The 235,273-nt window shown below is 49.3% G+C and overlaps 4 protein-coding genes and 3 long non-coding RNA genes across 22 annotated transcripts; 3 read left to right on the forward strand and 4 right to left on the reverse strand.

Moving 5' to 3' along the window:
* Positions 1-31,093: 31,093 nt before the first annotated feature.
* On the reverse strand, positions 31,094-37,220 carry PCK1 (phosphoenolpyruvate carboxykinase 1). The gene is made up of 10 exons (NM_174737.3): positions 37,127-37,220; positions 36,701-36,965; positions 35,660-35,841; positions 34,727-34,930; positions 34,430-34,617; positions 34,034-34,196; positions 33,193-33,417; positions 32,973-33,104; positions 32,472-32,567; positions 31,094-32,122 (listed from the first exon to the last, which is right to left on the reverse strand). The coding sequence occupies exons 2-10, from the start codon at positions 36,922-36,924 to the stop codon at positions 31,668-31,670; spliced, it is 1,869 nt and encodes a 622-aa protein (NP_777162.2). The 5' UTR covers positions 36,925-36,965; positions 37,127-37,220; the 3' UTR covers positions 31,094-31,667.
* A 14,592-nt stretch (positions 37,221-51,812) lies between these two features.
* LOC112449318 (uncharacterized) lies at positions 51,813-63,514 on the reverse strand. Its single transcript, XR_003037860.2, has 4 exons — positions 61,435-63,514; positions 55,593-60,651; positions 52,415-52,570; positions 51,813-52,228 (listed from the first exon to the last, which is right to left on the reverse strand). It is a non-coding gene; the product is annotated as an uncharacterized lncRNA (long non-coding RNA).
* Positions 63,515-70,949: 7,435 nt separating this feature from the next.
* Positions 70,950-195,574, reverse strand: RBM38 (RNA binding motif protein 38). Of its 11 annotated transcripts, XR_009496788.1 has the most exons (6): positions 195,154-195,573; positions 194,271-194,400; positions 193,739-193,793; positions 117,273-118,346; positions 74,319-74,403; positions 70,950-72,590 (listed from the first exon to the last, which is right to left on the reverse strand). XR_009496788.1 is itself a non-coding variant. In XM_059892679.1 (4 exons), the coding sequence occupies exons 1-4, from the start codon at positions 195,388-195,390 to the stop codon at positions 127,569-127,571; spliced, it is 492 nt and encodes a 163-aa protein (XP_059748662.1). In that variant the 5' UTR covers positions 195,391-195,573; the 3' UTR covers position 127,568. The 11 variants fall into 11 exon arrangements, 7 of the variants coding, with proteins under 7 accessions (XP_059748662.1, XP_059748661.1, XP_059748664.1 ...); XR_009496787.1 differs by having other exon boundaries at positions 70,950-74,403; XR_009496789.1 differs by lacking the exons at positions 70,950-72,590; positions 74,319-74,403 and adding an exon at positions 116,599-116,966 and having other exon boundaries at positions 194,277-194,400.
* Positions 79,471-104,674, forward strand: CTCFL (CCCTC-binding factor like). 3 transcript variants are annotated; one of them, XM_059892361.1, is made up of 12 exons: positions 79,471-79,811; positions 80,455-80,809; positions 80,906-81,031; positions 81,778-82,003; positions 83,897-84,067; positions 84,379-84,512; positions 88,947-89,067; positions 89,612-89,761; positions 92,735-92,895; positions 94,297-94,479; positions 102,248-102,368; positions 103,220-104,049. In XM_059892361.1, the coding sequence occupies exons 1-12, from the start codon at positions 79,750-79,752 to the stop codon at positions 103,378-103,380; spliced, it is 1,971 nt and encodes a 656-aa protein (XP_059748344.1). In that variant the 5' UTR covers positions 79,471-79,749; the 3' UTR covers positions 103,381-104,049.
* Positions 117,771-119,318, forward strand: LOC132346940 (uncharacterized). The gene is made up of 2 exons (XR_009496966.1): positions 117,771-117,856; positions 119,039-119,318. It is a non-coding gene; the product is annotated as an uncharacterized lncRNA (long non-coding RNA).
* Positions 195,575-210,207: 14,633 nt separating the features above from the next.
* On the reverse strand, positions 210,208-227,915 carry RAE1 (ribonucleic acid export 1). Of its 4 annotated transcripts, none has more exons than NM_001015585.1 (12): positions 227,713-227,893; positions 224,841-224,937; positions 224,156-224,260; positions 223,132-223,224; positions 219,055-219,141; positions 218,025-218,111; positions 217,835-217,906; positions 216,764-216,871; positions 214,562-214,668; positions 214,402-214,477; positions 213,628-213,822; positions 210,208-210,654 (listed from the first exon to the last, which is right to left on the reverse strand). In NM_001015585.1, exons 2-12 carry the CDS (start codon positions 224,928-224,930, stop codon positions 210,568-210,570), a joined length of 1,107 nt encoding a protein of 368 aa, NP_001015585.1. In that variant the 5' UTR covers positions 224,931-224,937; positions 227,713-227,893; the 3' UTR covers positions 210,208-210,567. The 4 variants fall into 4 exon arrangements, with proteins under 4 accessions (NP_001015585.1, XP_024856301.1, XP_059748535.1 ...); XM_025000533.2 differs by lacking the exon at positions 227,713-227,893 and adding an exon at positions 227,370-227,664; XM_059892552.1 differs by lacking the exon at positions 227,713-227,893 and adding an exon at positions 227,219-227,350.
* Positions 215,092-216,814, forward strand: LOC112449319 (uncharacterized). The gene is made up of 3 exons (XR_003037861.2): positions 215,092-215,371; positions 215,737-215,836; positions 216,418-216,814. It is a non-coding gene; the product is annotated as an uncharacterized lncRNA (long non-coding RNA).
* Positions 227,916-235,273: the final 7,358 nt, after the last annotated feature.

The raw sequence follows: 235,273 nt of genomic DNA on the forward strand, positions 1-235,273 counted from the left end.
GGTCAAAAGGTAGCTCTAGTTTTAGTTTTGAAAGGAAATAGCAGTATGTGCCGTGGTTGGCGTGGGGGAGCAGATTCCCCTTGCTGCTGTAACAAATTGCCGCATGTGAGGGGTTTAAAACAACACAAACTCAGCATCTGGTCCTGGAGGCAGACTGGATGAAAGTCATGGCTTGAGCAAAGCCAGTTCCTCCGGAGATTTGGCAGAGAACCGTTCTCTTGCCTTTCCTAGCTTCCAGGGGCACCTGCTCTCCTGGCTCACGGCCCCTCCCTCTATCCCCAAATTGAGCAGCATCACATCTTCAATTCTCTCCCCTCCCTCCTCTTTCCACCTCTTCTAAGAACCCTTGTGATTACTGTCTGCCCATCCAGGATAATGGTCCTTTATCAAGTCCCCTCAAGGTCCTTTATCACCTCCACACCCTGCAAGGATGAAAGGGTATCATGCACAGTGATTTTCAGCTCTCAGAACATCTAACAAATGCTGAGTTCCAGTCCACCCCAAATCGACTGATGACAGTCTTTGGGAGAGAGGCCTGGGCTGGGGTATGTTTTTTAAAGCTCCTCTGTGATCCCAAGGAGCCCCTTGGGGGCTGAGATATCCCTGCCTGGCTCCAGTTGGACATACCCAGGACACCAACAGACCACAGCTGTTAGGACCGCAGAAATCCCTCACCCAGCATCACCTTCTGGCTGGTGCGGGAGAGCGTCTAGAGGGAGCCACGTCCCAGCCAGGTTCAGGGTCCCAGGTCCCAGGTGGCCCTCAGTCTGGGCTGTGGAGGATTCGGGTTCAGCCTTTCACTGCTTTGGTTTGAGCGCCACCTGCTGGCGACAGACAACTTGGCCACTGGCCGGCTGCAGCCCCCACCAGGCTGGGCTTGTGAACTTCCAGAGTCCCAGTCTAGGGTGGGGTGGGCTGGGACCATTCCCTCCCATTAAAGTGGCCAGACTTACATCTGGGGCCCTGCCTCACAACCTAAACTTGTCCACAGACCCCAGATTAAGTCCCTGCACTGCCCTCCCTTCCCCCAGCTGCCAGCACTCCAAAATCAACAACCCAGTGCCCGCAAAAGCTGATTCTCTTTCCTCAAGAGGAATACCCCTATAAGCTTGGAGACCGACCCCCACCCCCTGGAAGATCCCAGCCCAACTTCTGCGGGAATCCCAGGGACCTGGTCTACAGCGTCACAGCTCTGAGTCCTGACATTTGTGGAACTCCTACTTGCACTAACTCACTTCATCCTTCCATCCAGCCTGTGAAGGAGGGAATTCTCATCCCATTTCACACAGTGGGAATACTGAGTCACAGACAGGTTAAGCTGCTTGCCCATGATCACACAGCCAGCATCCAATCCAGGGGACAAAGTGGGTGAAAACAGTCCCTCGGGGTGTAAAAGAAAACCTCTGTACATGGCAGGCCCACATGCTTGGGCAATGCCTTGGTCTGGGAGGTGGGGGTGGCTCCCACCTTCCCCCACCTGAGTGCAGTCAGCCACCTGTCCTCAGGCAGGCCCACCATGCAGGTGAATGCCCCCATGTCTCTGCAACAGTATAGGGCTGAAGGAAACAAGCTCAGGGGCACCCCGTTTCTGAGTTCAGCCGCTCCCTTTCCTGCTGTGTGATTTTGGACAGATGTCTGTCTGTGCCTCAGATTCCATATGTGTGAAATGGGCTGATCATGGCTCTTCCTTCACAAGATGGTTTGCAGGATGAAATCAGTGTCTGGTTCTTAGGAACCAGAAGCCCCTGTGTCAGTGCTGTTGATAAGTGTGGCCCTCCCATATGGCTCCCTAGGAGACCCACATCTCAAAGGCTGCCCCTTTCCATGTTGCCCACCCCCAGGCCCCCATCCTCCTCCAAATCCTGGTATAGCCCCTGGTTTTACTCCAACATCAGTGTGGACAGGATGGTCAGAAGCTGCACTGCCCCTAGCAAGCCCCGTCAGGCCCAGTAGGCAGAACTTCACCCTCTGGGCTGCGACTCACCCTGAGTGATCTGCCACCTCGGGCCTCAGCACCTCAACTCCACAGTGCACACACAGCTCAGGGCCCAGGACAGAAGGGGTGCCCCTCCTGACAGGGAAGCCCCCTCCCACCGGCACGCGCACACACACACACACACACACGCTTCTGGGCAATATCACCTCCTCCTGCCTACCCAGGGGTAGCCAGGCCTGGGACCATCAGGGCTCATATTCTTAGCAGAGGCTTGGCCCTGGAAACACTGTGCAGTCTTTCTGAGCTTCGGATTCCCCATCTGCAAAGCAGAGGTTAACACATGCTCCGTGGCAGCGTCCAGTATGCAGTGAGCATTCCGCGGACATCTGTGGACGTGGCTGCTGTGATCCTGTGCTCACAGCTTCCCACACAGCCATGGCCACAGTGACAGCAAACAGCGAGCCTAAGCTGCTGTGACTTAATGCCATGTGCTGCTCAGGCCCCTCCTAGGAGGTATCCCGACCCCGTCTGCAGAGGACGAGAGCAGGCCAGGCCTCATCCCATAGCCTGTGACTCTGCGTTTGAATGCTGAGCTGTCCCTCCACACAGACGTCACCTGTTCAGCCCTCACACCAGCCCTAAGAAATGCACAAAGAGATTTTGCCCACTTCACAGATAAGGAAACTGAGGCCCAGGAAAGATCATATCTCGGTCTGACCAGCCCCCTGGTGGGTCAGGACCCTCCAACTATAGGCAGAGCCTGGGGCAGGTTGTGGGGTGACTCATAGATGATGCTAGGAGGCTGGGTGGGCCTGGTCCCCAGAGCCATGAGGTATGTGTCCAAATGTGGATTTGTCAAAACTCCCATCTCATCACAGAGCCAATGGCTTTGAAGTTTCAATCTTCCTCAAGGGATGAGAAACTCTGGAAAACTCACTTTGCCCTAATAAATCCAACCTACAGTGCTCAGCCAGCCTGAATCACCCTTTGGCCACACCCAGAGGGCATGTGCAGCTGCTCAGATTATATTGTGAAAGAACCTTCAGTGACACAGAAGGAGACCCAGCATCTTGTGTGTGGGGACAATCCCGGCAGGTCCCAGAGCTCCGTGTCGGGGGTGATGCACTTTTTGGATAAAAAGTATCTGGATGCATGGGAAAGAGACGGAAGAAAGTCGGTGTATGTGTGTACGTGAAGAAAGGCTCTCCTTGGCTGAAACTCCAGGTGCTTGGTTTCTTTCTGCTTTACCTGCGTCTTCGGCTTTCCCTGCAGGGCAAGTGCATTAATTGGGTAACTATAAACATGGGCTTCCCAAGTGGCACCAGTGGTCGAGATTCTGCCTGCAATGCAGGAGACACAGGAAACGCGGGTTCAATCCCTGAGTTGGAAAGATCCCCTGGAGGAGGGCGTGGCAACCCACTCCATTATTCTTACCTGGAGAATCCATGGAGAAAGGAGGCTGGCCAGCTACAGTCCATAGGGTTGCAAAGAGTTGGACATGACTGAGGGTCTTACAGGACAGGAAACATCTGTCATAGGGCCTCCTGGGCCCCCCGACCCTGTGGGCCCTGACGTGGGCCATGGCCAGGGCTCTGACCACCAGGTGGCGCCCCCGATCTTCTTTTGCAAATCAAGCCCAAGTTTGGAATTAATGGGGCAGTGGGGCAAGTGCTCATGGGATCCAATTTTCTGCCTCTAGTGAGCCCAGGACACCCAGGGTCAGGACTGGGTCCTGAGATCCAGAGCTTCAGACTCTAAGACGTGGGTAGGAGGTCTCTGTGGACTCGCCACACCCAAGTCAGCGGTTCTTCCATAGAGCAAGGCGACCACCCTGCACATCTCTTCCCTCTGCCCAGAGGTGTGTGTGTCCTCAAAGTGACCTTCAGGTGACCTTGTGTTCAGTCCCCACAGGGATCCCACCTGTCCTGGCCCCTTCCCAGCCCTCACTGACCCCCTCATTCTGGTCAGTGTCACACCCCATGCAGGCCTGAAGCCCCATCAGCTCTTGTATTCGGCTGCCTGTCTCTCAGCATTTCTATCTGATTTCCTCTCTCTGCCTCTGTCTGCCTCTCAGCATCCGCTCCTACCACATGAAATCTTACTGTCCAGCAAAGTCCAGGTGTCTGCACAGGCAGACTACCAGACCCCACCCTTGAGAATTCAGGTGAGTAGGTCCGGGTGGACCCTGGAATCAGCATTTCATGCAAATCTCATCAGCTGCAAACACTCCGTGGTGAGCTCACTGCTCAAGATCCCTGCCAGCCTAGGCTGTGGGTCTGACCTGGCTCTGCCGGCCCCTCGCCTTCCTCTCCTGACATCCCTCTGTCTCCCTCCCTGGCCTCAAATTGCATAGCCTTGAATTTACTCCAGGCCTCCTGCTCCAGGGCCTGTGCACACACACTCCCTCCAGTATCCTGTCTCTGTGTCTTCCTGGCTCGCCTTCCAGGTCTCAGTTCAAGTGTCTCCTCCTTAGAGAGTCTCCCCCCAACCTCAGGCCCTCTTTGCCACACTCGCTGAGCTATTTCCACCTAAGCATCCAGAGTGATCTGCCATACCTTGTGTCCCTGCTTCTTTCATTACCGTCTCTCCCTGGACCACATTCTCTGCTCTACCAGGGTAGAGATCTCGTCCATCAGTTTGTCTGAGATCCTCTCAGTGTCAAGAACTATATCTGGCTCTCATATATGACACAATATGTTTGTAATTCATAAATGAATGAGTGAACACTCCCAGGTGACTGATGCCCAGTGAGGGCTGGAACCTGGTCAGTTAGCCCGCCCTTCAGGGCCTTTGAAGGTCAGGGCTGCACTCCCTGCATTTTCCCCCAGGTGCTTCCCAGACCTGATCACTCCAGTCCAGGGTCACCCTTTCCAGCCCCTGAGCCTTGGCTTAGGCAGTGCCCTCCACCTGGGTGCTCTCTCAACTCTGCCATAGAACTCACTGTTAAGGCCCCACCTAACTTTGGACTCTACCAAGAAGCCTTCCTGGACTGTTCCTTGAGTCAATATTTATCATTCTGTCCCATAAACTCCACCCCATGCTTTATGGGTTTCTCAGGGCATTTGCTGTTTTCTCCAGGAGCAGCACCCCCAGGCACCTGGCCTGTATTGATCATCCTCAGACCCCAGTGTGGGTTCCATAGAAATGCTGGCTCAGGGGCCCCTGACGAAGAGGGGCAAGATGAGTGTAGCCCGGGAATCAGCATCAGCAGCCTGCTTTCCGGGACCTTATGTGGGCTGGTGGTTGGCTGAGCTCAGTGACTCATGTCTTACCAAGCCAGGAGCCCAAACCCAGAAGGAGCAGCTCTTGCCCTCTGCTCTCTGCCCTTTGCCCTCTGCAGGACCCAGGGCAAGCAGGGGAAATAGAGGCCTCCTTGCCCACCTTGTCCCAAGGGCAGGCGCTTTGTCCCAGAGCAGCCTCAGCAGTTCAAACCCTCTCCCAGGCTGTGCAGCCCGGGGCAAATGCACACCCTCTCTCTGCCTGGCTTCCCGCCTGCACTGAGCTCACAGGCTGCTGTGGTGGTTCAGGAAGCCCAGACACCTGACGTGCTTGAACCAGCCTGACACAGAGAGGCAAGAGCCGTTTACTGAAGAAGAAACAGTCCAAAGAATGGGCAACTCTTCCAGTCCCCGTACAACACACAAGGCAGAAGGGCGGGTGTGCTGGGGACCCTCCAAGGTCATAACAGGGACCCTCATCCATCCACCTCCCACCTGGACGGCAGGGAGGGACTTAGCTCAGCGCCTGTTCTCTCCACTGGAAAGTGAGATCTGAAGACAGCAACTGTGCCATCATTTGGGGACCCTGTCCCTGTGTGCAGTCCCAGACGATCCTGTCCCCTCGCCCTATAAGGGGAGTCCGTCCCAGCAGGACTGCATCTTAGATTCCTCAGGGGACCACAGTCACAATGCAGGAAGGTCAGGTGCCCCAGGAACCCCAGTCTCTGCACCCACCACTCTTGGGGCCCTGGCTGCTAAGCACCCCACAGAGTCGAGCAGGTGGACTTGAACCCCACTGGCGGGCCAGGACTTTGATCTGGGACTTCGCCCTGGTCTGGGACTTCGCTCTGGTCTGGGGTGTTTACAGAGACCCCGGGCCTGGTCCAAGTGCTGACACCGTGGCTGATGTCCCTGTTGGGTTAAGCATTGATGGTCCTGGCTGATTCCGGCTTTGGACAGGGGACGCCTAAGGGAACTGCTGGGGCCAGACATGACAGAAACGATTCAGAGTCTTTCCACCTGAGGTGGGGGCTGCCCTCCCACCCCAGACCCAGCTTCTCCATTTCTGGCTTTCAAAGCCCGGACCAAACCTCCTCTCTGCCCTTGGCGCCAAGCTGCCCTCCCTCTTGCCCCAACTCCTTTGACCCTGTCTCTCTCCTCCAGGCTGATCCCCCACCCCCTCTTCCAGCCTGCCCTTCCTCTGTGAGGGATGGGGGGGGGGGTGGGCTGAGCCAGTCTTCCCTGCCCCTTCCACTGCTCTGAGGTGGTCCCGGCTCCTCCTGGGTGAGACAGAAGTCCTGAAGGGTGAGGCCTGGCACTCTGGGTCTCCGCCCTCCCAGTGCCCCGGAAGTAGGGGAGGGCCTGGCCAGGCGGCTCCAGGCATCCCCAACCCCTGCTCATCACATTCTTCCCAGGACCCTACAGATCTCTCTTGAGCAGTCTCCCCAGGGAGAGAGACAACCTTCACCCAGTAGAGCCCTCAAACCCACCAGATCCTCCTGCTTCCAAATCCACCCGGCCCAGACGCCACCATCTTTCTACAAACACTGCAGGAGCCTCCCCACTGACCGCCCCTCTCTCACCTCTCTGCCCTTTCTCCACCCGGCATCCAAGAGACTTGGAAAATGCTACTCCAGTTCTGCTGCTCCTCCACTGCAGCCCTCAGTGGCTCCCCATTGCCCCCTCAAGCTCGGCCCTCAGGCCAGCCAGAACCGGCCCTCCAGCCCCTCTGCCTCTTCTCCCCACTGCTTACCCCCAGCTCAGCCCACCACCCCTAACTACCACTTCTCTTCCCCACATGCCTCGGCCTCACCCTGGCCTCCAAGCCTCTGCACAAGGCTATTCCCTCTTATGGGATGCCCTTCCCACTTCTTCATGTGGCTCAGCTCAGACATCTCTTTGCAGGCAGGAGGCTCCTGTCACTCTCCCCGTCGAGGTGCTGTCTTGGCCCTGCATGTGGCCCTGGGACTGGCACTTGGCCTCCACTGGAGGCAGCTGTGTTGCACTGAGTGGGCCTGGGATGACCAGAGACTGTGAGTATCCCCGGGACAGAGCAGAGTGGGTGGACCCAGTTCCTGCCAGGCGCTCGTGGGGACATATTCCATCTGCTGCTCAGGTCCCCTCCCAGCGAAGCCTCCCCCACCCAGCTCTTCACTCCAGCTAATGGTAGCAGGTCTCAGCCCTGCCCCGGGTGGCCCTTCTGGGTCTGCGAGTCAGCGAGTCCTCAGCCACCCCCACATAACCTGCTGGGGAGCTGGCCATTGGCCAAGGGAACATGTCCGTGTCGCTATCCATCCCAGGCCTGCCCACAATTGGCTTACAGGTGACAAGGGGCTCAGAGCTTACCTGCTCTGCCGTTTCCCGGCAGGGGGCTGACCCCTCTGAGCTTCAGGCTGCCCTGGAGTGGAGCTAATTGTAATCTCCCCACGCAGGGGGCCAGGGTGAGCTGGGCAGTTGTTGAGAGCCTGGAAATAAGCCTGATATGTAGTAAAAGCTCAAAAAATGTGAGCATTTCCTTGTTAATTTCAACATCCTTTTACCAAGATTTCATTTTCACATTTGTGTCTGCCCCTGGTGTCTCATACCACCAGGTGTTCTGCAGGTGTTTAGTGAGTAAACAACGGTTCCTGGGCTCCAAGGAGACCCTGGCCCTCTTTATAGGCTGTGGCAGGAAGTGGGGGGTCTCTGGAGCTGCCCAGCTCCTGTGCCCCAGCCCCTGTTTCTCATCTAATCTCATCCCACCGCCTGTTGGCTCTGGAAGGAGTGTGAGACAGTGTGACCCCAGCCATAGGAACTCAGGCCTTCCCTGTAGACCCCAAAGTTCCCCCTTCCTCGGGCAGGTCACAAAACACCCCACGGGACTGATCACAGCCAGGCATGATGCTGGGGCCTGGGCTAGCTGGGGCCTGGAAAGTTCTTCCAGGCAGGACTCCAATGGACAGGGAATGATTAATGGAGCTGGCTAGGGCTGGATCTCTGGCTGGAAACGTCCAAGCTCTTTGAAACAGTGGTTTGGATTAGCTGTGGCAGCCCGCCCCTACCCTAGCAGGTCGGCACCCCACTGCCCAGGACTTTGGTAAAGCAAAATCAGGCATGCAAAACCCTGTCCTAGCAGGGCAGGGGCAGTGCAGGGGACACCGGGGTCGGGGGGGGACCTCACCCCACCTGCCAGGAAAGGAGAATTCCCCAGAACTGGTGGCATCCAAGGGGCAATGGGGCAGGGAGACTGTCCTCAGTCCTGACTGTGCTCTTTGACTGGCTCTGAACCTGAAGCCATTCCTGGGGAGCGGGTAGCTTGTTTGCAGACTGGGGCTCCTGGCTCCCCCAGCTCAGCCCTCTGCACTGATAAGCCCACCTCCGAGCTCTCCCCTGGGGCCACAGTCCTGATTCAGAGTGCAGCCCCTTAGGGTCAGGTTGGGCCAGGCCTGCTGTGTGCCCAGCTGGGATATGCCCCAATTCCTCCTCCCTACAGCCCCAAGGGTAGAGAAGGGTGGTAGGGAGGAGCCAAATCAGACTGGGAGCCTTTCCCAGCTGAGTCCAACCCCAGATGTGTCATGATGTTCTCTGAAAAATGGGCAATAATCCATCTCAGGGAGCTGCACTCGAAGCGGGGAGACCACTGGCCACGGATCACACAGCTGGGAAACAGCCCTGTAGGAATGCTGTCCACATATCTATCCATGACTCCCCCAGCCATCACCAGAATCTCTGCCCTCCTGCAGATGCTGTCTGAACTACAGCCACTTCCAGGCATACCCTGGGTGTCAGTGTAAAGGATGCTGGCTCAGAGTGGAGCCTGCTTTTTCTGTCCATGAGGAGGAAGTAGTAAGGATAGCACTGTGTGGTTGTTAATTACAGGGGCTCCGCTATTTGGGAATGCATGTTTGTGCTAAGCCACTTCAGTCCTGTCTGACTGTTTGAGGCCCTATGGACTATAGCCTACCAGGCTTCCCTGTCCATGGGATTCTCCAGGCAAGAATACTGGAATGGCTTGCCGTGCCTGCTCCAGGGGATCTTCCCAACCCAGGGACTGAAGTCATGTCTCTTATGTCTCCTGCATTGGCAGGCGAGATCTTTATCACTAGCACCTCCTGGGACCTGAGTTCAAATCCTGCCTCCCTATGTGGCCTCAAGCAGGTCTAGTCTCCCTTGTCAGAGTGTCCCCATTTGTAATGAGGACAAAGACAGCTCCTCTTATGGGAGGTGATCCGAAAGCGACTCTGGGCCAGTCGCCAGAAGCATCTTCGTTTTCACCATTCATGTGCTTGACTTGATTCCTTAGAAGGTCTAGGTTAGTGCCCAGGGTTAATATCCAGGGTTCAGCCCAGGGCTCAGGAATATTGATCATAAGCCACTTGTGCTTTCTGGCCTTGGTTTCCTCTTCTGTTAGACAGAAATAGTAACAGTCTGCACTCCTCGAGTGCTTAGAAGTTACCAGGCCCTGCTCTAAGCTGTTCATGTATATTTGTTGTTGTTCAGTCACTCAGTCACATCCGACTCCTTTCCATCCCATGGACTGTAGCACGCCAGGCCTCCTGTCTCTCACTATCTCCCAGAGTTTGCCCGAGTTCATGTCCATTGAGTCGGTGATGCCATCCAACCATCTCTTTCTCTGCCATCCCCTTCTTCTGCCCTCAGTCTTTCCCAGCATCAGGGTCTTTTCCAATGAGTTGGCTCTTAGCATCAAGTGGTCAAAGTGCTGGAGCTTCAGCATCAGTCCTTCCAATGAAGATTCAAGGTTGATTTCCTTTAAGATTGACTGGTTTGATCTCCTTGCAGTCCAAGGGACTCTCAAAAGTGTCTTATCTCACTTAATTCTCACCACAGCCTAGTCTGTGCAGGTGTGGGGAGGGAGGGCCACACCTCCCCAGGCTGCTAAGAAGAGAATGTGGCTTAGTCCTTCTAAGAAGCTAAAACACTCCTGGCAACAGAGAGTGCCTTGTATGGGCACCCGTGTTACTATTCCCAAGGTGGGACTGTAGGTTTTACTTATGTCCTCGCCCCACCCCAGGACATACCAGTGTCCGCAGAGTCAGCCTGAGGGTCCAAGCTCACTGTCGTAGATGCCTTTCTTCCCCTCTTGCCTCTTCCAACTCCCAGACTGATGTGAAGCAACACGGGGATGCTGCAGGCTAAACCCCAGAAGCCTCCTTGGAAGACCAGGTCTGTTTCAGGCATTGTGTTAGGTAAACAAGGGAGGGGCCACCCACACCAGGGCAGCAGGATCTAAGGAGGAATTGCAGGGCTCAATGTTTTCTGGGACATAGACACAAAGCCCTTGAGGACACGGAGGGGCTTCTGGCTCTTGACTCCTTTGGATATAGCCATTCTGCAGCTACTTGGGAAAGAGGGAGGGAGCTTCCCATCCCGGGATGAGATCAAGCAAGGAATGTACACTCCATTGTCTATGGTCTCGCAGTGGCTTGCCCTGGGTAAGAAGGTGAACTGATGGTTCCCTCAGGTGGCAGTTTGACAGTGGGAGTGGGTGGATAAATGAGTTAGTCCAGGTCAAGTGTCTACCATAGCGTCAAGCTTACAGCACCCTAATGTGCTGGTTTTTCCATAAATGTCCCTTCCTGGCCTGAATTGCATGAGTCTGTGACTTTGCATTGATGTGTGCTGTGTTTTAAGTAGCTTCAGTCATGTCCGACTCTTTGCAACCCTATGGACTGTAGCCCACCAGGCTCCTCTGTCCATGGGGATTCTCCAGGCAAGAATACTGGAGTGGGTTGCCATGCCCTCCTCCAGGGGATCTTCCCAACCCAGGGATCGAACCTGTGTCTCTTATGTCTCCTGCATTGGCAGGTGGGTTCTTTACTACTGAGCCACCTAGGAAGCCCTTTGTATTGATACATATGACCAATTGCATAGCATGGTGAAGAGACACCAGGTGAGAAAATGCTGAAGGATTTAGGTTTAAGTCAGAAACCAATTGGGAGAAGGCAATGGCACCCCACTCCAGTACTCTTGCTTGGAAAATCCCATGGATGGAGGAGCCTGGTGCGCTTCAGTCCATGGGGTTGCTAGGAGTCAGACATGACTGAGCAACTTCACTTTCACTTTTCACTTTCATGCATTGGAGAAGGAAATGGCAACCCACTCCAGTGTTCTTGCCTGGAGAATCCCAGGGACGGGGCAGCCTGTGGGCTGCCGTCTATGGGGTCGCACAGAGTTGGACATGACTGACGCGACTTAGCAGCAGCAGCAGCAGCAGCAGCAGCAGCAGAAACCAATTAAGGAGGGAGTTGAGACACATCTCTGAGCTCCAACCCCCAGGTGCTAGAACTTTGGTGGGAATGTGACAAATTGGAGAAATTCATATTTACTATGGCTCCTCTCAGGAAGAGTGTGTTTGTGATTGCAAGAAATCTCAGGACAGACTGACTGGTCTGAAGATGAGACTCTTTTCCAAAGATGTATTGAGATGATCAAAGCATCCCCTACAGCTGCTTCTAAAGAGGTGCAGCCATGGCTCCAAAGGACTGGTTTAACAGAGCAAGGCTTCCCTGGTGGCTCAGAAGGTAAAAAAACTGCCTGTAATGCAGGAGACCCAGGTTCAATCCCTGGGTCAGAAAAATCCCCTGGAGAAGGGAATGGCAACCCTCTCCAATATTCTTGCCTGGATAATCTATGGACAGAGGAGCCTGGTGGGCTACAGTCCTATGTAAACAATCCTATGTATGGGCTATGGGGGCATAAAGAGTCAGACATGACTGAGTGGCTAACACTTTCACTTGCACTTTGGAGCTGAAGCAGAATAGCTCCAATGAAAAAGAAGGTTAAATCCTATCCATCACCTTCTCAGTCTTAACATAGGAAACAGGCACAGGGACACCCAAGGAGGAGGAGTTTTCTGGGCCCGCTGTACTCTCTCTTCAAGAGTCAGTCCCAAATTGAGAAGCCTCCTTTTTGGATGGAGAAAGAGGCAGGGAGACAGATAGGTCCCTTATGGCAGCAAAAATGTGTCTCTCCTTCTTCTGGAAGAATCCACAGGGTGTACTGTTCAGTCCTCTTTGCTTAAGATACCTCCCAGCTATCCCAGCAGACACTGGAGGCCCCTGGGGTGCCCTCAACCTGCTCCCAGGGAGTAATTTCTCAAGGATGACCTCATATGATGACCCCTAGCTAGGCCACCCCACTGGACTGTGTGCTCTATGGGGACAGGGCTGTGTCTGTCTGCTCCCCCATTGTATCTACACGTGTGTAAAGTTGGTGGGTACTCAGTTAATATGTGCTGGATCAGGTTACACACAATCAAAGCCTTGTCCAGAGATGAGCATTTGTTTTCGTCCTCTATCTGACATTTCTGAGCTCCTATGTTCAGTGAACCTGAACTTCTCTGCCCAGCCTGATGGGCTACTCCACAGCTCAACCCTAGGCATCTTCTGAGCTCAGGGTGCCACCAGGCCAGTCGGTCCCCAAATGTGGTCCTTCCCACGTTGCTCCTTCCTGCCGCATCTGCCTGTTGTCACCGCTCTCCACTTAATTCCAGATTTCTGCAAGTCCCAAATACGCTCACTTCTCCCCTCCTCTCCATTCTGCATGAACATCCTCGGGCGGCATCAGACATTGTTTTCCTAAGCATGTAGATAATGGAATTATTTTTCAGCGCTTATTAAAAGTTATCATCTGGTTTTTAAGTTGGCTCTGACATCAGGATAACTCTGTTCTCCGACATGGACACCGTGGTGAGCCCACCGGTGTCCCAGACAAAGCCCCCTTCGTACCTCGGAACTGCCAGGATGTGGTCATCCTTGGAGGGCTCCACGTTTGGGTGGACAACCATCACTTTAAAGCTTGGAATGCAACTGTGGGACATAGCTGTTGAGTTTTTTTCCTGAGCAGGGGTACAGCCAGCCTCACCTGCAGTGTTCTCCACTCTAGAACTTACACCACAGCCTGGCTGAAGCCAAAAATCTAGGGAGCATCCTCGGTCCTTCTTGGTGTCCCACCATCAGCCTATCCATCTCCAGGCTGGTGGCCCAACCCTAGAGGTAGCCTGAATCTGACACATTCTTTCTACCCTCCTCTCTCTGCTGAAGCCCCTCCTCCATAGGATGGAGACCCTTTCTGTCCCCCTCACCCATCTCTCACATGACAGCCAGAAGGAACATTTGAAAACCGTCTACACTACTGTCTGCACTGTGTGTGCTCAGTCGCTTCAGGCATGTCTGATGCTTTATGGCCCTACGGGCTATAGCCCACAGGCTCCTCTGCCCATGGAATTCTCCAAGTAAGAATGCTGGACTAGGTTGCCCAGTATTCCTGTCTTCAGCCATCTTCCTGACCCAAGGATCAAACCCGGGTCTCCTGTATTGCAGACAGATTCTTTACCTTCTGAGCCACCAGGGAGGCCCTGCTCTGTTAAACCAGAGTCCTTTGGGTTGGCATCGGCAGGCAGGTTCTTTACCACTAGCGCCACCTGGGAGTGGTTCTCAAACTTGAGTGTGGGCCAGAGTCTGAATGGGGGGAGTGGTCCTGGGCCCCACCTCTAGTCTCTGATTCAGCATGTCAGGAGTGGGGCTCCCAAGACCGCCTTGGTAACGAGTCCCCAAGTCCTGCTGCTGCTGCTGCTGCTGCTGCATGGGGCCCTGTGCTGACTTCAAACCAAAAGCAGAACCATACATCCAATACCCCGCTGGGCAGGGGTTAGCACACAGACTCGGGAACCAGACTGTCTGGACTCAAGCCCTGGCTCTGCCACTTTCTGTGTGTCCTTAATCAAATGGCTTAACATCTCCGTGCTTCAGCTCGTTTTCCTTCTCTTCAAAATGGGAGCAATAATAGCATCTCCTTCCCAGGGTTTTGTGAGGATTGAATGAGCTAGCACTATGTCTGGGTCAGGTTCTCCCGAGAGCAGACTAGAGACAAGGATGGGAGTGACTCTGGAAGCCCCAGGGGAAGAGTAGGGAAGGGAGACCGGAAGCAGGAGGCAGGCAGTGCAGGGGCTTGGACGAGGTAGGTCATCCTCAGGGGCAGCTTGGACTTGGCCCTGTGGTGGGGAGTGGGGCTCCAGGACCCCATGCAGGACACACTGTTGGTAACTGTGAGATGGAGTTTATTCCCAGCAGGAGGTGAGGGAGACTTGGGGTTTACCCAACAACAGGAGGAGCTGTGGGTTGATGGCTGCCCCCAGCGGGATGCGGGGCAGTTTAACCAGCCTGCCCCACAGTGGGAAGAGCAGTTCCAGTGGCCTCAGAAAGCCCCCAGCACTCAGAGTCACAGCTGCTACTGGGAGAGAGATAGGGGCACATGAGGACATCCTGAAAATACCAGCCTTGGCAGACAGAGCATGGGGAAGAGCTCATGGAGTTCAGCTCCCCTCGTAACCCCCCATGAACTGAGCCCTAATCGAATCGCCTTCCAGGCTTGCTGCCCCTCCCTGGCCAGCTTCCTGCTCCCCTGACATGCCCAGCCTGAGAGCCCTTGCCCTGGCTGCGACCTCTGCCCAGAGCATCATTCCCAGCTCCCACAGCCCCTCTTCCCCTCCTCCCTGCATTTCAACACCGTCCCCTGCGCAGGGAGTGCCTCCCTACTGCTCTTGTAAAGCCCACCACCACCAACACATCCCTCTCAATTCCCATTCCCCTTTCACTCCCAGCCTAACCCACCTACTCTAGAACCTCCACATCCATTTCCTTGTTTATTGGTTCATAGTCTGTCTCCCACTGGAGACAACTGTCTACCTCACCCTGAATTCCAGAAACAGCAGTGTTTACCATTCTGTCCTCAGACTCTAGCAAGCACAGAATGGCCTTTACTAGATGAATAAATGACTAGAAGTACTTGCCTGAGAGGCAGAGAATCAGCAGTGTCATCTAAGGAAACTGCTGTCCTGAGCTGGCATTGTAAGGCTTGAATCTCAGCCCATTTCTCACTCCTGTGTCCTCCCTCTGACCCTCAGTGTATTGCTTTTCTCATGGGATCACTAATACCCCTCTCACTGTGGGACCTGGAGGCATTGACCATGACTGTGTAGGGGGGACTCCTCCTGCAAGGGTGAGACCCATAGATCTGAGGACAACTTGGACAGGGTCAAAAACATGTGCTTCCTCCTCTGTCCTGGGCACTCCCAAAAGCCTAGTTGAGTATGAGTTAGAAGTCAGAGCAGAGAAACCAAGGTAAAAGCAGCTTCAAGAGTAGCAACAGATTATTTACCCTCCTGTAGGAGAAGCTCAGAGGAAGGATGTCTGGGGTGAGTAAGGCACCTTGCAGAAGTCAGCAAAGCCCAGTGCTTTCTGCCTTGTTGCCCCTCTATCTGCAACACAGAGCTTCTACCTCATAGTCCAAGATTGTGGCTTGTGCTCCAGCCATCATGTCTGCATTCCAACCATCAGTTAAAAGAAAGAGGTGAAGAAAAGCTTGCTCTCTCCCAATATGGACACCTCCCAGAATGCCACACATAAGACTTCTGCTTATAACTCATTGGCCAGCATGTGACTGAACATTTATCGGACACTGATAAAACAGCAGGGGGCAAGATGAAGAAAGCCCTGCTTGCTGACTGATGGGACCCACACTCCAGAGAACGGGACAGACAAGAATCAGATCAACACACACATGAGCTGGTGGCAGTGAAGCCCTCTGAAGAGAACAACAGTGATGAGAAGGAGCAGTGGGGAGTGAGGGGGTGGAAACCTACCCAAGCCGAGGAACACAGAGTCGGCCTTTCTGAAGAGGAGCCGTTTGGATGGAGCTACTGACCATTCCAAGAAGCAGGAGATGGCTTGCATGCCTCCACTGGGCCATGTGCCTGCTGTGTACCCCTGGGCATGTCCCAATATCTCTCTGAGCCTATCTTTTCTCCTCTATGAAGTGAAGAGCAGCCACTCTCTCACTGGGTTGTGGGGTGGAATCTTGCTCACATAACTGGATCTCCATGAAGAAATGAAGCTTACAGAGACCAAAGAACCTGGTTCTAGACCAGTAATTCTCAACTGGAGGGGGGTGTATCCTAGGGGACATGTGTCAATGTCTGGAGCCATTCCTGGTGGTTACAGAGAGAATCATGAACCCCAAAAGTCAGCAGTGCTGAGTCTGAGAAACCCCGCTCTCTGCAGTCACCTGGCCAGAAGGAGCAGAGTCAGGGTCTGAATGCAGGGACAGTTCATTCAAAGTCCACTCTGTCTTCAGGGTGAGTTTCAGAATCCCTACCCCAGACCCCTTCTGTGTCCTCCAGACAATGGGGTTTAGGTGTCTGCTTTCTCAACAAACAACCACTTCAGTGATGACTCAGACATTCACTGTAGTTTAAGGAGAACTAAACTTTGTGCTTATAAAGTGCCAGGCACGTATTTGCCGCTTCCCCCCGGCTCCCCCACCACCACCCTCGCCCCCCCACACACCAAAATCCACACACCAAAATCCGTTACGAGTTTAAAGTACAGCTATTATTTTTACAGCATCGCTTAGAAATGGCTTGCAATCTCTAATTTGCTAAATTGATGTGTATATTGACTAAATAAATATTCGGCACGAAGCCCGAGTCCCCCTTCCACACTTATTAATCCTCAGGAAATGGAAACACAAGACATGAAATGAGCTTTTGCTCAGAGCTACAGACAGGAATACATTAGGTTGTTTTTCAAGTGCTCGGGGACTTGACGCGCTGCAGCAGAGGCGGGCCAATCAGCTGCCTCTATGGTTTCCATAACACACGTGTCTGCCAGCAGGCGTGATTGTGTTGCTAAGGCTCTTCCTCTGACTTTGAGAGTCTAAGACAGAAGACTCTTATCTCAGTGGGGGGACATCTGGAGTGACTGCCTTTTGGGGAGTTGATTTGAGGGGCTGATGTCTGGCACCAATATTCATTAATAGAAATCAAAACTGCTATAGGACCCCCAAGAGATAACCTGGGGACAGTTTTCTTTCTTTAAGGACTGGGGTTGTTTTAGTTCTCTCAGCTATGGGGAGATAAGAGAGCTACCTGAGGCAGAGGAGGCAGGGGAACGTGTCTTCTGTCAACAGCCCCTCCCCCTGCAGCAGGGAATAAGGAGACAGAGGGGTGCAGTTCCCAGGGGCAAAGTTTGCTCTTAGTTTCTGGAGGCTCTGACCTGGCATGCTGATGAGTCCTGGGGCTGACATTATACCAGGATGGCCAAGGGGAACACTAGACAGGTAGGGGTGACCCAGGGGTAGAGAAGGTCTTGCAGGTACTACCATCTAAATGTTCTTAATCCACAGAACATTCACCTACCAGGCTGGCTGGCAGCAGCGAAGAAACAGAGCCCGGAGTTAGCAGACAAGTTTGTCTCACGAGAATCAGGAGATACTAAATGCTCTCTGGAGAGAAAAGGTGAGAACTTTGCTTTTGACCTACTGGGAGGAAGTGAATCCCAAGAGGGAGGCATTTCTTCAAGTGTAGTCTCTGCCCAAAGCCAGCCCAGACTGCTCAGGGCCTCCTCCCCGAGGGGGAAGCCAGACTCCACGGACTAGAGATGGAGGGGGTTGTGGACATGGTGGAGACTTCAGTGTCCTGGTCTGTCTGATGGGCTTGTTCACAAGGGGACCACTGGCAGTGACCTCGCCTGGCACCTAATCCTGCAAGCAAGCCCCTCACTGCAGAGGACAGTGGTGACACCCCCTGGACATGCGTCCACTGACGGATGGAGCCAATGGATGGGAAGGCAGCAGAGGCTTCTCTGCAGACTGTGTTTAACCCCCAGTGAGCCTGTGGGACCCCAGGATGGAGCAGCTACAGAGGACACAGGGGTGAGAGAGGAGAAAACACAGATATCTCCAAGGGAGGCCCCTCACTCTCGGGGCAGGAGGAGCAGCCAGTGCAAAGGCCCTGGCTTAGGACCAGATCTGGTTAACAGGTGGGATGGTGGCCCGAGATGCGGGCAGAGGGAGCCCAGAAAGCCAACCCTCCTGCAGACCAGCAGAGACTTTGTGGATTAAAGGGGAATCCTATGGCAGATGCCACCATCACACATCTGCTAGGGGAGGAGACAGACATCAGACCACACTGAGTGCTGGCCAGGGTGCCAACTTCTTGTCCACTTGGAAGCGTGCCTGGCAGTTCCTTAAAAAGTTAACTCTGTATGTGCCCTACCCAAGAGTAAACGCCCGGAAGGAAAGACCAGGACAGGCATTCACAGCAGCCTTATCCTAAACAGGCAGCACTGGAAACAAACAAGGCAGCCATAGAGAGGGGAATGGCTCAATCAACTGTGCTCACTGCTTCCAGTGGAGAACCACACAGCCAACTCCCAGCAGTCTCTGCAGTGAGGTTGCCTCTCCTGAGACCAAGCACCAGGGAGGGCTTCTGGAAGTGCAGTCTGGTGAGGACTCAGGGCAAAACAAGCAGAAAACAAAACTGCGCACAGAGGGTGAACCCAAGTCGACCTGGGACTTTGTCTGCCATGGGTAAGGAGAACCTTGTTTCTAGTGACAGAAGGATCAGTGGTTCCCTGGGGCTTGGGGAGCTGGGGGTTAATAAAGAAGGGGACTTTCAGGGGTGAAGATGGAATGTTCTGGATCTTGCTCCAGATCTGGATCCAGGTGGTGGGTCCGCACAGGGGTCCAAACTGCTCCCACTTCCGACTTAACACCTGTGAGTTTTGCTGCAGGTAAAATATGCTTGAGTAAACAATATCCGTGAAATGGGGTCTGCAGGTGGGTTTGGGATCCACACCTGCCCCTCCTCTGTCTCTCTCTCAAGCTGCCCAAGTTTCCCAGACAGAAGGCGGAAGTTCTAAGCAGGTGGAAAGTGCCTCACTCCAGGGCCGAGGGCTCCTGAGGCCACCGCGCCTGCCTGCCTGCGCCACATCCATCGTGTTATTGCCGGAGCCTGAGAACTGCTCCCCAGACGGAATCTTGAATATTCATCTGATTTACTGCCCGCTGCCGACAGCTTTATGAATCCGCCCACCAGTACCTGCAGCCGGTCATCAATCTTCCCCCGAGACTGTGCTGCTGCCAGTAACTCATGAATTAAAGAGGCCCCTGGCGGCCCCCACACCTCCCTCCCCCACGCGGCGCGTCGTGATGGAGAAGGACCTGACCAGAAGTCAAAACACTGCTGCTGCCTCGCCTTGCAGCTCAGGCGACCTTGGATGACTCCCTCAGCCTGTCTGCAGTCAGGAAGAGAAACTCAGGGGCCCTCAGAGCAGCCCCTACCCAGCTCCCAATCCCAGTTTCCCTGTCTGCAGAGACGCAGGGAGTGCTCAGCATCACCTCTGTCTGCTCACCTGGGCGAGGGGCTGAGGCAGTTGGGTGGGCAAGCCCAGGCGAATGCAGGATGCTTGCTACGATTCAACTTGGAGATGCTCACTGAACGAGAGAGGTGGTGGTCCTCGCAGCAAGCTCTCCTAGACGTTCTTATCAAGAGTGGGAACGAAGGGAGCATCTCCCTCCAGGACTTTGGGGGTCTCCAAGTGCGCCCCCCGGCCCCCGTCCATAGGGAATAAACGTGATGATGTTTGTCCAGGAAGGAACAAATCTCACAGACTTAGCTCTGGGCTTCAGGAAGCAGTCCCAAGGGTTGCAGAGCTGACTCCTGGGCAGGAACCCCTGGTCCTGAAGCTGCTACCCATGCCTTAGCCAGTCTGGCTCACCCAGGACCCCCAGCACCTGCCATGGGGACAACATTCGGCAAGTGGTCCCATGGCTGAGCAAACCTTCACCAACAAGCAAGATGTTAGTGACCCATGCAAAAGCATCGGGTCAGCCCCTGCCTGGCTCCTCCCTGATCCGCAGGTGGCTGGGAAGCAGAGTGGTAGATGAGCCCCTCTGAACCCAGACACACCAGGGTTCAAAGCTGCTCTGCTCCTCAGCATCCAGCGACCTTGGCGAGTGGTCTGGCACTGCCTGACCCCCATCTCAGCCTCAAAAGCCAGACACATGGGTCACAGTTTCCTCAGAGAGTTGGTGGGGGGCTCGGAAAGGCAGCCTGTTGTCAGTGCCCCCACCGCCCCCCCGACCTGAGCCCTCAGGAATGTCTGCTCACTGTCTTCCTGACACTGGGCTGTGCTGGGTGCCAAGGTGGGGGCCCTGTTCCACTGCAGGTCACTCAACAAATACTCATGCATCCCTCTGGATCACAAAAAAACTCATAATACCTGTGCCTGAGGACAGGCTGAGGGAGGCCCCCCTCCCCAAGTGCATGCTCCCAGCAGTCTCTGCAACGAGGCTGCTTCTCCTGGGACTGTGACCTGTCGCCCGACTGAGGACCTCCAGCCCTGCCGGTGCCCTGCCAAGGCCTCTCAGAGGCACGGGCTTTCTGGGCCGCTTCAGGCCAGCCCCAAGTCAGGGTGTTGACAGGTTAACCAAGAGGCAATGGGAGCCCCCAGCACAATCCTGGGTTGTGGAGGACATGCACCAGCATGTCCGTCCCTCCTCCTTCCTCTGCTGTGGACCAGAATCCCCTTCCCCATGTGTCAGGAGTCAGGAGGTCAAGGAGCCCACCAACCACCAAACTGGTTCTAAGGATGGGGTATCGTGGAAGGAGGGGAGGGAGAGGCAGAGGCCAGAGCCAAGGGCACCAGTTTCTCTACTGGGCTTCCCTGAAATAGGGCAGAGCTCATGGGGAGAAAGGTCTCCGCTTCTGGGAACACTTCCCGGGGGGCTTGGCCTCAGCCTCTAAGGTTTCTGACCCGTGGACTTTTCACCTTGGCACCAGCTCCCTGACCACGCTGGCAGTGTTTACCTTGTGGGAAAGGCCAGATACGGGGGGCGAGTGTGTGTATGTGTATGTGTGTGTGTCAGCGCGCACACACCCACTGGGGCAGGAGATCAGAGCCAGGGCAGCCAGACTCGGGCCCCTTAGAGCCTCTGGGCCCTGGAACCCTCTGTGGCCCCCTCCTCCTTCACATCTTGCACTTAGGGCTGAAATGCTGGTGAATGGATGACGCCAAACTCACCACCCTCCTCTCTGGGGATTTGCCCCCATGATGGAGAGAAGAGTTAAAATCCAAGTCCCATCCTGGCTAGCCATTCTAGTGCCTCATCTATATAATGGGGACAATATTAACTCCCCAGCCTCAGCACTGAGCAAAGGAACCAAAGAGGCAGTGCTTGGCATGCTGTGAGCACGCTATAGAAGCTACTGTTGCTGGACCATGAATGCTCAGTAAATGTTTACTAACTAGATGGGTGGGTGGGCGGAGGATGGATGGATGGATGGGCGGAGGATGGATGGATGAATTTATAAGCAAGTAGACCTCTAGATAAGTAAGTGGAGGTAGATGGATGGGAGAGTGGATATGCATTCATTCGCTACCCATCCCTGCATCCATCCATCCATGCGTTCTTCCATCCAACTCTCGGTTGTAGGGGCAGAAAGTGGATGGATAGGTAGACAGATAGACGGATGGGTAGATGAATAAATGCATGGGTGGATATCTGGTTTGGTGGGTGGATAGAGGAAGGGTAGATGGACATTCCAATGAACAATTAGATGAATGAACAGATGGAGAGAGAGATGAGTGGGCAGATAACTTGCTGGATGACTGGGACCACAAGCAAACACCTAAATTGCCTCCCCCTGGAAGGTGGAGATAACAATTGCTTCAGCTAATGCCTGGCACCACAGCCATGAACAAGGCCGCAGGGGCCGGAACACCGCAGCCTGAACAATCTGCTCGTTAATTGGCTCACAAAGCTTTTCACCTATTCCAAGCCAACGGGGTAGCAGCGTGACATTTAAGGTTTCCTTTCAGCAATCACTTGTGTGCCTTTCACAGAACGCGCTGTGCAGCTGTTCTCTGGCTTGCATTCTCCTCCACAGGTGCCTTCAAGCCCCCAGGGTGCTAATAGGTCCAGCTTCCCCAGGGCCAAGGTGGGGGGTCCCCTGAAATGTTGGGCCCCCCCTTGCCATCTCCTCTATCTGGAGCTGTGCCACCAATCACCTTAATCACCCTTCAGTTAGGGGGATTAATTTATAACAGGGTGGCAAGGAAGTATCAGAGAAAGGGTTTCCTTGGCAACCAAGTTTTTAAACCCAAGATCCTCTGGGTTTTAAAAGCCGCTTGGCATCTAATTTCCCCCCTCAAAATTAGCTTGAAACTTTTCAGATGCTGAGATTTTTAGCATAACAGCAGGCTAGCACTTATGTCAGAAACCACAAAAGATAGATTTCTCCCCTGCCAGAGGCAAGACCCTGGCAAATTGTTCGGTTTCCTCTGCCACTTTGTTCTTGGTGGAAAACCAGGCCATTATGAAATGACCACAGAGATGTCGTTTTCTGAACTGCAGGCAGCCAAGCTCCCAACAGCAACTTGTTTTTTGGCTCAAGTTGCTTCAAATCCTGTTGAGTTCTGCTGTGAGGGCTGAATGGAGAGACCCTCGCCCCCGGCCCCTCTTTAGGCATGGCCAAATGGTCTCGGGCTGTACTCGCTGACAACCTGGGCCCATCTTCCCAGGTTGAGAAGGCTAGTGCCACCGGTACCCACCCCCCCAGAGGGGATAGCGCACAATTTCAGGGTCTCCTCTTGGCCCAGGTTTATCTCACTGGATGTTCCCCATCACCAGCAGGCTTCCTACCTCCCTGTGTCAACAAATGAACCCCAGCCAACTCCGCGGCCTGGCTTTCTGTAGTCTGCACCAGCCTGGGACCCACTCTACCTTTCCCTCCTTCCACCATCCATACCCTTCACTCCGCCCAGGCCACACTCCATCCATTTCGCCTTTAACCACCCACACAGTATCTACCTTCTCTTCACCCTCCACCCATCAGCAAATATATTCCACCCTTGACCCACCCTGACACTCGCTGACACCCCTCGCTCCACCTGGATTTCCTCTACTTTGCCCTTTAGATCTTGGTTTTCCAAATCTGACAGGAGTCTAAAAAGAGCTTCAGTCGCTCAGTCATATCCTACTCTTTGCGACCCTATGAACTGCAGCACAACAGGCTTCCCTCTCCTTTACTATCTCCTAGAGTTTTTTCAAACTCATGTGCATTGAGTTGATGACGCCATCCAACCAACCCATCCTCTGTTGTCCCCTTCTCCTCCTGCCCTCAATCTAGCCCAGCATCAGGGTCTTTTCTAATGAATCAACTCTTTGCTTCAGGTGGCCAAAGTATTGGAGCTTCAGCTTCAGCATCAGTCCTTCCAATGAATATTCAGGGTTGATTTCCTTTAGGGTTGATTGGTTTGATCTAGGAACACTGCTCAAATTCTGCTTCCTCTAGACCTCCTTCTTCACACCTCCCCTTTCTCTGAACCTTTATAGCAACCTATCTTTACCCTGGAGGGCACCCAGCTCTTCCTCTCCATCCAGCTGAGCAGCTATTCTGGCCTGGAGGCATGTTGTCTAGAGAAAAATCAAGCTGAGTTGATTCAAATCCTGGCTCTCATAGCATCATAGCTGTATGGCCTTGGTGAGAAGATGGAAGGGTGGCTCAGGGATGGATGTTGAGTTTACGGCTGATTGACCCTGAGATTAGGTGAGCCCCTGAGTGGAAGTTGGATGGTCTATTGGATGGGTGTCCAGATGGAAGGTCTAAGGGGGCATAGATGGAGGACGCAAGAGTGGGTGATTAAGTGGAAGGGTAGGGCTGGATCGGTGAAAGGAAGGAAGGGAGGGAGGGAAGGAGGGCCGAAGATGAGTCCAGCTTCCAGGAAGATTTACAGAGTCTGAGGGACGGCCCAGGAGGCTGACTACCCAGAAATTCTGAACGGAGAAGAAAACAAACCTGTGGATTCTTTTTCACAGAGACTAATGCTCCTGATAACTTGAGGCTTGAAGTTTTTTGGTGACCCTGGAGAAAGGACAAGGCCTCCCTTGGGACCAATTCATTAAGAAGGACAGTCCTGATCAGCTCCTCTAAGCACTTGGGTTGACTCTAAGTGCCAGGCAGTCAGAGGGCGTTCAGTAACTGTTCATTGGAAAGTGACGAATTGATCTTGGAGACCAGCCATCGAGGGGGGGCGGCCAGCTGGAAACAGCCCATAGGAGCTCGTTTCCTCACTCTGAGTGGCAGGAAAGTCTTGTCCCACAGCAACAAGCCCAGACCCCAGTCTTCAGTTATTGGCCCCATGTTTGTGCAGTGACTGTAACCCCAGAGGCTCCAGGGGGTACATGCCTCCCAAAGAGAACTAACATCCATGGTTCCAGGAGGTTGAACCTTTGACCATCTGGGTTCAGGCATGAAGGACCTGAGGTTGGGCCAAGTCAATTCAAGGCAACTTGAGTTATAAACTAGTTCTCAGGAGTCAATCTGCCTGTGAAGCCTGGAAGACCCCATAGATAAAGGGCAGTGATCGTGGCATTGAGTGACAACAGGCCTCTTCCACACAAAATGAGGCTCTCCTTTCCAGGAGGATAAACCACCATAGATGCTGATCAGAGATAGGCTCAGAGGTCCCAGGAAGGTACAGACCCCTCAGCTTGCCCGCCGAGGTCTGTTCTGACTTGGACAGTCTTACAGACTCTTGTCCGGGCACCTGAGAGAAGGTTACACTGCACAACCCCAGGGGGCACCCTTCACAGTGACTCAGGGGAAGGAGGGTGGGTTTCAGTGCACTTCATTGTGGGAGGGGGTCTGTGGGCCTCTGGTCTCCCAGTGATCCATCTAAAAAAACAAAGAAAACTTCCTAACATAAGTCACTGAGCCTTGTGTTGTTAATAAAACTGTCTCTTTTCTTCTTCCCTCAGACTCCCTCCCTGCCAGGAAATAAAGAAAGGGGTGAGGGGAGGGGGAAGGTACAAATTCACTTCTGCCTTATCTCTAAAGTGTTTAGCTAACTGCCGGGCACATAATAAGAACTCAATAAATAACCATTATTAGAGGAGGAAGAGATGGAAGAAATCGGACAGATCAGAATTTAATTCTGCCATGCGGATTTATTGTGCTTCTGCCCAAGGAAGAAGAGAGAAAGAATATCTCAGCTTTCCATCTTCTCTTTCCTGAGCTGACTCTGCGGTAGGCAGTGTCCTCTCGTCCCCTTTTGCCTGCAGCCTGTTGAAGGAAAAATAAAAAGAAGCACCGATCTAGCACGCTTGGCTGAGCCCCTGCTCCCAGCCCACAACTCCCTCTGACTTTATATTTAATTTCCCCAGGTCGAGAGGAAGCACTCTGATGATCCGAGTTAATTCAAAATGTAAATTCATCTCCTATCACCTAATGGCTCTGACTCAGCTCTACAGGACGGGAGCAGCTGCCGCATGAGTCACCCGGGGCCCTGGCTCCCGGGGCCCTGGCTCCCGGGACCCTGCTCCTAGTGGTGATGAAGCCCTCGGCCAGGCTTCAGACAGACACTGCTGCCTCTGTGCCCACTGAGGCCAGACCACAGTTCACTTCGGAGGGCAGAGTGTTCCACTACCAGGGGGTGGGGGTGTGGTGGGGTGGGGAATGGGGGTGGGAGGGAAAACCACAGCGCAGGGGTCAGCCCAGGAGACCCCAAATGAGCCGAACTAGTCTCCCAAGAAACCCACTAACCGAGATTCAGGATCCTCAGCCCGGGCAGAGTCCACTACAGGCTGGGGCTCCCCACTGGCTACTGAGGACTATCTTCACCCAGATCCCAAAATATAGCCGTGAACCCTCCAGAAATCTTCACTTGAGTGACAGCCAAGGTCTTCCAGATGCTGGCTGGCCGGCCCCAGAGCTGCCACAGAGCGGGTCCCCTCCCTCCCTGGGAGGTGTGAAGGCCCCACTGTGTAAGCTTCGTGCCAAAGACAAAACCAGCAGCAGGTTGTGAGCTTCCGTGGGGGAGCCAGGCTTTGGGTCAGGATGGGGGTGGAGGCGAGGGGACCTTGGGGGTGTGCTCATGAGTTTCCTGTTCCCCACTGTCCTTCCCTGGGTCTTAGCATTGGAAGATCTCAGCAGTACAGGAGGGACAGTGGAACAGACAGGGAGCAAGGGGGCGTCCCAGGGGTGGCAGGTTGGAGCGGGAGAGACTTTCCGGGGGCAAGACAGGGCAGTCTTGTACAGCTGGGGAAACCCAGGCTTGGAGAGGAAGTATTTACACTGCACCCAGCACCTACCGTTAGTCCCTTCTACAGGCTTCTGCTCCCAGGTAGGGCTGAGGGCTCTCCTGCCGGGGCTGGAGCCTCTGGGTCCGGGGCACCAGAGTCTCGCCCTCCCCTGTGGGGTGACATGAGCCCCTCTTCCACTGTGAGAGCTTCCAATCCACTGTCAGAGGGGGCTGGGGCCCGTGACCCCCCAGACTCAGGAATCCTTCCCTTTGCTGAGGACCCCTAGACACCTGGAATCTGAGGTCTCAGCTCTGCCACCTGCTGGCCTCCATGAGTTCTGCAGGCTGCTGGTATGTTTCTCCTCTGCCAGTTGCTGTGATGACTTTTAGGGTGCTCATGATCATCTGAAACCAGGCCAGGCATTAAATGGCACTGAATCCCATAATGAATCAGCCCATCCTGTTTCCATTTCTCTGAATCCTCCTGGTGCTCTCCAGGAGAGAAGCTCAAGAGGCTGCCTCCAAGGTGGCCACATTCCCCTTCGCCCCCGCCATTATCTCTCTTTGTGACATGGCAAACCAGGCCTTCATCTCAGAGCCTTGGCAGATAATTGGTTTCTAACACAAGACCTGACTTTTGTTTTTATTGTATTTATTCTTTGTTTTAATCACTTTATGGAGCTTTAATTCACATGCCATCAAATTTACCCACTTACAATGTACAATTTAATGGTTTTTATTATAATATACTCACAGGATTGTGCAACCTTCGCCACAATCCAATTTTAGAACAGTTTCATCAGCCCCCAAAGAAACCCTACATCCATTAGTGATTTCTCCCCAATCTCTCTCCCTGACCCCTGACCCCTGGAAACCACAAATGTTCTTCCTATCTCTGTGGATCTGCCTATTCTGGATATTTCATATCAATGGAACCACATAACGTACGTGTCTTTTGTGGCTCGCTCCTTCTACTCAGGCTTTATGTTTATATGCTTGCTTTAGTGAGGAATTCTGGGTTTAATTAACCATTGGGATGTAATATTTTCTTCTTCATTCACTCTAAAGTATTGATCATTTGCTTAAGTTACCAGTTACCCAAGGAAGGTAGGATGTGCTTAGAACATTTGGAATACACAGTGCAAATCCTGTCTGAGAGGTGGGGTCCCATTGCTCTTGTTTCTCTGATTTGGGGAAATTTTCCCCTTTCTCCTCTTTTCAGAAGCCACTAAGCCCCTTCCTCCATCCTCTCTGACTTTTCTCCAAACCCTCATTGCACAGAGGAAAGACGGGGACCAGAGCAATATCTCCACAAACAAACCGTTTGCCCCTCTATTCAACAAACACAGAGGAACAGATGTGGCCTCGGCTTCTCCCAACCATGCTGTCTGGAATCAGCATATACATCGAGTTTAATTATGCAATTAAAGTCATTTTCTTGAGCTGAACAAATATTTACAGCATATTTTGCTGAAAATGGCTTTGCCTGGAGAAAGGTTCTGCTGTTGGGCTGGCAGGTCTGGTGTGCGAATATTCACACATTTACAGACCCTGTTACCAGGGGGCCACATGGTGATGAGCAGGTGGCAGACAAGCAGGTCCCCAGGAACAAATATGTCAGTGAAAAATGTGGCAGGTGTCAGCCAGGCCTGTATGTTCTGGGCCTTACCATGGTGTCACTGTGGGTCAGTGACATCTGCTGTTCCTCCATGGCAGCCCTGAATCCCAGCTCTGCAGCATCAAAGAAACCTCTGGGCTGGGGCAGAGAGAACACAGAGCCTGACAGCAGCTGTGTGATAATCAGAACCATAGCCATGCTGCCCTGTGCTGTGATCCTGGGAGGTGATACTTAACAAAAACCCATGTAGAGCATCTCCCAGGGGTCCCACTGTGTTCAGCTTCCCATGCAAGAAAATGCAAGGCAAAATTTCCAAAATGCAGAAAAACCCACTTTGTAAATTTTACTCCCTCTGAACCTTGTCTCCTTATCAAGCCCCCAGTTTTCCCCTTGGAGGAAACTGGATCTCATTGCACTGCAATGAAGCCAGAGGACTTAAGGTTTTCTCAAGGGCTTCTTCTCCTCCTGCAGAGTTTACAGTTTTCATCCGAATTCTAAGTTGGGGGGTGGTTGTGCAGCATTAGAACATTGGGGTGGGGCTAGGACAGGAGTTATATTCAAAATACTTAAAAACCAGTGGGAATGATGACCACCCAGAGATAATCCAGAAGTCAGATTTGGGAGCCCCCCCCAGCTGTGTGGGAAGGTCTGGAGGTCCTGGGGGAGGACCTGGGATGGGTGATTTGGGGCCAGTCTGGGAGCTGGGGAGGGAGCTCCCCATCAGCCCATATGGGGGTGGGGGTTGGGTTTCAGCTTCTCACTTCCAGTCCTATTGTATTGAATGTCAGCCCAGAGTGGAGTGGAGCCCATTATACAGTTGAGGAAACTGAGGTTTCCAGAGTTGTGTGTCATCACCTGAGAATACCCTGCTACAGGGAAGGGGGGTAGTGACTCACACCCAGACCCTCTGAATCCCAGAACCGGTGCAGAGCTGGCCTGCTCATTTCATGCTCCTTGGACTCTAGCAGGGGCATTATTACTATTATGTCACGCTGCAGGTCCGGGTGTCACTTCAGGTGACACTGCTGGTCAAAGGCAGAGCTGGGAGGTGTCCAAGGTCACCAGTATTTACCACCTTCAAGGAGGGAAGGGGGCAGGAGGCTGGGGGCAGGCAGCCGGCCCTTTCCCATACATGACGGAACCCAGTCCCTGTTGCCGCAATCGCTGACAGTGAGGACAAAGCAGGGGTCACCGCCCTGGCGGGGCACAGCACCAGGAGCCTCCAGAGCCCGTGCCTGTGGCCTTAGAGCCCTGGAAGGTACATGTTGTGTGGCCCAGAGGTGGGGGGCAGCAGACCAGAGGCTCTGGGTTAGGGCAGGCTGAAGGAGAGAAGCGAGAAGGCCCCCAAGAGCCCCCTCCTCACCACCACCCCCCACTGCCCTGGATTCCCCTCAGATGCCCAGGTGAACATAGGGACAGGTTTGTTGTCCTGGTTCAATATGTGTTGTGTACCCACCGCATTCTGGTCTTTAACCCAGACCCCAGCAGGGCTCCGGGAACCCATGGAGGTCAGGGGGCAGCTGCCACCCTGGATTCCGGTAGAGGACGTCAGTACCAAACTCTGTTGGTTTGGATTCACGTGTACCGTGGGGAGAGCTGATCAGGAACTGGGAGCCTGACTTCTCATTCTTACCCTGACCCTGAGCAAAGGGCCACTCTCAAGGCCTCAGTCTGATCACCTGCAAATGGCCTTGGCCTTAGCTGACTTCCTACTACAATAGAACCTCAGCCATCAAGGTCCTGCTGCTACTGCTGCTAAGTCGCTTCAGTCGTGTCCGACTCTGTGAGACCCCATAGACGGCAGCCCACCAGGCTACCCCGTCCCTGGGATTCTCCAGGCAAGAACACTGCAGTGGGTTGCCATTTCCTTCTCCATCAAGGTCCTAGCATCCCTATTATTGTGGGCTCAGCACAGAAACTAGGACTTGGAGGTGAGTGGAGCACAGCTGGCTCGGTTTGGGGAAACCAACTTAGGTACCAACGGCGAGAGCTGAGTCCTTTTGGTTCCCTGAAAATTCTTATTCTGTTTAAGACACTTCCTCCAGGCTGTCTCCCTGGCTTCCTAGGCCAGGTGGCAACACAGTCCTGTGTAAGTCTGCTGGCTGGGTGGGTGATTCTGTGCACAGGGAACTGTGAGATGGACGGCTTTGCTCGAAAAGAGATGAAGCCTCCGAGAGCCTAGAACAGGATGCCAAAGTCTGGGGCCTGCATTTTAAAAATGGTGCCCCAGCTATATCCTGAAAGTGCCTCTCAGGGGTCCAAGGAACTGTCTCAGAGGCCCCCAGGGAGTAGAAAAAAGGAAAACGGGAGGCCTGGGTCCCGACACCTGCCCAGCCTCAGGTGGGCAGCCTCCCGTTCTGTCTCCCTTAGAAGCTGGGTTTCTGAGTCAGAGTAGCTGTCAAGCACGGGTTCTGTAGTGAAAAGGAAGAAACAAGTTTGAAAGCCGCTGATTTAAATTAATACAGCAGATAGCACTTAATTCAGTTAAATGATTTTTTGCTGTCAGTGATTTTGCTATCAGAACATGACACTTTGCCAGTGGAGCCCCGTCGGCTCTCAGCTCCTTAAAGGGGAAGAAAACTCTGGTTATGGTTTGGCAGCCCTGAAGGACCCACCTGGCCTTGGTTTCCCCACCTATAACATCGGGTGGATCTCAGCTTGCCCATCCACGTGGATCCCAGAAGAAACAGAGGACTTTAAGGGGACGGTGAGTCCATAAGCTGTGGAAGCGAGCAGAGCTGAGAAGAACTGACTTCCTGGTGTGTGCTGAGCAGGAGAGCTGGCCCAGAAAGGAGACTAGCAGCCAGAGAAAGCCCGGTGCATCTATTGAACACATGTGCCCGGTCCAGCATGTGGTCTGTTCAAACTGCCCGGAGGACCCAATAAACACTGGGGACAGAGGCACCAGAGGAGGGTGCAAGGCAGCCCACCTTGAGCCCATCAAAGGCATGATGCCCTGTATACAGAAGGTGCTCCATCAATGCCTTTTGCTGTTTTCTTCTGAGGGATATTTCTGTCTCCACTCTCCTCCCCAGTGGATGACAGTGAAGAAAAGAGTTGCTGAAAAGAGCATTTATTGACAAAAGTCTGTGAAATTGGACACAATATAATTCTTATGAAAGGCCTAAGCCCCACACCCAAGGTTTTGTCAAGAAGCATGCTTTAAACTCTCCTGTTCCCCTTACCCAAGACCCACAATTTAAAGGTTTGTGGATGTTCAAGGGCACTAATGGATGGCTTCGAGTTAATTCAGAAAACCCAAAGCATGGTGCTGTGTCACCTCTGGGTGACAGTCTCTCTGCTCACACCTCCCCATCTGGCCCCCTCCACCCCCCAGCTCACCCCCTCCACCAAGGTGGTCCCACGTTCTTTGGAAGGGATTCTATCACAGAAGGTTTCATCAGAGTCCCCTCTTCTTGGCTGTTCAGATAAGAAAAACCAGGCAAACAAATTCATCTTTTCTATAAAAGTTTATTTTGTGATTTTTTTTCCCAAGAAGTGTTAGGGGAAAATGTTGAAATTATGTAAAGGTAAGGAACCATGGTATATAAAAATAATTTAAACACACATATTAATAAGAAAGCAACATTGCATTCTAGCAACAACTAGGAGGTAATCTTGCCCAAGATTTTTCCAAAGTCATTAAATACGTTTTAGACGACAGTACACAGACACACACGCATGTGCACACACACATATATACAGCTCAAGTGTCCTTTTTCTGTGCATCCTGGCTAACTGATACAGCTAAGGGGGAAAGACAAAGAAGACTGCTTGAGTGTCCCTAAGTTGAACAAAGGTGCATTGTATCATGAATGTTTGCTATTTCCTGGAGCCTGCTATTTCCCTCCCCAACCTCTTTAGTGACTAGCTTCAGTCTGCTATACGGTCTTATCTGAAAAATTAAGGGTTTCGATCAGCCCCTGGGTGTGCTCATTGCGGTGCTGCAGGCAGTGAGAATTCGGGAAGCGCCGTGTCTCCTGCTCCTGGTGCGTTGTATGGATTGGAGGTGGACAGTCAGGCAAACCTGATTACATCTGGCTGATTCTCTGCTTCAGGGCCAGGACCTGATTCTTGATCTCTGGGGGTAGATCGACGTTCACTTGCTCCTCAAGGTACTTCTGTATTTCCTCCACCTCCTCCTCCCAGAACTCCTTGGAGATGTGGAAGAGCTCCTTCACGTCGACATCCCCCAGGCCCCGGAGGTCCAGGGCATCCTCATCGGGGATGTAGCCGATGGGCGTGAGCTTGGCGCCGCCTTCCCCGACCACGCGGTTGAACATCCACTCCAGCACCCGGGAGTTCTCGCCGAAGCCGGGCCAGAGGAACCTGCCGGCCTTGTCCTTTCGGAACCAGTTGACATGGAAGATCTTGGGCAGCTTGGCTGCGGGGCGCTGGGCCATGCTGAGCCAGTGTGCCAGGTACTGGCCGAAGTTGTAGCCGAAGAAGGGGCGCATGGCGAAGGGGTCGTGCATGATGACTTTGCCTGTTAACAGGGGACTCTGTGGGTAAGTGAGGCCTCACAGGACTATGGGCACACTTACTGTTGACACAGCCCCCTGGCTTTCTGTACCTCTCTGCATATACAGAGAGAGACACGGGGAGACAGAGAGATAAAGAGACAGAGGGGCAACTGAGAGACAGAGATATAGAGACAGAAAGAGACAGAGAGACACAGAGATATAGAAACAGAGAGAGAGAGACAGAGAGACATAGAAACAGAGACAGAGAGAGACAGAGAAGCAGAGCAACAGAAAAAACAGAGAGTCGGAGAAACACAGAGATAGAGCTGTCACTGTCCCTTCTTGGTGGCCCCAGATCTTGGCCAGACTCACCCTTGTACTCCGCCGCTGCCGTGGCCTCAGATCTCATGGCCGCCCCCACAAACACACCGTGCTGCCAGCTGAGAGCCTCGTAGACCAGAGGGACACCTTTAGCAGGAGAAAGAAATGCTCCTTAGAGGCCTTGACCCCCAGCCCCCTTCAGCCACGACGCCATCTCCCAAGTGGAAAGACATGCTGCATGTCGTCTCTCTTCTAAAGGGGCTGATGCTGGAGCGCCAGAGCTAAGGGCGGACGCTGCCACGTCAGAGTCATGGCAGGAGGCCACGTGGCCAAAGTCAAACTAGGAGCCCCATCCCTGGACAAGGACCCCGGAGTTTCAGTGGCCAGAGACTAAGTTCTATGCCCGAGCTTGCTCATTACCCTGTCATTTGTGAAAGGAAGCTCCATATCCCTGACATCCTTCAACCAGGTCACAGAACGTGAGCCCTTGTAGTGACACATCCCTCCATAGTGACACACCCGTGTCCCAGTCTGATTGCCCAGGAGCCTCACCAACAGGCCGGCGCCCTCCGAAGATGATGCCCTCAATGGGCACGCCCTCTGGAGACTCCCAGTCAGGGTCAATGATGGGGCACTGGCTGGCTGGAGTGCAGAACCGTGAGTTGGGGTGGGCACAAGGCTCCCCTACAGCAGCAAGGGAAGACAGGCCCTGAGCGTCTGGCCAAGCACACACACCCAAGGGCCGGGGCGCCGGGCCTCCTGGGGGGCTTACCATCCTTGGGGTCCCACTCCTTGCCCTTCCAGGAAATGAGCTTGATGCCTGAGGCCAGCGGCTGATCAATGCCTTCCCAGTAAACGCCCCCGTCACTGGTCTCGGCCACGTTGGTGAAGATGGTATTCTTCTGGATGGTCTTGATGGCGTTGGGATTTGTCCTCACAGAGGTTCCCGGAGCGACGCCAAAAAACCCATTCTCTGGATTGATGGCCCGCAAGTTACCTGGAAAGTTTTAAACCAAGGAGTGGAAGTGAGTACCAAGGGAAGTGTACCATCTTATATCTTGCCAGGTTAATTTCTGCACCAAATTCTCAAGTCTTTATTTTTTCCCTCCTCCCCAGAATCTCTTTCTCTTGCCTCATGCCAGCATTATTAATCAACTTTGACTTTCTTACCAGTTTCCCATCAAACTATTTTAACCAACCCAGGTATCTCAGTGGTAAAGAATCTGCCTGTCAATGCAGGAGATGTGGGTTCGATCCCTGGGTCAGGAAGATCCTCTGGAGAAGGAAATGGCAACCCACTCCAGTATCCTTGCCTGGGAAATCCCATGGACAGAGGAGCCTGGCGGGCTACAGTCCATGGTGTTGCAAAGAGTCAGACATGACTTAGCAACTAAACAAAATATAAACAAACAGTGATAGAAGGTCCCATTTCAATCCAGATTGGATATGAGATTAAAGAAAGCTGATGGAATACATATGTCCGAGCTTTTGCAAGAACTAACTGAATTTAAAAATCCAGACACTGTGGACTTGGGAGGATTTGGCATGTTTAAACCCCAAAACTTCACTCAGGTCCAACGATTATCATCAACACCCGGGCCTAAAAGAGTCACCTTGTTGGTCAAATTTCATCCAGGCGATATCATCACCCACACACTCTACTTTCCATCCCGGGAGAGTAGGGTTCATCATGGCCAGGTTGGTCTTCCCACAGGCGCTGGGAAACGCAGCCGCGAAGTACTTCTTCTGGCCCTTGGGGTTGGTGATGCCCAGAATCTGTTGGAGACAAGATTTCTCCTGAAGCACTTGGTTCCTTTTTGCCCCAGAGGTCCATGCCCTAGTCTAGGAGGGGGCCTGGAAGCCATTCATCGTTACTGATGGAATTCCCAGTGTCCTTGGAGCACTGGAACTCTGATGCATACCAGGAATGCTAATGCAGTAGGGGTCTGCCACTTCCCCTCCTCTGCCCGACCCTCTGCTGCACACATTTAGAATTCCCTGCGTCTTACCAGCATGTGCTCTGCCAGCCACCCCTCCTCCTTGGCCAGCCGGCTGGCCATCCTGAGGGCAAAGCACTTCTTCCCAAGGAGCGAGTTCCCGCCGTACCCACTCCCAAAGGAGATGATTTCTCGGCGGTCGGGCAGGTGGGCGATGAGTGTGAGCTCGGGGTTACAGGCCCAGTTGTTAACCAAAGGCTCTGTGCAGGAGGACACGCCCACATGAGTGTGCCAGGTCCCCAACGGAGTTTAAGGGCAGGCTTTTTCTTTTTTTAATTCTGGCTTTTGATTTTGAAATAATGTGCTTACTTTTTAAAGGCAAAGGGCACCCCACGGAGTGGAGGCACTTGACGAACTCGCCGTCCCCCAGCGCTTCCAGGACGCTGGTGCCCATCCTCGTCATGATGCGCATGCTGGTCACCACGTAGGGCGAGTCTGTCAGCTCGATGCCAATCTTGGACAGAGGAGAGCCCAGGGGCCCCATGCTGAACGGGATGACATACATGGTGCGACCTGTGGGGCCGGGAGGTGGGAGCTGGTGAGAAACAACCCCAGACTCACAGACAACCACCATCTGTGACCCTTCTCATGATCCCCCTCCGACAGCATCACGTCTTGCTTGCCACCAGCCCCTTGATTGGAAGAGTCCACTGAGAGTCCTGTGGACTTCAAGGAGATTACTCCAGTCAATCCTAAAGGAAATCAACCCTGAATACTCATTGGAAGGACTGATGCTGAAGCTCTAATACTTTGGCCACCTGATGCGAAGAACCAACTCATTGCAAAAGACACTGGGAAAGATTGAAGGCAAAAGTAGAAAGAGGTGGCAGAGGATGAGATGGTTGGATGGCATCACCAACTCAATGGACAAGAGTTTGAGCAAAGTCTAGGAGATAGTGGCGGACAGAAGAGCCTGGCATGCTGCAGTCCATGGGGTTACAAAAAAGTCGGACACAACTTAGCAACTCAACAACACCAAATGAAAAGGTGGACACAACAGCAAAATTAAAGAGTTTTCATAAATGTGCAGCTGGGTTCCACCAAGCTATTTTAAATTCACAAGCGTAGAAATTAGTCTATAAAACAAGAACTGAGATGTACGTTTTCAACATGTGGCCAGTTCTCATGTGGAATTTATAACTCTCTGAGCAATGGGAGTTCCTGGGACAATTACCAGTAGGACAGAGATGATAATAAAAGGTTTGCTGATATTGTACCCAGTCAAATAAATGTTTCACTCACCCTTCATGCACCCCGGAAATCGGATGTTGAATGCTTTTTCAAAATCCTCCTCGGACATCCAGCGGCCCAGCTGGCTGAGGCCGTTTTTGGGGATGGGCACCGTATCTCTTTGCTCTCGAGTGATGATGACCGTCTTGCTTTCAATTCTGGCCACATCCCTGGGGTCAGTGAGAGCCAACCAGCTGCAAAGAAAAAAAAATTAAAATACACAGATTAGGGGCTTCCCTAGTGGCGCAGTGGTAAAGAATCCACCTTGCAATGCAAGGGACACAGGTTCGATTTCTGATCCAGGAAGATCCTACATGCCATGGAGCAACTAAGCCCTTTCACCACAACTGTTGAGCCTGAGCCTGTGTGTAAGATCCCGGGAGCCTCAACTACTGACGCCCCCACGCTCTAGAGCCCGTGCTCTGCAACAAGAGAAGCCACCACAATGAGAAGCCCTGGCACTGCAACCAGAGAGTAGCCCCTGCTTTCTGCAAGCAAAGAAAAGCCATCGCAGCAATGAAGAACCTGCACAGCGAAAAATAAATAAGTAAATAAAATTTTTAAATACACAGGTGGGGATTAGAGAAGTGCTGGTATTCTGCATGGCATCTGCTCCCTAGGTTCCCTCAGCCATGGACCATTCAGGAAGGGACCAGTGTTCTCATCATCATGTTCTTCCCACACATGGCAGGTACCAAGGGCATTAAGGATGCTGCATCAATGTGGACACAGCCACGTCCACTGCGAATAGTCGGAGGGACACTCACTAGACCAGGAGTTCATGTTTTAGGACAGGGCGTGTCTGACCTTCCCTTGAATCGGGGACCTGGTTTGCAAAGACAGTTTGCATGTGCCCCTTCATTGATGACTTGGGCTGCTCTGCAAACATTGTAAAATTAAGTCTACACAGTTCTGGCTCTTTTACTAAGCTTTTCAAGAGTCTGCAAACCACACAGCCCCGCCCCAGCTCTGCTGAGGCCCTCCGCCCCCTTGTTCCACCTGCACCCTGGGTAGAGAGGAAAGCCGAATGCCAGGGGGCAGAGGCGTGCTCACCAGTTGTCATACTTCTTCAGCCTCTTGATCACACCCTCCTCCTCCATGTGGCTCAGCAGCTGCCGGTTCTCCTCCTCGGAGCCATCGCAGATGTGGACTTGGTCAGGCCGGCACAGCTTGGCGCTGCTCTCCACGAACTCCCTCACGGCCTGGGGCAGGCTGTCCAGGGAGCCCCGGACGATTTTGGCTGAGTAGTTGAGGCCGTCTGAGAGCTGAGGAGGCATCTCTGCAGAGCTGGGCTGGGGGGCACGGATGCCGAGGTTCCCTGCAATAGAAAAAGCACAGGCTTCCTGAACAAGACAACCATGGACACCCTCAACTCTGCACACTTGGTCGGGGTCACCGATGTGGCTGGGAGGAAAAAGAAAAGCAGTTCCAGTTAGCACTGAAGTCTGTTAGAAACGCATGTGAACAGGCTGTGCCTACCTTTCTCTTTGGACGATCAGGTCAGAGGCCAAAGGGTCCCTTGCAAGGCTCTTCCCGCGGGTGAGTGTGCGTTCCCAATGGGAAGGCCCTGTTTAGGGTTTGGAGGCAGAACTTCCTGGCCTTTAAATTCCAAGAAAGAGAGAGGCCCGGCCCCCAACCACACCCAGAGAGGCTCGACTCTGACGTCAGGGGCTGGTCTTTGGATCACGGCCACGATCAGTTATGCTTTGGACTGGCTCACCACAATAAACCCAGGCAGATAATCATTGAACAGACAGTCGTTAATGAGTGCCACGTGGCCTGCGGCCCCTGGACCAGCCATGGCAGGCCTTTACACAACTTCTGATTGCTGGAGCTCTGCCCCAGTCCCCTGAAGATGCGAAACACAGGCCCTCCCATTGAAGGGCAGGGTGGGATGGCACAGAGCCTCATGGGGGCCTCAGGGGTTTTGGCCATGCGTCTTGTGTACAGATGGCTGCTGGTTGCCAGAATAGAGCAGTGGTGAGGTGTCACCCCACAGGCAAAGGCCCATGGGAAGAACACCCCCAAATGTGGGATGGTGCCTGGCTTATTGGCAACTGTCTGACTTAATTAAGGGCTATTAACCTTATAGTGTCCATGGTGTGCCCCCTGCCCCTACCCCAAGTATAAATTCCACAAGGGCAAGGATCTCTATCTATTTTGTTCCTTTCTGTATGCACAGTTTCTGGCACACAGTAGGTGCTGAATGAATAAATGCAGAGCGTTGTTGTAAGTGCTCTGCATTGACTAACTCCTTGCACCCTAAGTGGAGTCCACAAGCCCCACTGTGTGCAGACAAGGACACTGAGGCATCAGGGATCTGGCGACTACCCCCCAATCCCAGACTGGACTCCCTGAGGACCCTCAGTCACACCTGCCTTGTGGATTTTTCAATATGTTCCTAGGTGGCCAGGGAAGGTGGGGGCTACCTCTGCCCAGCCCACTCTGTGAGCTGCATTTGTCGTTTCTACATTTGCAAACACCACAGAGACCCCTCGGCTTTCCTGGGGCCGTTTAAACATATCCTAAGGTACAAAGTTTCTCTTCTTTTAGAAAGCATCTGAAAGACCAAGATGGTTCAGACAGAGTTGCAGAGAGGGGCTGGAACACAAGCCGCCGAGCTCCGGACTGCCTCTTGTAAGGGACCTTTGCCCTTCCTGGAACCTTCCACGTATCATCCCAGGAGTTCTGGGCTGGGTGCAGTATTTCTGGAGTCAACTGTACACTTTTTTGTTGCCCTTGCAAATCCTAGCATCCAGGGAGTGGAGGGGGCTTGGCAGTTTTGCTCGATTACACTTGAGCAATGAGACCTTTATAACAGCTGTAAAAAAATTTGCTTTGCAAGCCATCACAACATCAGTCCAATTTAATGAGCTATGGAACTGCTGGCTAGCTTTTCGAGAACACTGGGTGAGAAGTCAGGAGAACAGGGCCAGGCCCCAACCACCGGCAGCCAGCCCCACAGCTCAGTGGGCGTCCTCTCACTGGAGGAGGTCAGTGGAAACCTGCCCTCGTGCCCCGTGGAGTGTGAGCCGAGACAGCTCCAAGACTGTGTCTGTGAGGAGCTGTGACAATCACAAGGCATTGGGAACAACAATCTCAGACCAGAAGTTCTTTGAGGACCATCCTATGGGACTTCACTCCCACCGCCGTGTTGAGTGTACACACGTCACCAACTTCCACCAAAACTATCAACCCATTGCTATGTTTCATTTACTCAGATTTTGTGTGTGTGTGTAACATAAGGCTTTGTTTGTAAAAGCCAAAGCTGAAAACAAGCCGAATGTCCACTAAGTGGGTAAGGAAATTGTGGGGCACCTATACAGGATAATACATGACTATAAAAAGAATGAAGCTATGAATTATGAAATAATAATGCAGCATTGAGGGAAAGTACAATTTTTAGAATGTAAACATTTTTATGATTCCCATCATATAAAATTCTACAAAACAAACTAATTTACTGTGAAAGTACAAATCAATAGTTGCTGTGAGGGCAGAAGGAGAGATTTTTTTAAAGGATACAAGCAAGTTCATTTATTCAGACTTTTAATTCAGCCAATTGAATCTTTCAGTGTAAGTACAACGGGAGATGTTTCTGTTTAGTTTAAAATCATTTGCCTAAATGGTCACTGAAATTCATTCATAACAATGCTGTCAACCAAACAGAAGCGTATCCCGTCTAATTTCTACCACAACGTAACACTCCATTGCTGGGGACACTTTCTGAGCATCTGACATGAGTGAAATTAGCCATTCAAAGGCACAACCTTTGAGTGAATACGAAGCACACACATTCACACCCGGGTGGCTGATCTCCCCAAGTGAGTAGAGATTCCCAGTTTGCTGATTAAAAACTGTAATAGTGAAACCGAGCCCCCAAAAATCATGTTCCCTTACTGAGTTTATGATTAATCTCTCTACCCAAACTGTCCCCTTATCTGCCTCTTCTGACCTCAATCCTGTTCTTGTCCCCTCAGAACTCCATGCTGTGCTAACTGAGCACTAATCAACCCGAGTTAGATAACTAAGACCATTGTTGTCAGAACTTCATTAACGCACTGAGGTTGCTCCTGTAGGTCTCATCATTAATGTACAAACTCGGATTGTTTCTCCAAGGCCAGGTGAACTCACAGACCCCTGGGCCACAGATCACCTGGCCAGAGAGTCATAAACCAGAGAATCCTGACCCCTGAAAGTACGGTTAAGAAATGTCACAAAACAATGGTCAATTCCTGTTTCTTTGCTCTTCCTCTTTAAAAACACCCCAACTCAGAGACCAAGATGGAGCAGATCTGAGGCTTGTCTCCCGCTGCCCCACTTGATGCCCTCTGTTGATGATGACTCAGGACCCGGGTCTGTCCCTGTCCTCGGAGACTCCCTGCCCCAGAAGGGACTCACTGAGCAATGTTTTCAAAGGACTGACTGGTGACGTTGTGTCTTCCCCATTTACCCACAGGCTTCACTGTAAATGGGTTTCCCAGGTAGTTCAGACGGGAAAGAATCTGCCTGCAGTGCTGGAGACCTGGGTTCAGTCCTTGGTCCAGGAATATCCAATGGAGAAGGGAATGGCTACTCACACCAGTATTCTTACCTGGAGAATTCCATAGACAGAGGAGCCTGGCAGGCTATATATAATCCATGGGGTCGCAAAGTGTTGGACACGACTGAGTGACTAACACTGAGTTGTAAGTCAGTCTCAGAACTGAGTACCAGCCATGGGGACCTGCCGTGGCAGCTCTGCTATCGCTCTGCTGCTGGACTCCCTGAGGACCCTCAGTCACACCCGCCTTGCGGATTTTTCAATACGTTCCTAGGTGGCCAGGGAAGGTGGGGGCTACCTCTGCCCAGCCCACTCTGTGAGCTGCATTTGTCGTTTCTACATTTGCAAACACCACAGAGACCCCTCGGCTTTCCTGGGGCCGTCTAAACATATCCTAAGGTACACAGTTTCTCTTCTTTTAGAAAGCATCTGAAAAGTTGAGCCCAGACACAAAACTGCTTTGTTGAAAGGAGAAAGATTAGACACTGAAAAAAAAAAAAAAAAAAAACCAGTTTCACTACATCTCCTTGAGGTCACACACACTTTTTTTTGTTGTCCTAAGCTGTAGCTGGCTGACCCCAGGGTTCTGAGGAGTGAGGAAGCAAGACTTTGAAAAGCCTTTGTGTAATTTGTGCTGTGTCCGACTGTTTGCAGCCTCATAGACTGTAGCCTGCCAGTTCCTCTGTCCATGGGATTTCTTAGGCAAGAATACTGGAGTCAGTTGCCATTTCCTTCTCCAGGGAATATTCCTGACCCAGGGATGGAACCCAAGTTTCTTGCATCTCCTACACTGGCAGGCGGAATCTTTACCACTAGCGCCACCTGGGAAGCCCACTGAAAAGCCTTTATCGTGAAAAACCTTTATCATGTGCAAAACAGATAAGTAGTGGGAAGCTGTTATATAACACAGGGAGCCTATACGTGTGTGTGTGTGTGTGTGTGTGTGTGTGTGTGTATAGACACACACACACATATATATATGTGTGTGTCATAGAGCCTGGTACTCTATGACAACCTGGAGGGGTGGGATGGGATGAGGAGGGAGACTCAAGAGGGAGGAGATATATATATAATTATGGCTGATTTATGTTGTTGTACAGCAGAAACCAACACAACATTGTAAAGCAATTATCCTATAATTAAAAAAGAAAAGAAAAGATTTCAGCTGCCTGTATGGATGGAGCCGTCAGGAGGGCAACTCGGAATCCGAGGCAGGACCAGGATGAAAGGTATGAGCAGGTGAGGCGAGGGGTGGGGAATGGCTGCATTCCAGATAAGCAATGAAAAGCAAAGCCATGAACTTGGGCGGAATCTCCCAGAGGATTTTGAGAACAGTTTGATTGACATATATTGGAGTTTTCCTGGTTACCTTGAGGCCAATAAAATTAAAACAGAAATTCCCAAGACCAGCCAACCAGAACTTGGAGTTCCTGTAGAGTCAGGAGCCGTGGTATCCACCCTGTGTTCTGAGGGATTTAGGGGGCATTCTTCTGAGTCTTCTCAATGTTAGGTCCATGGATCAAGGCAAATTGGAAGTGGTCAAACAGGAGATGGCAAGAGTGAATGTCGACATTCTAGGAATCAGTGAACTAAAATGGACTGGAATGGGTGAATTTAACTCAGATGAGCATTATATCTACTACCGTGGGCAGGAAGGAGAAGGCAATGGCACCCCACTACAGTACACTTGCCTGGAAAATCCCATGGATGGAGAAGCCTGGTAGGCTGCAGTCCATGGGGTTGCTAAGAGTCAGACATAACTGAGCGACTTCACTTTCACTTTTCATTTTCATGCACTGGAGAAGGAAATGGCAACCCACTCCAGTGTTCTTGCCTGGAGAATCCCAGGGACGGGGGAGCCTGGTGGGCTGCTATCTATGGGATCGCACAGAGTCGGACACGACTGAAGTGACTTAGCAGCAGCAGCAGCAATGGGCAGGAATCCCTTAGAAGAAATGGAGTAGCCATCATGGTCAACAAAAGAGTCTGAAATCCAGTACTTGGATGCAATCTCAAAAAAGACAGAATGATCTCTGTTCATTTCCAAGGCAAACCATTCAATATCACAGTAATCCAAGTCTATTCCCGAACCAGTAATGCTGAAGAAGCTGAAGTTGAATGGTTCAATGAAAACCTACAAGACCTTTTAGAACTAACACCCAAAAAAGATGTCCTTTTCATTAGAGAGGAATAGAATGCAAAAGTAGGAAGCCAAGAAACACCTGAGGTAACAGGCAAATCTGGCCATGGAATATGGAATGAAGCAGGGCAAAGGCTAATAGAGTTTTGCAAAGAGAATGCACTGGTCATAGCAAACACCCTCTTCCAAAAACACAAGAGAAGATTCTACACATGGACATCACCAGATGGTCAACACTGAAATCAGATTGATTATATTCTTTGCAGACAAAGTTGGAGAAGCTCTATACAGTCAGCAAAAACAAGACTGGGAGCTAACTGTGGCTCAGATCATGAACTCTTTATTGCCAAATTCAGACTTAAATTGAAGAAAGTAGGGAAAACCACTAGACCATTAAGGTATGACCTAAATCAAATCCCTTGTGATTATACAGTGGAAGTGAGAGATAGATTTAAGGGACTAGATCTGATAGATAGAGTGCCTCATGAACTGTGGACGGAGGTTCGTGACATTGTACAGGAGACAGGGATCAAGACCATCCCCATGGAAAAGAAATGCAAAAAAGCAAAATGGCTGTCTGAGGAGGCCTTACAAATAGCTGTGAAAAGAAGAGAAGCGAAAAGCAAAGGAGAAAAGGAAAGATATACCCATCTGAATGCAGAGTTCCAAAGAATAGCAAGGAGAGATAAGAAAGCCTTCCTCAGCGATCAATGCAAAGAAATAGAGGAAAACAACAGAATGGGAAAGACTAGAGATCTCTTCAAGAAAATTAGAGATACCAAGGGAACATTTCATGCAAAGATGGGCTCGATAAAGGACAGAAATGGTATGGACCTAACGGAAGCAGAAGATATTAAGAAGAGGTGGCAAGAATACACAGAAGAACTGTACAAAAAAGACCTAGATAATCATGATGGTGTGATCACTGACCTAGAGCCAGACATCCTGGAATGTGAAGTCAAGTGGGCCTTAGAAAGCATCACTATGAACAAAGCTAGTGGAGGTGATGGACTTCCAGTTTAGCTATTTCAAATCCGGGAAGATGGTGCTGTGAAAGTGCTGCACTCAATATGCCAGAAAATTTGGAAAACTCAGCAGTGGCCACAGGACTGGAAAAGGTCAGTTTTCATTCCAATCCCAAAGAAAGGCAATGCCAAAGAATGCTCAAACTACCACACAATTGCACTCATCTCACATGCTAGTAAAGTAATGCTCAAAATTCTCCAAGCCAGGCTTCAGGAATACGTAAACTGTGAACTTCCAAATGTTCAAGCTGGTTTTAGAAAAGGCAGAGGAACCAGAGACCAAATTGCCAACATCTGCTGGATCATGGAAAAAGCAAGAGAGTTCCAGAAAATCAGCTACTTCTGCTTTACTGACTATGCAGAGTTCCAAAGAATAGCAAAGTCTTTGACTGTGTGGATCACAATAAACTGGAAAATTTTGAAAGAGATGGGAATACCAGACCACCTGACCTGCCTCTTGAGAAACCTATATGCAGGTCAGGAAGCAACAGTTAGAACTAGACATGGAACAACAGACTGGTTCCAAATCGGGAAAGAAGTACGTCAAGGCTATATATTGTCACCCTGCTTATTTAACTTATATGCAGAGTACATCATGAGAAACGCTGGGCTGGAAGAAGCACAAGCTGGAATCAAGATTGCCAGGAGAAATATCAATAACCTCAGATATGCAGATGACACCACCCTTATGGCAGAAAGTGAAGAGGAACTAAAAAGCTTCTTGATGAAAGTGAAAGAGGAGAGTGAAAAAGTTGGCTTAAAGCTCAATGTTCAGAAAACGAAGATCATGGCATCTGGTCCCATCACTTCATGGGAAATAGATGGGGAAACAGTGGAAACAGTGGCTGACTTTATTTTGGGGGGCTCCAAAATCACTGCAGATGGTGACTGCAGCCATGAAATTAAAAGACGCTTACTCCTTGGAAGGAAAGTTATGACCAACCTAGATAGCATATTCAAAAGCAGAGACATTACTTTGCCAACAAAGGTCCATCCAGTCAAGGCTATGGTTTTTCCAGTGGTCATGTATGGATGTGAGAGTTGGACTGTGAAGAAAGCTGAGCGCCAAAGAATTGATGCTTTTGAACTGTGGTGTTGGAGAAGACTCTTGAGAGTCCCTTGGATTGCAAGGAGATCCAACTAGTCCATTCTAAAGATCAGTCCTGGGTGTTCTTTGGAAGGACTGATGCTAAAGCTGAAACTCCAGTACTTTGGCCACCTCATTGAACTTCCTCCTAAGGAGGAGGAAGGGTGAATGGCCAGTGAGATGTGGTCAGAACCCTCCTCACCCACAGCATTTTGACCTCACCTGTGCTATATATTGGGTCTTCCCAAATGGCTCAGTGGCAAAGAATCTGCCTGCAATGCAGGAGATGCAGGTTTGATCCCTGGGGTGGGAAAACCTCCTGAAGGAGGAAATGGCAACCCACTCCTGTATTCTTGCTTGGGAAATCCCACAGACAGAGAAGCCTGGCAGGGCTACAGTCCATGGGGTCGCAAAGAGCTGGACACAATTGAGCACACACGCACATGGCACATATTGTATTAGAGGGACATACTAGATCTCTGTTTGAGCAAGGCATTTCAGAAAACATTGGAAATCCACCGCTTACAATCAGTTCTTTCATTGGAAGGATGGAATAGCTGAGACTCAGAGAGGACAAATTACATGACTCAGTGACTAAACACCAACAAGAGAGAGCAAATAAACCATTTTCCCAACTAGGGCTCTCAACTGCAAGCCCATGACCTCTCTTCAGTTCAGTTCAGTTCAGTTCATTCGCTCAGTCATGTCCGACTCTTTGCAACCCCATGAATTGCAGCACACCAGGCCTCCCTGTCCATCATCAACTCCCGGAGTTCACCCAAACTCTTGTCCATCGAGTCAGTGATGCCATCCAGCCATCTCATCCTCTATCGTCCCCTTCTCCTCCTGCCCTCAATCCCTCCCAGCATCAGGGTCTTTTCCAATGAGTCAACTCTTTACATGAGTCAACTCTTCGAATGGCCAAAGTATTGGAGTTTCAGCTTTAGCATCAGTCCTTCCAAAGAACACCCAGGACTGATCTCCTTTAGAATGGACTGGTTAGATCTCCTTGCAATCCAAGGGACTCTCAAGAGTCTTCTCCAACACCACAGTTCAAAAGCGTCAATTCTTTGGCGCTCAGCTTTCTTCACAGTCCAACTCTCACATCCATACATGACCACTGGAAAAACCATAGCCTTGACTGGATGGACCTTTGTTGGCAAAGTAATGTCTCTGCTTTTGAATATGCTATCTAGGTTGGTCATAACTTTCCTTCCAAGGAGTAAGCGTCTTTTAATTTCATGGCTGCAGTCACCATCTGCAGTGATTTTGGAGCCCCCCAAAATAAAGTCAGCCACTGTTTCCACTGTTTCCCCATCTATTTCCCATGAAGTGATGGGACCAGATGCCATGATCTTCGTTTTCTGAACATTGAGCTTTAAGCCAACTTTTTCACTCTCCTCTTTCACTTTCATCAAGAGGCTTTTTAGTTTCTATTCACTTTCTGCCATAAGGGTGGTGTCATCTGCATGCTGCTGCTGCTGCTAAGTCACTTCAGTCGTGTCCAACTCTGTGCGATCCCATAGATGGCAGCCCACCAGGCTCCCCCGTCCCTGGGATTCTCCAGGCAAGAACACTGGAGTGGGTTGCCATTTCCTTCTCCAGTGCATGAAAGTGAAAAGTGAAAGTGAAGTCACTCAGTCGTGAAGAGTCTTGCCTGGAAAATCCCATGGATGGAGGAGTCTGGTAGGCTGCAGTGCATGTGGTCGCTAAGAGTCGGACACGACTGAGCGACTTCACTTTCACTTTTCACTTTCATGCATTGGAGAAGGAAATGGCATCTGCATATCTGAGGTTATTGATATTTCTCCCGGCAATCTTGATTCCAGTTTGTGCTTCTTCCAGCCCAGCGTTTCTCATGATGTACTCTGCATATAAGTTAAATAAGCAGGGTGACGATATACAGCCTTGACGTACTTCTTTCCTGATTTGGAACCAGTCTGTTGTTCCATGTCCAGTTCTAACTGTTGCTTCCTGACCTCTCTACTCTACCGCAAAACTGATGGGAGTGACCACAAAAATGTCCTTCAGTTCAGGAATCTGAATTCCTGTGTCAGCCTGCCCCTTTTCTGGTAAAGATCAAAGGGACAGTGGTTTTCTAGGAGATGATAAGAAACTAACAGTGTAAATCCCATGTCTTGTCCTGGTGTCAAAGGTTGTGCTCAAATCAACTCTGGGTGTCCATTGTCACGGATGCTGCTCCATGGGCACAGACTGGCCCAGCCGTGGAAGTTTCCAACAGCAGGAAAACACTGGCCAGTCCTGCAATGATCTGCGCGGAGTCATCTGCCCTGGGAAATTGCCATCAGCCACTCTGGCCATGGTTGTTAGAGACAAATATTTAGATATTCTACTTTTATGGGGAATCTTAAAATCTCTACAGCTCGGAGGGGTCTTGTTTTATCCTCTTTTGTTTTACAGAGCTAAATGAGTTGAGTTCCTATTTTAAAGCCATAGAGTCATACAATTGAGGTCCTTAAAAGATGATGCTCATCCAGCTTAATGAAGAAATAAAAATGGATCTAGAAGGAACCCATTTTGCCCCCACATGTTAATAAAGCAAAATTTTTGCACCAAAGACATGCACATAATATGTGTTAAATGAATGCTAATAACCAAATGTTAGAATCTATCTAGGGGCTTGGCTATCTCCCCTTTCAGTCATTAGTGACCCATGGAAATAGCGACTCTATAAAGTCTTGTTTATTTCCTTTGAAGATTTCTCTGCCAGGTGTTTGGAGAGCTGTAAAGACCATCTGGGTGTGCAAGAGGGATGCACATGTTGGAATTCAACATCCCACCCCACATCCACCCCGTGAATGACCTCAGAGCACAGGGTCACCTCTGTGGGATGCTGACGCTTAACAGCTGTGAAGGCTGGGGCACCAAGCGGGGACAGGAAAATCACCCTTCAAGTCAGGATCAGCAGAAAAAGTCCACGACTCCTCTGGGCCACCTTTGCTAGATGGCTGTTTGAATTAGGTGGCTTATGGTTTACAGCCAAAAACATCTTCTGTAAGACAAGATTCCAACCTACACAGAACCCCAAGTCAGGAGACCAAGGTCGATTCTGGGCCCAGCTTCTCCGGAAACCTGAGACCGGCACCCATGCCTCACTCTATTCACCTGTGTGGGGAGGAGGCGAATGAGACACTGCACGTGTTCACTGCCATGTATTCTGAGGTCCACGGTGGCTTTGGTTTTCATCTTCTTCCCCTATCACTTACTTTGGAAAATCAGTGACTCTGTGTCTGCTAAGTCTCCTTTCTTGTTGGAGGCTGGGGAGGACTTAGTGTCCATGCTATGTGTACATATTAAAATGGGAAGTCAGAGTCACATGCCGGCTAACTTAGGTGCACAGCTACATCGGCTGGAGAATGGTCAAAAAAAAAAAAAAAAAAAAACTACAAAAGAAAATTAAAAACTCGGGTTTGCCCTAATTTTTTTTTTTTTTTTTTTTGCAACCTTGCCTTAGTTCTCTTCGTCAGTTTCATGCTGCATTCAGAGTGTAGCCAGATTTTGGCTCCAATCCCCAATCTTCTATTATTTCTATATTCCAACTTTCTACTCTGATTTTCAGTGTGGAGGGTGCTAGCTGGGCAAAACAGCTCCACATGGTCTTTGAAAATGCATGTGCCCCCTGTGCTAGGTGTCCCTGAATCGGTCACCTACAGTCTCAGTTTCCTTATCTCTAAAATGAGATGGCCTTTCTGACTCTCAGTGCCCTTGAGATTTCAAGTGCTACAGAGGAAGTTAAGTCCATTTTCGCAGTGTCTGGGAGAACACAGAATACTGTTCCAAGCACACTAGCAGAGAAAAGACAGCACCACCAGGTGAGGTACGGAGCAAAGAGAACTCATTGCATCGTTACCACAAAAACAATCCAACGCACTTATTTTGCAGCGAGAAAATAGATCCACTTTGCAGCACAGTTAACTGTCTCCGAAACAGTGACAATTGCTCGGGAACTGAACACTCCTCTTCCCCAGCGTTCCGCAGTAACTATGCAAATTCTTCCGCACGCCCGCGATGTTACGGCTCAGAACTAAAATGTCTTTTCTGATGTATGCTAGGGATAATTCTCCAAACTCAGTACATCAAACACTCTCAGCTCCTCTCCTGAGGGTGCGTGCATGCTAAATCACTTCACTCGTATCCAACTCGTTCGTGACCCCATGGAATGTAGCCTGCCAGGCTCCTCTGTCCATGGGATTCTCCAGGCAAGAATGCTGGAGTGGGTTGCCGTGCCCTCCTCCAGGGCATCTTCTCAACCCAGGGATTGAACCTGCATCTCATACGTCTCCTGCATTGCAGACGGGTTCTTTACCACTGAGCCACTGTGGAAGCCAAGGGTTGGGGGCGGGAATTCACAACATCGAGACTCAGGGACACGTGCCACAGGGTCGGGGTCCAGCCAGCACGTTTCATCAGGGACTGAAGCATCTAAGTTAGTCATGATACCCTGAAGTATTTTCAAGTTGAAATATGGAGGAAATGGAAGTCCGTCAGGATGCTATTCTTACATCCTGGTACTGCATCAGAGTCCAACTTCATACACACAGAAAACCCTGTTTGAACAATGACCACAGAGTCTGATGGGGAAAGATGCCAGCCCATAAGCCCCCTTCACTAAACTAGTCTGTGTTGCTTTGAAGAGGCAACCAAGTAAAATAAATGGTAAAGGTGGAAAGGAACTTCCATTTTGGTGTTTTGGGTATTTCAGGAAAAAGTAAAATTGTCAAAGGGGTGAGAAATCTGCTGGAGGTACCTAGAATCAGGCCAACACAGATAGAAGAGATTCATCTCATCAGTGAGTCAGTGTTTCAGATGGGAAAATGGGAAGCAGGAGCTGGGGAGACCTCTGCCCCTTATATGTGTTAGTGTCTGTCATTCTTTAATTTTCGATCAGGCAGAATTCCAGGGACTTCCCTGGTGGTCAATCCAGTGGTTAAGACTTCAGCTTCCAATGCAGGGGGTGAGGATTTGATCTCTGGTCAGGGAGCTAGAATCCCACATGCTTCACAGCCAAAAATCCCAAACATAAAACAGAAGCAGTGTTGTAACAAGTTCAGTAAAGACTTTTAAAATGGTCCACATCAAAAAAAAAAAAAAAAACTTAAAATTCCATTCTGCAGTTCTGCCAAAAGCCGAGGTTAGGCCAGGTTACTTTCCCTGTATTGGCTCAGGGAAGCTGTGATGCAAGAGGCCTCTTTCTCAATCCTTCTCTGCCTTGTTGCGGGTGTGCCTGGCCAGGACCACAGGGTCTAGGGCACAGTCGTCTGTCTCAGGGGCTGACCTCAGCCCACAAGCCCCTGTGGGCTCCCTCTCCACGTGGCAGGGCCAACTGCTATGGGGCTGGAACACAGTGGGAAGTCTGGGCTCCCAGACACCAGTTTTAATACAGAGATGGGTCAACGTCGCTGAGCAGTGGACCCTCTTTGAGCATTCCAGTCATGAGAAACAGAGATTGGCTGGGTATTTCAACCTGAAGATGGGACCCCCAGTGTCCTTCAGGGAGGCATAGTAGCCAGCAGCATGGACGCCAGAGTCTAACACTTCCATCGCTACCTGGACCACGTGGCCTAGTCAAGTCATAGTCTTTGTATCTTCTCCAGTCTCCTCACCCCTTAGGTGAGGATAATTATAGTACTTACATCAGAGGGTAGCCAGATCATACCTGGTAGCCCAAATAAACACCTTTATGTTTTTACTTCTTATTGGAGTATAATTGCTTTATGATGTTGTGCTAGTTTCTACTCTACAACAATGTGAATCAGCTATATGGATATATATATTCCCTCCCTCTTAGCCCTCCCTCCCACCCTTCCCATCCCACCGCTCTAGGTCATCACAGAGCACCTAGCTGAGCTCCCTGTGCTTTACAGCAGCTTCCCACTAGCTATCTATTTTACACGTGGCAATGTAAATACATCAATGCTACTCTCCCAATCCGACCCGCCCTCCCTTTCTCCCCACTATGTCTACAAGTTGGCTTTCTACATCTGCATCTCTATTTCTGCCTGCAAATAGGTTCATCTGTACCACTTTTCTAGATTCCACACTGTATGTTTTTTTTTTTGCAGGGACAGAAAGGCAAAGGCAAGACCCCTGATTTCTAGGAGTCTGTGTTCTCACTCCTTTCATCAAACTCCCCCCCTTAAACCAAGCCCAGCACATAGTAGGTGTATAGCAAATGATCGCTAAACAAACCAAGCTGGAGGACAAGTTCTATACAAGGAGGAGTGGAACTTCCCACGGCCATAGTGACAAGCACAGGGTGCAGGCGATAAATACGCCCAATCCATGCACCACCCCTACTAAATCCCTAACCGTGGAGCAACAGCAGCAGCACCTCAGGTTTTTATTTAACTTTTTCCATATGCTTTCCTGTCTACTCTTCTACCCTCTCATTTCCTGGAATCAGACTCATGTTATCATGTGTGGAGCGAGCGGCTCGTTTTTCACTCCATTCCCCTCGTTGCATCAGCTCCCTGGAGCACGGTCTACCTGGGCTTATTCGAAGCTGCCGGGGAAGGCGTTTTTCTGAGCAGTGTTGTTTACTTTTCCAGAAGTCCCACAGTGCCTTCTCATAATTAAGACCATCAGCAACCACAGGAGTACCCACACTGAATCAAATAGGTGCACTAAATATCCCGAGTCGTTCCCAAAATCCAGAGTTCCAGCCAACCGGGCTCCTATTATCAGCCCGCAGAGCTCATTGTGAATATTGGTAAACAATTCTGGTGTCTTGACAGCTTTGATAAATGGCTGGAGTCATTTTCCATCTGGCCAGACGCATTCCAATCGCAAGCTGCTGAAAATACCCTTTTCACACCTGACCTTTGCTAAGTGCCGAGGCACGAACCAAAGTCCATTCCCAGGCTGGGTACCTAATTTTTATTAATAATATCTCCACTCTATCAATCATCGTTAACTAACGAGAACATTTGAAGAAATTAATTTAAGCCCGGGAAGAGGGAGCATGGCAGCCCACCACGCTTCCCTCCCCGCTTGATTCTGCATCATGGGCCACATCCCAAGTGCCCACGGTGACTCAGGTCCTCCTGACTTGACTTTCTCCAACAGAGGACGGTCTCTCCTTCACAGAGCCATGTCCTGGACTGGGGGGCTGTGCGAGCAGCATTTCTTAGTGGTTTTCCATCCCTGACCTCATTCAGCACTGGGGAAGCCATTGGTCCTGACACTGTGGGTGCCACGGCTGGTCCACAGGTAAGGGTGAGCCGCCTGTCCAAGAATTCACCTGACAGCAAGGTCAGCCTTTTTCTCCCTGGGCTAAAGTCAGGCCTCCATATTTTGACCAAGGGTGGCAAGCAAAGAAGACATAAGAGACGCAGTTTTGATCCCTGGGTTGGGAAGAATCCCCTGGAGGAGGGCATGGCAACCCACGTCAGTATTCTTGCCTGGAGAAACTCACGAACAGAGGAGCTTGGTGGGCTATAGTCCATGGGGTCACACAGAATTGGACACGACTAAAGTGACTGAGCATGCACGCAGGGCAAAGGAAGAGAAAGAGGAAAAGGCTGAATCCCAGGCATAGGAACAGCTCTTTAGTACCCTTCCCACTGACCTGTTCCATCAACCCATCCTGTATTCAGGATGGGAAGACACTTGTCTTCCTGGTCCTCTGGCATTTCAGGAAAATGGTAGCCATGAACCAGTCCTTCAGGGACTCGTGTTTATTTCTTGTGTTTATTTCTATTCAGCAAATTATAACTTCTGGGTTCCAAGTTTCAAGATTCATGAGCATTTTGAATGCTGTGGGCACCTGTGAAAAATGCAACGAGCCACAAACAAGCAAGCTTGGATTCTCTGTGAGCTGGCCTGTGGTGGTAAATTAAAATTTCACATGCTGAATACAATTATGTAAAGTTTAAAAATAAAATAAAATTTAAAAAATAAATAAATAAATAAAATTTCACATGCTGGAGGGCACGTCATGTTTGCAAAATACCTGTATTTAAAGATGCACGTCAAGCACTTCTGTGTTTAGAACATTTTTGCATACATTTTGAACACGCAAAACACAGCTGAGCAAATGTAATGCTTTGTTTTTTCCTTTCAAGTGAAAATTTCAGGTGTTGCTTCTGTTAAAATGAGTCTTCAGAGCCTCCATTTGCAGAGAGAAAGAAAGAGAGAGAAATTAAATCACATTCAGTAGGCGTCCACCTATAAAGTAGCTCATGTGAATTATTAATGATAGATTTTGGGGTGGGGGGAACTTCTTGGACTTTTTTTGTCGTACTTTTAACAATTGAATGCGATGCTCATCAGACGTCTCCTTGTGAGATGTCACATTATTTAAATGAGAGCACATCTGACATTTCCAGAAGAGCATGCTAAATTCTGAAAAGAGAATGTTCTTCTCACTGATTTGATGGGCACCACTTGGGCTTTTCAAAATAAAGGTTTTGAGCACTTTAATTTTGGAGTGACTTGCCTTAGTTCAACACAGAGATTTAAAATACTCTCAACTACTTTAAAGAAGAACAGCGAAAAAGTTTTCTTCGAGACAAACAGAGGAACACTCCACAAGTGACATTTGAAAGGCACTGATGGTGGATAATAACTGCTCCAAATATACTTAGAAACACTTGGCGTTTCATTGTTCTTTATGTATCTAATTATTCCAGGTATTGTCATGTCAAAAAAGTTTCATATGACACATGTTGTTCTTTTTTTTTTTAAGTGTAAGTCAGAGATGAAATCTAACTTTCCATGCAAATAGAGGCCTGGATGGGTAATCTCTGTGAGATGACCTTACTATCTCCAGTTGCAGGCACTCACATTTTAACAAAAGGGGATTTACTTTTGCTAAATAAGTTTTTGCCCATGCCGCTCCTTCCCTTTCTACAAGTGCCTGGGACATTTACTGATACATAAAGTGTGTTAATCACTCAGTCATGTCTGACTCTTTGCGACCCCATGGACTGTGGCCCACCAGGCTCCTCTGTCCATGGAATTTTCCAGTCAAGGATACTGGAGTGGGTTGCCATTCCCTTCTCCAGGGGATCTTACTGACCCAGGGATTGAACTCCACTCTCCTGTATTGCAGGTAGATTCTTTACCATCTGAGCCACCAGGGAAGCCCATATTCATGCAATTCATGAGGCCAGATACCGTGCTAACTGATGTGAAGGATGAGATGGGTGTGGGATGGTGCATAGAGCAACAAGAAGAATCCGAAAATTTTCAGTCCATTGGTTTTTTAATTTTTTTATTTATTTTTTTCTAATTTTATTTTATTTTTAAACTTTACATAATTGTATTAGTTTTGCCAAATATCAAAATGAATCCGCCACAGGTATCAATATCAATATCAAAAAAACCGCCATTGGTTTTTTAAAATCTGCTTACCTCACCCTCCATATCAGTCTGTGATCAGCCCCTGGGAGCTACAAGGAGCTCTTCAAAACTCCAAAACCAGCTTCCTTTTTGTGAGTTAAACTTGGTCACATCCTTGAGCCACCTTTGTTTCTACCTCAGGGCCTTTGCACCTTCTCTTGTCTCTGCCTGGAGCATTCCTCCTGCCACTCGGGGCTCAGCCCTTCCCAGGACCCCCCAGCACACTGTCTCCTCATGTGTCTCTTTCCTTTACTTCCTTTACTACTACTTGACATTAGTGTCTTCAATTGTTACAGGTTAAATTCAGAATCCCTGACTCAATCATGATGAGCTCTGTGCTGGACAAACACCTTGTTAGTCTTGGTCATGATTATGTCCCAGATCTGATCATGGTAAATATCCAGTGGCTGCTGTTGTCTGCATAAGTAAATTCAGCTTATGCTAACCAACTCCTTTGCTTGAGTTCTCCACTCCTGGGCATGCTGAGAGTATAATTTGGCTTCTGAAAGCCATGCAGGATGTAGATGCCAGGAGCTCAGTCCCAGCACAGCTCTGGTCTCATTGCAGGTTAGCATGTTGGGGTTCTTGTTCTAAACATCAGTCTCATGAGCTTGGTTAAGAGGAGCCCAACTCTGAGTCATCTACTCCTGGGTTCCTCACAACATTGGGTTTAAGGATGGGAGCTTGGGACTTCCCTTGCAGCCTAGAGGTTAAGACTCCACATTTCTACTGCAGGGGGCATGGGTTGATCCCTTGTCGGAAAACTAAGATCCAGTATGCTGCATGGTGCTCCCCTGCCGACCCTGCCACCAAAAAAAATGATGGGAGCTTTGAGTCTTAACACTGGGCTATGGGAAAATCAGCCAGAAGTAAATGTTCCCCTTAACATAACAGGAGGACAGCTCTGGGGGCCCTGCCCAGGCCCCAGATTCCTTGCCACTCTTATGTCTTGTGTGGACTTCCAAGCACATCAAGAAGGCTCCAGGTTTTATCCGTATTAAGTACTTTACCTCTCTAGTTTCCTGACTTTGTACAAGAATTCTTCTTTGAGTAAACAAAGTACCAAAAAACCCAAGCAAGTGTCTTGCTGGGAATAAATAACAACAGCACTAAATTAGATGATCGATGGTAAGTTAACAAAGGGATCAATACAGGCCTGCAAACTTGTTCCAAACTCCATCTCTGAAAAAGCAGTACCGTCATGAGTCACCATAGACATAAAAGCGAGAATGCAGAAACGCCTTTAAATTGGTGATTCATTTGTTTTTTAAACAATAATTTCCCTCATGTTCTGTGCATTTACATAACCACGCCATGAAAACTCTTAGGAGTCAGGAAGGAGAGTCAGCGTGGGTGGTGGCGGGGCTTAAGTTCATCTTTCATCATAAGATCATAAGACCGTCTCTATCTGCTAAATGTCAGCCAAAATGCCCCAAACACATACTGCTTTGCTGGGACCTTTCTCTGGTCATTTTTAATTTATTTATTCATTAAACCTTTCATGGTAATTTGCCATCTGAAAAAGAAAGATGATGGCAAAAGTTTTGTGGCGCAAAGTCTACAATATAAGCCTGAATGAGCCATTTGAAATGTTTAAAAGATTTTCAATGGTGAAAATATAAAAATTAAAGGAGGAAAAAAGGAAAGCTTTTGGTGCTAACTTATAATATGCTAACATATAAGAAATGCAATTACATATTCATCACTTGCAGTGAAATGGTTATTAAAACAGTATGGTATTCTAAAAATGATAGGGTTATTATAAAATAATAAGGAATTTATCTCACCTTCTTTTGCATTAAGATACAATAAAATTACACTCTGAAAACAAATTACTCTTCCTGTTATCTTCACAAAACAGCAAGGCCTGGGCCGTCCGCTAGAAACTTTCTTTGCCTTGCTGTGTCAAGGCATCAATTTCAAAGTCAGACTTTCTTCCTTCCTTTGGTCATGACATTTGAGAACTGGAGAGAAACTTCTAGAAGGAGACTGAAACCCTTCTTAGACTGCAGAGGCCACTGTGGCTGTGTGTGGTTGCCTGACTCTGTGGGCTAGAGAGAGATGGAGTGAGGAATCCCATCTTGCCAAGACCCTTCCTTTCACCTGGACGCTGAGCTAAGCTGCCCCATGCATCACCTGAGGCCCACCTGAACCCCAGGCTGTGGCCAGCTCTGCAGGCTGCTTGGGCATGGCTGGTGTTTGTTGGGGGGAGGGGGATGGGGGGTTTCTGTGCAGCTTGTTCCTGAGATACAATGAGACACACTCTGTGCAAGGCATTATTCTGAAGCCATTGCCAATGGAGAGAAGAAAAAGACAACTGAATGCAAAAAAAGATCAAGTGTTCAGAGTGGCCCTGTCCATTTCCTTTATGGTGTCAGGACAAGCGAAATCCATGTCATCCAAGTCCAGGTGGTCCCTGAAAACCCCTCCCTCCAGCCCTGGCTGGGAGAGGCATGTTCAACCATGCATGCAGTGGCTCCAGAAGGAGACCCAGGAAGGGAGACAGGTGTCAGGGAGGTTAGAAGCAGGGCATCCTTGCTGCGTGTGGTCATGCAAGCTGTCCCAGGGTTCTCGTATGGAACAGCACAATGAGAATAGCCCCATTGCACGGGGCCTTGGGAAAAATCAGAGCGATAAGGCCTGGCAGCCCACAGCTGAATACACAGCTCTCCCCTCCCCAGTAACATTACTTGTCTTTGCCTCTGTCTGCTATTCTCTTTCTGAACAGAAAAATCCAGAGGTCCTGCAAAACCCCCAAGCATCACCCTGCTCTCACTCTTGCACTTCGCTGACACCTGCAAACCCTGTCAAGTCCTGACTGTCCCCAAAGGAGTCGGAGACGTCAACCCATAGGACCCCACAGCGCCACTCACCACCCCTCCAGGAGTGCCAACCTGAGACTGTCTGATCATGTTTCCCAGGGAAGATACACTTATAATTTGTCTGGCTTCTTAATTTCTCCAAAGACAATGTGACAGACTGCTCTTCCCCTCTGTGTTGGCTTTGATGATGTCTTACTTTGTTTTTCCATCTCGCCCACTCTTCCCTCGCTCAGCCCCCACTTCTGTATTCAATTGTCACTTTAGTATTAGCCCACTGTCTGCCTGGCAACCCACTATTATGCACTTATTTTATTACTTGGTTTCCTACCCTGATCTGGTGATTCATTTCTAACCTTTACCGACTGTAACATAACTCCTTTTCTTTACTTTCTTTCCTCCCCACCAGCCCCCTCCACCTTTAACTTTCAGATGTCAGTTTCAGGTAAAGCTTGCTGTCCTCATGTCCCCAGAAACTGGCCTTATCTGCAGCTCTAAGTTGACAGTCTTGTTTTTTTCACTTAGAGCCATCAGTTTAATAGAATCAAGAGCTGTACCTAATGTTTTCAAGTCACTTTGAATAAGATCAGGAGACATAAACAGGAATCAAGAAAGAAAATAAGGTGATAAATTGATCCCACGGGCAGATACTGGACAAAAGTCCAGACACTCCTTTTTCTAACCTCACCTGGCTTGATTGTGTAACCAGAAGGTTACATAAACATAGGTCAATGGTCACAATTCTGATGACCCATGCATGATGTTTCTAAATAATTTTAGAATTGTATGGGACAGTTTAAGAAGAGTTAAGAATGTCCGGCTTTAAGGATATCCTGTGCAAAGGAAACCCAGCATATAAAACATTCAAAGTTATTTAACAAAATAAGCCCTCTTCATGTCAGTGATAGCAGGGAGGTGTCAGGTGGAATTTTCTGGGGGTGATGCTTAGGAAGAAAGAAGATAGGAGGAGAATCTTGGAAATCACAGAACATTTAGAGTTGGAAAGGAACACATGGATCATTTTATCTAACTCCCTAAGGTTTAGATGAGGAAATTGAGGCCCTGGGAGTTTAAGAGATTTGCCTGAAGCTTAGAGGCAGGTCTCTGAATTCCAAACCCCAAACTCTTTCCAGCAACTCAGCAACTGGAAGTACTGCTTTTGTTAACAGAAATAACGATTATAAAAATCCTATTTCAAGTTTTTATGACCATAACCTCCTAATTCTCTCCCCCCATAACACATAATTCAGACACCCTAAAATAATTCATCCTTTAAAAGTACAGTGTACAGTTCAGTGGTTTTTAATATATTCACAGAAGTAAGCAACCATCACCCCACTCACTTTTAAAACATTTCATAACCTCAAAGGGAAATGAGTCGCTCATTCCCAGCTACTCCTCATTACTATCTCCTAACCCCTTAGCAACCACCAATCCCTTTTCCATCTCTATAGATTTGCCTGTAAATGAAATCAAATTTTCTATAAATGGAATCATACAAAATGTGGCCTTTTGGAGCTTCCTTCATTTAGCATAATATTTTCAAGGTTTATCCGCATTGTAGGATATGTCAATACTTCATACCTTTTCGTGGCTGAATAGTATTCCACTGTGTGTTTATATCGCATTTTGCTTACCCATTGATGGACACTTGGGTTGTTTCCATTTGGGGGCTTTAAAGACTGATGCTGAAACTGAAGCTCCAATACTTTGGCCACCTGATGGAAAAGACCAACTCATTGGAAAAGACCCTGATGCTGGGAAAGATTGAAGGCAAATGGAAAAGGGGGCGGCAGAGGATAAAATGGTTAGATAGCATTGTCGACTCAATAGATAAGAATTTGAGCAAACTCCGGGACACAGTGGAGGACAGAGGAGCCTGGTGTGCTACAGTCCATGAGGTCACAAAGAATGGGACATTACTTAGCGACTGAACAACAACAACAAATGGTCGATGTTGCTGGCCTTGTATGAATTTACTTGGTAACTGTGGTTGGTGTCCCATCTTTCTCCTAATCTTGCCCTGCATCAGGGCATATACTAAAGACCCAATATTCCTGGGCCAGCCCCACCCCTCCACAGCCAGCACTGCCTCTCCAGCCTTAAACGTCACATTATCTCTAAATGGCTTAGAAAGCCATTTCATGTGTTTTATGAAACACCCTTTGTGACATTTCTGCCTTCTTCCATGGCTCCCCTTCTGCCCTCTCTCTCTTAAAGATCTTTTCAGAATTCTGTCATGCTAACCCATCCATTTTCATTTTGCAGATCTGAGAGATCCTGTGGACAGGATTTTATATGAAAACTTCCTATTTTCTGCCTCTAGACCCCTTCTCTTCTTAAATCTGATCTTTATGATTCTGAGAAGGGAGAAAAATGGAAGATAATTCCAAAACACTGAAACTGAATATCGAAGAAATTAACACAGTTTGTTAGAGACCAGCGCAAATCTGACCCATGTCTAGACAAGCAAGCTTTCCGGGAGACCTCATGGCAATGATTCAAGTTCTAAGACAAAGAACAAGGAGCTGGTGTGGGTGAGCAGGAATTAAGATTTCCTGTTAAAAATATTCATTTACCTTTGAAAAATCCATAGTTAAAGCAGGACACACACAATTAAATTGGGTGCCCCAAATTAAATTATGTGAAGCAGTTATAAAAACGGTGTCATGACATGAACATTATGTATTTCAGGAATATGGAACTGTTGCCCTGGTAAGTGCAGCAGAGGTGGAAACGAGCTAACTTAACTTCATCAGTTCTGCACCTCTAACGGCAATCCTGACAGAGGCCGAGTTAAAGTTTACCTTTTAAGATCCTTTGAGAAAGCCTTTGCTAAGCAAATTAACCGTGTCAACAGCATTTCTGGTGACTGTTGAAGCTCCTTAAGAGTTCAAGCTGTTCCCTAACACATTAAGCAGAGCAGAGATTATGGATACACTTATGTACTGGTGGGTACTGCACAGGGACAAAAAATGCACAGGCAATCCAGATCTTACAAAATGAAGTTCCCCGTCTTCTTCACCCATAGTTAACTAGCCCAGTTCTTGCTTGTTTTGAATGTGATAAAATACCTTATTTCATAAATTGGAAAATTATTTGCACTTTTACTAATTCAGCCAAGCCTTCTCTGACATTAGTCCAAATTACAATGGGACAAGCTCTTCTAGATGGGGCTTCCCTGGTGGTTCAGTGGTAAAGAATCCACCTGCCAATACGGGAGACCCAAGTTCTATCCCTGATCCGGGAAGATCCCCTAGAGAAGGAAACGGCAACCCACTCAGTATTCTTGCCTGGGAAATCCCATGGACAGAGGAGCCTGGTGGGCTACAGTCCTTGGGGTTGCAAAGAGTCAGAGACGACTTAGCGACTCAGCAACAACAACAAAGTTATTCTGGCCATGATATAGAGATCTACAGACTACTGAGTTCTGCTGGTAAGGAGCATTTTGAAACTGGATAGTAATGCAGACAAATATAGGCATCAGGAGTATAGAACCAAAAACTGAAGTTTAGACACGATAACTTAACCCTGTCTTTAAAAATCACTTTGTGGTAAATATCAAGCGGTCAGAGGAGGTACAATTGAGAACAAGGTTATCCTTAGAAAAGAGAGAGAACAGGTAAAAGGGCCTGGAATCTCGGTCCACCTGCATGCAAGCATCACCTGGGGGACACATCACTGTTCTCGTTTTACACAGGAACCTGTGGTCCAGCGAGGCTTATTCGCATCCCCCAGGATCACAATGCTAGAAGATGCCGTGGGCAATCACACGGGGGAAAAGATGAGCTCTCCAGAGAAGCGATTCTCTGCAGAGAAGTCTTGATTCCGAGGGGGCGAGGGGTGTCCTGGTCCAGGCTGAAGGGAGATTCCAAAAGCTGGAGTCAAGACAGAGACCCGAGCAGGAGAGTGTGGACGGAGGGCGTGAGGTGGAAGGTCTGGAGGGAGTGTCCCCGAGGCAGAGGCTGAGCCTCACTCCCCGATAAACTACCCGCCAGGTACTTGGTTCACTGTAGCCGTTCGGTATCTGTCATCAGACAAATGATAGCAGAGATTAGTCTGGAAAAGGGAAGATCAGAGCACACTTTCAGTCAGGGAGGAGTCTGCACAGGTGTGGACACTGAAGTGTGTTACAGAGGACAGTGGACTTCTGGGTGAGGCTGCCCCTTAGACTAGAGCTCCTCCAGTGGGGTGAATCTCTCCTCACTCTGGGGATATGTGTCAGTGTCCAAAACCCTGAGTATTCATTGGAAGGACTGAAGCTGAAGCTGAGACTCCAACACTTTGACCACCTGATGTGAAGTGCTGGAAAAGACCCTAATGCTGGGAAACATTGAGGGCAGGAGGAGAGGGTGACAGAGGATGAGATGGTTAGATAGTATCATCGACTCAATGGACATGACCTTGAGCAAATTCTGGGAGACAGTGAAGGACAGGGAAGCCTGGCATGCTACAGTCCACCAGTCACAAAGAGTTGGACACAACTTAGTGACTGAACAACAACATCTTTGGTCGTCACAGTGGGGTGGTGATACTAGCATCTGGGGGTAGACACCAGAGATGCAACTCAGCCCTGGGTAATGGCACAAACAGCCCCACACAGAGAATCCCTCCGCCTGTTCAGTTCAGTTCAGTCACTCAGTCGTGTCCAACTCTTTGCGATCCCATGGACTGCAGCATGCCAGGCTTCCCTGTCCATCACCAACTCCCAGAGCTTGTTCAAACCCATGTCCACCGGAAATACCAATAAATGATGGGTGGAGAAGCTCTGCCGGCTACAGTCAACCTCTTCACTCAGTTCTGTGCTCACCAGGCAGCCTTCACCTCTTGCTTGTTCTGCTTGGTTGCTGGTGGTGTCACCGTAGCTACTGTGGTTTCCACCAGCCAAACTACTGATTCCTCATGACAGGGCAGATTCTGTTCACCAGAGCCCATGCTATTTCCAGGCAGCACGATCACCACTCCATGTGTCCTTCAACATAAGAAGATCTATGCAAGAAAATCTATGCAGTAATAATATTCTGTTCAGTAAATGCTACTGTGATCCCATTTAGCAGATGAAAAGACTGAATCTCAGAAAAATGAACCAGTTTATTTCAGGGGACAACTGCTGGAACAGGAAGCCACTCGTTGACCCTGAAGTCTATACTCTTAAACCACTGCATTTAGCTGTCTCATTAAAACCATGCAATGCTTCTTTTTTGGACCCAGCAGTTTACATAAGTATTTTCCTTTAATCTTCCCAGTCATCCTATGAGTAGGAGGCCGGACGGCTGTCTTACAAAGGCAGAAAATGAGTCTCAGAAAAGTTGCAGCTTGCTGGAGCTAACCAGTGGAGCTAGGACTCACCTGGTCTGTCTGTCCACCAGCCACAGTACTAATCACAGTAGCTGTGAGAAATGAGAAACCCTAGATGGTAGAGTTGGGGCCTATCTTTCTAGAAAGGGAGTGTTTTGCTGTAAATTAAGAAATTGGCACCAACTGATACATCAGTGCCTTCCTGACAGAATTAAGTTCCTAGACCTTCATGGCAGCAAATCAGACCCTGAGCCCAAGCAACAGCCTCAAGGTAATCACCCCCTCACCCCATCCCATTGGTCACCCTGTGCCATCAACCCGTGACACAACCCGCACTCATTATAATGAAGCACAATGCCACAGAAACAACTGTAGAAACAAATACCAATGCCACCTTATGAATATTAGCGTGTATAAGTTTGACATTTTTGCAGATAGCAACAGTGCAGAAAAACTTCCACTTGCAGAGTCAAGCTCCCATGAAAAATGTCCCAGCGATATCTTTAGGCATTATTATCTAGAATAAGCGTCAATAGCTATTACATCCTGAACATTTGCACTGATAATTCGGGCTCAGAATCGTTCCATCAGATGAAGATGAGAATTCTGATACTGCTAAGAACACAGACGTCCTTGAAGTGTGTTCCCTTCATCAGTTCTGCTAGGTTAACTTCCACGGCTGGCCCTATTGAACTCCACTCTCAAGCAGCCAAACTCTGCCCGGCACTGTCCCCTCATTAGTAAAAGAAGCAGAAAGCTAATTGGCTTTTAAGCTGTTGATTCCCTGCATTCATCACTAAGACACCACAACCGGTTCCTGCCGGAGTGAAGGCCCATTTGTGCCAAGGCAAAGACTCAGCGGTCTTTTGTCTGTTTATGTGACGACCACTGGTAATTGGAAAATTACCTCTAAATTCATCTTTCAAAACACAACTAAAGTCTGGGCTAACCGTTGAAGGGTGCTTAGTCTATAACTTCCTGACAGGCTACTGGAAAGAAGCCAGATGAAAGTCTCGGGAAGAAAGTGAACATATGGTGCTAAAGTAAACAGCGAGATGAAGGGTGTCAGTACACGTCCACTCCAGAGCCTAGCGCCTTCTTTCTCTGGAATGTTCCTTGACTTGGAGAGCCTGTTTGCAAGAGCTAAATGCTTGCACAGGTTGATGAGAAGACTGAGTTTCAGGAATCACAAATGCTTATGTCTGCTGTTGTCAAGGAAGGTCAAGACCATCAGCAGTTGGGACATGCCTGGTGGTTCAGTGGCTAAGGCCATGAAGTCCCAAAGCAAGGGGCCCCTGTTCAAACTCTGGTCAGAGAATTAGATCCCATATGCTGTAACTAAAGCTCCTGTATGCCATAACTAAGACTTGGCATAGCCAAATAAATTAATTAATTAAAATATTTTTTAAAAAGACCATCAGCAGTGCCTTGCTCTGTCTACCGCAGGAACTCAAGACTTAAAAGTGTATTATATCAACTATAATTCAATTTTTTTTTAAGTAACTGATAGATTTATAAAGTTTTTTTTAAAGGACATCGACATTTGGATTCTTCAAGTTCACTCAGCGGTTGAATGTCAGGTGCTGTTCACACCTCTGAGGGACAGCTCAAGACTTAAAAGTGTATTATATCAACTATAATTCAATTTTTTTTTAAGTAACTGATAGATTTATAAAGTTTTTTTTAAAGGACATCGACATTTGGATTCTTCAAGTTCACTCAGCGGTTGAATGTCAGGTGCTGTTCACACCTCTGAGGGACAGAGGGGATCAAGGGAGCCCTTCCTTCCTGGAGCCACATTCTAAGCGGAAACAAACAATGATCAGGCAAACATATGAACAAGAATTCAGATGAAAGAGAAACTAACACACGGGGTGGTGATAGAAATCATGTGTTGGGGAGAGGAGCATTCTAGACTATGGCTCTACCAGGGAAAGCACACTTTTGTTGAGCAGGAGTTGCCATGTTTACATCAGAGGGAGGAGACCCCCCCTCCCCGCAAGATGGGCCTGCATTTAGTATTTATGAGGAAAGCTGAGGCCAGGGAGTCTGTGGCCAAGAAACAGTGGGGCAGAGAGGGAGGCGGTGGGATAGCCCAGAGACCTCTGGCAGGTGCTGGACAGGGTGGGCATCGCCACCTCCTTCTAGATCAAGCTTTCAAGGTCAACAAACTGAAGACTAATTTCCTCATGCTCCAGCCCAGGCCGTTTAAAACAATAAAGACTAAATGGGTCCCAGGGAGCATCTCCATGAACGGTAACCTGATGAGAAAAATGTTTTGTCTGTAATAATGGATGTGTCTTTCATGGGAGAGAGAGAGAGATGAGCTGGGTCATGTTTATGATCTTTATGGCTGTAGGAAAATGATTCCTGCTCCTTAAGAAGTTAAGATGACCCAGCAGCTTGCCTCCTTGCCACCCAGTCATCTCATCCATCACCCTCGACAGAATGACACCTGTGTCATCTCTCTCCTGCAGTCAGAGGGGATAAGGCAGGCATTCCCATCAGCAAAGATCATGGTTACCATTGCTTGGTCAAAAGCATGAATCTAAGCACCCAAGGGTACAAAGAGACATGAGAGCAGAGATAAGGAAAGGAGAGAACTTCATAAAATAACTTGGGTGGCATTACTCCCTGAGGCAAAGCCCACCAGTGGCTTTCTCTGGAACCCAAAGAGAGTTCGACTTCTGATCTGGGACCATCTGTGCCCCTGTAGGAGCTAGCCCTGCACTTCACCACCTCCCAGGAGCTCAGAGAGCAGGGAACGAGGGGTAGGGGCTTAGATGGGGCTGTATGGCCCAAGCAGACACAGAAGAAGCAGACGTGAAGGAGTCCTGAGGGAATGCTTCAGAGTTGGACTAGTGAAGAGACAGGCAAGTGAGAAAACCTGCAGGATGCAAGTGTGTGTGTGTGTGTGTGTGTGTGTGTGTATGTGTGTAAGAAATGGGGGACATTTCCAGGAGGAAATGGGGGACACCTGCACCAGCATCGATGTGGTGAACCTGTCAGCACTATACAAAGTTTAATTATCATGACTCCAGAGCTGTCATTTGACAAAAACAATGACTTTATAAGTTCATAAAGCGCTTACGAGTACTCTTGGAATGATCCATGGTGCCAACATCCAGTCCCCTCCTTTTGTGACTAAGTAGTGGGAAGTGATGGGAAATATCCCATTTGGCTTGGGGCCAATCTGCCTCCTGCATCCTTTTGTTTGATTGACAAAGGACTTAAAACTTCTTTCAATTAGTTGCCATGGTTTGAAACTCAGAGGAGTTTACTTGTACGCTCAGGCCCTGACTTGTCTAGAAAAATAAGGCTCGAGGCATTGCCTCTCTGTGGCTGTGGCTGAGTGGGGCTGGGAGCATGGGACCCCTCAGGAGAGGACATCCCCCTGCTTCTGGCAGCCAGAGTCACCCATGGGCCTGGTCCCTAGAGGCCATGGCTTTGCTGCTTTGTCCTAGATTTTAAAACATATCCTTTATCCTTGGACAACAAGGAGATCAAATCAGTCAATCCTAAAGGAAATCAACCCTGAATATTTGTCATAAGGACTGAAGCTAAAGCTCCAAAATTTGGCCACCTGATACAAAGAGCCAACTTATTGGAAAAGATCCTGATGTTGGGAAAGACTGAGGGCAGGAGAAGGGGGCAACAGAGGATGAGTTAGTTGGATGGCATCATCAACTCAATGGGACATGAGTTTGAGCAAACTCTGAGAGATAGTGAAGGCCAGGGAAGCATGGCATGCTGTAGTCCATGGGGTTGCAAAGAGTCGGACATGACTGAGCAACTGAACAACAACAATCCTTTCTCCACAATGTTACCACTCTGGGGTGCTACATGGAAACAATTGCTGTCACAGGGCATGGCATAGGTTTCCAAGGGTGTGGAGGAAATGACTCTGGTAAAACAGTCCCCAATGCTTCCACCTCCACGAGGCTCTCTTCCCATCTCCACGGACACCCTGGCACTCTGGGACCCAGCTGACAAGGCTTAGATCCCAGATGCTATCCCCACCCCTCGTCAGAAGCTGTCTACATGTGGACTTTGTGGGTGAGAGGACTTTGGAGTGTGAGCTATTTAGCACTGAAGTCATAGTCATTCTGTCACATCAGCGTAGTTCCAGGGCTGTGTTGCAAAGACCAACATGGCCCTCAATGTCAAGATAAGACAGGCGAGACATGGGAATGTTTGAGTTCTGTTGCACACACACAGACACACTCCCATGCAAGTCGTATGGAAAAATACAATATCCTTCCCAAGATTTCTGTCAATTTGCAAGGGGCTTAAATCCTTATGGTTACAGGGATGGGATGGGAAAGAGGGGGTGTGGCCATGGAGGGGGTCCTTCAAGGGATCCCGGGGGGTGATGGTACTTGGTATCTTGATGGTGGTGGTGCCTGCACAAATCTACATGTGTGAAAGAACTACACACACACACACACAGAGGAGTGCAGGTAAAACGGAGAATTTAGGTAAACTCTGTGGACTGTACCCATGTCTGTTTCCTGGTTTTGATATCGCTCTGCAGGTACGTAAGATGTAACCACCACAGAGGACTTGGCAAAGGGTACATGCCCCTCCCCTTCCACCCATTGCCGTACACTCTTTCTTGGCAACTTCCTGTCAATCCCTCATAGCTCAGTCGGTAAAGAATCTGCCTGCAATGCAGGAGACCTGGGCTCGATTCTTGGGTTGGGAAGATCTCCTGGAGCAGGAAATGGCAACCCACTCCAGTATTCTTGCCTGGAGAATCCCATGGACAGAGGAGACTGGTTAGGCTATAGTCCGTGGGGTCACAAGAGTCAGATACGACTTAGTGACTAAACCAACCAACTTGTCAATCTAGAATGATTTTCAAAGCAGAAAGTTTAAAAACAAAACCAACACTCTCATGGTGGCCTCTGTGTCCAAACCCCAGTTCTGGGTTAAATTTATGTGTGGACCGTTCCGCCAACCCACACTGCCCTGCACTGCACACCTGAAGACGTGGAAGCCAGCCCTTCCTACACATACACAAACATCCCATAGCACACACATCACCCCCAAACTGAGGATTCTGTGTGTGCAGCAGAGCTCACTGACAGCTGGAAGGAGAGACACACAACCTGCAGCTTAATAAGATAACCTCAGCTTAGGAGATAACCTCAGCCTTCCCTGGTGGCTCAGATGGAAAAGAACCTGCCTGCAATGCGGAAGATCCAGGTTCGATCCCAGGGTTGGGAAGATCCCCTGGAGAAGGAAATGGCTACCCACTCCAGTATTCTTGCCTAGAGAATTCCATGGATGGAGGAGCCTGACGGGCTACAGTCCATGGGGTCACAAAGAGTCAGACACAACTGAGCGTCTAACACTTTCACTTCTAGGCAATACCTCAGCCATTTCACAGCACAGTTGACCCCCTGGACAACACTGGCTGGAACTACACAGTAGGTCCCCTAACAATGGGTGTTTTCAGTAGTAAATATGGCAAGGTTTGTCAGTTTGGGGGTGATGTGTGTTCTATGGGATGTTTGTGTATGTGTAGGAAGGGCTGGCTTCCACGTCTTCAGGTGTGCAGTGCAGGGCAGTGTAGGTTGGCGGAAGGTCCACATATAAATTTAACCCAGAACTGGGGTTTGGACACAGAGGCCACCATGAGAGTGTTGGTTTTGTTTTTAAACTTTCTGCTTGGATTGTTGGATGTGAATTCTGTTGGATCCCTGGATGTGAATGTAGGGGACCCCTGATGGGCGGGGAGAGCTGCATGTTATGAGTGCTTTCAACTCTATGGGGGGGGTCAGTGCCCCAATCCCTGTGCTGCTCAAGTGTCCACAGTATTGTCTGGTCGTCCCTCTCCCCCATTCTCTCTACTCTTTTCCCTGCTGCCCTCCTCTTTCGACATCAGACAAGGAAAGGCAAACGCAATAGAAGTGAATTCCCCAAGTCTAACGTGAGTAGTTTCCTTATCTCACCTAGGGTGTTGGCTGGGAAACTCTCCTACCCTCAGGCAATTTATCAAGGTGATTATCCACGTTAGGACAGTCCTGCTCTCCAGAGATATGAGTCAAGCTGCTTTAGACAATGGGTCTCCCCTTGGGTGGCTGCCAGAGGGGCTCCTGGCCTGCCCCAAGCAGCCTCTGGGAGACCTGGTTGATCTGCCAGCCTCCCACTGGCTCATCTGGGCTTCTAGTTTGCTTTCCAAGCCCCTTCCTTCCTTCTTTCTTTCCCCCCTTCCTTCCTTCCATCTATCCATTCACAAATATTTGGCTGAAATACAACCCTGAGGACCCCTAAACTAAAGAGAAGCCCATTGGCTCTGCATCTCAGGAGGCAAGCCCTACACACAGAGACTCTGAGTCCCTGTCAGCCACAATGCAGCCCTTGTTCCAAAGGAAAATGATCCCTTCCCCTTTCCAGAGTCATGATTCTGAATTTTAATTCTGTAGAATATATATTTTGGAACACGTCTTGATGAAAACCCAGAAGGACTTTGGGGAGAAGACAGAAACCATGAAAAGACTCTCAGCTTCCATCTGGGGATTCTGTTTCCTGTTGCTGTTTTATGGCAGGTAGCCTTTCTAAACCCTTCAGATTGAGAAGTTAAAGAAATATTAGACACGTGTTATGTTACAAGGTTATAGACAGCTAACCTTAAAAGGTAAATGGAACCCACTACATATTTATTCTGAACACTTGACTCTTGAAACCAGGTAACTTTATTGCATAAAATGATTGCACAACTATTCATTCAGGTCCATTCATTCAACAGACATTTGTTGAGTGCCTTGCACGTGGCAGACCTGACCCAGTACCGGGAAGAAACAAACATCAGATTAAAAAGCACACACACACAGGAGGGACCTTGGCCCTCGGGGAGCATGCATTTTAGTGATATTTGTTGTGAGTACACCATGAGCCTTCAGGTTTTAGAGGAGATGCCAGCCACTCTGGAATGCTGGGGAACGTGGAGCTGACAACAGACGGGGGTTTCAGTTTTAAACAGGGAGGTCAGAGAAGGATCAGAAGAACTGAGATCAAATTTTACGGGAGGCAAAACTTTTCCTTTGTCCTCAAAGGATCTCCAGCTGCGCCTGAGAATTAAATGATCTAAGACAGATTACCAGGCTTCCCAGGTGGTTCAGTGGTAAAGAAACCATCTGCCAATGCAGGAGATGCAGATTCGATCCTTGGATTGGGAAGATTCTCTGGAGAAGGAAATGGCAACCCACTCCAGTACTCTTGCCTAGAGAATCCCATGGACAGAGGATCCTGGTGGGCTACAGTCCACGGAGTCGCAGAGTCAGACACGACTTAGCAACTGAGCACTCACCCAAGACAGGTTAACAGGAGTAACGCAGATTGTTGCATGGACTTGGGTACCCCCAAGGGAACAAAGACCCAGTGAAGGGACCAGGTCTGGGTGTTTATCCACCAATTGAGCAAAGACAGGCAACTATGGAAAAGTAATAAAACCTGGGGAGACTAAAGGAAGATAGGAAGTATTTGAACAAGTCTGCTTGTTCAGATTTCTTTCTGCCTCCACACCCCATCTCTGTGACAAGACTGTTTCTCTCCTCCTAGTATCAGGAAAGCAGCAGGTGGGGGTTTCATCTCCTGCTTTCAGGAAGAAAGAAAAGGGAAGGGAGTTAGGGGCTCCTGCTTGCATCTGATCTTTTCCACATGCCTTTAGCTCAAAATAATCCTTATGCCAAAGCAAGGTCTTTGGGGTGGCACATTCTGCCATCTTTCAAACTCCAAAGTCCTCGAGGGACACCCTGCTTAGGGTGTGAGGGACAATAAGGGGCTGTGTGGCAGGAGCAGGTGGGAGAGAGGTGGTCACTTGACATCTGGGGGTGGATGGGAGACACCAACTCTCATGGCATCTGGGAGGCTCTGTGTGGGGCAGGGTGGTGTTTCGAGCAGAGGTGAGATTCTAGTCACCTGGGCTGAGTGGGAGCAGGGGAGGGTCGGAGGGGTGGTCAGAGCACTGGGAACCGAGCAGGGACCCATCGGTGTGGTTACCATTGACCTTGACAAGAGCAAGAATGGAGTAGCTTCTGCAAAGACCAGGACATCCCAAGCTCTCCTCAGGACCAGGCAATGTTGGACCTTACTCATCTTAGGCTTTAGAGTAGGATTACCAGGGAGAATATCAGCGAGATAGCGAAGGATAGGGAAGTCTAGTGTTCTGCACTTCATGGGGTCACAAACAGTCGGACACGACTTAGCAACTGAACAACAACAACCATGTTGCTGAATTTAGACCTTTTTTTAACGCTGAACCTACAGGAGAAATATAAAAATGTAAAATAATACCTCTCTATCTGTTCTGTGCCAAAAGATTTAGGGATGTCATTTTGTTTTTAAGGCAGATTTAATTTTAGAACTAGCAAAAGAAATCTAAAAAGTGAAGCTTAAAAGACTTACAGGATTCCAACGACATCAACTCATTTTATTATAAATAATAATCGTTGCACAAATCAGTGAAAAATATTAATACCTGACATTTATTTTGTATTTACTATATCCCCAGCACTGTGTTCTTTTTCAGCACTTGGCATGGATTATTTCATTTATTCCCCATAATAATAAAAGTAAGAAGGCACTATTTTTAGGATCAAGTTAGAGATGGAAAAATAGAAGCTCAGAGAGGGTGAGTAAACAGTTGAAGGCCACACAGCAGGGAAGCAGGGTACCACTTTTACTGCTACTTTATGCTTCCTCTGGATGTTGAATAGCAGTGAGACACTTCCTTGGGACGTAGAGACAAATGGAACAGCCCATAAACCCCCAGCATGTATTTCAGACTTTTGAACCTACAGAATTTTTTTCCAACAACAAAAAAGTGAACCACCTTTTCTTCTGCATTAGTTTCTTGTACTATTTTTAAAAATGATGTACAGAAAAAGATCCTTTCCATTGACCTCTTCACCTCTTCAGCAGACCAGCCCGTAAGTTAACTACCAATCATGGGCTGCACTTTCCAGATTTTTACCCCCAAAATACGCTTGTTATCACACTCCATTTAATCAGACAATGTAATCAAGCATTAATTATTTATTTATCTACTTATTTCCCCAATGTTTCTTCATGTAGAAGCAGGACAAAGTAGAGGTCATAATGATAAAGTTCTGGGCAATTTCAGAACACTTCCCGAACTTGTGCTTAACAGTAAAACTGGGCTTCCCTGGTGGTGCGGCTGGTAAAGAATCCGCCTGCAGTGCGGGAGACCTGGGTTTGATCCCTGGGTTGGGAAGATCCCCTCGAGAATGGAACAGATACCCACTCCAGTATTCTGGCCTGAAAAATTCCATGGACTGTATAGTCCATCGGGATCGCAAAGAGTTGGATATGACTGAACAACTTTCGCTTTATTCCCATGCTTGTACCCTGCCACTTCCCTTCTCACAAACATCCCACACAATTTTAAGAATTCTCTCCCACACCTTCTCTGTCCCCAAACTCTTCCTCCGTCCACCAGCAATGCTGAATGGCTCGTTATATAAAAGTACATTTGCTCTGCGTTCATACCAAAGGTCAAAGTATAAAGACCCGTATAACAACAACAGTGTTTGCCAAACAGGTTAACTGGCATGTTTGAAAACGGACACTCCTTGGCAACCCATTGGTTGAAGCCAGAATAACAGCAATCACATCTCGGGCAAAAGAGTGAGGCTGTTTAGGTACTCTTTTGGGATGAGTTATCTTTATGACGTGCAGAGGAGCCAATCCAGTCCTTGTAAAAGTGGATTAAAAAATAATTTACTACCAGTTGCTAGTCAGGCTTCAGTGCAACAGAAGTAAATAAATACAGAAACAACCAACTATGCAGAAGAAAACCTTGGTATCTGCTCTCCAATTCTTAATATTTAACAAAGTAAAAGTTAACTTTCACTCTCCTTTTTCTTAGAATTGAGTTGATTATAGTAATACCTGCAGTTGAGGATCTTAGCACCAGGGCTACCTCCTAACCTATTATGTGTTAAATTCTCTTTACCTTAGAGCAGGCCCACCATCCATTCAGGCAAATGGGCCATGGATGTTGAGTCTGGAAATTCTGGGATCAGATCTGCTTTTGAAAGATTCTTAGCGCCCCCATCTCCCCACAATGGAGCTATCTGAGTTTATTATCAACACCTACTGCAGGAGTGAACAGTTGTTGAAAACAGTAAAGAGTTCTAGGAAGGCTTCTTAAAATGAAGGGTTTCAGAGATGTCTTTCCATTGTTCAGGTGATTATCCCTGCAGGGTGATAATAGAAAACCACCCTGACATTTACTTATGTGAGACTCAGGATATAAAAATCACACTCACCCTTCATGGACGCTGGAGAAGCCAGAAAAATGAATGGTGAAGCGTTACAGGCGCCAACATCCAGCGATTCCACAAAGAGCTGTGGAGGGTCCCCTCTGTCCCAGATACACTGGATACACAACCACTGACAAAGACCCCTTGTCGCAGATTTTCTGGCAGTTCCAACCTTTAGTCAGCATTGCATCATCAAACTCCTTTTTCACTTGGGACGCTCAAATACTTCAATGTTTACCACGTGGCTTGTAAAGATTTTGCACTCAAGTTAGAGGGGCAGGGACTCATTAAGAGGTAAGGTCCATGACATCACATTGAGCAGACGGAATAATTTCAGAAGACGATGACAGCCTGGCCTGCCTCATTTAGTGCTGTCCTGCAAGACATTCATTTAGTATTTTTTGTTGTTTCAAAATATTTTTACATTGACCACATACATATATCTCTGTGTAAATCTGTTACATTTCCAAATAATATTAATAATATATATCGTGTCTGTCCCACGCATCCATGCCTCCTGGGTCAAAAACAGACTCTAGAGGTAAAGCCTGTAGCCAAGAGAGCTAAGTAGAAGGTGCTCGGACACTTGCACCAAGCACTAACGTAGCTTCCTGCCCTTGTTCTATGTAAGCACCATACACTTGGCAGGACCCTTTTTTACTCTGAGCCACACTGGCTGATCAAAAGCTGATACTGTGGGCGGGCAGAGGAACAATGCTGCCCTAGATGCTAAAAGGCCAGAGGCTACAGGCCCCTGAGTGTCTCCCAGGAACCCATCCAGCAAGCAGCTGTCAACCACACAGAAGTCCCCTGACATCCTGTGCAAGAGACATGGTGAGCACCTTTGTCTTCTGGAGGAGCCAAATGACCAACAACTAAACGTGGGTACTGGAAGGACCGGAGACTGGCTCATCCCAACCCCAGGCGTGTTTAGGAGATGAAATAGCACTTGCCTTAGGAAGAGCAGGCAGACCTCCCGGGTCTTGGCAGGGCTACATTACACCCATCAGTGCCATCAAGGACACCGATGACGGCAAAGCCCAGCCAGATGCAAAGCTCTGGATATTAGAACAGACACACAGCTCAGCTTACACCCTGTGTGGCCACTTGTGATAATTAGGAGATGGGTCTGGATGGAGCAGGGATAAGGAACTGCAGAAGAAAACATCTGGGAAGAGGTACGGAGGTAAGTGAAAGTGTTAGTTGCTCAGTCATGTCCGATTCTTTGCAATCCCATGAATTGTAGCCCATCAGGCTCCTCCATCCATGGAATTCTCCAGGCAAGAATACTGGAGGGGGTAGCCACTCCCTTCTCCAGGGAATCTTCTCGACCCAGGGAATCTTCCTGACCCAGAGATCAAACCTGGGTCTCCTGCATTGCAGGCAGACTTTACCATCTGAGCTACCGGGAAACCCACCAAGGAGGCAACTAAATCGAATCTGGGGCATTTAGACTCAACCGTTGTGGGCCCAGGAGTTAATTGCTCTTTTCATTTTCAACTAAATCCAAGTGGCCTGCCTCCTTCTCTAACTCCTGATAAACAAGGATCAAGAGTTTAACTGGTGGAAACTGCCCCCCACACTCTGGGTGAAACAGGGTCACATCTCATTTTGCAAGTCTCCTGTGCTCCAAGAGCCTATTAGCAGAAGTTCAGCATCTTCTTCTGAAGATGCCCACTCCCCAACACACATCCCACCTCCCCTCATATTATATCATCCAAGATGGCAGGGAGGCTTAGGAAGCAGGAAGGGAAGGGTCAGTTCAGATTCCACAGAGAACCCGGAATGGACATGACAGTCACCTGCCTCATTGAAGAAGCAAGCCCTGCCAAAATCAAGCTTCCACATTCCAGATCCTTCCAGAGGCTGCCAGCCATGCCCACTGCCTTAGGATTGAGGTTGGCCAACAGGTGGGCTCCAAATACTGTCCATTTTTGGAATCCAGCCCTGGCGCTGCCTGGGGAGCAGCCTCACCAGCCCTTCATGGCAAGGGACAGGTTCACTTCATCGTGAATCACATGTGAGGGCTCCTCCCCATGCCCTGGTCAGTGGGGCTGCCTGGACATCCTGGAAGGAAGACAACCTTCTGGGGTGTCCCTCTTACCACTGCCTTCTGAACGAAGGCCTTTCGGAGGCTCCAAAGTGACATGTCCTTCAGCGGGAGGTCTTCCAGTGAGTCCCAGAGATATCTGAAAAGAGTAAAGGAAATGCTTTACAATCTTTGCTGGAACTTCCTACGTGAGAACCAGTTTGGAAAACCACAGGTCTGTCTCCTCTGCTTTATCTCCTTTGAGTAGTTCATCCACGTCACCCTTCTCTCCTTTTCAAGGAGGCTCTCTCCTGCTTGCCCTCCACCCCTTAAAGCCCCTACTTTTCCTTCCAAGTCTATTTCTGTTTCCCCTTTCTACGTCTCTCCTTTCCTTTAAAAAATGTGCTTTTAATCAGTAGTTGAAATTTCTAAACACAAATTTGCGATATAAATACTGGCAAAACATTGTAGCTAGATGAGCATTAGAGCAATAACACAAAATTACCCAAGATGACACTAAAGAGGTTGTGATTGTTCAAGGAGAAAAACTCATTTCAATGATTTAAAAGAAGTTATTGAAACACACTCTTTTCCCAGTAACCTGCAAATATTTATCTTCTCCTCATAAAGCATATAAATTGTCATAGAAACCCAGACATAGTGTTAAAATTAACCATCCAAGGTTTTAACCAACAAGCCTATTACAGCTGGTATGTGAAGGGATTTTTTCTTAATTTTATTGGAGTATAGTTGATTTACAATGTTGTGTTAGTTTCAGATGAGTTTCTTTCAAAAGCAACTTTAGTTTTATCTTTTGTACTATCAAAAAACAACCCCCCAAAATGAGTATGTACTATACACAATAATGTGAAATAAAATGAGAAGAGGCTTGGAGAATGAATGGGCAGACACATAAAAGGCACGTTGATGGGCATAGTTCTCTGGCTGTGTATGGGAGGAAAACCCATCACCAGTTTGTTGGAAGATGTGCTCAAAGGCCATTGCTCCCCTGAGGTTCGGGAGGCACCCGCCCAAACCCATCCTCAAGACTGCTGTCTTCTTTAGTTTTTGTTTGTTTTCCAGGGTGCATTTTGTTTGTCTTCTAGTGTGGGAGGGTGCTAAGTCACGTGGTCATGTCCGACTCTTTTGTGTTACCATGGACTGTAGCCCACTAGGCTCCTCTGTCCATGGGATTTTCCAGGGAAGAATACTGGAGTGGGTTGCCAGGCCCTCCTCCAGATTCAGGGATCTGACTCACGTTTCTTATCTCTTCTGCATTGGCAGGCAAGTTTTTTACCATTAGAGCCACCTGGGAAGCCCCATCCACGTATATTTATTCACAATCAGAAACTAAGACAATTGCACTAAATTTCAAGATTTTGAAAAGTAAAAACAACACGGAATGAAATTTTCCTGGAACCGTGTAAACCATAACTTAAAAAAAAAAAATGAGTGAACTGAAAATGATTTTAATCATCTGTTGGCTCCAAACTTGTATTTATTTGTATCTAGTGGAGACAGAATCCTGGAGAAATCAACAATCAGTCATCTCCATTAAAAAGAACTTACTGAGGTGAAATTCCAACAGAAAGTAACCCCTTTAAAGCAAACAATTCAGGGACACATAGCTGGTGCACCATGGCTCCTTCTGAGTTTAAACTCTCTTCCTCCCATCTCCCCTACAGCGCTCCCTTTCTGCCCCTCCTCCTCAGTAATCTACTCCATTGATTTCCATTTCTTACCTCCCCACCATCATGTCCTGAGCTCCCTCCCGTTCTCCATCACACCCACCATATTTCTCCCCCTCTGCTCCCGCCCTTGCCCTCCTCCATAATCCACTGCCGACCCCAGCCCGGGCCTCAAGATCCTCCTAAGAGTTCCCTCCTCTTTCTTCAACCCACTCCATCTGTCAAAACTCACTTCAGTTCATTCTTGACTTTCTCCCATTGCCCCATTCATCCATCTATAGTCCCCCAGGTCCCAGCGCCCCCTGCAGGTCCCCCTCCACTCCCCCATCCATCTCCCCTCATGGTCTCCCAGCCCCCAGCAGGTCACCCTCTACTGCCCCATCCATCTCCCCTCATGTTCTCTCAGCTCCCCCTGCAGGTGCTCCCCAACTCCCCTGTCCATCTCTCCACGTGGTCTCAGCGCCCCCTGCAGGTCGCCCCCCACTTCCCCGTCCATCTCCCCACCTGGTCTCTCAGCGCCCCCTGCAGATTGCCCCCCACTCCCCCATCTATCTCCCCTCATGGTCTCTCAGCGCCCCCTGCAGATCCCCACCACTCCCCCATCCATCTCCCTTCATGGTCTCCCAGCCCCCAGCAGGTCATCCTCTACTCCCTGATCCATCTCCCCTCATGGTCTCTCAGCGCCCCCTGCAGGTTCCCGCCCCCCCACTCCCCCATCCATCTCCCCTCGTGGTCTCTCAGCGTCCCCTGCAGGTTCCCCCCCCTCCCCCATCCATCTCCCCTCGTGGTCTCCCAGCCCCCAGCAGGTCACCCTCTACTGCCCCATCCATCTCCCCTCATGTTCTCTCAGCTCCCCCTGCAGGTGCTCCCCAACTCCCCTGTCCATCTCTCCACGTGGTCTCAGCGCCCCCTGCAGGTCGCCCCCCACTTCCCCGTCCATCTCCCCACCTGGTCTCTCAGCGCCCCCTGCAGATTGCCCCCCACTCCCCCATCTATCTCCCCTCATGGTCTCTCAGCGCCCCCTGCAGATCCCCACCACTCCCCCATCCATCTCCCTTCATGGTCTCCCAGCCCCCAGCAGGTCATCCTCTACTCCCTGATCCATCTCCCCTCATGGTCTCTCAGCGCCCCCTGCAGGTTCCCGCCCCCCCACTCCCCCATCCATCTCCCCTCGTGGTCTCTCAGCGTCCCCTGCAGGTTCCCCCCCCTCCCCCATCCATCTCCCCTCGTGATCTCTCAGCGCCCCCTGCAGGTTCCCCGCCGCCTTCCCCCATCCATCTCCCCTCGTGGTCTCTCAGCGCCCCCTGCAGGTTCCTCCCCCACTCCCCCATCCATCTCCCGTCGTGGTCTCTCAGCGCCCCCTGCAGGTTCCTCCCTTCACTCCCCCATCCATCTCCCCTCATGGTCTCTCAGCGCCCCCTGTAGGTTCCCCCTTCACTCCCCCATCCATCTCCCCTCGTGATCTCTCAGCGCCCCCTGCAGGTTCCCCGCCGCCTTCCCCCATCCATCTCCCCTCGTGGTCTCTCAGCACCCCTGCAGGTTCCCGCCCCCCCACTCCCCCATCCATCTCCCCTCGTGATCTCTCAGCGCCCCCTGCAGGTTCCCCGCCGCCTTCCCCCATCCATCTCCCCTCGTGGTCTCTCAGCGCCCCCTGCAGGTTCCTCCCTTCACTCCCCCATCCATCTCCCCTCATGGTCTCTCAGCGCCCCCTGTAGGTTCCCCCTTCACTCCCCCATCCATCTCCTCTCATGGTCTCTCAGCGCCCCCTGCAGATCCCCACCACTCCCCCATCCATCTCCCCTCGTGATCTCTCAGCGCCCCCTGCAGGTTTCCCCCCCCTCCCCCATCCATCTCCCCTCGTGATCTCTCAGCGCCCCCTGCAGGTTCCCCGCCGCCTTCCCCCATCCATCTCCCCTCGTGGTCTCTCAGCGCCCCCTGCAGGTTCCCGCCCCCCCACTCCCCCATCCATCTCCCCTCGTGATCTCTCAGCGCCCCCTGCAGGTTTCCCCCCCTCCCCCATCCATCTCCCCTCGTGATCTCTCAGCGCCCCCTGCAGGTTCCCCGCCGCCTTCCCCCATCCATCTCCCCTCGTGGTCTCTCAGCGCCCCCTGCAGGTTCCTCCCTTCACTCCCCCATCCATCTCCCCTCATGGTCTCTCAGCGCCCCCTGTAGGTTCCCCCTTCACTCCCCCATCCATCTCCCCTCATGGTCTCTCAGCGCCCCCTGCAGATCCCCACCACTCCCCCATCCATCTCCCCTCGTGATCTCTCAGCGCCCCCTGCAGGTTTCCCCCCCCCTCCCCCATCCATCTCCCCTCGTGGTCTCTCAGCGCCCCCTGCAGGTTCCCCGCCGCCTTCCCCCATCCATCTCCCCTCGTGGTCTCTCAGCGCCCCCTGCAGGTTCCTCCCTTCACTCCCCCATCCATCTCCCCTCGTGGTCTCTCAGCGTCCCCTGCAGGTTCCCCCCCCAGTCCCCCATCCATCTCCCCTCGTGGTCTCTCAGCGCCCCCTGCAGGTTCCTCCCCCACTCCCCCATCCATCTCCCCTCTTGGTCTCTCAGCGCCCCCTGTAGGTTCCCCCCCTCACTCCCCCATCCATCTCCTCTCATGGTCTCTCAGCGCCCCCTGCAGGTTCCTCCCCCACTCCCCCATCCATCTCCCCTCGTGGTCTCTCAGCGCCCCCTGTAGGTTCCCCCCCTCACTCCCCCATCCATCTCCTCTCATGGTCTCTCAGCGCCCCCTGCAGATCCCCACCACTCCCCCATCCATCTCCCCTCATGGTCTCTCAGAGCCCCCTGCAGGTTCCCCCCGCTCCCCCATCCATCTCCCCTCGTGATCTCTCAGCGCCCCCTGCAGGTTCCCCGCCGCCTTCCCCCATGCATCTCCCCTCGTGGTCGCTCAGCGCCCCCTGCAGGTTCCTCCCTTCACTCCCCCATCCATCTCCTCTCATGGTCTCTCAGCGCCCCCTGCAGATCCCCACCACTCCCCCATCCATCTCCCCTCGTGGTCTCTCAGCGCCCCCTGCAGATCCCTCCCCCACTCCTCCGTCCATCTCCCCTCATGGTCTCTCAGCGCCCCCTGCAGGTTCCCCCCGACTCCCCCGTCCATCTCCCCTCATGGTCTCTCAGCGCCCTCTGCAGGTTCCCGCCCCCACTCCCCCATCCATCTCCTCTCATGGTCTCTCAGCGCCCCCTGCAGATCCCCCCACTCCCCCGTCCATCTCCCCTCATAGTCTCAGCGCCCCCTGCAGGTTCCCCCCCACTCCCCCATCCATCTCCCCTCATGGTCTCTCAGTGCCCCCTGCAGATCCCCCCCACTCCCCCATCCATCTCCCCTCGTGGTCTCTCAGCGCCCCCTGCAGGTTCCCCCCCACTCCCCCATCCATCTCCCCTCATGGTCTCTCAGCGCCCCCTGCAGGTTCCTCCCCCACTCCCCCATCCATCTCCCTTCGTGGTCTCTCAGCGCCCCCTGTAGGTTCCCCTCCTCACTCCCTCATCCATCTCCTCTCTTGGTCTCTCAGCGCCCCCTGCAGGTCCCCCTCCACGCCGCCCCCTCAGCTCCCCCGTCTCAGGGCCCTTTGCAGGTCCCCCTCCACTCTCCCTCCATCCCCACTGGCCATTGTCTCAGCACTACCTGCCGCTCCCCGGGCACCTCTCACCTCCTCTTCCTCACTTTCTGCCTCCTCCATCACCCTCTCCCCAGGCCACGCCCCTTGCATGCCCCCCCACCCCTTTTTCCCACTCTGCGCCTGCGCACTGCACTGCCGTCTTTGACCCTCGAAGCCAGTCGGGCTGGCAGCAGCAGGCAGTGGCCTGCCAGCATGCAGCACGAGGCGGATTCCAGTGGGCTTGGCGGGCGGCGCGTCCAGGCCACGCTTCTTGGGTGAGGACCCTCCCCAGGGGGGCCAGACTCCAGCCTCCTCTGGAGGAGGAGCTGCTCCGCGTGGACGCGGGTGTGGGAGTTGGCGGGATGGCGGAAAAGTTCCGGGAGCTGCACCAGAGAGGTGGGGGAGGGGCCCAGTCATGGAGGGACCAAGCCGGGAGAGGTGGTCCAAGAAGGGAACGATGCCCCAGGCCTGGACATGTGGTGAGCCTGAGGCCTGAAGGCCAAGGCTGCGTGGGTGGAGGCCCTAGGCCTGAAGCCTCCATGGCTCAAAGGGTGCACAGTCTGTAATTGTGTCCTGGTGGGAAGCTGGTTCAAGCCACCCTTCTGGACCTGGAATGTGCATTTGCTGAAAGCCTGGCCAGTCTCAAGCCTTCCAGGCCTGGAATGTGCATTTGCTGAAAGCTTGCCCAGGCTCAAATCTTTTGGTTCTAGAATTTTCTAGACAAACACCTACTTTAGCCTAAATCCTGCTTAGCCTCAGCTCCTTCTCAGCCTAGGCTGAGTTAACTTAGTCCTGACCCATGTGAGCCCCCAAGTCTTTGGGGACTGGAACCTTATCAGGCCTTGATCAGCCCCAAAGCCTACTAGGCTGAACCCCCCACTGTGCCCACCCGGACAGGCTTGCTTCTTTCTCTGACAGAGGCGGAGTCATAATGGCAGGGGCTGAGCTCTCTGTCCCCCCTGAGCAGTTCACCCAAATCAAAGAACCAGAGTTGATACCAGACAGGGCCCTGGAGGAGGAGAAAGAAGAGGAAAATGACAATGACGGGGTGCGCCGAGTAAAGGAACAGTCGGGCTCTGCGGGTTTGGAGGTGGAGAGTGCTCAGGGACCCTTCCAGACCACGATCCTGGAGGAGGTGCCGGAGCTGGTGCTGGCTGCCCCAGAGGAGATCGAGAGGCACCTCCTGACCCTGCAGACCGTGCACTTCCCCTCGGAAGAGGCTGAACTGCAGGACCTCAGCTGGCTGGATCCCCAGCAGGAGGACGAGATGCAGGTGAGGGTGCGCCAGGCCGGTAGTGGGGTGCAGTCGCTGGTGTGGCTCGAGGAGGCAGCCCAGCAGAGCCTGCACCAGTGTGTCCTCAATGTCCAGGAGGAGGTATACTCGCTGCAGCAGATGGAGGTGATGCAATTTCAGCTTCTGGAGGAGAATGTGACTGGGGCCGTTGAAGACTGTAAGTCGGCAGTGAGCCTGGAAGAAAGCACTGGATCCATAAAGGTACACCTGGTTTTAAGAAAAGGAAGGGGGAGCCACAAAACTATTTTTTAGAGTTCTCCTTCCCTGGGTTGGGGAGATCCCTCAGAAAGGCATGACTACCCACTCCAGTGTTCTTGCCTGGAGAATCCCATGGACAGAGGAGCCTGGCGGGCTATAGTCCATGGAGTCGCAAAGAGTCGGAAATGACTGAGCGACTAACTTGTGCATTATTACATGTGGACAAGCAGTTTAAATTTTGTATTTTAAACACAGGGACTTCTCAGGTGGTCAGTGGTTAAGACTTCTCATTTCAGTGCAGGGGGGTGCAGGTTTGATCCCTGGAAGCTAAGATCCCATATGCCTTAATGGCCAAGAAACCAAAACATAAAACAGAAGCAATATGTTAACAAATTTAATAAAGACTTTAAAAATGGTCCACATCCAAAAAAAAAAAAAAGATTGAATTGTTACAATAAAAATATGTCCCAGAAAAATCATGGAAGAACTTGTGCAGTTTTTTTAGAGTTTAAGAAGTTACACTAATTAGAATACGATAAGATCCATTGAGTTTCTAAACTGTATTAATGTTCCATTCAAACCCTTGATGCTTAATAATTACAGTTTAAGCATTTTGGTTACAACGGGCAATTTTCTGTACTTTTTTGTGTTTTCCTCTGTGGATTTTATGGTTTCATCAAGGCAAAGAGTTACACCAGGCTGTAATTAACAGTATTGTGCTTGTTTGAATACTTGTTTTTGTGTATTAGCTCCAGAAAGGTCAGGAAGAGGAACAGCTGCTGACTGAAGGTGGATTCAGTGAAAAAGCAGAAGAGCAGTTTTTTCTTGTGGAAGCAAGGCCAGGAGATGAAGGAAGAGATGAAATTGTTCTGACATTTTCAAACTTAAATATGGAAGAACAAAAAGAGAAACCTGAACTGAGTCAAGCACACCTTGAAAAACCCAGCACTACGAAAAATCGAAACAAGGCAAAGGGTAGGCCAGTTCCTTTGGTGCAAAAAGCTCTGCAAACAGCAGGGCAACTGATTCTCTTTAGTAGGGAGAGGGCAGTTTGAGTTTGTAGTGGTTGCTTTAGTCGTTTTCAGAATGGCAGGAAACTTTGAACTCTGTATTGTGAATCAAATGCAAAAGAGTTTTGCGTTTTGTGACCAAATGTTTTAAAAGCATAGTACAGAGACTCACTTCTACTTAGGTGCACTTAAATAGAAGCTTGGATTTCCAAGGTGGCTCAGTGGTAAAGAATTTACCTGCTCGTGCAGGAGATGCGACTTGGGTTGGGAAGTTGATCCCTGGGTTGGGAAGATGCCCTGGAGAAGGAAATGACAACCCACTCCAGTATTCTTGCTTAGGAAATCCCCTGAACATAGGAGCCTGGCAGGTACAGTCCATGGGGTTGCAAAGAGTCGGAAACGACTTAGCAACTAAACCACAGCAACAGATAGAAGCTTGGGCCCCATCTGTTCCCTACTTTGCAGCCCTGGGGGCTGGGAGGTCTGATGGAGACCAAAGCCAGTGTGTCAGTGCTGGGAGATGGACAGAGTGATACCCAGAAGGCAGCCAAGACATCTTCTAAGGGAAGGGGATGTTTAGTTGAGGCTAGAAAAGAGGATAAACCTGACCCTCAAAATTTATTTGTTCAGGTTTTTAAAAAGTTTAGTTTCTCTCATCTAAATCAAGAGATTTCACCCTTGAAATTTCAATCTTTAGCTCTTTTATAAAAAGCTGTATCTGGCCACCCTTTGTTGTTTCCTCCTTCTAGCAACAGTTGGTCAGGGCTAAAAAGTGATTCAGTTTAGAAAACCACACTGCTACCACTGTCCCTTCTTACTTGTGGTTAGCATCATCTCAAAGTATTTTGCAATTTCTTCTTTGACCTATTGGTCCTTTAGGAGTGTATTGTTTAAATCTATATATTTGTGAATTTTCCAAATTTCTTTCTTTTATTGATTACTGACTTCAGTCTGTGATGGTCAAAGGGCAGATTGTTTCTGTCTTTTAAAATTAATTGACACTTGTTTCCTGGTTTATTCTATTGTCTTTCCTGGAGAAGGTTCCATATACACCTGTGGAAAATGTATATTTTGCTCTTGTTGAGTGGAGTGTTCATAGAAGTCTATTCTGTCAGATAGGTTTGTGTTGAGTCTTCTGTTTCCTTGATGATATTTTGCCCAGATGTGCTGTTCACTGTTGAGAGTGGGTTGTTGAAGTCTCCAACTGCTATTGAAGGCTCTCTTCCTACTTTCAATTCTTTCAGTTTTTGCTTCAAGTATTTTGGAGACCTATTTTTGGTGCACATGTGTTTATAATTGTTATATCTTCGTGATGATTTGACTCTTTTACTATTATGTTCTTTTTTTTAAATGCTTTCTTGTTTATTTTTGACTGCGAGGGCTTTTCCCTCGCTGCAGCAGAGCAGGGACTACTTGCTGGTTTCCATGTGCAGGCGTCTCATTGTGGTGGCCTCTTGTGTTGTAGAGCACAGCATCTAGGGCGTGCGGGCTTTAGTAGTTGTGGTACATGGGCTTAGTTGCTCTGCAGCTGGTGGGATCTTCCCTGGATCAGGGATTGAACCCCATGTCTGCTACATTGGCAGGTGAATTCTTTCCCACTGAGTCACCCGGGAAGCCCTACATTATGTTCTTATCTGTCTCTTGTAACAGTTTTTGTTAGAGTCTATTTCGTCTATTAGTATAGCCACCCAGCTTTCTTTTGGTTACCATTTGCCTGGAATGTCTTTTGTTGGGTCACCACGTTAGGTTTAAAAAAAAAAAAAGGATGTGCCAAGTTACTTTGATGTATTTAAGTGGAATCTGAGCACCTAAAGGAAAATGTTTACAAACACATAAATGTTGTCTCTCCCTCCCGCAGAAGTAAAACAAACCTTTCACTGCAACTTCTGCAAGTTCACGTCTTCTAGAATTTCGAGTGTCAATCGTCATATGAAAATTCACAGCACTGAAAAGCCCCACGTGTGTCACCTGTGCCTGAAAGCTTTCCGTACAGTCACCCTCCTTCGGAATCACGTCAACACCCATACAGGTAAACAGCTGAGGGGGGCATTTCCCTTGCAGGATGCGTGTTGAGACTTGTGTAAGAAGGCACATCCACCTGTTTCTAAATTAAAATGGTGTCTTTTTTTAGACTTTAGTTTTGTCTTTTTTTCTTCCACTTTGGTTAAAAACATTGGATGGTCCAAAGATTTTTCTTATATCTCTCTGGAGCATTTGGTTTAAAGAGCCTCTTCTGAATTTTTAAATCATTTTGAGACTGAGTATCGTTTATACGTTATAATTGCCTAGAAAAATTGTTGTTAAATCTTGTTTGAAAGAATAAACTGTGTGCTTTTACAGGAACCAGGCCCCACAAGTGTGGTGATTGTGACATGGCATTTGTCACCAGTGGAGAACTCGTCCGGCATAGACGTTACAAACACACTCACGAGAAACCCTTTAAATGCTCCATGTGCAAGTACGCTAGTGTAGAAGTAAGTTCACTCTTTGTAGTTAGTGTCTTATTAAGAAGTTTCTGTAAATCAAACTGCTAATAGAATCTCTTCCAATATCTCGTTCTTGTTTCTAAATTTAATTTTTAAAACATGATTCTTTTTTTTTCTTTGACACAAACTAGTGAAAGTAATATATAATGGTGTACAGATTACAAGTAATCTATGGTCCTTGAGAAATAATTCTCATATTTGTGTAAACATTCTACTCAGCATTCCATGTAGCACTCATTCCACAAAACCAAAATGTATTTGCTCTAACACAGAGCACAGATCCGGTTTGAATTTTTGCTGAAATCTTTGAGCTTTCCTCAGTGGTACCTGGTTCCGTGCAAAGCAACTTGCTTGAAGATTTAAACATGGCCATTTCTGTTCTTAAGGACAGAGACCACCTTTTTGAATCTTCGGTTTTATCATGATCATTTCAACTAGATTGGTTTACTTATACATCCCAGAAAACTGAGCTCATTCTGAGTGAAATGACAGCAGCAGGGTAGAGTCACTTTTTAAATTTCATATTTATTTATTTTTATTTTTGTCTGTGCTGGGTCTTCGTTGCTGCACGCAGGTTTTCTCTAGTTGCAGCAAGTGGGGGCTACGCTGTAGTTGTGAAGCAATAGTCTCTAGGGCGTGTGGGCTTCAGGAATTGCGGCTCCCGGGCTCTAGAGCACAGGCCCAGCAGTTGTGACTCACAGACCCAGCTGCTCCGCGGCATGTGAGATCCTCCCCGACCAGGGGTCAAACCAGTGTCCCCTGTACTGCAAGGCAGATTCTTAACCACTGGACTGCAGTTACTTTCGAATGTCACTTTTCTGCAAGTTTTAAGGACTCTGCCGTCCAGTACAGCACATGCTGAGTCCTGAGCCCATTGGGCAAGGAAAAGACACTCGAACTCAACTAAGCCGAAGGGGACAGCGAAAGTTTAAATGCAGTAGTGATGCAACTGTGTTTCATCAACTAGGAAATTTCACAGACAGTGTCAGGATTTGATTCCAAAAATAATTTTCTTTTTTGCTATTACTATTTTTAAAAATTGTTTCTCATCTGAGTTAAAGGTTGTAACTGTATAATGAAAATGTAACCAAAAGAGTGTGTGTGGGGTCCAGCTGCTCGCCACTCAAAAGCCAATAAACAGGTCAGGTTGGTGGAAAGGAAAGTTTGCTTTATTTCAGGTGCCAGCATAGCCCAGTCAGTAAAGAATCTGCCTGCAATGCAGGTTCGATTCCTGGGTTGGGAAGATCCCCTGGAGAAGGAAATGGCAACCCACTCCAGTATTCTTGCCTGGAGAATCCCATGGACAGAGGAGCCTGGCGAGCTACAGTCCATGGGGTCACAGGAGTCAGACACACTTAGGGACTAAACCACCAGCAACTTGAGGGAGAGGGTGGCGAAAGTCTGTCCAAAGGCCGACTCCCCCAACCCCGACAAGCAGAGGGTGAGAGCCTTTATAAACAGAGTTGGGGGGTGGGGAGCTACATGCAGAAACAGCAGTCATCTGTAACACTCATCTTGAAATTGGTCATCACTGGTTGGACCAGCATCATCTTGGTTGTTTTAGGTACAGTTAATCTTCAGTTCCAGGATCCCTTTGTTCCCATTTCTTTGAGGCCATTTCTCAGAATTGTGGCAGCTCATGTCCTCGGTGCTATCTGGTCTTCATGTAGTTAACTTTTCCACCTGGTGTTTTAGTATCAATAAGACAGTTCACAGGATATGGCCCAGAATATTGTCTATAGCCCTTGAGAAAGAACTAAAGGTCCTTCACTATGCTGAATGAAAACATCGTTATTTAGTGTCTTTTGACTTTGTTTTTCTTTTGTTTCAGCATTTCTTGCTCTCTGGTTGAACTTATTCTTTTTTTTTTTTTTTTTTTTGAACTTATTCTTCGACTAAAGTTTTCCACAGACAAAAGGCAGGCAGAGAACATTTCGGGGGGAGGGGAGGGGACAAGGACCATAGGATCCTGAAAGTGAAAGTGTGAGTCGCTCAGGTGTCCGGCTCCTTGTGACCCCCATAGACTGTAGCCCCCCGGGGTCCTCTGTCCATGGAATTCTCCAGGCAAAAATATTGAAGTGGGTTGCCTTCCCCTTCTCCAAGGAATCTTCCAAAGCCAGGAATCAAACTTGGGTCTCCTGCATTGCAGGCAGAATCTTTACTGTCTGAGCCACCAGAGAAGTATAGGCTCCTGCTCCATTTCAAAAACACAAATGAGGGGTTTCACAGAATGAAGCCACAGAATGAAGGTCTGCTCTAAGGAGGAGTAGCCCAGGTCCCCTCCCTAACATCACCCCTATACACAAGTGCCAGCAGGAGTAAGTAAGGCTGGGGTGTAGGTATAGCAGCTTCTGAACTCCCCTCTCTCCCCATCCTCGCTTTCACGGCTGTCCAGAGAAGGTTTATACACAGGCTTCTTTGATGGGCTTCTCTGGTGGCTCAGACAGTAAAGAATCTGCCTGCAATGCAGGAGACCTGGGTTCGATCCCTGCATCAGGAAGATCCCCTGGAAAAGGGAGTGGCTACCCACTCCAGTATTCTTGCCTGGAGAATTCCATGGAGAGAGGAGCCTTGCAGGCTACAGTCTATGGATGGGATCACAGAGTCGGACACGCCTATATGACTAACACTTTTCTTTGATCATTCACACCGTGCAACTTATCAAACCTTTTGTGCTATGATTTTAAAAGTTCTTTTTGTTTTGCTTTCTGGTACACTCAAAGATCTCTTTTTTTCTTCTAAAAATATAAGCTGGGACTTCCCTGGTGGCGCAGTGGATAAAGAATCAGCCTGCCAGTGCAGGGGTCCGATCGCTGGTCTGGGAAGATCCCACAGGCCACAGAGCTCCTAAGCCCGTGGGCCACAGCTACTGAGCCCACGTGCTGCAACTCCCAAAGCCCGTGCGCCTAGTACCTGTGCTCTGCAACAAGAAAAGCCACCGCAGTGAGAGGCCATCACACTGCGACCAAGAGCGCCCCCCTCACTGCAGCTAGAGAAAGCCTGCCCGCAGCAGCGAAGACCCAGTCCGACCAAAAATAAATAAAAATGAAAATCTAAAAGCCGAATTTCTTTGGTTCGGCTCTTGTTTTCCTAGTCTTCCCCTGTTCTAGAATGTTCTTCAGGCTTATTAGGGAACCCAACCCAGTGCAGCCCTCCTAAGATTACAGAGAGGCTGCTCAGGGCTTTCTGACATCTGTATTCCAGGCATGGGTGATTACCTTCTGTTCTACTAAAGGTAGATAAAGGCCCCAAAAAAGTGATTACAGAGTAAGAACAGTTCTTGAAGGTAATAAAATAGGCAAAAAAAAAAAAAGATCAAATGAGAGGCATGTCTGCCTTTTAACTAAGCAGGATACATACATTCTAATCAAATTAGAATGTGGTGTATTTTTTTTCTACTTAAATGTTACTTTTCTTCTACTTAAAAGTTACTTCTCTGGTGGTACAGAGGACAAGAATCTGCCTGCCAGTGCAGGGGACACGATTCGATCAATCCCTGATCTGGGAAGAGCCCACATGCCACGGAGCAAGCCCTTGGGCCACACCTACTGAAGGCTGAGCACCTAGAGCCCATGCTCCGCAGCAAGAGAAGCCACTGGGCTGAGAAGCCCGTGCCCCACAACCAGAGAGGGGCCCTCGCGCTCTGCAACTAGAGAAAAGCCTGTGCAGCAAGAAAGACCCGATGCATTCAGAAATAAAATAAATAATTTTTTTAAAGTTACTTCTCATGGAGAAACTACTGCCGCGTGGAACCTATTCTTTTGTTAAAAGATAGTTATTTCACTCTTCGCTGTGGGTTGTGGCATGTGGGATCCAGTTCCCTGACCAGGGATTGAACCTGGGCTTCCTGCATTGGGAGCGTAGAGTCCTAGCCACTGGATCACCAGGGAAATCCTTGGAACCTCTTCTTAATTACCAAGAAGGCTTTCCTCCATCCCTGGGCTGTTTAGGGTCCACAGGACTTGGAGCTGTGAAGTGCCTCCAACAGATGCAGGTCCATTCAAGAGCTCATGTTTCAAGTTTCTCTATTTACACAAACAATAGTTTTGTGGCCTCCATGCTTCTGCAGCATAATCTAAACTTTGCCGCTTTTGAGAGGATGTTGCTTTAGAAATGAAAATAAAATCGTGTTTGCACTGAGTGTCTGGATTTCCATCTTCTCTTGCAAAGCGAAGCTGAAGATGAGAGTCTCTTGATCCTCCTGCTCATTATTGCCCGAGGATCTCAGTGCACACAACTCAGATGAAGAACACCATCCAACCCAGAAAGGAAAATGAAAGGCTTAGCGTGTTTTCCAGGGTGTGAAATGGGCTCTGATGTTAACGTTGGACTCATTTACATATCTTTTATAATGCTACTTTATTCAAGAGTCCGCAGGTTTGATGTTTCCATTGCAATAAATATCTTTCATTTGTTTACCAGGCAAGCAAGTTGAAGCGCCACATCCGCTCACACACGGGTGAGCGCCCCTTTCAGTGTTCCCTCTGCAGCTATGCCAGCAAAGACACCTACAAGCTGAAGCGGCACATGAGAACACATTCAGGTAGGACTTTCTCCTGCTTAAGGCCAAATAGGTACAGCATTGCTTTCTCTAAGGGCTTCCCAGTACAGAACCCACCTGCCAGCTCAGGAGACACAAGAGACGCGGGTTCCATCCCTGGTTCAGGAAGATCCCCTGGAAGAGGGCATGGCAACCCAGTCCAGTATCTTGCCTGGAGAATCCCATGGACAGAGGAGCCTGGCGGGCTATAGTCCATAGGGTCACAAAGAGTTGGACATGACTGGGCGACTGAGCACACAGGCACGCGTGGGTCTTGAACCATGAGCAGCCACCAGATGGTAGGAGAGTCGCTCCCTCTGGCCCACTGTCCACACAGCTGGACATGATGTTGTCCGGCTTGATTCAGGAATCTCGCGCTCACTGGAGAGTCAAATGTAGGATGAAGGAGCTGAAAAGGGAATATTGGGGGAAAGAAAGGCTTTCAGCCGCAGGGGAGCACCTTTGGGGAGGTGCTCTCCTTTGGGGAGCACCAGGGTTTCGGGGTGGGGCGCCTCAGCAGGGGTCACTGCTGTCTTCCATGTCCCAGGTGAGAAGCCCTACGAGTGCCACATCTGCCGTGCCCGCTTCACCCAGAGCGGGACCATGAAGATGCACATCCTGCAGAAGCACAGCGAGAACGTCCCCAAGTACCAGTGCCCGCACTGCGCCACCGTCATCGCCAGGAAGAGCGACCTGCGTGAGTGTCTGGCGGCCGGAACTTCCTTTATTGTTCTTTTCATTGGCGTGTAGTTGCTTTGAGCTTTCCTGGTGGCTCAGACCGTAAAGAATCTGCTTGCAGTGCAGGAGCCCTGGGTTCAATCCCGGGATCAGGAAGATCCTCTGGAGAAGGAAATGGAAACCCACTCCAGTATTCTTGCGTGGAGAATCCCATGGACAGAGCAGCCTGGCAGGCTACAATCCATGGGGTTGCAAGACTTGAATATGATAGAGCCGCAAAGACTTTGATTTTTCACAGCTGCTTTACAGTACAATGTGACTTAGCTATATGTATTCATATATCCCCTCCTTCTTGAGCCTCTCTCCCACCCACTGTGTGCAGCTCTGGGAAACCTGAGGAGTTCTGGGCCTGATGGCAGGGAGGCAGTAGGATTCAAGAACTGCTCCTGGGGTTGGGTTGGGGGTTTTTGTGTGTTTGTTTTGGTTGCTGTTGTTTTTTTCAGCGGTCCTATAGTGCCATCTTGTGGCTCTGTTGCATAATTGCAGTTTCAGAGTTTGGTCCAGGTCCAGTCTAGGTACAAAAATGAGCTCTCACAGGCATTTGAGCTCATAATGGGCTTCCTCCAGGTGTTACTTGGCTCCGTATTGGGTCTGTTTTTTTTTTACAAATGACGAAGGGGATCAGAGACAGAAAGCGAACTTACCCCAGAGTCCCGTGACCAGGATGCCAGGACATGGCCTTGTTGCAGGTTCTGAATCTTTTATCAGTGTTCTGTCCAGTGACACTCAGTAAGCTTTTCTTAACCCCCTGCTGTGACCCTGAAAAGTTCTGGGAACTAAAGGTACAAAAGAAAGAAATGAGACATGGTTCTTTCCATAAGGAACTTGCTTCAGTGAAACAGTCCTCTTCCTGTGACATGAAATCCACATTGTGACCAGGTAAACCATCATAACAGAGGAGGCACCTTGAGCACGTCTGAGTGCCGGGTTGAGAGCTGGGATCATATGCCACCTTCAGGGAAAACTGGTTGTAGTTGGTGTCGGGTGGGGGACAGGTAGAGTGAGTGAGCCAGCCTCTCTCCTTTGTTCCAGGGTTCCTGGTCCCTCAGTTTCCACTGCCTCTGTCCTCTTCCTAAAACACATAACACTGTGATGCTCAGAATATGCCAGCAGAGAGAGAGTCCCCAGTTTGCCCGGAGAAATTCTAGAGATGAGAGACGCTATTTTGAAAACATTTCTGAAAGGGTAAAGGTGTTTAGTGAAGCCTTAGCTTTTATTTTTCTTCAAAATCTTTGTCAGTTTCAAAACACAGCCCAGCGGGACCTTGTAGGGCGTGAATCATGAGCCAGTTGCCAAGAAGGGACGTTTTCGACACCACCGCCAAGACATACAGGTTATGGCCCATCTGAGTCAGTGACACCCTCCATACATGTCACGAGATGTTCTGTAAACAAGCCAAGCTCAGCCCTCCTTCTTGTCTCTATAGGAGATACCAAGCTCTTTAAATGACTGAGCGGCAAACCTGGCATGTGTACCTCCACCCAGCAGTTGCTGACTTTAGTTTAGCCTCTGACACAAAGGATCACAAAGCCAAGTCGCGCTAGACTCAGTTGACAAGAAATTATCTCAGAGTGTGTCTGTCCATTACGACATAGGAAAATCAGAGGCTTGACATCTAACAGAACATCTGGGCTTTTACATCAGAATACAGAGGTTAGGGACTCCTCTGGTGGCCCAGTGGTTAAGACTCAGAGATCCCAATGCAGGGGTCCAGGTTTGATCCTTGATCAGAGAACTAGATCCTGCATGCCCCAACTAAGACCTGGTACAGCCAAATAAATATATTTTTTTAATTATGCAAAAATTGCAGAGGTTATATCTTTGTTACGTAAAACCATCCTAGGCAACAGAGTGGTAAAGAACCCACCTGCCGATGCAGGAGACGCGAGACACGGGTTCTATCCCGGAATTGGGACGATCCCTCGGAGAAGGAAATAGCAACCCATTTCAGTATTCTTGCCTGAGGAGCCTGGTGGGCTACAGTCCATAAGGTTGCGAAGAGTCGGACACAGTCAGCATGTGCACAGACACGCACATAAAACCATCTTAACATTATCCTAAAAATCCACCCACATAGTAAGGTTCTCCAAGTGCTTTGTTTAATGAACATGTTGGGTCCGATATGTCCTACCTTATGTGCTTAACTCCATGAGAAAGAATATTAGCATGAGATGTCAGTACACTGTGCATTTAAAGCATCAGTTGTCAGCCGAGAATGACTTTATGGCTGGGGAGGTGGGCATTTGGCAGTATCTGAAGGCACTTTGGCTATCACCCTGGGGAGGAAGGGATGTGACTGGTGCTAGAGGGGGGAGGCCAGCAATGCTGCTAAACATACATCCTGCAGCACCCAGGGTGCCCCCACCCCGCCCAGGAAGACATCAGCCAGCTTCAAGTGTTACTACCAGCAGACCCCATTCTATTGCGCTTTGCTTTATTGCGCTCCTCAGATGCTGTGTTTTTTACACGTTGAACGTTTGTGGCAACCCTGCATTGAGCAAGTCTATTTGTTCCATTTTTTTCTGACTACATCTGTTCACTTCTTGTCACTGTATCACATTTTGGTATAAATCTCACAATATTTCAAATCCTCCACCAGCAAAAAGATTATGACTTGCTGAAGGCTCAGATGACAATTAGCATTTTTTAAAGCAGTAGTTTTAAATTAAAGCGTATATCTAGTTTTTTAGACACAATGCTACTGCACACTTAATAGACGATAGTTTGGCATAAACATAAGATTTATAGGTACTGGGAAGCAAAAACATCCACGTATTAATATTTGTTGTATTTGGTTTATCGTAATGGTCTGAAAGAGAACCTGCAGTATCTCAGGGTAGTTCCAAAGCTGAGAAACTCTACTTGAAGGGTAGGGGAAAATCGACCTCACAGAAAATAATTTCTTGTACATGATGCTCCATGATGCTTTTAGGTGTCCATTTGCGCAACCTGCACACATACAAAGCTGCAGAGATGAAGTGCCGTTACTGCCCTGCTGTGTTCCATGATCGCTACACTCTGATCCAGCACCAGAAAACTCACAAAAATGAGAAGAAATTCAAGTGTGGATACTGCAGCTACGTCTGCAAGCAGGTACTGTGTATCAGGGACCCCGGGCAGGCGCTGGGGGGCAGGGGGAGATGGAAGAAGGAAGGGCTGGAGTGGGATTCTCTTCCACTTTGAACATATTCTGGAAAATCATGCCTTCCATAAAAGAGACTATTTAGAATAGCCAAAAGACAGCTGTGCGTGAGCCAAGAGTTGTTTTTACAGCGTGGGTTCAAAAGCGTGGCTCACAGACCCCTTGAGGTCCTTGAAGCCAATCAGAAGCATAAGGTCAAAGTCACTGTCATTAAGTAGTCATGCTGCCAACACACTCTCTGCCCTTTCGCTATGTGACGTTGGCATTGATGGTGCAAAAGCAGTGGGGCTGCCCGAACATGAGTCAGAGCAGCCACACCAAGCAGGACTGTTGTGTGTCTTGTTTTTTAACTAATTTGCAAATTTTTGGTTGTGCCGGGTCTTTGCTGATGCCTGTGGCCTTTCTCAAGTTGTGGACATTGGGAGCCACACTCTAGTTGCAGCGTGTGGGGTTCTCATCGCGGTGGGTTCTCGTTGCAGCACACGGGCTCTAGGTGCACAGGCTCAGTAGTTGCGGCACGAAAACTCAGTTGTCCCACCGCATGTAGGATCTATATTTTTGTCTTGATGCCCCAAATGAGTTACTCATAGAAATCTTAGTTAAAATTTCTGGTGATTTCTTTGCTGAGAACAATGATTTTCACCACTGTGCTTTTAAATCGATAGGGAGATTTGCTGTACACCGTCGGGTAATAGCCAGGAAAACGTGTAGATGCTTAACTTCCTTCAACCCCCAAATATCCGCTGAATTGAAACTCTAACAACAGGTTTTCAAGTTTGCAGGATCTGTCTGCTCTTTGTAAACTCGGATCATGGCAAATAATTATAGGAATGAGGTTGCAGCTACATGAGCTCTTCTGGAGAGGAAATTGATTTCGGTTTCACTCTTCCAAGTGTGGTCTGCCTCATCCCCCCGGGAGTGAAGGACCGGCTGGGATTAATCGTGAGAACTTGGTAACCTAGGGGCAAGGACTGGGTAAGACCTTGCTTCCTAGAGGCCATACTGTGCAGCTTCCATGGTAGAGCTGTGTTGAGAATGCATTGGCTTTGTTTTTTCTTAAAAATGCACACATCTTTGGAGGAGCGGGGGAGAGGTATGCAGTTAATAATGGGGCTTCCCCAGTGGCTCAGCGGGAAAGAATCCGCTGCAATGCAAGAGATGCAGGTTCAATCCCTAGGTCAGGAAGATGCCCTGGAGGAGGAAATGGCAACTCATTCCAGTATTCTGCCGGCTGCAGTCCATGAGATCACAAAGAGTCAGACACGACTGAGTGACTAAACACACACAATAAATAATGCCTGATACTAAAAAATTGTTAGTAGCTAAGCCTGTTTGTTTTCTTTGCCTTCTAGGAACGTCATATGACAGTTCACATACGTACCCATACCGGAGAGAAGCCGTTTATCTGTCTCGCCTGCACTAAATGTTTCCGACAGCAGCAGCTTCTAAATGTGCACTCCAAGAAACAGCACAATATCAATTTCGTCCCGACTGTTTACGAATGCCCCAAGTGTGGCAAAGGTTTTTCCCGCTGGGTAAGCTCACTCAAGTCACAATAAATCCTCCTTGAAAAGATCCCGGGATCCCCCAGGCACAGTGTCAACCCAGGCAGTTTAAACCTGATTATAGAAACTTGCTACGATTTAAGATAGCATCTGTCATGCCTTAGGAAAGTGGTTATTAGTTTTTTGGAGTCATGAAAGTCTTGGAAATCTTATATAAATGTGTGGTCTCCCTTCTGTGGAAAAAGACAATTCTGCAGACAGAATCTTGCAAATGGCTTTAGGGAGTCCTCAGACTAAAGAACCCCTGCTTCTCAGGTAACGTTTTAAAGAATTGTCCTTGTGGATTCAATTTAGGCTACTTCATAGAGAGAATGCTGTTTTTCATACGTTTTGTAGGTATTCTTAGACTCGTGCCATTGGTACTATGCTGAGAAATACACTTCCTCTTCTGTTTATCATTTTTTAGATGTTATATTAGTTATCTATGGCATAACGAATTACCCCCAACGTACTGGCTTAACACAACCCACATTTGTCCTGTCTCATTTTCTGTGGGTCAGGAAATTGGCATGGCTCTGGCTCTGGGTCTCTCACGGGTCGCAATCAGCATGTTGTCAGGGCTGCAGTCATTTGAAGGCTTGATGAGGGCTGGAGGGACCACTTCCAAGCTGGCACCCTCAATATTGGCTGGAGACCACAGTTCCTGATCACATGGACCTCTCCATTGGGCTGCTCAAGTATCCTCATAACCAGAGCGAGTGAGACATAGCAAGGAGGAAGCCATGGTGCCTTTTGTCCCCTAGTCTTAAAAGTGACACGACCCTACTTCTATTCATTGCAAATGCATCACATAATTCAGGCCCTATTCCAGGGATGGGGGATGAGTCCCTTTTGAAAGAAAAAAGTCAATTTATGGACATTTTAAAAGCACCAGAGATGATTAGCCAGATTCCTAGATATAATGTAAGCTTCACTCTAACTTTATAAAAGTTTAAAATGATCTGAATTTGACTTTTATGGAGGAAACTGTCTTTCCTCTTAAGAGACGACGGTAGGGTCGTTGTGTGTTTGGGTAGTGTCATGGGACAGTTTTAGAGTGTTAATGCTAAAACTTCAGAATTTCAAACAGAAGCAGTGGCAGTGCTCCAAAAACAGTGTCATTCATGCTGAGTTAAAATTGTAAAGAAGCCACAGGGAAACAGAGGAAAGAATAAGTCAGCCTCATAGACTCCTTCAGAACATAAAATCAGAAGTTTTGAAACTTTTTCTCCTATTCAAGCAAGCACATTGGGGCTTGCCTCTGGAATATATAAAGAACTTTTACAGCTCAATAATAAAAAGATAAGTATTCTATTAAAAACAGGCAAAGGATCTAAGTAGACATTTCTCCAAAGAAGATATACAGATAAACTATAGGCTTGTGAAAAGATTCCTCACTAAGGAAATGCAAAGCAGGATGACGGTGAGTTACCCCATGGGACAGCCATCAGGATAACTGTTATTAAAGAAGACAGATAACAAAAGATGTGTGGAGATTGGACCCCTCATACACTACTGGTGAAATTTTTAAATGATGAAGTCACCTTATAAGATAGCCTTGCAGGTCCTCAAAAAGTTAAACGTAGAGTTACCATGTAACCTGGCGATTCCACACCTAGTCATGTACCCCAAAGAAGTGAAAGCTTATGACTACACAAAAATGTGTACACAGCCGTTCACAGCAGCACTGTTCATTAAGCAGGAAACTGCCCAAATGTCTATCAACTAACAGATAAAATGCTGCCCGTCCATTTGATAGAATATTTGTTGTTGTTGTTCAGTTGCCAAGTTGTGTCCAACTCTTAGGGACCCCGTGGACTGCAGCACGCCAGGCTTCCCTGTCCCTCACCATCTCCCAGAGTTTGCCCAAGTTCATGTCCTTTGAATCAGTAATGCCATCCAACCATCTCATTCTCTGTCACCCCCTTCTCCTCATGCCCTGTCTTTCCCAGCATCAGGGTCTTTTACCAGTGAGTTGACTCTCTGCATCAGGCAGCCAAAGTATTGGAGCTTCAGCTTCAGCTTCAGCAACAGTCCTTCCAATGAATGTTCAGAGTTGATTTCCTTTAGGATGGACTGGTTTGATCTCCTTGTAGTCCAAGGGACTCTCAAGACTCTTCTCAAGCACCACAGTTCAAAAGAATCTATTCTTCAGTGCTCAGCCTCATTTATGATTCAACTCTCACATCCATACATGACTACTGGAAAAACCATAGCTTTGACTATATGAACCTTTGTCCACAGAGTCATGTCTCTGTTTTTTAATATGCTGTCTAGGTTTGTCATAGCTTTTCTTCCGAGGAGCAAGCAGCCTTTAATTTCATGGCTGTAGTCACCGTTCACAGTGATTTTGGAGCCCAGGTCTATTTAGAGCAGTTTCTTTTATACAGTACATCATGTCCAGCTAACAAGAAAAAATTCCAGGGCATGCCAAAGAGCAAGAATAAATAAATAAAAATTTGAAGAGAGAGAGCATCAGGAGGGCCAGGGACCTTGGAATTATCAGACCAGGAGTTTAAAACAACTATGATTCATATGCTAAGAGCTCTAACAGAAAAAATAGACGGCACACCATGTAAGCTGAGCTGGAAATCCTAAGAAAGAACTGAAAAGAAATGCTGGAGATCAATAACACTGTAACAGAAATGAAGAATTCTCTGATGAATGAAGTCAAAGAATAACAAAATGAGTAGAGAAATATTCCAGGTTTATGGATAAGAAAATTCAGTATCATCAAGGTGTCACCTATAGACTCAGTGCCATTCCCATCAAAGTCTTGGCAAGTTACTTTGTCGTTACTGACAAACTGATTCCAAGGTTTACAGAGAGAGCAGAAGACCCGTAACATCGAAGGAGAAAAATGAAGTTGGGAGACTGATGCTCCCTGACTTCAAGACTTAGTATAAAGCCTTAAGGACTTCCCGGATAGTCCAGGGGTTAAGAATCTGCCTTCCAGTGCTAGGGACGCAGGTTCAATCCCTGGTCGGTGAACCAAGATCCCACATGCTGCAGGGCAACTCAGCCCTGGTTGTCGCAACTACTGAGCCGCGTGCTCTAGAGTTCCCAGGACGCAACAAGGGATCTCAGGTTGCTGCAACTAAGACCCGATGCAGCCAACTAAATAAACATTTTTAAATACAAAAAAACTATTAAAAAGTAAAACTTCAGATAGTGTGATATTGGTGCAAGAACAGACCCAACAGATCAATGGAACAGAATAGAGACCCCAGAAATAGACCTCCAAAAACACAATCAGCTGATCTTTGAAAAAGGAGCAAAAGCAAGATTTTGGAGAAAAGATAATCTTTTCAATAAATGATGCTGGAGCAATGGGACACCCACATACAAAAAAAAAAAATCAAGATCCAGGCCTTACACTCTTCCAAAAATTAGCTCAAAATGGATCACAGACTTAAAGGTTAAAAAAAATAAAAAGCTGTAAAAGTCCTAGAGTATAACATAGGGGGAAAAGTTCCAGATGACCTTGGTATGGTGATGTCTTTACAGAAAAAACACCAAAGACATGATCCATGAGAGAAATAACTGATACAACGGGTTTCAGTAAAGTTAAAAACTTCTGTGAAAGACTATGTCAAAAGAATGAACACATAAGGTACAAACTAGGAGAAAATATTTGCAAATGTCACATGTGATAAAAGATTTATCCAGAATACAAAGAACTCTTAAAACTCAACCATGAGAAAACGACCCAATTAAAAAATGGACCAAGGATTTTAACAGATACCTCACCGAAGAATAAATTTGTCATTGTTGTTCAGTCATTAAGTTGAGTCTGACTCTTTGCAACCCCACGGTCTGTGACACTCCAGGCTCCTCTGTCTTACACTGTCTCCCAGAGTTTGCTTAAATTCATGCCCATTGAGTCAGTGATGCATCCAACCATCGCATCCTCTGTTGCCCTCTTCTTTTGCTTTCAGTTTTTCCCAGCATCAGGGTCTATTCCAGCTAGTCGGCTCTTCACACCAGATAGCCAAAGTACTGGAGCTCCAGCATCAGTCCTTCCAATGAATATTCAGGGTTAATTTCTTTCTTTTAGGATTGACAAAGGTCCATCTAAAGGTCAAAGCTATGGTTTTTCCAGTGGTCATGTATGTATATGAGAGTTGAACTATAAAGAAAGCTGAGCGCTGAAGAATTGATGCTTTTGAACTGTGGTGTTGGAGAAGACTTCTTGAGAGTCCCTTGGACTGCAAGGAGGTCCAACCAGTCCATCCTAAAGGAAATCAGTCCTGAATGTTCATTGGAAGGACTGATGCTGAAGCTAAAACTCCGATACTTTGGCCACCTGATGTGAAGAACTGACTCATTTGAAGAGACTCTGATGCTGGGAAAGATTGAAGGTGGAAGGAAAAGGGGATGACAGAGGATGAGATGGTTGGATGGCATCACCGACTCAATGGACATACGTTTGAGTAAACTCCTAGAGTTGGTGATGGACAGGAAGGCCTGGCGTGCTGCAGTCCATGGGGTCACAAAGAGTCGGACACGACTGAGCGATTGAACTGAACTGAACTGACTGGTTTGATCTCCTTGCAGTCCAAGGGAGTTTCTAGAGTCTTCTCCAGCACTACAATTTGAAAGCATCAGTTCTTCAGCACTCACCCTTCTTTATGGTCCACCTCTCACATCTGTACATGTCTACTGGAAAAACCATAGCTTTAACTAGATGGACCTTTGTCAGCAAAGTGATGTCTCTGCTTTTTAATACACTAAGTTTGTCACAGTTTTTCTTCCAAGGAGCAAGTGTCTTTTAATTTCATAGCTGCAGTCACCATCCTCAGTGATTATGGAGCCCAAGAAAATAAAATCTGTCACTGCTTCCACTTTTCTCCCATCTATTTGCTGTGAAGTGATGGGACCGGATGCCATGATCTTCTTAGAAGGCTATACAGATGGCAAATAAGCCCACGAAAAATTATTCCCCATCATATGTCATCAAGGAAATGCAAATTCAAACAATTGCTATTTTACCAAAACATGTATAATAGCTTGTTAGAATAAAAGTCATTTTGTTTAATTCTTAAAAAAAATGGGATGCCACAACACACCTGTTGGAGCAGCCAAAATCCAGAGCACTGACAATACCAGATGCTGGCAAGGATGTGGAGCAACAGGAACTGTCATGCGTTGCTGGGGAAAGTGTGAAACAGCGCAGCCACTTTGGAAGACAGCTCGGAAGTTCCCTGCAAAACTAAATGTACTCGTACAGTATAATCCAGCAACCCTGTTCTTTGGTATGTACCCCCAGAGAGCTGAAAGCTTATATTTACATACAAACCTGCTCACAGGTGTTCATAGAAGCTTTACTCATAATAGCCCAACTCAGAAGCAACCAAGGCTTCCTCAAGTAGGTGGATGGATACATAAACTGCAGTGCATCCAGACAGTGGGATATTATTCAGTGCTAAAAATGAATGAGCCATCAAACCATGAAAAGACATGGAGGAACTGTACATGCTCATTAGGTGAAAGAAGCAGTCTGAAAAGACGACAGATTATATGATTCCAACTACATAACTCTCTGGAAAAGGCAAAACTATGGAGACAATAAAAAGATCAATGGCCTCCAAGGGTTGGGCTTGAAGGAGGAATGAATAGGCGCAGAGCAGGATTTTTAGGACAGAAAATCTCTACCTCCCTCTCAATTTTGCTGAGAATGTAAAACTACTCAAAAAAAAAAAAAAACTCTGTGTAAATAAATGAAAGCATATCTGGATACTCCAATTTACTTTTTTTAAAGTGGCAGAGGACAGTGGACACAGCAGGGGAAGGGGAGGGTGGGATGGATGGAGAGCGTGGAATTGACGTATATACGCTACCGTGGGTAAACCGGTTAACAGTGGGAAGCTGCTGTGTAGTGCAGGGAGCTCAGCTCAGTGCTCTGTGATGACCTAGAAGGGTGGGGTGGGAGGTGGTAGAGAGGTCCAAAAGGGAGAGGATATATGTACACCTGTAGCTGATTCAGGCTTACCCGGTGGCTCAGCGGTAAAGAACCCACCTGTGATGTAGAAGATGCAGGAGACGCGGGTTTAATCCCTGGGTCGGGAAGATCCCCTGGAGGAGGGCATGGCAACCCGCTCCAATATTCCTGCCTGGAGAATCCCATGGACAGAGGAGCCTGGCAGGCTGCAGTCCACAGGGTCACAAAGAGCTGGACACGACTGAGCACGCGGGCATGCACAGCTGATTCACTTTGCTGCATAGCAGAAACTGACAACACTGTAAAGCAGTCCACGCTCCAGTCAAAAGTGAGTGATTCACAGACTGCCTGTCTCTAACACACAGTGGACCCTGTGTACTCCTCAAGGGAGGAATACTGGAGTGGGTGCCAGAATGCCACCCCCCTTCCTCCCCAGAAAGGACCCCCACTCTGGATTCGGAGTACCAGGGGCCTCCTCTCTTGAGAATCATTTCCCTGACACAAATGTCTGTTGTATTATTACACTTTGCTCTCTGGGCCCTGTGTGATGTGTGCTAAGTCACTCAGTCGTGTCCGACTCTGCGAGCCTGTGGATTGTAGCCTACCAGGCTCCTCTGTCCATGGAACTCTCCAGGCAAGAATACTGGAGTGGGTTGCCATTTTCTTCTCCAGGGGACCTTCCTGACTCAGGGATTGAACACTCATGTCTTGTCTCATGCATTTGAAGGCGAGTTCCTTACCACTGGTGCTGTCTGGGAAGCCCCAAATATCGATATGTTTACTAAAATCTTACCCCACTTACTTTTTAAAGGCTGGATGTTTTTTGTTTTGTTTGTTCATCCAAAACTGGTATCAGGGGTCCTTAGCCATGAACTTCATGACGTTGTCGGGAAGTCGTAGATGGAGATTTATGAACTTTGCTGGGGGTGGAGCCATTGCTTTTTATCATATTCACAGAAGAATCTTTGACTCCAAAAGGCTTGGTTTTACATCCATTATCATTTTATTAACCAAGGATTGGTACACTTTTTTTCTGTAAAGGGCCAGAATGTACATATTTTCAGCTTCACAGACCAGTTTCTGTCCCAGCTACTCAAGTCTGCTGTTGAAGCAGTGTTCTAACCCCTATGTCTAAGCATAAAATGAAAGAAATTTAAATAATATTTCCCCTCCCCTGACATGTGAATCCTCCCTCCTTCTCCCCACACACCAGGATGGCCCTTAGCACCACATTGAAGTCAAAATGGAAATTAGGAGGCGTGTTTTATATAATGGACGTATTTAATGACATGCTGCCAATATCTGACTTTAGTTTATGAACTTGTCAGATAGTGTAAGTGTTCTCACTTATTTTAAATCATCCTGAGTGTTTGCTGACAAAAATATATGGTTAATAGGTCTGATATGAAAGCTCTGAGCTGCCTTTTTAACTCCAGATGTTGTACAATCTTAATACCTTCCGGGGGGAAGCTGACAGCACAGTGAAACATTCATGGAATATCACTGATTTTTATAAAATCCGGAATCCAGTCTTTAAATTTTCAAGCCTCGCTTCATAGAGTAAAGACAGTCCAGAAAAATAAATGTTGTCTTCTCACTGACACCTATGATTTTTAAAATAGTTAAAGACGAGCTGGATTTTGGCTAGACCTAAACACAACAGAAAGCAGTCTTCTTTAAAAAGCTGTCTTGTTTGTACAAACTGTGTGAGGCACGCGATCTTCCCTGCGTCCTGTGTCTTTAGCCGTGGGTTTTCCAGGCCATTCCTGGCAACAATGACTTGCCCCCTGCTGTGTCGTTTCCCTCTCCCCTCTATAGGGCAACATGCACAGACACTCCAAAAAATGTAACTCTGGGCAGGAAACGCCGACCCCCGTGGAAAAAGAAAGAGCAACGAAGAGGAAGCCCGCCAGCCCAAGAGAGCCAGCCAAGGAAGACGGTACCTCCTTTTAAACCAGTCGGGTTTTATTCCACAGTGGTTTCTGGTCGTATGTTTCCCTGGGTGCCGGGAGTTACTGTGAAAGGGAACCCTCAGTGCCCGACTCGGGCAGGCGCCTGGTCCTACCAGTGCTGCTACTGCCGCCGCAGTGGGTGGGTTGGTAAAGTGGGGGCGATGATGGCAGTGAGGAATCAGAGAGGAATGAGCCTGGGGGCCCGGTGGATCCACACCCCCGTCTCATGGGGTCCTGGCTGGACCTGTGAGCCAGGCGGTGACGTCCTTGGCCACTCTGGTGGGCTGTCCCTGGGCCTGATGGAGCTGATGGCCACCATGTCCATCTCCTGGGGCTGCTACAGCAAATGACTGTGTTGTTGTCATTGTTTAGTCACTCAGTCGTGTTCTACTTTCTGTGACCCTGGACTGCAGCACTAGACTGCCCTGTCCTTCACCATCTCCTGGAGCTTGCTCAAATTCATGTCCATTAAGTCGGTGATGCTATCCAACCATCTTGTCCTCTGCCTTCCCCTTCATTTACCATGAATCTTTCCCAGCATCAGGGTCTTTTCCAGCACTTCGCATCAGGTGGCTGAAGTATACTCCTTCCAATGAGTATTCCCAGTTGATTTCCTTTAGGATTGACTGGTTTGATTTCCTTGCTGTTCAGAGGACTCTCAGGAGTCTTCTCCAGCACCACATTTGTACTGTTCTATAAACGGAAGGATTGCTTTCTAAAACGCTTACTGCTGTGCTAAAAATTCAGCAGTCAGTTCCAAGATACAGTTGCACCGTCTATCAATTTTAATTTCTCGGCTTTATTTTAAATATACCAACCCTGTGCCTTTTTCCCCAAGAAGCTGCAGCCAAGGAGGTATCCCTGGTGAGTGGAGAGCTGTACCCAGGAGAGATGGTGCCCATTGACTTCTTAGAAGCCAAGACCGGAGGTGAGGACCTGGAGCAGGACCTGGAGCAGGACCTGACCTGTGACATGATCCTGGCCTTGATGAATAAGTGACAGGAGGCAGGATTCAGTCTCATAGCCACAGAATTCTTACATAGAGTTACAAGGTTTTAGCACTGTGTTTGAAACAATTGAATTCATCATAGGGAATTATCATAATTTTTTCTAGAGCTTGTGGTAGTGCCTAGAATTGTTTGCCTATTTTCAACTGGATGTTGCAAAACATTGCAGGTATTTGATAAAGGGCGCAAATCCTGAATTGGAGGATAAAACCTCAAACCTATGAATTCATTTGCTTGATGCAATGTGGCCCATGATGAACGAGCAATAATTTTTGGATAATTGTTATTTCCATCATAGTATAGACTTATTTAGACATCATAGTATAGAAGTATAGACTTATATAGACATCATAGTATAGAAGTATTTTAGTGCTTCAGCAAATAGTGTCAAACATGGGAAACTGTAGGTTACCTTGTACACACCCATGATATTTCCGATATTATGAGTTTTAACGTTAAAGACTACTTTTATGTCCATTTTTTTAATATAAATAAATTTTCTGTAAAATTTAAGGCTAAATTTAAAGTAATATAATAAAATGTAATGCTTTTAGTTAGTTTTAAATTCAACATGAAATATCTTAATGTTATTTTAAGAACTAAATAGAAATAAGAAACTTTAAACTGGAAAATGTTGAGTAAATTTTTTTACTTTAGTTGATGAGCAAGACTCGATTTTAGATTTTGTATTCTTTCTTCATGTCATTCTTTGGCAAGTATGAAACCCCTCCCCACCCCCTTTATATTCCATTATTGCTTATTAATTACTAGATCAATTGGTCACCCTTTTGTTTTGCTAAAACACCTTTGTTTATATTTTTTAAATAATTGGCAGAGAAAAAACAAAAATCCAATAAGGCGAATGTGTACCTGTAAAGAATGTGTACTTTTTTAGAGCTCCCTATAATGAGTATTTCTCTTTTGCCAATTGAATTTTCCCACATTTGAGTAGCACATGAAATGCCTCTTTTACTTAAAATTAACTAATACCTATCTTTATAGTGAGGGTTTCCCATGTGGCTCAGGGTACAGAACCCGCCTGCCAATGCAGGAGACGCGGGTTCGATCCCTGGGTGGGAAAGAGCTCCTGGAGGAGCAAATGACAACCCACTCCAGTATTTTTGCCTAGAGAATCCCATGGACAGAGGGGCCCATTGGGCTGCAGTCCCTAGGATTGCAAAAGAGTCAAACATGACAGCAACTAAACAAGAACAGTCTTTATACTGAGTCATATTTTTCTTCTTAGCACAGCAACTGCCTTTGCTGTGAACTCTTCCCCTCCCATATTTTAAAATCATTGATAGGCCCTAAGTTCTTTTTTTTAGCTTTATTGAGATGTAATTGACAAATAAAATTGTAAGGTTTTTAAAGTGTACCTTCTGGTGACTTGATAAATAATTTGATGTACATACACATTGTAAAAGAATTTCTCCCATCTAATTAACTAAATTCAAATTCTTAAAATGCTGATCTGCTGTTAAAATACACCAAGTTCAGAAGGCCCATGTAAGGTGAACATATAGAAGCAATTTCCTAGCAGGAAAGGCCGTATATTCATTTTATGACAGTGAATTAATGGAAATCACACAATAAGACTTAAATCCCATGCTCTGCTGTATGCTACAATTGGATCTATTTGAACTTCTGTAATACTTTCTTATTCTTTGACTGTTGTTAAAAGATGTTTTTTGCAAAACTCAATAAAATGAATTGACTTAAATTTGCTGTCTTTTGTTATGTGTGAGTGACGGTTCTAAAAAATGTTTTCTTTGTCCGATGAGAAGGTGGAGAAACTGAAACCCTTGTGCATTGTTGGTGAGCTTGTAAAATGGTGCAGATGCCAGATGCTATGGAAACAGTATGGTGGGTCCTCAAAAAATTAAAACTAGAATTACCACGTGATTCAGCAGTTTTGGGGATAGACCCAAAAGAATTGAAGCAGGGGATTGAAGAGATACTTGTATACCTGTGTTTATGGGAGCACCATTCACCATAGCCAGAAAGTGGAAGTAACCCAGGTGTCCATGGATAGATGAATGGATAAGCCAGATGTGGTCTATCTATACAGTGGAATATCATTCAGCCTTAAAAAGGAAGGAAAATTTGACACCTGCTAGAAGGTGGGTGAACCTTGAAGATACTATTCATAGTGATATAAGCCGGTGATAAAAGGACAAATACTGTTTGTTTTCACTCATGTGAGGTTCCTCAGTTCAGTTCAGTTCAGTCGCTCAGTCGTGTCCAACTCTTTGTGAACCCATGAATTGCAGCATGCCAGGCCTCCCTGTCCATCACCAACTCCTGGAGTTCATTCAAACTCACGTCCATCAAGTCGGTGATGCCATCCAGCCATCTCATCCTGTGTCGTCCCCTTTTCCTCCTGCCCCCAATCCCTCCCAGCATCAGAGTCTTTTCCAATGAGTCAACTCTTCGCATGAGGTGGCCAAAGTATTGGAGTTTCAGCTTCAGCATCAGTCCCTCCAATGAACACCCAGGACTGATCTCCTTTAGGATGGACTGGTTGGATCTCCTTGCAGTCCAAAGGGCTCTCAAGAGTCTTCTCCAACACCACAGTTCAAAAGCATTAATTCTTCGGCGCTCAGCTTTCTTCACAGTCCAACTCTCACATCCATACATGACCACAGGAAAAACCATAGCCTTGACTAGACGGAGAGGAGTCAAAATTCACAGAGACAGAAAGTAAGACGGTGGTTTGCAGGGGCTAGGGGGAGGGGGCAGGGGAGTTATTGTCTAACGGGGACAGTTTGGGAAGACAAGATGGGTTTTAGAGATTGGTTGCAAAGTGAACGTAATGAACCCTACTGAACTCCACACTTAAAATGGTTAAGATGCTAAATTTCATATATTTTACTAAAATATTTTTTCAATTAAAGAAAAACAGATAAGAAACGTGTTTGATAATGGTTGCTGGGGGTAAGGATGGGAGGAAGAGATAGTTGGGAGTTTGGGATTGACATGTACCCACCGCTATGCTTAAAATGGATAACCAACAAGGGCCTACCGTGTAGCACAGGAAACTCTGCTCAGAGTTATGTGGCAGCCTGGATAGGAGAGGAGTTTGGGGAGAATAGATACACGTGTATGTATGGCTGAGTCCCTTTGCTATCCACCTGAAACTATCACAGCACTGTTAATCGGCTATGCTCCAATAGAAAATAAAAGAGTTTCAAAAGAAACATGTTTGAAAAATTTAAGTCCAGTTGGTATGTAGACACCATCAAAAACTTCCTGGAAACAGTCTTTTTCGTAGGTTATTTGCAGAGTTTTGAACACATACCACCTGGATAAACTATTCGGTAAAATTAAGTTCAGATGCCTGACTGGTGCCCAGACTCGCACCAGCTTTGAAATTTCCAAAAGGAAAAATTCCCAAAGCCTGTGGCAGGAGCAGTGACACAAGTGCCCACAAGAGGGCGATAGTTTCTTCCTTTTCAAACATGGAGCTGGACTCCAGTCCTTGGAGATGGTTAACAAACACAAGTTACAAAAAAGTCTTGGTGATTTGTTTGATCACTTTCGTACCACACAGAAAGATGAACAAAAATCTGTATGTCTTTTAATAGTAACAGGAGGGTTTCTGGCCCATTGCTCAGTGAGACAGGGGCCTTTCCCAGACCTGGAAGTGAAGATACCTCGTGGGCTTGGAGTCAGGATGCCTGGAGAGAAACCGCCTTCAACACACTTCTGCTTTAAATAGTTGTGAGATCCAGCAGGAAATTGTTGTGGAATACACACCTCTTGCACAATTTAATGTCTCTGTCTGGAGGCAAGGGTGTTCAAACTGCAGCACTGTTTGACAACAGTTTTATTGTATAAATGATGCTTTTTAAACACACCTGAGGCTTGTCTGATGCCTCTGTCGTTTGAGGTCAGTCTCTGGTGGCTCAGTGGTAAAGAACCTGCCTGCCAATGCAGGAGACACAGTAGACTTGGGTTCGATCCCTGGGTCAGGAAGATCCCCTGGAGAAGGAAATGGTAGCCCACTCCAGTATTCTTGCCTGGAGAATCCCATGAACAGAAGAGCCCGGTGGGCTACAGTCTGTGAGGCCTCAAAGAGTCAGACACAACTGAGCGACTAAACAACGAACAGCAACAACCGAAAGAGTCGGTACCACAAGGGGGTTAACCCTGGTGGAGCACAAGCGGTTTATACTGGAAAGTTCAACAGCCTTGTGAAAATGTCAGGAATTTCTTATTTTCCAGGCATTATTTCCAGGACAGTAAGTCCCCTACATACAAACCTGGGAACTTTCAAAGATGTGAACCTGGATTCACACGTCCAATCATGTAAGTTAGCTCACGTGTCTGGGGGTACTTTGTCGTGTGCCCCATGTACCCTCTACACGTGACTGGGTTTTGTGTGCATTGCTGCACAGTACTGTATAGAGTAGAGCAGTTTAGTACTTTTATTTCAAGTCTAGGATATCCAGTTAGTGTTAGTCTCTCAGTCGTGTCTGACTCTTTGAGACCCCATGGACTGTAGCCCGCCAGCCTCCTCTGTCCATGGAATTCTCCAGGCAAGAATACTGGAGTGGGTTCATTTCCTCCTCCAGGGGATCTTCCCAACCCAGGTCTCCTGCATTGCAGGCAGATTCTTTACCGTCTAAGCCACCAGAGAAGCCCAGGATGTCTGGAAGAAAGGGTAAAAGGGGTAGTGATGTAGCTGGTATGACTGTACTTTTTAAGGTACTGTACTGTAAGATTTAAAGTGGTTTTTTTTTTTAATGTATTATTTGTGTGGTAAGTATTAGAAACCTATTATAGTACAGTACTATATAGCTGATTGTATTAGTTGGGTATCTAAACCAACTTTGCTGGACTTATGAACATGCTCTTAGAATAAAACTCGTTCGTCAGTAGGGGACTTACTGTATAAATGTTATGCTTTCGGCTGACCTTTGATAATCTCACTGAATAGTCCCTGGAAATGTATCCTTTATAACAATCAGTCCTTTTAACGGGCAGTTAAGGACTTAACAGCATTGAACTTAACCACGTTCAATGAAAAGCCTTAGGACCTTTGGCTTATCAAACCAACTGTTTCTACATTTCCCCATCTTTATTTGCACTTTACTTTTAATGGGGTGTAACAGATAAAACAGATCTTAAGAGGCAGCCTTGTTCCGGGTGTGACTTAAGTAGCTTTTGTATCATTTCCAAGGCATGGCTATGATTATAAGCCTTGTTTCCATAAATCATTGTCTTTTATAGTAAGCGCAATTCAGGATGTCAAAAGACACATGTGCTTGTTTTTCTGAGCAGTTGCAGATTAAGTGCTGTACGGGATGCTCACCGTGCTTGTTGAGACAAAAAATGCAGTAAAGGAAAAAAAAAAAAAAAAAACTATTGAACCCCAGTGGCTAGGAGCCAGTCACAGGAGACGAGATAGGAGGGCTGCAAATAGCTGTCATGGTAGAATACTGCCCCGCGTAGCAGCCAAATGGTTGAGCTGGAACGTGATGTCATTTCCTGTTAATGAAGGGTGACAGTTTGTAGACGAGTCCAGAGGTCGCTGATTAAAAGACTCATCCTGATAATTATTATAATTACATCCCAGTGCCTGAACTACCAACATCAGGAAGGTAATAACAGAAAACAGTGCACTAGACAATGAATTACTTTAAGTCCATCAGCTTTGGTCACTAATTCGATCAGAAAAGCTGTGTTTAACCTTTTCTGAGGGTAGTCCTTTCACTTAATGGCCATCTGAAAACTAAACACGAATCTGTTTGTAGTGAAAAGCCCATCTAGTATTTCAAAGCATAAGAACCGCTTCACCCCCTAAAAATGAGAGTAGCTGGTTGATGGCGTTGGAATCATCTGTTGAACACTGCCAAAACAATTCTAAAAGGGATTCTAGGATTTTTCTACGACATAAGAGTATTTTGTCAGTTAAATCATTTGTCTTAAGCAGAAAAAAATAAAAACCTTTCACAACACAGACATGCCCGAGTTTGCTGCTGGTGTAGCAAGATTTAAATACAGCTGCCCCAGGCATCAAAAATCAATTTTAAATGGAATACAGGAACAGTTAGGCTTTTCCCATCCTGGCCGCAGAGTGTTGTTATCAAGCGTGTTGCCAACTCCCTAAATAAAGAAGCTAATATTTGAAAGTAGGAGTCTTTCAGAGGAGCGGAAGTTGAGTTTTGTTAGCAGACATGCCCAACTTTGCAGTGAAATCTCTGGAATGATTTTCACTGGGAAAAGCCCTGGAGGCCAAAGTGTCACCTGGCGTGATGGTCTCCCTAGAAATGGCCACAGTTGCTGGCGCTCTTTTTTCAACTTTGTGTGCCTGGATTTTAGGATGTAATCCCGAAGCTGTTCATAATACCGTGAACCCAACTGAATTCCCTCAGAAGTCCCAGCACGAAATGAAAGTCCTGTTTTCGGGGCTTGGAAAGAGCAGACGCGGTCACGAGCGGCAGGGGGAGCCTGGCGCCTCTGCTGGAAAAGGTGGAGGGGTGGAGAGCGAGGTGTCCTCGGGAACAAATGGAGTGGCCAGAGCTGCAGGCGGGCAGTGAGGACGGCTGGACGGTCCCGCCTGGACTGGAGCCTGTGTCTGCAGGTGACACCCCAGTTCTCTGGGGGTGCTTCTGCCCAGCAGGCAGCCTGTCTGTGCAGAGGGCCTGGGTCCCGCTCGGAACAGCGTCACCTGTCACTTGGGGGGAGTGGTGTGTGCTTCTCGCTGCTCTGGTCACCTGGTCCCCCATTGGCCAGCGTGGGTCCCCTCCTCGAGTGCCACCGCACAACACACTGTCACTTGATCCTGTCCTGGGGGTGGGGGTGGTGTTCCTGCTCCTTCAGGGCCCTCAGTGACAGAGTTCAGAAATCTTTCTGGGCACTGGGACTGTCCAGGGGCTTGTGAAAATCACAAACTCCCAGACGGGACACCCCAGCACACAAAGTGAGTGGCCCTGAATGACACCCGAGAACTGGCATTTTCCACTGGCAGTGCTGTGGCTGAGCCAGCTCAGCGTCACCTGCCCTTCAGGCTGCACTGCTTCCATGCTTTCACTGATGTTGGAAAAACTGAAGGTGCTTTCAGTGCCAGGACCTGAGGGTTTTGCTCTGCATGGTTCTACCCGCCAAAGGGCACCTCGGCAGCCCTCTGGTGGCCTGGCAACGGCTTTTGCCCCCCCTGGGAACGGAAGGAGACAGAGCTCTGGAAGCGACAGGTGACCTGTGTTCTGGAGTCTGCTGGGCCTCCTCCATGGTTTGGCACTGAGATCCCACACTCAGGAGGCCTGGAACATCTGTTTCGTGGTGGCAGAGCACAAAGGGAGAGAGACAGAAGTAAGATTCAGGGTCTGCCAATCGCACATGAGTTTCTACCAGGCTGACGGTAGACGTGTCATGTAGAGAATGGACATTTGAAAATGCATTGGTCTGACTGCATTTGCCCTGTGTCGGGGTAATAACAGACCCATTTCAGAATAAGAAGAGCTGGATCTTCTTAAAAATTATCCTTACCATGTATTGCAACAGGTAGGATAACATCAGGATGGATGGATGGATGGGTAGGAACAGATAGATAGTTGCTCACATTCTTTTAAAATTTTGATCTTAAAAAATTTCTTGAAGGGACCTCCTTAGTGGTCCAGTGGTTAAGACTCTGCACTTGCACTGCAGGGGACATGGGTTCTATTTCTGGTCAGGGAACTAAGATGCCACACCCTTCATGGTATGGCAAAAATAAATAAATAAGTAAAAATAAACTTAAGTAAGCATCTTTAAAAAAAAAAAAAAAATTTCATGAAGAATCAGAAATTAGTCATGGAAATATGGAGCCTTCAAACGTTGGCCAAATGGAAATTAGTTTACTAATCACAAATTTTTATCTACATGATATGATAGTAGAATTCTCAGTTCTATTTTCCAACACTACATTTTTTTTACATATTTTTTTATTTTTGAGGTATAACTTACAAATAGTAAAATTCTCCTTTTAAGCGCACAATTCTCAGTTTTGACAAGAGGATGGTCGTGGAAACACACCCCAAACCCCACAGTGCTCCTTTGTTGCTGCCCTGCTCCTGCCCTGCCCACAGCAAAAACCGGTTTCTTTCTGCCCCGAAAATCACCATTTCCAGAACGTCCTATAGATGGAATCACATATTTCTAATCAAATACACTCCATTTTTGAGTCTGGCTTCTTCCATTCAAGGTAACGACTGTGAGAGCTAGCCTTACTGTTTCCTAGGTTATTTGTTAATTTATCTTTATTATGGGGTAATATTCCAGTGTAAGGCTATTCCAAAATTTGCTTCTCTATCCACCAGGTCAAGGACATTTGAATTGTTCCCACTTCGGGTAGATTATGAATAAAGCTATTATAAAACATTTGTGTACAGGTTTTGTGCAAATCTATATTCTCATGTCTCCTGAGGTGAGATCGCTGGGTCATAAGACAGATGTTTGTTTGCCCTGGTAAGAAACTACCAAACCAGTTCTCAAAGTGGATGCTCCTGTATTCCCACCAGTAAGCAGTCAAGTCACTCCACTTCCTGGCCATCACTTGGTATTATCGGGGTTTGTTTGGTTTTGTTTTAAGCTGTCCTAGTAGGTATAGTGATATCCTACTGTGGTTTTGGTTTGTACTTTATTAATAACTCACGAGTCTGAAAACCTTTCCATAGACTTATTTGCCATCTACACATCTTCTCTAATGAAATATCTGGTCAAATCTTTTAACCATCTTTTCAATCAGTTTGAGAGTTTATAGATTCTGAACACAGATTCTTTATCAGACATATGCTTTGCAAGTATTTTCTCTCTGTCTTCTCTTTTCATTCTCTTAACAGTGTTTTGCAAAGAGCAGGTTTTTCTTTTAATTTGATGGTGTCTAATTTGTCCTTTTCTTGGGACGAATCATTCTTTTAGTGTCTTGGCTAAGACATGTTTGCATAATGCAGGGTTACACAGATTTTTTTTTTCCCTAGGTTTAGTTCAGAAGTTTTGTAATTTTATGCTTTGCATGGGAGTCATGGATCTATTTTGAGTCAAATTTTGTTTATGATACAAGGTGTGGATCAAGTTTCTTTTTTCACACGTGGATGACCAACCAATTGTTCCAGCACCATTTGTTGAAAAACCTATCCTTTGTCCATTGAATTCCCTTTGCAGCTGTGTTGAAAGTAAATTGGCCACACATGTGGGATCTATTTCTGGATTCCACTCTGTTGCACTGATCCAGGCTTTCATCAGTACCACACTGTCTTGATTACTGTAGCTTTATAGTAAGCATCGAAATTAGAGAATGGGAGTCTTCCAAAGCTGTTCCTCTTTCCCCAAATTGTTTTGGTTATTCTAGATCTGCTGCCTCTCCATGTAAATTTACAAACCAACTTGTTGATTTGTACCTAAGATGTACAAATTCCTACATTTTGTTGGACAAAACGACATTTTGGAAGGGAAGAATTTACAGACTTGTTTGGGAAGAACCTATCATTTTAACAATATTGAGTCTTCTGAATCCCATGAACAGAGGAGCCTGGCAGGCTACAGTCCCCAGGGTTGCAAAGAGTCAGACACAACTGAGCAACTAAGCGAGCACACACTGATTCATGAACACAGTATATCTCTCCACTTGTTTAGGTTTTTAATTTCGTTTATCATTGTTTTATAGACTGTGTACAGATCTTGCACAGATGTTGGAATTTATACTCAGTTTTTGGTGAGATTTTTCTTTTTTTTTTTTGGTACTATTGTAAATTGTGCTGTTTTTAGAATTTCAACTTCCTACTGTTCATTGCTAGTACAGAGAAATACTGTTGAGTTTTATATTGACCTTGTATCCTGCAACCTTACTAAACTCACTTATTATTCATTCTGGCAATTTGTTTGTAGATTCCTTGGTGTTTTCTAAATAGACAGTCATGCCATCTGCAAATAGAATGATTTCTTCCCCCCTGTCCAATCTAGGTTTTTATTTTCTTGCCTCATTGCACTTGTGAGGGCCTCCAGTATGATGTTGAATAGGAGTGGTGAGAGTGGACATCTTTATCCAGTTCCCAGTTTAGGGGGTGAGGATCAAGCCTTTTGCCATTAAGATGTTAGCTGTAGGTGTTCTGTAGATGCCATTTAATGCACCGAGGACATTTCTTCCTAATATCAGTTTGCTGAGAATTAATCATGAATGAATACTGAATCCTGTCAAATGCTTTTTCTATATCAATTAAGATGACTACATGCTTTGTCTATATCTGTCAATGTTTTAGATTACATTGGCAGATTTTCCAATGTTGAACAGCCTTGCATTCCAGGATAAACTTCACTTGGTCATGATGTATTATACATTTTATATTTTGCTGGATTTGACTTGATGATATTTTTCTGAGGATTCTTTTATTTATATACACTAGCAATACTGGTCTGTAGTTTCCTTTTCTTCTAATATGTTTGGTATTAGCATATGCACACCACTCCAGTACTTTTGCCTGGAAAATCCCATGGATGGAGAAGCCTGGTAGGCTGTAGTCCATGGGGTTGCTAGAGTCGGACACGACTGAGCGACTTCACTTTCACTTTTCACTTTCACGCACTGGAGAAGGAAATGGCAACCCACTCCAGTGCTCTTGCCTGGAGAATCCCAGGGACGGGGAAGCCTGGTGGGCTGCCGTCTATGGGGTTGCACAGAGTCGGACATGACTGAAGCGACTTAGCAGCAGCAGCAGCCTCAAGAAATGAGTTGGGAAGTGTTCCCTCTTCTTCAATTTTCTGGAAGAATTTGTGTAGAATTAGGATTATTTCTTCCTTGAATGGTAATATTTACCAATGAAGACATCTGGTCTGGAGCTTGCTTTGTTAGAAAGTTTTGACTATGCATTCCATGTCTTTAATAGCTATGGTTAACTATTCCTTCTTGAGTGAGTTCTGGTTTTCTAGGTATTTCAGGCATTAGTCCATTTCACCTAAGCTGTCAAATTTTAGGACATAACATTGTTTGTTACCTTCCCTTACTATCTTTTTCATGCCTGTAGAGTCTTGAGCGATGTTTTCTCTTTCATTTCTAATACTGCTAATGTTTATCTTCTCTCTTTTTGTTATTATCTGTCTGGCTAGAGGTTTATAAATTTTGTTGGCCTTTTCAAATAGTCAGATTTCTGTTTCATTAATTTTTCTCTTTCATTTTTTCTGATATTAACTACATTGCTTTCTGAGCTTATCTTTATAATTTCATTCCTTCAGCCTAAAGTTGCCATTCTTTTTCTAGCTTCTTAAGGTAGAAGTTTGGATAATTCATTTGACATGTTTCTTATTTTCTACCATAAGCGCTTGGCGTTATGAAACTCCCTCTCAGCTCTGCTTTAGTTGCAGTTTACAAATCTTGATATATTCTTATTTTTAGTCAGTTCAGAATATTTTCTACTTTCCCTTGAGATTTCCACTTTGACCTAGAAGTGCATTTAATTTTTAAATATCTGGGAATTTTCCAGATACCTTTCTGCTTGTGAACTCTAGATTTATTACCGTATGGTCAGAGAATGAACACTGTATGCTCCCATTTGTCTTAAATTGGTTAGGGTTTGTTTGGTTGCCCAGAATACAGTCTGTCTTGGCGACAGTTCCATGGCACTTGAGAAAACTGTGTATCCTGTTACTGAGTGGCCTGTTCTAATGCGTCACTTAGGTCACATCACTGACGCTGCCATCCAGGTCTTTTCTATCCTCACTGATTGCTTGTTTGTTTTGTCAATAACTCAGAGAAGAGTTTGAGGTCAACCAGACCTGTGGATTTGTCTATCCTTTCAGTTTTTGCTTTGTGCATTTTGAAAAGGCATATTGTTGTTCAGTTGCTCAGTCGTGTCTGACTCTTGGCGACCCCCATGGACTACAGTACGCCAGGCTTCCCTGAACTTCACCATGTCCTGAAGTTTGCTCAAACTCATGTCCATTAAGTCGATGATGCCATCCAACCATCTCATCCTCTGTCACCCCCTTCTCCTCCTGTCCTCAATCTTTAGAGACCTCATGTGATTAAATGCTGCACCCATTACTTGCTAAAATCATTTTGCAAAGCTGCAAGGTGTTAAGAAATGGGTGCTCTGAACAAAGGCTTTGAACTTTAGGGCCGCTGGGAAGGCAGAGTCCTCTTCATTGCCTGAGGCAGAGTATTTGAGCTCAGCTACCAGCTGGGCCTCTCAGTCCTCCAAGGGTCAGAGATGACTGGATAAGAAGGGCTGATGCCAGGGTGGGGCACAGAGTCTGTGCTCAGGATCCTACCCCAGCACCAGGTGACTTTGGACCCCGACTGCCTCTAGTCAATCCATCCTCATAAACTGGCTGTCCGCACTAGATGCTGGTGAAACCAAAGTGTGAATCTTGCTCCAAGGATGACTACAACCTCTCCTTCCTGGTACTCGGGGTCCCCGAAGAGCAGATGGGGCCCCACATGTGTTATCAGGCCTCCTTTCAGCACTATGCTGCAAAAGTTCAACCACAGTTTGGGGTGGGGTAGCCCTATTTGCAGCACTTGGCAATGTCCATGGTGTGAATACTCCCAACCATGATGGGTTTCAAGCTACCAGCCTGACTCCCTATGTGTGGAGCAGGGAGACGCAGAGGCCCGCACAGTCCAAAGCACTGACACTGCACAGAGACAACAGAGATAAATAGCCCCAAGGGCGTGGATTGGTAAAATGTACTGAGGGGCTTTCCTCCTGGCCCAGCTGCTAAGACTTCACTTTCCACTGCAGGGCTACAGAGGATGTGGGTTCAGTCCCCACTCGGGGAGACAAGATCCCACATGCCACAGGGCCAAAAAAGCAAAACATAAAACAGAATCAATATTGTAACAAATTCAATAAAGACTTTAAAAATGGTCCAGGGCTTTCCCTGGTGGCTCAGTGGTAAAGAAACTGCCTGCCAATGCAGGACACACAGGTTCCATCCCTGGGCTGGGAAGATCCCACATGCCACACAAAGCAACTAAGCCCACACACCACAACTATTGAGCCTGTGCTCTAGAGTCTGGGAACCAAGACAGCTGAAGCCCATGCACCCTACAGCCCATGATCCACAGCAAGAGAAGCCACTACAATGAGAAGCCTGCGTACCGCGACTAGAGAGTACCCTCTGCTCGCCACAGCTAGAGAAAAGCCCATGCAGCAATGAGGGCCAAGCACAGCCAATAAATAAATACATTTTTTATAATGGTCCACATCAAAAAACAGAATTCTTAAAAAGATAGTAAAATAGATTACCTTTGTTTTTAATATAACCCATTTAATGATAAGTTCATACAATTCAATTTTAATGTTGCCCATGTTTCACAAACAATACGCAAAATTCCTGCCAATTCAGCAATCATTTTGTGTAGATTCACTGGAGTGCTGACCCAACTGCCACTCAAACAAGCCTCAGACAAGCTCAGCCGACAGAAATGAATTGGTTCATGTGAGAGGTTCCGTAGCAGCTCTTAAGCAGAGTGTCTTGGGTTCTCCAAGCTTAACACATCTGAGAGGCACATCTAAGAGGCATCAGGAGATGGAGAGTGGAGGTCCAGTTGTCCGAAAGAGTGAGGGTCCATCACACAAAACCATAGAAGCCCTTTGCTAACTGTAAAATCCCATATAAACATTCAGGTTGAGATTTTTCAATCTTGGGATATATTCAAACTTTTTGGTGTTCAAGGTTCTCAAATTTCGGAAGTAATCCATACTTGTTTTAAACAATAAATACAAAGCTTTGCATAAGGACAGAGTTACTCACCTCCCAGGCTCTAACCTCAGCCCCTAACCCACCCTCCCCCTGGCTCCCCCATTCCCTTAGTTAGCAGCCTGCCCCGTGCCCCGCCCAGGCTGAGCAGTCCCAGACACACATACACAGGGGGGTTTTGTTTTGCAGAAGTAGACCCAGACACACCTGTGGCTCTGCAGCTTGCTGTTTCTCACCGTGAGATAAATCTCGGGCGTCTCAGCAGTCGGTAGACAGAGCCTGGCATAGGGTTTGCTGTAGCTGGACTGGCAGGGGCTGGGAATGGGGGCCTTTTCATCCATTCCTCCTACCGAGGGCATGGAAGTGCAAAGACCTCTTGTGATTTCTAAATTTGGTCAGAGTGCAGGAGACAGTGCAGGGTGCCTGTGTGCTAAAAATACCAGCCGGGGTCTGGGGTGGAGGCCACTCATTCAGAGCAGACAGGGAAGCCCAGGGTGGCAGAGCATCGGGGTCCTTGGCAAAGCATCTTCAGGTTTTTCCAAAGAGCCTCAGCCTCTACACTGACACCCACGCCCACGGCCACATGTCCGCGTGACCAAGGTGCATTTGCATGCTAAGTCTTTTCAGTCGCGTCCAACTCCGTGCAACCCTATGAACTGTAGCCCACCAGGCTCCTCTGCCCATGGGATTCTCCAGGCAAGAATACTGGAGTAGGTTGCTGTGTCCTCCTCCAGGGGATCTTCCCAGCCCAGGGATCGAACCCAGGTCTCTTATGTCTCCTGCATTAACAGGTAGGTTCTTTACCACTAGCGCCACCTGGGAGACCCAAATGACCAGGGTACAGATTCTAAAATCTGCTTCCAACTGAGTCACCATCACCCTCTGGGTCATGTTAACCTGTTGTTTGATACCACCTCAGGATTTGGACCCTATCTGGCTACCACTGCACAGAAACTTATTTTCAACTTACTTTTTAAATATGTAATTTCATTTATTTATTTTATTTTGGGCTGTACTGCGTCTTCATTTTCACACGGGCTTTCTCTGGTTGCGGAGAGCAGGGGCTGCTCTTCGCTGCAGTGCTCAGGTTTCTCATTGCGGTGGCTTCTCTTGGTGTGGAGCAAGGGCTCTAGGGCGCACGGGTTTCAGTAGCTGCAGCACGTGGGCTCAGTAGTTGTGGCTCCCTGGCTCTAGAGCACAGCTTCAATAGTTGTGATGCACAGGCCTAGTTGCTCCACCGCATGTGGGATCTTCCCAAACCAGTGATCAAATCCGTGTCTCCTGCATTGGAAGGCGGATTCTTTATCACTGAGCCACCAGGGAAGCCCTCAACTCACTTTAAAAAAATCAAATTCATTTATTTCTAAATAGAACTTCACAACACTACAGTAAATAGAAAACCAGTATCGCTTTCCATAAATAATTATGATACATAGATAAGTAGATCATATACACAGTGATTACACATAATGTTGTTATTAACAGTTCTGAGCACCTGCTCTGTGCCAGTCTGTGTTCTAATCTAAAATATGAACTCGATCCTTATAACAGTCCCCATTCTACTGTCGCCCCATTGTGTAGACAAGAAAATGAGGCTCAGGGTAGCTCCACCTTAAAGTAGACAGGTCACAACCAAAACAAAGTCAGGAACTGTCTTGATCACCAAGGTGCCCATGGGTGGGGAACCTCAGCTGTGCTGGACTTTGAGTTCACTTCCGGCTTTTGATTTGCTCATTCACTCATCTCTTTAACAAGTGTTTGCTGAGCACTTACTGTGGGCCAGGGCTGAGGAGTGGAGGGGGCAGTGGGGGGATTCTGTGTCTGCCCTTGACGAGCTCTGTCTGGTGGTAGGGAAGGTGCATGTGGTGGGTGCTTCAGAGCCGCAGTGCTGGGGATAAGAGAAGGCATTCACCAGCCTAGGCTTAGGCGTGGGGGTGGGGGGTGATGCTGGGCCACGTTTCTAACCTTTTCAGGAAGAACAGGAGCTGAGTGGAATAAAGGAAGCGCAGAGGAGAACGTGGCAATTCAGGTGCATTAAAAAGGTGAATTCAAGTAATTTTCATGTCCTCACTGGAGACCCCTATTTTGAGCGGATTGAAAGAAGAAGTTAACCTCAGTTTCTTCATCTGGAAAATGGGAATAATGGTACCAGCATCACAGAGTAACATCCGTGACGAGGATGGATGTGTCACAGTTTATGAAGCATTCTGGCAGTTCTCGCCACAGAATAAATGCTCAAAATGTCGCTAATAATAATGATGATAATTATTCTTATTTCTGGCAAGTGATTGTGTTTTCTATGCACCAAAGCAGTACTGTAAAGTTCTTTTTAGGTATTTTTTATTTTTAAAAAATGAATTTAAAAGTGGCATGCTTCACCTAAAACTATCACAAATTTGTAAATCAACCATAATTTTTAAAAAATAAGGAAAGTGGCCCTCTTGCAGGGAGTTTAAGCTAATATTCATATTACCATGTTTGTCTTCATTTGCATATGTCCGACAAGTTTACAAGCACATACGGAAAACTTAACCTGTAACTTCCACCTGTCCTTTTTGTCTTCCCTGGGCTTTATTTTGAAAGAAGTGGAAATCCAAGACTATCCTTTCAAACTAATAGCAATACATTTACTTGACAGGGGATTTAATTCCTTACCAAATGACATGAGCAACCTCATAATGAACAGTATTTCTAAGTAGCACAGCTCACAGCACGGGGCTCCCTAAATCTGACTTAGACAGTGGGTCAGCCATCTTTCATGACAAAGTTTCTCATAGAAAAGGCATGGTTTTGCAAGGACACCTATCAGAGTAGCCAGTAGGAGCTGAATTTTTCCTCATGTCTCCCACCTACAAACATGCTCAGCCACTGTCTGTGAGGAAGGTAGTATTTGGGGGAAAATTAAAAATCTGGAAGTCATTATCAGGAGCCCATGGGCCATGGGCTACTCCTGGTCCAAGGGGTTTACATTCATGATCTCACATCTTCACAGCCATCCCTTGGGAGAAATGCCATCATTATTTACTTTTTACAAAGCAGAAAGCAAGGCACAGTGAAGTTAAGAAGCACGACCCAAGCCAAACAGCTCATAGACAGAGCCAGGATTCAAATCTGGGCAGTGAGATGCCCAAGGCTCAAGGAGAGAATCCGTTTATACTTGCCTTTTCCAGCACCTGGAGCCTGCCAAAATCCCGTGGCTCATGGCCTCTTCCACCTTCAAAGCCAGGAAAGGCTGGCTTATTTTTCTCCCTCTGACACGGACTCTCCTGCCTCCATTTAAAGGATTTTGTGATGGCATTGCCAGGGGGATGGGGGGCTTCCCTGGTGGCTCAGACTGTAAAGAATCTGCCTGACAATGCAGGAGACCCAGGTTCGATCCATAGGTCTGGAAGATCCCCTGGAGAAGCGAACAGCAACCCACTCCAGAATTCTTGCCTGGAGAATCCCATGGACAGAGGAGCCTGATGGGCTGCAGTTCATAGGGTCACACAGAGTCAGACACGACTGAAGCCACTTAGCACGCACACACACTTGCACATGCATAGTGATGACATGGGTCCACCTGGATAGTCCAGGACAATCTCCCTGTTTTAAAGTCAGCTGATTGGCAACATCACTTCCCTCTGCAACTTTAACTTCCCTGCCACGTAAGGGAGTGTCACCAATTATAAGGATTAGAATGGGGACATCTTTGGTCACATCCTGCATTTCTCCACCTGGATGCACCCTTTGGAAGGGATAGCCTGGACTGTCAGGTCTCCATCAGAAGGGGTTAGGGTGAGAAAAAGGGTGGGGAGGGCTGGGAGGGAGAAAGAGAAGGAGAAAGAGACAAAGAGAAGAGACAGGAAAAGAGACAGAGCAGGAGGGAAAGCCACAGCATCTCTCCCCACCACCGAGGGGACTCTGGCTCCTCTCCTGCCCCTGACAGGGAGTCCCTAACTCGGCCCCTTGGAAGGACCCAGGGGCCCCAGTCTCCACGTCCAAAGCAGGTGGCCGGAATCATGCTGCCCAAAGCCTGGAGAGGCTGAAGGCTCCTTTGCATATGCAAAGAGCCTCCATGTCCAAAGCAGAGGCCAGGCCAGGATCTGGCAGATGTTGGGAGGCTGGTTCAGGGATCTTCAGCCCCCACACCCCCTCCAGAGCTCGCTGTCCCTGAGCTGTTTGTCCTCACACTCAGCCTGGTCCTGAGGAGGCTCTTGACCTTGTAGCCAGGCCTGCCCCGAACAGTCACACTATGTCTCTCCCAAGAACTTCACGGAAGGAGAGAAGGAGGAAAGAAGGCAAGAGTAGGGGAAAGAAGGAATGGAAAGGGGAGGAAGGTTGTGGATGCAGGACCCCACTACAATGTCAGGACAGCAAGGCAACATCACAACAGTCTGAGCAGTGAGTGGGAGGGATGCTGGGCTAAGGGGTCCACCTGAGTGGGGTGGGGCTCCCTGTGTTCAACCCTCTGTGTTCAACCCTCCACGGCAGCATGTCCCTGGTCCATGCAACCACCTGTGAGGTAGCTCTCCATGCCCATTTCACAGATGGGAAAACTGAGGGTTACACTGGGAGAAAGAAGATAGAGAACCCACGACTCAGATACCAATGCTGAGAACCCCTTGGAAAGCAGCCACCACTCATGTGTGCATCTCAGGACAGTGACAGCAGCCGATCAACTGTGTTGACAGGACTAACTATTCGTCCTGGTGTTTTGAGGCCACTTGGCAGCAGCAGGTTGAACTCTGTTAGCACCGCAGGAAAGGGAATACGCCACATCAGAGGCAGCTGGGGTGGGGGAGGAGGAGTTACAGCAGCCCCTCTTCATAAAAATGTTCTCAAATTTGCTTTTACTATTTTTTTAACAGAAAAAGAGAGACTTTGAGAGAGTGAGTTAATTTGAAGGGAGAGTTGTTTAAACAGAAGAGAGAACTTTTCTGCTGGGATGCGATGGGATTTCCAAAAGGACCTCACACCTGAGCTGTGAACTTCTACGCAGCCAGAGCCCTCGTGTGTAAAATGGGTGGGATGCAGGGTGGGAGGGAGGGATGTCCACAAGGGATGGGGTATATGTATGCTTATGACCGGTCCACTTCGTTGTCCAGCAGAAAGTAGCACAATATTATAAACGAACTATATCTGTGTGCTCAGTCACTTCAGTTGTGTCTGACTCTTTGTGACCCCATGGATTATAGCCCACCAGGCTCCACTGTCTGAGGGATTCTCCAGACAAGAATAATGGAGTGGGTTGCCATGCCCTCCTCCAGGGGATTTTTCCTATCCAGGGATTGAACATTTGTCTGTTAAGTCTCCTGCATTAGCAGGCGAGTTCTTTACTACTAGCGCCACCTGGGAAGTCCCATAAAGGAACTATACGCCACTGAAAATAATTTAAAAAATGTTGAATGAGATGAAACAAATAAATGAGAGGTTTGCCTGAAATCACCCCTGCCCTCAAGCCCAACAGGACCAAGTCAACCCAGGGCCACAATTCAAATGCCCCTTGGGGTGGGCAGGTGAAAAATGGGCAGGTAAGGAGAGTCAGAAACTGCATTTTCACGTGAATATTCCTCTTACATCAGTTCAGTTCAGTCGCTCAGTCATGTCCGACTCTTTGCAACCCCATGAATCACAGCACGCTAGGCCTCCCTGTCCATCACCAACTCCTAGACTCCATCCAAACCCACGTCCATTGAGTCGGTGATGCCATCCAACCATCTTATCCTCTGTCATCCCCTTCTCCTCCTGCCCTCAATCTTTCCCAGCATCAGGGGTCTTTTCAAATGAGTCAGCTCTTCACATCAGGTGGCCAAAGTATTGGAGTTTCAGCTTCAAAATCAGTCCTTCCAATGAACACCCAGGACTGATCTCCTTTAGAATGGACTGGTTGGATCTCCTTGCAGTCCAACAGACTCTCAAGAGTCTTCTCCAACACCACAGTTCAAAAGCATCAATTCTTCAGCGCTCAGCTTACTTTATAGTCCAACTCTCACATCCATACATGACTACTGAAAAACCATAGCCTTGACTAGATGGACCTTTGTTGACAAAATAATGTCTCTGCTTTTTAATATGCTGTCTGGGTTGGTCATAACTTTCCTTCCAAGGAGCAAGCATCTTTTAATTTCATGGCTGTAATCACCATCTGCAGTGATTTTGGAGCCCCCCAAAATAAAGTCAGCTACTGTTTCCACTGTTTCCCCATCTATTTCCCATGAAGTGATGGGACCGGATGCCATGATCTTAGTTTTCTGAATGTTGAGCTTTAAACCAATTTTTTCACTCTCCTCTTTCACTTTCATCAAGACGTTCTTTAGTTCCTCTTCACTTTCTGCCATAAGGGTGGTGTCATCTGTATATCTGAGGTTATTGATATTTTTCCCAGCAGTCTTGATTCTGGCTTGTGCTTCCTCCAGCCCAGCATATCTCATGATGTACTCTGCATAGAAGTTAAATAAGCAGGGTGACAATATACAGCCTTGACGTACTCCTTTTCCTATTTGGAACCAGTCTGTTGTTCCATGTCTAGTTCTAACTGTTGCTTCCTGACCTGCATGTAGGTTTCTCAAGAGGCAGGTCAGGTGGTCTGGTATTCCCATCTCTTTCAGGATTTTCCACAGTTTATTGTGATCCACATAGTCAAAGGCTTTGGCATAAGGGTGCTAATTTGCAATTTTCAGAAACATTCCCATTTGTTGGAAAAAACCATCTGCGGCTGGATTTCCCTTTTCATCGCCCCTCCCAGCTGCTCTGGGTTCCCTCTTGGTTCTCCTCAGAACTCTGTGTCTCTCTGAGGCTTTCTGGGGCCCAAAATAGCTAGAAGCAGGCATTTTTATGGGACTCTGACAGCACAGGTCGGAGGAGCTGGGGGGCCAGGCCGGTGCTGGGCTTGGAGTCTTTTATCAGCCTTTATCACCCAGCTCTGAGCTGTTGGACTCAGAGTGCCTGGAGGCATTGGAGAAGCCCAGGAATGTTCCCACTGGCGATGTCTGGGGAGAGTCAGGCAGCCTGGGGTAGTTATAAATAGGACATCTGTGCAGGTGGAGCCCAGCCGGCAGGCTGCGGGAAGCTGGTTCCTGCTCCTTGAACCCTTCCATCTCTTTCTCTGCCAGAGCCTCGGGCGCCCATTTCCCTAACATTTGCATGACGGTTGCCTGGGTCTCCAGTCAAAGTGCATGCAAATCCAAGCTCTGTGCCCAAAACTTATCTCTTGAGGAACACTGTTCCCAGTAGAGCCCGGACCCGAGATGCCCAGGGAGAGAGGGAGCAGGTATTCTTCCATCCCTCAAATACATACTAAGCACCTACTGTGTGCTTAGCCTGTGCACCTAGCACAGGCAACATGCTAGGAGCTGGGTACCAGAGTGAGCAGCCAGCCCACACCCATGGGGCTTCCAGTCAATGGGCAGACAGCCAGACAGATCCTTCAAACGCCTAAGGTGATAGCTGGGTGTGTGTGGTGGGGGGATGCGTACATGCTCAGTCACTCAGTCATGTCCGACTCTTTGCAACCCCATGGACTGTAACCCACCAGGCTCCTCAGTCCATGGAATTTTTCAGGCAAGAATACTGGAGCAGGATGCCATTTCCAACTCCAGGGATCTTCCCTAACTGGGGATGGGTAATACTTAAAACAGGATTGTGCAAGAATGATCTTAGCAATTTTATTTATAAGAGCCCCAAACTAGGAATAATTCAAATGCCCATCGATGGGATAGAGAAAAAAAAGGGCCATGTATACAGCTGTGGAATATTCCTGATCACTGAGGAAAGATGAGATACCAGACACAGGGATGCATCCTGATATGAGAAGGAAGCCAGGCCAAGAGAAGACTCTGTGTGCTTCAATGCACAGATCATTCAAAGGCAGGAACTGTCTATGTGTGGAGCTGAAAATAAGGACAGTGGTAACCCTGGGGTGGAACAGGGGGCCCAGAGAGGCACATGGAGAACTTCGAGGGTCAAGTTCTCTTTCTGGATCTGGATGCTAGATACCCATGTGTGCTCCCTTTGTGAAGATTTGTGCATCTGGTCAGTTAACATCTGTGCCCTTTTCTGTTTATATATTTTACGTCTTGATAAAAGTTTACATAAAATAATAAAGGAGGGAAGGGGAGATGTGGGGCCATCCAGGAAGTAGGGCTGCAGAGAAAACACAGGACACCCAGTTAAATTTGAATTTCAGTTAAACAAGGAATCACTTTTTTTAGCGAAAGTATGTCCAGAATATCGCTGGACCTGCCCAGCGTGCTACTGGGAACCACAGTCCCAGGACCTCGGCTCTCTCTACCACCTCTCATGGTCTCCAGGTAGACTCCCTGGTCTCCAGCTCATCTCCCTGGTCTCCAGCTCATCTGCTCCCCAGATGGGTTGCTTTGGGGTGCTGCCAGGCCATGAACCCAGGGCTCTGGGCACCCCCCAGGGCAGCTCAGCTCTGTACCAAGACTTGGAATCAGGAAGTTGAAGACACCAGCAAGTCCCCCTCAAGGCCTTCCCTCTGTCCAGATGAAAATACTAAGTGGGAACATTGGAGCTGGATCCTCTGGAGTCTAATGCGTAATGGCCACGATATAGTTCCTGAGTGCTCAGCAAATGCTATGAGCCTCTGTGATCAGTGGCAGCACTGACTGAATGCTGACTGTGTGTGCACACAGGCGTGTGCAATTCCCGCCTTGAACGGAGAGGAGATGCTTTATAGAAAGTTGGTTGATCGAATGAATGAGCTCTCCCACTGCTATCACAGCCCCCACCTACCACCTGTGTGGTGACTTTGGAATCCTTTCCTCCTTAAGCCTCAGTTTCCTTCTCTGCAAAACAAAGATGATGACAGTCACTGGCTCACTTGGAAGGGTTTCTCAGCCTCGGCACCACGACCATTCGGCCTGGACCATTCTGTGCAGGGCTATGTCCTGCACTTCCAGGGGCTCAGCAACATCAGGGTCTCTACTCACAAGATGCAGATAGCAGCCGCTCCTGACTGTGATGACCGAAACGTCTCCAGAGGTCGCCAAGTGTCCTCTGGGAGACAGGATCACTGGCTGAGAGCCCCTGGGTTGTTATGAAGATTGATGAGATTATGTCTGCAGAGGACCTAGCAGAAACCCCAGCACGGGATGATCGCTGTCAAGTTGAGGAGCCTAAAAGTGCCGGGATGAGGACTTGAACTCAATGTGTCTGACCGTAAGGCCTGACTGTGCCCACGGATGCCCCAGGGATCTTGTTGGGTGCTGATCTGATGGGACAGGTCTAGGGTGGGCCCAAGATGCAGCCTTTGTATGAAGTGCATGAACCCTTGCCCTTGACACTGCCGATGGCCTTGAGGTGCTTATGGTCCAGTGTTAGTCGCTCAGTCGTATCTGACTCTTTGTGACCCCATGGACTGTAGTCTGCCAGGCTCCTCTGTCCATAGAATTCTCCAGGCAAGAATACTGAAGTGGGTTGCCATTCCTTTCTCCAGGGGATCTTCCCAACCCAGGGATTGAACTGAGGTCTCCTGCACTGCAGGCAGACTCTTTACCATCTGAGTCACCAGGGAAGCCCAGTCCAGAGGGGAAGAAAAAAGGACACACACCACAGGACCTGCCATATGACAGGAAGGTGGGGGTTTACATAATAAAAATTAGGTGGCAGTGGGGAAGCAGTACAGTTTGCAAAATTCAGATCGGTAAACTATAGCCACTATAGGCTGCTGTCTGTCTGTGTAAATAATGTTCATTGGCATCGGGGCTGGGTCTAGGGCGAGGCAAGTGAGGCAGGATGGTGCCAGCACAGGGCTGCCACTTGTCTGTGCTAAACTTTTTCTGTATTTTGTACCTCATGGCTTTTTTCAGCAATTGATTTTTTTAAATTATTTATTTATTGGTTTCACTGAGTCTTCATTGCTATCTGCGGGCTTCCTCTAGTTGCAGCGAGCAGGGGCTTCTCTCTAGTTGTGGTGCTCGGGCTTCTCATTGCGGTGGCTTCTCTTGTTGCAGAGCACAGGCTCTAGGCACTCAGACTTCAGTAGCTGCAACACATGGGCTTAGGTGCTCTGTGGCATGTGGGATCTTCTTGGACCAGGGATCGAACCCGTGTCTCCTGCACTGGCAGGCACATTCTTAACTACTAGACCACCAGGGAAGCCCTGAGCATTGATTTTGATCTTTGAAAAATTTGCTTTGCAGTCATCTCTGTGCATTTTCTGTACACAGGGCCATGCCTCACTTGCCTCATCCTAGTCTCAGCCCTACTGGAAGGGTTCCAGAAGGGCTCTGTGCCTCCAGATGGGACCAGCAGGGGCTCAGATGTGACATTTTCCTGTGTCTGCACCCTGCTCTGCCCCCAGCTGGCTGTGTGGCCTTGGGCAGCAGCCTGAGCTCTGGGGCCTCCATTTCCCTCCTGTGAAATGGGGCCAGAAGTGCCCAACTCTCCTACCTGGCAAGGATGTAGAAAGAATTAAATGAGATAATATATGCAGAAGCTTTTGGGAGGCCTGAAGTATACTCACTGTCAGCTAGAACGCAAAGTCAAGTCAAACCTACCTCACGGAAGCCGAAAAGAAGCAGGGAAGCCTTCGAGGGGCTGAGCTGGGTCATCACAGGTGACTCTTGAAATGGGTCTGGAGGAATAAGGAAGGGCTCAGACAATCCAGAAAGACATCGAGGTGAAGGAATCTGCAGAGGGCAAGACTTAGAGGAAGGGGTTCTCCTGGATGGCGGGACCCAGATGGCCACATGCAGAGGGAAAGTCAGAGCTCAGCATGTCCACTCATTGGCAGTGGAGGTACTTCTCTCTGTGGCCAGGAGGAAGGGGAAGTCCCAGCCTGGCATGGATCACCGTGGAAGGTAATCACCATACCAGCAGCAACCATCCACATGCCAGGGCCCCAGCAAGCAGCCAAGGACTTCCCCGCACAACCTCCTTTGCCACAGACACCATGTGGGGTTACAGAAGTGAGAATGCGGGCTTCTGATGGTCCAGACCTGGAGGGAGGGAGAGTCAGACCAGGGTGGCCTGGATGCAGGAAACGAAACTGAAAATACAAAGCAGAAGATTTGGCATTGGGCACCAGGGAGACTTGGCTTTCCTGGTGGCTCAGACAGTAAAGAGTCCACCTGCCAATGCAGGAAACCCGGTTCGATCCCCGGGTCAGGAAGATCCACTGGAGAAGGAAATGGCAACCCACTTCAGTATTCTTACCTGGAGAATTCCATGGACAGAGAAGGCTGGTGGGCTACAGCCCATGATATCGCAAACAGTCAGAGACAAGTGAGCAACTAACACTTTCACTTTTTTTGACTGAGGAGACAAAGAGCCAATGGCGCTCAACCTCGGACATATCAGCTTCAGATGCACTGAGTTTCAAGATACCATGTGGCAGGGAGACAGGCTCTGATAAATTGCTCTCTGGGTTAGAAAGCAGCAGATTCCAGCTGGGGGCCTGGTCTGGGTGATTTCCCCCTAAACTTACCCAGAGATGGCCCCAGGAGGCCTCCCTGAGTCACCCAGAGCTGGCGAGTCTCAAGAGGCACCATCTTGGGATGCCTTTGCTTTGTGTACACGGGGCGAGGTTGCACAACCCCAGGGGCACCGCCACAGGGTGACCTGTAGAACATCAGCTTTATCTCCTTGATCTGTGCTGTCAGGACCATTATTATCCCCTTCTGCTGCTGAACAGAGTAAGGCTCAGAGAGGTGATGTAACTTGCACTTTGGCCAACAGCTAACGCAGGTGGAGAGGGATTCACGGCCAGCTCCTGTCCCTTTCCAGAACAAATGACTTCTACCCCACTGGCTTCTCCCCTGAGGACTCACTTTCCTCCAAACCCACTCAAATGATGCTAAGCATTCTCCCACACCCTCTGGTTTCTTTGCCTAGGAGAGCTGGAGGCCAGCCTTAAGCAAGTTCCCTGGGACTTAGGGTTTATTGGAATCGGAAGAAACCACTTCCTCCCAGGACAACACACCTGAGCCTGCTCTCTGTCCATCCACCTGGGCCTGTGGGGGAGGGGCAGCCTCCCGGAAGTCAGGCTGTTGGGGGGTTCAGTGCTGTGCCAAGGTCTGATTTCATCAAGGAAATTGGCCAAGTCAGATTGCAGGATGTACGAGAAGGTTCCTAAAAATCATGTAGCAAGAGAGGTAGAGAGGCAGGCGTCACACCCTCCGGGGGAAGGCATGGGGGAGGGGACACCATAAGCATAAGATGTTCATCCTTGCACATCTGCAGCAGCGGGAATCAACACACTTGTGGGGATGTAAGCTTTGCTTGAATGACAAGGTGGAAGATTAATTATAATCACAGCCATTTATGACGTCTGTATTCATTTCTCCGTGTCTGATGCAACGATGGACTACAAACCAGGTGGCTTAAGACAACAGAAATTGATTCTGTCCCAGTTCTAGAGGTCAGAGTCCAAAGTCAAATTGTTGGCTGTGCCTCTCTTCCTCTGCAGGCTGTGGGGGACAACCCTTTCCTGGGCTCTTCTGGTGACCCCAGGTGTCCTGGGCTTGTGGCCACATCACTCCAGTCTCTGCCTCCATCATCACATGGCTCCACCCTGTGCGTCTCCTTCTCTTCTCTTCTAAGGATACTTGTCACTGGACTTGGGGCCCACCCGGATCCAGGATGGCTTCGTTTTGAGATCCTTAACTTGATTGCATCTGTAAAGACTCTTTTCCCAATAAGGTCCACATTAGCAGGCTCCAGGGGGACACAATTTTTGCAGGGGGAGGGGCCACCCTCAACCCACGACTGCGCCATTCCCACATCCCACAGGCTGAGTGGGCAAGGGAGGGCTTTCCAAGCACAATCTCATTTGCACACACTGTTTTGTACATAAAAATATGAGCTCCTCGTGGAACAGTGTGTTGGCTGTGAAGCTGCACCCCTGTCGGCCAAAGTCATTGCCTGGTATTTCCTTCCCCTGCCACCCCCTCGCGGGTACAAGGGAGAAAGAGGGAGGGAGCTTGCAAACAGCACATCCACTACTTGTTAGGGATGTCCTATATGGGAAGTTAATGGTTGCATAGTCACACACATGCACACACACCTACACACATACAATTCCAAAAGCCAAGCATCTGGTCATTTTACAGATAGGGAATCCGAGGCTGGGATGACTGGAGGGAGGATGATCGGAAGTCAGAGGATCAGAGTGACGGCTTCCATGCCCAGGTGGAGTCGGTTGACCCTCGAGAGTGCATTTCAACCCATCTTGAGACTGGCCTCAAAAGGACATCCGCAAACACCTCCCAGAGCTTTGGTTGAGAGGCTTCTAAGAGAAACTCCGCGCCTGCAGCCTTTTCACTCGCACACCTAGCCATCCGAACAGATCCAGGCCTGCTTCTCAGAGCAGAGCTGGGACAGGTGCTCCGCAGGCAGCATCGGTTTGGAATAAGCTTACCTTGCAGAGATTAAATCCGCTCTCAGGGCTGAATTAAAGTTCAATGAAAGATAGTTCTTAATGCCTTGCTGGCCTCATGGAGCTCTCTGGGAGACAAGTCCTTCAAAATTCCTTCCTATGAGCCCATACCCTCCCCAAATCAAGCAGCCGTGTCATCCGAGGCAGGGCACACCAGAAGCAGGCCGGAGGAAAACATGAGTTTTCTTCTGGTAGGAAGTTTGGCATCTCCACTGCCAGGATTAAAATTCTGGCCCTGTTTCAGACTAACTGAGAAGCAAAGGCTGTTTTCATCCATTCATTCATTCATTCATTCATCCATCCATTCATCCAGCAAGTATTTTTTGAGGGCCTGCTTAGCCCTGGGGCTTGCATGACCTCACCCTTTAGAGGGAAGGTGGACATGAAACCAATAACACAACAACCACATAATCAAGCCATGGGGGTTTAGAGTCGGAGGTGGGGTGCTACAGGGTGGGTCAGGTAGAGCTGAAGGATCCTGTTGGAAGGAAGACCCTCCCTAGGAGAAATGATGCTTGAAATGAAACTTTAAGGACAACCAGGACAGACCTGGAGGAGGTGGACCTAGGGAAGGGGAGTCATCCCAGCAGAGGAACAGCAGGTGGAAAGGCCCTGTGGTGGGAAGACACCAAGGTGGGAGGGCCTGAAAGCAGGCCAGGGGAGGCGGAGGTGGGAACCCCAGGTAAGAACTCAGGTGTGCCCTGGGGTGGGCGTGGCCAAAGCACAGAAGGGCTTGGATTTAATTCTGTGGGCAATCAGAAGAAGCCTGTGGAGCATTTATTTTCAACTAAGCTTGTAATTTGTAGGTAATTGTAGATTTCCATGCAGGAGGAAGAAATAATGCAAAGAGATCCTATGTAACATCACCTCGCTTCCCCCAGTGGTTTGTTTTGTTGTTTAGTCGCTAAATCGTGTCCGATTCTTTTGTGACCCCATAGACTGTATAGCCCACCAGGCTCCTCTGTCCATGGGATTTCCCAGGCAAGAATACTGGAGTGGGTTGCCATTTCCCTTCTCCAGGGGATCTTCCCAACCTAGGGATTGAACTTGAGTCTCCGGCATTGGCAGGCGGATTCTTTACTGCTGAGTCACCAGGGAAGCTCCTCTCTCCATGATTATATCTTGCAAAACTATACTGTAGGGTCACAACCAGGACACTGACATGGACACAAGCCACCCATTTTATTCAGTCTCCCCCAGTTTGCTCACTCGTGTGTGTATGTGTGTGTACCTGTGAATGTGTATATGTGTGTATTTGTGTCCCTGTGAGTGTTTGTATACATGTGCATACATGTGTATTTAAGTGTATATACACGTGTTTAGTTCAGTGCAGTAAGTAGGCTTGTGGGGCTACTCACATTTATCTACCATTTCACAGTAAAAGAAAAGAGCTTGTAAACATGAAATACGACAGATGGGGTTCAAGTTGCCACTGACCACTCCCATTATGGTCCCTGTTGCCTCTCCCAGAGTGACCCTTAAGAGATCTCTTTGGTGTGGAGACCTCCACAGCTCCGCACTGTAGGTGGGAAGATGTGGCATCATTAATTTTCTAGGATGGCTAGAAAGTAAAAACAATACCACGTGGACTGTATGTGCCTGTGGTAGGATGTGACAAGAAGGGAATTTCACCTCTGTGGTCTTCTTTCCCCAAACCCCAAGCCTGGTCTAACTTTGAGGAAAACATCAGGCAGACCCAGATTGGAAGGTGTGTCACAAAACACTTGAGCTGTACTCCCCCAAACAGCCGAGACCACCAAAAACGAGGCATGATGGAGAAACAGTCACTGAGCAGAGGACCAAGGTAACAGGAGCACTAAATGTCACGCGCACCCTGGCTGTGGGCTGGCGCAGGCACCTGTGGACTCTAAATAAAATCTGGAATCGAGTGAATAATGATACCAGGATTGGTGCAGGACCCAGTCACGCAGAATGACATGATGGGAAATTCAAACCGAGTGAGAGCCATGGGCAAACACTCTGTACTATCTTTGCAACTTTTAGTACTTTTAGTTGCAAAGGTAGCACAGAGTGTTCCCATATGTCCCACATGCAGAGTTCAAGGGCACCCCCTTGAAGTTCACAAGGGACTCCAGGGAGCTGATACATTCAAAAGTATGCAAAGTACAAAATTCAAATTTCCCCTCCAGCATCTTCTACCCCGAATTTACTACCCAGTAGCTAGGACACGATATGGATTTTCTGCCACCTTTGGGAGTTCTTTTATAAAAGAAACGTCCAGTGCCTGATGACAAGCTCATCTTTGCAGACGAGTCCTAAGTCAGAGGAAAGTCTCTGAAAAGACCCTCACTTGGTCATATTTCAAATAACGTAAAACCCACATAGTCTGAACTTCTTCCGGGCACCAGGCCCTCTGCCTCCTCACCCCAGCCCACCAAAAAGAAACTGTCTTTAGCTCCATTTCCAAGAGGAGGAAACTGAGGCCTGAGTCACAGCCACTTGCAATGGGAGTGGAATTCGGTTCTAGCCTCTGATGGCAACACACAGCGTCAGCCCCACTCCCTGGGGCTTCTCTCCCACAGTTCTTCCTCCCCTGCTTCTTTCCTCCCTTCCTTCCTTCCTCTGTCCCTCCCTCCCTCTTCACCTCTCTCTTTTTCTTTCCCTTCCTACTTTCTTTCCTTCTCTCTCTCTCCAGACCAGCAGCATCAGCACCACCAGAACACACATTGTCAGAAGCCCACAGGGCAGTGGTGGGCACGTACCATCCTAAGGGGTCCTCTTAGAGCATCTCCCCTCATAAGGGATGCTAGTGAAAAGCCTCCAGGCCCATCTGACTCCAGACGCCGTGCTGGGCTGGGATGGAAACTTCAGGAGGCTCCGTGACTAGATTCAAGTATGCTTGGGTCTCACGCTTCAGCCAGGCACTTAACTGGCATATTCCTCTTTCTAGCCTAGGAAATGGCTTTAAAAAGCTCTGCAGAATCTAGTCCTGGGAACCCTGGCTCTGCTGATCCGTCATGTCCCCAGGGAGGCCACTCTGCCAGCCCAGGAGAGGCCTGGGCTGGATCTTGGCACTAACCACAAGGGGCCTACTCTGGTGGGTCCCATGGGTGGCTCACCCCCACCCTAATGATACAGCCACAGACCCCGAGCACCTCAAAGTCTTACACCATCTCCTGCACAGAGCAAGCCCTGGGGAAGGGATACTGTGAAGGGGGAGAACTTGTGGACACAGGACTCTGTCTTGTCTCCTCCGATTCCTGAGGCAGAGACTCTGTCCTTTGAGGCAGGAAGCATCTGTCCAAGTTCCCTGCTCTGCACCCTGGATTCAGCACCGTCTCGGCCTGTTGCTCCTGACTCCCAACCTCGACTTCCCCATCTGTAGAATAGACTGACCATCGTTTCCATCCCATGAGGGTGTCGTGAGGACTAAGCGAGATGCTGCAGCAAGGGAGGCCAGGCTGGCACTGGCTCAGTGAATCTATAACAGGAGAAAGGTCAGAAATTAAAGGAAAAACTGTGTGTGGGCTAAGTCACTTTAGTCGTGTCCAACTCTTTGTGATCCTATGGACTGTAGCCCCCCAGGCTCCTCTGTCCGTGGGATTTCCCAGGCAAGAATGTTGGAGTGGGTTGCCATGCCTCCTCCAGGGGATCTTCCTGACGCAGGATGTGTCTCTTACATCTCCTGCGTTGACAGGTGGGCTCTTTACCACTAGCACCGCCTGGGAGACCCAAATAGAAAGGTGGAGGATCAAAAATGGGGCATGGCAGGGCAGCTCTGATGGGGCCCCTGAACCAGGGATGAATGAACCGTTCCCAGTGGGTACACCTCTCAGGAGGAAGTAGACATTCCAAAATGCTTGTGGAAAACAGGAGCTCTTCCCATGTTGGGGGGAGGCAACCTCAGGGTCCCATCCAGACCCATAATCCTACGCCAGGGCCCAGTGAGAAAGAAAACTTGGGGCCTTTATTCAAAAAGTATTGAGACTTTCTAAACAGTGGCGGCAGAGCATTAAAGTCGGTGTGAGGTGCTTCAGAGAGGGCCTGTGTGACCACCCGAGTCGCACACCCAGAAAGCCAGCCTTGCTCAGGGGTCTCTCTGCCTTCAGAGAGTGAAATCTGGAGACCACTCTTAGCAGATACCTTTACCCAAGCAGTCTAGCCACACAGTCCCTCTCCTCCAATAGTTCCCCAAAGTGCAAATCGATCTAAGGGTCAGAGTGGCCCACACCATTAACAAGAGGGGAAGTGGGAGAGGGGGAGGTGACCCTGGGAAAAGTCAAAGTGTCACCACGCAGCTCCAGGAGATAAGCTGATGATAGCCAGCAGCCACCAGGCATTTGCCATGATGCCAGAAATGGCACTTGTCTGCTTCCTGTGATCTAGGAAGGAAGTCAGCTCACACACAAGGGACCCCTGCCCCAGTCCAGGCAGTGGGTAGGCGCTTAAAGCCTTCAAGTGCCCGCAGAGCACGCTGCAGGATGGAGCCAGCCGTCGACGGGACCATGGAGCACAGGGACGAACAACCTTCCCAGAGCATCCAGGTGCCTCTGGCCACTGGGAGCCTGCAGATTCAGGGGCAGGGGGATGCACCTGCTTGAGAACCTCAGTTTCTCTGGAGGTCTTCTGATGGGTGCGCACAGCAGAGGGGAAGGAGTTGGGCCCCTCAAAACAAAACAAAAGGACTCTGGCACTGGGGACACTGCAGAGCAGCCAGGGCCCTGTGGGCCGTGGGGAGTTGGGGGAGGCCATGCGGCAGGAGAAACAGGGGAGTACAGGGTGGGGGGTCAGCTCCTCACCTCACGCCTGAGGCAGTGCCAGCAGAGGTGGCCGCAGACAGAGACCAGGCCCCGTTCTCAGGGAGTCAAGGCTCTAGGGCAATTACAGACAGACAGCACTCCCCGCCCCACCCCCCAACAAATATGCCCCGCACCGTGCAAAAGTTTTCCCAATAGACAAGAAGAAACTAGAGGACCCAGCCATGCAGTCTCCCCCAATGCTGCTCTGTGTGGCCTCGACTAATCTGCCACCATCAGAACCTCCATCCTACAGAGGAGGAGCCTGAGGGTCAGGGAGGAACTGCATCTCTGGGGTCACACCACTGATCAACGGCAAAAGCAGTATTTAACCCAGATCTGAGTCACCTTCGGGGTTTTCTAGGGCATCCCAGGTGGCACTAGTAGTAAAGAACTCGACTGCCAATGCAGGAGACGTAAGAGGTGCAGATTCGATGCATGGGTCAGAAAGATCCCATGGAGGAGGTCACACCAACCCACTCCAGTATTCTTGTCTGGAGACTCTCATGGCTATAGTCCATGGGGTCACAAAGAATCAGACACTACTGAGGCAACTTAGCACACATGCACGCTTCTTTCCAATCTTAGGAAGTCCTCCTCTCCTCCAGGGATGGCTATATCCCCTTTGCCCACCCAGCCCTGAACTCTGTCCTCCAACCACTCACCTTGGGGAGGGCCCACTGACTCATACACACACACACATACAGATACACACACAGAGACACACAATGGCTTTAGAATTTCCCCACAAGGGATTTTGTTGGTGGTCCAATGGTTAAGAATCTGCCTTCCAATGCAGGAGACATGGGTTCAATCCCTGATCAGGGAACTAAGATCCCACGTGCCTTGGAGTAACTAACCTTGTGTGCTACAATACTGAGCCTGCAAATCACAGTGAAAGATCCCGCATGCCTCAACTAAGACCTGACGCAGCCAAATAAATAAATATTAAAAATAAAAATACTTTATTAAAACAAGAATTTCCCCTCAGTTGGCTTCTTGCCCTGGGTGGTGTGATGGGAGATATTCACACATACACACACACACACACACACACGTTTTTGTCTCATGGAATGCAGAGATGACTACATTCCCACTCCCATATCTTTTGGAAATAGCACTTAGAATTTTCTTACAGGACTCTCTACCTCAAGTCAATTCCCTATTGTTTGGGTAGTGAAAAAGTTGGCTTAAAGCTCAACATTCAGAAAACTAAGATCATGGCATCCAGTCCCATCACTTCATGGCAAATAGATGGGGAAACAGTGGAAACAGTGGCTGACTTTATTTTTCTGGGCTCCAAAATCACTGCAGATGGTGACTGCAGCCATGAAATTAAAAGATGCTTACTCCTTGGAAGGAAAGTTATGACCAACTCAGACAGCATATTAAAAAGCAGAGACATTACTTTGTCAACAAAGGTCTGTCTAGTCAAGGCTATGGTTTTTTCCAGTGGTCATATATGGATGTGAGAGTTGGACTATGAAGAAAGCTGAGCGCCGAAGAATTGATGCTTTTGAACTGCGTTGTTGAAGACTCTCGAGAGCCCTTTGCAAGGATATCCAACCAGTCCATCCTAAATGAGATCAGTCCTGGATGTTCCTTGGAAGGACTGATTTTGAAGCTGAAACTCCAATACTTTGGCCATCTGATGCGAAGAGCTGACTCATTTGAAAAGATCCTGATGCTGGGAAAGATTGAGGGCAGGAGGAGAAGGAGATGACAGAGGATAAGATGTTTGGATGGCATTACCGACTCAATGGACATGAGTTTGGGTAAATTCCAGGAGCTGGTGATGGACAGGGAGGCCTGACGTGCTGCGGTTCATGGGGTCGCAAAGAGTCGGACACAACTGAGCGACTGAACTGAACTGAACTGAGGGGAATCCCATTTCAAGGGTCCAAGGGTGGACATGTGACTCAGTCCTGGCCCATCAGCTTATTCCATCCTCCAGGCCTCAGAGATTGATTCACAGGCAGGAAGATGACCCAAATCAATCCAGTCTGTTAATTCTGTGAAACTGTTGGAAAGAAATAACCTGAGTTTCTATTGGAAGAGGAGGTGGGAGGATGTAAATTTTGACCTTCCAGGAGTTCACTCGAAAGGAAGACAGAGCCAGTGATGGAGAGAAATCAAGTCCTGGTGACAGGATTTGATCTCCTGGAGCCAGAACCAGACCATTTCAGTTACATAAAAATCGTTTTTCGTAAGTCTATTCTGTCAGAGTTGGTGTCACTCATGACAGAGCCCTGCGCAGTTTTCTGTCTCTTTCTTTTGTGAAGGATACAGTCACATAGGAGCAGATTCCACACTTGGCTCTCAAACACAGTGCCCAGAACTTGGAGAAATTCCCAAAGCTGGCCCAAGGAGGCTCTGGAATGGAGCCTGTGCCTCTCACTGACTTTTCTTTCTAAGGCAATTTGACCAGGAGTTCTTCCCAAGAGTGCTCTTGTCCCCCTCATGTAGCACAGAGAGCCTCCAATCCTCGTGGGAGGCAGAACCCTGTCTTCTGGTGCAGACACCTGGCATAATATCTTTCCCTTGAATTTGGGCAGGACTGTGAAGAAGATGGAATATCAGTCCTAAGAAGAAGTCACTAATCAGTTGACTTGGAGTTTCTCCAAGGGGAGATTACCTGGGATGGGCCTGGTTTAATCAGGTGAGGTATTAAAAGAGACAAGGCCCTCCTGAAATCAGAGTTTGAAACCGTGAGGACTGAGAGAGAGGGTCACATGGTAAGGGTCTTCAAGTAGCCTGAAGAAGCTGAGAGTAGTTTCCAGCCAACAGCTACAGGACAAAGGCATCTTAGTTCTGAGTCTTTGACAACTTGAGGTAGCTTATTGCTCAGTCGCTCAGCTGTGTCTGACTCTCTGCAATCCCATGGACTGCAGGATGCCAGGCTTCTCTGTCCTTCACTATCTCCTGGAGTTTACTCTGACTCATGTCCATTGAGTCGGTGATGCCATCCAACCATCTCATCCTCTGTCACCCCCTTCTCCTCCTTCCCTCTTTCTCAGTACCAGGGTCTTTTCCAATGTGTCGGCTCTTCGTATCACATGGCCAAAGTACTGGTGCTTCAGCTTTAGCATCAGTCCTTCCAATGAATATTCAGTGTTGATTTTCTTTAGGATTGACTGGTTTGATCTCCTTGCAGTCCAAGAGACTCTTGAGAGTCTTCTCCAGCACCACAATTCAAAAGCACCAATTCTGAAGATAGACTTTCGGTGGGTAAGCCTCCCAATGAGAACCCAGCTCAGCCCACTCCACGGCTGCAGCTTTGTCAGACTCTGAGCAGAGAGCTAGCTACCAACTTCTGACCCATAGGCACCCTGAGTGCTTATTCAGCCACTAAGTTTATGGCTCTTTTTTACACAGTTTTGAAGATGAACAGACCTCTCCTCCGCCTGGCTCATCTTCTCTTTGTTCAGGCCTCAAAGGTCCCCACCTCATAGGTCCTCCTGACCCCTGCTGTAGGCAGAACCCCCACCCCCACCCCATCCCATCAGCCTCCAGTCTCTTACCCACTTTAATGGCCTTCTAGCCCTTCTACCTGCCACAGCATGGACACCACAAGCCTGCTGATTCTTTACCCATCTCCCTGTGGATATGGAACTCTGGGGGAGGCGGTGGGTGGGGAGGGGAGGCGGGGCATGGCCTGACTGTGACTGGCTGCCGTTGCTGCCCTGGGCTAAAAACTTTGCAAATGAGAAGGCTTCTATCAACACTGGTTGAATGAACCAGTGAGTGAATGAATGAACAAGCAATTGAATGAAGAACCAGCCAATTTCAGCTGCTCAGAAGCCCTGACCAGTTGTAGCTCTTGCGGGGAGCAGATAAGCATGTGGTTTCCAAAGTTCCGGTTCCTCTAGAGCAGCTGAAGTGCTCCCCATGATCTCTGCGGCTGGCTGGGCCGAGAATATCTTCCCAAGGCGCGTGCATACTCAGGGTCAGCAAACTTCTTCCCAGAGCCTGGGTGCTCAGGCTGCATCCCCACACTGGCCCTGCTCCTCAGGAGCCTGTGGCCCTGTCAACTGAGCTCTCCATGCCTTGGTCTTCTTATCTACAAAATGGGTACAAGAGGAACTTCCCTGGTGCTCCAGTGGCTAAGACTTCACCTTCAAATGCAGGGGGTACAGGTCTGATCCCTGGTTGGGGAGCTAGGATACCACATGCTTCGTGGCCAAAAACCAAAACATGAGACAGAAACAATGTTGTAGCAGATTTAATAAAGACTTTGAAAATGGCCCATTAAAAAAAAATCTTTTAAAAAAATGGATACAAGAGTTTAACTGGCTCCCAAGACTTTTTGAGGATTAGATGAACTCATTTGTACCCAGTTGTACCCAACTCATTTGTCCCTAAAAGGGGCCCAGTTCACTTTAACAAGTATTATAATGGAAATGTATTTGCAGCACTACCAAGAAGGGTGGTTTCCATCAAGAATCACCCCCCCAACTTTCTTGGTGCAAGCTGCAGTGTCTGACTGGCTCCATCTGGGCCATGAGACCAGAGGAGGAGATACAGCAGACCCTTAGCATAGTGACACCCCAGGGCTGTGGGTGGAGGGGCTGTGTGAGCAGTTGAGGATGTCAGTTCAGCACTTGATGTCTTAGCTTGGGGGTTTCCCAGAGAGAAGCCATGGTCCTCCCTCTTCGTGCCCTGAGCAGATCCCAAGTCTTCCCACCCCCACTGCCAACTTCAGTGAGCAGGAAACAGAAATGCCTGGGCCCGCAACCAACAGGAGAAAGAAACGCAAGCCTTTGGGGAGGGCAAAGAGGTGCATGCCAAGGGCAGAGGGCCACCGGGCCCAGGGCTGTGAAGCTGTGGGTGACCCTGGAGAAAGCAAAGAACTGCCAAGCCCACCTCTGGGCTGGGGTCCCAGCAGGGACCACACCTCCAGTGGTAGGGCACGACCAAGAGGTCCCAGATTCACACTGGGACCAAGAGGGAGCCGTGAGCACTCCTAGCACATGGTGAGATGTGCCAGCCACAATCCCATCTCTTACTGACTCCCACCCTGGGCTTCCCCAGGCTGCCCTCTCCTTCCTCCCTCCCACTGAGTGCCAAGGTGCCCAGTAGAGCAGAAGTGTTCTGGAAACAGGGTGTTGACAGAGCATTACCCGAATAGCCCTCGATGCCCCATCTCACCCCGTCAGCCAGTGCATTTCGTCACGTGCCCCTAGAAGTGAGCCACCCAGACTCACAAGCTGTGCTCAGTGCCCCCGACTAGCATGCCAGCATGCTAACTGACTGGATGCCCCTGCTGGCTCAGATGGTAAAGAATCTGCCCACAGTGCGGGAGACCCAGGTTCGATCCCCGCGTTGGGAAACTCCTCTGGTGAAGGGAATGGCTACCCACTCCAGTATTCTTGCCTGGAGAAATTCATGGACAGAGGAGCTGGTGGGCTACAGTCCATGGAGTTGCAGAGTCGGGCACACTGAGACACAAACACTTTCACTTTCAACATGCTAGCAAATTGACAGCTGCTAAGTGAAGTGAAACTTGTTGTCCCTGTTCAGTCACTAAGTCGTGTCCAATTCTTTGTGACCCCATGGACTGCAATATGTCAGGCTCCCCCATCCTCCACTGTCTCTTGGAGTTTGCTCAGATTCATGTCCACTGAGTCAGTGATACTGTCTAACCATTTCATCCTCTGTCGTCCCCTTCTCCTCCTGCCTTCAGTCTTTCCCAGCATCAGGGTAGTCTCCAATGAGTCAGCTCTTTGCATTAGGTGGCCAAAGTATTGGAGCTTCAGCTTCAGCATCAGTCCTTCTAATGAATATTCAGGGTCGATAAGTGAAACTTAACATCCAGTAACTTTCACATGACACCCAAGCAAGAGACACCCTCACAGGCTCCTTGAGGAAACTACTCTCCCTCCACCCGACCCTTGAGCCTCCTGCCCCTCTCTGCAGCCCGCTGGTCACCCAAGAGACACTTCACCACCCTTGGTGGAGCAGGGCTGATAGACAAGAGCAGCCCATGTCCACCGACAGCCAGATGTTGGCAGATTCGAAATCAGCCCTGAGTCCATGAGGGCATGTGTCCTGTGCAGGCCTGCTAATTGGCCGCAAGAGACACAAGAGCCAGGCCACAGCCGCACAGAGTGAGGAAATGGGGCCATGGGAGGGGAAGGCAGCTGCTGAGCCTCACTTATGTGAAGTTAGCTAAGTGGGCATCCCTCCCTCTGTGTTACATAACTCTCTCTCTGACCTGCCAGAAGGAGGCCGTCTCAGCCTGATTTCAGAGTTACCTGGAAAATGCAGATGCCAGAGTCCACTGCAGAGATTTCAAAGCAACTGGTCTGGGGCATGGCCTGAACACCAGGATTTTAAAAGCCCTTTGGATGACTCCAAAGGCAGACAGGGTTGAGAACACAGCTCCAGGTTCAGGAGCAGAGCCATGGCCCATGGAAAAAAAGGCTGGACCCTACCCAACTGCAAGGATCACAGAGTCTTAGATGTAAGCTGAGCCTTAGAGTTGTGCAGTCCACAACCTGTGCAACTGGACACAGAACCCTTTTGGAGGCGGGGGAGAAACTGAGCATTGAACACTCTTTGTTGATATATAACAACATGGTTCAAACCCTGGCCCTGCTGTTTGTTCAGGGAATTTGTACTCCAGATTCCCTCCAACCCTCTAGTGGCCTGGAGAGGGAGACAGAAAACAAAGAATCTCAAAAATGAATATATAATGACGGATTTGATAAACACGTGTGATAGAAAAGACGAGTCAGGTAATGCAGGAGGCAAAATAATGGTCCCGCAAAGATGTCCAAGCCGCAGTCTCCAGACTCTATGAATATGTTAGGTTATATGACAAAGAGGAGTAAAGGCTGCAGAGAGAACTGAGGTTACTAAACAGCTGTCATTTTTATGCTTAACATGCGACACTAGATTTTTTTTTCTTAATTTTAAACGTTAGGTACAGTTGAAATATGTGACAATTTCATACGCATAGATTGGAAGGTCTTAAAGTTGTGAATCACTTAGGCAGGAAACAGGATTAAGAAATACATGAGAAATCAGAAGATGAATGAAAACATCTAGACAAATTAGAACAACCCACTTTTAAGTGAACAAGGTAAAGTTTTTTTTTTTAATTTCTACTCATTTTATTTAAATTTCAGGTTATATTGAGAAAATCTTTGTTACATTTTTATTAATTATTTTTATTGAGGTACAATAGACATACAACATTATATTTGTTTCAGGTGTACAACATAAGGATTCAATAATTGTGTACACTGAGAAATGATCACCACAATAGCTAACATCCATCCCCATACATGGTTACAAAATATTTTTCTTTTTTTCTGCTGGTGAGGACTTCAAGTTAATCTACTCTCAGGAACTTATGTTTATTTATTTGGCTTCACTGGGTCTTAGTTGTGGCACAGGGGCTTAGCTGCTCCAGGGCACATGGGATCTTCCCAGCTCAGGGATCGAACCAGGGATCTCTAGTTGTGGCCTGTGAACTTAGTTGCTGTGTGTGGGATCTAGCTCCATGACCAGGGATTGAATCTGGGCACACTGCATTGGGAGCGTGGACTTTTAGCCACTGGACCTCTGGGGAAGTCCCTCTTAGCAACTTTTAAATATGCAATCTGGTATTATGAACTATTGTCCCCATGCTATACGTTACATCCCCATTATTTATGTATCTAAACAGCTGACCTTGAGATGAAGCAATTATCCGGGATGATCCAGGTCCAATGTAATCACAAAGATCCTTCAGAACCGAAGATAACATATATATAATGTTACATGGCAATGACATCTCAAAAAAAAAAAAAAAAAGTGGAAGAAAACTGGAGAGAGTCAGAGAGATGGCAGACTGAGAAAGACTTGGCCTTGAGCTTGCTGGAGGCAGGGGCCACCAGCCAAGGCTCTGAATTCCGCCAACAAACCAAATAAGCAGGAAACAGGTGCTTCCCAGATCTCTAGGAAGGAGTGTAGCCAACCACCACCTTGAGAGACCCCAAAACCACAAGCAAGTAGAGCCCCCTGCACTTATGACCCATGCACACTCAGCTCATAAAGGCTGTTGTTTACATCCACTCCATTTGTGAGGATTGGGTACAGCAGCAAGTAGAAAAGCCAGTGGGTCAGTGCCCAAAAGGAGGGCGGAGTCTAGTCTGGGGTGGAGTCTAGTCTGGGGGCGGAGTCTAGCCTGAGGGTGGGAGAAGGCTTCCTGAAGAAGCAGCTCTTGAGAGGAAAGGGGAGACAGAGGGAACAGAAGGTATGAGGGCCCCTAGGCAGGAGGAAACCTTGTGCAAGTGACTAGAGGGCAGACCCCTGGGGATATCACCACACTCACTGAGCCTCAGTTTCCTCCTCTGTGAAATGGGACTGTAAGAGCATTTCTTTGTTTGAGGGTGAAGAGGGCCTAGGAGCCTGCGGTGACAGAGCAGACAGCCTGGGCCCTACAGTCAGACCAGAGCTGGATTCAGTCCAGTCTTCTGGTCACCCCTGGGTGACCTGAGCAGCCCGCAGCCCCTCTCTGAGCCTTGCTTCTCGATCTGTTGGATGAGAGCATGCTGGGAGTGCTTGACAAGTCCTGGTTATTTATCCCCATCATCATAGATGGGAGACTGGGGCTCAGAGATGGGAAGTGACATGCTCAGGGTCACACGGAGACCCCGAGGCTGACCTTCCTCTTCCCAGTGTCCAGGTAGGGACAGAGCTTAGGCCTCAGCGTCACACACCCCCCAAGCCTCCACTCTGATCAGCACCATCCTCGCTCATCTGCAAAGTTCGTTCTATGTTGGCACAACGAACCCAAGGTTTCTACACACACATATCAGCAGCCTCGATGAAAACCAGCTGTGAGGTTTAAAATAGCCTCCCCAGGCTTCCAGAGATGCCAGGTCTTGGCTGAGGGAGGAAAATTCAGGCCCAAGGTTGGGACACCATCTTCAGAGAAGAATAACAGCTGCCATGCGTCCAGGCCCAGAGATCACCTGAGAGATGGGTGAGCTGAACTTCCCAGAGAGGCACGGGTGCAGAGGAAACCGGGGGTGGGGGGGGGGTTGGTCCAGAAAGTCCCCCAAAGTGGGGCATCATCTTACCCTTGTCAAGTCTTTCTCTCTCCTCTCCTCCCCCCATCTCTCTTCTTTCATCAACTAATAATTCAAAGATCGGGCTGTGGACAGACATTACCTAGCCTCCACCCCCACAGGCTGTGTGATCATAAGCAAGTGACTTCACTCCCTGAGTCTCAGTTTCTTCATCTGTCAGATGGAGTCCCTGCTTCACCAGGTGGCCCTGAAGGTCCACAGGACAGTTCAGTGAAGAGCTGACAGATGAGCCCATCAGCAGGTGCCTGACAGCTGGCTGCTACCCCAGAGGACTGTGACAACGGTAACAACCCCTCTTCCCCAGTCCTTCTCCCCTCCCCCCACCCCTAGTCCTCTCCCTGCTCCCCCTGGGGCTCCTGGCCTGGCCCCTGGCAGGCTGAAGACAGATGATGGAATCTCGAAGCTGGGGGCCTGCTGGGCCAAATTCCACCCTCAGGGCAGCCTGTTGCCCAGATGCGCCCCACCTCTGGCTTGAAGAGGGAACCAGGGCCAGACATGAGGCCCACATTCCCCGTCAACTGTCACAGTAACTCACAGGGGCCGCTTGGTTCACGGTTGCCTCCACACCTAGATTGGTGAGTGGCACATAGTAGGTGCTCAATAAATATCTGCTGCTTGGCTGATGTGGTACTGTTATTGCCCTGTCTTACAGGTGAGAAACAGGCTCCCAAAGGTCAGCCAGCATGTAGCAGAGTGCAGCCCTCAGAGTTTGAGGGAACCCAGGCTTAGAGGGGAAAGGTACAGTCCAAGGTCCCCAGAAGCAGAACGTGAATCCACTCCACTGGCACCAAAGCGTGAGTTTTCATCACCAAATGATACCATTTACCACGGCCTCTAGCCGACTTCTGCACTCAGCTTCCTTGCAGGCCTTCCATGCACATGCTGTGTTGTCTTAGGTAACTCACACAACCTCTCTGAGCCTGTTTCTGCATTTATAAAACAGAAAACCCACCTCCTGCACTCGGGCAGAACCTCCCTCAGCTCAATTTTTCCTCTGGCGTCTCAGCCTCTAGTGGCTGGCTCAGACATGCAGTCCATGCCAAATAAATCTTTGTTGATTAATTGAAGAGACAAGTTTACTTTAGAGCATCGAAGCCTGCCCAGAAGGTCTCTGGGTTGGTTGTCTCCGAGAACATATGCCTTCTCTCTTCACTTTAAAGAAGGAAAAACTGCAAAAAGCAGACGATGGTTTAGGTGTGTGGTTTTTGCGAGAAAGACGTAAGCCGTTGGCAGACCCCTCAGGCCTTTGGAGAAAAGACCTCCTACATCAGAAAATAAGCCAATGAACGTGAATCATCAGGCTTTCCATTAAAATAAAATGTCAAAGGACTAGCTATCATACTGGTGGTGAGGTGGAACCCCAACCTCAGAGGAGGGTTCTGACCAACACCCACTCCTGGTGCTGATGGCATGGGCTGCAAAGGAGCCTCTCTCCTCCCCTCACACTGGAAGGTTGTGCCAGGCTCCAGGACACCCCAGTGAACAAGCCCAACCCAGTCCCCAGCCCAAGGGACCTCAGAGCTCAGCAGGAGGAGACCTGGAAGGTTCTGGGCAGAATCCTGAGGTTCCCAGTGGGCACGTTCAAGCACCATCTGGTGGTTTCTGGAGATCACAAAGAACTTTCCAGAGAGGAGAGGAAACACACTGTGCCAGCAGAGTGTCACCTTAGGGCCAGTGTCCAGCGGCAGCTGTCAGGGAAGCCCCAAGCCCCTTGCAGGAGCCCCCAGATGGCAGCCTTTGGTTTTCATGCTGAGGGGCTCTGGGGGTCTCAGGGGGCTCTCCCACCTCCATCCCCACATCCTGGCCTTCACCTCCAGAGCTCACCTTCTCTACCCCAGGGGCCCATGCAGCAGAGCCCATCCCAGCCACCTGAGGGGTGTCCCTGTCACAGACAGCCTCACCCGCAGCATCCTGCCAGGCTGACTACAGCAGTAGCTGCACAAACTTGCTGGCCTCTGGTTCAGGGGAACAAAGCTCCCTTGGCCTTCAGTAGAAGAGTTGGGAGACCGTGTTTATCATGGGCTCTACGTCCTGACCTGGGCTCCTGGCTGTTTCCATGACTGGGAGCCCCGGGAGTGGGGGTCACTTTTACAGACTTTAAAGACCCTTCCAGCTGATCCCATCACCACCACTGCTGCTGGGCTGGAGAGACCACAGTCCAGCTGGGGTCAAACATGCTCATACTTCCAGGGAGAGTGAGGGGACAGGACCAGGGCATTCACATACATGGGGATCAGTGTTCAGAAAGGCCCCACACTTGGTTTAATGCTATGCTGTTGCCATCTTGAAAGTCTTGATACTTTTCAAACAAAGAGTTGCACATTTTTTTTTTTTTTGCACTGGGTCCCTAATTCCATAGCCCATCCTGGGAGAGGGGCTTTGAGGGTCCAGCTGGGGATCTCCGTCACCTGGAGATTCCCAGATCTCATGAAAGGCTTCAGAAATGGAAATCAGCACAAACCACATCCCCGTGCCCACACCAGGGCTCCAAGTGCCCACTTGCCTGCATACATTCACAATCACACAGCTGTGTTCATGGGAGTCCAATGGGGCCCCCCACATTCACACACACTCATACATGTTCACACATGAACATCAGTGTCACCCCCAGCCACATGTTTTCTGCTCTGGAAGGGGCTCAGGAGACCTCAAAATGCCACTCCAACTCCCCTAGGCCACTGAGAAAGCAGTGAAAAACTCGGGGAGGGGGGCCATCGGGAGCAGGCCCATGTCTGCCCCTACCCCCAGGAAAGGCAAGATCTCCTCCCTCACCCAGGATCCCACTAAATCCCCAGACAACTCTATGCAGAGCCCTCCACACACCTGAATTCCCACAGTCACTCATGTGGTAGCATTTGCATTATACCCATTTTAAGGATGGCAAAACTGAGACTACAAGAAGTGAAGCTGCTGACTGGAACAACGGCAGGCAGACTAGGGGACTCCATGCCGGACAGTGACTCCTGAGACACAACAAGCCCCCAACCCCAGCTCACAGCAGACTTGCCCCTCCCACCCCCACCTTCAGGGTGCTCCCCCCAAGGCTGCTCAGCCTAGTTCATGGAGGGGGGTTCTCCCAGTTTAGCCAGTGCTCACCCCTCTTGTCACCACAGGCACAGGTGGGGACAGGTCAGTGCCCAGGGGCCCTCAGTTTTCTCTGAAGCCCCTGTCCCCCTCCCCTAGCCCCTCGGCCAGCCTTACCCTTTGACACCACAGACCAGGCAGTGGGAAGGAGCTGCTGGAGTGACTACAGCTGCTGATTACCTACAGATAACACGCAACACCAGGACACCCTGAGGGTGTAGGAGCAGATGTGGGCGTGTGCACTGGAGGTGGGGCAGGCAGGGTCATCCCTTTGGCCGAGTTCAGGGCTCCCTGGGGCCACAGCAGGAGTTCCAGGGACCTTTCTACATCTTGACGCACCTCAGATTCTAAATGGAACTTTCTGAATGTTCCAAGGCGAACATTCCTATGGCCCTAAATAGAGGCTCCTCTCCCAGGGATGCTGAACAGTCCTCCAGGGCTTCTTGGTGGTGGGGGGCACTCCTGAACCTTGGGGACAAGGCTCTGTGGGGCCAGTTGGCTCCACATGCAGGAGGAAGAGGTGACCCGGCAGGCCTGCAGCCGCCCGCCACTCTGCCGGAGCTTGAGCCTGTCCAGGCCCCACGGCCCAGGCCTTATTTGGTAAGAAGAGCCTGTGCTGCCAGCCACTCGGGCTGCGAGCTGATGGGACACAGGAGTCTCTGAGCTGGCCCCATGCCCGCTGGCCTGGCAGCCCAGGTCCGCCCACCTGGCCTCCTCACCCGGCCCCTGGGCCAGAGGCTGGCAGAGTTGGAGGTGCGAGATCCCGGGGGTCACGCCAAGGCTGGGGCCGCCTCCCTCGGATCCCCGTCCAGCCATGGGACAGGGATTCCCCAGCTTTTGCCTATATATGGCCGAGGAGAGGCGGCGCGCTTGGGATGGGCCCCTGGGCCCCGGAGGTATTGTCTTAAGAGGGTGTTTGGCATCGGGCAGTGATGCTTCGGATTCTTATGAAAACCTGGCAGGGACATTGTTTGACAGCTCTGACAGTATGCTGGAGTCTCCACGGGGAGCCCGCCCCTGGGGGCCAAGGGCATGTGACGCGTCAGCTGCCTGCCCGGTCCTGGCAGGAGGGAGGCCAGGCCAGGCAACCATGTTCATGTTCAGGAGGAGGTGGCTGGCTCAGAGCTGTCCAGCTCAGGGGAACCAAACAGGAGCGACCCCTTCTGGGTCTCGTTTTCCCAACCCATGTGTAGTGTGTGCAGAGGTGCCGCCGTGGACACAGGGAGAAAGGTGCAGTGGAGGAGCAGATGGGGCCCCCGTGGGCAGGGCTGCCCATCTCCGAGTCCCACGACGTGCAGCCTCAGTGGACAGACTGGTGCATCTCTGTCAGCCCATCCATGCCTCGCAAACCCAAGGAGCTGGCCGCCCCTATACCCCTGCTGACAGATGAAGAAACCAAGGCTCAAAGACAGTTAAGACCCTGGGCTCTTTCTCCAACCCGCTGGGGACCTTCGCAGGCCAATGTTCATTCATCCATCCTCTTGACGAACACATCCTGAGCTCTGCTGTGGGCCAGGCGTCATTGTAGGGCCTGAGGCGGCAGTGGTGACCCATCTAAGAAACATTCTGTTCCCAAGGAGATAAACATCCCTTCAAATTAGGTAGAAAGGGAAGGTCTGTCTGTTCATATGACTTTTAAATCAAGGGCCAAAGATGAGAAGAAGCCAGTCCCGGGGGAAGAGGGGGGCTGGTTTCTTCAGGCAAAGGAAGCAGCGCATGGAAAAGCCCTGAGGCCGGTAGAGGCGGGTCAGGTCTAGGCCAGCAGGAGACCAGGCTGACAGAGCCGAACGAGCGGACTTAGAGCAGAAGATGCAGCCAGACGGCTCAGGGCAGATCAAGGACCCTGGGGTTGGGTTGTATTCTAAGAATGATGGGAAGCTGGCTGTTAAGCAGACATCTGACAACATAATCAGACGTGCTCTGCTGTATCAGATGTTTCATTGTTGCTCGGTCACTAAGTCGTGTGTGACTCTTTGCGACTCCATGGACTGCAGCATGCCAGGCTTCCCTTTTCTTCACTATCTCTCTGAGTTTGCACAAGTTCATGTCCATTAAGTCAGTGATGCTATCTAACCATCTCAGCCTCTGCTGCCCCCTACTCCTTCTGCCTTCAGTCTTTCCCAGCATCAGGGTCTCTTCCAATGAGTCAGCTATTCACGTTAGGTGGCTAAAGTATTGGAGCTTCAGCTTCAGCATCAGTGCTTCCAATGAGTATTCAGGGTTGATTTCCTTTAGGATGGACTGGTTTGATCTCCTTGCTGTCTAAGGGACTCTCAAGAGTCTTCTCCAGCACCACAGTTCAAAAGCATCAATTCTTTGGCACTCAGCTTTCTTTATGCTCCAACTCTCACATCCATACATGACTATTGGAAAAAATATAGCTTTGACTGAATGGACCTTTGTCGGCAAAGTGATGTCTTTGCTTTTTAATACACTGTCTAGGTTTGTCATAGCTTTCCTTCCAAGAAGCAAGCATCTTGTAATTTCACGGCTGCAGTCACCGTCCACAGTGATTTTAGAATGCAAGCCCCTTCGCCACGACAAGGCAGTGATCCATAATGAAAGTGAAAGTGAAAGTGTTAGGTGCTCAGTTGTGTCTGACTCTTTGTGACCCCATGTCCTGTAGCTCACCAGGCTCCTCTGTCCACGTAATTCTCCAGGAAAGAATACTGGAGTGGGTTACCATTTCCTTCTCCAGGGGATCTTCCCAACCCAGGGACTGAACCTGGGTTTCCCGCATTGCAGGCAGATTCTTTACTGTCTGAGCCACCAGGGAAGCTACGATCCATGAAGGGAATCATATATTTGGGCTCTGCTAAATGCTATATGTCTGTTTTCTCATTTGATTCCTGTGCATGCCCGTGAGGAGACCAAAATCTTATTACCGTTTTAGAAACGAGGCAATTGAGGAGCCAAGAGTTGAAATGACAGGCTCATATCAAGTAATCATTACGGGATAGACAGGGATTCTTCAATGAACTCTGCCTGATGTCAAAGCCAGGCCCAGTACAGACCCCCTCAGGCAGCAGGGCTTGAGGGGGACAGAGCAGTGTGCTTGGGGGTGGGGGGACTGACCTGGTTTGGTTCCCCTCTGCTATCCAGCCCACCACCCCACCACACAGGGTAAGTCACCAGGACTTTCCCAGTTTTAACACTGAAAGTCCAGCTTCCCAGAAACCCCTCTGTCCTGGGCATGCACGCATGACCAGTTGCTCAGTCATGTCCAGCTCTTTGGAACCCCATAGACTATATAGCCCACCAGGCTCCTCTGTCCATGGGATTCTCCAGGCAAGAATACTGGAGTGGATTGCCATTTCCTTCTCCAGGGGATCTTCCTGACCCAGGGATAAACCTACGTCTCCTGCATTGGCAGGCAGATTCTTTACCACTGAGCCCCCTGGGAAGCCCATCTGTTCTGGGCAGACCTGTACACTCGGTCATTCACCCTGCAGGTGGCTCAGCCCTGGCCTTTAGGCACCACCAGGAGCTCAGAGAGAGAGGAGTGATCCAAAAATCCTCCCCACCCGCACACCTGGCCCCACGCCCACCTCTGTCCAGGCCAGGAAGCTCTGTGGAGAGGAAAGCAAATAGCAACCTGTGTATGGCTGCCTTAGCCTCCTCCCAGCACCAGGGCAATGCAGCCAACTGGCTCCCAGCCAGCCAGCCAGCCACAGCAGAACAAAGTGAGGGTGGGGCTGCCCACCAGGAGAGTGGATCAGGAGCAGGCCTGGCCGAGTGGGAAGGGCTTATCCCCGAGGCAAAGACTCAGGGTCACACAAGGCCTGCCTTTGACCCTAGAGACTCTGTGACCTCAAGAATTTTGTGGGCCTCAGTTGCCTCTCCTGTAAAATGGGAGAGTGACAATAGCCAGAGGTCTGCTGGATGCCAGGCCCTGTGTTAAGAGCTGTGCCAATTATCACCTCCTGGAAGGCTTAGAGCAGCCTTGGAAGGAAGTGTGCTAACTCTGTGTAGACAAGGAACAAAACCCAGAGAGGGTGAAACAGCCACCCCAGGTCACAGAGCTAGTAACAGTAAAGCACAGATGTGAACTGTCTGTTTCAGAGCCCTCACCTGATGCAGGTAGGCAGCACACCAAAGGGGTGGAGTGCAAGGGGTCTGGGGAGCCCCTTCCTGTTGATCCTGTGACCCTGGGCAAGTGGTTGCATCTCTCTGGGCCCGTTTTCCACCTACAAAGTAGGGATAACAAGGGTCCCCACCTCCTAGGGCTGGTCATTGATACCAGGAAATTTGTATTAGGCCTCTACCCTGGGCCAGGCCCTATCCTAGATGTTGACGATACAACAGAGAACAAAACAAACAAAAACCCCTGCCTAGAGTTTATATTCTGGGTGTGGGGACACACAATTGTGGACATATAAATACATCTATGTCAGGGATGGGAATAGAGTGAAGGTGGGGCTCCCTTTGATGAGGGGGCTAGGTGGGCTGTTCAGGGCCGTGGCACTTGAGCAGAACCTGAATGAAGGGAAGGAGCAGGCGGTGCAAATATTGGGCAGATCCTGGGGGAAAGGCATCTGGGGCTGAAGGAGCAGCCAGTGCAAAGGCCCTGAGGCAGGCTCAGGGCTGCAGTGGCTGCAGCTGAGCGAGGCTGGAGAAGAGATGCTGAAGGTGAGGTAGCAGAACTCTGGTTGTGCAGGGATGAGGAACCGCTGGAGTGGTTCAAGCAGAGTGAGGACAGAATCACACAATTTTCTTTAAGGATCTGTGGACAATCAGGAGGAGGCAATAATCCAGGCAAAATGTGATGGCGCTTGGCCCAGCACAGGAACAGGCCGAGGTGGGGAGATGGTGACATTCTGGAGATACTCTCAAGAGTCAACAGCTTTTGAAAAACAAATATTGTATATTAACGTATCTATGTGGAATCTAGAAAAGTGGTATAAATGATCTTACTTGCAAAGCAGGAATAGAGACACAGACACAGAGAACAAATCTATGGACGCCAAGGGGGGAGAGGAGAGTGAACTGGGAGATTGAGATGGACATACATACACTATTAATGTGTGTTCTAGTTGCTCAGTCAGGTCCGACTCTTTGCGACCCCGTGGACTATAGCCCACCAGGCTCCTCTGTCCATGAAATTCTCCAGGCAAGAATGCTGGAGTGGGTTGCCATTCCCTTCTCCAGGGGATCTTCCCAACCCAGGAATTGAACCTGGGTCTCCTGCATTGCAGTCAGAGTCTTTACTGTCTGAGCCACCAGGGAAGCCCCACTGATACTATGTATAAAATAGATGACTAATGAGAACCTAATATATAGCTCAGGGAACCTTACCTAGCACTCTGTGGTGACATAAATGTGAAGTAAATCGAAAAAAAGAGGGGATATATGAATATGCATATTCATATACATACTGATTCACTTTGCTGTGCAGAAGAAGCTAACAATATTATAAAGCAACCATACTCCAATAAAAATTAATTAAAAAAAAGAGTCAACAGGGTACAAGGGATGGGGAGTAAGAGGGTGTGGGAATCAAAGGTGACCTCAGGATTAAGGGGAGGAGTGAATGAGTTAATGCCACAGGAGCTCTTAGCACAAAACCCAGTCTGCAGCAACCACTCAGTGACCATGCATTTTTGTCATTATTAAATGTGACGCTTTCTCTCCTAAGCTGCACTTCATCCTGGAAAACCTCTCTAATGAACCGGCCAGCTAAGAACTGATGCATTGGCCTAATGAAGTAGGAGAGGAAGAGTTGGGAAAACAAGAGCCCACAGCCAGGGCAACCCAGCCACCTTCCCCATAAGGAAACCCTCAAACCAACATGGCAACAGCAGGCATCTGCACTGGACCTAAAGATGCTTCCTGACCTTGTCTTGGCAGGAGGGAGAGGAGGTAAGAAGAGAGAGGAGGGAAGACTTAGAGAATGAATTTTTGGTTCCCAGCGGGGAAGAATGGCGGGAGGAATAGTTAGGGAGTTTGAGACAGACATGAACACACAGCTATATTTAAAATGGATAAGCAACAAGAATCTATTGTACAGCACAGAGAACTCTTCTCAATGTTATGGGGCAGCCTGGATGGGAGGGGAGTTTGAGGGAGAATGGATACACATATATGTATGGCTGAGTCCCTTTTCTGTCCACCTGAGACTATCCCAGCACTGTTCATTGGCTATACTCCAATACAAAATAAAAAGTTTGGGAAAAATGAAAAAGAAGAAAGAGAGAGGAGGAAGGGACGAGGAGGCCAAAGTTCCCAGAGACTCAAGAACTGGTCACCTAGACCCAAGGGGAGGGGCGGGCAAGACCCACACAATCCAGGATGATCTCACTGGGGACCAATGAGGGCCCCTAGCTCAGGGGCCACCTCTCTGTCTGACCATCTCCACCTCATCTATCACTGGCTTCATATTTTTATTTAGAATGACTAGCCTGTTTTGCTTTTTTTTTTCACTTAAGTAAGCTTATGGCAACCCACTCCAGTAATCTTGCCTGGAAAATCTCATGGACAGAGGAACCTGGCGCACTACAGTCCATGGAGTCAGAGAGAGTCAGATATGGCTGAGCCACTAAACAACAGCATCTTTTTTTTTAAGTAAGTTTATTTTAAAAGGAAAATCTCTATCATCAAAAGTAAATGGAAAACCAGCATGAAAACTTGCCACTAATAGAGGATAACTCTGAAAGTGAGCATGGTGAAAGCAAATCATGTTGCCTATCCATGGCTTTCAGCCTGGGGCTTGGTCTCTCTTAGCTCAGAAGAGGGACAAGCAGAGAATGACCAGCCATCAAGATACGCGAGCACCAGGCTGAACCAAGGAACAGAAAAATCATTGAAAAGGGATGGCCTTTGCCCCTGTGCCCCACGCCTACCACACACCAAGCACCCCTCAGCCATGGCAGCCTAGGCCCCACATTTTCAACAAATTCATGTGGGCCAACTCTGCTCTCTAGAGATGGAGATGGGGGACCTCAAGAACAGGAGCCACTGCTCCCTGAGAGTCCCCAGTATGTCAGCACTCACACTAGTCTCGGACAGGCCATGGGGATGTGTCCCCTCCTGGGAGGCAGAGAATCCAAGCTCTGCCTTGTGCCAAGAGCAACTTCAAACAGTCACATCCTCCTTGAAGCCACAGGCGCCTAGAGCTGTCACTGTCCTTCCCACCACGAGGCCACCAGCATTTCCGCTTCCGAGGGAAATACAAGGGTTCTGGGCATCGGTTCAACCGCTCAGCTCCCATCGAGGCAGTATGAAGAGTGTTGGCTTGATTCCTTGGACAAAAACAGAGCGTGTGTACCAGCCAGGTCTGTGGGCTGGGCCTGGCCCACCAACACCGGCCACCAACGGCAGGTCTCTGGGGTGGCAGCTCACCTACATTCCAGAACCACAGGCCAGGGCACGCCTGCTGGGTAGCAGGCGCACATTTACCATCAAGAGGAAGCAGAAAGAAGCTCCTTTGTCTTTTGGTAGCATCCTGGTGACAGTGCGTGCGGGCACACACACAGAGCAGCAGCTGCATCAGGTCACTGCCTCTTTGGCGGACAATTCTGCCTTCATGATACAGAGCAATAATGTGCAGTAGGAACCCCCAGGTTTCCTGTGTGGCAGCTTGGGTTCAAACCTCAGCTCTGCTGCTCACCATCTGATTGACCATGGAGGGAGGGCCGGACTCCAGGGCCCTCTAGGTCCTCATCTCTGAAAAGAAGCCTCAGAAATAACTGCTCTGCCCCTCGCAGAGCGGCTGTAAGGTTAAAGAGGTAATACATGTTCAGCATTTCAAGTAGTTGAGTACTCTCCCGAAACTAGCACAGGGCATCTGGGGGTTTTGGCTTTTGTTTTTTTCTATTTTCCACTTTTAAATAAGGCCACATTTTGCCAAAAGCCAAAATGCTGGGTCAGAGGGTATATGCAGTTTCTCCGTGCTTATTTCAGGAAGACAGACTGATCTTAAAACTCTGAATCTGTTTATAGCAAAGCTGATGTGTCACTTTCCCCACATCCCTGCCAGCACTGGGCTTTATCATTTCGTAATTGTTTCCTAATTGAATCAGCATGTAGCAAGGCTTTTGTTTGCATTTCTTTCTTTGCCTACAAGGCTGTGCATTCTTCCAGGTAGCAGTGTTTCTTGAGTGGCCTCTGTGACATCCTTTGATGGGTCCACATGGAAAGCACCTTCTGAGCAGGAAGGGAGATGGGAAAGGGTTGTAGCATGGAAACGTGGTGAGAGCCTCTGCCCCGACCCACCCCCATCTCCTGCCTTCACTTCACGGGAGTTTTCCCAGCTGAGGAAATACTTCTCTGGGATGGGGTTGCAGGCACCCTGGCTGGGAGGAAGCAAGGAAGGGCCAGAGGAACTAATTGCATTCTCGGAGCAACAAGCCAGAAACCTAACAGGCTCCATTCCTGCCCCATTGACCACCTGCTTCTCACCCCTAACTCTCCTAGAGCCCCTGAATATCAGGAAACTTTCCTTCCAAACTAATGACATCAGAATGAATTCAGCCAAGTTATGATACTGCAATGATTTTCTCTCTTTGTTCCTTAATCACTCAAACTCCCAGGTGCTGTGTAAGCAAGATACCCGGAATCTCCTTTTTGGGTCCTCCCACACCTTGAATGGTCCAAGGATCCCTAGGTCATCTTCAACCCACAGGTAGGGGTGGGGCCTGTTTCCCCTAAACTTCACTGCTGCCATGGCCTCTTACTACCACATGGGGTCGCTGTTAAAGAGGGCTCTCCAACAGTCCTGTGGACACTTGTCCACTTTGCAATGATGCCTGAGCTGGTTGGACCTTTGCCTGGGTCTTGGAGGTCACCCACACTTGGGACTCGAGTTTATAGCTCTTGTGGGTCACTCTTAAACACTCAGAACAGAATGTTAAGTCACCTCCCCACCTGAGTCCTGATCCCAGCCCCTCACTACACAGGAGGCCCCTGGGAGGACTGGATCGTAGCACTGTCCCCAGGGTGACAGAGAGGGAACTGGAGCCCCAAAGAGTAATTTTTCCAAAATCACTTGGTCAGGGGGCACCCAATTCAAGCTGAAACTCCAATTCAAGCTGAACTCCCCTTCCAGTCCTCTCAGCACTTTTGTTTTTAGAGGCTGCCAGTGAAACTCCTGGGTTTCCCAGGTGTCTCAGTGGTAAAGAATCTACCTACCAAGCAGGAGACAGGCTCAATCCCAGGTCAGGAAGATCCCCTGGAGAGAAGAATGGCAACCCACTCTAGTATTCTTGCCTGGGAAATTTTATGGACAGAGGAGCCTGGCAGGCTACAGTTAGTGGGATCACAGAAGAGTTGGACACGACTTAACAACTAAACAACAAAAAGTGAAACTCCTGTTTCTCAGCCCGTGAGACTCTGCAGGAAGTGACCACTGCCTTCCTCCCAGGCTTCATCTCACTTCCTCACACACATTAAAAATCCTTTCCCACCTGCCTTTGCACCTGTCTCCCTCTCCCTAAAGATCCCCCCCAGATCTCCCCATCACTCAAGTCTCTGCTCAGTGGGCCCCTATCAAGCTCCTCCTCAACAAGGCCCTTGTCATTATCTGTCCTGTCCACTCTGCAGGACACCCCTCTGATCCCGGCCACCTCTTCTCCTCCGCTGTCCCCCCGTCCACTCACTACTATGTTGTCCCCCAGACTCAGCCCCGTAGACATTCTCTGTTGTGAGACCAGCCTAGGCACTGAGGGCTGTGTGGCAGCCCCCTGGCCTCTTCTGAGATTCCAGGAGCACCCCCTCCCCAGCGATGACAACCAAAGATACCTCCAGACATTGCCTGATATCCCCCGGGGTGGGGGTGCTGCAGGGGGTCCGTCGGGGGAGAAGGGGAGAGCCCATCCAGAAGCCAGAGGAATCCCCATCCTGGGCCTCAGAGCCTGAGCCTCCCCCATACACAACCCCTGCCCTGCAGGCTCCTGGGGTTCTTGAGAAGCAGCGTGGAAACCCCTCTGCAGGGCCAGAAGGGAAGCAGCCGCAGGCCCAGCCACACCCAGCCAGGGAGGGTAGGCCAGGGGCTAATTATAGCAGGCAGGTTGTGAGAGGTCTTCTTCGGGAAGAGGAAGTGGCGCTCTGATTAACCCTGGGGTTGGTTCACCCCAAGTTGAGACAGTCTCCGTGGGGAGAGGAAGTGTGGTGAAATGAATTCAGCCTCGGGGGCCCAGGCATCACCAACAAGCCAGGCGGCTCTGGCGGGGAAGGCCAGAACGCGGCTCTGCAGCGCATGGGCCAAGTCTGTTGCAGAAGCCTTCAACTCTCCAGACCTTGGTTTTAAAAGAAAAGGGGCTGGCCAGATTTGATTTTTGAGGTGGGCCTCTCGTTTCAGGGCAAGGGCTCCTGAGTCAGGAGCTCACTGAGCTTCAGTGTCCTCATCTGCAGAATGGGTCAATGGGAACCATGTCTCTCACAGTCTTTGGAGGATGCATGGAGCTGGTCCGTGCTGCTGGCAGGCCTGAGCCAGAGCCCAGCATGGGATGGGGGCTCAGGTGTTCCATGTCGTCAGAACAGCAACACGATCGGTAGGGCCCAGTCAAAATGAAAATGTGGGCCCCTCGTTCAAAAGTTGCTAAGAACTTCAAGACAGAGAAAGCAGAGCGTTAAGCCTGGTGTGGGGCCCCTCTGAGCCCTGTATGGCTGCCTGGGCCACAGGCCTGTGAACTGGGGCAGCTGTGGGGATGGGAGTGAGCTGAGGGTGGGGAAAGGCTCCTGACCAGGATGGACCCCTCTCCAAGACTGTCATCAGAGGACCTCACCTGGAACACATAAAATCAGAGGGCTGCCTTCTGTATGAGACTCTTCACATACAAGCTATGTAAATGGTGCACACAAAGCAATACTGCAGATTAACTGTCACCATAAATATGGGGGCTTCCCAGGTGGCGCAAGCAGGGAAGAACCCACTGGCCAGTGTGGTAGACAGAAGAGATGTGGCTTCAATCCCTGGGTCAGGAAGATCCCCTGGAGGAGGGCACGGCAGTCCATTCCAGTATCTTGCCTGGAGAATCCGCATGGACAGAGGAGCCTGGCAGGCCACAGTCCATGGGGTCACGTGGAGTCGCACATGACTGAAGCGACTTAGCACGCATGCATAAATATGTAGGTAAAAGCCTAGGCAGGAGTTTCAGCCCCCACTCCCACTGAGGTTGGCTGTGGGTGGAACATGGGAGTCACAGCAGAACTGAGCTGTAACCTGTAACATTTTATTTCTTCAAAATAAAAAGGATTAGTGACAAATGTGATAAAATCTTCACATCTCACTGTGTGTCCTGTTTAATCCTGGGGAGTCCTAGTAGGAGCTTATTCTCTGTATATTTTCATTTTTAAAAAGCAGGCGTCACTGCTTTAAAAACCTTGAAAGCATTCAATGAGGAAAGAACTAGCCTTTGACTAAGGCTCCTGAGAGCAAGGTGCCTGGGAGCCACACGAGTGTTAATTGAGAACCTACTACATGCCTGGCCCAAGGCTGGGGTCTCAGGCTGGAGGTCGGGGGATGTCCCTCCAGGAGCCCAGAGACCAGCACAGAAGCAGAAAGCAGGCCTGCATGCCCATCCTTTGCGGGGACTGACATGAAGTGACCCCAGCCTCAGCATGGGGCTGCCACTTGGCTATTTTCACAGGAAAGCTGAATCTTGGGTATTTTTCCCCTCTTGCTGAAGGATGCTCAGAGCCTAGAGGGGGAGAGGGGGTCAGCTGGCAGGCACCGAGGGCTGCCTGTTGGGGTGATAGGGGGCACGCCAAGGTGAGAATGTGGGACAGAGTCATCAACAGGCACGGTCACAGGTGCAAGGGAGCCCCCGGGGCTGCTGCAACCACTGCTGAGACACTTAGATGAATGCCAGGGGATGTCGCCCTGAATTGTCAGCCTCCTCTGCTGGCAGAACTTGGGGTCTGCAAGCTCGGGCATGGAAGTACCTCACTTGGCTGGAACTAGAGCCCTCCCCCCGGGCATTAGCAGCCTCTTTGCCAGTCATGGGCAGAGGACTAGACATCTAGACACCGGGCTCACCCAGCCTAGGGCTTTCTCCCGAAGGGGTCTTGGCCGATGGTCCCTACGAGGCCAGGAACGCAGGCAACTCCTCTGTCCCAGGGCTGCTCTCTGGTCATTTTTGTCTCCTTGGTTTATCTGTTCTAGCTTTTTAATTTTGAAATAATTTTAGACAGAGAAAAGGTGCAAAGACAGTTCCCACATCCCCTTCCCCCAGCTTCCTCTATTACTCTCTTTCGTAACAGTGCAACAATCCAAACTGAGAAATTCACTTTGATCCAACACCATTAACTAACTACAGAATTTATTCAGATTTTCCCCCAGTGTCCTTTCTCTGTTCCGGACCCCACGTGAAATTTGCTCATCTCGTCTCCTTCTCCTGCAGCCTCGGGTATGGTCCTCATTCTTTCCTTGTCCTTCCTGATCTCGCCGGACTTGCAGAGCATCAGTCAGATGTTTTGTAGACTGTCCTTCAATTTGGGTTTCTCTCATGTCATCTCATGTTTTCAAATGAGATATAATTCCATGTTCCAGAAAATGCAACCTTGTAAAAGCGTACAGTCCTGCAGCTTTTCATATACACAGTTGTGCAACCATCAAAAGGATCTAATTCCAGAATCTTCCCATCACCCCGAAAGGAGGCCCTGGGCCCCCACTTGCTTTTTGTCCACCGTGCGTGGCACTTTCTATTGTCCCCTCCCTCTTGCTTCGTCTCCATTTCTCTGCAGGACCCTAGTCCTGTTTTCTTTCAGTTTCTGTTTGTGGCTCTGCCTCTGAGTTGCTTTGTCTCTCAGATTTGCTTCTATTTCTGCATCTCTCTCTCTCTCTCTCTGCCAGTCTCTCCCTGTCCCTCTATTTTATCCTTTTTCATTCTATTTTGCTCTATGTAGTGTGTGCAGCTCTCTCTCTTTCATTCCAAAGGTCGTTGGTGTTCAGTCGCTCAGTCGTGTCTGACTATTTGTGACCCCATGGACTGCAGCACACCAGACTTCCTTGTCCTTCACCATCTCCTGGAGTTCTAAAGGAGACATAGGCAAAACCCAAGAAAACAAAAAGGAATGATGAGGCATCTGCAGAGCTCTGGAGACAGACAGGGTGAGGGATATGTGAGGGCTCCAGCTAGGCGGGGACCTCTCTGAGGAAGTGACGATGCAGCAGCCCTGGAGGAGCTGCAGGGAGACAGCCAGGCAGAGGGCAGCACAAGCAAAGGCCCTGGGGCAGGAGCGAACTCCAGACTGAGCCAAGGAGAGGCGGGGAAGGCAGTCAGGGGCCTCCCTGTGCCCAGGCTTGCTTAGAATCCCTCCCCAGGTCAGGCCCTCAGCACTGGGCCCCCTGCCTGGGAACCCCAGCCAGCCCAGGGTGAGGCCTGTGGAGAATAAGTCACGGCTGAACCTCTGAGAACTTGCTAGGACCCCCACTGGGGGCCAGGCCATGTGCTCCTTCCTGGGGAACCTGAGCTGGACACAACCCCCGCCTTCCATGGAAGGAATCTGCAGCAGAAGGGCACAACCCAGGCTCAAAGAGAGTCTGTGTGTTGATTTATTCCATTATTTACTCCCAAAACACTGATTAAGCACCTGCTGTATACCAGATCCATAAATGGGCGTGGGCAGTGCCCCGACCTCACGGACTCAGATTCTAGCCCACCTACTCCCATGCTGGGGAGAAAGGGTGAAGCTCAGATGGTAACTTATTCATCCAGTGCCTATGGGCTCTCACTGTGTAGTGAACAAACACAGACGACCCTCAAGGGGTGGCCCATGTTCACAGTACAGTTTTTTCTGAAGCGCAATGAATGGGTTCAAGTCCCAGCTCTGCCAGCTGTCAGCTAAGTGGCCTTGGGCAGGTAACTAACCTACTAACTTTCAGTCTCTGAGCCTCGCTTTCCTCCTCTGTAGAGTGGGCTGCTGTGAGAGCTACAGGGTAGAATGTCATATGCTGAGCCCCCCACTCCGGACATTCAGAGAGCCTTCCTGGATCCAAATTGAGTTTATCAGTCATAATCGTTGTCCTTCTGAGCTGGTGGGGTGGGCTAGTGGGTCAGGATCCCAGGCCTGCTGGGGATGGGGACCTGGGCATCCTTCGCCAGGGATGCAGTCTAGGCAGTCGGGTGGGGTGGGAGGGTAGAGAGGGGGCAGCGTGTGCAGCAGCTGGATGATGGCTTGTGTCCTTAAGTCACCGAGGGCAGCACCAGGCAGGCTAGCCAGGGCCAACAGCCTAACCCAGCCTCATTTGTGATGCAAATGGTTGGCCGTGGCTATGGGCCAGGGCCCCGGAGCCTTTATTTGGAGCAGAGGAGCCTGGGGGGAAGTTGGGGGGTGGGGAGTGGCCAGCCCCAGACAGCCTCGAGGGACCTCTCTGGGTGGGTTAGGGGTGAGTTGGGACTCCTCAACACCAGAAGATGCATTCCTGGAGGCTTACAAGGGCAGAGTTGAGGGGTGGGGGTGGGGTAGGGGGAAGAGCTCTGGCTTGGCCAGTGGAGGGAGCAGAAAAGCCTTGCTGGCAGGGCTCCATCCTGCAGAACCCAGAGATCCTCTCTGGGCTTTCTCCCGGGATCCCGTAGAAATCAGGGCCTCGCATGTTACACCCTATCACTTCCTAGCTGGCTGCCCCCACTGGATCTCCAGCCCCCTCCAGGGTCCCCTGCAAAGCTGCGGCCACACAGACCTTCTCACCTTCTTCCCTGGCTCCTAGCCAGCCTGGGCTTTTTCACAACCATTCCTTCTGCCTGGAATGCCTTTTCCTTTGGCTATGCCAATCTTTGTTAGTTCTCTTGTCCTTACTCAGTACATGTAACCATATATTCTTTTACTTAAAGTCGGTACCCCCAAATTGTATAAACTTCAGGCCCCATGAAAACTGGGTATGTTCCCAGTGGCAGGAAAATGTTCCCTGACACCATCCTTCCTGGTCCCTGAAGAAATGATTAGGTCACATCCCCCTTTAGGTCATTCATTCATTCAACAAACATTTAATGAGAAACATTAAACATTTAGGGCTTCCCAGGTGGCGCTAGTGGTAAAGAACCTGCCTGCCAATGCAGGAGACATAAGAGATGGGGGTTTGATCCCTGAGTTGGGAAGATCCCCTAGAGGAGGGCATGGCAACCCACTCCAATATTCTTGCCTGGAGAATCCCATGGACAGAGGAGCCTGGCGGGCTACAGTCCATAGGGTCACAAAGAGTTGGACACAACTGAAGCAACTTAGCACATACGATTAAACATTTAATGTATCAGGCACTCATATAGGCACAGGGATAGAGCAGTGAACAAGGCAGATAAGAACGCCTGCCTTTATGCACTGACAGTCCACCAGGGGTATAAGCAACAGACAAATGAATAAGTAATAATAAGAGGTACATAAGGTGGTTGTAGGTTTGAGGTGTAATAAGTTCTACAAAGAAAAATGGACAGGAAAGATAGAGGAAGCATGGTCGGGGTCGGGGCTGTGACTTTGAATGCAGCAAGGTAAAATGTGAGTGTGTTGATACCTGGAAGATGAGTGGTCCAGGTAAAGGGAAGAGCATGTGCAAAGGCCCCGTGGCAGAGAAATGCCTAAGAGGGCTTGGCATTTCCCAGTACTGTTTATCAGACTGAAATTCAATAATTCATGCCAGTGATGACTTATGAATTTTCTGTCTTCCCCACTCGGATCTTGTATTTGGTAACTGTTCAATAAGTAAATGGAGAAAGAATGTATTTATTTCTTTGGGAGAAGGGGTTGGTGCTGGTGGAGTTCAACAGAGCTCCCACCTTAGGGCACTAGGTCAGCGCACAGACCAGAGCTCTGCAGGCAGAGTGCTGGGCCTGGCAATGCTGCCCATTGGACAAGGGCAGTGCCTGGGGACGGGGGCACCAGGCAGCCTTTTCCTGGGATGTGGAGGGGCGGGGGGCGGCAGGCAGCAGGCATGGCAAGAACAAAGCAGGAAAAGAAGAATGAGAAGACCCTGAGATGATCTCCAAGCTCAGTTTGGGGCACATGGAGTCCTCTGGAGATGTCCCAGAAATAACAGTCACACCATTTCAGGGGCCAAGTTCCAACTGGGCCACTGAATTTGGGAAGTGAACTTTAAAATCATGGCCCCATATAGTTACCTCCTCTTATGTGACCTCTGGGCAGGGCTGTGCGAGTGCTGAGAAAGAATCTGCAGGTGAAATCCTGGCGCACAGCTGGTGAGCACGGATTGGATAGGGCAGGTGTGGCAGCAACTCTGTTCAAAGCAATTCTTCTGCCTTTGCTTGAATTAGCAGATGGCTGGACATGACATTTGTCCCCATTCCAGGGGAATGGAGCAATAGAGCACACCCACCCCCACTCCTTGGAGTATTACACAGCTGACAATCAGGTGAGAACAAGCTCCATGTGAAATCAGTGGGGAATCTTCAAGATGTTTTGGAGGGAAAGGAGCCTGACAGAGCGAATGGCATGTGCTGATTTGAAGGGAACAGATAGAAGCTCATGATGTGGTGTTCTGAAGCTGAAGGCCCTGGATGCCTGGAGGGAAGAGAACCAGGTGGGAGATGGGCTGGGAGGGACTTTCCCATCCCACAACCCTCCCCTAATGCCCAGTCAATACATTAGTGAAAAACTGTTGTTGTTGTTCAGCTGCCAAGTTGTGTACGACTCTTTCCGACCCCCTGGACTGCAGCATGCCAGCGTGCCAGAGACAGAGGCCTCCCTGTCTCTTACCATGTCTCACAGTTTGCCCAAGTTCATGTCCATTGAACTGGTGATGCCACTTAGCCATCTCATTCTCTGTCATCCCCTTCTCCTTCTGCCTTCAATCTTTCCCAGCATCAGAGTCTTTTCCAATGAGTTGGATCTTCGTATCAGGTAGCCAAAGTATTGGAGCTTCAGCATCAGTCCTTCCAGTGAATATTCTGGGTTGATTTCCTTTAGGATTGACTGGTTTGATCTCCTTGTTGTCCAAGGGAATCTCAAGAGTCTTCCCCAGCCTCACAGTTCAAAAGCATCAATCCTTCAGTGCTCTGCCTTCTTTACTGAAGATGGGCAATTATCCTGCATAGAAATGCCACCGCTGTTAGGAGCAGTAAGGTGACTGCTGACAGCTGGAGGCGGGAGAAACTACCAGATGGGGGCAGAGAGGGTGGGGTGATGGGCACACCCCTCAGGGACCTGTCTGTTCCCCTTTCTCACAAAGCCAACCACCCGAGGAACAATAGGGCTTCCCCTCCTCTTCGGAGAGAAAGGGCAGGGGAAGACAGCCTGCAGGGCTAGAGGTGGCAGGTGGAAACCTCAATGAGGTGCCAAATGCTATTCTGAGAGGCCAGGCGGAAGCAGGGGCGGAAGTCGTGCCGGGGATGGTCTCCGGCTCGGTTACTGCAAGTGTGTTTGTGCTGGGGGAGGGGTACCCCGGGGAGGGGAGGGAGATGCCAGAGGGTGCTCCCAGTCAGGCCTCATGCTCCCAACCCTCCAGGAAGCTGCTAGTCCAAAGCCAAGCCAGTTTCTGTTTTGCAGGAAGTAGGGGTAGGCTAATGCATTCATCCCCCTCCATTTTCCTATCTACTCTGCCAACCTCAACCGCCTCCCAATCACACTCTCACCCTCCTGACCTGCCGCAGTGCTTCACCCTGGCTGGGTGCATCCAACCTCAGGTTGTTCTCACAGGCTGTGAGTCGCTTGCCTCCTTCCATGACCTTTCTCCAGCGGCTTTTGCTCCACCCTCCTCTCACCTGGGTCCTCCTGGTTCTTCTCCAGTATCTCACCTTGCTTCCTTCATAAAATTGTACCCCATGATTTTTTTTTTAATTATGCTCCTGTCTGGGCAGTAGCCACACCCACCTGTTTTTACTGCTGCAGAGAGAAGGTTGGGCATTTGCAGAAGGAACAAAAGGAGACTCTTTGGGGCCTGTCACTTGGGAGAAAATGAGGCTCATCAAAGAGAGAGCCTGAATCTAACCAAGGTGGGGAATTTCAGAGCAAACAATTAGACTCCCCTTCAAGATAAAGGAGGTTGACTTTGTGATAGGCTGGGCTAAGGTTAGGGCCCAGCAGGAAGGAGACACATTTTCTTTCCTTTGCAGTAACCCAGAGGTTAGGAGCCAAGGGCATTGGATTCTGAGCATGAAACCAACATAGGCTGAGAAATAGAGAAAGTTGGATCCCTATAATAATACTTAAACTGCTGGATCCAGCCATTCCTGAATCCAGAAATTCAGCTGCATGAGTCAATCATGTCCAACTGGTGGCTCAGACGGTAAAGCGTCTGCCTACAATGTGGGATACCCGGGTTCAAGCCCTGGGTCGGGAAGATCTCCCGGAGAAGGGAATGGCAACCCACTCCAGTATTCTTGGACTTCCCTGGTGGCTCAGATGGTAAAGTGTCTGTGTACAATGCGGGAGACCTGGGTTCAATCCCTGGGTCGGGAAGATTCCCTGGAGAAGGAAATAGCAACCCACTACAGTACTCTTGCTTAGAAAATCCCATGGACGGAGGAGCTTGGTGCAGGCTACTGTCCATGGGGTCGCAAAGAGTCAGGCACGACTGAGCGAGTTCAGTTCACTACACTTCACTTCAATCATTCTCCAGAATGTAGGTAAATCAATCAAGATCCTTTCCTTTGCAAATGACAGAAAACCCAAGTCAGATTTCGCGGGTGGGCAGAATAACGCCCCTCCCTCCTAGACAGTGTGTCTGGATCCTGGGAACCTGTGACTATATGAAGTTTGAATATATTTGGTTACACGGCAAAAGGGACTTTGCAGATGTGATTAAGGTTGCTGCTGCTGCTGCTGCTAAGTTGCTTCAGTCGTGTCCGACTCTGTGCGACCCCATAGACGGCAGCTCACCAGGCTCCCCCGTCCCTGGGATTCACCAGGCAAAAACACTGGAGTGAGTTGCCATTTCCTTCTCCAATGCGTGAAAGTGAAAAGTGAAAGTGAAGTCGCTCAGTCATGTCTGACTCTTAGTGACCCATGGACTGTAGCCTACCAGGCTCCTCCGCCCATGGGATTTTCCAGGCGAGAGTACTGGAGTGGGTTTCCATTGCCTTCTCCAGTGATTAAGGTTATGGATCTTCAAAGAGGGAGAGTACCCTAGATTATCCAGGTGGGTTCAGTCTAACATGAGTCTTTAAAAGCAGAGAGCTTTCTCCAGCAGGAGGCAGAGAGGGGCAGCAGAAGAGGAAGTTGAAGAGATTTGAACACCAAAGAGACTTGATCCATGGTTGCATTGTTGCAAAAGGGAGCCACGTGGGAAACAAGAGAAGGAATGTGGGCAGCCTCTAACAAAAAACCCGCCCCCACTGTCTGCCAGCAGGAAATGAGGACCACAGTCCCATAGACACAAGGAACTGAGTTTAGCCAGCTATTTGAATGAGGCTGGAAGAGGATTCTTCCCATACCCTCCCATAAGGATCAGCTCTGCAGAAACCTTGACTTCGTCATCCTAAGCTGAGGACCTGTCTGGATCATGCTGTATCTGGAGCTCTGAACCACAAAAAGTAGGACATAATGATCTGTTAAGTGTTGTTTTAAGCCAATAAGTTTGTGACGACCTGATAGAAAACTAACCCCCGGTTTAATGAAAAAAAAGAATTGACAGGCTTTCTCACCCTGACTTCAGGAATGACTGGATCCAGCAGTTTAAATACTGTCCTCAAGATTCAATGTCTCTGCTTCCTCCTATGCTGGTTCATGCTACATGGGTCACCCTGGCAGCTCCCACCCCCAGGTTAAATCTACAGGAAAGGAGGCCTGCTTCTCCCAGCTCTCCCATTGTAATTCTCACCATCTCTCATTGCCCATGAGCAGACCATGTGCCCACTCCTGAGTTAGTCTCTAAGGCTAGTGGTATGGTGTTCTTTTTGGCCAGGTCTGGGTCACATACCTACCCTAAGAGGGTCAGGGCTGGGATCTGGAGCCACAGAGACTGAAAGACAGATGTGGGGAAGGGCTGGTTCCCCAAGGGGGAAATCTGGGCATGGGAGGGGGTAAATGACCACAGTGAAGCCCCTGCACAACGGGGCGGCAGGAGGTCAGAGTGCACAGAGAATTTGCTGTTTCACTTTCTGGAGGAAAGTGCACCAGGCACCGTGCAGGGTGGCCTGGGCAGAGGAGCTCCAAGCCGGCCCAGTGAATGTGACTCAGAACCTCCAGATGACTCCTGCCCCGAGGGCGCTGTTTCCAAACTCTCAGGCTAGCCAGCAGGGAAGCCTTGCGTTCCTCAGAAGCATGCTCGACTGGGACACAGAGTAAATAAACTGATATTTATACTCCAGCCCCACAGGGTGGCCACTTGGCTCTGAGGCAAATATGGTCAAAACTGAATTGTGCGGCCCTGGGAGGAGACCGAGGCAGTCCCAGGAGGAGCCCGCGGGAGGCAGCCACATACCACACTCCCACGGGCAATCCCTGCTCCTTCCCCAAAGACTCGGGTCAAGGAGGGAGGGGTCTGGCCCTCGCTCCTGCTCATCCCCTTTCCCCTGCACCCAGACCAGGTGGCCCCTCCTCTCCTAGGACCTGGACCCCTGCTGGCCCTTCCCAGGTCAGATCCTGGCTGGATCTGCAGCCCACAGCCAGGGTACCCATGCCCCCCCATCCATCCTTTCCTAAAGATGGCCTCTGCCTCAGATGGCCTCTCCTTGACTCGGAAGGTCACTTAAATTATTTAGAATTCATATGTCCAGCAAGTATTATAAGCCCCTTCTATGTGCCTGGCACTGGGTGCTGGGGCTGGGTACCATCATGAAGGCTCTGGCCTGCTACTGCCCCTCCCAGCTTATAGTACAGGATGGGAGACAGATATTAAGTGAGCAAACAAAGTGTACTGAGAAGTGCAAACCCTGACAAGTGCTCCTGAGGAGGCAGGCAAGCAGAGTGCAGAGTGAGGGAGGGTGGCAGGAGCTGCCAAGGATGGTCTCTGCATCTGCAGGAACAGCACTCAGGTAGTGCAAACAGCTTGCGCAAAGGCCCTGGGACCACCTGATAACTTCCTCCCCAGCTCCCGCTGATTCTGTAATGATCTTAGTTAATGGTTTCCCTGTGTTTTGTTCATCTCTCCCAGGAAACTGAAAGCCCTAGGACGACCAGGATCTTTCTGCTTTGTTCTGGGCTGTCTCCGCAGGGCCTAGGACCGAGTCTGCACACAGTAGGTGCTAATACATGTTAGCAGAGTTCACTGAATGCAGTAACGATGAGTGGGCTGCGAGCTATGAAGGCGAGTGGACAAGCACATTTAAAAATAGTGAGTGAGGCATCAATTAAAGGTGTTCCCAGGTGGCTCAGTGGTAAAGAATTCGCCTGCCAAGCAAGAGACATGCATTCAATCCCTGGACCAGGAAATGGCAACCCACTCCAGTTATCACTGCAGATGGTGACTGCAGTCATGAAATGAAAAGATGCTTGCTCCCTGGAAGAAAAGCTGTGACAAACCTAGACAACATATTAAAAGGCAGAGACATCATTTTGCCAACAAAATGTCCATTTAGTCAAAACTATGGTTTTTCCATTTGTTATATACAGATGTGAGAGTTGGACCATAAAGAAGACTGAATGCTGAAGAACTGATGCTTTCAAACTGTGGTGCTGAAGAAGACTCTTGAGAGTTCCTTAAATAGCAAGAAGATGAAACCAGTCAATCCTAAAGGAAATCAACCTTGAATATTCACTGGAAGGACCAATGCTGAAGCTGAAGCCCCAGTACTTTGGCCACATGATGTGAAGAGCCGACCCATTGGGAAAGACTCTGATGCTGGGAAAGACTGAGGGCATAAGGAGAAGGGGATGACAGGGGATGAAATGGTTGAATGGCATCACTGACTCATGGACATGAGTTTGAGCAAACTCTGGGAGATGGTGAAGGACAGGGAAGCCTAGAGTTCTACAGTCCATGGGATCACAAAGAGTCAGACACGACTGAGCACACAAGCTGATAGTCATGGCTATGTCACTGCCTCGTTGCTGAGAAATCTGGAGCAACAGCACAAATATTATCTGGAATTGGAGGGGCTCTCCTTTTGCACTTTTCAGAACTCTGTAACCTTCCAGTGTTTCACTCTGAGGTTGTATTTCTCTCTACTCTTTTTGTTTTTTTTAATCACAAAAGCAATACACCTCTGCAGCATCACATTCAAACAGAAATATGTATAGAGTAAAAAGTCAAATCCGTATTCGCCAGAGAGCACTCCTCAAACTGTGAATTCCATGAATGCCCCTCTCATTGGAGCCCCCCACCCCACGGGTTACACGTGATGCCCCCACGTCCACCACAGACTAAAGTGATGGAGGCCCAGGACCAGACGAGTGTGGGTGAAGGCCTTGGAGAGGTCTGGGTCCCCTCCCCATCTTGGCTAAGCCCAGAGCTTCCCCTCCCCTTGTGACCTGGAGACACAGCCCAGCGCAGGGACTGAGCGCATGGTCACAGCCTCTACCCGCACGGTTCTAGCCAAGCAGACACCTGGGGAACAAACATCAGGAAGCTTGGGAACCCATCGCATGCGTCACCCAAAACAGAAGTGATGTTCAGCGATAAGTAAGTGTGAGAAGGGCCCAGAGCTCTGCTTTTTCCCATGGTGACTTCCGTGGCTCTTCTGGAATACTCTTTCATCGTCTTTTCTCATTTTTTCAGAGCCACTGCTTTGCTGATTTTGTAAGACCTGCCTGGTGAGGTGAGCCTGGTATGTGGCAGGCCACCCCCTGGCCCCCCAGCCCCTGCAACCACTAAGCTACTATCTCCATGGATTTGCCTGTTCTGGACATGTCATACGAATGGAATCATGTGAGACGTGGTCTTTCGCGACTGGTTTCTGCCAGCTATCATCCTGTTTTCAAGGTTCACCTGTGCTGTAACATATATCAGAATTTCATGTGTAGAAAACAAACGTGATTACCAAAAGGGGAAAAGGGGGGAGGGATTAACTGGGAGGCTGGGATTTACATATACACACTACTATATATCAAGGAGATAACTAATGAAGACCTACTACGTAGCATGGGGAATGCTACTCAGTACTCTGTAATGAGCTATATGGGAATAGAATCTAAAAAAGAGGGGATATATGTATATGTGTAATTGATTTCTGCTGTACAGCAGAAACTGACATAACATTGTAAATCAACTATACTCCAATAAAAATTTTAAAAAGGAAATTTCATTCCCTTTTATGGAAAATAATATTCTTTGTATAGGATACTATATTTTGTTTATCTGTTTTTCAATGGTGGACAGTGAGTTCATTTCCACTTTGGGGCTATTGTGAATAGGCCTGCTAGAATGTTCATGGACAAGGTTTTGCATGCATGTATGTTTTTTATTTGTCTTGGTATATACCCAGGCGTGCAGTTTATGGGTTGTATGGTTATTGCTGCTGCTGCTGCTGCTGCTTCATCACTAAGTCATGTCCCACTCTTTGCGACCCCATGGATTGTAGCCCGGCCTGCTCCTCTGTCCATGGGATTTTCCAGTTTCCCAGGCAAGAATACTGGAGTGGGTTGCCATTTCCTTCTCCAGGAGATCTTCCTGACCCAGGGATTGAACTCAGGTCTCCTGCTTAGTAGGCAGATTCTTTACCACTGAGCCGCCTGGGAAGCCCCATGGTAACTCTACATTTAATCATTTGAAAACTGCTGGACAATCTTCCGTTCATATTCCCGCCAGCAGGGTGAAAGTGAAAGTCCTTTAGTTGTGTCTGACTCTTTGCGACGCCATGGGCTATACAGTACATGGAATTCTCCAGGCCAAAAATACTGGAGTGGGTGGCCGTTCCCTTCTCCAGGGGATCTTCCCAATCCAGGGATTGTACCCAGGTCTACCTGCATTACAGGCAGATTCTTTACCAGCTGAGCCACAAGAGAAGCCCAGAGAGTTTCATTTCCTCCCACCCCACCAACACGGGTTCTTGCCTGACTTTTCCTTCCAGCCACCATAGGGGCTGTGAAGTGGCATCTCACTCTTTTGCTTTGATTGCATTTAGTGTTATTCTTTTAAACCAGTCTAAACTGTAATAAAAACCCCATGCTATATTCACAGAGGGTCTCAGAGCCACATAAAGGAAGTGGATGGGGGGGCTCCCCTGCTCTCACCAGCTATACTCCAAGGGGATTCACAAAAGATATTTTTTAAACTGAACCATCAAAACCCTAAAAAGGAGACAAATTTGAATTCTTCCTCCAACTACAAGAGGACAGAGTTTTTTGGACCTCTGAAGAAATGAGAGAGGATACACAGGTAAAAATGGACAGGTGAAAACATACAAAACATTAAACAGAACTAAACGTGGTGGTTCTTAGGCCAGGCTTCACTTTAAAATCATCATGATGCTCTTTAAATAATACCCATGCCCAGACCCTTCTCTCAAGAGACCAAGCTTCAGCTGGTCCCGGTGGGGCCCGTGCAGTGCGATTTGGGGAAGTTCCCTGGACCCAGGTTCTGTGGGTGCCACCAGGAACCTGTTCCCTGCAGACTTTTGTGCCTTTGTGGGGGTTATATCTGTCTGGTTAAAGCCAAAGAGCAAGGGGTACTAACAGTATTGGCAGTGGTCCAGCGAAATCCCGAGATCCTCAGAATGGAAGGGGAGAAAATGCTGGGTTTCCCCAGGGACTAACCTGTTTTCCTTGGACCGAGGGCAACAGCACTGACTGTGCTGAAGGGCTGGCACTCCTCAAGCTCCTCCCTCAAACCTGGCCCTCGCTGCTTTTTCCACAGTTATCCCAGGAGGCACAGATGAGGAAACTGAGGATCAAAGAGGGTGAGTGACTCACCCAAGGTCACATGGCTTGTAAGGAAAGAAACTCAAATTCAGACTCATGTCTGTCTAATTCCAAACGTTTGCAGTGGACCCTTGCACTGACTTCACTGGAGTGGCGATGGGGGCTGGCGGTCTATCTAACCTACCATTCATCCTTCCAGCATCCCTCTACCCACCAGTCCTCCCTTCCCTCTCTCTCTCTGTCCATACTTTCTTCCCTTCATTCATCCCTCCCTCCATCCATCCATCCATCCATCAAGGCTTAACTGCATGAACGTCCTCCACTTAGACACTGACATGGATAAAATGGACGTGTATCTGATGTGGCCCCTACCTTTCTCCCCAGCTGACTGCCTCCCATGGCTCCTAGCTGGCAAACTAAAACACCCACCAGAGCTTAGTGAGAAGCACAATCAGGACTGGTGGGGACTGTGGCGAAGGGGAAGAGCGAGTGTTCTATCGTTGCTCTGTAGGACTGTGGGCCAGAGAAGCTTCTGCCTGTGGGTGCTCACCTTCCCACGGTGCTCCATGAACATCTCTCCAAGTCACAAAGGTACCTCTGCCTCATGGCTCTTCGTGGCTGCACCGAATTACACATCGCCATTCGTTCCAGTAGAAAAGCCAGCAACAGGCTGAGGGAGTGACTTTGGCATCAGACCCACTGAGGTTTGGACCCCAGCTCTGCCAGCTTCCTAATTACTTTGAGCCTCAGTTTCTGCATCTGTAAAATGGGGACAATGTACATGCACACTGCATGGGCTTTGTGAGTGACACAGCCAAGCACTCAGCACAGTGCCTGGCAGAAGCTAGGTGCTCAGTAAGTACGGGATTCTCTGTCTGGCCTGCCCCACAAGGAGGAACACGGCAGCCTCACTCACCCCTGCCCCCCATCCCCTGTGACCTTGGAGGCTCCTATTTAAACCTCAGCTCCAGGCTCAGGATTGTGGCCTTTTTTGCAAGTCCCTCCCTCATCCTCCACCCATGGGAGCCAAGCAGACTCTTCACCTGGGCCAGGTGAGCTCATGCAGACCAACCAGGCAGAGGCCGGATCTGCAGCAAACAGGGGCAGGTGTCCTGGATGTGCTGAAGGCTGGTGAGCAGGGATGATGTGAGGCCTTGGGTCAGGCAGGAGCAGGATACCAGGAGAACACAGCCCAAAGGACCCAGTCAGCTCCAAGGAGGATGCAAGAGGCAGCCTGGACTTGTTCCTACCTAAGATGCTCTGAGGCCACACCCAGGCTCTTGTTCTGGGTGATGGCAACACAAGGAGAGACAGCTGCCCCGAAAGGGAAGAAAAGTCAGAGTGAACAAAGATGGGGGTGGGGTGGGGAAGCAGCTTCGACAAGGAGGTCTAGGAAGGCATCTTTCGGGTGGGGAGCAGGGGAGACATCTGAGCTGAGACTGGTGACTTTTGAACTAAGGCTGAGGGACAGAACACCTGTGGGGAGAGTGGCTTGTGAGAAAGGCATCTGCGAGGTGGTAGGGCCAGTTCAGCCATGGCACAGAACTGAGATTTTATTCCAGGGCAATGGGGAGCCACAGAGGCTCCTATGCCAGGGAACAGCATGTTCTGTGTTACCTTTTTAGAAGATTGAGTGGGTCACCCTAGATAAGAGGTAGGAGGAGGCAAGGACAGCTGGGACCCCACCCAGCTCTGGCTCATCAGAGACACCCAGAAGACCAGTATAAGCAAGCCGACAGGCACTGAAATGACCCCACCCTGGTAGTATTTGGAGTATGTGCACAGAAATGTAGTATCAACCAGACGCCAAACTTCGGTCTCCAATTTTTCTTGCTCAGTTCCAAATTGTACAGAATTGTGTTAAGAAAAAAGTAAAACTTCCCTGTAGTCCTGGTATTATTAACATCTCTGGTGGTTCAAATGGTGAAGAATCTGCCTGCAATTCAAGAGACCCAGGTTCAATCCCTGGGTTGGGAAGATCCCCTGGAAAAAGGAAAGGCTACCCACTCAGGTATTTTTGCCTGGAGAATTCCATGGACAGAGGAGCCTGGCAGGCTACAGTCCATGGGGTCGAAAAGAGTCGACATGACTGAGTAACTATAACACTTACACACTAGTTCCTTCCTCTTGTTTATTATACACATATGTAAATTATTTGAATAAATTCCCTTTATTTTGGAATTTTCCCCCAACCTTGCTAATGTTATAATTTAGAAATAAAAGACCTTCATTTTTAATTCATGTACAAGTGTCTCCATCATGGGGCCCAGAGAAGCCAGCAGGAGGCACCTTGAACTCTAGAGCTGTCTCTAATGTAGCCAGCTTAGTTGCTGGTGTTCCGGGCTTGGGGCTGGGGGGTGGAGTTGCCCCATCCTTGATCTCCAGGCTGCTGTGTACACAAGGCTTGAGGTGAGCAGACAGTGGAGCAGGGCTGATAAGCACAGCTGGGCACTTATCGGCCCCAGCAGGAGGCCCAGGTGGTATCTGGAGGGCCAGGTACCCACCCCACACCGTGGCCCATGCCCCGTGCAGACATCCAGCCCCAGGGCACGCTGGGCAGCTGCCCTGTGTTTGGACAGCCCCCAATCCCAGGGGGCTCCCGGTTCGGTGTTTACATCTTGGGGACAAGCACAAGTGTGACTCAGCTCTCTAGGCAGGGACGAGCAGGATAGAGGGTGAGGAAGGAGAGAATGGGGCAGGGGTTGGGGAGGCCAGAGCCCAGCCCTTGGGGCAGGGTGGCATGTGTCCTCCAGATTCAGGATTCTCCTATCCAAATCCTGGCAGCCACATCAGTTCTCTAGCCACAGGCAGGCAGCTGACTCTCCCAGCCTTGGTTTTCCTGCCTGTAAGCTGGGCACAGTCAACCACCCGTGGGTTGCCGGAAGGATTCAGGGAGAGAGTAGGTACAGACTATGGAAAGCCATCGGAAGTGTTCACTGATGGTCGGTTGTCATGACCCTGGGGACAGCCTTAAGTTCCAGAGCTGAGGGTAATGAGGGGGAGGGTGTGCCTCATTTGATGGAAACATGGGGTCCTTCATCCACAGGCGGGACCCCTAGAGGCAGCGGGCGGCTTTCACAGGAATTGGGTGGTTTTCTCACCTCCACCCTCCACTGCTTGCTCAGCTTTCCCACGGGCACGGGGCTGAGGCTTCAGGAGCTGGGTGTCTGCCCCACGGCACTGAGCACTAGTCACCCTCTTTCATCCTAGTGGTGGTCTGGGGAGAGGACTGTGGTGATCACACTGTGTGCAGGTGATCATGACCCAGTTGCTGCCTAGGGAAAGGCAGTGACGAGAAGAGACAGAGCCAGAGGTCCCCAAGTATCTGGTCCTTTGCCCTGCAACATGTTGGCCTAATGGGGTCTGTCTGCCTGGAGGAGGCTTGTGGGCAGGGTGGTGGGGGAGCCCCGGCCAAGACGTTCCACCTCGAGCTCCCAGGGGCCACAGAGCCAGAGGCCAACATCACAGACAAACCCAAGCCTGGAGCAACCACGTAGCCCCTCTGAGTCTCAGTCTTCTCCTCTGTAAAATGGGACTATTAAGCCATACCTTGTGGGAGGGTTCTGACCAGGAGGAACAGAGCCAGCACACGGGAGAACATCAAACGGTCCGCCCAGGGCAGCACCCCACTCAAGGACCCTAAATGTGAAAGCACCTCGGGCCGCAAGCCCTATATAAGGTTCAGACGCCCCATGATGACTGTTCACCAAACCTGAGCAACACGATGAGGCAGAAACTTCAGCTACCATCTCAGAACTGCCCCTGGGGAGTGACCCTGGGCAAGTTCTGTGCACACTCTGAGCCCCAATTTCTCCATGTGAGAAGTGGGCATGACGATGACAGACCCAGCTCACCTGGCTGGTGTGAAGGTCGAGAGAGGGATTGAGTCAGTAACAATGTGCACAAAGCCCCTGTGAATGGGGTGTTAGTATCCTGGACTCACAGTTAACTGCCAGGAGAGTCTGAGACAGAAACTGCATGATGGACAGTCCCACCTTCCTCCTTAGTAACAAAAGGCTTTCTGTATTCCAGGTAAAAATCCAGCTAAACACCTGTATTACCCACTCGCCCCTCATGGTTGAGTATGGCCACGTGACCAAGTTCTGGTCAGTGAGATGGAAGAGAAACGTGCAATTTCTGTGAAACCTCCTTGGGAATTCCCAGCTTGAGGTATTCCTTTCACTTTCCTCCTCCTTCTTTCTTCTGTCTAGAACTCTGAGGTGATGGCTGGATCTCTGGCAGCCACCTTGTTTCATGTGATGTCTTGAGAAAGTAAACCATACACTAAAACAGTGCCACTGGAAGTTAGAAGGAGCCTGATTCTGACGACTGGAGCTCTCATTTAAACACTGGACCGTCTGCTTCAGATTTCTTTTATATTAGAAAAACAAAAAAATGAACTTGTAACTTGCTAAGAACCACTGTTACTATTTTTTTTATTGTATATCACTCAGCCTAATTTTAAGTAATGCGGACCCTTTGAGATTGTATATATCCAGAGTCTTGATTGCAAAGGACAGAAAAAAAGAAAATTAAACTGGGGTAAGTGAAAAAGGAAATGTATTAGCCCTTATAATGGGGAAGTCCAGGGTCTAATGCAGGCACAGCTGGATCGAGGGGCCCCATAGATGTCACTAAGACCTTGTTTTGACTCCTCAGCTCTACTTTCCCTAGTGTGGTCTCTTCAAAGGCACACATAGTCCTGCCTCTCCACTCCGTGCCTTCGCCCCACCCCACCCCTCCCCCAACCCCAGCAGCTCCAGGCTTATCTGCTCCCAGATTGGCTCCCCAGCAGACAGACAGCTTCCTTCCCGCAAGAGGACCAGTAGGAATCCAGAACTGACTCCCACTGACCCAGACTGGGTCATATGCCTAACGCTGAACCAATCACCGAGGCCCCTCTCACTACACTGCCTGCTGGGGATGCAGCAGAGCAGGGACAGAGCCCTGGTCTCAGGGGGACTGTTGTGGCTCCTTTCTCAGCGAGGCTCAGGGAGGCAGAAACCTGGCTGAGCTCACCCTGCCAGCCTCAGAGGGTACCAGGCCCTGGATCAGGCCCAGGCCCTTCACCTCCATGGCAGAGCACCTCCCACCGCCACGCCTCAGGGGCCCAGGCTGTGGTGACTCCACTTCTGTGTCTCAGTTTCTGCATCTGTGCAAAGGGGCCATCTGAGTGTCCCCTCGTGGGTAACCGACCATCCAGGAAAAGTGCTTGCACACAGCGCCTGAGCCAGGACAGCCCATGGATGTCAGCAGCATTATTTACTGTCCTCGTTTATAATCATCGTCGGGGCATCCCACATGCACAGACCACCGCCTGCCGTCCTCAGCTTGCTCCTGCCCTGCACTAAATGCCCTGACTCTGGAAGCTCACTCTCCGCGGTTTACCACTGTCTAGAGCCCTCGGTCCCAGACCCCAGGAGGATGTGTATGAGGCCTCGAGGCCGGTCCCAGAGGCTGCCACCAGCCGATAGCGACAGGAAATGGGCTGGCTGTGAGTGGCCCTCCAGATAACCCTGGCAGCACTCGCCGCCCACCCCCAGCACTTATCAACAGCAGCAAATGTCTTCTTGGAGCTGGGAGCCCCATGGTGACCTTCATGACACCTTGCCAGTGTTTGCAAACTAAGACACAGCCAGAGGGAGAGAGGTAGGGGGCAGGGGCAGGTGTGAGGGAGCATCAGGGGTCCCTGGTGAGACAAGGAAACCCTGCCTGGCAGGATCTCACCTGACTTGACCCTGAGAACCCTGACCCTTCCCTGGGCAGAGGCTGGGGACCTGGACCACAGAAAGGGGGTAAATTCATAAATCTCAGAATCAAAGGGACTGAAACAGACCCAGGGTAATCCCACGGGGACCCCAGGTCAGCACAGGGAAGGTGGCTCCCAGTCTGCCTCAAGCCACCTTCCTGAATCAGGGTGAGTCATTTCGCTTCAAAGCCAAAGGCTGACCATGTGGAGTTGTCGGTGGACCTGGGATCAGACCCAGCCACCCAGCTCTGGGCAGGTGCTACGTTCCCCATGCATCATCTGTCCTGTTCCCTGCAGACACCGTGGCAGTTTTGGCCTCTGGCTGCCCCACCCCTCCCAGGGCCCCAGCTCCTCTCATCTCAGATCTGCCCAGCACACTCCAGCCTGGATGGATGGTTCCAAAACTCCCGCTGGTGTCCTCCACCAGAATCAAGTTCCAAATGCCGGCGGGCCTCAGTTTCCCTGCTGTGCCTGGCACAACACTACATGTGGGGGACATACAGGACACAAAGCAGATGCCCCCCTGGTGTCGGTGTTCCAATGGGGGTGGGACAGGGTCAGGTGAGGTTACACCAGACAGGGGACACAGTCCAGCTGTCTGGACTGAGACTGGGGCCAGAGGAGGCTGCTGGGACAAAGATGCACTGAGAGCTGGAGGAGTCCAGCAGGTGAAAGCTGGAGGATTTGACAGCAAGTGCAAAGGTCCTGTGGCGGGCTCTAGTGTGGGGGCCCTCCCAGACCACAGTGACAGCTTTGGCTTCTTCCTCAAGGATGATGGGGAGCCACAGAGGGTTCTGAGCTGGGGGAGTGGGGAACCCCACTGACGTCAAACAGGGCCCTCTGGCTGCAAGATGCAGCCCATAGACTGCCAGAGGACAGGAGCAGAAGCAGCGAAGGGGCCACTGCAAGGGTCCAGGAGAGAGGAAGGCGATGCTGCACCAGGGCTGGAAACAGAGGAGGGGGCAAGGAGTGGGCAGGCAAGAGACAGGCTTAGCAGGAGTTGCACACGAGGGTGAGGGAGGAGTTCAGAGTGACCAGAGGGAGCCTGGCTCGCCTACTGTGCAGGAGGTGAATGGGGGAGATGGCACAGACGTACAAGCTCTGCAAGGTCCGGGAGGACAAGCAGCCTGGTGCCTGGAGAGCGACTGTCCCAAAGTAGGCCAACTCTCAACCTCTGAGCTCTGCTCAGACTGGCTTGCCCACCAGGAGCACCCACCTCATTTCCCCAGATCACCAGGAGGAACCCCTCCGTCCAACTGCCCTTGGTGCCTCCTCCTACCTGTGCAGTCCTCTCCTCCCGTCCCCCAGGGCATCGACCGCACTGTGCCGAGCTCGCCAGGCAGCGGGCGTCTCTGCACTGTCCCCCTCCCCCAACCCAGACTGCTCACAGCATGCTCACTGGTCTCTGCTGCCCCCTCAGCCCCGCCACCTCCTACACTCACCTGCCACCCTGCCTCCCCTCATGAACCTCTCCAGCCACCTGGGCCTCTTTGTCCTGGGCCTTGACGCCTGCTGTTCCTCTACCTGGAACCCAGGCCTCCTCCTCCATTACCTGGTAACACATCCTGACCGGTATGTGAAATCTCTGTATTTGCATGTTTCCTGCATCTCCCTCACTGCTTTGCATGCCTGCTGTGTGTCCCTACTAGACTATAACCCCCCCGGGCAGAACTGTATGCTTTGTTTACGACTACTCCCGGTGCTTTGCATGTGACCTGGCATACAACAATTTCTTGAAATGAATGAATGAATGAGGGAGCAATTGAGGGAATGAGCAAATGAACCTCCCTCTCCAGCCTTCACACTCCTTCCAGAAGGCCTCCATGATCTCCCACCACTGACGGAGCTCCAGGTAGGTGGTGGAAGACGTTGGGACTCCCCCAAGATGGGACCCCCTTACTCACACACCCTAGACATCTCTTTTCCACCCTGACTTGTGTCTGGCTGCCAGTGCCCCAAGGGTGGGTGGCCTGGATACCTGCTCCTCAGCTCTCTTAGCAGACGCTGCCCAGGTTCCGCCAGCAGCGCCCAGCTTTCTCTTCCACGGGGATCCAGTGGTGCCGTAAATGACAACACCCTACCCAACCCCCTGACCTCTGCCCCTAGGGCCCTGCTCCCAGCACATCAACAATGCTGAGCCTGGTTGCTGTGGGGGTCAGAGGCGCCCCCTTTGAGGGGAAAAAAACCACAGACCCACTTTTTCTTTAAAGAAAACAAGTTTTATTTTTTATAATCAGAACATTCTAATAAAAATATTATTATAATATTAGCTACCTTAACTTTCTGGGCTTTGACTCTGCACCAGGCGTGCAGCAAAGCCCACATACGTCAGCCCCGAGGCCTCCCGTGTCCCTGAGGTAGGTCTGAATGAGCACCTCAGTGCCCCCAACCTTCCAGCCCGCCCGCCCCTCATCTTTCCCTTGCTCCTCCAGGGCGAGGCCCCATCGTGGTGTGTGTGAACCGCCGCCTCCTCTCCCTGAGCTCTCAAGGCAGGCAGACGTGTCTCAGCTCAAACCCGCAGGTTGTATACAGCAGGCGACACTATGTGGGTGGGGGGTGGGGTGGGGACCACCCTGTGCTCTGAGCCTCTATCCTGCCAGCTGGCCGGGATGTGGTGGTCCAGCCCCTCAGCCAGCACCCACTTCACGGCCTCGGGGAGCGAGCCAAGCTTAAGACAACTCACTGTCAAGATGCCCACCTCTGAGGAGCTCGGGCTGGTAGATACTTATCAGAAGACCACCACCACCATCTCTTCAGGCAGACGAGCCATCGACCAAAGCAAGTCTCAAAGTCAAAAAAACAGGTTTCGGATTCTTGGCGATGGGAGTCTCCATTGAAAAAATAGACTGAAACTCTGAAATCATCTTAGTAGCAAAAGAACAATGATAAGAAAAAGAGCCGCAGTGCTTCGATGGAACGGACCATGGCTGGCTGCCCTAGTCGCCAGTCACCGGAGGCCCTGCCGCACCTGGGAGCCTTGGGTGGGGGGATGCCCCCGGGCCAGCATTTAGATAATGGGAATTTCTGGGGGTGGGAGAGTCCCCTACCTGCGGTTCACAGTCATGCGGATGAAGTGACAACAGTCAATGCACTTCGCAATCCTGGGCTTCCCTGGAGTAATAAGGCTTCTCTGAACAGGACCCAGAGGGCGGTTGGGGTTTACGGAGGGTCCAGAAGACCCTTCCGGGTGCTGGGGGGACCACCTGCGGGCTCCTAGGGTATGGGAGGGTGGGGACGGTGCGTGTGCGACTGATCAGGCTGATCTTCGATTAGCTTTCGGTCATTCAAGTACTCCCTCAAGACGTGACGTCCCAGGTGTAAAGAGCAGTGGTCTCCGGGCCATCCAGGGTGCTGGTGGGGTCCCGCACGGTCCTCCGAGGCCCAGGGGTGGGTGTGCACCCCTGGACCTGGCTGGCGCCCACCCAGCCCACAGTGACGGGGCCGCAGTCGCAGGCGGGGGGCAGCCTCACTGCATCCGGTCAGGCTGCAGCTGTGGAGGCTGGTACTGCAGGAAGGTGGTGCCCGCGGGAGCCGCAGCCGAGAGGGCCTGGGGCACGGCGGCCGGGTAGCTGTAGCCCACGAAGCTGGCGGCTGTGGCGGGCGAGGCGGCGTACGGGTACTGGTCATAGGTGGCCGGTGGGTACTGGGCATAGGCCGGGCTGGCCGGCGTGTACTCGATGTAAGGCGAGGACAGAGGTGGAACCGGGGCGGCTGGGATCACCACGCTGGGCTGGACGATGGCTTGTGGGTAGATGTAGTGGGGGGTCAGCCTGCGGGGCCAAGCAGAGAGGGTCAGGGTCGGGTGACAGCAGGGAAGCACAGCTGGCTCCAGGGTGGAGTGGAGGAGCTGGGACTGCTGGGCGATGCTGTGTCACCCTCCCGTGTCTCCACTTCCTCATGTGTAAAACGGGTGCAGCCTGAGCAATAAGGCTGCTCCCACCGCAGGGCCGTGGCACTGGCCATGCCCACAACCGGCACAGCACTCTCCCCAGCGACCCACAGGGATCCTACTGCCCCTCTTCAAGTCTGCACTCAAAATATCTCCTCAGTGAACCCCTCCAGGAAACCCCCTCAAACCACCCTACACCCCAAACACCATCCATTCCTGACAGGAGCAACAACATGACTTGGGGGCCAGGGGGAGTTTAAAAATGATTAGCAATTTCAGAACCAGCGCATCAAACCCAGCACAGGCCCTTCTGAGCACCAAGTCCCCATGTGATCACCCAGGGCACAGTCCATGAAGCCAGCCCTGTCCCCACCCCCACTTCCCTACCTCGCCACGCCCCCAAGTGACACCTACACAATTTACTTATCTCCCACATCCGTCTCCCCACCAACTAAAACGTCGGCCACCTATGAAATGACAACACAGACCTTGGCCCCCAGCACGGGCTCACTTGCTGAGTGAACGAAGAAAACGATGAAGAGAAGTATAACCAGATGGTGGTACTAAGAGCAAAGGTGATGGCCAAGCCTTAGGGACAGGGCTCAGCAGCCCGGTGACCACGTCTCACGTAAGACAACTGGTGAACCTTCCCCTAGAGTGGCTCTCATAATTATCTCAGTTTACAACAGAAACACTGGGCTCAGAGGCACCTCGCCCACAGTACCAGCGTGGAGGGAACAGGATGTGGCCCCTGGGCATCAGTCTGAGAGCTGTGACCTGCACCTGGCACTCATCACACCTGGCAGGCTGCCCACTGTGGGTGCTGTGCATGCCGTGCACCCAGCCCTCCACCACAGGGGTGATCCCGCACATCGCCAAAGGGGAAAGTGAGGCTCGGGAAGGCAGTATCGGCAGGTGCCTGCTCTGCCAGCCAGCGCCGAGCCCCACGGCCAGTGTGCAGCAGCGCCCACGGCAGGGGTGGGCACAGAGCCACCAGGGCGGCCATCAGCTCCTCATCCTCCTCTCAGACCTGCTAGAGATATGCAGGACGGGGCCTCTACACCTGTAAGACAGGCCCGGAAACCCTGTCCCGCCGCCCTTCCATTTCAAAGAGAAGCTGCTTGGAAAGCAAAAGGGAAAATGTTCCCTCCTGGGAATCCCGCAGGTGTGGCAGAGCCAGAAACTGGGACAGCTGGGGGACAGCAAAGGGACAGCAAGCAGGGCCCTGGAAGCCAGGTTCCCTCCCCTGCCGGGCCCTCAGCATCCGGGAGCCCTTTCTCCTGAAAAAAGACGGGGCTCAATGGGTCCCGGCCGCCACCTTGGGAACACAGAAAAAGCAGAGAAACCCCAGTGTCAACAAAGCAGTGCCTGGGGTCCCCCAGACCAACGGGTCAGCGGGACAAAGCCCAATCTCAATCTCAAGCCACTCTCCCTCTCCACATTGCTGGGAGAGAAAACCAGGCCACAGAACAGACCTGCTGTTTATGCAAAACTGTTACATTTATACTGAACGGTGATAATGTTCACTAAAAAAATCAAATGTGTGTTTAAACCAGTGCTAAGGATGGGTGAGGTGGAATCGTATAAAACTCCATTTTTACGGGTCCAAGAAGTTGACTGACAGCAACTTTATGTGGCCCGATGTTTTGAATGCAAAGAAAAGGCTGGGAAGGGGGCTGTGGAGGGGGTAGGGGGGCGAGCAGTTGGTGCATGGGGGTCTGAGTATCTCTGTGAGGCAAACGGACTCAAGGGCACAGTTAAGAGATGATAAGCACTATTCGCACCAGCCACAAAGGAGAAGCAACCCAAGCTCCCGTCCAAGGATGAATGGGTTTCCAGACTGCGGTGTATGCATGCCAAGGAATGTTATTCTGCCATAAAAAGGAGTAACACGCTGATACACACCACCACTGCGCGGATGACCATTGAGGACACGATGCTGGGGAAAGCAGCCAGAAGTGAAAGGCTCTGGACTGCACAATTCCACTCATGGAAACCTCCACAAAAGCGAGTCCAGAGAGAAAGTGGTCATAGGTGCAGGGGCTTCAGGAAGCAGGAGAGGGGAGGGGGTGCTAAGTGGTGTCCTCCTGGGTGACGCAGAAGTTCTGAATCAGATGGTGGTGATGAATACACAACTTTGTGAAAATGCTTAATGCCCTAAAATGGCAGATTTTAGGTTATGTGTACTTTACCACAGGGCTTCCCTCGTGACTCAGCAGTAAAGAACCTGTCTGCCAATGCAGGAGACACAGGAGATGTGGGTTCAATTCCTGGGTCAAGAAGATTCCCCTTGAGGAGAGTATGACAACCCACTGCAGTATTCTTGCCTGAAAAATCCCATGGACAGAGGAGTCTGGTGGGCTCCAGTCCACAAGGCTGCAGAGTTGGACAGGACTGAGTGACTAAGCACTGCCTCACACCTTACCACAATAAAAGCACACACACGTAAGAAGCAATCCTGAGCCAGGGGTGAACCCAGTGAGGGCAGACTTGAGGTGAGGATAGGTACCACAGCCTCGTGGACACAGCAACAAACCCTGCCCTAGGGGTAGGAGCCTGGGCACACCTGGCCAGTCCCAGAGCAGCCCCAGTTGCCCCGGGCCAGGAAGTTCTCACAGTGGATCCCCTCATCCCTGCTATTTGCCCTCCTAGGTGGCAGCACTCCTATGGTTGCCATGGCGACCCACTCCTGCTTGTCAGGAGGTCAGACAGCTTCCTGTAGGAACCTGCACACCGGCCCTAGGCCAAGCCCTCTCTCCCTTATTAGGGGTTTCTGCCGTCCACTCCCTCCTGCTTCTCTGGTGGGAACAAGAGCCCTGAACGGAGTTGGGCCTGGGTTCGAATTCCACCTCCGCCTCCCCAGGCTTCTCTCCTGTCTGTGGGTGTGCTCTGGGCAAGGACACAGTAGCGAGAAGACTACACAGCCCCTGGCCTCTCAGAGCTCGCAATCCAGGAGGAGGAGAGACAAACACATATGCCAACCCACGAACCAGAGTCAGGAGTGGTCAGGGGAGGCTTCTTGGAGGAGGGGGCAGCTGCTCGGAGCCTGAGCTCCTGGTCCATCTCCCCCACTGGACCTCACATGAGTGGGTGGAGGCTCTACCGGCACCTTGCCCAGGCCCATGGATGGGGAAGGGGCTGGGCATTCGGTGCTGACAACAAGACAGAAGAGGGGCCACACCAACAGTTCCATTTCTTGATATCTAGTCTGCCTACAGGAAATTACCTAAGTATTTACACAGAAGTATATGAGGACTTGAGAATCCATAGAAAACACGTCCCTTATTTAAAAGGATATGTGATATGAAGCATATGAGTTGCCTTTTGGGTCTCAGCTTAATAACTTAACAATTTGATAATTTAATAAATTTGTAACAATGGAAACAGTGCCATCTATTTCACAAGATTGTGACAATTTTAAAAGCTATCATATATTTAAAAAACCAGGCAGGAAAAAAATAAAGCAGGACAGGAACTAATACCTGATCAATATTCTGCGTCTATTTCTTGGGTATCCACTATGTGACAGACACTTTGTTTTCACCCTCATGGAGCACTTTTATTTTCAGTCTAATTATAAACAACAACAAAAAAGGAGGAGCCTCAGCTGTCCAGACCCCTCCCTAAAGAGAAGCCAGTGGAAACTCGACAGAGCGGGTCTTGGTGTAGTGCTCCAGAAACCCCAGCACATTCCTGAGGGTGAGGTTCTGGAAGTTTTGAGCACAGAACTTCTGGGCTCAAACACAGAACACACAGGCAAGGACACCCCTGTTTCAGAGAGCAGAAAGCCAAGTCTGATGGGGTCTGGGAACCTGCACTGGACAGGTCCCCGGGGATGCAGGTACACACCGCACTGCAGAAGCACCACCCAGACCAGGCACAAGCTGTCCGTGCAGGAGATGACAGGGCGCAGAAATGACAGGATTCTGGCCATGCCTGCCGCAAGGGTGCCAGCCAGGAAAGCCAGCATGTGCACCAGGTTCCCGACAGTCCGCACCGTGGGGACCACGGAGCTGCCCTGCTGGGGATGCTCAGACATGGTGGGTGAGTAAGCTTCAGGTTGGGAGGAAGGGGGGTTCCCATTTCCTGGCCTGCAGGGACATTCTGAGTCTGCATCTGTTCATCTGTGTCCCTCAAGCACCCTGTCCCACTCTCCACTCTGTGAAAAGCCAAAGATAACATATGAAGCATTTCACAGCCAGAAAATAGGTGCTGATGTTGCCCCATTTCTCAGGAAAACTTAGGCTCCAAGAGGCCAAGGGACTGGCAGTCACACAGCCAGGAGACAAGAGCAGGGCTCTGCTGCTGCACAAGCCCTGCAGAGTCAAGGGGGAGGAAGCTATGGAGCTCCCCCCAACAGGGGGCTGGGCCCTTCAGATCTGCATTCAAGTTACAGAGCTTCCACGAGCCTGTTTTCCCAGGCTGGCAGAAGCTGACCTCAGGGCTTGAGAGCAGAGATCCTCTACCAGACCAGCATTTCTCAGCCACAGTGACTTCAACCCCAGGGGCCACTCAGCATGAATGTGACATTTCTGGTTGTCACCTGATGGGTACGGAGTGCCACAGGTGGAGGCTGGGGACACTGCTAACATTCCACAGCACACAGGACAGTCCCCCTACAAAGAATTCGCCAGCATCATGCTGGGGTCAAGACCTGATGTAAACTAAAAGGCAAAAGGTTGATACAAGGAGTTCTAACCACTGTCCCAACCAGAAACCCACACAGGGGGCTGGGGAGGAGGCCAGGTGGGAACCAAGGAGCCGAGCTGGCACATGAACACACTCAGGAAGGAACACACACACACACATATACGCACCCACCAGAATCTCCAGTGAGAAGGAAAACCCAGCCAAGCCAGCGGCTGGCCCCGTCTGAGCACAGCCCCCTGGATCCCTCCCAGGCCTACACACCACGAAAGGGGGGCGTCTTGGACACCGCACCAGGACACAGGGTGCGTGTGCCCAGTGGGTTCCTCGGCACTCCACCTGCCCCTCAGAAAGGTCAGCTACCACTGGCCTCCACGCACTCCATCTACAGGCTTCTGAAGAGGGCACAGGCTTGGCACGTTCTGTCCCCAGACTGGACATGCTTCTCTGTGCACAGGGCCTTTGCACCTGCTGTTCCCACTGCTGCCAGGCTCCTTCCCACAGCTCAATCACCTCCAAAGAGGCCTTCCCTGACCACCACCCCCTCACCTCCTGCCCACCGCTGGCCATACTTCCCTACAGCCTCAAACCACTTTGTCATCCACCTGTCTTCCTAAGGGCAGGGACATGGCCTGGACTGCTCGATCCCCAGCACCAGCCGAGAGCCAAGGGCCTTGTTGGCACTGGGTGGAAAAGGGGCTTCCTCCAGGGCCCCGCTGCTTTCTGGGCTGGGAGTCTCGGCCCTTGGAAGGCAGCGGAAGCAGCAGCCTGACCTGGAATGGCCACTAGGGCCGGCACAGCTTTGCTCAGCAACTCACAGCCATGAACCCTGGGGAGGCAAGAACCACAGGCTCCGTTCAAGTCTGACTCTGCACCTGTCAGCTTCAGTACTGTGCTGGGGGCTGGGACTGCCCCCTGTCCGCACCTCCAGGGACCTCAGCAGCACCAATGACCCCTCCTCCTCGAGCCTGAGGAAGGGCAAGAACATTCCACCCAGCCAGGACGGACAGAAGGCCCTCCCAGCCAGCCCCATGGAGGGCAGACCAGAGACCTGGGGGGAAAAGCAAACCAGCAAGCAGGACAGTTAGTGGGTCAGAACCTCAAAATCAGGTGACCCAACGCCTAGGCCAGGACCTGGACAAAACAAACTCACAAAACCCCAGACTGTGGGAAGTAGAGGGGGCTACAGCTGGCCAGTTCAAAAGGCCAGACCATCCTGGAGGGGCACATACTCAGGTTGAGCAGCCCCTGCTGAAAGGGCAATGGCAGAGATATCTGCCTGGACCCGCACACCCAGGGTGAGCGGTTCCCAGCCAGGAGTGACCCAGCTGTCTCAGGCCGATGGAGACAGGGGTGTAGGACTGAGAACCCCGAGTCTGATTTCGGCCACAGCTGCCCCAGCCCCTCGGCCCTCTCTGGCCTGTTTCCCTGTCTGTAAACCAAGGGTGGCACAGAGCACAACAGAGCCTCCCCTAGACCCCGGGGGCCAAGGTCTAGGGGTCTGATCGGCAAGGTCTGGGGACTCCTGGGCGGGCAGGGGTGGAGGGGGCAGCTGAGGGAGCTGGCGCCAGGAGACAGACGGCCTCACACCCCACACTCAGAGCGAAACTCACAGCGCAAAGGGATGGGTTGCAGTCCTAAGCGCTTACTCTGTGAACGCACGGTCACCCTCGAAAATAAAAATAAAAAAGGCAAATGAGCCCATTTCACTTTTTCTGTTCTCTGGAGGTTTGGCCTGATGGGCTGGAGAAGTCAGCAGCTGCTGGGGTACAATTCAGGATTCTTAGGTCGGGGAGGGCCCCCAGGACTTCCCAGAGCGGGGCCTCCAGGCTCTCTGTCGCCACTGGATCAGAGCAGGTGCAATGCATCTCCTGTGGGGCAGTGCCAGGCCCTGGCTTGGCCTCATCACCAGAACCTGTCCAAGCCCAAACACCGGCTCTTCCCCTTAGATTGCAGCCTCCCCTCACTGCCAAGGCCAATTGAACCACCATGAGCTCAGGCCCAATGTTCTGGAATCCTCTTGGGACTCCCTTCTTTCGCACGTTCTTTAAATGTACTTCTTTAAATGTACACAGAATCCTACAACTCCACACCCCTGTGCTGTTCCAGGCGGCCACCATGCCCCCCGTGGCTCATGCCCACCCGGCAGCCAGAGAGGCTCTAAAGATGCAAGTGACTCGGCTCTTACATGCTCAGGGCCCACGGTAGCCCCACATGACCCAGAGTAAAATCCAAACACCCCCACTGGACCACTAAGGCCCTACGTGAGCTGAGGCCACCCTGCTGGGTCCGTGACTCCCCTCAATCTCCCACTTCCTCCCACCGGTCATACCAGCCTCCCGTCAGCTGCTCCCTTCCCCCCAGGAGCACCAGTCACCACCTCTGCCAAAGAAAGTCCTGTAATCACAAGCAGGATCAGGGCTCCCTTCATCCCAAGCTGCCACAAACCGGCATACGTCCTTTGAACAAACTGAATGAATGACAGCAGGGCTTCCTCCCCACCCTCGACGTGAGAGGGGTCAGGAGAATGATCCAGGTGCCCCCCCAGCACTCTGCAGAGTGCTCGTCACATCCACGCAGCAGCCGGGGAAATGGAGACTTGAAGAGGAAAAGGTCATCACAAGAACAAAGGGTCACCCAGGCAAGTCATGGGGCTCCCAGGCTCCTCACATGGCCTCCTCCAGCTGCAGCATGAAGGGCCTGGCCCACCTGGGAGTTCCCCTTCCCACACTCCTACCCACCCATGGGGCCAGGATGCCCGTGTCAGCCTGAGCGTGGTCAGGCCTCTGCCCTGCAGCCCTCAGTACAGGGTCCCTCCTGCCAGGGCCAGCGCGGCTGGCGGGGAGCTCGCCCTTGGACGAGAACCCAAGAACCACCCGGAGGCCGGTGTCTGTTACAGCAGACGGCGACAAACAACAGGTGTGCACGGGCGCCCGCGGGGAGGGCCACGCGCCGGCCCACGCCTCGCTCCAGTGAGAGCCAAACAGGAAGCAACGGGGTGGGGAGGGGGAGGACCACCCCAGACACCCTGAAAGTAAAAACAAGCCATGTGATGCCACACGGGGAGGGTACAGGCTTCCTCTCTGCCCTCCTGCAAAGCCTCCATTCTGACCTCACTTCCTGCCACACCTCCAAGGTGCTGGCCCCCCACCCCCTGCCCCCCGCCCAGGTGCTGACCCCTATTCTAGGCACTGCAACTACCCCTGGCTTTATTTATGTCATATCATGAGATAACAAGGCTCTGCAGGTATAGTACAGGAGGCCCCCTGCAGTGTCCCCAGTGGTGATGTTTCATAACACAACATGCCACCAAGCCCAGGAGTCCATAGCAGGCATGCTGCTCTTAGCTGGCTCCAGGCCTTGCTCTGATTTCACCATCTGGGGGTGGCACAGGGTGCAAGTCTATGACTGTCATACTCGCAGATCACCCTCCCTACCCTTACATCACGACACAGGCCTGTCCTGCCCCCACGAGGCCCCCTGCCAGCCAGCTGCTCTGCCCAGCTGCACCCATCACATGTGCAGACGGATTTCTAATGGTCTGGCATCCCTGCCAGAAAGTGAGACAGAGAACCAACCACGTCTTTCAAAGTATCCAGCAGGTGTTTAATAAATACTTAACGAACAAAGCATTCTGGGAACAGCTCATTCCCTTCTGCCCAGTCCCGCGTGCTCCATGCTTTTGAGAAACAGACATCATCCTGTCACCCTGTGGCCCCCCATCCCGTTCTGGGGACCCAGGCACTCCACTCAGACCCCCTGGCTGGGCAGGTACCCACGACCTGATGACAACAAGGGCAGCGGGTCTCAACCTGGGCACTGGGGACCATCACAGAGACAGAGCAGGGGCCCGGAAACCTTCAGCCAAATGGAGTGTGCAGGTGCCGAGGGAGGAGATCCTGGGCCCTGGTCAGTTCTGGGGGTTCTGGCTCTGACTTGTCTGAGAGCTGGCCAGACAGCGGTGCTGGGGCCTCGGGGAAGGAGAGAGGGTGTTGGAGCCCCCAACTCAGGCTCCAGTGCCTATGCCATGCACGTTCAGCTCTGGCAAGTTTCCCCACACCCAGCACCTGCACAGGTGGAAGGGGCAACAGACTGTGGCCAAGCCGCTGTGAGATGAGTCACTGTGCGCCTGTCTTTCCGTGGGCCAGGCCCTCACTGCGCGGCTCTGCACACAGGCACGGGCCCATCTCCCCTCAGCCCTGCAAGGTGGCACTGACACAGTCCCCACCCTGCAGAAGGGGAGAAGGGGGTGGGCCTGACCCCGAGCCTGGTCAGGCTCCCGGGGCCTCGCTCTGGCACGAAGCCTGCCTGACACCCAATGGCCACCAGACCCTGTCCTGTCATCTGGGCCCGAGGGCTTGGCTTGCCCCCAGCACTGAGTGGGGCTCATGGCGGACAGGTATGAAGCCCACAGTGAGGTCCCCTTAAGAAGTTGGGGCGGGGGGAGATAAACCTAGACAAACAGGTAACCCTTCAAAAATACCCCAAGGAGAGGCTCCCAGTGTAGTTGGGCCCAGGACACACCTTAGCTCCTACCGGCCTCAGGCCCAGCCTGAACAGACAGCTGGCTGTCAGACAGCCCTGACACCAGCCAAGAAGCCCCTTCCGAGCCAGACCCAACACTCTGCCTAGACCCGTGCCTGTAGGCTGCTGACTGTCCCACCCAGTGGGACGCTCGGCAGGGTGGTCTCTGGCTGTAGCTGTCTCCCCCTGGGACTGGCCACTTGCCACCTCCCAAAGAAGTCTTCTCCAGACCCAAGCCTCAGCCGTCATGAATGTGACAGAAATGTCCCACTCAAGATAGACCCTGAAAGACCCTGTTCTTGAAGAAAAGATAAACCAGGGAGGAGGAACCCAAGCAGAAAACAGAATGTCAAAGTCCTTTGGCAAATCTTCCCACATCGACGTTTATGACCCGGCCAGGCGAGGATTCCGCAGTGGCTGAGCCTGGGAGTGGGGGTCTGGGGTCTTTGGAGCTGCCCCGGGCACAGGAGTGGGGCTGGAAAGCCTGGGGAAAGTTCCGCTGGGCAGGAGAGGGGTTAACGGGTTCGCAAACCCTGGGCTGCCCAGGCCTCCCTGCCAGCCTGGAGCTGACACAACTGACCGCTGAGTCAGGCCCGACCGGGCTCCCAGGCCCGATTGTTTGTAAAGACAAAAGGGACGCTGACGGCCTAAGTCTCCAGCCAGGCGGGCAGGCGCTGGGAAGAGACAGCTGACTCTGAAAGCCTGGCCGAGGCCCCCCTGCCCCTGGGTCTCAGCGCGGCCTGGTGGGAGGTGACAATCCACCAGCTGCTGGAAAACGCAGAGCTGGACTGTCCCTCCGACTCCTTGTCCCTGTTTGTCGACTGTCCTTCCACCCCTCAGCAACCAACAAATAGAGCCTCTGCGTCGTCATGGGTCTTAAATGGCTGGCCAGCAGATTCAGTTACAAAACATTGTCGCCGGCACTCAGGAGCACGTGGCAGTGAAATCAGAGTGACCCCTGACCACCCTACCGTGGGCGGCGCTCTGAGGACCATGGGGGAAACCGTCTGGGCACCCTGCCCACCTCCCACCCCAGAGAGCAGGGGCTGAGAGCACGGGGCCAGAGCCAGCTTGTGGAGGTTCAAGTCCCCTCACTTCAGCCCGTTAGCTGTTTTTAACCTCTCTTTGCCTGTTTCCCCACCTATGAGGGAGGGATGATGTCCGTCCCAACCTCAGAGAAGTGCCACGAGGGTGTGGGGCACCTCGCCCCCTGAGCCAGCACGGCCTTGTGTGCTTATTATTCCCATTTTCCAGATGAGGGAACGGAAGGCTCAGGAAGAGGTGACATCACTTATCAAGGAGGACCCCACTGGTAAAGTGACAAAGCCAGGATCTGAACCCAGGTCCGCAGGCTCCAGTCCCAAATATCAGGACTCTGAGACTCAGTCCCAGAAGCAGCTGTAATGGGTCACAACAGAGCCCAGGCCCAAGCAAAAAGCCACAGAGGCATTTTAAGCAGAGGAGAGCTGCGTGTGCTCAAGGCTCACACTTGGATCTCAGTGCTAGCCCCTGTCCCAGCCCCTGCCCCAGGAAACAGAACCAGGACTGTGAAAAGTGAGGAACGCCCTCCCCGTGTGGCCTGAACCCAAACAGGAAGAACTTGGGTGACAGCAGGAAGATGGGGGTGTCCCCAAACACCTTCAAAGACGCCTACAGACACAGATGAAGCAGATCCCAGGGTGGGAAGGAAACCAGAGCCCCCTGCTCCCGGCGGCCCTCCAGGCTTCCTCCCAGGAGGACACACAAGGCACTGGGCTCACACACGGTCTCTGACCCACAAGCGGGGGGGGCCCTGGACAGCCAGAGACTGCCTGTCAGGGCCGGGAGCCTCGAATCATGGCCAACCTGCCCAGGCCGCCCGAGTCCAGCTCCCAACCTGCTCCAAAGCCTGGTCCACACCACCCCAGCGAGCCAGGTGAGCAATCAAATCAAGCCTCTGGGGCAGATACACACACACATATTTGCAACTTTCAACACAAAACACAGGGCCTGGAATCTGATCACTGATAAGCTTAAGAAGTTCTACCATCTTAAAAGGGGCTCCCTGTTCTATAAATGGCCCCCCAACACAAACCCCTCATCGTAATCAGCACATTCCCAACACCAGGGCACAGAGCCGACATCAATCATGGGGCTGAGAAGTCGGCCAGTACGGCAGGCTCCTTTGTGCATCTAAAGTTTGTGTCCTTTCCCAAGCAGCTGCCAGGCCTTATTAGATGCTTTAAAAAAAAAAAAAAGGCCCTTTTCGGGTGGAGGAGGGTGGGACACGCTACTCCAAAGCACCTTAGACAAAAGGCCCACAGGCTGGCCCACTTGGGCGGAGACATCTGGCCCTAATCCCAGCTCACCTGCTGCAGCTTCACAAACACCAGACCGGTTGGCAGTGACCTGCTGCCACCATCTGTTGGGCACTGGAGCAGGTCAGAGAGGCGCCCTCAGAAGAGCCTGGCCCGGTTCCTGGTCGGCAAACACTTCCAGCATGCTCACCTACCTGCCTGGCCTCCACCCACAGAACTCAGAGGTGCTATCACTACCCCATTTTACAGGTGAGGAACCCAAGGCACACAACCAATAAGGGGAAGCCAGGACCTGAATTCAAGCCCACAGGCTCCAGAGTGCATGTTCCCCATCTCTCTTCAGTGTGGCCTTTGCCGGGGCAGAGAAATGCAATCTGCCTTCTCTCCCTTCTCCCAGCTGAATCCCTCCCACTCCCACAACACGATCACGCTTCTGAAAGACTGGAGCAAGTGACGGGTCTCAGACAGAGAAAGGGAGCTACAGACAGTGCCACCAGTGCCGGGGGGTCAGCGGTCCTGGGGTGAGAGGCTCCCTCAGACCGAGGGCCACCTGCACGGGGAGACCCAGGAAGCCCACGGCGCCCTGGCCTAGTCTCCAAGAGCTGTGCGCCCCCCAGCCCCAGCCAGCCGCGTCCACTCACCCGTAAGTCCGCTGGATCAAAGTAGGGGGCACCTGTTGCACGCCGATGGCAAAGCCTAAAATGAGAGACCAGTTAGGGAGGGGCCCAGCCTCACCCAGGGAAGACCCCCACAGCCCTCCACCTCTAATCCAAAAGGGTAAACAGCTTCCTCTCCCCTCCCGGGCACCTCTACCTGAACCCCAGAACTCCCAGCCAAAGGGGGCCCATGGAGCTGAGGGGCAGCAGCCACTGGGCTTGCGCCCTCCGGAGCTCCAGCTCTGGGACCCACTTCCTCCCTCCGGTGAGGACAGCTGACAAGTGGGTGACCTGCCCTCCTTGCCGACCTGCCCTCCTTGCCCTGTCCCACCGGCACACGCAGCCGGAGGAAGGGGTTCAACTTCCGAGCTGGGGGATGACTGCCCTGTGACGGCTCTCTTGGAGCACATGACAGCCAACTGCTACTCCTGGTGCAGGGCGGGGGGGGGCCTCCTCCACCCCACAGATACCGAGGCTGAATATAGCAACCAGAAGCACAGCGAAGGAAAGCACGCACTCTCACCCGTCTGGAGGCTGCGCGGCTTGGCACCCAGATAGGCCAAGTTCACGTTTGCCTTGCGACCATCGATGTTGGGGTTAGGGTCTTTGCAAGCCCTCTCTGCGGCTGCCCGGTCGGCCATGGTCACCTGGAGGAGCACAGAGGCATCAGGGGCTTCACCGGAAGGCGAGGGAAGCAGAGTGGGCTCTAGAGCCCAGGCACCCCGGCATTTACTTCCCCTGACCCCAGGTGCCCGCTACCCAAGGCATCCGCCCAGCCCCGTCCAGCCTAAGCCCCCTAACCCCAAAGCCGCCCCTGGACCCCAGCTCCTCCTTCCGAGTTCAAGTGCTAAGAAACGCGGCCTTGAAGGGCAAAAACAATGCCCGGGGACGACAGCGAAACCCGAAGGGAGGGAGGGGTCCTGGCTTGGCCTACCCGGCCCGTGGGGACCACCAGTTTCCTCACGGGAGGGGTTTGGGGACACCCTAGTTAGAAAAGGAGTAAGAGAAGTGTCTTCAGGCCAACTCGGACTTAGGTTGTTTGGGATGTCTGTGGGAGTTGGTGGAAAATAATACACGAGTTGTTCAAAGGCTCCTAGCCCCAGGGTTAAGCCCTGTTCCTCGCTCGCTTGTTGCTCCAGGAAGTGCCGAAAAGTAGCCGGCTGTCCCCAAAACCTCTCCACAAACTTAGAAGAGTCCTAATTGAACACAGCGGCTCTCCCTTTTAAGCCGGCGTGGCGTGGGGGCAGGGAGACGGGGGCAGGACCGGCTGCAGCCCGAGAAGGGTCAGCAGGTGCCGAGCCGGCGGGAGGCGCTCGGGACTGGCGTGCGCCCGCCGCTTGACTCAGCGCCCCGGCCAAGATAAGTGCGGGGCGGGCGCTCCCGGCCGCGGGGCCACTTACGAAGCCGTATCCGCGAGACTTGCCCGTCTGGCGGTCGGTGATGACCACGGCCTCCTCGATGTCCCCGAAGCCCTCGAAGTACTTCCTGAGCGAGGCGTCGGTGGTATGGTAGGGCAGGCCGCCCACGAAAATCTTGGTGAACGTGGTGTCCTTCTGCGAGCCGTGCATGGCGCCGGGGGCGGCCGGGGGCCGCGAGAAGCCCGCGCTCGGGGCGCACGGCGCGGGCTGCAGCAGCATGGGGGGCGCCCCGCCGCCTACGGACCCGGGCCGCGTGGGGCTGCGCTCATTGGGGACGGTGGGGGTGCGAGCGGGGCAGCAGGGGCGCCGGTCTAGCCGCCGGGCCCGTCCACGCGCGGGCCGCTCCCGCCGTACGCTCCTCGCTGCGTTGCGCTGCTCTCCAGCCGGCGTTGCGAGCACTCTGCGCCTCAGCGCCTGCCCCTCGGGCTTTGTAGTCGGCCCCGCCCCCGGCCCGCCCAGGCCCCGCCCTACAACACCGACCCCGCCTCCAGCCTCAGCCCCGCCCCGCCCCGGGCGCGCGAGGAGCGCCGGGAAGCGTAGTCCAGGCCCCACCCCACCGCGCCGCACGTGCGGTGGGGAAGCTCTTGGAGCAAGGCGCGCACTTGCGGCGGGGGCACATCCGGGTTTTCTAGGGCACCTGTTCCGTGCTCGCTGGGTTCCGGGCTCCTCTCCTCGTGGAAAGCAGTCTAGCGAATCAGATGTACACGATTCAGATCGTGTTTAGTGAGTCGGCGTTTCTCCCAGTGCTACCTCCAGTACAACACATATTGAAGGTGAAATGATTTTTGTCTTTACGCAGAGGTGCTAAGTAGCTTCAGTAGTGTCCCACTCTTTGTGACCACCACGGACTATGCCCTGCCAGGTTCCTCTGTCCTTGGAATTCTCTAGGCAAGAATACTGGACCATGCCCTCCTCCAGGAGATCTTGCCAATCCACAGACTGAACCCTCATCTGTTATGTCTTCTGCACTGGCAGGCAGGTTCCTTACCACTAGAGCCACCTGGGAAGCCCCGTTTGTCGAGAGTGTATGTGGGTATGCGTGTGTGTGTGGTCTATATACATGAAAATAATTAGTTTGAGGAATTTTAGAGTGTGGTATGTGATCTATATACACGAATATAATTCATTCGAGGAATATTTATTAGGGTGTGGGGAATGCAGAAATGCACAGAACACACTCTAGCCCCACCAAGCCGCTATGAACAAGACAAATAAACGGGTTCAGTTCAGTTCAGCCGCTCAGTCGTGTCCAACTCTTTGCAACCCCATCGACTGCAGCATGCCAGGCCTCCCTGTCCATCACCAACTCCTGGAGCTTGCTCAAACTCATGTCCTCGAGTCAGTGATGCCCTCCAACCATCTCCTCTGTTGTCCCCTCCTCCTCCTGCCTTCAATTTTTCCAAGCATCAGGGTCTTTTCCAATGAGTCACTTCTTTGCATCAGATAGCCAAAGTATTGGAGTTTCAGCTTCAGCATCAGTCCTCCCAAGGAATATTCAGGACTGATTTCCTTTAGGCTTGATTGGTTCGATCTCCTTGCAGCCCAAGGGACTCTCAAGAGTCTTCTCCAACACCACAGTTCAAAAGCATCAATTCTTTGGCACTCAGCTTTCTTTATAGTCCAACTCTCTCCCATCCATATGTGACTACTGGAAAAACTATAGCTTTGACTAGACGGGCCTTTGTCGGCAAAGTAATATCTCTGCTTTTTAACTATACGATATATTACCCATTAGGAAATAAATCATGGTGCTACCATCCAGGAGTGGCCAGAGTGGTCCCCAGAGCCCCTATGATAAGGTGACTAGGCAGGGGAAGTAATTCTGGCCTCATCAAAAGTCCATCTCGGTGCTCGGGATTCCTCCCTCTGTCGGCAACCTCTAGGGGAAAGCAAACATAAAGGGCAGTGCTATTCTCTTTGTCCCTTCCCCAACCATAGGGACAGGCCCACCCCTGGGACTCTGTAGCAAGACCTGCTTCAGAATTGTCAAGGCTGCTTGTTCAAAGTTACTAGGAACTTCCTGTCTGACCAGAGCACTGAACCCAAGGCCCCCGCACCAGCATCCCCCACCAGTGGGTCACACGGCTATGCAGAGCCAGGCCCTGAGGGTCTCAAACCCTCCACATGTCCAAGCACCAGCATTGGGGTGTCCTGTGCAGTGGACATTAAGCCATCAGCCACTGTAGCCACCTGACTACACCCTGAGGCGATTCAGGTTGGGGGAGGGGGCGGGGGGCTGGGACAGGATACTGATCCTAGATGGTTAAGGTGCACATCAAAGGAATAATTTCCATAAGCCCACACTTTTGCATCTTTGCATGCATATGAAAGTGCTAAATTCATTAACTTGTCTGGTTTTTCTTTAATTCACAAGAATCCTTTGATGTTCGACTTTCGGGTTTTTGTTATAAAACTCCCTGTATCCTGGCCCCTCCTTTACCGCTTAGGAACACTCTCTCACGCTTAGGAGCACTCTCTCTGGGCTATCCTAGAAACTGCTTCCAGGGTTTGAGTCTGCATAAAGCCCACTGAATAAAATACAATCCTCAGCTTCTAGTCGTGCACCTTTTTAAAAGTTGACACTGCTCAAAGTGGGGTTGAGGGGCACAGGAAGGCAGGCGAGGTGTTTACTAGTCTTTGCGATTATCCAGTACATTCTCTGTCAGGCTATATTTGACCCCGGGCCCAGACCAGCTGTGCCTGAAGCACCCCCCACTCCTTAATCCCACTCTCCCCCAGGCACCCACTGTTCTGATCCTTGCTTCCCCCAAGACGCCCACCTCAGCCCCTTGACGGCTGAGAATGGAGCCCCGAGTCTTCACGGAGTCCCCTGGGGACACACTTTTCTGACTCCCCTGATTTCTCGTCTTGTCCTCGGTGCTCCCCAGGCCCACTCCTGCCTCAGGGCTGTGTCACACCACTTGCCCTTTAGCCTGCTCTTATCCCTTCATTGCACTTTTCACCTCCCCAAACCCTGGTCCCCTATTCGCGGATTTAAGTTCTCTCTCGCCCCTGCGAGGTGGGGTCTTGGATGTTTTCCTCAAGCTGTATGGTCTGGCAAACAGAAGTCCGCCGAGGAAAAGTTTGTTGAGTGAATGAATGCATGGTGGAAGGAAAGAGCCGAGAAGAGCTCTCCACCAGAGAAAGGATTCTCAGCGCTCCCTTGGAAAACTTTGCTAAAGTGTCATCTACACTTGTTGGGCCAGGGAAGGCGGCCATGTTGCAGCCGCGCGTCACGTTGGATACCTTCAGCCGGCCTCAGTTTCCCCTTCCGTGATTGGGCCTCTAGGGGGCGGGGGCAGGGCGCGGGCGGCTAGGCCTACAAGTCCTACAAGTCCCAGCACCGCCCGGGCTGGCCCGCCCCGCCCACTCCGCGCCCCTCCCTATTGAGCGGCCGCGCGGGGAGGGGCGCCGCAGGGAGTGAGGCTGCGCCCTGGGCGGCCGGCGTCTGCTGAGCACGTGCTGAGGCCGCGGGATCAGGAGGGTTCAGACCCCGGGTGGTCGGCCTCCCTGGGCGGGAACACGGGGTTAGAAAGGCAGAGCGCGCAGAACCCGTGCCCGACGTTTTCCGCCCGTGTCCGGCAGGATCGCTGCGGGCCCCTAGCGCTCCCGCCCTGCCCGGAAGAGGGCATGGGGCATCTTTTTTTAAAAAATTCGGATGCCCAGCCATGGTTCATTCAGTTGTTTATCCTCCGGTCCCTAGGTTTCTGCGTCACCAATCTCTCCGCCCGTCGAGTGGCCCCATGTCCCCATGTGTCACCCCCTTCTCCCAACACGTACTTATTGATCTGTTAGGTGCCGGGCAGGGTTCTAGACCCCAGGAAGACTGCAAGCAGGAAACTAATAATGTCCCCCACTCCCTCCACCCGCACACAAGTCCAAGCTTACGTTTTAGAGAGAAAGTGAATGAATGAATACTATATTTACTTTTAGGTAAATTTTTCTAGGCAGGTGCTGAGACAAGGGCAAAGAAGAGTCACAGGTGTTCTCTAGAAGCAAGTTAGGACTCTAGGGGATTGATGAAAGCCAGAGCCATCGGCGCACAGGGCACAGGTGACCGAATGTGAAAAGTCAGAACAGAACAGGAGGAGATCCTGGCGCCATCACTGATGCAGTAACCTCTGAGTGCTGGGCACTTTTATGTGGCTAATCCTCCCACACCACTAATAAAAATAAAGGTCAAGTGTTTTAATGCCTGTTGGGGTTAGGTCCTGAACTGGGTAATTTATATATTAGAAAGTGTGAAAGTGAACGTGTTAATTGCTCAATCATGTCTGACTTTGCAATTCCATGGACCATAGCCCTCCAGGCTCCTCTGCCCATGGGATTTCCCAGGCATTTTGAGGATACTGGAGTGGCTTGCCATTGCCTTCTCCAGGGGATCTTCCCTACCCAATACAGGGTCTCCTGCATTGCAGGCAGAGTTTTTGCCGTGATTTAACCTCCAAACACCCTTTGTCACAGGGAGGGAACTGAGGCACTGAGTGACTTCCTCAACACCACCCAGAGCAGCAAATGGCTGGCCAATCCATGATCCTATTTTTGTCCTCTCACAGCCTTTAGAGAAGGCCTTTCATTTTTGTTTATTTATTTATGCCTTTGCTGGTCTGCGTTGCTGCACAGGCTTTCTTTAGCTGTGGCGAGCAGAAACTACTCTCTAGTTCTGATGTGCTGGCTTCTCATTGCGGCCACCTGGGCTGAGGTGGTGGTCCTAGACTCAGGCCCTTCCTCTGGAAATGTTGGCCCTTGTCTGAGGCCATGCCTGGGTGTGGGTATTTGCTGTGGGTTGGATTGTGTGCCCTAAGAATACATTCAAGTCCCTGGTACTCATGAACGTGCCCTTATTTGGAAATAGGATTTTTGTACTATCGTCCACTTAAGACAAAGTCATATTGGAGTTGTATGGGGACTTATCCAATGACTGTTGTCCTTATAAGAAGGCTATATGAAAACTTAGACAAACAATGAGAAGGCCATGTGACACCAGAGGCAGAGAGGTTGGAGTGATGTGCCTGCAAGGTGAGAACACGGTGATTGGTGGCAACCCCAGAAGCCAGCTCTGAAAAAGGCATACTGGGAACAGAGTTCTCTCTCTGAGTGCCTTAACAGGGAACACGGCCCTACCGACACCTTACCTTTGGACTTCTGATCTCCAGAGCCATGAGAGTACATTTCTGTTGTTCTAAGCCGTCCAGTTCAAGGTCAGACGCTGCAGCAGCCCCGGGAGACCAGCACAGCTGGAGGGGAGAGAAAGCCAGAGCTCCGGGTGGGTGGAATCGTGGCCGTGGGACTCGTGGTTTGGAATAACCGACCTTGAGTCACACAAGGGTACTGGGGCTCCCTAGGGTCATTCCAGGACTGGGAAGCACTCCTGTACCTCCCTGGGCTTCAGCTGCTCAGCTAGGGAAAAGTCCAACTAAGCATCCTTTTACTTAGAACATTGCTGGTTTATATCCTGTTCTGTTCTTCCCTGCCCAACCCACTCTGGGAATGAAACTGATAGCACCCACCTCCCCTGCCCACTCCTGGCTGTCTCCTGAGTCTGGGCCCTTGTACTCAGCAAGCAGTCAGGCTGGGACCCCACCTCCCATCCTCACCTGCATCTTGGAGGCAGCATCTGGCTGCAGCCCCAGGATCCACACAGACCCTCTGTTCCCAGCCTGTCCTAGAGGGCAGCCAGCCTGGTGTTTGGATCTGCTATCGCTGAACTAGATGCTCCCAGGGCCTGGGACTCAGACTCCCTCCAGGCCTCTCCTCCAGCATCCCTCAAAAGCTCCGGTCCCTTCCCAACCCTACTTTATACATCTGTTTGCTTCTGTGTGGACCATCTCCCCACCAGAGGGTGGCTCTGGGAGGACAGGCTACTGGCTACTTTGTTCGGTTCCATGTATTCAGGGCCTGGCATGTGGAAGGCACTCGGTAAAGATGTGCTGAGTGGAGTAACAACTGTGTGACTGAACACATTCCAGAGGACTGAGATTGGGGGCGTGAAGGGATCCCCAAAGCCTGTTTATCTTAACGGAGATGTGAGCCACAGGATGTTCCTGTGGAGTCAAGCCTGGGCAGCCCCATCTCCATCTCAGAGCTGGGCTGCAGCTGAGGGGCAGGGTGCAGCCACCTGCACCCCCTCCCCCACCCAAACTGGGGGCCCAAGGAACCTTGAAACAAAAAACTGAGGCAGGGAACCAAAAGAGGAAGCACAAGAGAGGTTTGTACGTCATTCGGGCATGGATTGGTCCCTGCTGTTTCAACTTCAGAGAGTAACCTGCCCCCTGGGCTCCTCTGGTCGTCCCTGTCAATTAGTGAAAGTCCCTCTCGCTTCTTTTTGGGCAGAGGGCAGGCTGCACTGCACAGAGCATAGCCACCACCTCTCTGGGCCTTAGTTTCCTCAGCTCTAGAATGGGCAGATGACAGTGACATCCTCCTAAGTCTTCAGCGAGGCTGAATTGGGATCATGCACAGAGTGCCGAGCTCGTCCTCATACTGAATGTTGTTGTTAAGCCGCCCAGTCGTGTCCGACTCTTTGTGACCTCATGGACAGCAGCGCGCCAGGCTCCCCTGTCCCCCACTATCTCCTGGAGTTTGCTCAAACTCATGTCCCATACCGACAATTGCAATTTTGACTTTTTCACCGGGCATGCCTCAGTTTCCAGGCTACACACGCCAGGTGAGGAGGTGGGCACCTGGCAATCCTCCCATGTGTGCTCCTTCTGTGGCTCCTCAGTGCCCAGGGACAGTCCCCGATCTCTTTGCTCAAGATGCCTTCCCTGCCTCCCAAAGCAGAGCCGAAGAGCCCAGCCTCCCAGGAAGGCTGTGTCCCCTTCCCAGGAGCCTGCAGCTGTGTGGGCCACAGTGCCCCTGGGTGGTCTGCTGAGCCCAAAGGACCCTCCTCAGACAGATGATCTTAGACACTTAATAAAATGCCTAGAAAGGCAAAGGAAAACCATCATACTAAAACACAGCTATTAAAATAGTTAAAAGCAGAGTGTGACTCATGGCTTCTCAGCTCACCCCTTCCCTCTGCTATCAGTAGGTCAGATGCTTAGTCCCTGCCCTGGCTTTGCCATCTTTCTCTGGGTTTTCTAGGGCAAGCAGTGATTTTTGACAAGATGAAGCCCTCAGCAGCAAGCAGAGGCATCTCTTTCAACTGTCTGCATTTTAGTACCACTTACTAAACATCTGGCTATGGTGGCAACCATATGATATTGTGTTCTGGAGCACACAGCATTTGATGGCAGTCTACCATCCTCAAGGGAGGTGTAGGGATGAGTTTTAATATACCAAGACCATGACTTGGCCTGTGGGAAGGACCATCTGCCAACATCCATATCCTGTTCAGACAGAGGGAGCAGAATGGAAGGCAAGCTTCAGCCACTGTATTTCCTTGCCCTATAGACTGAACTCTAAATTAGGCATCACCCTGTGAACTTCCAAACATATGGATGGTGGCTGTGATATAGGAGTAAGTTTTTTTCTATTTTTCCAGTATTTTACCAAAATATGGATGTTTTCCATCAAGTGTATTCCTATAACAAAAACCATTCAGTGACTAAAACAAAGGAAATCAGCCTCCACGGAAATATTATTAAAATTATCTAAAATAAATCTTCAAAGTAAAAAAAAAAAATAGTTAAAAGCAAGGAATGTGTGTGTTCCTTGACTACGCCAAGAAACGATATACAGCAGGGGCGCTGGTGAGTCAGCAGTTTCGAAGGACAAATGAGCAAGTCCCCTGTGTCAAGATGTCAGTGGTGCCCTGGGGTACAGGGCATCCATTGTTGGGTCACAGCTGCTGCTGGGGGGCCCTGGCCCAGGTTGTGATTCATCTGTGCCTCAATGTGACTCTGGTTGCTAAAGATGAATACTTTCCCCTTGCAGTTCACAGACCCTGAATTCTACCTGGGGGGGTTCTGTGAATGCGTGCTAAGTCACTTCAGTCGTGCTAACTCTTGTGATCCCGTGGACTGTAGCCCGCCAGGCTCCTCTGTCCAGGCAAGACTACTGCAGTGGGTTGCCGTGCCCTCCTCTAGGGGATCTTCCCATCCCAGGGTTTGAACCCGCATCTCTTATATCTCCTACATTGGCTGGCGAGTCCTTTACCACTAGCGCCACTTGGGAAGCCCATGGGATCTGTGGGTCCCAGGTAAAGACCACTTTGCTTTAGTTCCAGTTGCTGCTGTCACAGAGGGCCCACACTTTTTGACTTAAAGCAGCAGACATTTCCTCTCTTAGAGTTCTGGAGGGCAGAGCCCAAACATGTCTCACAGGGTTTAAGTCAAGGTGTAGGCAGAGCTAGTCCTTCTGGCGACTCCAGGAAGGAATCTGTTTCCTTGCCTTTTCCAGCTTCTAGAGGTTGCCAGCATTCCCAGCTGCCAGCTTCCTCCCAGTCTTTCTCCCACTGCATCTCCCTGATACTCTCTCCCTTCTACCCATCTCTTCCACAGTTAGAGACCCTTGCGACTCCACTGGCCCCCCGGAAAATCCACCATAAGCTCCCTATCTCAAAGCCCAGCACCTCGGGCACATCTGCAAAGTCCCTTTGCTGTGCGAATGGGCATGGAAAGCAGTAGGAACCTTGGGGACTGATGATGGTATGTCAGTGCATACCTTGGGGCACTGCCTCTGTCAGCCTTCTAAGAGCAGCCGCCACTGGGGTGAGGATGTGGATTAAACAGCCAGTCTCACCGGGAAGGCTACAGGAGTCTTAGTTTTTTTGCATCCCCCAGGCCAGCAGGTGTGCTGGGAAGCCTGTCCTGCCAATGGGAGCCCCCTTTCCCAGGATGGTGTGGCTAATCCCCGAGCTGAGAGCGGTCTGCGAGAATCAGTGCAGGGATGGGGGCCAGACTAACTCTGCAGCTAGAGGGAGGGTGCCCACCTGCCAGCAGGGGTCTTCTCAGTGAGCGCCAGGGTGAGACCCTGTCCCAGGCAAGTGCAGCCCTACTCTGCACCTGCTCTGGGGGCCCGGGAATGTGTGTGAAGGCTCTTGTAGGTGTGGCATGAACATGGGGTGTATTCCAGAGGGGACACCTGGTCATACGGCTGAAAGACACATGGCTACCTGGCAACACTTAGCTGAGGGCGCTGGGACAAAGCACCACAGAAATCTAGTTCCTCACACTTTTGGAGGCCAGGAGTCCAAGATCAAGGTGTGGGCAATGTTGGTTCTGTGAGGCTTCTCTCCTTGCAGATGGCTGGCTGTCTTCTCCTTGTCGTTACATGGTCTTTCCTCTGCGGTGTCTGAGTCCTAATCTCTTCTTTTAAGGACACCAGTCATACTGGATTAGGGCCCATTCTAGTGACCTCATTTAATCCCCTCTTTGAAGACCCTCTCACCAATCCAGTCATAATTGAGGTACTGGGGGTTAGGACTTCGAGATACAACTGGGGGAGTGGGGGACAATTCTGCCCATGACAAATACTTCCTTTGCATCTGCAGGCGACTAAGTTGTTAGCCTTCAGAATCGTGCTCAGGGCCTTCCCTGCTACTCAAGGGCCCTCACTGTGGAGGCCGCAGAGGCCCACAGAGGCAGCCGAGCAGTGGTTCATGTCAGGTGAAGTCCAGAAGCTGAGGAGCCTTGAGGGAGTCTCTGGGCCTTGGCACCAGAAAACACGCACTGATCTGAGGACAGTGGGAAGCAACCTGCTTGAATGCTTCCAGGCATTCTCTCTCAGAAAAAGTCAGCCTCCACCACACTTCTTTAAGGGCAAACCCCAGAGCCAGAAAGATCCATGAGGGAGTGGAAATGATGATAAACACAGTGCCCGAGGTATTCTTGCCTGGAAAATCCCGTGGACAGAGGAGCCTGGTGGACTGCAGTCCATGGGGTCACAAAGAGTCAGACACGACTGAAGCAACTGAGAACCCACACACGGTGCCTGATAAGGTGCCCAGGGTCAGCAGGGGCTGGGGTTTGACTCCACTGCAGGCAGTGAGTCCTGGCCAATGAGTAGCCAGTGAAGGGCCAGGGATAGGCCCCTCCCCATCCCCAGGCAGCCTTGTGAAATCTGGTGTGTGATCAATGGCCCTAAGCTCACCAGGGGCAGTGTTGACGTGGTATGGGGGCCTACCAGCCACATCTAAATTCAAGACTCAAAAGGAAGAGACTCCACTGCTGACCGGTGATGGGGAAGGGATGCTGAAGCCTTGGGGGTGACCCAGCACTGCCAGGGGCCCTGATGACCTAAAGGGTAGTGCTGGTTTGGTCCATGGGAGACAGGGGATTGACAATGTCTTAGTACTGTGTCCATGGCCTCTCCCCATCACCACCCTTGCCCCACACCTGGGAGGAAAAAACCCAAAAGAATGCATACCAGTTGCTTTTCAGGGGCTGAATGACTGTTTAAGCATGTGTGTAACTGGTTTTTCTTATTTGCTTTGGAAATGGCCCTCACCTTAAAGAATATTTCTCAACACATCAATGCAAAATTCACAACAGACTTACATCAGGCTTCCAAGTTATTTACTCTGTTTCTGTTTGCTCTTTGGTGACATAACACCTGTCATGATTAAGAAAACAAAAAAACAAACAAAAAAAACCCTCTCAAAACTGCAGCCACAGGATTTTCCTGCCTTCTCCTGCCTTCTGATGAACAAGATCTGTGAAACCCAGGAGTCCTCACTTAGCAGGAAATTCTGCAGAGCTATGAAACGCTGGGTCTCTGGGTGTCAACCTAGCATCTTTCAAGGAAATAGGACTCTAGTGTTGAAACTGCCTTTGCGAAACACTACAGCCCCAAGAGACTTCCCACCAGGCACTCTGGACCCCAGGACTGGGGCTTATATAGCTTGTTCAAGGGCCTGCAAATGTGTCTGGGGGTGGGGTCGGTAGCAGGAAGGAGAGAATGAAAATTGGCTTCAAAATATAAAAACAACCCCAAACTAATGTAAGTGTCCACAAATATAATACTGTCAAACTCTTCGGTGTTCCAAAGAGTCATCAGAAAACATGTTTTGAGAAACTTCCTGGTATTCTTGGTGATCGTTAAGAAATCATTGCCAAGTGTGAGTTATAGACTGCCAAATAATCTCAGAAGTAAAGCATAAAAAAAAAAAAAATTTTTTTTTTCCAAACACTTGCAGCAGGAATATGTATGTAAGGTGGGATGTGGGTACATTTTAACATATGACGTGATGAGTGGGGAAATCTTCAAAAAGTCAGAGGGCCTGGGGCCCCAGTGTCCTGGGGAAATACACTGTGGTGGATTTACATTTCTAGTAGCTGCAGTTACAAAAGTATGACAGGGTGAAATTGATTTTATCATCCAGAATATTATTTCAATGTGATATTAAAAAGAAGATATTTATATTCTGTTTTTGAAATCTACTGTGCCAAATTTTACATCTCCATTCTGACTAGACACACAGAGGCCTGGAGCACCCAAAGTTACTAAAATGCATCTTAAAATGGGCTGTTTGCCACCAATACCCATGTGGGATGGAGATTTTCTGAATCTTACTTTCCCAAACCAGGGCAGGGATGCTAAGGGTGAGCAAGTGCTCAGAGCCCCCCGCCCCCGACCCCACACAAGAAGGCCTCAATGTCCCAGGAGGAAACCAACAGGGACATTAAATCTTAAGTAGAAATTCAGGAATCTGATCTCTGAAAAACTGTCCCCTTCAGCATTGTGGCTCAGACGATAAAGAATCTGCTTGCAATGCAGGACACCCAGGTTTGATCCCTGGGTCAAGAAGATTCCTTGGAGAAAGGAACAGAAACCACTCCAGTCTTACCTGGGAAATCCCATGGACAGAGGAACCTGGCAGGCTAGTCCATAGGGTTGCAAACAGTCGGACATGACTAACACTTTCACTTTGACTTTCATAATTTCCCACACAGGACATCAATCTTCTAAGATAAAAATGTATTAAAGACTAGTCTTCTAGCAGCATCAATAATCCTTAGACTCTACTTCCCAACTATTTTACAAGCAACAGCAAACGGTGACCCACACCATTTCTTCTAATAAGCTGAAGTCGGTGAAATTGAATACAGAAGCTGGTCCCCAACACTGGCACTGGCATCCTTGGCGCCATCTGCTGGTCACATTGAAACACAGCCTCCCTGAGGCAGAATCCTCTTAGGGGCGTTTTGGTCCCAAAAGGCTCCCTGGGACAGGAAACTTCCCTCGATGCCATCTCCCTGAAGTTAGAGCATAGCAGCTGACATTTATTATGCGCCAGCCACTGAAGCCCTTCACACCCATTAGCTCTTTGAATACTCACACCGACTGTTTGTGGCAGCTACTTTTAGTGTCTCCCATTTTAGACGAAGTCACTGAAGCTCACAGTTTAAGTCACATGCTTAAGGTCCCAGAGTTGGTCATCACTTGACAGCTGAGATGTGGAGGCAGGCAGTCCAACTCTGAGTGCATGTTCTTAACTACATCATACAGGCATTTCATGCAATAAATGCTACTTGAGGTTATTGAACCTCAAGAATCCACCCAAATCAAAAGTCCCCAACACCTGGGTTCTAATGCCTGACAATCTGAGGTGGAGCTGATGTAATAATAATAGAAATAAAGTGCTCAAGAAATGTAATGTGTTTGAATCATCCTGAAACCATGCCCTCCACCTCCTGGTCTGTGGAAAATTCTTCTTCCACAAAACTGGTCCCTCGTGCCAAAAAAGTTGGGGACCACTGCCCTAAACCATGTAAAAGGAGGGACAGAAAAAGAAACCCCAATCCAGTATATTATTAAACATGTAATGGTAGCACAGCATGCAAAACAACATTTACCATTACTGTTAAGCCACGTACTGGAATAGATTCTGTTGTCTGTGGCTTCACTTGACACAATTCGTTCTAATTGTACCACCTACGAGGGGTCATGATTTAATTGGAAAATGCTGGCTTAGATGTTCCTATATGCATTCAACGTTCATTTCTTACTGAGCCTTTCCTTTAAAGGAAACTAAAGTTTTGAATTAAAAAAAAAAATCTCTCTCTCTCTCTCTCTAGGTAGCCCAGAACACATGGAATAGTCACCTTTGTGGAATTTTCACTGTATTTTTTATGGTAACTTTCTAGTTTGGGTAAGACATACTAGTTTTCCATGTAGTAATGAAATTTTTTTCTCTAAATTTATGTCAATGACATTTATTTTTGAGGAGCAAATGTTGTAAGTGAATTGATTTAAAAGAAAAACAAGGAATGGTAGCAAAGTGTTGACTGTAGCATCTGGGTGTAGATAAATGGTCACTATAAAACTCCCAACTGCTTCACGTTTGAAATTTTTCATTAAAAAGTGTTCGGGGAAAAAAATGAACAACAAAACCTGTCTTCTCCATGAGGTTTACATACTCCACCTTCAATGAAAGCAACTCCATCTTAAACTGGGTATAAATTTTTAATGGCAGAATGACTTGACACTAATTAAAGTGGAGTGAAGATTATACTTGGGTCTTCCCAAACTAGATGTCATCAAATTTATGAATACCTATTGAGCACCTGTGGCTTCCAGGTGGCTCAGTGGTAAAGAATCCACCTGCCGATGCAGGTTCAACCTCTGGGTTGGGAAGATCCCCTGGAGAAGGAAATAGCCACCCACTCCAGTATTCTTGCCTGGGAAATTCCATGGACAGAGGAGCCTGGTGGGCTCTAGTCCCTGGGGTCACAGTTGCATTCAACTGAGCAACCGGGCACCTGCTGTAGGGAACACACAGTACTGGTGCCTACAGGGATGTCGAAGATGGAGAGTTCCTAAGAAACCCACATACCTTTTACAAAATGTGAAAACAAGTATCTTACGAAGTTTAATGATTTCAACAAATATTTACAGGTTCACTTTTATGTTTCAGGTTCTAGGCCAACACAGAACTGAACACATCTCCAGGGTTCACATCCTGGGGCCCTTACTTACAACTGGTTTCTACAGCCATAAGTCCAACCAGGGACTTAAATATTTTAAATCTGACAGTTAGAAAAGAACACTCTAAAAGGTCCATGACTTAATATGCACTATTCTATGGTCACTTTCAACCACAGCCAGTCACTAGCTTGTAAAAAAAAGAACAGTGAAACTCTGGCTGAACTAAAAGTGATACATTTCTTCTCATTGCTAACGAACGTGGACTACCGAGACAATCAAGCTTGGCTAGAGCCCAGCTCTCTTCAGAGCCACATCTGCACATACATACAGATGACAGGGCTCAGGGCTGATTCATAAAGGAAAGGAAAAAATGAGCTGTAAACTTTTAACTTGAAAACTAAGAACTTTCTAGTGCACCTGCCTTTCTCTCTCAAAAAATTTAAAAAAATCAGAAAAGCCAAAAGAAAACAACAACAAAACTTTTCAGACCAAAAGAATCAGAGTTAATAGTCTGAATTCATGTATGATTTGATAAGCGAAGAATTTAAATCACTGATGCAGGTTATGTCTTTTAGTAGAAAACTTTATTTTGTCTTTTAGGAGTAGGCAAACATGTCTTACAATATTACAATACCTGACTTCCACACTGAGCAAGTTAATTTACAACCGGCCCCAAAGACTAAAGCAGAAGCATTTGGGTTTGCAGGGTAAAAACACAACAGACTCTCATTTCTGATACTTACCAATCAGGAATTTTATTACATGAAATTAAAAAAACACTCCAAAATTATGGCTACTGGGGGCACGAGCTCAGAGCACTTCCCATGCAGTGGACTTGGGTTCTAACTGGGGAGTCCACAAAGGCATCACCCACTTGGGCTTCGCCCACAAAGGGCTGTCCTTCAAAACAGGAAGAACCATGTTCCAGTCACCAGGACACCCAGCAGAGGTGAAAAGCACTAGAATGTCAAAGATGGGAATGAGGGAAGCAAAAGAAAAGCACATCCAAACTCTGTCCAGCAATGCTTGGAGAGGCTGCTGCTGGACATGCCACCAGGCAGAGACAACCCCAGCTCAGGACTGTCTCTCCTGGGGGACAAGATGTCTCATTTCCGAAAGGACATCTGCAATCACAAACCAAAACCCAACGAGGACGCTGAGCAGGACAACCACTTCAGAGCTCACAGGTGGGTGAGGGGAGAGTCGGACAAAGGGAGCTTAGGAGACAATCTTCAAAATGTTTATTACAAAATACAGTACAGGCTCGCCAAATGTTTCCCAATGTTCTCTGATACATACACTGGATGAAGCACTGCAAATACCTGGCAGGCGCCCACGTGAATCTAGGGACGTCTATAATGATTTGAATCTCCTTGGAGGTACAGACGAAACCTGTAGCCGGCAGTGGAATGGAGACGGACAGTCACTGCAACCGCCGGGCTCCTGCCTGCTGAAGAATGACATCGTTTTCTCCAGAGGTTGAAATCCACATCCAGGGCTGACAACCTACTGAAAGCTGGGATCCAAATTCGTACAGAGGCAGAATGGAGAGAAAACTCCGGACAACCCACAGGTCTCCAGCCACTACTTCTTATTCCTTGGTTTTAGCTCTTCAGCTGCATTACGCAGGAAAATGTAATTTTTCTTTTGGGGATTATAAAATTCATGTCCCTAAAGGGGAAAAAAAACAGTATCTTAAAAACTGATGAAAAATCAGGTTAGCATTTTGTGGGCACTTTTAACATGCCAAGTCCCATGCCCTGTGTGTGAAGCATAATCTGTTAGGAGTGAAAGAGGTAAATGGAGAGCAATAAAAGTCAAATCTTAAACAAAAACTTCAGTCCCCAGAGAAAAGGTTAAGGATGTGGGACTTGCAATGTCCCCTTGGAAGGATGATCTTTTACATATTTGCCTCTTCAGCACTGAGACTCCTGTCAACCTTCCACCCACTGCTTTACTGCTGAGACAACTCCCCAGACAGCACAGCCTGGAAAGGGGAGGCTGGTGGAAGATGAGCTGCAGGCTTCTCAGTATAGGAGACGCCTGGTCTGTGACGTCAGAGGGAGCAGACGTGCCGTCCCAGACGCCAAGGGAGGTGAAGTACAGGTGTTGGTGTATCTGCCGGGGAGGGAGGGGGCTACATGACACTGGGGGAGCTGGAAACACCCAGTTCAGGCCAGGTTGTGAACGACGAGGGGAGAAAGGAATGGCAGCCACAAAGGCTGTAAGTGACAATGACAGTGACAGGAAGAGAGCAGAGTGGGGACAAGACAGAGGAGTGGAAACCCACGGTAACCAAAAGGCCTGGAACACAGAGGTGGGCAGGGCCTCTGGGTGTACCCTGCCACCTGCTCTGCAATGGCACACTTTATTCTCATTCCTTGACAGTTATGCCGAGATGGTTCTAGAAATTCTGCTCAACCAATGACCAATCATTCTCATAATATACAAAATATAGCTTTTCTTATTGGTTATGCTAAAGCAGCAACCTAATATTAATCACGTCATCATGACTCCATACCACAGATAACTGTCCTTCAACTAAGAACAATGGAAAACTCCTAAAACAACTTTTTTTAAAATTAAAAGATTATAATTAAGTATTTCACTGTAAATTGACATTAACTGTTCAGATTAAGGGATTCTGAGCAGCATTCAAATCAACAAGCTTTGTTTGTACACTTCTTTCAATCTACAACTATTTTTCCAAGGCTTGAAAACAGAACCCTGAGTGTCATGTGAGTAAAACATGGACTTTTGATGTGGCTGCAGGTCGAGCAGGTGAAGAAGAGGAGTTCCATCACAGGCCCACGGGGACACTGGGGCCTCAGGTCAGAAGCTGGCCCCGACCCCAGACAGGCAGAATCGAAAACAGCATACTCTTTGTAAAACCGAGGGTATGGCTTCCACAGGTGAACGGATAAACAGTGATCCCAGACCACGGGATACTACTCAGTCGTAAAAAGGAACAAACTAGTGACATACTCAACAGCAAAAAAGCGTACCTAGTGTATGACTCCATCTGTATAGTATTCTAGAAAACACAAATTTATCCGTAACAACAGAAAGGAAATCAATGTGTGTGTGAAAGAAAGCATTACAATAATACACAACCTTTTGGGAGATAACTGTTTGTTAATCTTGACTGTGGTGATGGTTTCCTGGGTATATAAAGATACTGAAACTGATCAAAGTATACTTCTTACATATGTTATGTGCAATTTACTGCATTTCCATTACAACCCAGTGAAGTTGCTTAAAAAAGGGGTGGGACGGGGGAGGGGCAGCTGCATGGCTCACAGAAGCAAAGGCTCCGAGAGGCTGAGCCTCCCCAAGGCCAGAGCCGGCAGTACAGGTCAACAGTGTGCTGAGTGGGCAAGATGTACTGCACGGGCCCAGCTCTTCTGAGAGAAAGAGACAGAATCCAAGGCGATTCCAAGACTTCTGCCCCACTGGCCAGGTGGTGTTTAAGTAAAGAGGAACACAGGAGAAGCAGCAAGCCTGGAGGATGAAAGGAGACGGGTCGGAAAATCCACCCGGTTTTTATGTCCTAGGTTAAGGTGCTCAGGGGGTACCCAGGTGCAGACACCCCATTGGGATGGGGACACAGGGAGAACTGGGGTGCAAGGTCAGGAGGCAGGTTAGACACAAGAGCCACTAGCTTATGAGGGAGGTGCTTCATGAATGCAGATGCACCTTGAGGAACCTGACGGAGAACCACAGAAAAAGGCCTGCATGCAAGAGTTGGGAAGAAGAGCAGAAGCCACCAGAGATGGTGAGCAGTCCAGAGCAGGAATACAACAGACAACAGAAATGTCAGAGACCAGGGAGAAGGCTTTGTGAACGGAAGAGGAAGGGGTGGCCCACAGTGCCCAACACAGACAATAAGCAGCTTCTGGACCGGACAGGACAAAGGCAGCGAGATCCCAGCTACAGCTCCAGGAAACTGAGGAGGAGACAGAGGTGGGGAACAAGAGGGCAGGCGGTTACCCCTCTGGGCGAGTTTACCAGGAAGGGGACACTGGGATTCTTAACGCTTGTTTCAGAACAGCTGAAGTGCGTGCTTACAGACCGCAGAAGGAGACAGGGGATAGGAAGAGAAGATGGAATAACAAGAGGCAGAGAAGAATGGAGTTAAGTGTTTTGGGGATGGGAGGGGAGGGGGGGCAGGATGAGTGAAGACAGACACGTGTGGAGGCGAGACTGTGGCTGAAACCTGAGTGTGAGGGTCAGTTCTTTTACTATGGCACTGGGATGACTCAAACACAACCAGGACCCCATCAGTCTGTAACTTCCCTCCCCAAACAGCGAACAAACAAAAAGCCTATGCCTCTGGTGAAGGCTGGGCACCTTGCCGAGCCCTCGTCACTCTCACCCAACAACCCCCGACATCCCTGAATGACTCAGATGCCCCCGAGTGTCGGCTGCCGGGTTTACGCTGACCAAGCAGCTCACGTGGGCATGTTCTCAGGGAAAGGCCGAGAGGGAGGCCCTGCTGCTTCCTGCTGCGGTGAGGTGATGTGACAGGCCACGTGCAAGCCACACAGCATGGCTGGAGAGGCCTCACGACCAAGCTCAGGCCTTCGTACACCAGAGCCTGGCTCTGCTGCCGGACGGCGCCAGTGCAGGCCTGAGGACTCTCACCTTTGACCAGTCGTAGCTGGAAGCATACGCAAATATGTTTCCATTGTGATTGAAGCAGCAGGCCGATATCGGCTGATCTAACTGTTCCGAAGTCTTTAGTTTTGTTCTGGCATCCTTGTCCCAAAAGCTGAATCTACCATCAGATCCCACAGTGGCAAGGGTGCCATGGACAGGATGGAACGCAATTCCATTAACCTATGAAGGACGGATACATACAATGAGGAGCAGAGAAGGGAGGAGAAAGCCGGTTTTTGACAATGCAGACTTCCTGGTTCAATGAGAACATAAAATGAACAACCATAATTTCATTAGAGCTGATGGCCTGCTGATCACATCAGAAACCAGCCCCGCTTCCTGAACCAACTGACAGCCCAGGACTGAATCTTGTCTCTTGTTAAAAACACAAGTCAGCAGAAGTTAATATGTATGTAAGCTAGTGGCACCAAGGGGCCAACCTCAGGAAAATGCCTTTTTCTTTTTCAGCAAATAGCAATTTCTCAGTTTTAGCTAAGCGTACCAACTGTCTACCAGCACTCATACAGGTGGAAGTTGCTCCCCAAAACTCCTAAGCTTGCATTTCAGAAACAGAGAGAATGAAGAGAGTCAACATGTTCATAAAAACAGAAAACCGAAACCTCCCACGTAAGCCATTTATCCCTGCACATGAACACACACAATGACAGTGATCTTTTCTGATCCCATTATGACTCAGCTATCCACCGCCAAGTCTAGTTTCTAGACACATTCTCAGGATTAACATTTCTAAAGACGCACCGCATAGATGTCCTGAGGAGCAGAAGTGTTGGTCCCGTTAGATCGATGACATTTAAAGGTGAAGTTATCCTTGGCACTGAAAAGCAAAGGCCCAACTTAGCTTTCCTTCAAAACAAAATGTCTCACACGAACACCTGCAAGCTGGCCAGGCCTCACTTACGGATTTGGGGGGTTGATGTAGTGGATAGCAACTCTCCCCTCGATGCTTCCCAGGGCAAAACCTGTCGGCTTGTTCTGTTTGTCTTTAAAAATAGCCACACATCGATGCTATAGTTGGGGAGAAAAAGTATACCATCATCATGTGAAGTGTAACATTCCATAAATAACGTGAAAGTAAACAACTTTTACTCCATTTTTGGGTTTTGAAAGAACCAGAAACATATTTCTCAAACACGATGAAGACTTTTCCATTCCTCCAGTAGGCATTATTTTTTTATTTAGCCACATGATTTTATGAATAAACCGCAGACCACATGCTTCCGTCCAGGTGCTGCTGCTCCTCTGCCACCCTGCAGGCCTCGCTGTCACTGCAGCAGGGCACGCACCCCTCAGCCCCACCAGCTCCTATTCTGGCACTGACCCCCTGGTGGGTTGGGAGGACACATCACTTTGATCTGCAGCATACCACTGACTAAGCGAGTGCCCTCTATGAAGTCACCCAGTGTCCCAGGGTCTCTGCGTCCCCAACTGGAAAAGGGAAGTAGTGTTGGCTGGGGGAGGATGTGGGAACAAGGGTCAAGCATACAGTGGATGTGGCCAGAACTTTCTAAACCATGAATAAGCTATGCAAAAGCTAGACACTGCACTTGATCCAACACTGAGCCTAAGGGCCCAAAGGAGGGTCTCCTGGACCCCACAGAAGATCCCAAACAAACAGCCCATGGCCCAGTCTCCAGAGGCAGAGATGCACGGGTCCACACTCCTGTTGTCATTCAACAAGAGCTGCGTTCGAGTTGGAAGGAGAGAAATGGTCAGATTCGAAACCATACACAGGGTGCAAGTGAGGGTGGTGGTTAATGAGATGGGGGAGGAGAAAAGGAAGGGCAGTGAGTAAAGGACAACCCCTGATTTCTGGCCTAGCCAGAAAAGGTGGAGGCCCCACCTAGTGAGATGCAGAGCATATGGGTAGGAGCAGGCTGGGGGCAGTGGGGAGGCCCTGGGCCTGGTATGGGATGCTTCTGGGCTGAGATACGTTGGCGGGGGCAGGAGGACAGGCGGACACGCATAGGAGCCGTCAGACTGCGAGTGCCCTTGTCAGGAGCACAGAGGGTAGGTAGCTAGGGATCCAAGACTCCAGCCCACCACACACGCCTAACCAACAGTCATAAACAGCAGATGGGACCGTGCTGAGGTTCAGAAGGCAGTGACCCAGGGCAGACGCCTGGGGAACCTCAAGATACAGCAAAGAAGACAAAGCAGCAAGCAGAGGCAGGAGGTAAGAGACTGGCATTATAGAGCCCAAGCACAAAGTCTTAAGAATATATAGTAAGAATATCGGTGAGTGCCACGGTTGTGTTAAGATGAGGGTGACAAGTATCCACTGGAGTTACTGACTAGGAAGCCATCAATGGCCATGCCAGAAACAGTTTTGGTGGAGAAACAGGGGCAGAAGTCTCAAAGGAGTGGGTGAGAAATGAGTAGGAGGTAGGGGAACCAAGAAAGCTCATTTAAGACACTTGACTTACAAGAGGAAAAGGTACCTAGCTGGCTGAGGATGTGGGGGTCAGAAGAGGTTTGTTTCCCAGGATTAGACTTGAGTCTGTCTTATGCCAATGAACAAAAGTTGCGGGGGTGAGAGGGGGTAAGACGAGATACAGGAGGGAGGTGGGTGGCTGATAGCCTGAGGCTCCTGAGAGGTGGGTCGGCACAGAGCCCAAACAAAACTGGCCACTGGAGAGTGTGGCCCACCCCTCAACGGGGGGTGGGAAAGGCAGGGAAGAGGCAGGTATAGCCAGAGTTCTATGTTCAGCAGGAGTAAGATGAGGAAGCTTCCAATTATCAGTTTCTGTGTTCTAGGACTAGAGGCTGCAGATCAGATCTGCAGAGACAAAGACCAAAGGAGTGATGGATAGGAAGAGAGTGAAGAAGATCTAAGAACGTGTGGCAGGCAGGTGGAGACCGAGCTGAAGGCAGAAGCTATGGACTCATGATGGAACCAATTCACTGTGGTGTGTACCCATTCAGCAGCATTCTGCTACCCAGGGGATGTCTGCCAAGGACGGTATTTACCCACTAATACTGTGTTTATATCCTTAAATTCACCTCCTTTTAATATCCGACAGTATAACAATTTCCACATGCAGGCACTTACTCCCTAAGATAGATGCTAAATACAAGCTTCCTGATCTGATTCGTGACTCACCTGATGCTTCAGTGGAGACTCTATCCTCCTGAATTCAGAAGGCTGATTCTCTAACTGATACACAATCAGGCCCCTCTCTGCAGTTGCCACCACAGCCATAGGATATATCTAGGAAAAACAGGAAAGCAGAGACCTACTTAAAGTGGGGTGTGCTCTTTTGTATACCAAAGTATTCTATCAATTTTTTCAAAGTTGCAAAAATAAATAAACTTTTTTAAAATTTAACAATCCAATGGTATTTACATGTTTCAAGGTAATCTAGATAAATCATATTGGAAAGTAGCACGTACCTTTTTAAAAGACTCAGTTTTCAAAACTATGAAATATTATGAAACATTTATTTAGAACATTTACTGAAGAATAGAGAAGAAATGAAAATCATTGTTCTACCACGCCCTTCAAATGATAACAGTTGTCAGCATTATGGTATGTTTTCTCTTGTCTTTTTGAGTGTTTTTTTAATACACGTGTGTATACGTATGTTTCTATATAATTCACATCCTTTACTAAAGCGTGTTCAGTGAGCACCACTCCACACATTTTCCCGAGAACACTAGTGGTGGCCATCTAAGTAACATTCCCTCAAATCAAATGACTGTGTCTATCTAGTTGGCCCAATGGGTCATTTCCAATGTTTCACTCCATTATACAGAACAAAGAACATTTGCATCTCTACTTTTCTCATGATAAACTCCTGAAAGTGGAATTACGGGGCAGTTAGTACACTCTTAAGACTTATTGCTACACCAATAGAGAAAGTTCCTCAGCTTCTATCCCACTGAGACAGACACCAAAGGATCTAGTCCCACATCACAAAGTTATTGCCAGTTTTTGTACTGTACGCATCATACCGGTGCCGGCATGGCCTGTGACTGAATATGTTCACACAACAAGTGACTAAAAAAGTGTGACATCCAGTTTTCTGTAGTTCTGGAACATATGCAGTACAAAAATCTAGGTTTACGACAACTGAGGCAATCCAAATTACATCCCACATCTATAATTAAAGTCTGAAGGGCTTTTACATTGTCCTCTAATTTAAGATATCATAAAAAAGAAGAAATTCCGTACCACGTCAGCACAGTAACACCTTTCAGGGAGCTGTAACACCATCATAGGATTTGATGATCGTGTATCCCAAAACTGAAAGACAAAAAAAAAAAAAGAACAAGTGACCAACCATTCAGAACTAACATCCAGATAGTGTAAGAATAATGTCCACCTTGGTCAGGCCAGGAAGCCCCTTGACTATACAGCATACCTTCAAGGTCTTATCCCAGCTCCCAGTCATCACACAGCTGTAGTTTGGTGCTTTGATCCAATGTACTGTTTTGACAGGAGCATCGTGCTTTCAAGACAAAACCAAGACAGATCAAGGTAAATGTAATATAACATGCCACACAGCTTTGGCTCTGGAAGTTCAAAGAGAAGGAATCTTAAATATTGAGGTCATACTCAACAAAAACCAAAGGATAGTTTCGTCCTTCCCCATGACCAAAACATTCCGTGTAACATTCCATACCAACAAAATTTAATTTGATTTGAACCATAATTAACTAGTATGAGAGTGAAGGGGGAGGTACTCAGAAACAACTCACAGGGAGAACTCCACCACAGCTGTGTCACTGAGAAGACAAACATTAGAGATGGAAGAAGTGCTCTAGCACACAGTACTGCCGTCTCAGGGTATGTGACACCTTCCTGAAAATGTCTCAGTGTCAAGAGGCTCTTTCCCACCAGGCCTGACCCTCTGGTTCTAGGCTCTCTCCTCTTCATGGTTTCTACTTTTCTTAGCAGTCTTCACACAAGAACCTGCCTGCCATCCTCAAGCAGGCTGTAAAAGCTCCTGAAATAGGAAGGGCGCCTCTCACTCACTGCTGTGTTTCTACTCCAAGGACAGTGCCTGCGGTATCACTGGCAATTGATACATATTTGTCTAATGAACAAGTGACCAAATGAAGCCTGGGACAAGGCAAGCCACACATGGGTGCTGGAATGCTGAGCATCAGTTTTAACACTGCCTTTTATAGATCTGAACATCACTAGCTCCTTATGATGCAACCTTCAACCACACAAATGCAGAAGACCCTTGATGGAACTTGTGAAACACCAGTAAAAACGAGACTGCTCATAAAACTGGTGTTATTTTGTGCTTAAGAGGTTTCTGGTATATTTAAGTCTAATTGATTTGGTATAGTTGAACTGCACCTTTCCTGTAACAAAGAATAAGAATCATTACAACCCTGCCTTGCCCAGCATCTCTGCAGAGGATAAATTTTATTATTTATTACCTGTGCAATCTGTATCGCCTGGTTACTATTGAGGTCCCACATTTTAGCAGTTTTATCACATGAGGCTGTAAATACTTTGCTCCCATCCTAAAATAAAGTAGAAAAAATTCCGACATTCTAATAAAAATTCTATATGTACATTTAGATATTAGATTGAACATACTGAGGAAGGTTTTATTTTGCAAGTTTTATTTTTCCAATTATTTGGGGGCTTGTGTATTGCAAACTACAATGTCATATACAAAACACATTTCCAGCGCTTTCCAATCATCAATTTTTTTCTAAGAGAGAATGTGTAAACAGGTTAATAAAAAATTTAAACAGCATTTAGAGTTATGTAATGAAAACCGAGTCCCTCCCCGACCCCAGCTCACTGTTGAGAGGCAGTCATGGTCACTGGCAATCTCTAGGAATAGCCTTTTACATCCTGTATCAATGTGTATTACCTACCAGGAACCACTTACATTTTTTTTTTCTTCTTTTCATCAATTTCAAGCCTCCACAACAGGTACAAGAATAGTACAATGAATACTCACAAACCCATCATCTAGGTTCCCAATTTAAACATTTTGCCACATATACTGTATCTTTCTCCCCGCAATTTCTGCTCTATACCACACATGTTCAATCATTATTACTTGTGTTCAGTTCAACATCTAATAGCATTCTGAAGTGCATGCAATAAAACTACACTAATTTACAATGATCACTGGTCCAATATAAACTACAGAACAGCTTAAAAAATTGGCAATCACCGTGTTATGGTTTTAAAATATTCACATATAGAATTCATAAAGTACGTCAGTCAATTATGAAGTACAAGACAATTTAAAAACAGTAAGTACCAAGCTGAAAATCTAGACCAATCATCAACAATTCTTTTTCCTAAAGGGTGATATAGTAAATATTTCAGCTTTGCAGGTCAAGTGGTCTCTGTTGCAACTCCTAATTCTGCTGTTGTAGCTAGAACGCAGCCATACACACTGTCAAATGAATGAGTGTGGTTGTGTTTCAAGAAAACTTTATTTACAAAAGTTAGCAATGGGCCAAATTGGGCCCATGGGCCATAATCTGCAGACCCCTCCCACTTCATTTCTGGTTCCACAGCTCAAAGATTTACCATTATCCTTCCCTAGCAAAAACTTATTTGAAGCTCTCCATCTGAAAGAAGAGAGAAAATCTTCTTCTCTATTAATGAGGCTCTAAGGGTAAGTCCACAAATCCTTGGAAAGATGCTAATGCGGGCTGTCCTGAGGCTGAGTGAAACACTGGCCCCTCAATCTCATGAAATGCTGACCCTACCAGCGGCAGGATGCCAGGCCCCAGTGGACACACCAAGACAGACCCAGTCTATCAAAAGGCTGAGGCAGAAGAATGAGATCCCTAAATGCTCCCAAATCAGCTCCTCTAAGCTCCACCTGCTATGTCCACGCAGCAAGCCACGTCCTTGGACTGCTTGGAGAATCACCCTCACCAAGCTGGGCTTTTACACCTCGAGGGTAACTCTGGCTCTTCTGTGCCTTTCCATACATGCCTTCCTCTTCCAGAAACCAGCTCCTATTTCCTATAAGCCCCTGTGAGAGAGGCTGTCAGTGCATGGGCTCTGGAGCCAGAAGGTCCAGGTCTGGGCTCAGCCTTTCTCTCTGTTCCCTCAAGCAAGTCTCTTAACCACTCCCCAAAGGCGCCATGCTAGTCTTTGAGTGACTGGATAACAGACTCAGAGAGATTACGTAACTTGGCAAAGCCAAAAAGTGAAGATAGAGCTGAAATTTGAATCCACACTTGGAATGGATGACAGAGCTCTAAAGCTATAAGCAAATGGTTTGCTTTTTCTTGCCTCATCTGTGAAGATTTCAGTGCACCCTTCCCAAACTTCATAGTTGCCTTCTGGGTTCTGTCCACCCAGGACAGTGCATCCTGCCTCTCTAAGAACTTAGCTCCCTGAATTGGAACTCTTAATGTCTATATTTCTCCTCCACTTGACGGCGCACGGCTCTAATGGAGACAGAGAAAGGAAATGGGCGGTGTACATTTCTGTACAAGGTGACTCACTAACACTTGAGCAACAGAGTTCTGGTGTCAGGTAATTCTATTTCTTACCATACTTGATAAGACACTTACAATTCTGATCTGTTCTCTCATCAGTAAAGAAAGACAGGTAAAATAAATCAGTGGTATTTAAAATCTACTCAAATGGCTGCTTTTCTATGTGTAATTTAAAACTATTATTAATCTCATAATAACCTAATCAGACGAATCAGCAATACATTTAGAGATGACAGAAAATGCCTTAGAGAAGACTTTCAGAGATGATTAAAATGGGAGCAACTCAAAATATTCATAAACAGAATATTTATAAATTATAAATTTATAATTTATATAAATTATATAAACGCTATGTGTAAGCTAAATACAATCATATAAATGCATGGTGTGAGTAGTCTGGTGTTTCTCATAAAATTAACATAAATTTTTCATATGACTCGGCAAGCCCACTATTAGATATAAACTCAAGAGGAAAGAAAATTTATATTCACGGAAAATCCAGTATACAAAATGTTTATAGCAGCATTTATTCACTACAATCAAAAATGGAAAACAACCCACATGTCCTTCAGCTTGTGGACGGTGAACAGACGGTGAACACCCATACAACGCACCACTACTCAGCAACAAGGAGGACTAACTGCTGCCAGATACAAGCTGGATGGGCCACGAGTGCACTGAGCTGAAGGCAGCCAGACTCAAGAGGATTCTGGTGATGGCATTCTAGTAAAGGCAGAAACACAGGGACCGAAAACACACCAGTGGTCTCCAGGGAGAGCGGCTGAGGGGGATCTGATTACAAAGGGCAAGAGGAAATCTTTGGGCTGATGGATCTCTTCTATATTTTGATCACAACTCTATGCATTTCTCAAAACTCACAGAATCATACACTTACAAGGTTCAATTTTACTGCCTGCAAACTACATCTAATAAAAAAAATTCTATGAGCCCAGGGAGGGACCTTGAGACTTAGCTTCCTCAGCACATCTGCCGACTCTGAGTCAGGCGCTTTTGTTTTCAGCTGCCAGCAGGAGAAGGAGGGGAGGGAGGCTGGGCCCTTCACAGCCAAGGCTCCTGCTGAGCGTGGCTTCACCATCCCTGTTGGCTTCTTTGTAAATGGTATACCTTCATTAAACTCCCCAATCACCCACCTTCTCCCCTCCAACAAAAAAAAAAGAGAGCTCAGAATTGAATAAACTCAAACACATTAACTTATAATGCTAACGTTCAGTATTTGGGAGGAAAAAGAATTTCAAAGAAAGGAAATATTTCAAAAGTCTAATAATGGTAAAGGATTAATTTTCCCCATAGGACTTACTTCCTGGGACTGTAAATTTCTAATTTTAAAACAACATAGGCTCCTGGCACATCAAGAGACATAGGAAAAGCTTTAATTGTCTAACCCCTTGCTCAAAAAACGGCAACCTGCTCCAGTATTCTTGCCTGGAGAATTCCATGGACAGAGGAGCCTGACAGGCTACAATCTATGGGGAGTGCAGGGTGCACAAAGAGTCAGACATGATTGAGCAGCTAACACTTTGCTCAAGGAGACAGGTCAATAAATTCATGGAATTTTTAAGCAAGAAGCTTTCAGAGAGACTAACTAAAGCTAATATAACAAAAGTTAACTGACTATATTATGAATATCAATCAATGACTATGTTTAAATTCAGAAACAGCATTTCTAAAATGTGCATGCTGCTGCTGCTTCTAAGTCACTTCAGTCGTGTCCGACTCTGTGTGACCCCATAGATGGCAGCCCACCAGGCTCCCCCATCCCTCGGATTCTTCAGGCAAGAATACTGGAGTGGGTTGCCATTTCCTTCTCCAATGCATGAAAGCGAAAAGTGAAAGTGAAGTCAGTCGTGTCCCACTCTTAGCGATCCCATGGACTGCAGCCTACCAGGCTCCTCCATCCATGGTATTTTCCAGGCAAGAGTACTGGAGTGGGGTGCCATTGCCTTCTCTGAAAATGTGCATGCATACATGCTATTTGTATTTCAGGTCACATAAAAACATAATGAAACTTACATCACTCCAGCAGACATCTAGGACAGGTCCCGTGTGCATCTGCTGGGCTTTTGGAATAGTCTGTCCGCTATCTTGAACTTCCCAGCATCGAACCTACAGTAATAAAACAATGCAGACACAACAATTAATGATAACCCCTATGCTCCCAGCCATAATCAGATAAACACAAATTTACACGACACTTTCCCCTATCAAACTGGCGTAATAAAATGAATAATACTTGGCACCAGCAAGGAGAAGCTGAAATCTGAACCAGTGGTAGCTGTATCCTGTGTCTCAGATACTCCCTTTCTGGGACTTGAGGATTTCCCATGATGTACTTTGTATGTGTTATCTGAATTCATCTCTACAACAGCTAAACCTCTGTGTACTTACTGTCATCTCCATCTTATTTCAGGATATGAAGCTTACAGAAGATAACTGGCCTAAGTCCCTCACTTAAGTCAGCAGCAAACCACTATGCATCTATCTGATTATGAGTATGGTTAATTGGTTCAAGTTTGCTCCAACAAGCCACCTGCACTTCTTTTGTGAAGTGCTTCTAAACATCCTTTGCCTTTTTTTCTACCAGAATTTTTACCTTTCTTTTTGAATACTACAATTTTTGTTTGGTAAGTATAGTGTTGATGCAGGAGTGTTAATATAGCTAAAGGTGAAAAACTTTAACATAGCCTAAAGAACATTTTCAGGATGCCTAGAAGGGAAATTCACACAGAGCATCAGGGACAACATTTATTTTCCATGAATATGACACATGATTAGGGAATATACTTCAAGATACTGAACTAGAGTATAAATTTTTGAATGATGCATATGATTTTGCTTTCTTAAAAAATGGCACAAGAAGTGATCAATGCCTGCCATTCAGAATGGTTCAGACTCTTAAACTCATTTCTTTAAAAAAAGGTAATGAATAAGCCGTAAGTTTGCTTTATTCACTTGGAGCAAAAACAAACAAAAAACCCAGCCCTGCTCATACAGAGAGATACATGACAGAGAGAACATGCATTTAAGAAGCACTTACATCATTAGCCCACGATCCTGCAATAAGAAAGTTTCCCGGCAAGGTTGGGGGGCTAAATGATAGACAACCAATGCTATCATCAGGAGAGGATGTTACTTCAATATCCTGGGGTGGAAAAAGTCCATGTTAAAATGTATACATCATCACGATTTAATTCAAAATTGCTTCCTTTCTCACCAACACATCAAGGTCAAGCGTCCCTGTTCCCAAGAACTAAGTTAATCAGACCTCACTCACTTGGATAAAAAGGCGGACTGTAACCCAGCCAGTGAAGGTACTGGCACTGTTGGACCCAGGCAGCATCTCAAAGCCAGGCCTGCAGCCACGTTTCCCAACAACGGCCCCAGGTCATTCCTGCCCCGCAGTGCTCAACCATCGTCATCACCTGCCTCCCTCTCCCAGAGAAACTCTCATTCCACAGTTGTGGGCTGGACCCTGGGCACCTGCAATCTTAACAAGCACCTCGTGTGATTTTGGTGACTAGGAATGTTAGGGGAAATAGGACACCAGTCCAGGGGACACACAGTTCCTCTGCTCCAGTATTTGAGAAAGCAGGCTGAACAAAATTTCAGCGTGTTCACCTCAAAGGAGGCTCCCACACCAACTGGGATTCTCTTGCTATCACGTATGTGGGATTCTCTGGCCTGTGCTGTTTCTAAAAACCCTGTGAAGCTGTATGTGGTACCTTCATAGGGTTGTGATTATCTGTGGTTGTGCTGCCAAACATGCTGGTCCCACCAGATCCAAAACCCGAGGTTGTTCCAAACAGACTCATTTTGGCCCTAAAAAATAATGGAAAAAGTAAAGGACAAGTCCTCTCTTAAGTAATAAACATCCCTAAGAGGCAATAAAAAGATACAGTTAAGTTATAGAAGGGATATAGAGAGTAAATAAATAAATGACTTGATGTCAGGCTTCTCTCTTCTGAGGAGATTTAAATATGCAATAAGCAGAGTGCCTTTTAACAATAAGCTTTCTATTTTTAGAAGTTTTTAATGGAAAATTACAAAGACAGGAGAGTTCCCATATATCCCACATCCAGTTCCCTTCTTCCATTCATCACAATTAATTAACCAATATTGATACATTACAGCAGAGTATTTTTTAGTCACCAGCTAGAAAATAAATTCATTTTTACACAGTTTGAGACACAGTGCTGAGCAGCAGGAATGCAATAGGAAACCAGCAGAAGGCTGTGTTCTTCCAGGTTCCCACTTAGTGACAGCTCACTTTCCTCGTACAAATTTCTGCACTCTGGTTTAGGTCACTATTTCTGGATGAAGTTACTAAGAAAAGCAACCAATCTTGGCAGCAATCACAGGAGTTTTAGAGTAATCGACCTTTATCTGGTTTGGCATTGTGCTGGACATTTGCCCGCAAGAATTCCCCACTTTGAGTTTTTTAGGGGTGCCATAGTCTAGTAGGCCCACCTAGGTTAGAACCATGCCTCTGCCACTTCCCAGAACTGGGATCCTAATCTGACCAAGCCTCATTTTCCCTATTCTGCAAATACAGAGAATATTAACACCTTCTCCAGGGTTGCTCTGAGTATCAAATCAGATTATCTATGTAGAAAATGTAGTATCTAGTGGACAGTGGGTCATAAGCAAGTTTCTTTTTTTCCTTACAAGGAGAAAGTATATATATTCTCTCTCTGATGATTCACTTACATTGATGTCATATTTTCAATTCTGTAACTGGTTAGTAAATTCTTACATCCAGCTGCCTACTCAAAGGAGCCTTGCATGAGTGACATGAGATAACAAGAGTAGCATCTCTTATCATGACAACAAAGAATATGAGGAATTTTGGAAGATATCTGAGTTTCCTGAGCTTCAAGAAAAATAAGTGTACACATACTAGGTCTATGAGTACATTAATATCTCAAAAAGTGACTCTCTGCAAGGATGTGGCACTTGCTGACCCCATCTGACTCAAATGATTGAGATGAATTTGGAACAACAGCTAACTGTATGAGCAAAGGAATGACAAAGGTTCTGCAATCAAGCCCAGGAACTAAATATATGATTTCGGGCAAATTATTTAGCCCCACTGGCTCAGACAGTAAAGAATCTGCCTGCAATGCAGGAGACAGGGTTCAATCCACAGGTCAGGAAGATACCCTGGAGGAGGGCATGGCAACCCATTGAAGTATTCTTGCCTGGAATATCTCACGGACAAAAGAGCCTGTGGGGCTACAGTCCACGGGGTTGCAAAGAGTTGGACACGACTGAGCAACTAACACTTTCTCATCTACAAAAATAGACACTAAGATCCACTTGAAGTGAAGCTGCACACATAGTGCCCGAAACCTCTGTTCCTTCCTTCTCCTCAACCATGGAGCATTAATCAGCCTCTGCGGACCGTATGTTGTGCAGGACACTGGGAACCCACAACAAGTTCAGAAGGCAGGTGTTCATCTCTAGTCTACCCAGTCTCTCACTCCCTCCTTGAGCACCCCAGCTCTGAGGTTTTCCTTTCTGCCTGTGAACACAACAAGCGCCTCCCAGTTTGAAGCATTCCTACCAGCTGTTCCTGTAACCTGGGGTGACGAGGCCTCCCCCGATGGAGGGAGTCGCTTTTTGAGATTATTAATGCGCTCAGACCTAGTATGTCTACATTTCATTATTTTTCTTGAAGCCCAGGAAACTCAGATACGTTCCCAAATCCCCAGCTTTCTCAGTGCCAATTTTCAGGTCCCACTTCAAAAGGCAGCTCCTCTTGTGAACTTTTGGGGGTGATGGAAATGGTCTAAACTGCACCGTGATGATGCTTACACGACTGTATTAAACTTTCCAAACTCATCAAAATGTGCACTTTAAATAGGTTACAGTGTGTAAGTGACGTTCAGTGAAACTCTTGGAGCATCTTTTTTTTAAAGTCACCTCCTCTCCTCAGAGGCTTCCTTGCTTTCCGAAGGTATAACACCTGATCCTCCATCACTAGCCCCTTTTCTTCACAGCACCGATCCCCATCCGGGACTTGTCTGCAACCAGCCCCCTCCCCAGGAGACTGCCAGCTCCTAACGGCCCAGAGCTGTCTGGAAGCTCCCCTAAAACACACCTGGCCCGCAGCACAGCGCCTGGCGTGTCACAGATGCTTGCCTGGGCGGAGTGTGTGCACACGGATATAATAAAACACTTGGCGGAGGAAAGCAGAAACAGAGTTAACTGCAGACAGCGATAAGTGTAACAAAGGAGCTCAAGCACGTTACCCTGGGAGAGACTACCAAGAATGGTCAGGGAAGGTCTCCGAGGCGGCCGCTTGCGTCTGAGGAGAAACCAGACGTGTAACCAGGAAGGGCAGAGGCGATAGGGGCTGCCATCGACTCTGCCCTTTCTCGGTGCCTCAGTTTCCCCACAAAAACGAGGGGGTCAGACTAGCGGTGATCTTAAGGCACCCTTGCAACTCCGACGTCCCTCCCAGGGGCCACTCAGGAAGCTCGCCAACGGTCCGGCTCGCGCTCCAGCATCTCGCGGCGGGACGCACTCCCCCGGGGACCCGGCCTCAGCAGCGCCATGGCGGCGGGGAACAAGGGGAATCCGCACGGGGCCTACCTGAGAGTCGCGCAGCGGAGGGAAGCCGGCGATGGGAAGCGGGAGGAGCTCGAGAGCCTGCGACCCCGCTCGGGCGCGGAGGAGACAAAGGCCAGGTGACAGGAACGCTAACCCCGAGGGACTGGGGTCCCCTCACGCCGGCCGAGGAAATTGCCTTAATTACCGCGGAGACATTACGCATGCGTCCCTGAGCCACTTCCTTTGGCGTCCGGAAGTCAGGGAAGGAAAGAAAAGGCTTCTCCGCCCTCAAGGCAATGGCACATGCGCAGAAGCACTATCGGTCCTAGAAGTCCTTGCGCCAGCAGTTTGCGGATTGGTCGAAAGTTGGTGTCCGTCGCAGTTGCCGAGCGACCGCTCTAATAATTCCGCGGTCCCGGCAGGAGAAAGGTAGTTAGAATCTTCTCTTGTGAATTTACTGTAGCAAAATTCTGATTGCCGCCAATTCACGTTCAAGCCCATCCTTCGAATAGCTGGTGGTTTGCTGCCTGGGTCCCTACCGTGGCCTCCCTATTTACGAGTATGGTATCTTGAGCCATCTGGGCTCTATGACCTCAGTTTATAGCTGTAAAATGAGGACAATGATGCCTAACTTCCAGGACTATTCTTAGCTAGGCTCAAGAGAAGTAACACGAGTGAAGGTCTTCTGTTAAGTGTAAGGTTCCATAGTAATATTAAGGGACTGTTGTGGCGCACATATGCCAATTCTGAATATATCAGCTGCCTTCCCCCTCCCCCTTTATGAATATCTAAAGGAAAAAAAGGGGGGGTTGTGGTACACACACTGAACCTTCTCCTTTTCTACTCAGTGTGGGCTGCGTACCAAAAACCTTGACGTCTGAAGCGGGGAGACTTTCCAGGGGGGTGGGAATCTGGGGGACCTAGTTATAGCATGAAGATTCAGAAGGTCCAGTGTCGGTCTAAGAACCTAGAGTTTTAGCAAACTCCCAGCTGAAGTCGCCAAACGGACCACAGTTGAGCACCAAGAATCTGTATGTTTAGAAATCACTTGGGGAAACTGTTTAAAAAATAACTGATGCCTGGGCCTCACTCTTGAAGATTCTGATTTAGTTGGTTTGGGGTGGAACAGAGGGAATTAATATTTTTTAAAAGCTCTCAGTGATTCTAAAATGCAGCCAGAGTTAAAGAACTCTAGTCTAAATGCTAATAGCTCGTTTATTGTCTGGCTGCTGTTTATTATCTGGCTGCTCCATCTCCTGTAATTTCCAGAGCAGCCCTATAGGGTAGCTGTCTCCATTTTATAGAAAAAGAAAAGGAGGCTGAGAGAGGTAATGTGACTAGTCAGACATCAAACAGCAGTTAAGCGACAGAGCCAGTTTAAGTAGGTCCTGTACCTAACTCTCCCAACCAGCAAAACCTTAGAATCATCTCTGACAAGTACTCCCTCCTCAGTGACACCTTTCCTCATTCTTTCCTACATGAATCATCTCATACCATCTCTCCTTTCATCTTTCAAAGTCCTCTCAGTACTTATCATATTCTGTCTCACACGATCATGGGTGTATTTGCCTTGTCTAGCTTCCTAGATTTTAAACTTTGTGTTTTACGCCCACATATATAGCACCGAGCACAGTCTTACATATTTTGAGGTTTAATGTGTGTTGAATTATATTCTCCACGTCCAAGGAATCTTCCAGAAGCCTCTATTATATACAGATTCTTGTATAATACTGGTTATTCAGCATACTTTAAAAAAAACTTTCTGCTGTTTAGGAATATGTAATTGACAAGCTGCTTTTGCATACCCTATCCGTGGGATTTCTTTGGAAGGAATGATGCTAAAGCTGAAACTCCAGTACTTTGGCCACCTCATGCGAAGAGTTGACTCATTGGAAAAGACTCTGATGCTGGGAGGGATTGGGGGCAGGAGGAGAAGGGGACGACAGAGGATGAGATGGCTGGATGGCATTACTGACTTGATGGATGTGAGTCTCAGTGAACTCCAGGAGTTGGTGATGGACAGGGAGGCCTGGCGTGCTGCGATACATGGGGTCGCAAAGAGTCGGACATGACTGAGCGACTGATCTGATCTGATCTGATCAGTGGAACAATAGTAGCAGCCTGTGTACCAAATATAGCAATAACATTCCAAGGGTGTTATTCAAACCCACACTTGCCCTAACAGTTACACTACAGAATAGCTATTATTACTGTTATCCCCATTTTACAGTCAATGAAACAAAGGCCAGATTGTAACTTCTCCCAGTTACAAAGGCAGTGAGTAGAAGTGGAACTGGGATGCAAGCATCCTGGCCCTCAAAATATGACTTTACAGATGGAAGACAGGCTGTGGTGTCACCTAACTTTTCCCCTCAGAAACAGGAAGAGGGATCAAAACCATCTATATCAGGCGGTATGATTATTGAGCCATAAAATAAAGGTGAAATTATGAAAAAAAGTAATTAAAATTCAGCTTTGGTCATGGCTATTATTCACATTAGTAAGTCCTTCTGCAGTTTTAACACAAGGGGATATTTATGAATGACTATAGAGCTTCCCAGGTGGTGCTAATGGTAAAGAACCTGCCTGCCAATGTGACATAGAGAGTTGCGGGTTCGGTCCCTGGGTTGAGAAGACCCCCTGGAGGAGGGCATGACAACCCACTTCATTATTCTTGCCTGGAGAATCCCATGGTCAGAGGAGCCTAACAGGCTACAGTCCACGGGGTTGCAAAGAGTTGGAGATGACTGAAGCAACTTAGCACACACACACATACAGTTTATATTCCGTTTTTAGGTGAGTAGAGACTGAATATATTTGTAATTTTAGTATCAATTTCTTTTCATTTGAAGTGATCTTTAATTCTTCTATTTTAAAAGTCCTAATATGTTGTCTTAGGTTTTTGTAAATAGCTTGGTTGCAATGAAGCACACATTAAGTATAGCTTTACAAGGAACTGGGGCATCTAAAAAGCAAGAGAGTTCCAGAAAAACATCTATTTCTGCTTTATTGACTATGCCAAAGCCTTTGTGTGTGTCACAATAAACTCTGGAAAATTCTGAAAGAGATGGGAATACCAGACCACCTGACCTGCCTCTTGAGAAACCTATATGCAGGTCAGGAAGCAATGGTTAGAATGGTATATGGAACAACAGACTGGTTCCAAATAGGAAAAGGAGTATGTCAAGGCTGTATATTGTCACCCTGCTTATTTAACTTCTACGCAGAGTACATCATGAGAAACGCTGGGCTGGAAGAAGCACAAGCTGGAATCAAGACTGCCGGGAGAAATATCAATAACCTCAGATATGCAGATGACACCACCCTTATGGCAGAAAGTGAAGAGGAACTAAAAAGCCTCTTGATGAAAGTGAAAGTGGAGAGTGAAAAAGTTGGCTTGAAGCTCAACATTCAGAACACGAAGATCATGGCATCTGGTCCCATCACTTCATGGGAAATAGATGGGGAAACAGTGGCTGACTTTATTTTTTTGAGCTCCAAAATCACTGCAGATGGTGACTGCAGCCATGAAATTAAAAGATGCTTACTCCTTGGAAGAAAAGTTATGACCAACCTAGTTAGCATATTCAAAAGCAGAGACATTACTTTGCCAACAAAGGTCCGTCTAGTCAAGGCTATGGTTTTTCCAGTGGTCATGTATGGATGTGAGAGTTGGACAGTGAAGAAAGCTGAGTGCCGAAGAATTGATGCTTTTGAACTGTGGTGTTGGAGAAGACTCTTGAGAGTCCCTTGGACTGCAAGGAGATCCAACCAGTCCATCCTAAAGGAGATCAGTCCTGGGTGTTCACTGGAAGCGCTGATGCTGAAGCTGAAACTCCAATACTTGGCCACCTCATGTGAAGAGTTGACTCATTGGAAAAGACTCTGATGCTGGGAGGGATTGGGGGCAGGAGGAGAAGGGAACGACAGAGGATGAGATGGCTGGATGGCATCACCAACCTGATGGACATGAGTTTGAGTGAACTCTGGGAGTTGGTGATGGACAGGGAGGCCTGGTGTGCTGCGATTCATGGGGTTACAAAGAATCGGACGTGACTGAGCGACTGAACTGAACTGAAAGCTGATGATACAAAATTGGTTCCTGTGTAGAAGTACTCGATCTCACAAAGAAAGCCTCACGGTTTTCACAACCTCTTGTGTCTCAGACTCTTTGACCCTATTCCTGAAAACAATGGCTTGAAAATATTACAAAGAAATATCCACCCAAAATAGTGGAAGAATTTGAGATAACTATAGAGCTTCTGCCAGCAGAGGGAGACCTTGACTTCTTTTTACAAGATTGTTTTCTTGATGAACTGAAGTCCAAACAGAAGTAATGTTTCTCAATAGTTTACTACAAAAACATCCCGCTGAAAATATTTTTTAACATCTATGTACTTGTGGCTTAGCTTTGATAGCATCTCTTCTTTTCAGCATCACTGAAGAGGTATTTACATCAAACAGTCCAAATGAGACACTCAGGGAAGTCATGGAAATCCCAGAGTGTTTTTTTGCCTGTTTTGTAGAAAGTGCAAAATGGGTTTATTTTCCCATGAAATCATGACTTCTGAAACCAATTAGCATCATCAATGATGACAGTTAAATTTCCCAGAAACCTGGGGATATTATGAGAGCTTTTATTTTACAAGGGTGATTATGAGCCCTTAAGGAAAAACCAAGATTCTCTGAACATCTTTCTGTTGCACCAGTTTTTATTCACTTTAATTATAAACAGATTCCAACCCAAATGTTTCTTGATTAAAATTATGAAAATATTAAAAATAAATACAGATGTAGAGAGGATGTCTGTTGTCAGTTGCCATTTTAAACAGCTGCCTATTTTACAGTAATCCTTTTTAGAAACAAATCTTAAGACTTAGAATTCTAGCTGGGTCCCAAACAGCTACTAACGTTAACTTTTCATCTGTATCTAATAAAGACAGGGAGCTAAGCCCAACTGCAGTGTATTTTGCTCTCTTCTCTCCTCCCATTTTCGTTTCCCAAAATAAATGAAAATTAGTTTACATAAATTTCTAACATAAACTTGAAAGGAATTTAATTATCCAGAGTGAATGTATCTGCAAACCTTTTTCAAATCTATTTTCAGATTTTAATGACTATGGTAGATTTTTTTTATTTCTCCTCATTTTGACAGTATACCCTAATCCAGACTTTCTGTGGCTTAACCACATATTTCTAAGTTGGTATTTTTCTCTTTTACAAACCTTGTCAAAATTCAATGATTATTAGATGTTAAGGGAGGAAGTGTTGTATACATTCAAAGAAAAACTTGCAATTTATAACATGTCTTTTAGAATTTGCAATAGTCTCACAAGTAAGTCACATTAACGATATACCAAAATATACTCAAGAGGAAATATCTGGTTCTGATGTGACTAGAGAACATAACGTAACAGGCTTGATATCAGAGACCCTTACTGGGCAGTGTGCATGCCTGGCCACACATGACACACTTAACAAGCACCAGCACCATGATTAAAGCGTGAACTATGGAGTCAGACTCCCTGGGAGTAAGTCCCAGCTCCACCGCTCTGTAGTTATGTGACCTTGGGAAAGTTACTTAACCTCCCTGCACACTTGATGCCTCATCTGAAAATGGAGATAGGAAAGGTACTTGCCCATAGGGTTTCTGTGAACATGAAATTAGTTAATGCTGGTAAAGCACCTAGAAAAATACCTGGCAACATAATAAGTGCTATACAAGTATTTTCTTTCATTATTGTATTTGACCTTATTTACTCAATCTTGAGTAGGGTTGGCTTAATGGCTGTGCCACCGGTGCAGTCACACAGGGTCTTATGCTGAGAAGGGCCCCGTGCTTGGTTTAAGTCTCTGCTGCTATCATCTTGAAATTCTTAATAACTCTGAAACAAAGGACCCTACACTTACCTTCTTCACTGGACCCCAAATATTTGATACCTGGTCCTGCCCTGGAAGTAGATGGTGTCACTGTCCCCTTCTGCTACATCTGGCTGGGGCTTTAGACAAGCAACAGCCTCCGTGTTCTCACCTGTAAACTGTGAGTCTAACTACTGCCCTGACAAGGCTCTTGGGAGAGTTAAGTAAGATAATATGTAAGCAGTGATTGGCACATGTAAGTTCTCAAAGGTATATTCTGTTCATATTTATCGTGATAAAAATTAACCCAACTTTCTTTACTTCTCCTGTAAATACATATTCTTGCCTACAATTACAAGAAAGTTTTCAGTGCAGTTAAGTTTGTTGAAAATACAGAATAAAATCATAAAACTCATCTCTGGAAAATTAAGATAGGTTTACGAGAGGAAAAGATCACACCTTTACTGTTACCAGTTCAGTTCAGTCGCTCAGTCGTATCCGACTCTTTGTGACCCCATTAATCGCAGCACACCAGGCCTCCCTGTCCATCACCAACTCCCGGAGTTCACTCAGACTCACGTCCATCGAGTCAGTGATGCCATCCAGCCATCTCATCCTCTGTCATCCCCTTCTCCTCCTGCCCCCAATCCCTCCCAGCATCAGAGTCTTTTCCAATGAGTCAACTCTTCACATGAGGTGGCCAAAGTACTGGAGTTTCAGCTTTAGCATCATTCCTTCCAAAGAAATCCCAGGGCTGATCTCCTTCAGAATGGACTGGTTGGATCTCCTTGCAGTCCAAGGGACTCTCAAGAGTCTTCTCCAACACCACAGTTCAAAAGCATCAATTCTTTGGCACCCAGCCTTCTTCACAGTCCAATTCTCACATCCATACATGACCACTGGAAAAACCATAGCCTTGACTAGACAGACCTTTGTTGGCAAAGTAATGTCTCTGCTTTTGAATATGCTAACTAGGTTGGTCATAACTTTCCTTCCAAGGAGTAAGCATCTTTTAACTTCATGGCTGCAGTCACCATCTGCAGTGATTTTGGAGCCCCAAAAAATAAAGTCTGATACTGTTTCCACTGTTTCCCCATCTATTTCCCATGAAGTGATGGGACCAGATGCCATGATCTTTGTGTTCTGAATGTTGAGCTTTAAGCCAACTTTTTCACTCTCCACTTTCACTTTCATCAAGAGGCTTTTTAGTTCCTCTTCACTTTCTGCCATAAGGGTGGTGTCATCTGCATATCTGAGGTTATTGATATTTCTCCCAGCAATCTTGATTCTAGCTTGTGTTTCTTCCAGTCCAGCGTTTCTCATGGATAGGCCTTATTAAATTTGAGGCTTCTGTAAATCTTAAAGCTGAACAAGTTCTTTGTTTATAAACCTAGGCTAGAGAAGAATTCAAGTGACTTGAATTTGGGTGAGAACTGATAAAACCCTGGGGAAATATTTCAAATAAGTATATTATTAATGAGAAGTATGCTCAAAATCAAATCAAAGCACTGAGGACTACATCAACCCAGTATTTATTCATAATGAACATTACCACTACTTTCACAGTGAATGACTGAGGCATGACCCCTACACTATGAAGGCAAAGGAAAATGTAACCAAGAAGAAATTGCTTGATACTTTCATTAATTTGCAACCTTTCAAATTTAGGTTACTATTACTTTTGTTACTGGGGCTTCCCTGGTGGCTCAGATGGTAAGGAAACCTCCTGCCATGCGAGAGACCT

Source organism: Bos taurus, chromosome 13 (genome assembly GCF_002263795.3).
Source record: "Bos taurus isolate L1 Dominette 01449 registration number 42190680 breed Hereford chromosome 13, ARS-UCD2.0, whole genome shotgun sequence".
Classification (NCBI taxonomy): Eukaryota; Metazoa; Chordata; class Mammalia; order Artiodactyla; family Bovidae; genus Bos; species Bos taurus.

Excerpts from the sequence above, each read along its gene's own strand:
- PCK1 (NM_174737.3), bottom strand. The coding sequence starts at position 36,924 with ATGCCTCCTCAGCTCTCAGACGGCCTCAACTACTCAGCCAAAATCGTC. Across the intron at positions 34,931-35,659 it reads ATTTCCGGGGTGCATGAAGG|GTCGCACCATGTATGTCATC; the intron begins GTGAGTGAAACA and ends CCGGCCCCACAG. Across the intron at positions 33,105-33,192 it reads GGAGTGGGACCCCAAGGATG|GGGAGCCTTGTGCCCACCCC; the intron begins GTAAGCCCCCCA and ends TTGCTGCTGTAG.
- CTCFL (XM_025000242.2), top strand. The coding sequence starts at position 79,750 with ATGCAGCACGAGGCGGATTCCAGTGGGCTTGGCGGGCGGCGCGTCCAG. Across the intron at positions 79,812-80,454 it reads GTCCAGGCCACGCTTCTTGG|AGGCGGAGTCATAATGGCAG; the intron begins GTGAGGACCCTC and ends TTTCTCTGACAG. Across the intron at positions 102,369-103,219 it reads AGAGCCAGCCAAGGAAGACG|AAGCTGCAGCCAAGGAGGTA; the intron begins GTACCTCCTTTT and ends TTTTTCCCCAAG.
- RAE1 (NM_001015585.1), bottom strand. The coding sequence starts at position 224,930 with ATGAGTCTGTTTGGAACAACCTCGGGTTTTGGATCTGGTGGGACCAGC. Across the intron at positions 223,225-224,155 it reads CAGGATCGTGGGCTAATGAT|GTTCGATGCTGGGAAGTTCA; the intron begins GTAAGTGCTTCT and ends TTATTACTGTAG. Across the intron at positions 218,112-219,054 it reads AGGCGATACAGATTGCACAG|CACGATGCTCCTGTCAAAAC; the intron begins GTAATAAATAAT and ends TTGTCTTGAAAG.
- RBM38 (XM_005214770.5), bottom strand. The coding sequence starts at position 195,390 with ATGCTGCTGCAGCCCGCGCCGTGCGCCCCGAGCGCGGGCTTCTCGCGG. Across the intron at positions 193,794-194,270 it reads CAGCCTCCAGACGGGTGAGA|GCTTTGCCATCGGCGTGCAA; the intron begins GTGCGTGCTTTC and ends CTCTCATTTTAG. Across the intron at positions 181,511-193,738 it reads TTGATCCAGCGGACTTACGG|GCTGACCCCCCACTACATCT; the intron begins GTGAGTGGACGC and ends TTGGCCCCGCAG.